A 266359-nucleotide genomic window follows, 5' to 3' on the forward strand; every position below is an offset into this window, starting at 1 on the left:
AGACGTGAGTTTTACAACATGGTTACCATGGTTACCCAAGAGCCATTCTCTACTCTTCTTCCTTATGGAGGTGAAAGTGGACACTCATTTCTTCCACTTCCCTCGGGGTCAGGGATAGCCCTGTGACATGGTTTTGCAGGAGGAAATCTACTGAATGGGTGACTTGAGAAAGGTTACTTTTTTTCCTGATAAGAAAAAGAAGCAAACTGAAGTTCTGTCCTGGCGCCCTGTTTCTTGCCTGGGAGAACAGCTGTGATGCCGGAGATTTTTGTATTTATCTTGCTACAATAAAGAGAGAACAAAGCAAACCATGGAGCTATCAACCCGGAGTCCCGTCATTAAAGTTCCTCAGTGCCAGCACGCAGCTAAGAACTATTAGTCTGTTATTCTGTTACTTGTCGCTAAAAATATAAACTAGCAGAAAAAGGTAGGTAGGCTAATAATACAATTTGGTAAGTAGTATTTATAGATTGACTTATAAAATGCATATTTTATTTTAAATTGTTTTTAAAGTAGCGTTTTTATGTCTGTCTGTCTGTCTCTGTGTGTGTGTGTGTGTGTGTGTGTGAGTGAGAGAGAGAGAGAGACAGAGAGAGAGAGAGAGAGACAGAGAGAGACAGAGAGAGAGGGTGTTTAGCTTGTGACTACGTTGACAAAGTCTTCACTGTCTTTTCTGTTAAACCTCATCCTGTGGAGAGTTATCCCCCAAATGAAGAAACTATGGTTTCAAAAGAGCGTTTGTCTGATTTCAGAGATAGGCTTATGAAAGTGAAATTTAAAGGAACAGATGAAAGTAAACATATGAAGTTAGAATTAGCAAAAATTCCAAGTGTATTAACTTTCAAGTTCTAAAGTAAAACTATATTGGAACAAAGTTGTACCTGTGGTTTTTTTTAAGCGAAGTGTTGGACTTACAGACATTTCCAAAGACTAGAGTGGTAACGCCAAAGCGCATTGCGCAATTCTGGGCTCGTTTTAAAACAGAACCCTTGACACCAGGTTTTTGAAACTGTCTGGAAAGAGCAGTAAGCACTCCATGCTTTTCTCTCTCACCAAGTGTCAACAGCCCAAGCAATGCTCTAAATGGCTTTCATAAAGAAGTTGTGGGCCTAATTTGTCCCTAGAACTTTTGAGTAAAAGAAGCAAATATTCAACAAAACCCACCAACGTAACTAATAATAATCCTATGAGTTCCCAATAAAAACTTCATTAAAACCTTTTCTAAGAAGTGGATTCACTGGAACTGCTTGCATTCTCTTCCTTGTCCTGTTCCCCCTCCACCCCCCCAAACACACACAGGCACTATTTGGTGAGGAAATATTTGCTAAGGTAAAGAAAGCACTAGGCTGTGCCCAGAGTTACAGAGTACCTACCCTTTAAGAAGCTTCCTTATAGAATTGTGGAATGGCATCCAGACACATACATGTAAATACAGGCAGAAGGCTTTAATCATATGCAAGTTTAATCATATGCAGGTAGCTCTGCTAAAGATGGACCTGTCAGAACAGACTGGGGCTAGGGAAGCCAGGGCATGGCTCTGTTTGTTTTTGTTTGTTTGCTTGGTTGGTTTTGTTTTTTAATTGAGGGATGATATTTGACTTCCATGCCAGTGGAATGGCCAGTAGTGGCTATTCCCATATAAGACAGATGTATCAAATTTAGCATAAATAATGTTTGCAAGTACTAATAAAATTTCAGAACAAAAGAAGTGATAGAATGGAGTCACACTATCTGTTGTCTGTCTGGTGATTTGGTGCTGGGGGCTGAACCCAGGGCCTTTTAGGCTAGTCAAGTATTCTACCAGCATGGAGATGCGCCCTCAGCCCACTTAGTAGTAGTGAAGATATTTAATTTCTTCAAAAATAAGAAAGATTTTAAATCATTTATTTTAGCATTATGATCTCTAAGACTTATATAAAGGGGCTGGAGAGATGGCTCAGAGGTTAAGAGCACTGACTGCTCTTCCAGAGGTCCTGAGTTCAATTCCCAGCAACCACATGGTGGCTCACAACCATCTGTAATGAGATCTGATGCCCTCTTCTGGTGTGCAGGCATACATGCTGTATACATAATAAATAAATAAATCTTAAAAAAAAAAGACTTATATAAAATATTTCTGAAACCTGTGTGTAGATTGATCAACATTACAGGAATTTCAGCCAAAATTAAAAATCTCATTATGGGTAATTGTAGTGGAGTATTAAAGATGTGTTGCATTGGTTTATGCTGTGGAATATTTGTTATGATGCAAAGATGTGTTGCATTCTATTGTGTTACATTTATTTAACTCTGTGAAGCTGTGTTACTGTGCCTGCCTAAAACACCTGATTGGTCTAATAAAGAGCTGAACAGCCAATAGCTAGGCAGGAGAAAGGATAGGTGGGGCTGGCAGGCAGAGAGAATAAATAGAGGAGAGAGAAGGAGGAGTTGCTGTAAGCCGCAAAAATATACAAAATAGAATTTCAGCTGATTATGACAAAGCTAATATCTGGATTCTTCCAAGGGCCTTCCAGAGGTCAAGCTGAGGCTTTAGGAGCCTTGGTGATATTTGACTTTTGATTATCAGCCGTCTCCTGCTATAAGAGTTTCTTGTGTGCTATTGTAGCTTTTCCATCATTTATTGGGCACCATTTCCCCTCTACCAAAGGAACATTTAGATAACCTGCGCTAACAGCTATGCTCAGCCAGAACTCCCAGTTCAAGATTCCTGTAATTATAATCATTGACAGCATCCGGCCAGGTCCATCCCCAGACGGAGGAAAGTACCTTATCAGAGATACCTCTGTACTCTCTAAGCACAGACTTAAGCATCTAGGCTACCTGTTTAAGAAGGCCTGGCAGATGTGCCAATTAAGCTTAACTTCCTCCTTTCCCAAACCTTACCTCTGGTTCCAGATCTCCCTTTAACTATCACCAGAGGCATCCAGCTGCACACAGGTTGCCTAGTGACCAAGCGCACTTTCCCCCACCCTGCAGAAAAAAACGGCAGACAGCTTGGACAGATAGGAGCCACAGGAAAAAAGAAGGCAGTTTTATTTTCTCCCATTGACCTAGCAACTTACAGATTCTTAACATTTTCTACCAATCACGTTTAAGATTATAGTTGAGCACATAAGATCCCTCTTCTTAGATATTACCCAAATTTAGCCTTTAGTTAATTCATTTCCCCATTAGTCACTTCCCTTTCGGGTTGCAAATGATAATTAACAATTACTGCCCCTCTATGTGATTCTTATCACCCCTCAGTTTGACCCTGGAAGCCTGGTGGTCACTGCCTGAGGAAAATTCTTACCTGCCTTTATGACCCTTTAGAATTCAAGCCTGGTGACCTTGCTTGACCAGGGGCTTGCTATTGCTTGGGTTTATAACTGGATTCCTGGGAGACTTAGGAGGAATGTGGAGAAGAGAGAGACGGAAAATGGGGAGGGATAAGGAGGATTTTGACCAGAGAGTACGTGTGGACGAGATGGAAGATGAGGAAGAGTCAGATGGGGATGTCCTAGCTGGGTAAGAACAAGGTGAAAAGGACCTAGATGAGGCAGAATTAAGATGAGAGAATTAAGATAGAACTTAGAGGGAGCACTAGATAAATATAGAGAGAAATCAGGCAAGAAAGGAGCTAGGCACGAGAACAGAACTGAAGCTGTGTATAAAGGATGTTATGCCAGAGGAATTAAAGCAAATGGACTATAGAGCTCAGTGTGCTGAGATTCTATTTCTCAAAAATAGTCCTCGTCATCAGTAGTTCTCTCTCCTGAGTCCCTGGGATGTTTAATATTAAGGCTGGTCCCTCTAATATTATACAAAAAGGAGTGAGAAAAGGAGAAGAGAGGGGACACCAGGGGCCACCACACAGCCACACAGTCACACAACCAGCCACACAGTCACACAACCAGCCACACAGTCACACAACCAGCCACACAGTCACACAACCAGCCACACAGCCACACAACCAGCCACACAGCCACACAACCAGCCACACAGTCACACAACCACACAGCCACACAGTCACACAACCAGCCACACAGTCACACAACCAGCCACACAGTCACACAACCAGCCACACAGTCACACAACCAGCCACACAGTCACACAACCAGCCATGGAGTAAGAAGGAAAGAAAGGTATATAGAATAGAGAAAGGTAGAAGCTCAGAGGCAAAAGGTAAACAGGGTAATTTAAGAGAAACTGGCTAGAAATAAGCCAAGCTAAGGCTGGACATTCCTAAATAAGAGTAAGTCTCTGTGTATTTATTTATGAGATACAATTAAGGACCTTGGAACAATATTCTTGACTAGGATTAGCAGTAAGTCTGATGACACTGTCTACACAAGAGAGGAATGATAAAGATACAAGGAAGTAGCTATGTAAGACGCAGGGAGAGATAGACGTTGTGCTGACACAGCCAAGGGATCCCTGGGCCACCAGAAACTGGGAGAGAGGAGCACGGGCATGAGAGCTAACGCAAAGTCTCTCTCCAGATAAAGCAAGCGAGGGCCTTTCTATTCATCTCGGGAAAATCGCTCACCATATGCAGAGGTGGGCACATGCCTGAACATGGTCACTTTAATATCATGCTTCTTCATATATCATATGTTCAAAACTGGCAAATCTCCAAAGTGGAGCACTAAACAATATATGAGATTATAATGAACAAAGCTCACTCCATATCATCTAGAAGACAGAGTCAGAGTGACTAAGCAGTTTTGTAGCATGCGATCCCATGGGCTGCAGGATGGACACACCTGAGAGTGGAAACCTTGCTCATTATAATCTCATACATACAGACACTGTTTTCATTTGCCAGTTTTGAACATGGACTATGTAAGACATGATGTTCAGGAATGTGTCCACCTCTACATGTGATGATCAGTCCTTCTTCCCTGAGTTTCTCAAGTGAAGACTTATGCCCAGTGCTCTCATTCCTTGTACAGCAAGCAAGAAAAAAACCTCTCTTCTCTATTTTACATTCTGGTTGTGCCTATCAGCTTTTATGCTAACCAAGAGGTGAACCCACTGTGTTTGGTTAAAATCCCCAGGGTCTGTAAACCAGAGCATGATGCAGGCTGGGAAACTTGGCTGTATTCTTGCAGCTCTAATCATCAAAAGGTCTAATCGGAGAGTTTGGGGACTTTGGGGTAGGATTTTCTGAGACTAGAATAAAAGTGGCCTTTAGAATAAAATCCACAATCCTCCAAAGAGTCCAGGTGCCCCGAACAGTGTGGTGACCGAAAACCTCTCAGCCCTTTTTCTCCATAGCTTCTTTTAAAGGAGGGATATGATCTGTGTTACAGAGATTCTTGTGGCTGCAGACCGGCAGCCTGGAGATGAAGAGTTGGGGGCCACCAGGATAATTTAGGTAATAAATCTTTTTACCAAATTCATGACCTTGGAAGTGACAGAATGAAGAAATAGGAAAAACGTTTATTAGAACTCAGTGACACACACAGCGATGATGACAATGATGACATACAACATCGATGACCGTGACAAACAGTGCTGAGCAGAAGCAGGGCACAAAAGAGCATGCGCGGTATGATTTCTTTCCTATAAAGTTCAGAGCAAGAGAAGAAAACAACCGTCTATGTCTTTGAGAATAATCATCAAAGCAAGGACAGGCAGTAACCATGGGAGTCCAGTTCATGGTGACCTTCAAGGGGAAAAGAGGCATCTGGGGGTTTCTGGATGCTGTTCTGGGACGTGATAATTACATAAGTGTTAGCTGGGCAATGAAACATATATAGATATATAGTGATCTCTCCCCATCTCTCTCTCTCTCTCTCTCTCTCTCTCTCTCTCTCTCTCTCTATATATATATATATATATATATATATATATATATATATATATACACACACACATATATCATATATATGTATCATATACATGCACACATATGTGCTTTCCTCATGTGAGCTCTGTAACGTTATATCACAATTTAAATCAAAGCCAAATGTACAACAATGTTCTATAGAAACAGTTGAGAAATACTTAAGCCTAAATTAGAATATGAAGTGCAAGACAAAGGACTTGAATTAGATAGTCCAGAGTTCAAATTCTGATTCTGTTACTTAGTGGTATGACTTTGAACAAATTATAAAACTTCTTTGGTCTCGAGTTTTATTAGAGAAGCTAATACAGCTATTGCTGGGATTAAAGTTATTACCCATCTTTATTTTTCCATCCCTCCCTCCCTGACTGGTCAGCTGGTGAATCTCCCTGAAATTACTAAACTCATCACGTGCACTTAACTTTCTGTACTTTACAAATGGCTACGAGGGTTACAACATCTTGACAGGCCAGATGGCTTATTTCTCTAACACGGATAAATCAGCCAAGCAGAGGATATTAACTTGTCTTTCCTAGCCAAGGGGGTTCTCTGTCTTGTTTATCACAGTCTTGGCGGCTTCATTAAAATACAGCATGCTAGGTCCCATTTTCCGAGATCTGACTCATAGGCTTGCAGTCAAGGTCTGAAAATTGCATTTCTAACAAGTGCTAACAAGTTCCCAGGTGATGTCATTGCTTCTGGTCTGAAACAAGATTTCAAGAACTACTATTTCACGACAATATTGGACAAGTTGGAAAATCAGGTCCCCCTCCTTGAGAAAAGAAGGAGCTTCTTTTTTCTCCAGCTCTCCATGCACAAGAGAGAGCGTTTTCTCAGGCCCTAGGGAGGAGGCTGCACCACCTTGTCCTTATAACAGGCTGCATGTTCTTACACCTGCCCTTTCCTGTAGCCAACTCTCATGCTCCTCTGAAATACCGGTTATATCAAGAGTTCTCTGGTGGCTGCTTTTAGTCCCTGAATTCTTGCAGTAAGGGACTGGGGTGAGGGTGGGGGATCAGGAAGATGTTTTCAAGTCATTTTCTTCTCAGAGATGCCCATGAGAGTTAAAAGGGATTTTCAAAAGCACAATGCCTGAGATATCCAGAGCATTTAGTGCACATTTAGCTGTTTTTGTTATGACTTAAGCTTTCTTTGGGAAGGTATTTGTGAAGATGGAATTCTACATCACAACAGAACATGAGATGTTCATGAGATTAGCATAAATATTAAATTGATTTTCATATTTATAAATTTGAAATCATGACCTAATTTAAGGTCATTTTCTAGAACAGAACCAGCACTCTTAGAGATGGAGAAGACAGCAGTTCTGGAGACCTTCTGGGAAATGGAGTGGTGACAAGTTTGAGATCTAGCTAGACGGCATTCAGAATGTCAGCAGCTAGCGGGCTTGTGGAGACGGCTTCTGGGAGCAGGCAGTCAGCACATGCTAAGCTTGTGACGTGCTTGGCAGCAAGTCATGGCAAACCTCTCTCATTCTTTAAACACATGGTTCCAAAGTTTCTAAACAGAGTTGTCTGAACCTTGACTCTGCCTCCCTTGTGACAGGGTGGAGGGACTTATTTTGCAATGCCTCATTAAATATTGTAGGCATTTGCTTAACACACACACACACACACACACACACACACACACACACACACACGTCCTTTCAAGCAAGGATTTTTTTTTGGTATTGTTTTGTTTTGGTACAATCTTATTCTTTAATACTTATATCTCAGCTACTAATTCAAATATTATTTCTATGATTTTGTTATACTTAAATCCTCAGACAGTTACAGAAGTTCTACAAACTACATAGACTTAAAGTATAAACAAAAAGGAAGAAGTCTCTAGAAGCCAGGTAGGATGGTACACACTTATGAACCCCTGCCCTTTAAAGGTAGAAGTGGCCGGGCGGTGGTGGTGCACGCCTTTAATCCCAGCACTTGGGAGGCAGAGCCAGGTGGATCTCTGTGAGTTCGAGGCCAGCCTGGACTACCAAGTGAGTTCCAGGAAAGGCGCAAAGCTACACAGAGAAACCCTGTCTCGAAAAAAAACAAAAAAACAAAAAAAAGTTTTAAACTATCATAATAAAAGTGTAGGTTTTAAAAACTCAAATTACAGAGATGAGTAGAAAAATAAAAGACACTGAGCAGCCTGCAAAATACAGCCTAATCACTGTCTCACAACCAATTCTGCTTCCACTTATTGATCAAGATTAAATAGAACAAATTTCTACATAACAAGGTGAAAAACATTTCACAATTTTCTGTCTGATATTTCTGTTTTCCTCTTCTTTGAAAACCCACAGGTTACATCCCACAAAATCAATTTCATTCCCAGTTTGAAAATTACTTCTCTAAAAATAGATATATCAACTATTTTCTGCTCCTCTGGTCCAGTGGTTTAGAATAATTCAAACACATCACTGCTTTTGGTTCCATTCCTCACTTAAAAAGTTTCTTCTTCTAGTCTCTTCTTTACAATGTTTATTATATTACATTAAGTTCTAATTAAAGGTTTGAAAGAATATAGTTTATCCTATACCTCTTAGTCCACTGATGTTAGAATCTCTTAACTCCCCTTTATACAAGATCAACAAATTCTCGATCTTTCACTTTCTTCCATGTTTCAACTATCATTAGCAATACCATGTTTTTATTTTACATGTTCATTACTTATCTATCTATCTATCTATCTATCTATCTATCTATCTATCTATCTATCTGGTTTTTCGAGACAGGGTTTCCCTGTGTAGCTTTGCGCCTTTCCTGGAACTCACTCTGTAGTCCAGGCTGGCCTCGAACTCACAGAGATCCGCCTGCCTCTGCTTCCCGAGTGCTGGGATTAAAGGTGTGCACCACCACCTCCCGGCTATTACTTATTTATTTTTGAGACAGGGTTTTACTGTGCAACCCTCACTGGCTTCACACTCACCATTAGACCAGGTTGGACTCAAACTCACAGAGATCCCCCTGTCACTGCCTCTCAAGTGATCTCATTATGTTAAATATTTGTATTTGCTATTAGAATAATTATGTCTTCGTTTTGTCTTTAAGTTTGTTTTAAAAATTGAAGATCTTTTTCAATATCAAAATTTTGTTAATCTTAATGGCTATAGGATCAAATGGCATGCAACAATTTGTGGAAAGGGAAGTGTAAATCATTTTAGTAAAACTTACTGAAAGAGAATTTCCCAGATGCAGTGTCAAATGGATCCCCACATGTTCATTGCTTACTCTTAATTACGTGTATTATCATCTTTGGACCAGGGCTTATCAACTTTTGCCTTTACAAAAGATTTCAATTGCCTATGACCTCAATGACAGGAAAACACTTGCCGCTCTGAAGTAAGCATCAAACGTTTGTTTTTAATGGAGCTGGGGATTGATCCGAGGATTTACTTGCTAAGACAAATATCACTATCTGCATCCCTCCAGTCTTTTATTTCTAACCAAGACTTTGGTAAAGTAAAACTGTTTTCAAAGGCATTTTTTGAAATGCTGTAACTTCCTGTTTTGTTGCTATTGATAACTTTGAAGGCCTCACTATTGCTCCTGAAATATCTTTGTCTCATTCTTAGGGTAGATCCTTATGAGGTCTCGCTACTGAGAGTTCATTGCTGGGTCTCACATTTCTTTGAGTTCTCTTTTACTTACACAAGCTAGTCATTTCTTCCTGAAAATGTGCATGAGGGTGGCGTGGAGTCAAAGACAAGTGAAAACAATCCCGAATTTGTCCTCATTCTGAGAATTTTATCTACAGAATGCTAGGTTCTAAGCAGTTTTCCCTCAGAAATAACTTTGGAAACACTACCCTAATAACAATCTAATGAGTCACCTGCAAGTCGGCCTGGCAGGTAATTAACACTTGGGTCTATCTCAGTCTCCATGCCATCTGCGAGTCGGCCTGGCAGGCAGGTAGTTAACACTTGGGTCTATCTCAGTCTCCACGCCATCTGCTGCTCTTGAAATCTGAATGGCCAGCTTCCACTTGTCTGGCTCTTCTGTTCTCAGCGGAGCTGAGCTCTCAGAACTGGCCATTCCAGAAACTCTTTTCCTGTGCTCTGTATCACACACCACCATCCTGGATTGAAATTGAAATATAATTACATCATTTCCCCCTCCCTTCGTTTCCACCAACCTCTCCCCCAAAACCACCTAGCCTCCACCTCCACTGCTCTTTCTCTCAAAGTCATGGCTTCTGGCCTCTTCTTCCATTTTTGTTAACCCTGAATCACCTGTATAAAGTTACTTGCATGCACGTGATTTCAGGGCAGAGCACTGGTACTGAATAACCAATAGGGAGACTCCTCCTTAGGGAAGACTGTTTCTCCCCATCTCAGAACTCATGCCTGCAGTTCTTTGTCTTGGGTTAGTGTCCCAGGAGATTGCTGCCTTTCACATTAGCATATCTGTTGGGATCATCCTAGCTCAGGTCTTGTTCAGGCAGCCATGTTGTTTAGACTCCATATGGCGGCTTCCCTGGAGTTCCACAAGGTGCAATTTCACAGCAGATGCCCTGTTCCTCTGGCTCTTAACCCTTCCTCTTTCTCCTTGTGACATCTACACAGAGTTTCTGTACTCTTTTCTCCTCTCTGTCTTCTCTCTCTGTGATCTTATTCGTTCTCATCCTTTCAAACCATCTGTTGGCAATTCCCAAATTGTATCAATAAGCTAGATTCTCTTTCTGAGTTCCAAACTCACATCTTTAAATATCTCCTGACATCCCTTTGAATGTCTCCCAGGCACTTCAAACTCAAACTAACCAAAATAGAAGTCTTTCTAAATCTGGATCTCCCACAGCCTTTACCATTTCAACACAAGGCTCCCTAACAGTTCTTCTCTCTCCTCCTTCATATCTCATTACTCTTCTCATTCAGTTCATCCATTCCTGTAATTTCCACCTTCAAAACTTCCAGTCTCTTGTTTAAGTGATGATTGCTTCCCACCGCATTTAGAATAAAATCCCCCAACAACCAGCCCTGTTTCTGGTGTCTGCCTACATTTCCAAGTTCATCACTTACCTTTTGCTATTCTCCACTTATACCTTCCTTAGTTCACCTCTATCATCTCGCATACACCATGCTCTTTCTATCTCAAAGCCTCTATGTTTACTACTCTGTCTGGTGTACTTTCTCCTCAGGTTTTTATGATACATGGATACATAGCTTTCTTCCTGTAGGTTATATTGGAAATATTCAGGATGTTCACGTTAACTCTCACAGCAGTTCTATGTGAATCAGGAAAAGTTATCGTTTTGAGACCACACACAGGCTGGATTTCAGCCCCAAGCAAGTAGTGATGTAAATACTACCTCTAGACAGACCACCTCTGGTGCTGGGATTGAACTCTGAACTCTACCACTGAGCTGTATTTTCATTCTTTGAAGAAGTATTTATTTATTTATTTATTTATTTATTTATTTATTTATTTATTTATTTATTTATTTATATGAAGTCTCATGAACCCAAGGATGGCCTTGAACTTACTTCTGGCTTTATAAGGACCTGGGTGCTGCAAGCTACAGGAAAATGTAATGGAATTCAGCTACTATCACGAAAACTACTACTTGGAAAGGTCAAGGACTTTTCCGAAGGTCAAGCCATAGCTTAAGAAGTCTTGATGATATTTTAGCTTTTGTATATATATTAGCCGATTCCTGCAATGATTTTTTTATGCTATGTATGCTTCCAAAAACTCACAACAGTGTATTTTATCTGAAATACCTATCAAGCATCCAAGGCCAAACAGTCTCCTGAATTACGGCAAATTAAGCTCAGACCCTCCTTTCTTATACAGCCTTAGTGGTATTTATACTAATATTATAGACTCCTAACATTTACCTAATCACCTCTAGGAATGTAGTTTGAGCACATAAATTCCCTTTTTCTGATACATTAACCGATTTTAGCTTTTTAGTTGACCTCCTCCTTACCACTCCACTTTTGGGTTGTAAAAGAAAGCCTGATGGTCACTGCCTGAGGAAAACTCTTGTCTGCATTTATGACCCTATAAGAATTCAAGCAGCAGATAAAGGTAGAGAGAAACCAGGCAAGAAAGGAGCGAGGCATGAGAGCAGAATAGAAGCTGTGTAGACAGGATTTTATCCCAGAGGAATAAAGTAGATGGACAAAGAGCTCGGTGTACTTAGATTCATTTCCTGAAAATAATTCTCGCCATTTGTAGCTTCTCTTCTGGGCCCTGGGAAGATTATTAAGGCTGGTCCTTAATAATATTCGAGAGCTGGGGATCAAACCTAGGGCTTCCTGCGTACTAGTCCGGCATTCAGCCAATTTACCAACTCAGCTTCATCCCAGCCCCCGAGTGGCTATTTTAGTATTCTTTTATTCTAAACCAAGGCACTCTCTCTTTCCTTCACAGACTTTCATCTAGTCTTTAACTACTTAGCTAACTCTTACTTCATTCATTCATTCATTCATTCATTCATAGTCTGTCACTCTCCCTCGGGTAAATGACTTCCGTGTCAGTTTCACTATTATAATCAATCACAGGTCTACTAGGGGCTTGGTATGGTGCAGATCATAGCAGGTCTCAACAATTTTTTTTTCAGTGAGTGCGTAAAATTGTACTCTGAAATTTTATAGGAATATGAAAGGAAAATAGTTTTATTTTTCCAGGTTAGAGTTTCACAAGACATTTTATCTGAAAACATATTTTCATGTACCATTAATTTCTACTTCTTGAAATTTTCTGTTCTCTACTTTTTGGACATCTATCTAACGGATCAGATTTAACTCTTATCCCACTACTCCAGAACTAGTAGTAAGACAAACTGAGTACAGAAAGGGACTAAGAATTTCTAGTCCACGGAGGTCGAACAATTGGAACCAGTACTCCAACCCCCATCGTTAGAACACCAAGGAAAGGCAGTGAGAAAACAAACTGTTAGAGCTGTTAAAAGCCCCAGTCGGCATCCTGTGTTCCCTGCTCTCCAGTCCAGGAGAGATGTGCTCACTGAGCATTTCCCTTACAAGAAGGGACAACCAACGCCAGCCTTGTCTGCCCACTGCTGCTCTACCCGGTGCTATTTAAATATAGAAAAAGCTGGCAGGATAGAGAATTGGAAGATCAAGACGATTTGGTATAGTAAGGAAGTAGGAATTTCTAATAAATCAAATTCCTTGAAAAATAGCGGGGCCTACACCACTTTGCTAATGTTCTACCTAAGAGAACATTGCTTAAATCAAAGGACTTTTTTGTCTCTTTTAGCTTTTTAAAAGCAACATGTTTTAAATTATGTGTAAAACCATATTTTTAAATCAAAAACTACCTTATTCCATTTAGGAATCTCAAAAGCTACTCCCCTGAAAAGTAGATCTTGAAGTAAAGGGTACCAATTTGACAAGAAAAATGATAAAAGGCAATCTCTTCCTCAGAAGGGTTTAAAGAATAGAATTGAGAGGAGATAAATATGTGGACTGAAAAATACAGTCGTTGTGTGGAAAGATTGGGGAGTTCTAGGGCTCAGCAAAAAAGTAAATGATTATGGTTTGCTTTCTTCTTTGATGCCACAATTATGGTATATTAGCTATACTCCACAAGGTAACAATGCACTGCAATAAATGTAGCTTTGCTGTGTAATTCTTCTGTTGGACTTACCTGGGTCACTCATGACGTTTGACTGAAATAGATTGTGATATATGTTCAGAAATTTATACTGTTTGGTCTAAGGCAGCAGTTCTCAACCTGTGGGTTGTGATCCTTGGGGTCACATATCAGATATTTACATTATGATACATAACAGTAGCAAAAATTACAGTTTTGAAATAACAACAAAATATTTTTATGGTTGGGGGTCACCACACCATGAGGAACTGTTGTATTAAAGGGTCACAGCCGCCGGGCGGTGGTGGCGCACGCCTTTAATCCCAGCACTCGTGAGGCAGAGCCAGGCGGATCTCTGTGAGTTCGAGGCCAGCCTGGGCTACCACGTGAGTTCCAGGAGAGGCGCAAAGCTACACAGAGAAACCCTGTCTCGAAAAACCAAAAAAAAAAAAAAAAAAAAAAAAAAAAATCTAAAGGGTCACAGCCTTAGAAAGGTTGAGAACCACTGGTCTAAGGAATAGCAGCTGGACAAACCATCTTTCTTCATAAGGCCTGTTATTTCCCACAAGTCAGAATGTCATTCTTTGAGTAGTAAAGCAGCAAGCAGTCAATGCTGAAAGCTGAAAGGCTGCTGCTTTTTACTATTATTATTATTATTATTATTATTTCTTAAAAGCTTCTTAAGGCCAATGCTTAGGATTCATTAAACATCATTTCTGTTGCATATAATTAGTCAAATAAAAAAAAAGGCCACCCCTGTGGTTTTCACATCCCAAAGTCATACTGCTCAGAAGTAGAGAGCGTGCCACCAACCAGCTGTCCGAGGGTTCTTTTGCTCTACCTAGACAGAAATCATAAGCAGCCAAGGAGGTGCCCTTTAAGTGCTGGTTTCTAGTGTTTCATTTCCCACAGTGTGCAGCAGCAGCAAGAGGCAGCAGCCGCAGGCAGGGAAGCAGCAGCAAGTAGTCCCCTTAGGTTACAGTCTTTGAGCACACACACACACACACACACACACACACACACACACACACACAATCTCTCTCGATAACTCACTGAGCAATATTTTTTTTTGTGTATGTGCCTCTTGCATGCCAGGCATTATCAATTACTTCGGGGATATAAAGATAGATATGGTCTACCAACTATAGCATGAAGTTTTGTTTACTTCTTACATTTCTGAAACCAGAAACTAGAGTATCACCTGGGTTCACTACACTAACGAAAAGGTCATTTAAAGAATAACAGGGATCATTAACATGATTGCCTAAAGACAACAAAAAGTTTAGTTGACAATGCCTAAATAGAATTTCTACTACAGAAAAAACTACACTATATCTTTATTAAGCAATGAACTTAGCAAGGGCTATACCCACCTTGGCCTCACGTTCTTTTTAGAGTAAGAAAGGATAGATTGTAATTTTACACACACATGCAAATGTAAGGTTTTGTTTCGATTCTCTTTTCTTCCATTATCCTATCACTGCACTTAGGGCTTTGTCTGATCACCCATGCTGCTCTGTGTTAAAAAGGTTTATGAATCAAACAGCTGAAAGACTGACTCTTTGGCGTTCTTTGTTTGAATGGCCTCAGTTTGAAGTGTGTTACTGTACAAATCTGCAAAGCTAGAGCTTCAGCAGCGTGTTGACATCTGCTGTTTTTTCTGTGAGTCTCTGGCTACGTATAAGTAACTGAGAATGGCCTGACCTCAGCACTACTCCTCCGCATTAGTCTCCCCTTCCACCTAGCTGTTCAGCAGCGGTGGGAAGGGTAAGACTAGAATCTTCTCATTGTCTTTTGAAATGGCTTAGAGCTATGAAGCACAGGAATGAATTTTTTTAGACTCTTGGGCAGACAAGTTAGGAACACCTGAACTAGTTGTTGTCAATGGCTAGCAACCTTTACCAGAGGTTTCTGGATGGCTGAAGAGAGGTCTGCACAAGTGGAGTGGATAATGAAAATATCCGGTAGTTCCTCAGGCCTTGTCCTCAAAGTGAACAGCAATGTACTCAGGAGCTGGTTTCTGATCAGACATCCAGACACAGAACAGCTCTTAGGCTGTGCTCTGCACACCAGTGCCAGCTTGGTACAGTCTGCGTGGCTCAGAACTTCTAACTTGACAAACAGCAGATACTTACGAGTATTTGCAGCTGATATGCCCTTTCAATACTATCCAGCATAGATTTGGTCTGACTGATACATGCACATTTTACAAATTAAAAATAGCTTTCTATAAAACAGCTCAATTGGATTAAAAATCAACTTGTCTTATCACACTCAATTCCATTGTTGTGTTTATATTTATTTTTTTGAGGTGGTGGAAATTGAATCCAGGGCTTCAAGCATGTAAGGGAAGCAACTGTTCACTAAAATACAGCCACACCCCTCAATAATACATTTGTCAACAACTGCTACAAAAGCTGTTAGACTCTGAATGTATTTTCTTTTGGATTTTTTTGAGACAGGATTTCTTTGTGTAACAGTCCTGGCTGTCCTAAAACTCACTCTGTAGACCAGGATGGTCTTGAACTCACTGAGATCTGCCTGCCTCTGACTCCCAAGTACTGGGATTAAAGGCGTATACCACTACCCCCAGTTCTGAATGTATTTTCAATCTTTATATATATTTAAATGACTTCAAAAGAAACTACTTTTACAAACTTTTTTCCTTCCTATTTTCTAAAATTTCTCATGAATGTGTGGAAGACCCGCTCCCACTTTTTCCCCAGGGTACTCTTGAGGAGAGGGATGAGAAATATTTAGATAGAAAGATAGAGGGGAGAGAAGACAAACAGAAACACAGGCCAGCTTCAGGAGGGCCTAGATAAATATCTACCGGCCCCTTCTGTCTCTTCTAAAGGGCTTTTTATAGGAATGCCAAGGGGTGGAGCAAAGGCCCTCCCCCTAGCACAGCCAAGTGCAGACAGACATGGTAACCATGCACATAGTCAAGCCACCCTCTAATGAAGCCCTACTGGGTAAAGCAAGCTCAGATCTCACTAGGAAACCTCTGTGGGCCTTCACATAAATGGCACCTGTACCTGTTTCCTACACACACATTATCAGGAAACGGCCGCTTAGAACACCATACATCAACTCTCTCACCAGTCTAGAATGAGTTTCTCTAGGTGTGATTTAGAAGTGCTGCCTACTTCTGGAGACTGTGGAGGAAAATCCAGACTGTAAGAGAGTGTCACAGAGAATTACTTCAAGGTTCCAGAAAGCTGCTGAGGTTAGGTAATGTGTAGCAGAATCAGATTGACCGCAGTTTCCAAATGGACTGTGCTTGCAGCTATGAAGGTGAAGCTTACATTGCAATAGAGAGTCCAGGCTATTAGAAAGCCAGAAGTCTGAGGAAATCTGCAGGAACTGAAGAGACTGCAGGGAAGGGGCTAACTAAGCCTTTGGAGCACAGACAATGCTGTGAAGAGCTGAAGATGTTCAGCACGGAGCTACTGGGTTAGATGTTTAACCTGATTTCATTCTTTTTTCCAATAAATACTTTCTTGCCATTGTCCTAATTTCTCCTTTTTGGAATGGGAATGATTATTTTGTGTCATTGTATGTTGGAAGCATGTAACTATTTTTTAAAAACAGGTCAGAGTTTGCCTTGAGTCTCAGAAAACTAATTTAGACTTTTCAGAAGGGTTAGGACTGCATGACTACTTTCAAAGGGACCTTTGACGTTAGACTGACTGCATTTTGCAGTGTGACATGGCCATGAGCATATCAGAATATTATGATTCATATATGAACTGTCCCTCACAGGCTCATGTTGGAATACCTGGTCCCAGCTGTTGGTTGTTTGGAAAATCTTTTTGTAAGATATGTCTCTGTCCTTCCTCACTTGCCTAAAGCACCTTCTGATTGGTTTAATAAAGAGCTGAATGGTCAATAGCTAGTCAGATAGAGGATAGGTGAGACTTCCAGGGAGAGAGAGGAACTGCGGGAAGAATCTGAAAGGCGGAAGATTCACCAGCCAGACGTGGAGGATGTTGGATGTATGGTGTTGAGGACAGATATTGAGCCATGTGGAAGAATGTAGATTAGTATAAACACGTTAATCTAAGTTTTAAGAGCAAGTTGGGAACAAGCCTAAACTAAGGTCAAGCTTTCATAATTAGTCAAAAGTCTCTGTGTCATTATTGGAAGGCTGGCAGTCCAAAGAAAGACTGGCTGTAGTTGGTGCTGTTGTGGGAGGAGGTGGAATTATTGGTGAGTGGAACCTCGTCAGAGGAAGTGAGCCAATGGGGGTGGGCCCTGATATTTATCGCTGGCCCTGCTTCTTGTCCCATCCTTGCTTCCTAATCTGCTAAGGATGTAAGAGAGCAGCCTTACTTCTCCACCACCATGCTCTCCCTTCTGCGATGGACGGTACCCTCAGATCCTCTTCTTTGGCTTGTGACTGTATGACATTGTTTTCTTCTTTTCTCTTCAGTATTCCTCTGACTACATTTTAGGAGAAACTTGTGACTATATTTAGGATCCGCCCAGACAATCCAAGGTACCTTCTCCATCTGAAAATCTTAAATCACATTTGCAAAATTCCCATTACCACAAATGGTAATATCCATAAATTCCAGAGATTAGGAGAAACTGGATATCTTTAGGGATTACAATGACTATCAAGAATTTGAAAGAACTGTCATTTGAAAATCTTGAGCATAAACTAAATGTAGCTTCTGAAACATAAAATATGATTCAGGGTCTGGAAAAATGGATGAGTAGATAAAGCACCTGCTACCAACACCTACATTCTTGAAACCCACATAGAAGGAATCAGCTTTTTTGTCTTTTGACCTCCAAACACACACACACACACATACACAGACACACATATTCACCTTAAAAAAATGTTTAAAAATATGATTCAGAAAGATTAAATTTAGGTAGAGAAGTCCAAATTTATCATTTAAATATTTTAAAAAGATTTATCTCTTATTATATGGATTAAATATTTAACATTTCCTCTAATAATTTTCATTGTTATTTTAATAATTTTATATATTTAAAAGGCAAATAATTTTTTACCAAGTCTAAAGCACACGTTCAAATTTCCTCTGGGTTATCCCAGAAGTTCATATAAGCAGCATTTTGTCTTTGTGCTATAATGAGGTAAAGGCTTAGGAGTATAACTCTAGAGAATTTTTTTTTAAAAAATGGAAAAAAGATGAGTTGGGGATATAAGTTCCTCTCTATTATGTTAGGAACTCTAAACATATAGTCTAAAATATATAATTCAGAAATATAATTCATGAAAGAAATATAACATAATATAAGCATTTAGAGATATAGAAATAATCATCACAAGACAAAAATGGTTTCTTCAATGGTCAAGGCTGGAGTAAAGAAAGACAGAGCATCAGGGCACTGCTCCTTTTGTGGGCATTCTGGGTACTACTCTGCTTGGATTTGTTTTTCAAAAGAGGTTTATCCTCATATTGAAATAAAATTCAATTTATAGCAGCAGCAGAACTTAGTACTTTTCCTATGATCTTTCATCTAAATTTGACAACTCTCTTCCTTTTCCTTCTAGAGAGGGAAAAGTTACTTTTTATTTCCTAATAATAAATCTTATTTAATGACATAATTGCCCAATTATTTAAGCCTTATCCAAAGATGATCTCTTTAATATCTAGTTAGTGAGGTGGGTATAAAAGTCTTAAACTCTCTAAGTTAGGAAACAGACGTTCTTTATTTTATACTTCCCACTGGTGCACTCACAGGGCATTTAATGAGTTAGACAAGAGGTGGAAATGTGTGGAAAACCATCAAGTCACATAAGTTGTTTGATGGGATGCACAACAGGGAATCTCTAATGTGGTTGAAAGAAAAAAAACAGAATTAAACTGCACACTTGTCTACTTCATAGCATTTCTTTTTGTGGATTTCAAAGTCAGTAAGAATAATACATTCAAATCACTTTATTAAACCAGAATAATATTTATTCTTTCTTAGTTTAGTAAGAAATGCGCTATTTCTTAGTGAGCTTTAAGAAATGTTTCTAAACTATGTTCACATAACAATCTATGTTTAATTAAAAACCCTGGAAACACATACAGTATTTCTTTATGTTTATCCCTGGCCTGTGCACTAAAGGGAATGAATCCTCTGCCTCTAAAATCAAAAGGAGTCTAGAGCTACAGGTTGGTACCCATGACAGAGATACAGTTTCTCACTAACATGTTCAGCTCGGCATAGAACAAAAGTATCAGATGCTGCCACAGTAAGAACCTCTCTCTCTAACTCACAAAGGAGAGCTAGAAGAAAACTGCTGATAAATGTCAACAAGCAAGAGTCGTCCTCAGATTTTCACGGACCCAATGACTTAAAACCAACGCTAAGACTGGCTTATCAACCTGTTAGATAACTATCTGTAATGTGACACGTTTTATTTTTTAACATCAGTTATTTGAAATAAAAGTTCGTGTTATGCTATAAAAGTTATTGAACTATTAGATAGTTTAAAAAGCAACTGTGAAAAAATGAAAGCCTATGTCACAATTTAAATTCTCAACTTGTCTCAGCAAACTTCCTGATTCATTAATAACAGCGTTTGGCAACAGCAAAGAATGAGGTCTTTCTTTCCCTCAAGTATTTGGAAACTGTATTCACTTTTAGACCACTCATTCATGAATAGTTCATCTCATAGATATAATTTGGTATATTTTCCCGTTAACTCTGTTTAATTATATTTTGATTCAAAAAATACCTTACCATTAAATCTAGTCATTAACTAGCAACTGCTAACAGCAATCCCCTCTCCTCTTTCCCGTGGGTGGCCTCAGACTGAGATGGATAGATGGGAGCCAATACTGAGTGTGGGCAGTAGTCCAGTGGTTAATTGTTGCCTAGACTCTTGGCTCAACTCTTCAGGCATGACATTGAACTTTTCTTTATAACATGTTTCTTCAAACTATACTGTATCTTTTTTTCCCTTTTTTTTTTTGAGTATACAGAGTATGAGGAAGGAATGATAAAAGTAAATAAATAATGACCACACACATTGCCTATCATATACTTTAGCAATTTGTAAATTACCCCATGGGCTAAGGATACAGCTCCATGGTGGGGCACTTGCCTAGCGTGTGCCGGTAGTGGGTTTAATCCCCATTACAAAAAAAACAAATCAACCCCCCCCGAAAAAACCCCACCTAAATCATCCCTTATTAGACAACCTCATGGTAAGTAGTTAATACAACTTATTAAGTCACCAAGACGTTATATTTGCTGCCTTATTCTTGTACTTTGTCACACATTCATATTCTAGGAGAAATCATTACTTTAGAATCATTACTTCTAAATATTAATTAGTTGTTGTTGACAGTAGAGACCAGGAAACCGTACTATGAATTAAAAGATGTAATGGCACTAAATTGATCACTCAATATACATGTATAGAATACTTGCCATGTAGCAGACACTGATGAAGAGGCCTAACTTAACATCAGTGCAGCCATGACAGGCTGCAGACTAACAGTACTGGGACTAGGCCTCACCATTACAATAACCAGGGAAAGCCACAAACTGTACCCTGAGGGGGACCAATCAGAATTGAGACAAGTACTAAATGCTTTAGAACATTAAGGATAGCTTACATAATCTGTATATAGGCTCCAATTTTCTTGCAGCAACGCCAGTACCAATCACTGACAAAACTCCTGTTACCTCACTCCTGCCCAGTCAGGAGTTCAACCACCATCTGAACCAGAATTCCCTACCAGCCTCTCCCGCCCCCATCCTTTATTCCTTAAAAACTCTGCTTCATCTGAGCTCGAGGCTCTCCCTCATCCAACCGCTGTGTCAGAACGGATGGAGAGCCCAAGCTAGAGCTTGTAATAAAGGCTCTTTGCTTTTGCATACGAACTTGGTACTCCTGATGGTCTTTTGTGTGTGTGTGTGTGTGGGGGCTCATGACACGGGCATAACACTGATAACTGCTAAATCTAAAGAGGCACCCTAAACTATGCTCAAAAATAAGGGAGTAGGCATTATTATTTGTTGTTGCTTTTATTAGAATGTGTCTGTCTGGAAGCTATGGCTGTAGCTATCTACAGGGTTCTTTTTTTTTTTTTTTTTTTCTTTTTTAAAGGTTTATTTATTATGTATACAGTGTTCTGCCTCCATGTCTGCATGCCAGAAGAGAGAACCAGATGTCACCCAGATCTCATTGTGAGCCACCATGTGGTTGCTGAGAATTGAACTCAGGACCTCTTGAAGAACAGTCAGTACGCTTAACCTCTGATCCATCTCTCCAGCCCTCTGCAGAGTTCTTATGTAGCATGTGTGAGGCCCTGAGTTTGCTCACAAAACATGAGATGAGTTAAACCAAAATGAGTTTTTCTCATTTTTCTATGGAGAAGTAGAAAGATGGACTGAAAAAAATTAGAGGCAGAATTTATATGATCCTTGAATAACAGCATAGCTCACCAGAGAAAAAACGAGCTTACAGGCTTGTTTTGTTATCTCACTTGACCTCTCTGGGCCTATATGTTACTTCCCAGCTTCCCATCTTCATCTTCCTTTAAATTCCCCCTCCTACCAAGCTTCTAAAAAGGTTTACACTGTAAAACTACCATGTAGCAGGTTTCTAACAATGTAGATATCAACATTATGCACCCTTAAGGAATAGTACAGTAATCTACTATGGGAAAAAAGGAGCCAGAGTCTAGAGAGATGGCTTAGTAGTTATGAGCACTTTTTCCTGCAGAGTTCCTGGCACCCACACAGTGACTTATAACCTTGTAGATTCCAGCTCCAGGGTATCCCATGCCCTCTTCTGACATCCACAGGCACCAAGCATATACATGGTGCACTCGATACACTTAAAAGAAAAAAAAATCTTAAAAGAAAAAAAAAGATCAAACAGAGATATGAGTGTGTGTGTGGGGGTGGGGGTGGGGGCTGGATGTAAAGAGGGGACAAGCAATTGCTTTATGGTCCTGAAGAGCCTCAGGATTTGTTTAGTTTCCTTATCCCATGATTTGTCAAATGAGCTACTTTCCTCATTCTGAGAGAATGGGAAACTCTACAAAGTCTCTGAAGATCTGGAATTTAAATTCAAGCCCCTTTCTAAAGAAATTCCATTTGCAAGGCACTGTATGAAAATAGTATTTAGAAATGTGGTTTCTCGAGTGCAACTTGGCCAAGAACCAACCCCTGACTAGCTATAAATTTAACCACTTAAGATGAGTAGTGGTTTACTTTCTGGGGACTTTTTAGAATTAGTAAGTGCACAGCCTTCTTTGTGTCCTAGCTCAATATTTAATCACTTCTAAGTCAAGATGCCATTCTTAGGAATTACTAAATGTTTTGCTGGATTTAAAGCCCAATTTTTTTTCTCTCTAATCTTCTGTGGAAGTAAAAATAACTGGCCATTCATATATATATATATATATATATATATATATATATATATATATATATATATAAATAATAGGCCTGGTAAAATTAAAGATTCTTTGTTGCACTCATTTTTTTTTCAGGGTTACACTAGGAGCCCCAGGCCTTCGGTGCTATTTTAGTGCTAATGCTGACCGATAAACACAGCTCATTTGCTCATTTAGTGCTGGAACAATTTCTCTACTGTTCAGAGAGAATTGAAAGTCTAAGCAAAATCTCCAATCTCCAAATGTCTTTATTAAATCAAAGACATTGGTTATTTAGAAACTTATTTGGAGAAAATTATTTTCTCAGCTGAGATATTTGGGGGACTAAGGTCTTGGGTTGCGCATAAGCAACCTGGTCACTCTCCTTTTCTGTGTTAATAATATTTCCATATGAACTGAATAATGAAAGCTCTTTTGCTTAGAGAGTGATTTAGAAATTCTCATTTACCTTGGCTGAACAACGTTGGTTGCATAATGCATCAAACCTTTCTGGAAGTACTTGGTTTGAGGCACTTGAAAGGGACCTGACAATCATTGGTCAGGCTGGGTAAAGTGTGAATGCCGAGTGAGAGATACACTCACTGACAGGCAGTCTTACAGGCTTGTGGGGTTGGCAAGACTAGCTGTGACTGGGCACATCTGGGGGAGTCCCCTCGCTGGTGCGGCTTTTAAGATCATCTTTCATTCGAGGACTTCAAGATCTATCATCAGGAGAGCATCTCTCGAAGGGTAAGAAGCCATTTTCACATTGCCTAGAAAAGGAATGGGATCCCGGGCAAGGCGAATATGGTTCTTTATGGTGAGGGGAGCCTTCATTTGGCACTTCCTTCGACGCCCTAAGTCGCTCTTCCTGCTGGTAGGCCACACACATCTGGTCTCTTGATTCTGGACGCCCTAGCTCTCCTCAAACCAACGGTGGGCAGGGCCGTCAGGAGCCACTGAGGACGCCGTGATGGGGAGCTCAGAAGCCAGCGGCTGGGGTTCCCTCAACGGGCCAATCTGGGTGGCGTGCACACACAACTACACGCTGCGGTCCTCTCACACGCTCGCGGCATCTGCATTAAGCAGCCACTGCCAAAGAGCCCTGCCTGGCCGCGATCCGCCCGCCGCGCAGCTCCCACGCGAGGGATTCCCGCGTTCGCCTGTGCGCCCGCCTCCCTCTTGCCCCACACGCCCCGCCCTCTGCCACCTCCGCGCGTCTCATTGGCCAGACCCTGAGCAAACTTCGGCTCCAGACTGGCGGCTGCGCCTGTCGCTCTGAACGGTAGAGACATTTCCGCATTGGGGGGGGGATGGGGGTGGCTGCTCCGACCGGAGGGGGAGGGGAGGCGTGTGCAGAAAGTGGGGGCTCCGGTGTCGGGAGGCGGCGGCGGCCGGGCGGACACGGGCTGCGAGCGCTGGCGCCGGGCTCCGGGTGCTTGCGTGTGACGGGAGCGGAGAGGAGGCCGCCGCAGCCGCCCTCGCGCAGCCTGCGAGACTCGATCCCGGGCCCCCAACTTCCGAGCCGCCGGAGGGAGAGGAAGGTGGGTGTCACCGAAGGGGCGGGCGTGCGGGAGGGCTCCGGGCGACCTCCGTGGGGGGTCCTGCTGGGAAAGGCGTGGCGGGAGGCCGAACGTGGGGCGTGGAAGAGTGAGGGGCGGGAGGGCCGAGGGCGTGTCGAGAAGGGCCAGGCCTCCCGGGGGGTCCCGGAGGCCGGCCCCCGGGGGAAGGACGAGCTGGGCCTCGGCGTCCCCCCTCCCCGGGTCCCCCGTGGCGAGCCGCTGCGTGTGGGAGGCCGGACCCCGGAGGCCGCGGCCAGCTGTCTGCCGGGGTGCGGAATTCGCAGCGCCCGCCGCCGAGTCCGGGCTATTTATGGGCTGGAGAAAAGGTTGCGCTGCCCCTTCGCCGGCCTCCCCGCCTCCCGAGCGGCGCCGGGCGCCTGCAGCTCGCGGCTGGACGGCGGCTGGCTGGGGGCCGCGGGGTGCGGCCGGGGGCCTGCGGCAGTCCTGCCCGAGAGGGCGTGGAGACCGGGCGGGGTGGGGGGCGGTGAAAAAGCCGCTCTAGGTCCGCCTCTTCATTGATGAAATTTAAGTTCGTGTGGTTTTACCTTTTCCGGAGTCTCCAGTCTGGCCCCCAGTGGTGTCGGGATCGCAGAGTAGCCAGGAGTTCCTAGGCTGACTCGGTCCCACCAAGTTTCCGTCTTCTGGATTTTTTTTTTTTTTTAAAAGGCCAGTTTTTGATAGTTTTTGTACGAATACTTAAGTAGCTAAACATCGGAGGAGAAAGAGCACATCGGTAGTTGCCGGGAAGGACGAGAGACCTTCCTTATAACGCAACTCCCAAGACATTGAAAATTATAAACCAGATTATTTTTTAATAAAACCCCAAAATGTCGAGATTTGTGCAAGGTAAGACATTTTGCTTCTTATCTCTTGACTGATTCGTCCGAATTTGGGTACTGGTAGTCTCCAGAGTAGTGGGCAGTTTGGAACTGTAAATGTTCGCTTGTGATGCCGTTTGCCAAACCTTTTTGGTTAAATTGATATCTGAGCTGCTTTGCGCCGCTTGCTGGGTTGGTGTTTCATGTACGTGTATTTCACGCCCCTGTGCCCTGCAGGGGTTCTGCCCCCCTAAAATCAGGTTTAATAGTATTCTGACTTCGTGGATAATGACCGCAGTAATTAAAACAGATTTTGACTGCTGATTAATTCTTGTTCCCTTCTTGTGGTCTGTGATAAGTTATCGTTATGGAGAAAGGAAACCCAGAGGCTAGGGGCAGGCAGATGGGTTGGTTTGCCAAGACTACTGAGGAAGCTATACCGTTCTCCACTTCTACTCTGTGTGTACGTGGATTGAGTCTCAGATTCATGGATTGCGAAATCAGGAGTAGTTCTGGAGTAGTACTGGAGGTCATTTCAGTCAGAGAAATGACTTTGCTGCATTGCTGTTTGCTTTTGTCTTTTCTTTTTAAAAATATTAAAAGATTATGATTTCTTTACATTGAAAATTACCATCTAAATTCTGTGTGTAAAGAAAGGGTTTAGCAAATACCTATCAGCTAGGCTGTGTAAGTGTGTGTGGTATACCCGTTGCAATTGGTGCTGCCTTAAACAACTTCTTCTAACTTTATAGAATTTGCCTTTTGATATGTAAGTAACTCTTTTTCCTTCCTGACCCCAGGGTATGATAGCTTCAGCCATCTTGCTTAACACAGCTAGTAAAGTTTGCGACCACTTAATGTGATTCTCAGTAATGGTAGACATACCCTTTTTTTTTTTCCTTCTTTCTTTTCTTAGTTATGCTAGTAATGTCCATCATTTGACCCTGGGAATGAAAATGCCCTACTGAGTTGTGCCTCACTTTATTAACTCTTCTCAAATTTTGTATACTAGATTAAAAGAATCTGACTGCCTGCAATATTATGGAAACAGATAGGACCCTTATGCCTGCCTGCCATCACCACTAAGCTCAGAAATGTCACTTTGTCATTATGTTTTGAAGTTCACGATATGCTTTATATGTGGCTAGAGGTGCTTCTTACCTTCTAACTTAATAAATGTCTTAAGATTAGGAAGGCAGAGATAGTCTAGAAGTTTACTGGTCTCGTAAGTACCATAAAGCCAGCATTTTGTAAGAATACGCTAGAGAAAAGCAAACATCGCTTTTCCTAGGAATTTAAAAAGTATTAAACTCAAGATATTCCATGTAGTTAGTATTTTTAGGATAGCTTGCAGAGTTGATGCACATTTACAGTTTTTGCTGTTGAGGCGATCTTCAGATTTCTAAATTAAGTATACCTAAGTGCCTGTGGACATCTGTCTTTTTTCTTTTTTATCCACTTTTTAAAAGCCCGTTATTTTGAAATACTTCTACATTTTTCAAAATGTTGCGCAGTTAAATTAGGAAATTAACATAGTTGCATTAACTAAACCGTAAACTCAACTCTGATTCCTGTTCCCATGATGCAACCCAAGACACCACATTTGATTTATTTGCTAACCATTTTTCTTTGGGGTAGTAGTTTTCCTTTTAAACAGCAATTTTACCCAAAAAAATGACACTCCAAATGTTTTTAACTCTATCATGCTGTTTCTCATTGTATAATTTTTGTATTTTAAGTAGGAACCCTCTATGTGTTAACCTTGGCTGCTGTTAGGAATGATAAAACTAATTGGCTAATTTCAGAGTTGTCTACACCCATCAGTTTTTAAGTGTAAAAGTTGGAAAATTCTGTTTTTCAGGTTTGTTTGTTTTTTTAAAAGCAATTCAGTTCTTTGACCCCATCCTCCCAGAAGTTACTGATGTTTCCTTCTGCTCACTGGAACTCTGCTTATGCTGTTTCATAAGGAACGTGGTAATGAAGGTTAGGGCTTCATGTATTGTCACATTTAGGAAGAGCCTCAAGAGGTCCTTTTATCATGACTTTACAGCTTATCACAGTTAGATCTGGTGCAAAGGTGAGCTACTAGGAAGCCTCAAATACATGAGTTGTTGAAAACTTCTGCCCTTTCCAACACCTTTTGTTTCTTCTTAAATTAAAGATTTTATGGGGCTGGAGAGATGGCTTAGAGGTCAGGAGCACTGACCTGGTTCAATTCCCAGCACCCACATGGCAACTCACAAGTGTCTATAACTCTAGTTCTAGGAGAGCTGGCACCCTCACACGGACATACATGTAGACAAAGCAACAATGCACATAAAATAAAAATTAATTAATTAAAAAAATTTTAGGAATGGCCTGTTCTCCAAGTAGACTACCATTTCCTGTTGACAAAGATAATATATCCCTGGGGAAAATACAGTTTCTTGAAATTAGATATTCTGAAAAAATTTGTCACAGGCAGCAAATGCCCACAACCTAAAATGTCCCACATGCTTTTTAAATAGGTGAGCCTATCCTATGTTTTTGGTGGTAGTTTTTTTATAACATACCCTAAATTGCATAAATACTGGGAAAGATGAAAGGTCATGGACTTAGATTTGACTCCTGTTACTGAAAGGTGATTTTAGACACTTTTCTGAACCTATGTAAAATTTGGATATTGGTGATGCACACTCTTACCCCCTGCACTCAGGAGGCAGAGGCAAGTGGATCCTTGTAAATTTGAGGCCAGCCTGGTCTACAAAGTGAGTTCCAGGACAGTCAGGGCTGTTAAACAGAGAAACTCTGTCTCAGGGGGAAAATAAAAAACAAAAGCCTCAAACAACAACAAAGAAATTTGGATATTGGACTGGGAGTATAGTTGAGTGATCAAGCCGGTGCTTAGCATGGGTGAGGTATTGGATTCAGTCTCCTGTCCCCACCTCCTCCACTGGGTATTAGTGCTTATGTCTCGGGGCTATTGAGAACCTGAAATAGGGTGTTGTGTTAATTGACTGAGCTAGTAACTTTAATAAAATAATGTAAGTAGTGTGTGGCCAGTAACTAATAAAATAATGATGGCTTTTCATATAGCATTCTTACCTGACATGCTTGCAACAGAAATATAGATAGACAGTTCTGGATTTTCATATTCCAGATTTAATATTCAGGTCTGGTTACTTGAAAGTTGTACATTTAAAAGAAAAATACTAAACCTGTACAGGGCCTGAAGGGTAAGGCAGGGCAGGATAAAGCTTGGATATTATAGGGGTAAATACAAGTTACATTTTAAAGGTTTAGTTAACAATTTTTTTCCTTGAATGCTCATGGTATGCATTGAATTATATGGATTTCCCTTAAGGTACATACTCGGGGTTCAGTAGATCAGAGATCAGCGTGTTACGAACTATTCATTGAGAATGCACATCTTGGATGATATGGAACATAGGGATGCTACACTTGACTGGACTTCAAATCTAAGCACAATTTTTTGTTGTTGTTGTTGTTTTTCGAGACAGGGTTTCTCTGTGTAGATTTGGAACCTGTCCTGGAACTCTCTCTGTAGACCAGGCTGGCCTTAAACTTATGTAGTTCCGCCTGCCTCTGCCTCCCGAGTGCTGAGATTAAAGGTGTGCACCACCACTGCCAGGCTAAGCACTACTTTTTGTAAGAAAACTAGGTATCTTCTTCCTCAGCCACTTAGACCATAAGAACTTAGTGGGAAGTTTCCAGTTAATAAAAACACTTAATACTAATACAGCGGTGAGTTCTCCATATGTAATTACTGGGCCAATAACAGCCTAAGTTTCTTTGCATATCTGTGTTCTTCAGCTGCTAAGTGGTACTTTCTTGTAGGGTAATGCTTTTAGAGCCGGAAGCGTATCAAGCTGCTGTATCCTGCCTGTGAAACTGCTTGTCTAGCAGCCCCCACTTTTCTAAATAAGTGAATACTACCTCTTTCCTGCCTGTCACACTCGGAGGTAGTAGCATCAGCAGTTGTGGGCTTTTGCTGGGTTTGTCAATGGATGCCATTTGGAATTTTCTTTTTGAAAAGTTCTGAGAACTGTCTCCATTAATGTTTGGAGACTTATAAATGGTAAAGAGACTGAGGTTGAATAGCCAGCCAGCCAAGGCTAGTTTATATGCTTAAAACTGTGATTCTAGAAGTATTTTTACGACTGTGAATATGCCATTGTCTATCTAAGCTAGGTAAAAATGTCCTTTAGTCTTAAAAATTGAAGTATCACATTTCAGGGAAATCCATATAAATTCATCTGTATTGCTTAAAAATATCTGTGGCCTGTCAACGTTCCCATTTGTTGGAATTTTTTGACTGTTGGTGATTCCTGTTGGGAAGATGGCACGTGGTCAGCAAAGATTGCTGAGCTAATTATAGCTGAAGGGTCTCAGCTGAGCACAAGGGTGGCTTGGTTGTCAAGGTCAAGCTTTGGCCTGGTTCTTCTCAGATCCTAAAACCTCTTGCTTATCACTGAAGTGACTAAGATATTTTTGTACCCAGGGGATTGTGGAATGAGTTAAGTCAGGAGTCGTGACAATGGAGTGTGGGCTAAAGCACACTCCTGAAAGCTGGAGGTCGGATGGGCTATGTTGCTAGAGGGTCGGGGTGGGAACTGAGTTCAAGTCCGTCATAGTTGTAAATATGTGGGGAACTCACAATGAAGAATTGGTCTGACGAAGCTCGACTGTCATGTTGTACTTTGTAATCTCTGTGGTGAAATTCCCTTACTGAACCCTTCTTCTAAGTGTAATTGATGATCTTCATTTGTGAAGGACTACTGAAGAAAAAAATTGACAAAGAATATTAGAGAGATAAATATTAATGGGTACATTTCTTGGAAGTGCTGTTTCAGAATTCTGAAGAGACATCAAAAGTTTCTGTAATAGAGTTTTTCTTATAGTAGCGCGTCACAGAAACCAATGTACATGTGCATGTGTTGTTTCTTCAGAGATGAATTATAGCCAACTTAAAATAATGGGAGAACTTGTGATAGGAATATAAACTGGCCTGATAATACAAATGTTTTATATAGAAGAACAGTCTACTATAGCTTTCCACCAAGCTTTATTTGGTACTTTTTATACAAATGAAGGCATTATGAGTTCTCAGAAGTCTGGAGAGTTAATAGAAACAAATACTTGGAAGTTAACCTTTCTTATTGGTGAAAAATGAATAAAGGATGTATTAACTTCCTAAAATGCTGTTCATCCCAAAATTATTTGTACAGTGGAGAACATGGTGGTTTTGCTTCTGCATTTATACTATTGGAATAAATTCTAACAATGTCAGACTGTGTTTGTATTGAGGTCCTCAGATTTCAATGCGAGAAGAAGGATGGTTGATTTAAGCCCTTGGATAGTGCGGGATTCTTTAGAAGCTGGAGGTTTTCTGAAGACTGTGGCCCTTTTAAAATAGCCTACAGTTTTTTTTCTAAAATATTCAATTTGAACTTGGAGAAACAGCGTTTGAATTGTGAACATTTTTGGTCTTTTAGTAGATTGTCCCAGGCATAGTTACTATTAATTGAAATAGCATCTCTTAGATCTCTAAAATTCTATCAGACATAGATTTTTCTATTTTTAACTCGCTAAGTTCTTTGGAAGTTGGAGTTGCTAAACTATCTCAAGAAAATTAAACTGTGATTTTTGATTAAGCAACTTTTGTGTAAAAACTATAATAGTGTTGTGTTTGAGAACTGTTTCCCAGTTCTCTTGATTGGAGATGCAGGCATCTCCTTTAGTTTGTTGTGGAGTAATTGTCTAAGGCTCCAATTCTGCCTCTGCCAATAGCTCCCATTGTTTATTTTTCTCAGTCATGGCCAAAAGAAATTGGTTGTGTCCCCCAGCCATTTTGATAATTAAGGATTGTTTCTGAGAACCACCGAGAAACAAGCTATGCTGTCTTACTTAGCTTAAACAACAAAATGTTTTATTTTCTCCAAACATTCCTAGATATTTTTGTTGGGTTTTCTTACATAAATTAAGAGTTTCCTATTCCTTTGTAATTTCATTTGTGTCCTAAGAAAACAGTGCAAACTGTTAATGGTGTTCCTGGACTTGAAGTAGTCAGGGTGTGCTTCATCTACTATCTACTTGCTAGACACCAAATTGTAAAAATACTATTTTAGGGAACAGCTTGTTGAGAACAGCTCTTCTTTCTCCTGGGCCACAGAAATCTGAAAAGCAATTAGAGTTGCTGTCTTGGCAAAAGCTGATACAGTATTTTATTTGTGTTGTGATTTTGCTTAGAATTTTAAAGCTTTATGCATACAGAAAAACAGTTGTATAGATATATGCACTGTTTTAGGCCCAGTTGTACTAATGGTTAAAAGATTAGCCTTGGGAGTAAACTGTTTATAGATTGCCTAATTTTTCCCCATTGCTCAGGAAACATAATATCTAAGGAAAAGTAGAAGAGCATAAGATGCAGTGAGAGAATGCTTTAATGTTTAGTTTTATTGTCACTGGATAACAGCATATGATAAACATTTGGGTTTCTAGTTTTCATACTGATTTGGTGGCATGCTCCTGGAGTAATAAACCATGTAAATGTACTGAAACTATGAGTTCAAAGAGAAGCAAGCAGGCTGCCAGACAGTAGGACTTGGGTACCACTTAGGGAAATCATCCTGTCTGGGCTCATTTCTTTATCCGTGGGACTAACTGACCTTAAAGGCCTTTCCAGGCTTAACAGTGTATCAAAGTGTACATATATCAAGGTGTAAGACAGGGCTGCCGGGTAATTGATGGCCCTTGGTAACTTTGTTACACTGCTTCCCTTTGGCGTGACTTTCTTCTCAGCTGCAAACCCTAAAAATAAAGTGATACTATTTAACAAGGGTACTTTGAATGTTTTCCACAAGTGATAATTTATTCTTTAATTGAGATTTTTAAGAACTATTCTAGATTGGAGATGTTTATTCTGTAGTGTAACACTTGCTTAGTATGTATAAAAAAACTCTGGAGTCAATCACTAGCACTACCAAAAGAATAGACTGTATTGTATTATATGAAAACAAGGTTAATTTTAATGAGAAGTCTAGTTTATGTATTCTACTAGTTTTGATATAAAGAGAGCAATGCATGATTAGCAAAACTCTTGAGTATTCTCATAGTAGTGTTGTGAAGTCTTACATCCTTTTATTTTTGTTGTCACAACTGTTTCCTGGCTGGGAGTGCAGCCCCAAAGAGCACTTGCCTGATAGGAAGAAAGCCCTGGGTTAGATCTCTGGCAGGCCTCACCCCAAGCATTTATTAAACATTCATGTGGTCTCTCTCTCTCTCTCTCTCTCTCTCTCTCTCTCTCTCTCACACACACACACACACACACACACACACACACAAATACCTGAGTTGTATATGGTATCTGCCTATAATCCCATGACAGGGGAAGCTGAGGCAGGAGCATTGTCAAAATTCAAGGGCTACCTGAGTAAAACAAAACAGCAGTAATAATAATCATTATTGCTTGCCTTACCCAAGTATTTATTAAACATTCATGTAGATCCTCCCTCCCTTTCTCTCTCTCACTCACTAACTGAGGAACACATTTCTATAAAATCCTTTGTCAACTTAAACAGTTGTGTGTCACTAGTCAGAATTATGTTACATATTTAAACTAATCAACTGTAAGAAGTTAGACCAATATGGGCCTGGTGCCATCTCAGAAACAGCATGTCCTTGAGGTATAGAATAGGTGACAAGAAGAACCAGGAGCATGGCTTAAATAAACATTAAAATAAATGAAATATTATCAAAGTAATACTGGCAGTGTTTGCCTATTAGAAATAAATATGCTCCCTACCCCAAAACTGTTGAGTCAGCATGTCTGGGAGCTTGCCCAGGAATCAGTGTTTTAATTTTAACTAGCTCTCCGGGTTATTTATATGCAAATTAAAAGTTTTAGAAGGACTGTGATTTAGAAGTCACAGAGTAGGAAATTGCAGTCTTTGTGCACTTTTAGTGCTTTCACTAGTTATAACCATTCGAAAAGGTACCTCAATCTGGGTTTAAGATATGCTTGGATTGTGGTCCTGATGGCTCAAGAGTTAAGAGCATTAGTTGCTCTTGCAAGGACCCATGCTTACTTCCCAGCACTCTCATGGAGGCTTACAACCATCTATAACTCCAGTTCCAGAGACTCTGATGCTCTCTTTTGGCCTCTTCAGGCACCAGGCATGTACACTGAGCACACACATGCAGGCAAGACACTCATACACATAAGATAAAATAAATATTTAAACATCTTTTTTAAATTGTAAGAAAAAAGAAATTCCTGGATCATGAATTTATATTTACTTCAGTAGACATTGAATATTCCACCAAATAAGGAAGACTTAGTACAGAGGTGGGAATCAATTCATACCTCTTGGAATCACAAGAGTAGAGTGGAAGGTAGGTTGGTTAGAAGGCCATTGTCCTGAACAGAAGAATGAAAATGCTGGGGAAAATTAAGACATTATTAAAAATAGAAAGAGATGGAATTATAGTGATCCAAATAAGTGGTTTTGTTACTGATTGAAGAGAATGTGAAGACAGAGGTGGGAGGAGCCAACCTTGTGACTTCAGCTTTAGTCTGGATGATTTAAGAAAATGTTAATGTTGTAGGGAGCAGGAAGGGCAGGAAGTGTAGTTTCGATAGTGATTTCTGTTTTAGACACAACAAAGCTGAGTTTGAGGTACCCTGAGTATCCAGGTATAAAGATCTAGAATTGGTAGCAAAGGTAAGTCTGGAGCTGGTGGTGGTAGGATTTGGATGAGAGGTACATACTTAAAAGCTACTAATAAGAAGAGCCTTAGAGACAACGGCTCAGTGGGTAAAGGTGCTTGAGTACCGACATAGTAGAAAGAGAGAGCCAGGTTCTGTCAGTTGTCTTCTGACCTCCATCCTCCAATATCTGCATGTGAGCTGTTATGAGAACTATTTGTTACTGGTAGTGAGATTGGTGACAGAAAAAAATGAAGAGAAAAGAAGCTGATCTGGAGACAGTCTTTAAAGAGCTCAGTAGGAGAAAGGAGGAGCCAGTTGTGGAAACTGAAACGTGATCACAAAGGTCAGCCAAGATGTCAGATACTTCTGGGTAGTGGAGCCCAAAGAAGAGCTCTTTTAGGAAGTGTTTTCACACATGAATTTGAAGGACAGAAGAACCTGGTTAGCTTGAATTGTCAATCAGTGTATACTTCAACTTCATTCACTGTTATTCCAGTTATGATTACATTCTGGGAGTTCTGTGATTGTTGTTGTTGTTGTTGTTGTTTGATTTGAATACTTGGGAGGCACAGGCAGGTAGATCTCTGAGTTCTAGGCCAGCCTGGTCTATATAGTGAGTTCCAGGACAGCCAGAGCTATATAGAGATACCCTGTCCAAAAAAAAAAAAAAAAAAAAGACATTTGACTGTTGGCTGTAAGTGTCTGTGGGCTTCCAAGGAATGTTGAAACTACTGAGATGGAGGGAATAGGGGTAAAGTAAAATAGGGATGGTTCTTCACCCTTTGCTGTTCATGCCTTTTGCCTTCTGTTTTTTGCTGAGTTTCTGAATGTCCGATAAGTTTATTCCCACTCCCTCACCCCCTACATAGGCAGACTCTTCTTTCCCACCCACTAGTTCCCAGATAACCAACACGGAGACTTAATATTAATTATAAATACTTGGCTGATAGCTTATGCTTGTTACTAACTGGCTCTTACAACTTAAATTAACCCACGTTTCTTATCTACTCTCTTGCCATGTGGCAGTACCTTCTTTCAATATGGCTTGTTTATCTCCTGCTTCCTCTGCCTCTTGCTGAGACTATGGAGACTCCACCCTTCTTCCCAGCATCCTCCTAGTCTGGGTCTCCCACACAATCTCTTCCTGTTCAGCTTTTGGCCAGTCAGCTTCTTTACTAAACCAATCACAGTGGCATATAGTCACACAGTGTAAAGGAATATTTCACATTTCCCCCTTTTTGACTAATTAAAAAGGAAGATTTTAACTTTAACATAGTAAAATTATGCACAACAAATACAGTTAATAAGTAAGAATTACAGTTATAATATTCAGTCCGTTTGCATTTGGCCAATTTAGGGAAAATACTATTTATTTTATCTTTGTGAGTCTAAAGTTTTACACCTAATTTACTTTTCCTCGTAACTAAGGAAAACTTTAATTATTTAGTCTTTAACTCCATCAAAGACTCCAGAAGGTGAAATGTTACCTAATAACAGGGACATCAGACTGTCTGAACAGTCACCCAAAGTTCCTCTGCAACATTGGAGCATCTGTCTTTGGCATACAGGCCTAGAATATCTGACAGCCATTTTTGAGAAGCAGGGAATTTTGAAGGACTGTCCTACCTTGTCTTGGCAAAATTTAGGAGTCGCTTTCTTTTGTGTCCTGCAGGTCCATTTTGGGCAGTAACTGTCAGCAGTTGAGGCAAGTGCCCGAATGGCTAACTTTTGCCATAAAGTAAACTCCATATGGGGTTCTTCGATGCCCATCACCTTCTCTGAAGTAAATTGGTGCTGCTGGGAGCAAATGTGTCTCACTGTCAAGAAAAGCCTTATGTTATTAAAACATTTTAAATATCATATTCTGTAGGTCTTTGAAGTGTTTGAAGACCATCTCTCTTTCTAAATATATCTGTGTATGACCTTGAAAACATACCTAACATGACTATAAGTTTGACTCCTATAGATGACTATTAATCTGTATTCTTAATTATACATTACATTTTTAAGTGAGCTACATAAACATAATACCCCAAATTAGAGTAGAAATATATATACAGTATAACAAAATTAAATTTGTATCAATAAACCAAAATCCATATCAATGTAAAATATTTTGAGATTAAAGTAGATTCAATAATCTAACCTTTTTTTTCCTATCATTTCTATGTTATATCCCCATTTTTCCTTTAGAAAGAGATCTTCGAATTTAACTCTTTTGTTTAGCTTTTTTTTCTGACTATGACCAATAACAACTTGTAAACCCCCCCCCCCTTAAATGATAACAAGCATCCATAATCCATCTTTTGGAAATGAGGGTATTGTGTTTTTTAGACTGCTTCCTGTTGTCTGGGGACACTGGTATCTTTAGGGAATCTAAATCTAATCTGTTTGTGATCAGGATCTGTAGGGGGTCTTCCCCAGTCAAACCTGATCCATATCAACCTGGAATGAATCCATAGCTTCTCATCTCCTGTGGAAATACAAGCATAACCTCCTTCCTCAAAGTAACATATCTTTTGACTTCCATTTTGAAGTCAAGACATTTTTAAAATATATAGGTTGGTTAAATATAGTAGTTTCCATAATCCACTATTGCTTGGCAGTTATTGATTGTTTATTAGCAGTCAAAAAATTTAAAGACAACACAATAACATACAGGATCCAGACTTTCTGTGTATTTCCCATCTTTTACGTGGCTTTTTTCTTTTATATTATTTTACTCCCTTTTTAAACACTTTATTATTTTAAAACTATGTATTTTTTATGACTGTCTATATACCCTTTTTCTTTTCTCTCCCAAGCCTTTGTACATTTTTAAACACACTGTAACCTGTTTAGAGGTTTTTTCCATCTGAATCTGTCTTTACTGAGCATCTGTAACCTTTTCTGTCTGCATGAGCAAAACCTGAAACCCACCATGAAGTGCACCAGTGGAGCTCTTGCTGGTGGATCAAATCCACAGGTAAAGGCTGAGAGACATCTTTGTGTACTGTGGCCCCTTGAGAGACTGTGGGAACCCTTCATGCAACTTAGCTCATGGCATGCTGGCTGTTGCCAGGAGACACATCTCTATGCTATGGCTAGCATGAGAGACATGAGACTAGAAAGCTGCGTTTGGCCCCATTTTTGTGTGTTTAGAACATTTTTAAAGCTTTCTCATGTCTTATGGGCACCACATTGGAAGCCATTTGTAGGCAGACTATTCTTTCCCATCCGCTAGTTCCCAGATAACCAACATGGAGACTTAATATTAATTATAAATGTTTGGCTGATAGTTTGTGCTTGTTACTAACTAGCTCTTGCAACTTAAATTAACCCATATTTCTTATCTATCCTCTGCCACATGGTGATACCTTCTTTCAACAAGGCTTATTTATCTCCTGCTTCCTCTGCCTCTTGCTCAAGACTCCGGAGACTCCACCCTTCTTCCCAGCATCCTCCTAGTCTGGGTCTCCCATACAGTCTTTTCCTGTTCAGCTTTTGGCCAGTCAGCTTCTTTATTAAACCAATCACAGTGGCATATAGTCACACAGTGTAAAGGAATATTCCACACATCCTCTATCCCCCACTGCCTTCTGCATTTGGATAGCAAAAAGTCCATAATGTTGAAATTTTAGTTCTTATGAATAAGGAAGAACTATATTATAGCAGGAAGTGGGGCTGAGAAGAACAACTACTGCTTGGTCTGTATGACATTTACTGAAGTATAATGAAACCAGCCCAATAATTCTAGTAAATTCTAATAAGTCCAGTTTTGTGTGATGGGGACTTAGTCTGTTTGTTGGTTGGATAGATAAGACTTTGAAGGAGAGTGATACTTAAGGATTTTTATTCCAAAATTTAAAGAAAACCAGACTAGAGGAAAATGACTAGGATGTGTTGATTTACTGTGGTGAGATGGAGCTGAGGACACACAAACAAACCTTGATTTGTAGGCCCTAGCATCTGCCTGCACTGTGACCTTGCGGAAGTCATTTAGCTATTTGAACCTCAGATTCCTCCAGAAATTGAGGAGAGTAGAAGAGTAGATTAATTGCTCTCTCTCATCTTTAAAAGTGTTTTTGTTTATGACTATTTAATGAAATGTTTGATTGCTAATTGAAGTAGTAGAGGATCAGTTCTCTTCGGTAGGAAGTGGGAAGGGAAAAAACCATTTGTATGAGGTTGGAAATCTTGCGTTATTCCAGGATTCTTACATTGATCTTCCCTTAGTTGTCATTGCCCGAAGTGTAACTTGTTAATGTTAAGTCCTAGAAAAGTTCTTCAGTCTGTACTTTACCTTCCAGAAATTCCAGACCTTCCTCTAAAAATTCAGGATGAATAAATAACTAACTGAAAAGAAAAACGGATTTTAGTTCTATGTCTTCTGGACTACACTGAAGCATGAAAGATCACTGCTCTTGCTGAACCAACCATCCTTTAATTTAATTTACTTTTTAAACAGGATCTCGCTATGAAATTCAAGCTGGCTTCAAACTTGCACTCTTCCTGCCTAGCTTTTGATTGTTGGGGTTTCAGGTGTGTGCCACCAGATCCAGCTGTTTCTGTATATTCTTCTGAAAACTCATCCTTACTCCTTAATCATTAAAAATATAATTTTATAGTAGTAGCACGTCATCCAGGAGAGTGAAACCACAGCAGAATGGGGTAGCAGAGAGTAATGAGTTTGTTACTATGTTCTTTCCTTGTAGAAGCTGATTGTATTTGAAAACAGGATAGAAGGAATGCAAATTGTTCCTTCTGTGCATCTAATACTTATCAAAGAAATGGGAGAAATAAAAGGAATGTTTTTTTATAACTCAAATTTGAATCTGTGTTTGGTATTTTTTGAGGATATGTTTGAAGGTTGGACCTACTAAAGTTGGCAGAAATCTAAGATAATGTCTTCCAGCCAGCCTTTCCTACTTGACTTACTAGGGAGGATACTGACATGATAAGTGCCAAGCCTTAGAAGGACAGCAACAAAACTAAAACCAGTTAACTTGTTTCCCACTTTTCTACCATTATGACCTATTTACATTTCTGGTTCATCAAACCAAAACTGCTTTGAACATTTCTTTATTCATGTACCAAAGACAGTCCTTTCTCCAAGAGAATAAACATGAGTTTAATTCCTAAAGTAAAAAGATTTCCCTTGAGGATTAGCTCCTAAGGCCCACCCAGCTTATTTATACTTGTAACTTGAATGGCAATTTGGGGGCAGGAGAGGTCATTGAGATGGTCCTACTAGTAGCCTAGCCTGGCCTTGAACTCACAGATCCATCTGTCTCTGCTTCCCAAGTGCTTGGTTTAAAGGAGTACACCACTATATCCAGCAAAGTTGTGGGGTGGGTGGGTAGGTTTGTTTGTTTGTTTGAGACTGGAGATTGAACCCAGGTCTTCAGGTATATTAAGCACATGCTCTACCACTGACCTATACCTACCTGAATGGCAATTTAAAGCAAAAAAGCTATTCATATAAGCAACCCTCTTCTCTGAGCCTAGTATCTATCCCCCCTTTCTCTCTCTGTCTCTCTGGTCCCCTCTTCCTTTTCTCCCCCCCCCCCCTCCCCCCAGCTTTTTAGGAAAGACGCCTAAGTTGCCTTAAATGGCTCAGAAATGCTTGTAACAGGGAATAACATTTCAATATTTTTGTGACTTAATCTTGATAGAAAGCCACAGTGTGGTGTTTAGATAAGACCCCAGCTGGGCATGATTAAGACTCAGAACATCTGGAATACAAACCAGTGTTTCTGAACATTTTGAGGCTATGCTCAGATGCTCCCAAGGAAACTTGGGGTGGAGGGCAGGAGACTGGAAGGGAGGGTATGCTAACGGTCTGGTCTCCAAGGACTCTTAAGGATGGATGAGAAAGATGTTTCTCTCTACTCCAGAGGCCCTGGAACTTAGAATCTCTTGGATTACACATGTTGTGATGCAACATCAAAGATTAAAAAACATGAATTTTGAAGAAGGCTAATATTTACTGTGTACTGTTTGGCCCCAATACAAGCTTGAAAATTTTGGCTGAAAAATAAAAACTTAACCTCAAATACCATCCTTCAGCTAGACCTATTTTGTAGAAATCAAAGGAAATTCTCGAAAGTGCCTAATGTACTGACCTGTAACACTCTGCCAAGAAAACTAAGCTCTATAGGACACACGCTAGACGTAAAGTTTCCTGCAATCTGTCCATCCTCTGCTTATAGCACTCCCCCCAGAAACAATGCTTGGACTATCAGGACTAAATTCATGTTCCTTTTCCAACCAAAGACCCTTAATGACACAAGAAAAGCTAGAAAGCTTCATCGAGAGCCCCCAAACATCACTGTCAACTGGTATATACCGGACATATATTAAGTCTGTTTTCTGGCTTGGTTTTCTTCATTTTATGGAGACTTCCAAAAAGCCTGGTTTTTCTCCTTGTGTCCTAACAGGCCTTCCTGCTACCTTCCCAAATGGGTAAAACTTTTCCTTCGTCTAGGCCTGCTTTTTTCAATGTCCAGAGATTATCCCTAAGACTTACCCAAATAACTAGAGTAGCCTAAGAACTTTGAATAATAGAGAGCCTTGGGCTCCACAGACTTTGCTGTTGAGCCCTGCCTTCTCAGTGTGAGACAACTGAGACCTGGAAAACACACTCACATGACCACATTACAGGGTTAAAGGTACAGAGGCAGATTGATAAAAGACAGTTTTCCAGATTGCCCAAGGCAAATGTGTTCACTGGAGAGACAGAAACTTGTTTGTTTTTAATATTTTGTCACATGTGTTTGTTTCCAGGTAATTGTATGTCATGTTAAGACAACATAACTCAGCTCCACCCTCAGAATTTCTCAAAATAATTGAGTAAAACACTTGTGGCCACTTAAATTAAAATACCAGCAAACAGTAGTATTCAAAATAGCTAGATAAGCTTACTCATTGTGATTGTGTATGGTAAAAATGGCTATGCTTTTAGTTTTAATAACTAGTATCTTAAGTTAGTTAGTAAATTTTAACAGCTTTATTAAAAGACAAACCCACTGCCTATCTACTTGTGATCTCATCTTTCAAAAACAGGCTTTTCAAGTCTCTTATCATTTAAGCTTTAGAAAAAGGAAAGAAAGGACCATGTAGAAACCAATCTGTTGGTTCCTGCTCAGCCTACTTAAAATTTTAACAGTCAGGCTAGGCTCCATGTTTTTAAAAGTAAAAACTCATATGCTTTATTTGTATTAAAAGTAATATCTTTAAAAGTACAGATTTAGATTAAGGATGGCTATAAAAGATGATTTGATCAACAGTCTAACTTCCAGATAATACAAAATTTTTGGTAGTTTTAAAAATATCTTTGTATCTGACTATTGGAGTGTATGTGTGTTTATGTGTGCTGTGTTTTTATAATGTTTACATATTGCCAGATTGGCTTATAGGTAATTAAAACTGTCAGTGTAGCCCATATTCATTTTCATTAATAAGGTAAATTTTTAAAACACACACAAAAAAATAGATAAACAGTCTGGGTTGAAATGTTTCTTGGTTGGTCCTTCTCTCTGCTCTGATCCTATAAGCAGTCTGAAGACTTGCTGGAAAATAAGCTAGCTCTTAGGGCTTGAGGGCTTCTGCTCCAAGGCTCAGCTTCTTGTCATGGACAATTATACTCATCTGGACAATTATCTTCTAGGCTCTGTTATTCCTAAATTAAAATTGAGAAAATTATTTAACGCTATGCTTTCAGTTTTTTTTCTTTCTTTTCCTTTTTGTTTGTTTTTGTTGTTGCTGTTGTTTTGAGACGGTTTCTTTTTGTAGCCCTGGCTATCTTGAACTCACAGAGATCTATCTGCCTCTGCCTCCCAAGTGCTGGAACTAAAGACGTGCGCCACCATGGCCCTGCTGCTTTCAGCTTTCTTTAAATAATCAATCTAAAAAGGATTTAAATTTTATCAAAACAAGTTTCATAGTTTATACTAAGTGTGTTAGGCTTCTAAGGTCTACAGAGCGAGATCCAGGACAGGACCCAAAACTACACAGAGAAACCCTCTCTCAAAAAACAAAAACAACAACAAAACAATTGAGTCTTAAATCAGATTTACTTGAAAAATATGTTTTTCCCAAGCAATAACTAAATTTTAAAGCAAGATTTGTTTTTTAGCACTTGGTAACTGACCTGGGTGTTGTTCAGTAGCCATACTTGAAGTTCTGTGCTAATGTAAAGGTAGACTAAAGAGGCAGTCAGTATTTTAGCCCTTGCCCCAGGGCATCTGCATTCCATGGGATGATGGACACTTTTCACCTACAGCCCTGGTAGCACATCTGTCTTGTTGGTTCAGAGACTGGACTCAAAACCAGAGCACATTCTACAAACAAGAGGGTCAACACAGAGGACGGTATCTCCAGTGCTTCCAAGAGAAAGCACAGAGTCAGCAAGACCTTTACCCATACCAGCTAGTGACATAGATAAGGAAAATTAAAGGAGTCGAGGGCTCCTCCCAAGTCCCAAGTTAACCCTGTGGACCAGACCCTTGCCTGGCCTTAACAATAAAAAATGAAAAAGTTCATTTGGTTAATTTACATTTGCTTATAAATACCTAACAGAAAAGTAGAAACAAAAAAAAAATTATTGGTAATAATACAAAATTAAACTTTAAAAGAAACAGTAGTTCATGTCTTATACAGACCTTCCCATTAAATCCTGTCTATGAGCTACTAACATGCCAGATAGCATTGGCTGTAGCTATAATAAGTTCTGTTTATATGAATCTGTTTAGGTAGATTTGTAAATCTATCATCAGTGGTTGTAACTACTCCATGTTTTGGTTTTCTTCATTATTTTTCTTTTGCCACTGTTGGTACTTAGTGGTTATACCCTCATATTGTTTTCCTTTTAATCTATTTCGTAATTAGATTCTTTGTTAAAGTTGTTCTTTTATATCTCACCATATTCTCAATGTATTAACTACCCTTAAGAACAGGCTATAGAGGATGGTTCTTGTGAAACAAGATGACCATGTGACTTTTCTGTCTCTCCCCCTTGCTGGGATCATCAGTTGGCATAATCATGTTGCTCTGACTTAAACTTTGTATGTCAATCATATAAAATTTGTGTCTTCTAGGATATGTGACACTTTCAAACTAAACTCCTGTGAAATGGAGATTACAATTCAACTTTATAAGTATGAATGTTTTTCTCGAATGTGTGTAAGTGCATCATGTGTGTGCCTGGTGCTTGCAGGAGTGAGAAGAGGGTGTCAGCCCCTGGAACTGGAATTAGCAGTTGCAGCTGCCATGTGGGAGCTGGGAACTGAACTCAGGTACTCTGTAAGAGCAGCTAGTGCTCTTAACCATTGAGCCATCTCTCCGTGTATTGTGATTATATTCTCTCCCCATTACCCTCTGGTACCCCCATTTCCCTCAGAACCCCTTCTTCCTCCTTTGTTCCCCAGTGGCTCTATCATCAGAAAGAAGATGCACCCTTCTCCAGTAACCATTAATAGTTATTAGGTTCTCAGAAAGAACTCAGGCCTGATTGGGCATCTCCTCTGTCCACGATAGGAAGTTAGAGGGCCCAGTCTTGTGCATGTATGTGTTCATGGTTGCAATAGTAATATATCAGATAACAATGACACTCTCTATCCTCTGGCTCTTAAATTCTTTCCACTCTCTTTTGTGATGTTCTGTAGGCTTTGGGAGGGGAACTGTTAATGGAGATGTCTCATTTAATGCTGAGTGTGCATCAGTCACTTATTCCTAGCGCCTTAATCAGATATGAGCCTTTTCTCTATCAGCCTCCACAAAAAGGAGCTTTTTCTCAGGCTGAGACTTACATGAGTCTATGAGCATAAACATAAATATTTAGAAGCCAATCTGACAATATATTCATACAGGGAAACAATGTTAGTGTTTTCCTGTTGGGGCCAGGCTCTCCTCAGCTACAGGCTTTTGACCAGGTGTATAGTATTGTTGCTGGATCCTAATGGCTCCTTCGGGAAGGGTGTGAGAAGGCGTGTCGTCAACAACACAGACACGGGGAGTCAGTTGAAGGCAAACAGCAAACTTGTTTATTCAGTAACAGGGAGGCCTTATATATCCTCCTCCCAGCACCCAGTCTGTGTTGCAATCTGGTGGCATTGCATGGTTGTCCCTCATTGGCTGGGCACAATCAGGACTCTGACAGTGATCAGGAACTCTGACAGCAACTGGTGCTAGACCCTCAGGCAGACTCCAGGTTGGCTCATAAGGAAGTACGTTATGTGCTGCCTTGGCAACTGGTTTGAGCCAATTTCCTCGACTTTATAGGCCTGTCCTACTACATAGTATCAAGTGTGTATTCTCTCCCTTGGAGACAGACCTCAAATGCAATCACAAAGTAGTTGGTTATCTTTAGAATAGTCATACCACTGTTGCCTCAGTGGATATATCTTACTTGATGAGTTAGTGTTATAGTACTTGGTCTATTGCTGAATGGGACTATTATATTTTCCCCTCAGCAGCCTGCATAGCACCTTTTGGTACTGTGAACACTGCCCAGTGGGGAGAGAGTTTCCAGATCAGTTCTATCTTCATTTCTTTGTGTCCTATAATAAAGAGTGTTGTATGATGTCTTCAGCAACAAGGTCTTACCATCTAGTTTTGGGAGGCAACCAAGAGCAATGGCAGTGGCAACAGCCTGTATTCCTTGGGGTGGGGGGAGTTAGACCTCTTTGGCTAGCAACTTATAGGAAGATATTCTGTACCTGATACTGAGTTCTTGTTTAGAAACTTTGTGACATCTGGGAGCAGCATTATCTAACCATTAAAAGTACCTTTGTTCCATGCTCTAAATAATTATTTATTAATTTATTTTTAGATTATAAAGTAGTGGATTTTTATGTATCTTTTTCATTCATCCTTAGTTTTAATTAATCTTTCCCCTTGCTGATTTTTTAAAAGAGTATAGTAATTTTTATTTACTGATAACCTTTTTCTCACTTATTCACTGATAAATCTTTTTATAGGCTTCTTTCTAACAGAACTGATAGAATGACTATGTATATAGAATAAATATTATATCATATAATATATAACATTTAATTATATTTAAATTAATGTTATAATTTAATAGTGTATTACATATATTTTTATATAGTGTATATACTATATATTATATGTGATGTTTATATGTTATATGCAATATATAACATATATTTTGATGTTTTATACACACATACATATATATATGTATATGATTTATTAGAATGGCTTACAGACTGTAATCCAGCTAGTTTAGCATGGCTGTATCCCAACAGAAAGTTTGAGAATCCAGTAGTTGTTTAGTCCTTGAGAATGGATGTCTCTCAGCTGGCCTTCAGTAAGCTCTGGAATCCCAAAGGAATAGGTTCTAATGCCAGTGAAGGAATGAACTTGCCAATGAGGGTGAAGGCAAGCAGGCAAAGAGCTAAAGCTTCCTTCTGCCTTGTCCTCCATATAGGCTGCCAGCAGAAGGTGTGGACAGATTGAAGGTAGGTCTTCCCACCTCAAATGACTTAATTAAGCAAAATCCCTCACAGTTGTGCCCAGCTATTTGGGTTTTAGTTAAGCCAGATGTTGTCAGGTTGACAGTCAAGAGTAGACATCACACTTTCTTCAGCATACCTCCATTTTGTTAAAAAGCCAAGGCCAGCGAGTCTTCACCTTAACTAACCTGGAAATAACAAAATTCATAAGTCTCTTTGTTGCTCTGATTTTAATCAGTGGCTTTTTATTTTTTTTTATTTAAGACCTTAGCAAAGCTATGTCTCAAGATGGTGCTTCTCAGTTCCAAGAAGTCATTCTCCAAGAACTAGAATTATCTGTGAAGAAAGAATTAGAAAAAATACTTACAACAGCAACCTCGCATGAGTTTGAGGTAAGGGTTGACAGTGTCTTTTGCTTCGTGTGTGAGCATGCTCAGTTGCTACGAGTGGTGGTTTTCCAGCCTGAAGTGAGCGCGGGATGTACTGTGAGAAAGTTAGCATTGTTCAACAGCCGAGGAGTGTTAACATTTGCTCAGAGTAAAGCTGCTGTCTTTTTTTCTCCAAGCTGAGGAAATTTCCTGAGTCACCAAAAGAGTATGGACAAAAATCATACTTTATTTTGTGTTTTAATATCATTGGGTAGAGAAGTGGTTACTGTGTTTGGTGGGATCTGTAAGGCGTTAGGTAGTCTGTTAACCATGTACTCTTCATACCTTTTTCCCAAAGCCAAGTCTAGCAAACGGTGCTGCTGTGACAGCTGCCGTAGGTGTTTCCCAGAATTGAGAAGCTTTGCTTTTCTGATAGCACGTTACCTTTCATTTTTCAATTTCAGTTTGTACTTAATGTCTGAGGTTAGCTATGTTTCATTCCTTTTTTGTTCTCTTGGTGACAATTTATTTGCACTCAGAAGTAGTGAAAGATATTGGTATGTAATAGGGAGTGAGTTGAAATTTATAGGAACCAAATATTGTTCAGGTTATATGATAACTGACTGGTGGGAGATAGGGGAGAAGTTTGGCTTGTGTGTTAAAGAATCATTTAAATATAATTTCTTTTTAGTTTTTCTACTTCAGTTTTGAACAGGCCTTAAAAATTGGTCCTACTTTATATTCTAATAGTCTAAGAATTACACTTAAAGGTATTTTTAAAGTATAGTCTGTATTTAGTTTTACTATGTATTAAACATTCCGCTGTTTATAACAATTACTTCTATTTTCATAGCACACTAAAAAAGATCTTGATGGATTTCGGAAGCTATATCATAGATTTTTGCAAGAAAAGGGACCTTCTGTAGACTGGGGTAAAATCCAGAGACCTCCAGAAGATTCGGTAAGTTTTAGATAAAGTGTAAGAAAAGAAAATTGAAGGTAATTTGGGATGTTGGTGTGACTTTTGTAGGAGGGTTGTGAGAACTTAAAGAACCCTATCAGCAGACACGCTGCTCTCAGTCTGTGTGTGATCTTCACGCTGGACTGTACAGGTAGCTGACTTCAACTAGTTTTCTTTCTTTTAGACCAGTTAGTGCTTTGCAGAGGCCTTCTCAGTCTGATCTCATCACAGCACTAGCCTGTTTTTAACACATTGTCATTAGTTTACCAAACATTTGTTGTTAGTACAAAACATACCATGAGAATTTCGTGTTGTTCCCCTTCCAAACCATTAGATCTCTTTCTGCCTGCAGCATCATGCAGGCACTTACCAGATTTTAAAGCTCCCTCCATGCTTTCAGTCCATCTCTGTCACCCTGTCTGCCTTATGCCAACCAGCCTAGCATCCCCTTCACTACACTCCCTGCTTCTAGATCTCTGCATATGTTATTTTCTTTCAGTGGTATGGGGTCCTCACCTGTCAAAATCCTGTGTGTCTTGGAGGATAGTCCTGAGGCCTCACCTGTCGTTGGCCCCTAGCAGAAAGTAACCCTGAGGAGGTGTAAAGGGTGGTGTTAGATTTTTAAATCTGAGCTCTACTGCTTTGTTTATGTAAAATGAGAATAGTACCAGGTGCTTTGGGAACTTCACGGGTTATTGTGAAGCTTTGTTAAGAGAATTTAGTAAAATAGAGTTTACCTCAAAGCATTTTGTAGAGCTGGTTTACTTATTTATTTATTTTTCTTAACCATGTGTGGTGTTCATTTCTGATGGGGGAATGTCTTTCTGTACACTGTGAATATGTGTTGCTCTGATTGGTTGATAAATAAAGCCATTTGGCCTATGGCAAGGCAGCTTAGAGGCAGGCAGGAAATTCAAAGAGAGAGACAGGAAGAAGGAGGGGAAGCCGCCAGCCAGCCACTCAAGGAGCAACATGTAATGGGATGGAGGTAAAACCATGGAACATGTGGTGATACATAGATTAATAGGAATGGGCTAATTTAAGATATAAGAGCTAGCTAGCAAAAGGCTTGAGCCATGGCCATGCAGTTATAATTAGTATAAGCCTCTGTGTGTTTACTTGGGGGACATGTGTGGGAGAGATTTGTCCCTACCACCGGCCGGCTGGGACACAGGAAATCTTCCGATTACACATTTCTTATATGTCTGTAATCTTACTTAATCTAACAGTTTTGAAATATGATTCAGAGCAAACTAACTGAAGTCTCATCTCAATGCCTGTGTTTACCGAGTTTTGTTGGGACTCAGGTCCACTCATGTAAATAGAACCAGCCATAGCAGTTTAAGATGACAGAGTCAACCTTCAATTTGTTTTCCTAGTGAAAAAGTCATAAATAAGGTCCTGCTTAGGAAATACTCTTATTCCTACATGTGGAAAAGTTCTTAAAAACTTTAAATTTATAAATTGCATGTTTGTTTTAAAAAAAAGAAAACCAATCAAACCTAATCTCTAGAGCCGGGCAGTGGTAGCACACGCCTTTAATCCCAGCATTGGGAGGCAGAGGCAGGAGAATCTTCTGAGTTTGAGGTCAGCCAGGTCTGCTGAGCAAGTTCCGGGACAGCCAAGGCTGTTACACAGAGCAACCCTGTCTCAAAAAACAAAACAACAAAATCCCTATTAGCATCTGGATTGTATTCTGTTATATTAACACTGAAGTTAAAATTCCTCTAGGTGACTCGCCAGGAGGAGGAACAGTGCTTGCCATCAAGTCTGAAGACCTGAGTTTAGTTCCTAGAACCCACAGTGCAAGGAGAGAGTGACCCCTGAAAGTTGTCCACCTCTGACCTCTACATATGTGTAATGAATGGTTCGTGTGTTCACACACATGAATTTACACACACACAAATAATAATACAATCAATTAAAAAATTCCTCTTCTCTGTAATGTCAATTATAATTAGCTAGCAGGGTTTTTTGGTGGTGGTGGTGGGGACCCTAATTTTGGTCTTTGTTTTACTTGGCCCTGGAACACTAATTATTATGATTTGTTTATTTATTTGCTGTTAGGTAGTAGAACTGATATTTTCTTTCCCAAAGAAAATGAGATAGTTCTTCTGTATAGATATGTTCTTTAAAAAAAAAAAAGAAAGAAATGTAGATTCATCCAGTTTTTAAAATTATTTGGGAACAGATCTAACATGATGGTAGATTTAGTTACTTTAAATACTTAGAATTTTTGTTTTAGACTTATTCCTAACTGAATAACCTGAGTTGGTTACTACGTGGCGGGCTCTGGCAGGCTCTGGCAGGCTCCGGCAGGTCCGGCATGTCCGGCAGGTCCGGCAGCAGACCTGGGAGCCCAGCTGCTACAGAGCCCATACTGTAGAGCCTGATGTCAGCCAAGGGCAAAGCACCAGCCCCTCTGTGCAGCAGCCTGTGTTCAGATCCTGGTCCCTGCAGGTGGGTTCCAATGTCATGCTCGGTGGGTTAATGCTGAGGGATGAGCCAGCTCTAGAAGCTTGCTGGGGCAGTGGCCCTTGACAGTTTCTAACCTGCAGACTGAAGGTCAAGCCTGGTTTACCAAGGGACAGGATTAGCTGGTGGTGTACAACTTGTCCTGTAGTCTCATATGTGCACAGTGAGCCAGAGGATCACTTGATCCTGAGCACAAGGTAAACTTGGGCAACATTCTGAGAACTCATCTTTACATCCCCTCCCTGTACCAAAAAGTAGAAAACATTTCCTTATATGTTTTACAGGTGCCTACCTTTATCAAAAAGATTCCAGAAGAGATAAATAATTTCAGAAGAGAAAAGACCCTCAGCTATTTAGTTAGCATAGATTTAGTTCTAAAGTTGTGGGTTTTTTTTTTATTTAATTCTTTACATCCTAGATGAACTTAATCTTTTGAATAGGAAAGAAAGCACATGTATTTGTTATTTTCTGGTTCAAGAATTGGCTTTGCTAGTGGAGAAATCTCTGTACTTTGAGAGCTCATGATAGATAGTGGGAGTTAAAAAGTGAGGATTGGAGGATGGAGAAGAAGAAAAGTGGATCCATCCTGGGATTTACCCACCCACTTCCCCAGCATTCTGCTGACTCTTCCGGAGGCCATGTCCATGTAGTGAGCCATAATTGTTGATGAAAATGCACACTTAATATGAAAAAAATAACAAATAGAAAAGAAAATACATTCTGCATAAAGATGCCTTTTGTGTGGTCTTTTGTCTTCATGTCTCTAAAAGTATAAGTTTCCACTTTAAAATATCCTTCCAAAGAAGCCTGGTCTTGATATGTACTTATGATCCCATTTGCTGTGATGTCAAGGATTTTTGGATTGCAGAAGCAAAACTTCTTTGTACTTCTTTGTCTCAGTGTAGTTTTGCTACCAACCTTTGCAATAGTTCATGGGTTACTACTATTCTTTCACCTGGTTTTAGAGATGATAAGAGACATGGTTTTCCTTTCAAAATATAATTTCTATATAGTCAACATACTTTTTTTTAAAGTACAGGTAATACTTATCTTTCTGGCCAAATAGAAATTTACCCTGGGAAAACTACCATTTAGAGTGACATTGTTAATATCAATCTAGCTTCATAAACACTGTCATCCAAAGCTCTTTGGTATTGTGTATGTGATTGTGTATACGTGGGCATGTGTGCAGGTGTGCGCAATTGTATGGAGTGAGAAGACAGCTCTCTCCTGCCACCTTGTGGGATCAGGAGGTTGAATCAGGTTGTAGTCCAGTGTGCAAGCACTTCTATGCACTGAGCCGTCCTGCAGGCATGCATCTGTTTTTGTACATAGTTTGGAGTATTGCCATAGTTTATAAAGTTTCATTGAGCTACAGAGACATAGATCTCTTGTCTGTAGCTCCCGTATTGCTATAATTGCACAGTTGAACAGTTAAAATGGAGGCAATATAGGTTACTGTAATACTTAATAATATTTAGCAGCTGAGAAACCTCTAATAAAAGCCGATAGATTACAGCAGGTTCAGGCTGTACAACCAGGGGTGGGTACAATCTTTTTTGTAGAGCATGTGGAATTTGTATATAAAACATATGTTCCTTGTCCTTTCGAAGAGCCATGTGTAAAAGCATTAAAAGCAACCTCTATAGGATTTTTAGATGTAATTTAGGCAATACACATAGGTATCTTAAAAAATTGTAAAAGGGGATCTTTTGGATAATAATTACCTATAAATCCCAAGTAACATTCTAATGCAACCTGTCAATTATTATCAGTGTGGAACAAATAAATTGCATTTTATTTAGTGGCACAATGATTTCTGTAGGCTCTTTGCCAATAAGTTATTTAAGACATGTCCTTCTCACCATTATTAAGTCATAACTTATTCTTGCAAATAAGTTAACAGTTTATTGTGGAGAATTATGACATACATACATTTTTATAATACCTTGTTGATATATAACTCCAGTAAGTAAAAAAGAGGAAAGATGAGCAATTGATAAGGAAGCAAGGGATTAATTCTATGAGCTACCACTTCAGAGCAGCATTATTTAGTAATCTGGTAACCTGCCCTGCTTCAGATGTTGCATTTCTAGAGAATGTAAATGAGGTCTCCAAGAAGCAACTAAAGAGTGGAATCAAATCATCAGTAGTGATGGGCAAGATAAGATAAGATGGATCCAGCTGACATGGCCCACAGTTTTAAATGATGCTCTGTTGGTTTACTTATCATGAAGGTTAAGCGTTCACTTGAGTGTTAGTAGGATGAGCAGGAGAGGAGAGTGTCATCCGTATACTGAGTGATGGACACTTCAGGAGATGCAGTCAGCATCAGCTTAAGGGCGTTAGGTCCTAGTTGCGATTGTTCCTGTGCTAGAGGTTGGCTTGTTTGAATCTTTTCTCCCACGTAGGGACCATTAATTATTGTCACTGAGTTATTCCTGCTTTGGGGGAAAATGAACAAACAAAAAATAAACAAACCCACTAAGCTGTGGAGCAGCCAAGACCCAGCTATTGCTGAAGCAACTTAGCTCTGCCCACCATTCGTTGGCCCTCGGGTGTCGGTGGCATCAGACACTGAAGGCTCTGAGTTGAGGTCACATAGCCCTGAACACTCAGAGCCAAGTGACCCCTGGGGAGCCAGGAAGCCGGAGAGGCTGCAGAGGCCATTCCTCCCATTCTGCCAAGACCTGCCAAGGTGCATCTGGAAGAAAAATTGTGTCTTTCCTCTGTCTTTTATTATTATTACTATTATTATTAATTTTCCACTCTCTTACTTATGGTTATGACCCTTTGGGTGAGAGGCCTAGAAATCCTACTTTCTATTTCTATTTAAAGAAAAATGTTAACCTTCTCCAAGGGTTGTGCCCCAATTGGGCACCAGTTGTGGGGGACTCTGCAGATGCCCAGGCCAGCAGAGTGACAAGCTGGGTGAGGCTAGGAGGACATGGGTTTAACCGGACTTAGCTGGTGCTGGTTCAGACTTGTAGAGTCTGGCCCTGAGCAGTTTATCCTGTGTATGTTAAGTATGGTACAACTGGAAGCATGGTTTCTGGGTATAATGCAAATCCCCTGAGCACAAGGGGGCATAATTACATCGAAACGCTTCTCACAGTACGTGCCACCTCCATACAGATGGGTTCTAGAGACAGGCTGCATGTGTTATCCTAAGGGCCTGGGGGGACCTAGTGTGGCCTTGTTCATATAGATAGTATAGCGGTAATTTGGGTTCTTGGCCATGCAGATAATGCAAAGGTCACCTAGACTATGAGCCACCTCTGGTCCTGCCTATGCGACTTGGTGTGGCCTGGCCCTACAGGTAGCAAAAAATCACCAGGTTACTAACCACCAGCTGCCTTGGCGGGAAAACAGGTTATCCATTTCTCCCTTTGAAAAGACAACTCTGTGTTATACATTCCTGGTTTTCTTGGTGCTAATCTGTGAGGGCAAGGACCTTTATATTCAGTGTGTGTGTATGAGAGAGGGACACAGAGAGAGAGACAGAGAGACAGACAGACAGAGACAGAGAGGGGAAGAGGAAAAGAGGAGAGGAAAGGAGAGACAGAGACCAGAGATCGTAGTGTTCATGAGTAGGGCAGAGGACAACCTCCAGCATCAGCCTTGGTCTTCACCTTCCACCTTGTTAAGATAGGGTCTCTAGTTTTTTCACTACCTACAGAAACGAGCTGGCCCACAGTGGGCCATCTCCAAAGGAGCATGTCCAGACACCCAATTGTATCCTTCACGTAAGAAGTTTATATCAGACAATTGAAAAATAAAAATGGCTGTGTAGTTCTTCTGTCCTATGTCTACATCTCTAAAAGAACTGTGAGGGAATTTCCACTGATACTGGGAGATGTTTTTTATTAAGCAAAGTGAGCAGCCCATACCTACCGCTTACCCTTTCTGCCCTGAAATTCCTTAGGGGAATCTTACTAATTCTTCTTTGGGGGTGTGGGCTTCTTTAGTTTTGAACAACTGAGTATCCACCTGCTTCATTTTATAGCCAAGATAAAAACAGAAGTTTACACTAGGCACCACAACTTGGGAGATCTTTGTGGGAATTACAAGCCCTCCATAACACTTGGAATTATGTATAAGTATTTTTTTTATAGTGAACTGTCAGTGTTGTCATATTCTCAGAGGAGATCATGACCTGTAAAAATTAAGATCTGCTTTCTTGCAGACATGGTGGCACACACCTTTAATTCCAGCTCTTAGGAGGCAGTCGGTAGATGTACAAGTTCAAGATTTGCCTGCCTACATAGTGAGTTCCAGGGCAGCCAGGATTGCATAGTACAGTCTTGTCTCAAAAAAACAGAACAAACTGAACTGCTGTCTTAGAATGTTACTCAAGCAGTGATAAGCAGGTGCCTCCTCCTTGGCCATCACTATCTAGATTCTAAAACTACAAAAACAAATAGAGATGTCTTTCCTTCTAGCACCCCCCACCCCCGTTTTTAGAGAACTTGAGTCCAGAAATGGCTAACTGCAAAATAATGCACCATGAAAACCAGAGGGTGCTCTAGAAGCACATAACTGGCATGGGTATGAGAAAGACTTTCTGGTCTCGGGTAATCTTGAGGCAGACTTCTCTGGGATTAAAAGGCTAATCAAAAAGGAATAAAAGCTGTGAAAGAAAGGGTCCAAAAGTAGGGCATAAGTTACTCACATGACGTTCTTTGTGGGGGACACATCATATGGAGATATGTCTTTCTCTGTGTCTGCAGTTCCTTTGACCCTCCATTGCCAGTCCTGTTCACTGGCCTCAGCCCTCCTCTGGGTGGCGTGCACCAGGGTGATGTCACAGACTAATTTCCATTAAGAAAGAGGAATAGTGGAACATTAAACACATTTAAACATCATGTGCCCTTGTATATTTCACATAGCTGTATTAGATTTGGCAACTCGGTCAAGCATTGTAAGGTCCGTCAGCATCTCAGCTCTTTAGAGCTTTTTAAATGTTAGATTTATTAAGGTACAAGCCCCTTTAAGAGCTTCTTTATAGGCCTCTGGTTCTAACTTCATCTCTTAAACACACAAGCTAAGTCAGTTGTATCTTGTCAGAATGCTGCCTTTTCCTTTCTTCAGCCTGTTGCCTAGGCTCCAACCTCCCTTTTATGTCACGTGACCTTTCTCTTAGCTCAGTGGCTCTCAATCTCAGTCACGACCCCATGGAGGGGGGCGAACTACCCTTTCACAGGGGTTGCCTAAAACTATAGAAAAACACCGATATTTACATTACAGTTCGTAACAGTAGCAAAATCACAGTTAAGAAGTAGCAACGAAAATAATGTTATGGTTGGGGGTCACCACAGCGTGAGTTATTAAAGGGTCACAGCGTTAGGAGGGTTGAGAATCACTGTCTTAGCTGTTGCTCATGTACACATGTTTACCCTTTAGTTTTCCATAGAACTCTTTCTGTAGGCTCTTCCTGTTTCCTTTCTCTCCATCTCCAGTTTTTCAGGCCTGCTTCCACAGTGTGAGTTATATAATTAAACTAACAGTGTACCTTACATGCTTTAGTTAGTTGAAAATTCTCAGTTTAAAGCTAATATACAGTGTAAGCTGAACCATGTTTCAGGTGCCACTTACGTTTGTCAAGGAATTTATGTAGGATCATTTAGTTATTGTAAATCCTTCTCCAAAGGTGGCTACTGGGTTGGTGTGATGGGGGAGAGGCAAGGTGACTTCAATAAAGAGCTCGCAGACCCCGACTCAAGAAAGTGGTCCTCCCAGGTATTCTCTTACCATTTTCTCCACCTTCCTTAATCAGACTTTGTCCTTTCTAATCCATACTCAAGTGGAATGTTCTTTGGAAACTACCACCTTACCTGATAAGGATATGAGCCAGATGCCTCACATGGTTGACTGGTTTTATGACTTTAGCTCTGTTTGACATCTGTAAAAAGGTGATGAATATATCTGTTTGTCATGTTTAAATGATTTTTATTTACCATCTGTATGTGTTACTTTTACATTTTTTAGTTAAAAAATGTTCAGACTCCTTTTAATCTCCTAGAATTTCTATACACATTTGTGAGTGCAGTAAGGTGTAGGGGTAAGGTTTTCCCTCATGTTTACCTTTCTGCTTCCTAGGACCCTGCCGTCTGTAAAGCGTTGTTTTTTATTTAATTTTGGTTTTGTCATCCTGGTTTTTATCACCATCTCTTCTGTAGTTTACTAGGTTAAAGTACACAGGAATATTACAATTTTACATCTCTTCAGTATTTTGGAATTGCTTCCATTTTTAATAGGATAGCAGTAGGTGTGAGGCTTTGAACGGTGTCAACAGTAGGAAGCAAAGTACTGTAAACTGAATTAAGCAATTTACAATGTTTTGTTTGTTTTTGTTTTGTTTTGTTTTGACTTTGTTTTGTTTTTCGAGACAAGGGCTCTCTATATAGAGAGCTGTCCTGGCTGTCCTGGAACTAGTTCTGTAGACCATGCTGGCCTTGAACTCACAGAGATCTACCTGACTTTGCCTTTGTTTTTTTTTTTGTTTTTTTGTTTTTTTTTTTCTTTTTTTTGGTTTTTCGAGACAGGGTTTCTCTGTGTAGCTTTGCGCCTTTCCTGGGACTCACTTGGTAGTCCAGGCTGGCCTCGAACTCACAGAGATCCGCCTGGCTCTGCCTCCCGAGTGCTGGGATTAAAGGCGTGCGCCACCACCGCCCGGCTTGCCTTTGTTTTTAAATAAACAATTTTAGAACAGTTTGACTTAAAGAACAGTTTTAAAGATCCACTTTGTTTTTAACTAGGAAGATAATGGAGCTATCCAAGCTAATTTTTATTGTCTGTATCACTTTTAAAGCCTCTGAGTCACAAAGGGCACAAGATAATTATTGTACTGATAGAATTCTTTTTCAAAGTTCAGAACAAATCATCTAAAAGAAGAAACATGGATATGTCAGAGGGTGCCTGTGACTAGACTAACTGTGGTAACAGTGGGAGCAGGCCATGAATAGAGATGGTTATTTACAGATAGGCTTGTGTAAGACAGTTGTCTTCATGGTGCATCATCCTAAAGCCCTTGGAGGATGACAAGGTGTTCTGTTGTATCAGGAGAGCAGGAAATAGCATTTCAGAGGTGTTTGTTTTATTTTTTATTTTCAACTAAACCAAAGGTTAGTTTCCTTTCTTTCTTTATTTGCAGTGGTAAGGCTCAAACCAGGGTCTTAACGCAAGTTAGCCAGCTCCTCTGTTTGCAGCTTGTTCAGCTGCATCCCTGCTCAGTGTTTTTCAGTAAGACGTTTAATAGGTCTGTATGGAAAGCCCTATGTTCCATAGGTAATGATTATTGCCAGTGTTTTGTGCTGTATGTCAAGCATTGTATTGGAATCTTTTGTTTCTGATATCATTTAATGTAAAAACTAACCTGGAGAACTTCGGCAGCAACAGGGAGACAGCCTAACACAGCCCCAGATCCTTGACTGTGCCAGTTTCAGGAAGAACCAGAGTGAAATAAAGTTCATTAGTTTATTAAGTATTTGGCAGACCCATATGGGAAAAGGACATTATACAATCCCAAGATACAGATAGGGGTTTCTGGAGAAAGAGTTGTACTTAAGTGCCTTTACCATGGCAGTATGTATAATCCTGCGGCTTTCTAAATTACCTACTTTCCTCCGTTCTCCCTCCCTCCCTCCCTCCCTCCCTCCCTCCCTCCCTCCCTCCCTCCCTCCCTCCTTCCTTCCTTCCTTCCTTCCTTCCTTCCTCCATGCTTTGACAGTTGTACACGTGTAAAATGCGTTCTGGTCACTCCTTCCAACACCCCACATACACTGTCCCACTCCCCGTTCATGGCTTTGGTTCTGTTTGTGACTCGTTTGGTTGAACCAGGGCCACCTGTGTGACTGCTGGAGGACGGTAGGGTCACCAGTGGGTACATAACTGAAGGCAGTGACTGCGTCCCAGAGTCTCTCAGTAGGAAACCGTTTGGCAGTGAAAGTTAGAGCTCCCTTGTCCCCCTCATCCATCTGTGCTTGGCTGTTAATGAGTTCATTCTGGCGCAGACTGAGTGCAGTCATTCCCAGGTGTTTCAAGTTTGTGCTTAAACTGCCTGGTGTTGCCGGTAGGTGGCGCTTTGAAGCCTTTCTCTCTGTCTCCAGCTCTTAGATTCTTTCCACCATCTTCTCTTCTACGTTGTTCCCTGAACCTTGGAAGAAATGATACAGCGTCATGTTTAAGGCTGAACACTCAACCATCACTGTTCTCGGGATCTTAGATAGCAATAAGTTTGCTCATCTACCACAGTTCACTGAGAGGTTTCTCTGACTAAAACTTAGAGTGATAATTGTCTCCATATACGTAGAAGATACTTCCATGTTATGTCCGTTTAGCCAGCAGTAGAATTAAATCATACCCTGTTCATGGTCTCTGACCTCCCTAGCTATGAGTTTTTGAGCAGTTTTACTGTATGACTTACGAATCCTTGCTGAGGAAAGGGCCTCAGATACAGTCAGAGAGTAGTTGGTTACCCCACTAACTAACAGTCTTGCTGTTCTTGCACAGATAAACATGTTTTGGCCTGGCAGGTTAATATCATAGTTCATAGAGTTGACAGATCATTGATGTGGTCTCCTGCCCAGCACCTTCGGCACAATGAAAGCTAGCTGTCAGGGAGGATGATCAGTTCTAGTTCATGTAACCAAAAACGTCTGATGTTGTCAGCAGTAGGGCCTTACCATCTAGTTCTGGTGGGCAACCACGAAGGAATGGCAAGAGTTTGTATTGTTTGGGGTCTCCTATGGTCTCTGACCAGTAAATCATAAAGGAGGTGGCCCACTGTCTTGGTCAGTGTCCTAGTGCTGTGAAAAGACACCATGACCATGGCAGCTCTTAGAAAGGAAAAGCACTTAATTGGGGTTTGTGTATAGTTTCATGGTGGGGAGCATGGCAGCACGCAGGCAGACATGGTGCTGGAAAAGTAGCTGAGAATTCTGCGTCTGGATCCACAGGCAGTAGGAAGGGGGGCGGATACTGGGCATGGCGTGGGCTTTTGAAACCTCAGAGCCCACCTCCAGTGATGCACTTCCTCCAGTTAGGCCACACCTATTCCAATAAGGCCACACTTCATAATCCCTCCCAAGTAATGTCATTCTCTGATGACTAAACATTCAAATATAGGAGCCTGTGGGGGCCATTCTTATTCAAACCACCACACTCACACCTTGCATTAAGTTACATTTATTAACATGTAATTTACAGCAAGGTTTAAAATTTAAGTTAAAGCTTAAAAGTTTTAAGTGAAAATACATGAATTGGCTTATATACTTTGCTTAAAGAATTTCCTATTGTGAATGAAACTAAGGTGGTTTTGTGAAGTTTCTTGTTGAGTTTTAGGAATTAGAAGAGTACTAATAAGCAAAAGTCAAGATTAGAAACATTTTGGCCCTAAGTAAAGCACAGTTCGTTTATTGTTTTTAACATCCTTGTTTGAAACATATTTAGGAAAACAACACATTATCTCTGTAGGCAATTTTGAGTTTATCAATTGAAGTTCCCTTATTATCTCAGTCAGCAGGAAAAGAAAAATAGATCCCAGGGCAGGTGACTTCTCATGACCTTTTAATCTTCCGTTTTTCTGTCCTGCTTCAGAAAAATGCTTATTATACAAAAGAGGAAAATGAAGTTCAGAATAATTTGCTTAGGAAAGAGAATCCAGTTGTAAACTAGATAGGTCTTCAGACTCCCCAGATCTGTTTTTTGGTGTCCTCTAGTAATGTTAAAGGAGCCTTTTATCTCTGAGCACACTATGGAATGTACTCTGTGAACTTATCAACAAGTATAGTAGTAACTATAGCCACAAACAAAAGCTACATATTAATGTTAGACTGTCGTGAGACAGGTTAGTTTTACCCTACTGATGATGTGTTGTTGCCATGGTAATCCTGCTCAGTACGAGAGGAACTGCAGGTTCAGACACTTGGTGTAATGTGCTCTCAACTTTTTACATGTGCTTCCTTGGTGATCCTCAGGCAACCTTAGCTCTTTGTTATCCGTATACATGTTAGGCTTAGAGGCAGTGAGGAATTGATAGTCACCAAGATTTTCTGAGTTTGTAAGCCAGAAATTAGGCTCAGATCTGCCTGAGCCTATCCTCTTAACCACCATCTATGTCATAGGACAGACACCAGTTGCTGTAGGTGTTTGAAGGGAGCTTGAAGATGCTTTAACATGGCACCTTGTCTTCATTTCTCCATCTGTCTTTGAGTAGAACCATAGAGTACACTCTTCTCCGTTAGGACTTCCAGAAATGCATTTAACAAATACTTACTCAGTAGTTACTGTGTGGTAGACATTTATCTGAGCATTGAGCTACACTCATGGAACTGCTTTCAAGTGGGCCAGGATGAGGCAGGAGGCAGGCTGTGGTAGTTTGAATGAGATGTTCCCATAGTCTCAGGCATTTGAATACTTGATCCCCGGTTGGTGTGTTAAGGAAGGCTTAAGAGGTGTGGCCTTCCTGGAGGAAGTTCATCACTGGGTAGGCTTTGAGGCTGAAAGCCTCCTGCCATCCCCAGTTCCTTCTCTTCTTGCAGTTCCAGATGTGAGCTCTCTCTCGCTATTCCTGCTGCCATGCCAGCCTGTTGCCATGCTTCTCCCCCACCATGGTGATGGACTCTTACACCTCTGGAGCCTTAAACCCGAGTACACCCTTCTATAAGCAACCAGTGCGCAGGCTGACTGACTAATTTCCTGTCCCTGTTGTCTTGGCCCAGTCGCACCTTCAGCAGTCAGCATCTTGGTTTAAGTTTTCTGTTTTTTTCTTCTGGTTTATCTGTACACTCCGTGAAACTATCAGATAACCACTGCTTTATTTTACTTACTGTGAACGCAGAGATCAAGTTAGTAGCTTGTACAAAGAGTTTCCAGTTGTGTAGAGCTTTCCAGACTTCTCTGTAATAGCATCCACAGAAAATGGGTGGAGGGCATGCAAGTGCCTGCTGTGTGGAGATGAGGACTTTTCTGATTTAAGTTTTGCTTAGCTTCTGCAGAGCTGAGGGGGTCAACAGACTGTGTGGAGATGAGGACTTTTCTGTTTTAAGTTTTGCTTAGCTTCTACAGAGCTGAGGGGGTCAACAGACTGACAGATAGCAAAGCAGTTTTGAACTTCTGGTTCTCTGGGAAGATGTTTGCACAAAGATATGTTATACACCCCAATAAATTTATCTGGGGGTCAGAGAACAGAACAAGATTAGACATAGAGGCCAAACAGTGGTGGCACACACGCCTTTAATCCTATCACTCGGGAGCCAGAGATCCTCTGGATCTCTGTGAGTTCAAGGCCACACTGGAAACAGAGCCAGGCAGTGGTGGCACACGCCTTTAATCCCAAGATTTGAGATCTCATGTCTTGCTTGGGAAAGACACACACCTTTAATCCCAGGAAGTGATGGCAGGAAGCAGGAAGGTATATAAGGTGTGAGGACCAGGAACTAGAGGCTTTTGAGCAGTTCAGCTGAGATCCATTTGGGTGAGGACTCAGAGGCTTTCATTCTGAGGAAGTAAGATCAACAGAGGAGTTGGTGAGGTGAGATTGCCTGTGGCTGTTCCGTTTCTCTGATCTTTCAGCTTTCACGCCAATCTCTGGCCCTGGGTTTTTTATTAATACCTTTTAAGATTTGTGTTACAGATAGGCTTATTGGCATACCAGCTGTGGAGGCTAATTCAGGAGGCCCTTCAGCAACTCCTTCCACTTAGGAGTGCTCATTATTTTTGAAGACTTGTAGCTATTCTTTATTATGCACAAGGCCGCTCACCAGAGTGAGTGCTATCCTCACTAAAATTTGGTTGTCTTTGTTTTCAAACCTGTTTATGTAGCTTATCTTTGTTGTAATGAAATAATGGGACTAATTGTTATATAAACCAGTGAAGTGGGCTTAAAAATTATTACTTTAAAGCTAAGTTGAATGTTTTGGAAAAGCAGGATAAAGGTAAATTGGAAATAAAAATTGCAGGCGCTAGTGCAGGTAGGGAGGGAGCATTTATTCCTGGTCGATCTTGTGTTTAGCATATGTGAGTCCTGGGTTCAATCTTCAGAACCAGCCAGCCAGACCATAATAGAGTGTTAGTGAAACAGCTGTGAGACAGAAGATTCTGTAAATCCAGACTGTTTCTTCTGAGTGTAGCTCATTTTTAGATGTTTTACTTCTTGATCCATTGTAGCTAGAGTTTTTCTGGTCCTGCCTGGCCCATGGTCAGGACAAATCTCTCTCACCCACCAGTCCCGCAGCTGCTCAGACCCAAGCAAGTAAACACACAGAGACTTGTATTACTTACAAACTGTATGGCCGTAGCAGGATTCTTGTTATCTAGTTATTCTATCTTAAATTAACCCATATTTATTAGTGTCTATAAGTTGCCACGTGGCTTGTGGCTTGTGGCTTACCAGTAGCTTACATCTCGCTTTTCAGGGTGGCAGCTGGCAGCGGCTCCCTGCCTCAGCCTTCCACTTCCCAGAATTCTCCTCTTTCCTTGTCCCGCCTATACTTCCTGCCTGGCTACTGGCCAATGAGTGTTTTATTTATTAACCAATCAGAGCAACACATTTAACATACAGAACATCCCATAGCACTTCCCCTTTTCTTTTTTTTTCAAAAAGGAAGGTTTTAACTTTCACATAGTAAAATTACATATAACAAAATTAAGCAAGAATTACGGTTACAATATTTAGTCTATTTATATTTGGCAAAATTAAAGAAGATATCCTTTCTACCCTATATTTGTGAGTCTAAGGTTTCATATCTAACTTATCTTTTATCATAACTAAGGAAAATTATAACTATCTAGTCTTCAACTACATCAAAGACCTCAGAAGGATATAATATTACCTGAAAAATGGGAGAAGGACACAAGCAACTTTCAGGAGTCTTGCCATTGTAGACAGAGACAGCTGGCAGCCTGGACAGTAACCTGATGTTCCTTTGTAAAGTTGGGGCATCTGTCTTCAGCCCACAGGTCTAGAGTCTCTCAGTCACTTCTGTCTGTGTCCTGTAGAATGTCTGGCAGTTTCCTCTTCGAAGCAGGAACCTGAAGGACCATTTTGCCAAGCAAAGTTCAGTGGTCACCTTCCTAAGGGTCCTGCATGTCCAATTGATACATTTTTTCAAGCAGTCCAGGCAAGAACAGTTTCTTGCCAAAATAGCTATTTTTGCCAAGGTGAAGATAAACTCCATATAGTGTCTTTGATGTCCATCCTCCTCTCTGAAGTAAATTGGTGCTGTCAGGAGCAGACATGTCTCACTGTCCAGAAAGTTTAAATTTTTAAAACATTTTAAATGCTGTATTCTGTAGGTCTTTGAAGTGTTTGAAGATCACCTATCTATCTGAATTATATCTATGTATACCTAGAAAACAACATGACTAAGTTTGGCCATCATAGAAGACTAATTATTAATCTATATTTCTTAATTATCCATTACAATCTAAATGAGTTACATAAACATAATATCTCAGACAAGAGTAGAAATATATATACAGTATAACAAAATTAAGTTTAAACTTGTATCAGTAAACTAAAATTCATAGCAATGTAAAACATTTCTAAACAAGTTGTTACTCTTTAAAAATAGGTTCATTAATCTACCCTTTCATCCTATCATATCTAAACTCTCCCCTTTTCTTCTTTAGAAAGAGATTGCATTTATAATCAACTGATTTAAATAAAAAGATTGGTTTTTTTCTGTCCCACACCATAGGGCTCTTCTGATATGGGACAAAAGAATCTCTCAACCTTTTTTTTTTTTTTTTTTTTTTTTTTTTTTTAGCAATATGTTTGGGTTTAGAGAAGGAGTGAGCCAATTCCATCTCCAAAGCCAGCTTGGTATATTTGGGGATTTGGGCGTAGCTTTTCTTACTACTTTCTGTTGGAGGGGGGCGCTATATCTTATGGGGACACAAAGAAAAATTTAGGATTATGGAGTAGCCCAGGAGGGTGTATCGTCTGAGCCAGTTGCCTTGAAACCATTTTGGATGTTGGATCATCTGGGCCATGGTGTCATCGGAGACCTTTCAGGGGGTCTTGGCTGGTCAAACCTGATGTATCTTAATCTGGAACAAATCCATAGCCTCTGGCTTTCTGTGGAAACAAAAGCAGAGTCTCCTTTCCAAAGCAACATATCCTTAGATCCAAATTTTGAAGTCAAGGTATCTTTAAAATATACGTATTGGTTTAACTGAGCAGCCTTTACAATCAAATGTCTTTTTGCAGTAAAATATCAAAGACAAAACAATCCAAATTCTCTGTGTAATATCCATCTTTATGTGGCTTATTTTTTGTACTACCTTTACTGTCTCTTTAAAGACTTTATTTTTTAAAACTATATTTTTGGAAACTCGAGCCATTGGGTGCCATTTGTAGCTAGAGTTTTTCTGGTCCTGCCTGGCCCACGGTCAGGACAAATCTCTCTCACCCACCAGTCCCACAGTGGCTCAGACCCAACCAAGTAAACACACAGAGACTTATATTGCTTACAAACTGTATGGCTGCAGCAGGCTTCTTGTTATCTAGTCCTTATATCTTTTTTTTTTTTTAATTTTATTTTTATGTGCATTTGTGTTTTTACCATGGGTCTCGGGGTCTCCTGGAATTGGAGTTACAGACAGGTGTGAGCTGCCATGTGGGTGCTGGGAGTTGAACTCTGGTCCTCTGGAAGAAAAGTCAGTGCTCTTAAGCCCTGAGCCATTTCTCTAGCCCTAGTCCTTATATCTTAAATTAACCATTTCTATTAGTCTATAAGTTGCCACATGGCTCGTGGTTTACCGGTACTTTACATCTTGCTTTCCATGGTGGCAGCTGGCAGTGTCTCCCTGCCTCAGCCTTCCATTTCCCAGAATTCTCCTCTCTCCTTGTCCCGCCTATACTTCCTGCCTGGCTACTGGCCAATCAGTGTTTTTTTTATTGACCAATCAGAGCAACACATTTAACATACAGAACATCCCATAGCAGTCCATGCTGTCTCTTAGGATAATATCTTAGTGAATAATTATGTTTATTTGTAAAAAGGTAAATGTGTCTAAAATTTTCTTAGTTCTACCTAAACTTTTTGCAGTTAGCTGTCTACCTGTCTAGAATGTTTTAGATGTGATTGATGAAGGCGGCTGGTAAGTTGGGAACGCTGAGCAAGTTGGTGATCAAAGGTGACTCTAGAGCTGAGGCTTAATATGTGAGTGTTCTGAGTCAGGGATGGCCACTGTAAGTTTTAGAGAACGAAGATGCAAAATCCCAAAGATAGGAGAGGGCAGAAAATATTTAGAAATTAGTTTATAGTACTTCTGGAGCATTAAAAATGGAAATGAGGGAGGAACAGTAAATAGGGGTTGTGTCTGCTAACTCAGACATGCTCTCTCAGAGAGATCATTTTGACTAAACTAGGAAAATAACAGAAAACATCAAAGGTAGGAGGTCCTGAGCCTTACAGCAGTCAGGATAGCAGACAGATGGGTAGTGGCTATATTCTATTATCTTTTGCTTTTTGGTTTTGTGAGACAGATTTCACTGTCTATCTCAGCCTGGCCTGGAATTTGAGATCCTCCTGCTGCTGGCTCCCCAGTGCTGAGAGCAGAGGAGTATCACCACACCCAGCTTTTGTATGTGAGTGTTGTGTATGTGTGTTGTTGGTGTGCTGGTGCTTGTATGCACGTGTATATGTAGGCCAGAGGTTGATGTCAGGTGTCTCCCTCAATTATTGTCTACCTTTTTTTTTTTTGAGACAAAGTTTCTCACTGAACTAGCTGTCTCATGGATTTGGCCAGACTAGCTGGGCAGCAATCCCTAACAATCTTCCTGTCTCCACCTCCTCAGTACTGGGATTACAAGTGTGCACTGCCACACCTGGTGTTTGCTTCAGGGTTGGAGATGGAAATTCAGGTCTTCAGTTTCTCATAGAAGTCATTTAACCCCTTAAGCCATCCCCTAGCACTCAGCCTTTGACTTTAAAATCATCCTTTCCCTCTAGCTGACCAATCTATGGTTCAGTTTCTATATATTAATGACTTTGTATCATATACATTTTTTGTAGTTTTTGGATCCCTAATTTCCTGATAGTGAGTTGTAATGTTCCCAGTCATATGTCAGCAGGAATCTAAGAAACTACGTGTTGTTCAGTATAAATCACTGAAATATTTTTCATTACCAAGACCATCTACATACACATACTGAATTGATTTTGTGTTCAGCACATATAACACTTTTTTCTACTTTGGCGGTAATGCCAGTGAGATAAAAACAAAAGATTCCAAAGATACAAATCCTAGTTCATTAATTCTTTCATTGTAGCATTAAATGGTTCATTTGCTTGCTTCAGGTCTCAGGTTTCTCACTCATATAAAAAGATAGAACAAAGTTCCTATTGTATGGGTTTTCCCTAGGATTGTTAATAATGCATGTACAAGTGCTTTCTTATAGCAGGCCTTCGGCCAAAGGTTCCACAGATGTTTGCTGTTTTCTACATTGGTGCATTTACTTGTGTATATATGCGTGGGTGTATATGCCACTGCATCTGTGCGGCAGTCAGAGGGTCCCTTAAGGGGTGGCTTGCAGAAACTGAACTCAGGCTGTACACAGCCTTGCTAGCAAGCACCTTCACCACTGGGCCATCCCACCAGTCCCCTGTTTGTGTTTTTGTTACATATCCAACAAATGTGTATGAAGGAAGCTCCTAGATGGTTGGTAGTGTGCTGGGCACAGTAAAATGACTAAAGATTGGGGCTAGCCACCAGGACGATGAAGCCAGGAAAGAAGGAGAAGCAAAGAGATTTTTCTGTTGTTGTTTTGAGGGTTTTTTTTGTGTGTGTGTGGCGGGGGGGGGGGGGGGGGGGCGTGGTTTTTGCTTTTGTTTGCTTGCTTTCTTACTTTGTTTTCTTTTGTGGGGAGGCAGCAGGGATGAGGAGAGGATATGGGGGGACCAGGAGGTAAGCAGAACTGGGGTGCATGATGTGAAACTCCCAGAGTCAATAAAGAAGTTTTAAAAGAAGACTGGGACCGTCAAATGGAACAGCAGTTAAGAGCAGGCGTTGCTCTTGCAGAGGACCTGAGTGGCTCCTGGCGCACAGCTGCCTGGAACGCCAGCTCCAGGGCCATCTGACACTTCGGCCTCAGTCATCTGCACTCAGCTGTACAACGTACCCCACAGACACAGACACATGCACCTAATTTCAGTTATATAAATACATCGAAAAGAAGGGGTTAAAGATAGGGTTTAAGTTTCTGTGTGTTTTCTTTTTCTATTTTCTGATTTTTGTCTTTGGTTATAAATATTAAGTAGCCGGGCGGTGGTGGCGCACGCCTTTAATCCCAGCACTGGGGAGGCAGAGGCAGGCAGATCTCTGTGAGTTCAAGGCCAGCCTGGTCTCCAAAGCGAGTTCCAGGAAAGGCGCAAAGCTACACAGAGAAACCCTGTCTTGAAAAACCAAATAAATAAATAAATAAATAAATATTAAGTATATGTGTTACCAGTATACAGAATTTGTATACATTTATAAATATTAATTTTTAAGATTTTTTTAGCAAAATTTCTATCAACTAGATGAACTGTTATTACATCCCTGTAGTTTTTTTTTTTTTTTTTTAAGATTTACTTATTTATTATGTACACAGTAGTCTGTCTGCATGTATGCATGCCAGGAGAGGGCACCAGATCTCATTACAGATGGTTGTGAGTCACCATGTGGTTGCTGGGAATTGAACTCAGGACCTCTTGAAGAGCAGTCAGTGCTCTTAACCACTGAGCCGTCTCTCCAGCCTGCACATCTGTGTAGTTCTTACACATTAGATATGTCATTAGTTTACCCCTTTGTTATGTTAGATAAACTCATCTACCCTGACAAATTTTCCTTATTAGAAATAGAGTTTAAGCTGGGCGGTGGTGGCGCATGCCTTTAATCCCAGCACTCGGGAGGCAGAGCTAGGCAGATCTCTGTGAGTTCGAGGCCAGCCTGGACTACCAAGTGAGTCCCAGGAAAGGCGCAAAGCTACACAGAGAAACCCTGTCTCGAAAAACCAAAAAGAAAAAAAAAAAAAAGAAATAGAGTTTAATTTTTTAACCTTCAGGATTACAGGAAACCAGAGATCCTTATTCTGCCAAATCAGTAAAACTAAGCAAAATAATGCCTTCCCGTTTAAAAATTCATAGCTACATTATTGTGTTTTATGAGTTTTATTAAGGGATTTATAGATTCATATTATGAAAGCCCTCAGAGATCTCTAATCAGCAACTCTATCAATACTTGTAGGTTTTATATCTGCTAAGCTTAGGATAGCTGTGAGGGCCTGAGGTTTGTCCTGGAGTACTGCAATAACTAAAAGTTAAATACTCAAGTACTCACTTTGCATTGCAAGGTGTTCATATTTAAAGGATGGTCGTATGGTGCAGTGAGCTGAGGAGACTTTGTGGCGTGTCTTTGACGTTACATAGTCTTGCCTTAGCTCTAACTGTAAGAGTGAAGGATGTCTGATGACAGGACTTAGCTTTTTGACCACCTGTCATTGAGCATGACAAAACTTTAAAAATGCAATGTCTGTTCTTAATTTTTAAACTGGAAAATAAAACAGGGAGTCTAGTTTATTTTTTGAAGGAAATACTGTAGTTGATACTCACTGATGAGCATGTTTGTTTCTGCACCTATACACCTACAATAAAAGACTTAAACATATAATATAAAATTTACCACCTCAGCCGTTTTTAAGTGTGCACATTAGTTAAGCCAAGTATGATTACATTGTTGTGCAACCAATCTTCAGAACTTTTTTATCTTGGAAAACTCAGTATCCATCCCTGTTAAAGAACAGCTCTTCCTCTACATCTGTTCCTTATCCTAGCTCCTGAGGCAGCTGCTGTATTCTGCGTTCCATCTCTGTGATAGGACTACTCTAATGATGAGTGGGTAGGTGGGTGTGTAGGTAGCTGGATGGAGGGACGAGACAAACGATTTTTAATCTTGAATATTTGTATTGTTTTTCAAATTGCCTGATTTCTGTTACCAATTATATGTCCTTAGTATTACCTTCATGGATAATTATGAGAAGATAGACAAGATCAGGGAATTGTAATATAGAATTGTTCTTGCTAGTGAATATGTAATGCCATCAGCAAATAGACCCTGAGAGATTCTGTTTTCTATCTATTGTGAGAAATCTTTTGAGCCATTTCAAGATTAGCATAGGAGCAACATTCTGAAAAGGCAGAGTTTGGAGTTTTCTCAGCAGACCCTCAAACCTTGTCTGTGTAGCAGGCTTTAGACTGCTGGTGTCACTAAGCAGCCATAGAGCATGTGTAAACCAGGGAGTAGTGCTGTGACAGTGTAATTTTGTCAGGCAGGTGCTGAGTGTCCATGGCCTATGGTTTATTGACCTTTGTTCTAGTATCAAACTGTGTGTAACTGGAAAGAGACTTCGGATAAACCCCATGCCAGAGAAACCATTCAGTGACTTGGAAAGAAGTGAGAAATTCAGTACCTTATTTTGTCAAGTTTGGACTACTGTTTGTAAGTTGTATCTTTTATTTACTACTAGTAAGGAAGGGGGCAACAATTAACTGTGAGCGTCCTTTAGTTCTGACATGCATCCTGGTTTTAAAAACATGACAATATGGTGTGAGGGTGGAGGAACATATCTGAGTCAGTGATGTGCTAATACACTAATACCAGCAACATTCAAGTGTTGTTGTTTTTTTAATGTGGGATCTTACTTACAATCCTAATAAATCAGGGCTAAAGCATTTATATAATTTGTCTTCATAGGTGGTGATCTTCATAAGAGTCTTAACATTCAAATGTTTTTTAGAGTGATAAATTCTTTTGAGACAAGCAGAACTTGTGCTGGAAGAGAAGTCTTAGTAGTCTGTGCATTGTAACACTTCGGCCCTCCTCTGGAAAGGGAAAGCACCCCATGTACCTGTAATTCATTCTCTGTTGATTCTCAGCCTTGCATTGAAGATGGTTGAATCCTACATGAACATGTAGTCTCTTTCAAGTTAACCTTGCTAGCTTGAAGGCACAGTAAGCATGTAAGGCATTTAGCTCTCAAGGTATTGAAGCTTTCTGGTTTCTCAACACAAGACAGAGCAGCTGTCTGAACCTTAGAGAGACTTTGGATTTTCAGTGTATATGTGTCATTAAAAAGAAAACTGAAATGGAATGGCGGTTAAAGATGGCGGATAACCACCTCAGTCCACATCAAGCCAAATGGAAGCTTTCTCATTGACATTAGTTAGATGAGAGTTTAGGTTTGTTTTTTTGGTGTGGGGAGAATTGCAGGTTAATTATTACTGGAAAAATGATATCCTACAAGATTATTTTTATGTTCTGAAATGAAATTTCTAGTGTTGCAATGTATTCTAAAGATTTTTAGTTTTGTGGGGAGTGAACTTTTCTGAAATCGAGCATATTAACCCCCGATCTTCATAAGTACTTGACTAGTTCATACAGCTGGAGACCCTGGTCTGAACATGGAGTGTTGAGGATGGAGAAAGGATCCACCAGGGTAAAATGCAGAGGTATATAAACAAGAGGTAAGAACAGTGTGGTAGAGAACCCAGAGCTCCTGTGCCTGAGGAGAGAAGAGAGACTAAAAGGCCTTACCTGTCTTCCCTTTAGGATTGGTTCGGATTTTTGTAATCTGGAGAGGTAGTATGCCCGCTAGGTAGTCAGGATCCTCTCTTACTGCACTGTCGACATCCATAGCGTATGTCCTTGTTGTCCCAAGTGGCCCAAAGAATGAACTGCAGTTACGTCGCTGTTCCAGATGACAGGCAGGCAGGGAGGGAGGGAGATAGACAGTGCCCCCGGTTCTTTCAGAAGACACCTCCCAGTTCATTTCAAGTTAATCATTTTGACCTGAACTTTGGCATAAGCAGCTGCAAGGGAGGCTGGGAAATATACTCTTACTCTGGATAACAGAATGAGTGCCCAATAGAAAGTTTAGATGATGAAGGGAAAAGCAAAGAATCATATTGAACTTGACAGCTAATGAATGGTCTTGCCATACCAGTGCTATAATTGGTTAATGCTGTGATGAAGAAATATGCTGTATCAGTTAGGAGTTCTGTTGCTGTGATGAAATACCATGACCAAAAGCAACTTGGGGAGGAAAGTATTTATTTCGCTTACACTTCTATATCACAGTTACCAGAGTTCATCATTAAAAGAAATCGAGGCAGAACACAGACAAGGCAGGAACCTGGAGGCAGGAACCGATAGGGAGGCCATAGAATGGCGCTGCTTACTGGCTTGTTCCACATGGCTGGTGCAGCCTGCTTTCTTATCGAACCCAGGACAATCAGCCCAGGGGTGGCACTACCCACAATGGGCTGGGCCCTTGCCCATCAATTATCAAGAAAATGCCCTACAGGCCTACCGGTAGCCAGATCTTACGGAGGCATTTTTTTCATTAAGGTTCCCTCCTCTCAGATGACTTCTGCTTGTGTCAAGTTGACATAAGTACTAGCCGAGACACATGCTGAAATTCTTAAAAAAAAAAATGATTGAGAGGTGAAAGTGGATTGTATGGAGCTAAGGAGACCACTGTAGCAATAGAAACACAGGTCAGAGATAACAGGCCGAAAGGACTCGCTGAGCAAGCTGTGGTTTTGAAGCCAACAGTGAGGAAGAGGAGGTCTACGTAGAGTGAGCTTGGTAAGAAGCAAGCAGAGCGAGCAGCCAAGGATGGTATGGTGTTTCAGAAATCCTTCAGGATTTAGGGGGTAATCAACTGTGTCAGTCACACCTGATAGGAAGTAGTTGGGGTTATTGGTAAGATCTGGTTAGTGACTTCATTCATGTAAGAGCAGGCAGTGCCATAGAGGAGAGAACCAGACTTCAGAAACAACCTTAGTGGGTAGTGCTGCCTTGCTTTGGGCGGTTGGTACTTACTCTAGAAGAGGCCCGAGTTACTCTCTTGCCAATGGGAACAGTGTGTCCGTGACTGTGTGCTGAATTTGGCTTTTCTTCTAACTGAAAACTGAGTTGTGAGCAGAGTTGGCAAGATGCAAATCATGGCAGACCGTCTTAAAAAGATCTTTGCATTTCTGTAACCTTAGAGTCAGACCCAGAGTGGGAGGGAGAGAGATGGGGAGACGAAATGATGGATGAAAGGAATCTGGGAGATGGACAGTGCAGGATGTGGTAGCAGGAAGTCAATGGCTTTTATTTACTCTGAACCAGAGTTGAGTTCATTTTGGTGGCCGAGAGTGTTAATGAACCTGGGAGTTAACTCTGTAATAATAGGGAAGGTACAAGATTTACCAGCTTTTCCACAAAGAAAATAAATAATTTCACCTGTGTATGATTTTTTTTCCTGCTACAGAAAATAACCCAGATTCTGGTGTTACCTTCAGAAACAGGAAATGAAAAGACAATATATGAAAGTACATAGCATGAACTCGCCACATAAACACTGTGCATGAGGATTCAGTGAGCAGTTCTTAGAATACTTCCTATGCATACGGAACATCCTAATTTGTTTTACTTTTTACATCGTTTATTTTCTCTCAGGCAAATTGCTTTTGTCAATAAAAAAAAAAGTGGCTCACACTGCAATAACCATCCCCTGGTGAGACATAACGGGTGGGTAGTGCTGCCTTGCTTTGGGCGGTTGGTACTTACTCTAGAAGAGGCCCGAGTTACTCTCTTGCCAATGGGAACAGTGTGTCCGTGACTGTGTGCTGAATTTGGCTTTTCTTCTAACTGAAAACTGAGTTGTGAGCAGAGTTGGCAAGATGCAAATCATGGCAGACCGTCTTAAAAAGATCTTTGCATTTCTGTAAAATAACTAGGTTAGCATCCTAGAGGGCAAATGTTCTTAAGAATCACTGTATGTAGAGGATGGCCAGCTGCCTCTCACTCACTTGCCAGAGGAAGCTGGTGTTAACCAGTTCTCTTACCAGAAAGATGAGGAGAGAAGTGGCCTGGCCTTTCCTGAACCTTCCTCCACCGTGTGGTCAGCTGTAGTAGAGAAAGATCTTCTTATCTTCTTAGAACAGTGAATTCTTTTCTTGTCTGGGGAAAAACAGAGAAGCAGAATGATTAATGAATGAAAAAATGAAATAAAAGGACACGCTCCTTCTAAAGTTTGGAGAAGATTTTTGTTGTAGATATAAGGGAGAAAGCAGGCAGAGGGAAGATCCAGGCTGAACATGACTGGCAGACTAAACCCCACCATGAGAGGAGAGAGCAGGAGAGGAGCCATCGACCAAGAAAGGGGGCCCAGGCCAAGAGACCAAGAGACCAGTGTAGCCAAAATAGCTGAGTGATATAGGGATCAGGATGCCTGGGGGGCGGGGAATGGGGGCGTGGAAGCCCAGCCCCTGGGAGGGAGAGGTTTAGGGTAGGGGTGGGCTGGGTGAGGAGCCACAGGCACTGAGAGATTTGTCCTGGGTTTGAGACCTTACATTCCAGCCTTTTGTTGATGATAAGGAACCAAAATCTCTTCTATAACTGCTTCCACAGGTGCTGAGTGAGACTAGCCTTTGGTTTCTTTGAGATGTGACAATTAGGACCGAAAGCTCAAAGCTGGTTCACACTTGGTGACTCCAGTGACTCAGTGCGAGTCACATTTAGGCTGTATCTGGCAGCTCGTCTGTTGTGACCTAACAGCAACCAATGTATCGCAGTGTATTTCCGTGTTTTCTTGAGGAAGCTGAGAAGGAACACGGAAGACGGAATCCTGTGAAGTCTTGTCTCCTAAGTTATATAGACATAATCTGCCTTCTCCAGATGTCAAGGACCGTCACCCTCTCTTTGTGTGGTGCTGTCAGTGACACCTACCAGTCTTTAAAGAAAAGATCCTACTGAGGATCTTCCACTTCAGGGGTCTGAAATGTGGCTGTGACTGGGTGTGTCTAGTGTGACCAGCTGCTGCTAAGCAGTGTTCCAACGTTGACACCACCACCACACCCCTGCTTTTTGAACTAAACTGAGTTCTGTGGAACTGTTTGGTGAGCTCCCCTGGTGGAGGGTGTGGACACTCATGAACAGGGCACTTGTTCTGTACAGGATGATTTATATGACGGAAATTCCTGCCTACTCCCTAATAAACTAATAAGTTAAAACCTGCAGTAAACTGTAGACAAAAATATCCTGGCTTCTTGGAATCAAATAGTTACTAGATTCATCAGTTTTTGAGTTTGTTGCCTAGCACGCACACGCGCGTGTGCGTGCGTGCGTGCGTGTGGTGAGGAGTTTGGTGTATGGGGGGGGGGGTTAAGTCATGAAGCATAAGTCACAGACGTGCTCCCCTGGAGGTTCCCAGCAGCGAAATACCCTCCAACACTCTTGGCATTCATTTCCTCCCTGTTCACTACTGTGTGGATTTCTTCTTGTCCTTTAGTGGTTCTCCTCAGATTCTTTTCCTTATAGACAAATTCCTCAGTAGGCTCTTTACTTCTTTAAGAGTCAGCCTTATTGAGACAGGTAGGTATATCACTGATACTGATTAGGACATAACACTTCACAGAAAACTTCAGGCATCAAATATTAACTAATTTTTTTTTTTTTTTTTTTTGCCTTGAGTTGTGAGTGCCCATGCCCCAGAGTTTATAATGTTTTAAATTAGTATTACCATGTGTCTGGTTTCCTTAAGGCCTTTTCATGTATCTTTGGTTGGACTCCCCTGCCCTCCTCCCTTCTCTGCCCCCTCCCTCTGCCCATCCTTCCCCTTAGCCCTCTGCACCCTGCTTCTCCTAGCCTCTCCTTCACGCTCTCCTTCACTTCGCTTCTGCGGACTCGTTTATGAGGAACTGTTTGTTGTTGTGCCTCGCTTTCTCACTTTTGAGACAGGTCTTCAGCATGTAGCCCAGGCTGCCCTTGAACTTGCTGTCCTCCTGCCTGTTGAATGCTGGGATTACAGAAGCGCACTGCTGCACCCAGTAGTATAGCATTTTGAAGTTTAATTACTGGAAAGGATGTGGGTGACTCTTATCTCTAAATATTTCGCTTCACAAACTTTATGGTGTATGGATCAGAGATCATTTATCATGAACATCCATGATTTTGAAGTTGTTGTGTTTTATTTGTTTGTTTGTTTTGTTTTTGTTTTTCCTCGTGGAAAAATTATAAGTCAATAAGATTGGTGTTTGGTTTTTAATTCATCATTATAGAATAAAAAATTCCTTTAACATACATTTTTGAAAAAAATGGACCTTATGGGAATTAAATAGCTAAAGATTAACTGTGGATCCCAAAGTTCTTTATTTAATGGGAATGTTAGTATTCCAAAGAATTCCTTAGCGTATAGAATGAAGATGTGATCCAAATTCTGTTATCCTTCCTGACATTATTATTTAATTGCATTTCAAGTACTATCAGCTAAAAATATAAATTACATTTTCTTAAACATCTCTAACTTGTTTATACATTGAATTTTTGTCTTGTTATTATGCTTCCAAGTTTAACTTAAATATTTGAAAACATTATTGTACATAAAATCATCAGTTGTAATGTTTTTTCTTTTTAAACATTCTATTTTGACTGTGTGTGTGTGTGTGTGTGTGTGTGTATGCACATGCACGAGCGCGCATATGGAGGCCAGAAGAGAAAGAGTATTGGTCCCCTGGAGTTGAGTAACAGGCAGCTGTGAGGCACTTGATGTGGGTGCTGAGAGTTGAACACATGTCCTTTGAAGAGCAGGAAGAGCTCTTGCCCACTGCTGAGCATCTCTCCAGCTCCATCACAGGAAGTTTTTTACTGTTCTTACATCTAGATAGTTGCCTCTTTTTGCATCAGAATATTCAAATATTGAAAAACATACCACAATATGTGTGGTGCTGATGGTGTACCTATTTTACAGTATGATTCAGTTGTATTCATAAGTTCAGAGACAAATAAGTCTCTGAGTTTTAAAATACATATCCAGAGCCTTAATTAAATAAGAATATTTCTGAGGTATCAGTTCGACCTAAAATGAATGTAACAACTGGATTTGCAGCAAAGTTCTTGGTGTAGGAAGTGAAAGTAACTCCTGAATGGAAGTTACTGGCTTTTGCAAAATAATTGGAAAACAATTAACTTTTTTATATATATATTATATAACACACACACACACACACACACACACACACACACACACACACACGCGTGCACGCAGCCCAAGAAAATCTCCTGCCGTAACAGACCGTCTGAAGCCACTGTGTCACGGTAGCACTCGGGTGATTTCGGCAACAGCTGGGTTAGGAAGATGATGACTTCGCTGTGACGTAAGGCACAGAAGGCTCCATCTCTGTCATCTCCTCTTGGTTTTTAATGGTGTGATGCTTAAGTTGGGACTTTGTCTTCCTTAGAGCGCCTTTCAGCCTCTTCCGTGGTTGTGGTGGTTGTGGTTGTGGTTTGTTTGCCGCCAGCCTTTCTTTTGGTTCATGGATGAGAACAGCTACCGAAGCGTACGCAGCATTTACGAGGAAAACTGACCATCCTACCACACGGAGAAATAATTCAGAGTGGGTGAGCTTCTCAGCAGGAAGCCTTGGAGAAGAGTCCTTTCTTTAGTATTTACAGCAAGTAAGAGAGTCTTCATCTACACTTGGCAGTTAGAAGAACTACGTCACGAATGAGTATTTTGTAGAAAGATCTGTGAACAAGAATTATGTAAAGAGTTTGTCCGTCAAACACATGAGCTGTTGGCCTACAAGGCTCAGGTCACAGGAGGGGCCGATGGGGTCCTTCCATCAAACACATGAGCTGTTGGCCTACAAGGCTCAGGTCACAGGAGGGGAGCCGATGGGGTCCTTCCTCTTCCAATCAAAATGACCTCACACCAGTGCACGTTTACAGATCACAGAGCAGATGGCAGCCGGTGTCCGTAGAGTAACCACTGGCTGGCTACTTATGTTACCTATCTTCTACTGCGACGACGGAACTAAAGAGGACATTTGAGGGCTTATCCTATTAAAGCAAAATAACAAAAATTTCACATGTGGATAGAAAATGCATTGTGATCTTATAAAAAGTTTTCATTCTTGCTATAAGATGTAAGACTTGTTACTCTGCTTTGAACAACAGCAAAAACGTGGGTCTTTCCTATAAATGTTACTGTTTCTGTGCTTAAAGGACTCAAGACAAAGGCCCTGTGCTCACAGAGCTGGGATGATAGAGAGGGGATGGGGCCCTGTGCTCACAGCTGGGATGACAGAGAGGGGGTGGGGCCCTGTGCTCACAGCTGGGATGACAGAGAGGGGGTGGGGCCCTGTGCTCACAGCTGGGATGACAGAGGGGGTGGGGCCCTGTGCTCACAGTGGGATGACAGAGAGGGGGTGGGGCCCTGTGCTCACAGCTGGGATGACAGAGAGGGGGTGGGGCCCTGTGCTCACAGCTGGGATGACAGAGAGGGGGTGGGGCCCTGTGCTCACAGCTGGGATGACAGAGAGGGGGTGGGGCCCTGTGCTCACAGCTGGGATGACAGAGAGGGGGTGGGGCCCTGTGCTCACAGCTGGGATAACAGAGAGAGTGTGGGGCCCTGTGCTCACAGCTGGGATGACAGAGAGGGGGTGGGGCCCTGTGCTCACAGCTGGGATGACAGAGAGGGGGTGGGGCCCTGTGCTCACAGCTGGGATGACAGAGAGGGGGTGGGGCCCTGTGCTCACAGCTGGGATGACAGAGAGGGGATGGGGCCCTGTGCTCACAGCTGGGATGACAGAGGGGGTGGGGCCCTGTGCTCACAGCTGGGATGATAGAGAGGGGATGGGGCCCTGTGCTCACAGCTGGGATGACAGAGGGGGTGGGGCCTCAGCCTTTGTTCTCTCCTTCCCTCCCAGGGCATTTCTTAGAACAAGGACAGTGACATCCTTGAGTTAAATTTCCGAGGAAGGAACTGTACTTGTGCACACCTAGAATTGTGACTGAGAGCCTGTACCACCGCCTTTGGCTGGGTTTCTTACGACGAAATGGGGAAATAAGGAAAACAAACAGATAAATGTATGTTGGTTTTTTGCCTCCTGTGGTAGGAAAAATAGTATGTGATTAATAATGTATTATTCTCCAGAACTGAAATATTTAGACTTGATGAGGTTTGGGTATCTTATTTGATATTTTGATTAAGATTGGAAATAGCATCTTAAGATAATTCAAGATTTAGATATTCACACCAGTCAGACAAATGGTTGTGCATTGTGACTCCACAGTAATTAAACATGACATTGAGCTACTTCTTTGTGCAAGGGAAATTGTCACGTGGACTTGTAATTTTTCATTGAGAGAACAAAACTTTTAAGGAACCGTGAAAGTAACCTTGGGGTTGATTGGCTTTCCTATCTCATAAAGCTACTTAAATGACATGTCTAATTTTGTGTGTTCTTTCAGATTCAACCCTATGAAAAGATAAAGGCCAGAGGCTTGCCTGATAATATATCTTCTGTGTTGAACAAACTGGTGGTGGTGAAACTCAATGGTGGTTTGGGAACTAGCATGGGCTGCAAAGGCCCCAAGAGTCTGATTGGTGTGAGAAATGAGAACACCTTCTTGGATCTTACTGTTCAGCAAATTGAAGTGAGTAGTAGTTAGCCATTCTCATACTAAAGTAGGTTTAGTTTTTACACTAACGTAAGTGCTATATTAGGAAATGTAGATGTGAGTTTGAGCTAGTCGAAGCGAGTGCTATTTTGTCTCTTTGTTAGTGTGGGGGGTGTTTGTAAGGGTATATCCTTAAGATGTAAAAGTTTGATTTTACATAGCAGTTATAGTTACTGAAAACCTGAGTCTGTTCAGATTCTCCTTTGATCTGCCTGAACTACTTTCTCTCAGTGACAGCCTTCATGAAGCTCGAGTTTTCTCACTTAATCCCTTTGGGGAAGCTGGGGATGATGTCTCACATCTGGTAGGATGTGGTGGATGCAGAACTATTCTTGGCTTCCTTCTTCAACAGAATTTCTAACTGTAGACCCTATGGTGCAGAGACCTTGTCTTTTCCTCCATTGTTTCCCTGGTCTGGCCGGCAACTGCAGTCACAACCCGAGCAGCAGCTAAGCTAACGTGTGCCCAGTAGTCACTGTGCACCAGCTTTGCTAAGCACCGTCACCAAAGTGACCTGTTTATGCCTCTCAACAAGTGTGCAAGGCTTCTAGCTAGTTAGTAAAGCAGAATCCAAATTTGAACATAAGACGGTCTGGTTTCTGAGAGTCTCTTTCCCTACTGTGTTGCCTCCTTTGAGAGACTGAGAAGATTTCAGCCGTTTGAAGTTCACCCTGAGGACAGGAGACCGTGACTTTGTAGCATTTGTGTTCTCACCCCACAGAGCTTGGATACAAGAGCAAACGCTTATTTAGTACCTGTCAGCCTTCAGGCCATAGGACTGTTGGCTGTGCACACAGCTCCAGTGCGGATTGTCCTGGGCAGCCAAATTTGGGCCTCAGCTGAGTTAGCCATGAAATGCAGATAGTAGCTTCTGTTCCAAAGGGCCATGATTTATTGAATGAATACTTGATGAACTGCTTACCCACACGTCTGCCTCATGCCAAGTGGTTACTTATGTGAAATGTACATGTAAATATATGTGTATATATAAACCCAGAGAGAGTTATAGGTCAGGTTTGAAACATTTTGTGATTAGCCATTGAAGAGACAGTTTTAGATTGTAAGTCAGAGAACGTGAGTCTGGATGATCTGATTATCACTCTCCTCTTCAGCATTTGAACAAAACCTACAATACAGATGTCCCTCTTGTTTTAATGAACTCTTTTAACACGGATGAAGACACAAAAAAAATACTTCAGAAGTACAATCATTGCCGTGTGAAAATCTACACCTTCAATCAAAGCAGGTACCGGAAATAAAAATAACTAGCTGGTGGGATTTGACCCCTGGGAATTCTCTTTATTGTTGCAACACAGTGGCCTCATGCAGCAAAGGTCAATCCATGCAAGAACTTGACACCTTTAAAACTAAATACAGGCTGATAAACATGGGATGGTTATAAATTTTGGTTCTGTAATTTCCAGTTTCTCAGGGGATCTGCTTGAGATCTTATTCTATGTCCTAGATATTTAAAGGCAGCTTATAAAGTCTTCATGTGTTTAGGTCTCCAGTCAGTTGGGTGACTTCCTGCAGACAATACTAAGCATCTTTACTGTGGGAGAGTTTCTTCACCTGAGTAGATAAACTTGTGGAAATTTAAGTAAGTTTTAGAGAAAAACATCTACTCTGGGGGGGAGTAGAGTGAGCAGAAAGGAATTCAGATGATTGAGGGACAAGCTTTCTAGTTAGAGGTAGATAGACAGCAGCCTACAGAAACATTTTGGAAACAGTGTCTAAAGTTGACGTTCAGTTTGTTGGTATTTTGAAATCTGTTTTCACATCACTTTTTTTAACATCATAGTGTGTGTTGCCTGTTCCCTAGTGGGCTGTCCACGTGCTCTTCCCGCTTCCTCTCCCGTTTGTCAGCTTTCACCGTGTGCAGACACCTGGGTGCTCAAGGAAGGGGAGCAACCCCTGATGCCTGTGTTCAAGAGTGGGCAGACTGCCTCACATAGATCTTCAGGCACAAGAACCAATAAGTTTAAAAATATTTACTTACTGAGTCCTTCCTCTTAGAGAATTGTAAAAAATGCCTTAAAAATATGAAGTATCTTCCTATTTGTATGGCCATGGAAAACTTCCCTTGAATAACTATCTAGAAAATATATTTTTTAAAAAATAATAATGACAGATTATCTTAAAAGGATTCACCTATAATTTACTATTGACAGTCTCTGAAATGGAGGGATGTTTTATTTAATATTTTAAAAAGATTTTGTTTTATTTTTTATTATATATATCTGTGTATATCTGTGTGTGGGTATGTGCACATGAGTGCAGGTACCCAAGGAGGCCAGAAGAGGGTGTCAAATCCCCTGAAACTGGGTTTACAGGAGCTTGCAAGCCACTTGATAAGGGTGCTGGGAACTGACCAGTGCAAGCTCTTAACCATTGGTCCATCTCTCCAGCCCTTGTTTAATTTTAATGTGTTGTTTTACTTGAAGGATTGGGGTACACTACAATAAAGAACTTTCTTGTTTTGTTTTTAAAGGTACCCGAGGATTAATAAGGAATCCTTACTTCCTGTAGCAAAGGATGTGTCTTACTCAGGGGAAAGTACAGAAGCTTGGTACCCTCCAGGGCATGGAGACATCTATGCTAGTTTCTATAACTCTGGCTTGCTCGACACCTTTCTAGAAGAAGGCAAAGAGTATATTTTTGTGTCTAACATAGATAACCTGGGTGCCACAGTGGATCTTTATATTCTTAATCATCTAATGAACCCACCCAATGGGAAGCGCTGTGAATTTGTCATGGAAGTCACAAATAAAACACGAGCAGATGTAAAGGTAAATATTGAAGAATCAATTTGGAGATTCATGTTTTTACATTTGATAAATTATATAGTTAAAATTTTTTTTCTGGTTTATAAGTTTCTATTTTATGCACAACATATTTATTATTTACTTAACATCATTTTAAGAGATTGTTATGTTATTCTGTGAGGTACCTTAAGTTCTAAGATAACAACAGTGTGTATCATGAGCCCAGAATTAATAGTAGTGTAAATCTGTGTCAGTAATTTAAATTAAAAAGTTTCATATGTTTCTGTGGAACAGTGTGAAATATGTGAAAACACATAGCAGATTTGTTCACACCATTACTACTCTTCAAGTTTGGCATATTTTATTATGTCATCCTTTCATGGAAATTTATTTCTATAAAATGTGTATATGTGATATATGCATACTTTATGTATTATATGTACTTTGTCAGTGCACTGTCTTTATAGTTGTATAAAAATAATGCAGTTGTTTAGTACAAAGTATAAACTGAACACTGCATATTTGGTGTTGTCGACATAGGACTAAGCTGTGTGGTGGTGGGTAGTGGTTTGGGAATAAGAGGAATGTTCCTGTAGCAGATCTTAGGAAGGGGAGGAGGACTCTGGTGTACTCCCCAAGGCTTTAATTATAGACAGAACACTGAGTATTTAAAGTAACAATCTGAATCATGAATGTATTTCTGGGTATTAGAAGGTTATATAGTCAGTGTCTTCTAGGAAATTCTACAAAAGTCGTCATAATCAGTGTGGTATGGCTGATTGCAAAGATTTGGAAGCATTCATGATTTTCTGCTTTTCTAGGGTGGGACACTCACTCAGTACGAAGGCAAACTGAGACTGGTGGAAATCGCTCAAGTGCCAAAAGCACATGTTGATGAATTCAAGTCCGTGTCAAAATTTAAAATATTTAACACAAACAACCTATGGATTTCTCTTGCAGCAGTTAAAAGACTGCAGGAACAGAATGCCATTGACATGGAAATCATTGTGAATCCAAAGGTGAGGGACCATCACAGTCCAGGGCTCCCTGGCTTCTAAAGGCAGACACCTGCCTCCTCCCTCTGGCTAGTCAGGTTCTCCAGGTCTGGACTCATCTTAGTGATGGGCTCCTGATTTGACCCTAAGCTGAAAGGACCTCCTAAGTTCATTACTGCTTTTATACTCACATGCCATTTTCCTGTAGGAATCTTGAGTAAGTTTTCTCAACCCTGGGCTCTTTACTGAAAAATAGACATGTTGCTCACTCAAGTTAAGAGACTTAAAAAAATAAAAAAATCACATATGGAGCATAATATAAGTTTTTGGCTAATGTCAGCTCTCATGATTCTATGAAACCACTTCCCATAGCGTTGGCATAGCTGAGACTTTGGTATCTGAGGGGATTAGGGAAAAGGACACTCACACACTCTCTTGATGGTTTTCTTTTTTTATTCTCCTCTCACATTGTTCTCGCCCTCCACTGCTTAGATAACACAACAAAATCTTTCAGACAATGCAGGAGTCATATTCCATTTCTCAAGTGAATGATTTTAGGTAAAGACTTTTTTTTTTAAATCTCCCTAACAAGATTAAAAACAAGAGTCATCCCGACAACTCACATGCAGTGTATCTAAGTAGTTTGTCACAGAATAATCGATCATGAGCTCAGCTATGTGTCCTTGTGAACTCTAGATTTTTTTCTGGGATTGTTTATCCTAAAAACTATTAACAAGTCATCTTATCTAATCTGAAGTTATTTGGAAGCTTTGTTTCAGCTAATGATGCACACCAGACCTGTGGCTGCATTTCTCAGCACTAAGATTAAAGGAATTCGAGCCGGCGTGGCTTGTTGTGGTGTTTTTTGTTTTTGTTTTTTTTTTTAACATTAATTTGAGCTGTGATCTGAAGCAACTTCATAGGGGGACCTCATAGGCCCTGACTGTGTAGCATTTCCTTGTTTTTATTTTTATTCATCAAAACTCTTTATAAGCTAACATTATTATGTCAATTAGACAGTACAGTTTAGGAAGGAATCATCTTCTTGACAGTCCACAGATAAATATACCCAGTAGATTGGATGTTTTGGTGAGATAAACACACTACATTACAGGCAGTGTGTGTGTGTGTGTGTCTCCCCACATCCACTCACATCATGCCAGATACCAGAGAAAGATTGGAACAGCAAACATGTAAAGGTACAGCATAAGCAAAAGACATCCTGGGGTCTGTAGTCTCATAGGCTTACTTAAACAAGATTGACCCATCAGAGTTTCCTCCTGGTGGGCTGACACCTTGAACTTCAATTGCCACCTGCTGCTCCTCTAACATGGCCACTGGCAACTTTCCAAGTACTGACATCACACATGAAACAAAGCTGGGTGTATAAAGTCTGTGTTTCCTGGGTGTGGTGGTATAAACCCTTAGTTCTAGCAGTGGAGAAATGGAGGTAGGAGGTAGTTCAAGGTTGTCCTCAGTACATAGAGAGATTGATACCTGAGATTCTGTCTCAAAACAAACAAAACCAAACAAGCCCCAAACCCTTTGTTTCCCCACTGTTACTCAACCTCCTTTTTTCTTCTTTCTTTTTTTATAGACTTTGGATGGAGGCCTGAATGTCATTCAGTTAGAAACTGCAGTTGGAGCTGCAATTAAAAGTTTCGAGAATTCTTTAGGTATTAATGTTCCAAGAAGTCGTTTTCTGCCTGTGAAGACCACGTCAGATCTCTTGCTTGTGATGTCAAACCTCTATAGCCTTAATGCAGGATCTTTGACCATGAGTGAAAAGCGAGAATTTCCTACAGTACCCTTGGTTAAATTAGGAAGTTCTTTTACCAAGGTAGGTAATTTGTAAAGGTAATTAGAGAATTATTTTTCACTGTTGACCTTTTGTACCCCTCTGTCATTGGTATGCAGGAATTGACTAATGTGTAAGTGCTCTGGAGAGTAGAAAAGAATGCTTTGATTTGGGGACGTTTTATTTTGTCTCTTCTAAGACTACTACTGCTCTCACCAGTCAGAAAGGGTTATTACTAGTTTAATAAATATGTATTGTGCTCCTGTCCTCTCTTGGCAGTTGCTAGATATGGAGATATGTGGAGACCCATGTAGGTTTCCTAGTGAGAGCTTGCTTTACCCAGCAGGGCTGCATAAGGGGATGATTTGATCATGGGCGTGGTTACCAGGTGTTTGGAAGAGTCTGCACTTCACTGCAGTATGCTTTGATCTAGTAAGGGGGAGATCTTTTGCCCCACCCCTTGGCATTATTTGAAGAGACAGAAGGGGCTGGTGGATTTTGATCCAGGTCTTCCCCAAGCTCTCCTGTGTTTCTGTCTGTCTCCTCTCTGCTATCTTTCTACCTAAAAAGTTTCCTTTTTTTTTTTTTTTTTTTTTTTTGAGACAGGGTTTCTCTGTGTAGCTTTGCGCCTTTCCTGTAACTCACTTGGTAGTCCAGGCTGGCCTTGAACTCACAGAGATCTGCCTGGCTCTGCCTCCCGAGTGCTGGGATTAAAGGCCTGCGCCACCACCGCCCGGCTCCTTTTTTTTTTTAATTAAATTTTTTTTATTCGCTTTATATACCAAAGATCCCCCTCTTCCCTCCTCCTGCCCTTCCAGCCTCCCCCTTTCAACCCACCCCCCATTTCCTCTTACAAGAAGGAAGGAGGTACATTTAGTAGAGGCAGGTCCAAGCTCTTTCCCCTGCTTTAAGGCTGTGCGAGATGTCCCATAATAGGTGGTGGGCTCCAGAAAGCAAGCTCATGCAACAGGGATAGATTCTGATCCTACTGCCAGGGGCCCCTTAAGCAGATCAAGGTACACAACTGTCTCACTATACAGAGGGTCCAGTCCAGTCCCATGCAGCCTCCACAGCTGTTGGTCTGAATTTCATGAATTCGCATTGTTTTTGGTTTGGTTGTCTTTGTAGGTTTCCCCATCATGATCTTGCTCATATAATCCCTCTTCCCTCTCTTTGACTGGACTCCTGGAGCTCTGCCTGGTGTTTGGCTGTGGATCTCTGCATCTGCTTCCATCAGTTACTGGAGAAAGGCTCTATGATGACAGTTAGGGTATTCACTGATCTGATCACTGGGGTAAGCCAGTTCAGGCACCCTCTCCACTATTGGTAGTAGTCTAAGCTGGGGTCATCCTTGGGGATTCCTGGGAACTTCCCTAGCACCTGGTTTCTTCTATCTCCATGATGTCTCCCTCTATCATAGTATCTTTTTCATTGCTCTTCTACTCCATCCCTGTTCAGCTCAACCATCCTGTCCCCCCTATGTTCTCATCCCCCATCCCCTACCCTCCATTGCTCACCCCTCATCCCCACTTTACTCATGGAGATCTCATCTGTTTCCCCTTTCCCAGGGCAATCCATGGGTCCTCCTTATTAGCTAGCTTCTCTGGAGTTGTGGGTTGTAGTCTAGTTACCCTTTGCTTTCCATACATTATCCACTTATGAGTGAGTACATACCATGTTTGTCTTCTGAGTCTGGGTTACCTCACTAAGGATATTTTCTAGTTCCATCCATTTGCCTGCAAATTTTACGATGTCATTATTTTTCACTGCTGAGTAGTACTCCATTGTGTATATGTACCACATTTTCTTAATCCATTCTTTGGTTGAGAGGCATCTAGGTTGTTTCCAGGTTCTGGCTATTACGAATAATGCTGCTATGAACATAGTTGAGCATGTGTCCTTGTGGCCTGATTGAGCATTCCTTGGGTATATGCCAAAGAGTGATATAGCTGGGTCTTCAGGAAGATTGATTCCCAGTTTTCTGAGAAACAGCCATACTGATTTCCAAAGTGGCTGTACAAGTTTGTACTCCCACCAACAGTGGAGGAGTGTTCCCCTTACTCCACATCCTCTCCAACATAAGCTGTCTTCAGTGTTTTTGATCTTAGCTGTTCTGACAGTTGTTGTTTTGATTTGCATTTACCCGATGACTAAGGATGTTGAGCAATTCCTTAAATATCTTTCAGACATTTTAGGTTCTTCTGTTGAGAATTCTGTTTAGCTCTGTTGCCCATTTTTTAATTGGATTGTTTATTATTTTGGTGTCTAGTTTCTTGAGTTCCTTATATATTTTGGAGATCAGCCTTCTGTCAGATGTGGGGTTGGTGATCTTTTCCCATTCTGTAGGCTGTCATTTGTCTTATTTACTGTGTCCTTTGCCTTACAGAAGCTTTTCAGTTTTAGAGGTCCCATTTATTAATTGTTGCTCTCAGTGTCTGTGCTACTGGAGTTATATTTAGGAAGTGATCTCCTGTGCCAATGCATTCAAGACTACTTCCTACTTTCTCTTCTGTCAGGTTCAGTGTAACTGGTTCTATATTGAGGTCTTTGATCCACTTGGACTAGAGTTTTGTGCATGGCGATAGGTATGGATCTATTTGCAATCTTCTACATGTTGACATCCAGTTATGCCAGCACCATTTGTTGAAGATTTTTTTTTTTCCATTGTACAGTTTTGGCTTCCTTGTCAAAAATCGGGTGTTCATAGGTGTGTGGGTTAATGTCAGGGTCTTCAATTCGATTCCATTGGTCCACATGTCCATTTTTATGCCAGTACCAAGCTGATTTTATTACTATAGCTATGTAGTAGAGCTTGAGGTTAAGAATGGTGATGCCTCCAGTGGTGGCTTTATTGTATAGGATTCTTTTAGCTATCCTGGGTTTTTTGTTTTTCCATATGAAGTTGATTATTCTTTCTAGGTCTGTGAAGAATTGTGTTGGTATTTTGATGAGGATTGCATTGAATCTGTAGATTGCTTTTGGTAAGATTGCCATTTTTACTATGTTAATCCTACCTATCCATGAGCATCGGAGGGAGATCTTTCCATTTTCTGATGTCGTCTTCAATTTCTTTCTTCAGAGACTTAAAGTTCTTGTCATACAGGTCTTTCACTTGTTTAGAGTTACCCCAAGGTATTTTATATTATTTGTGACTTTTAATGACTGTTTCTATTTCCTTAGGGATTATTGGTCTATTTAAATTTTTTATCTGGCCTTGATTGAACTTTGGTATGTGGTACCTATCCAGAAAACAGTCCATTTCTTTTAGATTTTCAAATTTTTTGGAGTACAGGTTTTAGAAATATGACCTGAACAGTCTCTGGATTTCCTCAATGTCTGTTGTTATATCCCCCTTTTCATTTCTGATTTTGTTGATTTAGATGCTCTCTCTGTGTCTTTTGGTTAATTTGGATAAGGGCTTGTCCATCTTCTTGATTTTCTCAAAGAACCAACTCTGTTTCATTGATTTTTTTTTTGTATTGTTCTCTTCGTTTCTGTTTTATTGATTTTGGCCCTCAATTTGATTTCCTGGCATCTATTCCTCTTAGGTGTGTCTGTTTCTTTTTGTTCTAGAGCTTTTAGGTGTGCTGTTAGGTCGATAGTGTGAGATTTCTCCAACTTCTTTATGTGGGCATTTAGTGCTATGAATTTTCTTCATAGCACTGTTTTCATAGTGTCCCATAAGTTTGGGTGTGTAGAATATTCATTTTCATTGAATTCTAGGAAGTCTTTAATTTCTTTATTTCTTCCTTGACCATTGGTGATTCAGTTGAGCACTATTCAGTTTCCATGATTGTAGGCTTTCTGTAATTTTTGTTGTTTTTGAAATCTAACTTTAAGCCATGTGGTGGTCTGATAAAATACAGGAGGTTATTCCAATTTATTTGTATCTTGAGATTTGCTTTGTGACCAAGTATGTGGTTGATTTTAGAGAAAGTTCCATGAGGTACTGAGAAGGTATATTCTTTTTTGTTAGGATGGAATGTTGTGTAGATATTTAAGTCCATTTGAGTCATAACATCTGTTAGGTCCCTTATTTCTCTGTTAAGTTTCAGTCTGGCAGATCTGTCCATTGATGAGAGGGGAATATTGAAGTCTCCCACTGTTAATGTGTGGGGTTTGATGTGTGATTTAAGCTTTAGTAATGTTTCTTTCACAAATATGGGTGCCCTTGTATTGGGAGCATAAATGTTCAGAATTGAGACTTCATCTTGATGATTTTTCCTATGATGAGTATGAATTGTCCTTCTCCATCTCTTTTAATTTTAGTTTAAAGTCTATTTTGTTAGGTATTAGGATAGCTACAACAGCTTGCTGCTTAGGTCCATTGGATTGGAAAATCTTTTCCCAACCCTTTACTCTGATGTAATGTCTGTCTTTGAGGTTGAGGTGTTTCTTGTATGCAGCTGAAGGATGGATCCTGTTAGCCTGTGTGTTTTTGTAAGAGAATTGAGTCCATTGATATTAAGGTATATCAATGACCAATGATTGTTGATTCCTGTTATTTTTTGGTTTTGATGTTGGTGGTGGTAGTGTGTGTTTCCCTTCTTTGGGTTTTGCTGATGTGAGATTATCTATCACCTGTGTTTTTGGGGGTGCAGCTAACTTCTTGGGTTGGAGTTTTTCTTGTAGTACTTTCTGTAGGGCTGGATTTGTGGACTGGTACAGGACCAAGGATTCAAATACTGGAGCTTACAGGGGCCAATTCTCATTTCAATCACCACAGTAGAATTGACTTTGAAAAGAAAATGAGGCGAGTAAAGTAGCTAGGAGGGAAGGCTGAGGTATTGTCCGGGTCCACAGACTTAGATTCTTAAAGCTATGAACTGTTACGGTTACAAGTACAAAGAGGTGGTTAGGAAAGATGAGAAAAAAACAAGAGAGAAGGGAGAGTGTATGGGATGTAGCTGAAGAGGATAGTTAAATAAAGAATGCAGAAGTATAATCAAGATGGAGAAATGCAAACAGTAATTCTGAAATGTACCTGAGCAGTGTATGAACAGAAGCAAAACAGCAATAAGGTATGTACGCAAGAGCAGAGGTCAGAACTGGAAATGAGAGAAAATCCTTAAGGAGTGTTGGCACGGCTGTGCTCATGTGAAAGGTGAAGTCCTCGGATCCCTCTGGCTCTAGTGGTTTCATGTGCTGCTGTCTGAAATACTTTTTCTGCTTCTTCTCAAAGGTTCAAGATTACCTAAGAAGGTTTGAAAGTATACCTGATATGCTGGAATTAGACCACCTCACTGTTTCAGGAGATGTAACATTTGGAAAAAATGTTTCATTAAAGGTTTGTATGATGAAAGTCATGTTTATTATGGCTTTATAAAATAGGCTTCACTTTCTAGTTCTAAATTTACCTTCATTAAGGAATAATTCTTAGTGTGAATAGATGATCTACTGTATTTTAGTACTAATGTATCCAGACACATAACCATTTAAAATACAAACATAATCAGGAGAGGAATTTTGTGGAATATAGCCGTCAATGAGAAAGGAAACACTAGGTAGTAGTGAAATGGGATGGTATTCAGAATAGTCCCTATGTAGCATTATGATCATTAGCTCACTCCATAAAACTCTGAAAGTAGGAAAACTTCATTTATAGTAATCATCTATTCCTGTTGAGAAATAGGAAGAGGGTAGATAATTAAAGCTCACAATTGAAGATACACTTTCCTTTTCCTAAAGTACATGATCTAATAAAAACCCTGTATTGATATTTTAAGTGTTGTGTTAAGGCCATTTGCTTCAATGAAGGTGTTGAAACAAGATTATATGTGAATATAACTTCACTGTGTATACTGCTCAATCGAAAATCACACTAAGACATAAGAAATGTTTCCAATAACTTCAAAAACAAAAAAGGAAGGAGTAGGGGGCCAAGGAGATACACACTTGTGGAGCCCACAAAAAGGCACAGTGGTACATGAGTTGTCCCACCAGCACTGCAGCAGCAGATGGACAGATCCCTGCAGCCTGCTAGTCAGTCTCACCTGCTGCCTCCTCACCTGTTGCTCACAGCAAAGTGAGATCGAGAACCCCTGTCAAAAAAAGGTGTGGGGCGCACTTGAGATTGCCTCTGGTCTTCCACACGCGTGTGCAGGTGCAGCGAGAGACACACAACAAAACCAACTCTGTAAATATCAGCCGGGCACCCTTTACTTCCTCAAGAAGACTGACTAATGCCTTGCAAGTGAGCCTGAGACGGGTCATTGGTGTGTCTGCGTCCCCCTTCTGGTGCCACCTCTAAGAAGTCTAGAACCACTCCTAGGATTGTGATAGAAGGACACATTTTGTATTTCTGAGGCTACTGACCTTTCATGTTTAATCTTACATTTACAGCAACTACACTGTAAAAGGAGTTGTTGAACATGAGCTTGATTTTAAAATAACCAGTTGCATGTTTCAGTTGAAATTTAAAGTTACAATCTTGATTTTTTTTTCTTCACTTAGGGAACAGTTATCATTATTGCAAATCATGGTGACAGAATCGACATCCCTCCTGGAGCAGTGTTAGAGAACAAGATTGTATCTGGAAATCTTCGAATCTTGGACCACTGAGACAAGTGCTTCCAGATACACTTTATACTAATTATGGGCTAAAGAGTTTCTTACAATAAAATGTCCTCTAAGATGCTCAAATAAGCAGGTACTTCACTGTGCTGTACTCTGCAGTGTTGATTTTTAAAGTAGTTTTCTGCAATCTGCTTTTAGCCTAAGGAAAGCATAAATGGAGCAACACTTTCCTTCTTTGATGAAGAGCCTAGTGATTAGTTCATCTTAAAGTGCAATATTATTTAATCTTAGAACTGTGCCAACTCGGCAGATCTTTAACAGAAGCTTGAGTGGTGGTCACTTTGAATTGCCTTTGATTTTGAAAATAAAGTGATACAACAATCCACTTGTTTCCTTGTGCATCTAGTGCTGTGTGTGAAGCCGCAGGAGACAGCAGTGCACGCTTGTTCAGTGTGGGTTTCCTGGAACGTTTGCTCACTAGCCAGGAAACAGCTGCCCACTCCAGGTTTGCTGTTTGTGTGTTTTCATTTCTAAGACTAGTAAACAGACACTGTTACTGACACAGGAACTGAACTTGAAGGTATTTGGTGTACTTCATCTGGTTTTAAAAATGGGGTCCCTGCTATGCTTTCTACATTTAATCAAAGTTCTTTTCCCAGCTGAATGGGTAGGGTAAGCAAAAGTAGAGCATGTCTTTCCCAAGCTTGTGTTCTGGAAGAGTGTATGTTGGAGAAGAGGATAATAACTTCATTAGAATTTCCCTTTCATTAAAGCTCCACTTCTTACACTCGTTATCACTTAGAAATACTTATAACCTTTGGAATCAGGTCTGCTGGTAGTTCACACAGTCCTTTCTCTAATCAAGTCATGTTTCCAGTTCTTCCACACTTGTTTTGAAAATGCTGTGTTTAAAGTATACTGTATTCTGCATCATTGAAAACAGTTGCCTTTTAAGTCTGATGATTTTTTACATCTTTATTTTTGACAGTTTAAGAACCAATGACATACCTCTGTAATGATTAAAAAAAAGATTCCTCTTGAGAAGACAAAACAAAAAAACCAACAAAATAAGATTATTTCATTGTACAGTATCACCACAAGATTAGGCACTCTGACAGGGTGAGGCAAGATTCTGGGTGTGAGGCACAGGCACTTTCATTTGTAGAGTGCTGCCGATTCTAAAGTCTTAAATAGCTTACTCATTGACCTTACATTTCTGGCCCCGACACAGCAGCCTGTATTTTAAAAGTTCTGTTTATCCCTGGTCTTCACTTATATACATATCAAAAGTAACTTAAAAGCAAGAATCCAAGAGGGCCATATTTCATGTTATCTAAATGTTAAAATGAGAATTCCTAAGTAGGCATATTATATAAATATGTATTCTTGCCTCCACTAGAAATCAAAAAGCAAAGAAAAAACAAAAATACAACCCCAAACCCTTCATAGGTACTTTTATAAATACAGCTATTAAACCATAGCCCTGTGTATATCACTTCTGGAAAGTATTTAAATTAGTAGTTGCATAAGTAAATGCAAATATTCTTTATTCCTTATAATCAGTCTTTCATATATTTAGCAGTTTGAGGCTTTACCCAGTGACATACAGTGGGAGTGAAAAGGTTAAATATGCAACACACGAAACCTGAAACTGACATTAGTCACTAAAACAAAAACTGAATTCCTAAATCCAAGCAATCAAAAGATGTTTATTTTTTATAAAGATCTGTAAAAAAATAATTTTTCAAACAGCTTTACTTTCATAGAGAAAACTTTCTACAGAGGTTGACTAAGATTTTAATATTTTCAATTGTACCATCATTAAATAAGGTGGGACACCATATGAATTTCATTGCACTGGAAGAAATGCAGAGCATTTTAATATAAAGTATACAGAGCGTTCTAGGCAGCTACAGCTGTGTTACAGCTATGTGTTCTTTTGGATTTGGTCCAAAGAAACCTGAGTCTGTTTCCAGAGAGAATGAAAATGTTATAGACACCTGATCAGTTACTCCTTACTGAAGGATGCACGAAAATGGCATTCCTTGAAGATCCCACTGAATCCAGCCCCCAACACTGACCCCTCTTCCCTTCCCTGCCTCAGTTCACTCTGGGTCCCAGGTTCAGTTCCTAAAACACCAGGCATCCAGGTTTTCTTCAGAAACATGTGGTCTCCAGACTGTCATCACCTCTTCTGTTCCCAGATCTCGGCCATGTTTAGATCCAGGTCTTTAAGGCCTTTTAAGGCTTGAAGATTTCCAGTGTAAAAAGCTACATCCGCTGTGACCAACCTAGAGAGTAGGAGAAAGATACTTTAAAATGTACAGATAATTCAAGGAGCAACATTCAGATGCTTAGCCTCGCTGCTAGAGTTTTAAATTCAGAATTACTAGGGATGAAAAGCTTGACACTTCTCTTGGCAGATTCCCGCTATCAAAAGGGCCATTTAATACTGATTTGATGTTTGGAAAAGGAGTAAACCAATGCTTTTGTAGTCAGTTAAAAATTCTGACTGATAAAGTCAGATTTATTGTTAAAAAGCATGAACTAAAGGAGAAATTAACAAGTTAAACTGGAGTGATTTCAGTTGGTTGTCACTACAGTGTGTTTGTATATCTACAACAGGGGAAGCGCAAAGAAAGCTGGGGTTTCCTGGCAGTACCTACAAATTAGGAAAGCTGGGGTTCTTAGGCAAGCACTACTGAGTATCGAACAAATCCGAGGACTGGGGTTGGGAGCATAGCTCAACAGCAGAGTGCTTGCTTAGCAAAAATAAGGCTGTGGATTCCATCTCCAGCAAAATACACAAACAATATAACAATCAGATTAATCCCTACACCAGAACATTTCCTTTAGACCCTGAACTGGGAAAGCAGGAGCTGCTTAGCCTGTGACTCTGGGAAATTGAAGTGTAATTTTTTTGTTTGTTTTAAATGCTGATACTATTTTATTCACATTCTTTTTTTTCAATTCAGGTATGTTTTAGGGTTCAGAAAAGTTTGTAAAATGAATTCTTACAGCATTCACACACACACATACATACACACACACACACCACACACACCACACACACACACACACACACACACACACACCCCAAGAGTGTGTGATGCACTGGAGGAGGTAGGTAATAGAGATTGAACTCCAGTCTTTACTAGGCAATTGCTCTATCACTGAGTTATCTCCCCAACCCAAATGGAAGATATGAATTGTAAAAAGAACTAATCTTTAAATTAATGTCAGCTGAGCAAGGATTTGCTCCACCCACAAAATGCCTCAGAGGAACACCAAAGAACCTTTATGTAGAATTTTTTGCAGTGTAGTATGAGTGATAGGGATAATTTAATTCACTTGAAAAAAACTCTGCACTTTATAAATGGGCAAATAAAGTATAACTATGATTGACTTTCAAGTTTTTAGTAGCTTGCCAATATAGAATGGGACCAGTATGTATGAAATACTTAGCTTTCAATGTGGTTTCCCAGGAACTCATTAACAGCCACATGTGGTTTAGGTACAGTCACTTACAGCAGCTTGGTCTTCTGCTGGGATACAACAAATGCTGGTGGTATACCTCAAACTCCTACCCTCTTTAAGAAAAGCAGGTTCTTCCCTCCTTGACTGCTCCTCCAAGTGACCAACATGGAAAGTAACACTACAGATCATTCTGGACTGGGAATGTTTAGATTAAGAATTTTACCTATTCCAGCCTTTAATCTTGAGCAGTGATTTAAATGAACTACTAAGTAAACAGTGTCTTTAAACCATTCACAACCCAGATTTGGAAATATAATGACCTTAAGGTCATAATTTCCTGGTCTATATATAAAATGCTTGACCAGACAACTTATTTAAATGGCTTCACAGCAAGAAAATGGATCATGAACAACATCTAGCTAGCAGGTAGGTGCAAAATGGATCATGAACAACATCTAGCTAGCAGGTAGGTGTGATTCTATGTGACTTCATTTAGAACATTCAATTTTCCAGTCACCCCTGGAGATAAGTACTACGTTAACTTTATACAGTGTGACTAAGCAGAGCTCATTGCTGACGGATGAGTTCAACACCAGGAATAACAGGAGGCATGCTTGGTTCCCTACACAATGCCAAAGCAGACCTTCCTCTCACCATTTCATCACTGCTTCTAAAGTGGCCCTGAAACCTCTGCTTTCTAAGAGAAATAATTTATTTCTCTTGCTTTTTAATTTTTGCTTTCACAACAGACTACCTCTAATCAATAGTTCATATCATTCATAGGGTAGTTATTCAGGCACCAGAGAGCTGGCTCAGCAGTTCTGAGCATTTGCTGTTCTTAGAGAGGACCTGGGTTAGTTCCCAGCACCCACATGGCAGCTCACAACTGTAACTCCAGTTCAGGGGATCCCATGCTCTACTGGCTTCCCCGGGCACTAGGCAGGTGCACAGTGCATAAATAGACATGCAGGTAAAACATCTGGACACATCAATTTTTTTTAAGATAAATACATGGCACACCAAGAAAATCGTACCGAAGTTTAACAAGTGGGTGGTGCTTTTTACTTTTTATAAAATACAAACACACACCCATTTTCACAATGCTAGAGACAGAAGCCAGGGCAAGGCTCTCCTGCTCAACAACATCCCCAGCCTCAGATTTTATTTAGTTTAATCTTTAATTCTCTTCATAAAAGGAAGAAAAGGGTTGTCTGTTCGTTTAGTCTTTAATCCTAGCAATTGGAGGCAGAGGCAAGTGGGTCTCTTGAGTTGGAAGCCAGCCTGGTCAGCATAGCAAGAACCAGTCCCTGTCTAAAACTCAAACAAACAAACAAACAAACAATCGAAGATTCGGGCCTAGATAATGTAAGTGATTGTTCAAAATTTTATATATGAGCTGCTAGTAGATGACAGAGCTGGAGTTTAACCCAAACTTTGTAAAATATGAATTCTATGGTTTTTTAAATACAGTACTGTTTAATAATAATAGATTATTTTTCAGAGCCCTACAAAATAAGGCATATTTTAACCCTCATCATTTTATAAATGAGGCCACTATCCTAGTCCAAGGGCCCTGGAGCGGAGCTCTGAGTCCTGTCTGGACAGAGCAGCACTACTCAGCCACCAGCCCACACTGCCTCACTGAGGGTCTGTAAAGTTCGGCAAGTAGCTGAACAGATGACCCTTATTAACAGAGACAGTGGGAAGATACAGAGGCATGTCCACACAAGGAGAAAACGAACGCTGCTGACTTCATGGTTTTCTTCTTTAGTTCCATGACAGCAGAAAGCATACTGTGAAGAATGACACGCAATGCAGTATGGGAGCACGTGGTGAAAACAGATGAAGAATCATACCCATTTTGAGGTCCTCCATCATTTATTACATTTAAGTGTGACAACTGCTTTTTCAAGTGGAGTTTGTAACTTGCATTAATTCTTAAAAATAACATCTGAAAAAGAAATGAAAGTTGCTTATAGTTCTCCTGAAACAGAAGATAGAAGTATCCATTATCAATATATGGAGAAACATTTTTAAAAAAATCTTTGACATCTACTTTTAGGATGTTCTGAAGTACTGAGATTCTATTTCATTATGGTTTTTCTCTGCAGTTGGACAAAAGTTCTTTTCTCCACTCAGCAGTACTTCTTTTAGCAGTAAAATTGCCTTTGTGTATATTAGGAGAATTTCTCAGGGCTACATAGAGAGTCAAAAGGAAGTGAAAATAATACAAAGTAGTGGGAAGTTTAATTAACCAGGAACTTAGTGGTGGGGAGGGAGTAAGACAGGAGAGGTAAACACTACTCTTCCATGATTAATCTATAGAGATAATTTAACATCATCTATTTATATATAAAGGTGCCTGTGGAGGTTTGGGCAGTTGCTGGTGTTCAAGTGGTAATAGGAACATACAAGCCTGTAACTCCTGAACCTCAGCAGACAGAAGCTCCCTGATGTGGCTCTCAGGCTCTTGGATTAGAACTCAGCAAATGCAAGTCAGAGAGAGATGGGGGAATCTTACTTGTTGGCTGAGGTGTGCAGCCATTTCCTCGGGACTGAAACATCCCTCCTAGCGTGGGGAGAGAGGCCCACCCAGCTCCCCCGATCAGGAGGCGCGGAGTTCCAAGGTTGCATGTACCTCCCCACAGGTACAGAGGCAGTTACAGCTGCTGGGAGACTCCTGAACTCCCTGCAGGCTTCAAGGATTGTTCAGGGAGCTCCAGGAATGCAGCTCTGAGCTATCACCCATGCTTGGGTGGTTTTTCAGTGACGCAGCTGCTTTTGAGTTGCCTATGCCCCTATAAGTAACCCTAAGAAACGTAATAGGTCACCAGGTGGACCTAGATGGAACTGTTCCATTGGCCTGCTCCTGGCGCCCTTCCTGGGATGAGCAGACATTGTTAGCATCTCTCAGGAGAACCACACAACCGAAGGATGGCTGGCTAACAAGAAATGACAAGAAAATGACCTTTCAGGTTAGTCATGTCTGTCTTCCCCTCAGGCTAAGCCCCAAAGGAGTTAGATGATGCTTAATTATGAGGTTACTGTGATTAAGGAAAACCTAGAAAGCAGGAAGAATGTAAAGCTGGCACAGAATGGAAGTACAAGGGCACAAGAAAGAAGAGCAGCAGATGCAAGGACACCCAGAGCACCAAGAAGCCCCTCCCCCATACCATCTGCATGCATACCCGAAGCACAGAAACCAAGTTCTGGATAACCAAAGTCCCAATGGAAGGTAAGCCCACGGTTACACACTCGTTTAGACTCTAACACGACACCATTCTACAACTGGGCTTGAATGACAGCATCTAGTTTAAGGGAATTAAATTAGAGAATAAAAATGAGGAAGGGATCAAATTCTGGACTTGTGGTTTGGGGCAGAGAAAAGGGCACAGGGACATACACATCCCAAAAAGTAAATGTGTAACACTTCTGGGGGACACAGTTAGGGACAGGGGCGCAGCAGGAAGGGAGAGAACTCTTATTCCCTCGCTATCCTTTGTCATAGCTGAGAGATATCCCTGCCCTTTTCACTACAGATCACTCATGTCTGTCTAATAAGTGTTAATGATTTACTTATGTATATGCTAATCTTATTCACTCCATCGCTAATTTCTTTCACCTGATCTGTACTACAATCTCAATTTATAACATTAGGGTTTACTGATAGATGCCAACTCTGATTTTCACACTAACAATGTAAAGAGTGATAGTAGTAGAAGTTTTGACCTCTAACAATGGGTGAATAGAAGATCTATGTTTAGTTTTCAACTGCCAAAACAAAAGACATTTTGAAATTAAAACCTTTCATCCATGCCTCACTAATCAATATAGCAACCTAAAAAAAATGACAGCAAACATGAAGCGAACTTAACTGAATCAAAAACATGTACAAATTCTCCTACTGGTATGGATAAAATGTTCAAATAACAAAGGTTTCCAGAGTTACTACTCACCTGTGTTTGTTCCTCGGGAAGAAGATCAAATATAGCTTCATGCATTTTTGTCATTTGCTTACAAATATTCCTGAAACAAGGGGAAGGGACAGGAGCTTTCACCTCGTACTGGCAAGGGAAAAAGAATGAGAATTAGTCTTTTGGACTATGTAGTGTCTCCGACATTCCCTGAGTTGAGTTTTATTTGTTTTTTGGTTTTGTTTTGGTTTTTTTTTTTTGGTTTTTCGAGACAGGGTTTCTCTGTGTAGCTTTGTGCCTTTCCTGGAACTCACTCCATAGACCAGGCTGGCCTCGAACTCACAGAGATCCGCCTGCCTCTGCCTCCCGAGTGCTGGGATTAAAGGCATGCGCCACCACCGCCCAGCCCTGAGCTGAGTTTTCTGTGCCTCCATACATTTAACTCTGGCATAGGGCTCAGGTCTTCAGCTGAGGTTTGTACTACCTATACAAATCTTGAAAAACTTTTAGTCAGTATCTTCATCCACTTTATGGGAGATAAACAGCTCAGTAGCTAAGACCATAGGCTGCTTCCAACCTTAAAACTGTTTGGGTTTAAACTGAAGCTCCTTGGATTCCTATCTAGTTCATATAAACAGAATCATATAACATGACTTTTGAGGCTGGCTTCTTTACTTAATTCTTTCCTGGCTTCTTCTTGTTATGACATGCAACTGTACTTCATCCCTTTGATGGCTTGAATATGTTCCACTATGAGCAGACGACATTCTCTCCACCACTGGTCAGATGATGGAAATTGGAGCTGTTATGAATTAGGCCGTTATGAACATCTGTGTAAAGGTTTTGATGTGGATATTACTTTTGCTCTCTTGGACATGTATCTAGCAAAAGTCTGGGTCATCTGAACTCCATGTTTAACTAATCAGGAAATATGAAACTATGTTCCCAAGTGGCTGCCCCATTTCATAACACCACTGGCAAGATCTGGTGACTGGGCTCTCTGCCTCCTCAACGAACTTCATTACTGTTTCCGGAGTTCTGATGTTGTTTTCAAACTATCCTAGTGGTAGAAGAGATTCAGACACAGGAAGACAGACGTAGGCGTTGGGGTGATGGATTCAAGGCGAAGAACGCCATGGACTCAGCAAACACCACACACTAGAGAAAGGTGCCTTTAGAGAGAGTCTGGCCTATGGTCCTGCTGCAAGCCACAGGAAAATGTAATGGAATTCAGCTACTATCACAAAGGCTACTACTTGGAAAAGTCAAGGATTTCTCCAAAGGTCAAGCCATGGCTTAAGAAGTCTTGATGATATTTTAGCTTTTGTATGTGTGTGTATGTACATATATACAGCTGGTTCCTAAAATGATTTTTTTGTGTGCTTCCAAGAACTCCTAACAGTGTATTTATCTAAAATTCCTATCAAGCATCCAAGGCCATACGAAACAACACCTGTCTCCTAGGTCAGGCAGATTGCTTTATTTCTTGAGCAATTTAGGGTGAGACCCTCCTTTCTTATACAGCCTTACTAATACACCCCTAACTTCTTACCTAACCACTTCTAGGAATGTAGACTGAGCACATAGATCCCCTTTTTGATATACTAACAGGTCATTAGCACTCAGTTGACCTCCTCTTTTACCACTCCCATTTTGGGTTGTAAAAGAAAGCCTGGTGGTCACTGCCTGAGGGAAATTCTTGCCTACCTTTATGACCCTGTAGAATTCAAGCCTGGTGACTTTGCTAGGCCAAAGGATTGCTATTGTTTGGGTTTATAACTGGATTCCAGAGAGACTTAGAAAGAACTGAGAGAATAAGGAGACGGAGAAGAGAAAAGAGAATGGAAGAACTAGATGGGTAAGAACTTGAGAGTAATAAACTGAGATGGGGAAGAACTAGATTGAAAGGTGAGAAGAGAGGACTAGAGGAACGAATGGAAGATGAGGAAGAGCCAGATGGGGAAGAACACGATGAGGAAGAACAAGATAGAAAGGAGATGAGAGAGGAGCTAAGATGGGAAAGAACTAGATGGATGAGAACCTAGATGGGGCAGAACTAAGATGAGAGAATTAAGATAGAACTTAGAGGGGACAGCAGATTAATGTAGGGAGAAATCAGGCAAGAAAGGAGCTAGGCATGAGAGCAGAATAGAAGCCGTGTAGAGAGAGAACTGACTCAGAAGAATAGAGTGTATGGACTAAGGAATTCTGTGTACATAGACTCATTTCTTTTCATCAAAGATTAATTATCAGCTGGTTGTAGATTCTTTCTGGACCCTGGGAGGGGACTATCGAGGGGCTGGACCCCCTTAGTCCCTGATATGATCCCTGAACTGAGGATTCTTGTTAAGCCACCCCATTTATAGTCATTTGTTTGGTCACCCCTGAAATGGCCAATCTGTCCCCCTAAACCCTTCTTCATCTTGCTTTCCCTAATGGTAGCATGCTTTCCATCTCACCTTCACTGTCTCAGCGTTCAGTCCCTCAACTTGACCCAATATTAATTCACCACCACCCAAGAGACCTTCTCTTACTCTTAGCATTCTTCTGAAATTTCTCTTTGGAAAAAAAGAATCACTGAAACACACTCACTTCCAAACAGTAACTTTCCTGGCTCCCTTGCTCCTGGCTCTGCGGCATCTCACATCACCCACTACAGACCCTCTACTGCACTAGGTCCTCCTAGTTTTCCCTCTTGGTTGTCCTCTTCTTCAGTCTTCAACAAGCAAGGCTTCTTCATCGTAAGTCCCACAACTGCCCCTTTTCTAAGAAATTATTTTTATTAGCATACAAAGAAGGTTTTAGGTTGCATCCATCAATTCCAAAAGCATTATGCTGGACAAAAGGAGCCTGGCACAACAGGCTATAACTCCATATGAAGGACCTTCTGGGAAAAGCAAAACTAAAGTGTCCAAGAGAAGGTTTATTAATAATTTTTTTTATATCTTGAATGTGGACATTTCATTACTTATATGAGTTTTAAGATACCAAATTGTGTATACTTAGAGTGAATTTTATTGAATATAAATTAAACCTCAATAAACCTGATTTAAACTGATTTCTAACAATGGAGAATATTCCAGTATGTCACCCATCCCTCTGTGTGTGCAACCCAGTGCATTAGCAAACTTCAGCTTTCACTTAAGTTACTACTAACAGCAGCAGAATCTTGGCAGCGGACATTTACTAAAACTTGCTACAGTCAAACAGTGAAAACAAAACGTGCACCAGGTGCACTTAGATATGTGTTATCTCCCTAAGTCTCACTCTACCCTTGAGATCATTTCTACTACTCCCATCTAAAGGTGGAGACTGAGGTTTAAGTCAACAATTCACTGAAGGTTCTTCACTGGCTAGTCTGTAGCAAACATGAGACTTAATTTGAGTCTGCCTGTCTAACTCTGACACAGAATTGGTTTCTTATGATTTTCAACATGTTTTCTCAGGTTAAAGACTTTTGCATGTTAATTTCATTGCCCTAATCTCACCTGTCTTTAAAAGCAAACTTTATAAGCATGCACCAGCTGGAATGCTTTCCCAGCCCCCCCCCCCCCCGCAACCGTGTCTTCCACAGCAGTAAGAGCTCCAACACACGGAATCTCTGCCTTACTCATAATGTTGCTGAAGCTAGTGTACGTTTCCCCACTAGATCTCTGCTGCTTGAGGACCAGATGGAAGACTGACCCACTCTGCTGCCCTGTTACCCAGCACAATGGTTTGCATGGATGAGTGAGTAAAAGAGTAAGATACTAATGAGTCTAGCTGTCAGTATGACTGGAGATAGACTCATTCAGTACAAGAAATGGCACCCTGGCCGGGCGGCGGTGGCACACACCTTTAATCCCAGCATTCGGGAAGCAGAGCCAGGCGGATCTCTGTGAGTTCGAGGCCAGCCTGGTCTACAGAGTGAGATCTAGGACAGGCACCAAAACTACACGGAGAAACCCTGTCTCGAAAAAACAAACAAACAAAAAACAAACAAACAAACAAACAAAAGAAATGGTACCCTTATTAGTTTCTTAAAATAGCCTAAATTATATTATTGTGGCATGCAATCTCAAAAGTTCAGACAAGAAAATGAAAAGCTAAGCACTAAAAGGCAAACCCAAACAAATCCTGTCTCCTATTTTGGTATGAATTAAAAAAAAAAGATCCCGCCTGGAGAGATGGCTCAGTGGTTAAGAGCACCGACTGCTCTTCCAGAGGTCCTGAGTTCAATTCCCAGCAACCACATGGTGGCTGACAACCACTGGTGCCCTCTTCTGGCCTGCAAGGACACATTGCAGGCAGAATACTGTATACATAATAAATAAAATAAATCTTAAAAAAAAAAAAAAAAAAAAAAAAAAAAAAAAAAAAGATCAAACTTCTGGGCAACCCATGAAAGCAAGTCAGACTTGTTAACCTGGGACTGCAGCCTGTCAGTCCGGTCAGTGCGCAGTCACCACGAGAGGAGCACATACCTCTGCTCTAAGATCTGGCCTCACTCTCTAGGGCAGGAATACTAAAGCAACACAGCAAAAATGTGGAGGGGATGCTCTAGTTTATTAAAACAAAACAAAAATCTTCAGAGACACAATCAGCAAATGTAATGAATGAATCACACTTACAGAGAAGTTTCTGTCCAAACAAATCCTAGTAAAGGTATGCTGAGTCGATTGGGGAAGTCCCAGACACGAGGACCCTGAAGTTATTGGTCACATCACTAGGTAGGAGACTGTTCCTTTAAGACTGTATTTGTGTGAGACAGTGGATGTACCAATGTCCATGTGTGACTGCAGGTGGAGGGAGGGTACCTGTGTTATATTCCTCAAGTGCCATCTACCTTATATTATGAGACAGCATTTCTCACTGGCTGGCCAGCAAACCACAGGCATTCACCTGACTCCACCTCCTCTGAGCAGGGGTCACAAGCGTTTGCCACCATGCGTCCCTCTTTAAAAAACAAACAGGAAACCTACAGGTTCTGTGTGCAAGGAAAGCACTTAACTGACATAGCTCCCTAGCCCTTCTTCTTGGTTAAAGAATATATGTACACACACACACACACACACACACACACACACACACACACACACCTTCACCTTAGTGCTGAAGGATAAAATAGCACCCTGCTTCAAATCTGTTTTAACCTCTTTTGATAAAAAGCAAATGTTGGTATCTGTTAAACACAGGTGATGAACATGAACATTTAAAAAGCTATCAGTAACTCTCTTCTGATGGCCAGAGTGTCAGGGTACCAGCATGGCACCCTGGGTAGAGCTGTCATCCCTGGCCTCATCTCCCTCACTCCCCCAGGCCACTTGGAAGACAAGTATCAAGTGTGCAAAATTTGAACACGCTATTGCACGCACTCTTCTCTAAATTGAGGAATATGATTTGCTATGCAGCTGTGAGCCAGACCACTGAAGGGTCCTAAGAGATGATAATATTTTCCTGGGAAAAAAATGTTAAAATTTTTTTTTTTAATTTTTATTTTGCAATACAATTAAGTTCTACATATCAGCCACAGATTCCCTTGTTCTCCCCCCTCCCGTCCCCCTCACCTTCCCCCTAGCCCGCCCCCCATTCCCATCTCCTCCAGGGCAAAGCCTTCCCCGCAGACTGAGATCAACCTGGTAGACTCAGTCCAGGTAGGTCCAGTCCCCTCCTCCCAGGCCGAGCCAAGGGACCCTGCATAGGCCCCAGGTTTCAAACAGCCGACTCATGCAATGAGCACAGGACCCGGTCCCACTGCCTGGATGCCTCCCAAACAGATCAGGCCAATCAACTGTCTCACCCACTCAGAGGGCCTGATCCAGTTGGTGACCCCTCAGCCATTGGTTCATATTTCATGTGTTTCCGTTTGTTTGGCTATTTGTCTCTGTGCTTTATCCGACCTTGGTCTCAACAATTCTCTCTCATATAAACCCTCCTCATTCTCGCTAATTGGACTCCCAGAGATCCACCTGGGGCCTAGTCATGGATCTCTGCATCCAGATCCCTCAGTAGTTGGATGAGGTTTCTAGCACGACAATTAGGGTGTTTGGCCATCCCATCACCAGAGTAGGTCAGTTCGGACTGTCTCTCGACCATTGCCAGCAGTCTGTTGTGGGGGTATCTTTGTGGATTTCTGTGGGCCTCTCTAGCACTTTGTTTCTTCCTATTCTCATGTGGTCTTCATTTACCATGGTCTCCTATTCCTTGTTCTCCCTCTCTGTTGTTGATCCAGCTGGGATCTCCCACTCACCCAAGCTCTCTTTCCCTCGAACCTCGCCCTTCACTACCCCCACTCATGTCCAGGCTGTTCATGTAGATCTCATTCCATTTCTCTGTCATTGGGCGATCCCTGTGTCTTTCTTGGGGTCCTGTTTTCCAGGTAGCCTGCCTGGTGATGTGAGTAGCAGTCCAGTCATCCTTGTTCCACATCTAGTATCCTGTTATGAGTGAGTACATACCATGTTTGTCTTTCTGAGTCTGGGATACCTCACTCAGGATGATTTTTTCTAGATCCATCCATTTGTCTGCAAACCTCATGATGTCATTGTTTTTCTCTGCTGAGTAGTATTCCATTGTGTATATGTACCACATTTTGTTTATCCATTCTTCAGTTGAAGGGCATCTAGGTTGTTTCCATGTTCTGGCTATTACAAACAATGCTGATATGAACATAGCTGAACAAGTGCTCTTGTGGTGTGGTTGAGCATTCCTTGGGTATATGCCCAAGAGTGGTATAGCTGGATCTTGGGGGAGATGGATTCCCAATTTTCTAAGAAATCGCCATATTGATTTCCAAAGTGGTTGTACAAGCTTGCATTCCCACCAGCAGTGGAGGAGAGTTCCCCTAGCTCCACATCCTCTCCAGCATAAGGTGTCTTCAGTGTTTTTGATCTTAGCCATTCTGACAGGCGTAAGGTGGTATCTCAGAGTTGTTTTGATTTGCATTTCCCTGATGATTAGGGATGTTGAGCAATTCCTTAAATGTCTTTCAGCCATTTGAGTTTCCTCTGTTGAGAATTCTCTGTTTAGTTCTATAGCCCAAGAAATTAGACATCAAAATGCCCAACAGTCCAATTAAGAAATGGGCTATAAAACGTTAAAATTTTGACCAATTGGTAAATACCTTGTAAACACTTAGATTCTCTTACCATGTCCTTATATATCTAGAATTCTCTACAAAATGGAAAGTCACAATGCCTTAGGCTTATGCAAATCTTAATCATTTGTAAGAATCATTACCTTTGATAACAGCTTATCAAATAGGCTGTCCATTATCGCCACAAGCTTAGCTGATATTTCAGCTATATGGTCATGGTAATCCTGTAATTAGAAATAATACTGTATTTTAAAGTTTCCTTAGACGTATTTCCAAAATACTTAACAATTAAAGAATACATTTGTGAAACTCCAGTAGAAAACGGGCGAAGAGTACCTTGGTGATGTGATCAAAATGCCTAAGCATGCTCCATTGCTTAGGGGGTAGTCGGGCTTCAAAGTGAGCCCGGATCACAGGGATGTAGTGCACGATTAACTGCAGACACCGTGAAGAAAGCGCTGACGTGGAGGAGCAGACACACAGTGGAGAACAAAGACATTAGTTGATTTGACCTGTTATCGAATTAAGTAAGAGCTTTCACACTAGTTTTATACAAATTCCAGCTTATTTCACAGATGAAAAGCGCCATGGCAGAAGGCAGCATATTTCATTTTGCACAAGAAAACGATTTGGCAATGAGCATGCTGCTTTCCACTGCACCACAAGCGGCCTCAGGACAGTGGCACAGCTGATCCTTCCCTCAAAGTATTTTTTAATGCATATTTCCTGAAACACTTTACATACGCTGTAACAGTTCCCAAAGTGACACATCTTCCATACAACTTAGAACAGTGGAAACTCCCTGAAACACACACATGCCACCACCACCACCACCACATAAAAGGCTAATGTGGCACCTGCCACTTTTACAGGCTCTTATCTGAGCCACACAAATATGAGGCATAAAAACATAATACAAAAGTGACATCATTCTAACAATTCAGTGTGGGAATTAAATGAAAGAATTCATACCCAAATTTTTTGTAGTAATCGTTTTCAGTCCAACAACTTGCAATGCACCAGCTCCAAGAACTAACTGGCAACTTCTTGAATTGAAGTACTACCAAAGGAAGAAGGAAAATCATTCTGAGCAGTTCACTGAAGTGCTAACTGCCCCCAGACACAATACACTCCTCCTCTGCTCACCCTCTCATTACAGACCATGGATTTAGGCTGTAGTTGGATTTTTTAAATTTAATTTAATTTTTTAGTAAGAGACAGGTCTCACTCTATGGTGCACACTGACCTGAATTCACTACACAATCCAGGCTGGCAATTCTCCTGCCTCAGCCTCCCAAGTGCTGAGATTAGAGAAATGATTCATTACAATGGCTTGATGAATTTTCTGTTAAAAGCAGTTATAATTATTTATGCATTAATGAAAAGGGGGGCAGACAGGTATACTCAATATTGACTTCTGGCAGGAAAAAACCTGAGAAATCTATATTTTATGTGTGTGAGTATTTTGCCTGCAGTTATGTATGTGCACCATGTGCATGCCTGGGATCTACAGAGGTCAGAAGGAGGCAATTAACCCTCTAGAACAACAAGTGGTTTAAGCACTGAGCTATCTCCCTAGCTCCAGCTTCAGTCCCTCCCAGCAAAGTCCTTTATTTTTCTGCATGTGTATTCACATATGTATGGTGCCTCCAGGCCCATCCTGTTTTTATGTGAGTGCTGGGGCCTCCCAACACTCTGGTCCTCATACTTATACAGCAAAGGGTTTTCTCCACTGAGATCACTAGTGGAACACTCCTGGGAACGCCTTCAGACCCCTAGCCTATCTCCATTCCTAAGTGTCAGCACCCAATACCCAGAAAGGCATCTTACCTGGAACCCTCAGTGGCCACACCTATCAGGTCCACTGAAAATTTTCTACCAGACAACACACAGCCACCACACTCTCCTAAAATCCAAAAAGGAAACAGAAACCAAGAAACAAAACACCTACCCAACAAAGACAAGAGCAGACATCAGCACCTAGTCCTATAACCAACCTGCTCTCAAATGCCTAGATGCCAGTGTGAAAACACAGTCACCAACAAATAAGCAGAAGAATTCTGTCTCCACCAGAGCTCAGAAACCCTCCCAAAGCTGGCTCTGAATATTCCAACACAGCCGAAGCAAAAGGAAAAGACCTTAAAACAACCTATATGGACACAGATAGAGGTTCTTAAAGATGAAATGAAATGACTTCCCTTAAGGAAATCAAGGAAAACATGAACAGTGGAAGGAGATGAATAAAATGGTTCAAGACCTGAAAATGGAAATAGAATCAAAAAAGAAAACCCAAACTGAGGGAATTCTGGAAATAAAAAATTTAGGAATTTGAACAGGAACTATGGAAGAGAAAATAAAATCTCAGGCACTGAGAAGGAATGGATACATCAGTCAAAGGCAATGTTCTATCTAAAACATTCCTGGCACAAAACATCCAGGAAATTTGAGACCCTCTGAAGAGACTAAATCTAACAATAATAGAAACAGAAGAAGGACAAGTAATCCAGCTCAAAGGCCAAAGAGATATTTTCAACAAAATCATAAAAGAAAATTTCCTTAACCTAAAGAAGAAGATGCCTATAAAAATACAAGAGGCATACAGAACAGCAAATAGAATGGACCAGAAAAGAAAGCCCTTGGGCACATAATAACTGGAGCATTAAATGTACAGAACAAAACAAGAATAGTAAAAGCTACAAGGGACAGACACTGAGTAACATATAAAGACAGACTACTAGAATTACACTGACTTCTCAATGGAGACTCTAAAAGTCAGAAGGGACTGGACAGATGTGCTGCGGACTCTAAGAGAACACAGATGCCAGCCCAGATGACTATACTTAGCAAAATTTCAATCACCACAGAGAGAGAAAATAAGATAGGCCATGATAAAGTCAAATTTAAGCTATATTTATCTACAAATCCAGTCCTTCAGAAAGTGCTAGAAAGAAAATTCCAACCTAAAGAGGTAAACTACAACCATAAAAACACAGGGAATAAATCATCTCAGAGTGGTAAAATCAAAAGAAGGGAAACACACACACACCACCACCACCATCAACAACAACAAACTAACAGGAATTAATCATTGGTCATTGATCTCTCTTAATAGCAACAGACTCAGTTCCCCAATAAAAAGACAAAGACTAACAGACTCGATGTGAAAACAGGAACCGTCCTTCTGCTGCATCCAAGAAACAGAACTCAACAGCAAAGATAGATATTACCTCAGGATAAAGGGTTGGAAAAAAATACTCCAAGCAAACAGACTTAAGAAGCAAGCTGGTGTAAGCATTCTAATATCTAACAAATTAGACTTTAAACCAAAATTAAACAGAAGAAATAGGGAAGGACACCATATACTCATCAAAGGAAGACTGTGGTGATATTATGTTCCCCAAAATATTGTACACCCTAATAAACTTACCTGGGGTCAGAGAACAGAACAGCCACTAGATATAGAGGCTAGAAAATGGTGGCACACACGCCTTTAATCCTATCACTTGGGAGGCAGAGATCCATCCGGATCTCTGTGAGTTTAAAGCCACACTGGAAACAGCCAGGCATAGTGACTCACGCCTTAAATCCCAGGAAGTGATGGCAGAAAGGTATATAAGGCATGAAAACCAGGAGCTAAGCTGGTTAAGCTTTTAGGCTTTGAGCAGCACAGTTCAGCTGAGATCCATTTGGATGAGGACTCAGAGGCTTCCAGTCTGAGGAAACAGGGATCAGCTAAGGAACTGGTGAGGTGAGGTGGCTGTGGCTTGTTCTGCTTCTCTGATCTTCCAGCATTCACCCCAATAATTGGCCTCAGGTTTGATTTTATTAATAAGACCTGTTAAGATTCCTGCTACAGAAAACTCCACCAAGAGAACATTTCAATTCTTAACATCTATGCTCCAAACACAGAGGCACCCAAGTTCATAAAAGAAACACTACTATGCTTAAATCACATGCTGACCCTCACACACTGAGAGTGGGAGACTTCAATACCCAACTCTCACCAACAGACAGGTCATCCAGACAGAAACTAAACAGAGAAATAATGAAACTAACAGATGTTATAAGCCAAATGGACCTAACAGATATCTACAGGACATTTCACCCAAACATAAAAAAATACACTTTGTTCTCGGCATCTCATGGAACATTCTCTAAAACTGACCACATACTCAGTCACAAAGGAAGTCTCAACAGGTACAAGAAAACTGAAATAATTCCCTGCATCCTAACAGGCCACCATAGATTAAAGCCAGATATCAACAACAGAAACAAGAAAAAGCTTACAAACTCATAGAAACTGAACAACTCTCTATTGAATGAAAAACGAGTCAGGATAGAAATTAAAGACTTTCTATAATTGAATGAAAATAAATATACAGCATACCCAAACTAATGAGACATAATAAAAGCAGTTCTAAGAAGCAAGTTCATAGCACTAAGTGCCTTCATAAAGAAATTGGAAATCTCAGATGAGCAACTTAACTGCACACCTCAAAGCTCTAGAACAAAAGAAGCAAACACACACAAAAGGAGTAGACCGCGAGAAATAATCAAACTCAGGGCTGAAATCAATAAAACAGAAATAAAGAAAACAATACAAGGAATCAACGTAACAAGAAATTGGTTCTTGGAGAAAAATCAGTAAGACTAACAAACCCTTATACAAGGTAACTAAAAGGCAGAGAGAGAAGACCCAAATTAACAGAATCAGAAATGAAAAGGGGGCATAACAGACACTGAGGAAATCCAGAGAATCATAAATCCAATATTCCATCAATTTGAAAATATAAAAGAAATGGATAATAGTCTTGATACATACCACCTACCAAAGTTACATCAAGATCAGATAAGCAGTTTAAATAGACCTATAACACCCAGTGAAATAGAAGCAGTCATTAAAAAGTCACCAAACAAAAAAAAAAAAAAAAAAAAAAAAGCCCAGGTTTTAGCTAAAAGATGGTTTTAGCACAAATTCCACCAGACTTTCAAAAAAAATTAATGCCAATACTCATCAAATTATTTCAAAAAGTTGAAGCAGAAGGAACATTGCCCAATTCATAAAATCAAGGCCACAATTAACCTGATACCTAAACATAAAGACTCAATAAAGAAAGAATTACAGACCAATTCCCCTTATGAACACAGACATAAAAATTCTCAATAAAATACTTCCAAACCGAATGCAAGAACAAATAAAAAAGATCATCTACCATGATCAAGTAGGCTTCATCTCAGAGATATAGGGATGGTTCTATAAAAATCAATAAATATAATCCATCATATAAACAAATTTAAAGACAAAACCCACATGATCATCTCATTAGAGGCAAAAAAGGCCTTTAACAAAATCTAACACCCCAGGGACACAAGGGATACACCTAAACATAATAAAGGTAGTTTACAGCAAGCCCACAGTCAACATTAACTCAAATGGAGAGAAACTCAAAGCAATTCCACTAAAATCAGAAACAAGATAAGCTGTCCACTCTCTATATACCTATTCAATACGGTCCTTGAAGTCTTAGCTAGAACAGTAAGAGAACTGAAGGTGATTAAGGGGATACAAATTGGAGAGGTAGATGTCAAAGTATCTTTATTTGCAGATGACAGGACAGTATACATATGGGCCCTAAAAATTCTATCAGGGAACTCCTATAGCTGATAATACTTGCAGCAAAGTAGCTGAATACAAAATTAAGTCACAAAAATCAGTAGCTCTCCTCTATACAAATGACAGACTAAGAAAGAAATCAGGGAAACAACTTTCACAATAACCTCATATAATAGAAAGAAATAGAAGAAAATATTGGAAGATAGAAAGATATCCCATGCTCATGGATTGGTAGTATCAACATAGTAAGAAGGGCTATCCTACCAAAAGCAATCTACAAGTTCAATGCAATCCCCAACAAAATTCCATCACAATTCTTCACAGACTTTGAAAGGACAATTCTCAGCTTCATATGAAAAAAAGAAAACAAAACAGGATAGCTAAAACAATCCAGAATAATAAAAGAACTTCCCGAGGTATTTCAAGCTGTACTACAAAGTTATAGTAATAAAAACAGCATGGTGTTGGCATAAAAACAGACAGGTGGGTCAATGGAATTGAATAGAAGACCCTGACATAAATTCACACACCTATGTACACCTAATTTTTTTTTTTAAAAAAGAAGCCATAAATACACACTGGAAAAAAGGCAGCATCTTCCACAAACTGGTTATCTACGTGTAGAAGAATGCAAATAGATCTGTATTTATCACCCTGCACAAAACTCAAGGCCAAGTGGATCAAAGGCCTCAACATAAAACCAGAAACCTGAATCTGACAGAAGAGAAGGCGGGGACCAGCCTTGAACTCACTGGCAAAAGAGACAACTTTCTAAAACAAAGCATCATTGTGCAGGCACTAAGATCAACAATTATGAAACTGAAAAGCCTTTGTACAGCAGGGGACACCATCATTCCCACAAAGTCATAGCCTACATTCTGTGAAAAGATTTTTACTAACTCCACATCCAATAGAGGACTAATAACTAAAATATATAAAGAAACTCAAGGAACTAGATATCAAAAAAACCAAATAATCAAATTAAGAAATGAGGTACAGATCTAAACAGAGAATTCTCAATAGAGGAATCTCAAATGGCTGATAAACACTTAAAGAAATGCTCAACATCCTTAGCCATTGGGTAAATGCAAATCAAAACTACTTTGAGATTGCATCTTACACCAGTCAGAAAGGCTAAGATCAATAACACAAGTGACAGCTGCTAAAGATGTGGAGCAAGGGGAATACTCCTCTATTGCTGGTGTAAGTACAAACTTAGACAGCCACTTTGGAAATCAGTGTGGTGGTTCCTCAGAAAGATGAGAACTGACCTCAAGATCTAGCTATACCACTCTTGGGTATATACCCAAAGGATGCTGCATCATACCATAGAGACACTTACTCAAATGTGTTCATTGCTGCTCTATTCGTAATAACCATAATTCAGAAACAACCTGGGTGTCTCTCCACAGAAGAGCAGATAACGAAAATGTGGTACGTTTATACACTGGAGTATTACTTAGTTGTTAAAGAAAAATAACATCATGAGCTGGGCGTTGGTGGCGCACACCTTTAATCCCAGCAGGATCTCTATGAGTTCGAGGCCAACCTGGTCTACAAAGCAAGTTCCAGGAAAGGCACAAAGCTACACAAAGAAACCCTGTCTCGAAAACAAAACAAAACAAAACAAAACAAAAAGAAAAGAAAAGAAAAAGAAAAATAACATCATGAAATTTGTAGGCAGATGGATGGAACTAGAAAAAGTCATCCTGAGTGAGGTAACTCAGACCCAGAAAGAACCATGGAATGGAATGTACTCATTTATATGTGGATATTAGCAGTTAAATGATAACCAAGCCACAATTCATAAACTCAGAGAGGTTAGTATAGAGGAAGAGACGGGGGGGAACACATGGATCTCCTCGGGAGAGGGAAGCAGCATAGATTTTATGGGCAGGGGAACTGGAACAGGAAGGTGGAGAGTGGGGGTAGGGTTGAGGGAGGAAATGTAGGAGAGACAGCTGTAACTGAGGGGCATTAGAGGGGTAGTATGGAAACTCGGTGCAGTGGAAACTTTCTACACTACATGAAAATGATTCTAATGACGTTTCCAAAGAATGAGGGAGACAGAGTCCCAACTGTCCATCTCTTGTCATCAAACGAAGCTTCCAGTACTGGGACTGGGTTATATTCAATTGAGTTATTGGTCCAAGGGTTACCATGGAAATCCCCCAACAACCCAGGCTGTTGTCAAGACTATAGGTTGCTGTCCACAAACTGACAGTAAGACCCCCCTGCTGAAGACAACACCCACACAACTTGTTGAACATGAAGAGGTGTAGTTGGTGCATAACACACATGGAACCTTCACCCCTACATTCTAGTATCTTTGGTTCAGGAAGATACTCTGCAGGCTACTCAAATAGAAAAGTAAACACCAGTCTAACCACAAATCCTCTGATCTGCAATGCTGTCTTGCTTGCAAAATACGCTAGGGCAATGGTGGCACAGAGCTTGTTGGAGTAACCAGCGATGTCTGAGTTGTCTTAAGGCCCACTCCATGAGCTGGAACCTAGAGCTGACACTGCTTGGGTGCTAAACACCAGAGACCAGATAGCCCAGAGATCTAGGGCAAAAACCAATACTACTGGTCTTCAAAAAACCCACAAAGGTGTGCTAGAATGACTCCTCAACATACTCTGCTATACTCATAAGTCCATGTCTTATTCAGCCATCATCACAGAAGGTTCTTCCTGCACCAGACGGAAACAATACAGAGGTCCACAGCCAGACATTATGAAGACAGACCTTGGAACACACAGCTCTAAATGGGATGTCTCCATCAAATCCATCCTCTCAGACCTCGGGGAACCCTTAGAAGAAGAGGCGGAAAGAGTGTAAGAGCCAGAGGGGATGGAGGACACCAGGAGAACAAGGCCCCTGAATCAACTGAGCAAGGCGCAGATGACCTCACAGAGACTGAAGCAGCAAGCACAGGCCTGCCCGGGTCTGCACCAGGTCCTCTGTGTGTATATTAGAGCTTTCAGTTCAGTATTTCTACGGGACGCCTGAGTGTGTGCAGAGGCGGGTCTCTGATTCTTGTGACTTCTTTTCGTTTGCCTTGTCCAACTTCAGTGTGGTGATTTTTGTTTTATCTTTTATTTTGTTATATTTTACTGTTATCTCTTAGAAGCCTGTTTCTGTCTCTAATGAGAGACAGAAAGCGAGTGGATCTGGATGAGAAGAAAGGTGGAGAGGAAGTGGGCGGAGTAGAGGGAGGGGAAACTATAATCAGGATACATTATATGAGGGAAAAAAATCTATTTTCAATAGAAGAGGGAGGGGAATAAAACCTTTGTTATACTAGCACATAAGAATTCATTATGAATTAGCTGAAATCATCACCATTTCATCAGGTTAGTGGTTCTGGAAGAATGATGTTAAGAAAAAATCTCTGACTTGAGAGAGCCAAAGCTTTAGTGAGAACTCCTGCCAGGTACTGGAAAGCAGCTCAGGTTCGTATCTGAATGAGTTGGGTCATGTTCAGTCTCCAGTATCATTAACAGCTCTACGGATGTGAGACCATGTGAGCACACGCACGTGAGACATGAACACATGCGCACCTCACACTGAATATGGAGTGCACAGAAGCACGCTGCCCTCTTGAAATACAACCATGACAGGTATCACAAAACCCCTACCTTAAAAATAACCTGGTAAGTGTCTTAAAGGTTAAAGATTAGTTAAACTCTAATGAATGAACTCTTCCAAATATTTTTCAAATAAATGGGAAAAACTGTACACACCTTCAACAAATCTGTCAGACGAGTGAGCATGTCAGTGGTGACAGAGGGGATGTTATCCACACACTGGCAATATTCAAGGATGATTCTAATTAACAGCAAAACAGTTCTAGAAAGAAAGGATGCACAGACACTCAGCAAGAAAAGTCAAATAACCAGTTCAAACATCTACGGAGATATACCAACCTTGGTAGTTGTGTAACTTCAGAGTCAGCGACAAGACACTCACGATGAGTATCTCGTCAAACTTTGTACTAGAAACACCATTCTCTGTATGGCTTTTTTTAAAAAAAGATTTATTTAGTTTTATAATACGTATATGAGTATTTTGCTGTCATATCTATCTGTACCACATGCATGTAGTGATCACTGAGGCCAGAAAAGGGCTTTGGATCCCCTGGAGTTTACCTGGATCTAAAGATAGTTGCTAGCCACCATGGATTGCTGGGAACTGGACTTGCGTTCTCTGCAAGAGTAACAAGGGCTCTTGTTACTGCTGAGCCATCTTGTTGGCCCCTTTGTATGGCAATTTTAAGCAAGTCTTTATTATACACAAGTATTCCTTTTTTGGGGCAAATCAGAAACACTGAGAGAAAGACTAGCCAGTGGTTCTGCTCACTCATGTAAACAATCCTCAATTATAGCTCTTGAATTAATGAAGGGAAGTTAGTCCAGATTTTCTTAGTGAGATGGAAAAAAATTTATAATGCTCTAGGGGAAACATAACATCCTAGGAGGTTTACTGAGTGATCACAAAAAAATGAGAAATTAGCCGGGCGGTGGTGGCGCACGCCTTTAATCCCAGCACTCGGGAGGCAGAGCCAGGTGGATCTCTGTGAGTTCGAGGCCAGCCTGGGCTACCAAGTGAGTTCCAGGAGAGGCGCAAAGCTACCCAGAGAAACCCTGTCTCGAAAAACCAAAAAAAAAAAAAAAAAAAAAAAAAAAAAAGAGAAATTATCAGTTTAATAGCAGGACATATCACAATAGAAAAGATATATCATTGGAGGTTAAATAAAACTGAATTAAGAGGGGAGAATGACTTATTATAAGACATCTAAATTCATTCAGCTGTTCAGAAATGAGAAAGCCATGTTAAATAATGCTTTATAAAAGTCTGCAAGATATTAAGAACTAAAATTCAACAGAAGCATCTAACCTCCTAAACTCATCTGGGAGGCCACGTATACGCTTCATACTTAGTCTAGAGTCTGCTGTGTGTGACATGTGTCCATCGCATATCTTTATAATCTTCCTCAGAAGATGCATTAGTCCCCTAAGTTCAGTCTTTTTGGCAACAGTCTCTTCCTAAAGAGCCAAGAAACTAGCCAAGGGGACCATTTTCAACAAGCACATGAAATGTAACTGGCTAACAAATCACCAAAGACAGAAATGACACTTCAATGGAGGGATGAGATTACAGGGGTTGAAAATGGCTTTGCCCTCCCAGAGACAAGCAAGGATTCCAAAGAGCAGAAAGGAGTGTTGCTGTTGTTTCAGCAACTTGAAAGTGACTAGGACGAAGCTTCCAGCCTAGGCACCCTCTGTACAGCTGCCAAGGTGCTAAGAAAACTGAAAACTGGAAGTCAGTAACTCCCTCACCTCTGCAGAATGCAGAGTTCTACCAGGGGATCAGAGAGACAATTCTACTGTGTACATTATTGTGACAAGGCACTACTTTCTTTATGGAGGGAACAGCTATTTCAGAAAACAGTGACAAGAAACAAAGATAATACTTAAATTGTTCAACGCTTTAAAGACGACAGTGAACTTAAAATTTCATAAAAGGCATGCAGTAGAGATGACAGCATGTTTCCAGCTAACTTGAATTGGAGAGATGTTTATTGACAAAAGAGCAAAAGACCCAACGTCTACAATGATAGTGGTGAAGTGTGCTAAATGATACATAGAACAGCAATAATTTTAGAGCTAGAACTGTTTGTGTTTTGACTAGAACTACTATGCTATAGAGAAAAAGGGGCAGCAAGAGCCTCGGGTGGAATAATGGTAACAAGCAGTTACGACAACATTTCCTGTTACATGAGAAAATCAGGGCCTTTCTGTGAAGCCAGTGTCCCTGATGGATAAAGCATACTACAGGACAATGGAAAATAAAAGAAGAATCATAAAATTTCCCTTAAATATTTTATAGTTTTTAACATTGTTATTCCAAAATTTGCAATTCAATCCAAGGGAGAGCTAGAAGGCAGGTTTCAAAGAGAAATGTGCTACTCACCCAACAACAGCATACTGGTGTCCCTCCACAATAAGGACTTCAGCTGGTTTCCTTTCTTCCGTAGCTAGGGAACAGAGCACACAAGAAAGGTGGGGCTGGGGGAAACAAAGACTGGAGAAACCCAAAGCTGGTAGTTCCTGCTGAGAACCCAGCACTCCCTCACTTCTGAAGTGCACGCATGCCTGTGCTGTCTTGGAAGCTGTGTGGCACTGTGAAGTGCAGGCCTGTGAAGTGCGGGCTAGACTTAGAGTGGAGTATTGGCTTGCGACCTTGGCCAATGCCTTCAGTCCTCTGCAGTTCAACTCTGTCTCTCAGGGGAGTCTGAATAACAGGAGTAATGATCAGAAACTGCCTGTCCTCTGGGTCTGGTACACAGGAGATTAGGAAGTCGTTCTTTTTAAGTTAGACTTAGTTTAGAGGCAGAACTAGCATTTTACCTGGCTACTTTTCATTATTAACATTAGCCCTTAAGATTTCAACTCAGAAATTCATTTTCAGCATGTGATATTTCTTATCACTGTGAAACAAAATGCAGCATTTTGAGGTAAAAAGAAATAAATTAGATCACTGTCCTGGATTAGCCAAATTAATTAGCTTAACAAAGACATATCATTATGCTTTTCCTAAGTTTCAAGTTTCTGAACACTTAGACAAAATATTTACTTCCTCTTTTCTTTCATGCAAAGAAAGTAAGTTCTAATGACAATTCAACTTGAATGTAGGTCCGTTTGTCCTGTGGTGGCAAGCACTTTCTTAATTACTTCTCTATTCTGCACACAAGTGGTGAGCAGAGCAGGGAAGGGAAGGGTCCTACTGCCAGTCTGCCTGACTCTGAATCCCTGCTCTCCCACTCCCTAGGTGTGCAACTCCACAAGCTTATTTGCATAACCTTGCTGTGTTCTAGCCTCCATATTTGTTAAACAACCTAGTTTGCAGAGTGTCAATGATATAATATCCGTAAACTGCTGTGGACAATTGATTGATAAATAAAGTGCTGATTGGCCAGTAGCCAGGCAGCAAGTATAGGCGGGACAAGGAGAAAAGAGGATTCTGGGAAGTGGAAGGCTGAGTGAGGAGATGCTAGCCTGCTTTCCAGGGAGCAACATGTAAAGGCAACAGGTAAAGCCATGGAACACGTATAGATTAACAGAAATGGGTTAATTTAAGATATAAAAACTAGATAGCAAGAAGCCTGCCATGGCCATGCAGTTTATAAGTATTATAAGGCTCTGTGTGTTTACTTGAGTCCAAGCGTCCGGCCACAGGGCCGCGGGGGCTGAGCTGAACCAGGAAAACTTTAGCTACAGTAAACTGCTTCAAACAACAATGTGTAGCACCAAACAAGCACTCAATATTGATATCAGTTAACCTTCACTTCTCTGGTACCTACACCAGTACCTGGGAAGTCAGTGAACTCACAATGGATGGAGTCATGAGGACTAGCAAACCTGAGTTTTAACAGCATACACTTGTGTTGTTCAGCAAGGCAGGCTCAGGGGGACAGGGACAGAAACCATGTGTACAAAAACTCCTACCACAAGAACCTCCAAAGAAGTCAAAACTCTTAACTTTCCAGGAAAACAAAAAAACATGGTTAATGGTTAATGCATCTATATGTATAACTTTATTTGGAAAAGCATTTGTTTGCATGAAGTAGAATGGAAAGACTATGAGTTGTTCAGGGACAGACAGTAAGCCCTAGTCATCAATATAAGGGACAGTGTGTGAGAGACCACACATACCTGCTGGCTTTTTTTCAGGTAAAGCAATCTTTCCATCTGCTATAGAATCAACAAGATCCTGAAATTCTGCAGGAACATCAGCTTGCTTCCAACGCTCATTGTCTAAAAGAAGGCTGTTCAAAAGTAAAAAGAAAGGCAGGTGAACATTTCAATAACATTCTCCTAATTAAAATAAAAGGAAGAAGATGTCTAGCAAGTTGGCAGTACTCAGTGCTGACTGTCATGATAAACCAGACCCACCGACTAATGGAACTAATACTTTTCCAAACTATCTTCTGTCTCTCAGCCTAGCCAAAATCAGCAAAGAAAACAATTTAGTCAACCTTGAGTAAGAAAGAAACATCCACTGAGGACCCACTGATAGACTTCAATAGAAATAAATATTTATTTATTTTACAACCTGACCACAGTTTCCCCTCCCTCCTCTCTTCCCCTTCCCTACCCCCACCTCCTATCCACTCAACCCTCACCCCCCAATCCACTCCTCCTCTGTTTCTGTTCAGGAAAGGGCCAGGTCTCCCATGGGTATCAACAAAGCATGGCATATCAAGTTGCGGTAAGACTAAGCACCTCCCCTGTATTAAGGCTGGGCAGAAATAAATATTTCAATTCCATCTGAAAAGCCAAGAAATGTGATCTTACTTTTACACTCTCAAGAATTTTGCCTGTCACTCAACTCCACTTTCATTTAAAAATGTAACTGCTCTGTACAGAGAAGGAAAGAAGAATACGGACATGGTCCTACCTGAGTTTGGTCCGCCTCTCTTCATGGAACCTGCTCACAAACTTATTGGCCTGGCTCTGCAGGGCCCCGAGCAGGGACGTGCTCTTCCTCCCACAGATCTGCTCCGTGTCCATAATGAAGGTCTCCACTAATCTCGAAAGTGCTATGAACTCCGTGGAGTTTAGCTTTTCAAGGAAACCGTCCTAAGTGTAAAATATCACATAATGACTTGAGTCAATATAATGAGTTCATGTTATCCGATACATTTTTATAATATTGGAATTCAATTTTATTAACACCTTATTTGTTTTGTATATATGTAAAATAGCATATTAGATTCAAATTAATTAATAAGGTGTTACATTTTTAAACAAGCCTTTTAAACAAACCATTATTTTGAAAAGAATGGTTTAAAGGTTTTCCATTTATTTTGTTTAATTATTTGACATTTCAGTAGCTACCTAGAAGAACACAGCAGTAATACCATCAACTTTTCAAGTGCTAAAACTAGAAGACTGTGACAAGGCATGGACATAGGCAAAGTCTAACTTGGATCTCTAAAGTCAGACTCTGTGTAAACAGAAAATCTCCAAGGCGTTATGAAAATACCTTTGCTCTTGACATGAGAAATTTGACAGCTCGATCATGGCATACATCTGAAGCACTACACAGTAATTCCTGGATGTTACTTGCTAATTTTCCTAGCTCCAAGTCAGTTAATCTCATGTCTTCACCAACTCTGAAAATGATAAAATGACATTTCGTCAGGAAACATGGTAAACACATTCTCCACAGGTGATGGATCAAAGAAGACAAAGAGCTACCAAGGTAACATCCCATAAATAACTTCCTTTGCTCTGCTAGTTCCAACACTTAGCTCACACTCCTCTGACTGGAAGGGATGGTATTCCCCAGCAAGCAGGCTCTTTCCTGCTCTGATTCTAATTTACTTAGTGGCTTACTTACTGAAGTGCTAAGCAATGGACAGATAAGCAGACTGCTACCCTCAAGGAAGCTGTATTATACAGCTGTGTTTATATTTTGAAGGGAAATGTAAGATTTTTTCCTATTTTTAACTAAAGATGCATATTATAACGGTCACCAAGTCTAAGCCTGTAACAGTTCACTTCCGTGTCATCATAAGCCAAGTGAAGTGCCTGTGCCATTACAACTCTTCCGTCTGAAAAACACACTTTTCAAAGACATTACTAATGGGCTCTAATTTATAGTACTTAGAAGCAATGTATTACTCTAACTGGGTTAAGATATTGAAGAAAGTTATCATTTATTCCTCAAAATTATACCACTACACCGATTTACTAATGCCTTAAAATAACGCAGGGTTAACAGCATTAAAGCGCTCTCAGAACAGTCTCATTCAGTCCTCATACTGAGGCAGGTGGACACTGAACCTCAGTAGTTTATCTACCCACAGGTGCAAGAGTAAGACTAAAATCCAGAATTGGTCTCTAATTCATTAAGCTTCCCCTGCTCCATAGTTGTGGGAGGTGGGTTAGTATACAGATATGGTGGATGCAAATGGAGGCAGAGAGCAACCATGGGTTCCCTTCCTCAGGACCACTCACTGGCTCAGCAAGTGGGCTAGGCTGGCTGCAGTGAGCCCCAGTGATTTACATGTCTGCCTCCCCAGCTCTGGGAGTTCAAGAACATACCACTACAACCAGCTTTCTGACCTGTGTTCTGGTATAAACTCAACTCCAACGCTCAAAACAATTATTTCTATATAAACAGGCTGGTACTAATACCAACTCCAACAACAATGCTCACTTAAAGTTAAAGATTCAAATTTACTACTGAAATAAAGTCTTATCTTCTGAAGGATTACTACAATTTGCCATGAATGGAATCACTGGGGAATTTAGACCTCTTGGCAATGTGCTACTGACTAACAAGAACATAGACAGAAAATAGCAAATAAAAAACAAGTTTTTAAATAGTGCAGTGACCTCATCACAAAAGGGTGAACTTTTAAAATCTTGTTTAATTAGCTGTCATTTTTTTCATTGGAAACGATCTTCAAGTTTAATTGCTCTTAACTTCCCAGTCATTTCCTTGCTGAGCTGCAAAGCCCTGAGGCATTGGTGTACAAGCTGAACACAGGCGGGCCATCTGCAGTCACCATTTCATCCTATGGTCACATGTAATGAGGGAAAGCCAGGGAAGACTCTAGAAATTAAGTGAACCACAGTGACAATAGGAAAGACACTGTTTCAAAGACGTTCCAACGTCACAGCAGGCTACTTAGCTGGCCTTCAATATTTGTTCTTCCCTCTGCCACGGTAACAGCTTTAGCTGGGCAAATATCCAGCCAGCTAAAGACTAGTTCTCAAGCTCCATTACAGCCTCCGGTGTGTAAGTGACTGTCAGAAGTACAAATTCTAGGCCATGTTCTTCGAAGAAAGAACAAGCTGAAGAGTGAACCTAGGACCTCCCTCATGCTAGATCAGTACCCTTCCACTGCAGTGACCCATGCTTTATCACAGAGACAGCAGAGTAACTACTACACAGAGCTGAGGATTTGACTTAGGGCAGGAGTAGGACCTACCATATACAGAACAGTAAGGAGATGGCATTCCAGATAAATAGGCTAGGTCGAAAGGATATCTACAAAGGAAGAAAATCTTGCACGATACACAAAATCAATTAGAGAACCTATCAATCTAATTGTGAAAGGGACAGCTTTAAAGTTAGTAGCTTTTGGTTCAAAAAGACCTCAGCTAGAGAGTGAAGTCAACCCACAAAGTGGAAATGACATTTGCAGTATGGGTGAATAGCAGACATGTGTGCTTACACAAGTAACTCTAAGAAATCATTAAGAAAGAAAGGGAAAGAAAAACACTAATAGAAAAGTGGGCAAAGGCCTTTTCCAAGCACTTGACAGAGGCAGCTAACGAAACAGTATAGTGCTCTCCTACCAATCACAGGGAAAATAAAAATTTAAACAACTACACCTGTGACATGTTCTCCAAAATGGCTGACATGTAGAAGACTAACCAACGGAGAGAGTGAAGGAGTGACTGAAGACATGAACAACAGGCACTCCTCCTGACAGGCTTCTAGGTCAGTACAACTGGGCATCAGGCCAAGGAAACCTAGAGAATCTTCCTCCCTCCTGCTTTGACAAGACTGGCTGGATGTATCTAGGGGCCTGCCTTTCCACCATCTTTTCCTCTTGAACTGTAACTTTAACTGAGCATGCCCAGTAGTGTGTAGTTTAAAGTGAATATGCTCAGAAATGTGCCAGCCCCAAAGTGTCTTCCCCAAACGAATATCTACAGGCTTTCCCAATCAGTCCTCCTCCTTTCTGCTTTAGGAGAATGTCATTTTGAGAACTGCTCTCCTGACTGCAGCAACAAACATTCTCCCTCACTCATGTGCTGCTTGTGCTTTCTGGCTGTGTACTCACCAAGATATCGCGTTCAGTAATTGTGTGTTGGCGTGTGTGTATATGTGTGTGTGTATCTGCATACATATTTTTCCAAAATGTATTTGTAGCATGTACATCAAAGATACCAACAAGAGTTTAAGAGCTAAGCATTTAATTAAGTGGCAAGACTTTGTGTTTATTATGCACAAGACCAGGTATCAATCCATGGAATCACCAAAGGTGTGGCAGTCACTATCACTAAAAATGGAAATAACCTCAATTCTTATTAATAGTAGAATGAACTCTACATTCTGATGTTGTCATAAAAGACAATGTTTGTATACAAATAAAAATAAACTCCCACTATATGCAAATATCACAAACATATTGAAGGAAAAGAAATCAGATAAACACAAAAATGTGGTTCTACTATACATAGCTGAAAACTAAAGCAGCAATAACCACACACACACACACGCACGCACGCACGCACGCACGCACGCACACGCATACATATACACACACAGACCACTAATGGTTTTAATGAGTTGCCTCAAGATGGCAATGGATTAGAGCAGGAGCAGGGATGAGTAGATTTTTCTGGGGAGCTTATGTTGTTCCATTTCTTGACCTAAGTGGTGATCCATGTTTCCATTCTGAAATAACAATCTGAGCTGAACATTTACAATTTGCCTATTTTCCCACATACGCACTGTACACCAGTTAAAAAGTCTGAAGCAACACAGAGTAAGGAGTACCAGCCGCCAGCCCCTCCTGTCCCGGCCAGGGTGCCGAGGAGCCATTGAATGCTGGAGCAGAGAGCAACCTGGATGCAGATGGAGGCTCGACAGTGAGGATAGGAGAGCTCCCCTCTCAGGTAAAGATCTCCTAACTCTGAAATGTTTCAATAAATAAATCAACTGTGTATTATTTAAGATACAGAATTTTTTGTTGTTGTTGTTTTTTGAGACAGGGTCTCACTGTATCTCTGGCTCTCCTGGAACTTACTATGTCGACCAGGTGGCTTTAAATTCACAGAGATTCACCTGCCTCTGCCACCCCGCCACCAGGTGCTGGATTAAAGGTGTGCGTCACCAGGCCCAGTCAAGATACGGAATTTTAATATAGATTTTAATATCAATAATCATAACTAGTAAGTATAAAGATATTAGCCGGAACACAGAAAAAAAGATATCAATTTACTAATGCAGTTCAATTATTGTTTGGTAGGAAGGAAAAGTGTAATAAACTGACCTCAAGTAAAACATGAGCTCCATGAGCTCCGGACCACAGGTTGATTTATGTGTTAACAACAGTACTAAGTCTTGTTATTCTTAACAATTAAAGCGTTCATAGGTTTTGTTTTGTATTTTTAGATACCAGGTATTACAGGGTACCTGCTAAACCTAAGACTGGTCTACAGGTTAGATAGGAAAAACTTATCCATTTAACTTTATCTGTTTACTGTTACAGTAATTGGATTACGTAAAAAAATGTTCTGGTTTAGCAACTACACACTCTGGTATCTGAGATAAAGAGGCATTATGTCTGATTGCAGACACAAAGAAAAAGGGGAAGGTGAAGAAGGAAAAAGAGAGGGGGAGAATACAGTTCACTGTGTGGTAAACGATTCAGAACTAGGGACTTCAGGTGAAGGATATGTACGTCAGTGTTCATACTATTATAGCAAATTTTCTGTAAACCTGAAATAATTTCAAAACACATTTTTCTAAATGATGTTTTAAAAGACAATGTCATCCACTAAGAAATTCATGCCTTTAAAAAAATCAAGTGTGTAAGTCAAACACATCTTTACTAATATAAAATAAGAAAGCAGCAGAACAGAGAGGGAGAGAGCAGAGAAAGACTACTAGAGCAGTATTGGACACGGGTTCCAGGAACAGTTGTGTTTCCTTTACACAAATCTCCTAGGCTTCCTGGGAATCAATTACCATAGCACTGAAATGAGGATGTCTCATTAAATCATTCCAGTTCCTCACCAGTCCTAACGTCTGCAATGTCGCCACTACCTCCAAGGCTCACCTCCAGACCTTCCACACATTTTCAAAATGAAGTATATGTTTCATAAATTAATAGCTTGTTACATTCCAAGACAAAAGGTTACAGTTTTCCAAACTGAACTGAATTCTCAATCTTTCTGAAACCACTAATCAAATGGTTCAGAGTCACCCCCCTCACAAAAGCTGCTATACTCACACACTGTCCAGGCCTCCTGGGGCAGCAGACGCTGGTGTCTGCTCCTTGCTGGATGAAGAATCAGTACATTCTGGTTCAGATACCGAATCACTGCTGCAGGGCTCGCTATTTGGAGATGTGTTTCTTTGAGAGGTAGTATCAACTGCTGCAGGGGCTAGCTCACCCTCCCCGAAAGCATCACTTATAAACAAGCCTTCGTGGGTCAAATAAGCCACCTCTGTGTCTAAGGAATTGTCCTTTGCAGCACTCCTCTGCTGTGAAATCTCCTCCAATTCTCTAGTCCTTTGGTTTTTGTCAAGAACTGAGAGAACAACACTGTGAATGATATTCAATGTTGCCTACAAAAAGAAAAAATAGGACACATTTTAGAAAGATGCATTTAGGGCTAGAGAGATGGCTCAGAGGTTAAGAGCACTGGCTGTTCTTCCAGAGGTCCTGAGTTTAATTCCCAGCAGCCACATGGCGGCTCACAACCATCTGTAATGAGATCTGGCTCCTTCTTCTGGCCTGCAGGGATACATGCAGGCAGAACACTGTATACATAATAAATAAATAAATCTTTAAAAAAAAAAAAAAGAAAGATGCATTTAAATGTCATGAACTTAAGATTTACAGGAGTTAATTACGTGGACACAATTCTGAACATCTACAATCATGAATGAATCAAAGTCCTATAACAAATGTTACAATTTTTATCAGCTTTGTATTGCACACTAACAGTGACTTGTAAAGACCAACTGTATAGGAGAAGTAGGTTCACTACAGCTTAGAAATCAGAGTACTTATATTCTAATTCCTTTTTTATGGATATTTCCCTACAACACACTATGTATTTCATTAACATGCTGTATCAGATATAACCTGTTTCTCAGAGAAACTGATTAGTAAGTACGGCTGCTTAAAAGAACAGTAACTTAGGTGCCTAAGCAACCCCATGCCCTGACCATCTCTTACATCGGCACCCCTCACTGCTTGACCATTGTGACAGCCAGCTCCTCTGTCTCAACATTCCGAGATTGTTCTCACTCAATGCCTCCTCCTCTGCAGAGTGCTCCTCACTGGGACCTTTGCACACTGTCCTTCTCATCACTCGGGTTTTGGCACAAATGGCAGCTTCCTCAAAGAGACCATCCTGACTCTCTACAACAGCTTTATCCCACTACACAGTGGTGGTTGTTTGGTTGTGGGGTTTTTTGTTTGTTTGTTTTGTTTTGCTTATTTGTTTAAGAACATTTGTTTATCATCTAAAATTATCTTTTATTTATTTAGGTCTCTTTCTACTACAATAATATTGAAGTTAGATCCATCTCAATATTATTATTCTAAACAATGGTACTTGATATGGAGGAAATACTCAATAAAACACTGCCAGCTAGGTGAATGAACAAGTTTATATAAATCAGTATCTTTATGAACTATTAAGATGTAAGGGTGGGGCTGGAGAGATGGCTCAGAGGTTAAGAGCATTAACTGTTCTTCCAGAGGTCCTGAGTTCAATTCCCAGCAACCACACGGTGACTAATAACCACCTGGAATGAGATCTTGCGCCCTCTTCTGGCATGCAGCCATACATGCAGGCAGAATACTGTATACGTAATAAATAAATTAATCTATAAAAAAAAGATATAAGGGACTTTGACATTCATGGTTGCAAGTCTCATTATATATTGCTTCCTCTCTCAAGCATCTGATTTCTTTTTTGGGTGGGGAGAGTGGGGGTAGGGGTGGGGAGAGACATGACTCTAAGGAAGCAGACTCCAAGTTCAAATCTCCAAAATCAGTTTAGGCTAAGCGAGTCCAATCAGCACAAAGACAGACTAGGGGAAATGCAAGAAACTTGAGCCAAGGCTTAAAGACATCATTACGTACATAAGGCTGACCTACATCCAGGTACATTTCAGTTCTATGATTCTGTCCGGAAAGCTGACTGAATATCAGAGATAGTCCAGGCAACCGATGTGTGAGCTTACCTTAACCCTCTGTAGGAAAACTGTAAACTTAGAGAAAATATCCTTTAACAGGTCAATCCACTGGGGGAAATTCAACATTCTCATTTGATCTGCAAGCCTATAAAAAATTTTAAACAAAAATAACTGTCTCTGGACCAATATGATAACATCTATAAGATGAAGGATACTAAATATTACATAAAAATAAAGTGCCATTTATTTAGAGTCCTAACTAAAATCATAGACTGCTGAGCTAAAGAGGTCAATTACCAAACTCTACCTGTTTATATACCATTCTGACTGACTAGTACAATCAAGTACACTGGCAAATGGTCCTTATCATACTGCAATCCCATGTGAGAATGTTTTGTGACCTCTGAAGAAATAAACCATAGACTGACATTAGCCAAAAGGAAGGATCTTTTGTGGAATAATGACAGAAGTATAACATTTCCCTCGACAGATTTAATAAAGCACTTCTCCACCAAGGAGAAGTAGGACACCTGATGGTGTGGACTCGGGAAGTAGCGAAGGAGCTCGGAACCCCCGCTGTTTAATGCACTTGCTGGTTGCAGAACTCTGCCAAGTGCTGAGCCTTCCCTGCTTCAGGTTTGTTTGTTTGTTTGTTTCTTTTTCCATTTTAACATGAGAGAAAGTATGCATCTTATACAATTACAAACATTAAAGACATTGATAGAAAATGCTATCAGCAACATATGGTACAGTTAATAAATGATGTCAGCCAGAATTACTTTGATAGTTGCTATCAATTAATAACTTCCAATATCAAACAGGTTAACAAAACAGAATCCCCTGAAGAGATTTTATATATAACAAAAGTAACTCATTACTCTAGATTTCCAGTGAATGCTGCTATAGCCATGAGTTTATTTAAAAAAAAAAGAAAGAAAGAAAAAAGAAAAGTGTTCTTGTACTGGCTACCAGGAAGCTCTCTACACAGGTTGAAAAATTCCTTACAGTGTCTTAGCTAGGGTTTTCACTGCTCTGGAAGACAACCATGACCACAAACAAATCAGGGAAGAAAGAGTCTATTTTAGCTGACAACTCTCAGGTCACACTGCATTGCTGAGAGAACTCAGGTGGGGAACTCGGGGCAGGAACCTGGAGGCAGGAACTGATGCAGAGGCCATGGAGTCAGGTGGGGAACTCGGGGCAGAAACCTGGAGGCAGGAACTGATGCAGAGGCCATGGAGGAGTCCTGCTTACAGGCTTGTTCTCTGTGGTTTGCTCGGTTGGCTTTCTTATAGCACCAAGGACCCCAACCAGCTCATCCACAGTGGACTGGGCCCTCCAACATTAATCACTAGTTAAGAAAATGTACTATAGATCTGCCTACAGGCCAATCTTATGGGCTCATTTTCTCAACTAAGAGCCCTTTTCCCAAATGATTCTAGCTTACATCAAGCTGACATAAAACTAGTCTGCACAAGAGCAAGAAAACAAGTCCCTGTTTTCCTGAGCTTCCTAAAAGTGTCCATGCCCTGTCTCCCAGTAGCTCCTCCTTGATAACAGGTGCTCCAGCCAATCCTGAAACAGATGTGCCAAGGAATAGTGCGAGAATTCTAACACTCCACATCTCCATTCTAGGGGTTTGGCCCAGAGAACCTTAAAAACTATGCTATCAGTGTTTGTATCTTTGGCCAGATAAGGTTTAGATACCTAAATATATGAAGAATTCAGTCATAAAATATTTATCACTATCCTTCTCAAAAGAATAGGAATTTCAAGATGAAAACAAAAAATTATGGACACAGGCAATTGAAAATTAAATACTCAAACTCCTCAAAGCCCTAGAAGCTCGACGGTAGAGCTAAGTGATTTAAACTTAATACTTGCTCCCCCCACTGTAAGAAGTTATCCTCCATCCCTCCCACTTTGTATTAACCCTCTATTCCCCTTCTATACCCAACTTTGCCCTAAAAAGCCAACCTGCAGGCTTGGCCGATAGCGAGTCCTTATCCAGACTAGAGAAAGCAAAGACACAGCAGCCAACTCTTTTTCTACAGTTTTATGCTTTTGTTATATTACCTGTGTTCAAAGCAGGTAACACTCAGTGGAAATGTCCCCAAAAGAACAATGTATCCCTGTTGTGAGTAATATGATGACTACTCCTCCCCTCCCCGCCTTGGATTAGAATCACCCCTTCCTTCAATGTATCCATGTTGCATATGCTACCTGCCCATGATCACAGCGTGACAATCTCAGCTAACAGATCAACTGTGGAAGTATCACTGCTTTTCCTCAAGCATCCTTTATTGTACTTAATAGTAGGCCCAAAGCACAAGAGCAAGGACCTAAAGAAGGCAGCAGGGTTTACACATCTGGAGAGAGATCAACACCTGCATGGTGTAGCAAGGAGAGAGGGCGCAGAAGGAAGAACACAGCATACCTGTGGCTCCTCCCGTCTGTGGTCACAGGCTTTCACACGGAGCTCTAATGCAGTCCTGGAGAGAAGGGGTGGACTCGACTCTACCTACTCCTCCAGTTCCCTCCCTGAAGAGCCACCTCATGGTGACTGCTTCCTCTATGCACGGCTGCAGCTTTTCTTCAACAACAGTACTAGCCTGCCTCTGAATTTCGTTAAGTGATCATTTCCCTATCTCTTAAAGGTACTTCATTATCATGTATAACTTTTTTACACCCTGAACCAAACCTCAGTCAACAACTGCTTAGTTTAGTCCTCCTCCAATTCTAATCCAAATGTGCCATTGCTCCCCTCACTGGGAAACACAGAGCTACATACATGTTCATACTTACTTCACAACAACATCTGTGTCTATTTCTTCTATTTGTGAAACTTTATTAATCACACGCTGCAATTTAAGAAAAAGGGCAGTTTGGTTAATTGTTTTTAGAATTCCAACTAATTCGTGTTTCATCTGTACCTTAAAAAGAACACCCTGGGGCTGGGGTTTGGGGGTAGCTCAGTCAGTAAGGTGCTTGTCCTGCAAATGTGAGGACCTGAGTCTAATTCCCAGAAGTCATGTTAAAAAGCCAGGTGTGGTTACCACACACCCCATAATCAGACTGCTGGGGAGCCAGAGACAGGCAGAGCCCTGGGGCTCACTGGCCGGCCAGCCCAGCCTGTTGGGCAAACTCCAGGTTTAGTAAGAAGCTACCTCAAAACACAAGGTGGATGTCTCCTGAAGGGAACCCAAGGCTGTCCTCCAGCCCTCACATGTGTACACACACATGCATGGTCATCACTCCACATGCACCCGAAGAGGCTCACACACGCATGTGTGAATTAAAAGTAAAAGAACTATGCTGTAGAATTGGCTCAGTGGTTAAAAGCACTGGCTCTTCTTCCAGAGGACCCAGATTCGATTCCCAGCACCCACTTGATAGCTCATAACCAGTTCCAGAGGATCCAATGCCTTCTTCCGGCCTCCTCAGCTACCAGACGTGTGTAATACACAGACATACATGCAAGCAAAGCATTCGTACACATAAAATATTTTTTTTATTTTTAATAAATAAAACAAAAGAACTCCTTGACTACAATGTTTTTTGTATGTATAATGCTAAGAATTAAACAATAAGACCTCACTACAATAAATAAATGCACACTCCCAGAAAACTCACAAATTATACAGAAAGTGTAACACTTCCACACAGAGAGTTGAACTATAACTCACTTAATGAAAGTGAACTTTTTTTTTTTTTTTTTTTTTTTGGTTTTTCGAGACAGGGTTTCTCTGTGTAGCTTTGGCGCCTCTCCTGGAACTCACTTGGTAGACCAGGCTGGCCTCGAACTCACAGAGATCCGCCTGGCTCTGCCTCCCGAGTGCTGGGATTAAAGGCGTGCGCCACCACCGCCCGGCGAAAGTGAACATTTAAAGTGCTTAGAATTCCATTCTCTGCCCAGTAGTACTCTTATCAAAGGTCACTGTCTCTTAAGGTTTTATTTACTTGTATTTTATGTGTATTAGTGTTCCCTAAACATCTGTCTGTGTCACATGCATGCAGTGCCTGTAGAGGCCAGAAGAGGGTGCTGGAACCACTGCAACTGAAGTTAACTGTTGCGGGCCACCACGAGGGTGTTCACGAACCCTGATCCTCTGCAAAGGCAGCCAGAGCTCTTAAGTGACTATCAATCACTCCAGAGCCAAAAAGTGGCTACTAATACATTTCTAAAGTATGATTCATTTTGCCTGTATCTGAATCACACATGCAGAGAATCCTGCAGTGTATACTTTTTGTGTCTGGCTTTACAGATGTCTATACTATTCATTTATGCAGCTATGAATAATTCATTCAGTCGCATTGCAATATAGTATTTCATTGTATATATACACCACAATTCTGTTTATCAGAATTTTCTGATAACGCAATTTAGAATGTTCATTTTTCTCTAATGGCAAATGGTACTGCCATGTACATTCTACTGTGTTGTATTTGAATGAATTTACCTCAGTACTTCTGTTAGGTGAATACTTAAGAACAGAAATTCTGTGTTATAATGCATATATAGTTAGCATTAGTAAATACTGCCAACAATTTTCCAAGATGGTTATACCCATTTAGAAATAGTGTTTCAACCAGTTTAAGTAAAAAAAAAAAAAAAAAAAAAAAAAAAAAAAAAAAAAAAAAGGCAATTACAGGCTTTGTGTATTTTATATAAACAATGAAAACTTATATATGTACATTCAACCTAATGGTGACTAAGCCTAATAAACATATGTAAAATTATCTAAGTTTAAAAAAACTCAAAACAAAGATCAGGGGAGCTAACAACATGGTGGAGCTGGGGGTTCGGCTCTGCAGCAGAGTCCTTGTCTAACATACAACACAAAGCCTGGGTTAACCCCCAGCACTGGGGTCAAGTCTAACAGATCTTATGTTATCACTAACTTTCTAAGCAGGGGGAAAGGAAGTTAACACTTACATACTTAGAGTGGGGAGAATAAATTAGTAAAATGTTTTCAGACAACAATGCAGTTGTATGTATTAAACAAAAGTCATATGTACAACAATAAGAAACCCAAAATATCCATAAATAAAAATATTCTAAAGTAGTGCTCTTGACTGTAGGCTATGCTTCTCTTACTTTTCTCTTATTTTTCCATGTATGCAATTTTAAACAAAATGATCAAGTATTACTATTATACTGCATATCTTATATATTACTATGTGACATAAAAATGAACTTCACAGGTTTCATATCGCATATCAAATAAAAATGTACAATACCTCTTTAATGATATTCTTTGCTGTAGTAATCATTTCTTCACCATAGATTTCTAAAAAATTAAGTTTTCTTTGTTTCAAAAGCCCAAATACAAGAGATACTAATCTTTCCTATTAAAACAGAAGAAAGATATATAATTTTATATTTGAATTTTAATTTAAAAGTAGAAACATTTATCAAAAGGGTTGTGTCAGACCCTCAGATTTCTGCCTGCACACAGGGTGGTGCTTCCAGAAGGATGACGTCACCACTCCCACAGCAATCTTCCATCAGGTTTTTGTGGTCTGTGTTCTCCAACAGGTAAATCCTGTTCTACCACAATGGACAAAATGAAGTGGCTGAAGGACGACGCAATACTAAGAGGTCTTTTGTCCTCATTGCCCGTTAGAGACTATCTACCAACACTGATAACTGGTCAAGGTCCCTGTGGCCCGGAAGACTGGAATAGAATCTGGACTCTGAGTGGGATGTCCACTGCTAACATGCACACCTCTTTGGGTCATTATAAGTCAGGGACTTTAGAGTCTTTTCTCCCTGGTAGTTCTTAGCAATGATCTGCACTGCAAAACTACCGGTCAGTACAGCCTGGGTATATGTACATACACATACAAATAAAACATGTTCAGAAGAAGTCATCAGTAAACTTGAATGATTAACATATTATCACATAACCATCACTTTTTACAGAAGATAAACCCCAGTGAATACCTGCTCATGGAATATAAATTAAGTCATTCATCCTACATCTCTATTTGGAACTTGGTTTATAACTTTTGAAGACCTTACTTCAACTCCTTTTTCTAAGTAGGCCATGACATTACTCCACTGTCTACTTCTCAGGATACTAACATTTATGATGCTTATTAAAGACATGGCTAGCACAGGGCCTCACAAGTCTGACAGACATCGAAATCTGAGGTAATTGTGCTCACTGTGATCCGAGAAGAACGTGTTATAAACTGAAGCTGTGAAGGAAACAATACTAGCAAAGACAATACCTGGACTGCACAGTTCAAACACATACCTCTTCTAAAACTTGACAGTCCCCGTCCAGTGGTCTATTTAAGTCACTACGAGAGTAAGTAGAAAATTCTGCAATCATCATTTTATCAATCAGCTTTTCTAATTCACAAAGTTGTGACCCCAAATGCCTATCAAAAGAAGAGAAAAACATTATATATAGATATCCACTTAAAGCCATAAATTCATTCTACTTTAGGAGAATAGACAGTACTTACTCAACAATATGATGTTTTAGTAAAATGGAGCCCTTTAATGAGCAAAAATCACTGTTATAATGTTACTTCATCTCCAGAGTTCTTTCTATTTGTTTTTAACCTTTAAATGCTAAACAGTTAAAAAAAAAAAAAACTTGTAGAAAAACCCTTACTTGATAAATATTATGGCTGCTTTTTATAGATAAACTATCAGCTGCTCAAATTCCTTGATCATTAACCACCTAGTGACTATCAGTGGTGGTGGCTCCCTAGCCACTCATTTGATATTTGACAGCCCTATTCTTTTCTTAAGCAATCTAAAGGGCCATAGGGACAGAGTGACTCAACTCAACCTGTCGTGACAGATTTGAGTTACTGTTCATCAGCCCTCAGGTCACTAAATTCAGAGGGACTATACCAGTACTTAAAGCCCTCGCTGTTCTACAATGTCCAAGACATGAGTTCAGTTCCCTGAACCTCCATGGAGTCATCTGTGATGCGAGGCCAGGACAGTGAGGACAAGACCCATCTATCTAAATAAACAAAAAATAAATATGTCTACTTTTGGGGATAATTTTTAACATTTTAAACAATTTCATATTAAATATAAATTTAATGCAACTATTTCTAATGCATACACTGCATTTACTTGAAAAAGAGGACCTCAGGGTCTGCAGTTATCTTTATAAAGACAGGCTGCAACAGTATAAGCTAATTATAAAATCAGTTAAAGCAGTTTCAACTTTCAGGACAATAATGTTCTATCATAAACAGTTTATGGTAAGTAGTGGTAGTGATGATTTTGAAACAAACCTGACAAATAAAATAAGAGGTTTATTTGTATTTTGCAATATGGAAATATTTCTTATAGTTAATCAGAGGACTAATAAACTTGTCATAAATGGCACCAACATCTCCCACTAGCACAAACTCAAACACTGCCAGAACCTAACAACTCTTAAGCAATTTCCCTTTGACCTAGGAATCACACTTTTTAGAATCGGAATCACAGTTGTGCTGGCAAAAGTTTAAAATAATAATGATAATAATACTATATATATGATATACAGACAGACAGACACGTTGCACTGCTGTAGCTAAGGAAATGGAAGCACACCTATCTCCCCAGCAGTCAGGAGGCTACGGCAAGAGAACTGAGTTCAAGCCTGAGTGATGCACTGAGATTTTGTCTCAAAAAGGGGAAATGGAAATAATCCAAATACTGACAAATGAGGATCTAACTGGATAAATCGTAATACAGTCTTAACCAAGGACTATACACTTCATCATCATTAACTATACTTTTTGCAGAATATTATTACAATCGTTAGTCATTGTCCATTTTTGACTGTGCCTAACCTTATCACAAGGCATCCTAGGGGAAAGTTTACGTAGGGTTTGGTACAATCTGTGCTTTAGGCACCTGGCATATCCTGAGGGTCTTGGAGTATGCCCACAGATAAGGGGCGGAGAAGGACTATCAAAATAATACTGCTAGTTCTGAGAGCATGTTGTGTGCTAAAAACAAATGAGAAATGGAGCTGGTGTCTAAGAATCACATTTTCAGCCTGGTCAAGCAAGATAATAAAATCATAGTAATACACTACAGGCATCAATGTGAACGGGAAGTATCGGCATAGGGCTCACAGCTTTTTCTTAAAAGGAAAATTAGGGGCCGAGGCATAGCTCAGTTGTAGAGTGAATGCTTAGCACACATGAGGCCCTGGGCACAATCCTAATACCAACAAATAAACTTAAATTATGTAAAATAATTCAAAAGGCAAAATTAAAGAGGAAAGTCATTTTCTAGCTCTATCCACTACAAAAGCATACAAACAATCTAGTAGCTAAGTTGTTTTTTTTTTTAATTTGGCTGGCCTCGAACTCATGATCCTCCTGCCTCTGCCTTCTTAAGCAAATCCTACCGGCGTGCGGCACCACAACCAGCGTAGCTAGGATTTCTAAACACAACCTTGTACTAAAAGAAACAGGCTCCTATACTGATGAGATAGCTCTGCAGGTAAAGCACTTGTCACACAAGCAAAATGGCCTCAATTCAGTCATTTGAACCCACGTAAGAAGGTCAGATGCCGGGCTGTGTCTCTGTGATCTCAACACTCCTACAGCTAGACAGAGGTGGAAGGCGGCATCGCTGTCAGAGCTCTGGCTAACTAGCCAGGAATACACAGCACAACAAAACAAGACCTTGTCCCGACAGGCTGCAAGAGTGACTCCTAAAAGTTATAGGCATGTACACACAAACAATAAATACAATTTAAACTTCTTTTTACAAGGACAAATCCCTAAAGAAATGACAGCTTACAGTCCAGGACAGAAAATGTGTAAACATAGGTATCATAGCACAAAGAATGCAGGTTACCAAGCTATTTCTCATGGACTCATTAAAAGGACTCAAGAATGAACTGGTAGAATCACCCATAAAACATCAATCTAAATATCTACAAAAATAAAAATAACAAAAGGCTTTTTTTAAAGACTTAAAAAACATCAAATGCATATAAATCTAAATCCATGTACTTAGTGTAAGAATTTTTTTAAGAACAGCTTAGCAGTTATCTTTGGGAATGCTGGGTTCCCAAATCATTTCACAATGCTAGTTAAAGACAAACTGTCTGGAGTTTATTCCACCTTTCCTCATCGAAGCTGCTTCAGATTAACCAGATGTGGCTGCCTACCAAGCAGTTCGGGGATTAGAGGTGTCCCCCTACACCCACATATCAGGGAAAATAAAAAATCCATTTGTTTCATTGACTCCTCCAAAACTTAAGCACTAATAGCCTGCTGATGACCGGAAGCCATAAGTTTGAACACATACTTTGTATGTTGTGATGTAGTGTGTATTGTGAAACACGTAAGAAGCGTGAAAGGTTGTTTTTTCTCCCCTTTTGCACTATTGGAGCTTGAACACAGGCTCTCACGCATGCTGCAGACCAGGAAGGCCGTTAGCTGTGAGCTCTCTCCCCACCTATCATTTTATCCTTCTTCTGAGACAGTTTCTCACTAATCTGTCCAAGCTGGCTTTAACCCACTCTGCAGCCCAGCAGCTCCGGGATTTCCTTCCACTGTGACAAGCGGCGTACTGGAGAGTCACTGCTCGCATGATGACCGTGTCACCCAGGAGCTCTCAGTACTCAGCCCCCACCACAGAACAGCAGGTGGTTCTGCAATGACCGCAGCGCAGCCGGAGTGCAGTCAGCTGAGCATTTAATGCTGCCATCTTCGGGCTTGGTCACATCTCTACTGTGAGGGGTCATGCAATTATGTACTACCAGTTAAGTTCTGACACATTTTACTTTTTTAATAGGTGTGTGCTTTATGATAGAAAATAAAAAAATAGACTACTGTCTACATATATTTTATACACTTGTGACATACTTTTTCTAAATTTTAAAAATATTTTTAGGCTATACTGGTTCAGACTTTCTTACTGTCACAATTCAAAATCTGTGTTTTCAAAGGATTGACTTAATTGATAATGGGGGGATCTGTTTACAGGGAAAGACCAGCTGATAAACAATAGTGGTACTGCTCAGGGTACTGAGAGGGACAACCACGTACGTGCTCACTAACCTACCCACTGCTCCGCATTCGGCGCTCCTGTAAGGAAATCTAACCATTTCCAATTACAGAAAACAGAGATGACAGGAGAATACTGAAACATGAGGATGCAGTTCTCAAATACTTTGAAAAGGAGAAAATAAAAAGAATAAAGCAATATATCAAAAGGTGTTTGGAACACATGTTATTGGACAGTTCTATACTGCAACAAACACATTAATAAAACTGGGGATGAGCAGAGACGTGTCCTCAACAACTAGCTATTGGAAGATATCCATGACATGGAGCTGTTTTTTAATCTCATCTTTTAAAACTACATGAAATATTTCTAGCTGAAACAAAGTATTTGTAACTTGAAACAACTCAGGCCTCTGAGGAGAGTTGCACAGAACAAAGGCTGGCCCTGAACTGACGGTGCATGGGTGACATCCAGTTAGGTTCCTGTCCTTTCCATTTCCCTCACCTTCGGTGTGTTTGTGCTCTTCATTTGGTGGTGGCGGTTTTCATTTGTTTGTTTGTTTTTTCAAGACAGGGTTTTTCTGTGTAGCCCTGGCTGTCCTGGAACTCACTTTGTAGACCAGGCTGGCCTTGAACTCAGAGATACGCCTGCTTCTGCCTCCCAAGTGCTGGGATTAAAGGAGTGTGCCACCACGACCAGCTTTGATTTTTTTTTTTTAATATAAGGCACAATATAAATGTACATGTAAATTTAATACTGCTTGCTCTTCAAGTAGTTTTTATGGAGATCATAGATTCTCTTTTAATGCAGATTAGAAGCCAATACTCAAGTATATGTTAACTCTGAGTGTGATAGTCTTCAACAAATCCCACAAAAAATTCTGGTGTCAAGTTTGTATGAATGCACCTACTAATATTTGTTCATTAAAATAATAAAAAAAAAATTCTGTCAATTTAAGCCTAACATCTTAACAAGGCTCTCAGTCTTTATTTTATTTTATTTTGGTTTTTAGAAACAACGTTTCTCTGTGTAGCCCTGGCTGTTCTGGAACTAGCTCTGTAGATGAGCATGGCCTTGAACTCAAGAGATCCACCTGCCTCTGCTTCCCAAGTGCTTCGATTAAAGGCATGCGCCACCACTGCCTGGCCTCAGATAGTCTTAAAATAACTTGAATAGCTTCAACTTTATGCATCCTTAAATACAGATAATAAGAAGCAGATATAAACTTTATTTGTTATGCACAAAACCACAAAGATTTGTCTAAGCAGTTCATTTAACAAGTTTGTAGCCTGGCGCTGGACATGGTGGCACACTGGGGAGGCAGAGGCAGACAGATCTTTTTGAATTTATGACCAACCTCTTTTTCACTTTTTTTTTTAAGATTTATTTATTTATTATGTATACAGCATGTATGACTGCAGGCCAGAAGAGAGTACCAGATCTCATTATAGATGGTTGTGAGCCACCATGTGGTTGCTGGGAATTGAACTCAGGACCTCTGGAAAAGCACTCAGTGCTCTTAACCTCTGAGCCATCTCTCCAGCCCGAATTTATGACCAACCTGATCCACACAGTCAGTTCCAGGCCAGCCTGGGCTACCCTGATACCATGTCTTAAAATAAAGTATGTATTTTAATAATCCCTTTAGAGTGATAACAGATCTACTAAAATACAATACAAATATAATATTGTGATGGCTAATCTTGGCTGTCACCTTGACTGTATCTGTAATCAACTGAAATCTAAGCAGCTGGGCGCGCTAGTGAGAGACTTTCCTGACCAGATCATCTGAGGTGGGCAGACCCACCCTAAATCTGGGCCACAACTTCTGGTGGCAGTCCACTAAAAAGACACAGGAGAAAGCAGCTTTGCGCTTGGCCTGCCTGCCCTCACTCTCACTGGCAAGCTCATCCTTCCTGCTGCTGAGGTGTTCCTTCACCTGTGTTAGAACCCACTTCTTCAGGATCCCAAAGTTGGCTGACTTAAGACCAGCAGCTCTCTAGGAATTCCCTGCACTCCAGCTCGAGACGGCGACTGCATGTGAACTGAACCTGACTTGAAGACAGCCATTGTTGGGGTATCTGGACCACAACCAGTAAACCTCACTAATAAATGTATGTATGTGTGTGTGTTCATTCTAGTGGTTCTACTCCTTTATAAACACAAGAAAAAAAGAAAAGAATGAAGCGGTAATATCACTTTCTGAAAAAAACACTAAATCTATATATCCAACTAAAGTAAGTTAGAACAATTACAACACTTTCTACTTAGATATGGCTGAATTTATACATTAATTTGGATTTTCTACTAAGATGTATGTTCATACAGTGACCTTAGGGCTAGATGTATCAGAGAAACTTGTTTATTAATACAGTCTACAGAAGTTCTCGTTTTATCAAACAGTACAATCTCTTGGCTTCATCTCAAAGCATAAAATGTGCATGTTTTCTTATTCTAATGTTTGGAAACTAAACTGCAGATTATATAGGATTATAGGATCAAATAATATGTTGAATATCTTGACGAAACCAGTAATATACATTCCTTAAATGGAATCATAGGTGGCCTCTTATCGATGAAACCACAGAATGCTGAACCCCATAATTAACTCTGGATGCTGCCACCTCTTAGGTAATTAGGGAAGGAAGGGGGGAGGGAGGAAGGGAGGGAGGGCAGGCGGACGGGCAGGCAGGCTGGCTTATAACTAGAAAACAAACTAATTTCATTAATTTTTACCTGAAAATTAATTACTATGGTAGTTCCTTGTTCAGTAAAACTAGCATCACTGCCTATAACTTCAGTATCTATATCATAAAATCAGTTTGGTGTTCAGAGTTATCTGGGGTCAAGTAAGATGCTCATTCAAATATATCAAGCAAGTTCCAAGCTCTGAGGAGATGTCTGAGTCTCCCTTCTCCTGTTTTGTAACTAGCTGTATGACCTGAACCAACTTAGTTAGGTGCCTAAAGTTCACTCTCAGTACCCGTGGCAACATGATCGCACAGCCTATCTCACGGCTTCTGTAGCAGAAAACCGAACAGCTCATCCAATGCATGTACCACACTTGGTTCAGAATACTAATGAACTCAGTAAATGTTCGCAGTTTCTACAAACCTTTACAATAAAAAAAGCAAACAGATGTCAAAGTAATTAAGGCCTTTCTGTAAAACAGAAGAAAAAAAAAGCTGTGGCCTATCAATATTAAATGCATTCTTCGGCCCATACTGAGACTTTTATAGTATGTCTATGTAAGAATTTGAATACTGTTAACTTTAACAATACCTCTAAATTAATAATACAGCAAAAATTATATGTATTATTTCAATGACTACTTTTATTGCTAGGATCAAATATTTTTCTTTTCATGTGTGATAGTGAAAAATGTATGTATTATAATTAAAATTGTTCAGTATCGCAATAATTTTAAACGGTAAAAATTATTATTTTTTTAATTACAAAAACCAATAAATATATAAAACAATAATTGTAGGAATTTGGTATGAACCAAAATTTTCACCTGAATAAATTACTCTTTAGGCTCAGAGAAGGAATCAGAAAAGGAAAATGCTGTGATTAAAATTGTTGTTTAAAAAAAAAAAGAAATTTACATAGGAAGATGTAAGCACTTTAATTATAAGATCTAAATTTTAGAGAATTCAGTAGTGGTTATATTTAGCATCTCAATTCTGGCCCACATTACAGATTCTCAGAGAGCTTTGAAAACATATAGAGCCATCCCTTCTAGAAGTATAGCTTAATTGGCTTCAATGGGTGTGGCATACCTATCTTTAAAGCTCTTCTGGGAGCCTATTATGCAGCCAGGATTGAGAATCACAGGTATATATCTACTACAAACAGTAATGAACAACTAATTTTAAATAATTACAATTACCATAATCCAATGATTACAGAATGTTAAATACACAGAAAAAGAATATACCAAGAACGAAAATGTACTTTTTTGGGTAATATGTCAGATAATCCATAGGTTTCACAAATATGTATTAAGATGTGTGTGACGCAGCTCTTAAAGCCTAACAGAAGACTTTAAAAGGCACACATGATAATAAAGCACAGTAAGCTGCAGGAACATGTCACTAGAGGACATAAATGAAGCATTCTGAGATTTACAAGTCAGAAAGAAAAGCTTACACAGAAATTTTTTAGGTCAAAAGCTCTGAAATGAGAAAAAGAAAAAAAACATAAGCAATATTTTCTATCACTGACTAGAAATTATACAGAAAATGACACACAAACAATAATATTTGAATTCTTTTTTTTAAATAGGTATTTTTGGTAATATGACTATTGAAAGTTTGAAATAAAAGCCCCCTTAAAATGCAAGACAAAGATTACAGGCAAATGTAAAACCTAGACTGGCATCTATAAAAACAGAAGACTACCAACAATTTAACTCAATAATGACCCTTGGTTCTTCTACTAAGAAAGAGATGAAGGGCTTTTCTAAGCCATGCCCCATAAAAAAGTGACTAAAATATGACCTAAGGCATGGGAGAGTGGGAAGCAGGTGAAATTCAAATAGAAAGTTCTTAGACTTAAAAAGAACATAATTTTTTTTTAACCAACAATGCTTATATAAAAAAGAAACCTGGAGTGTACATTTCCTAATTGATTAGACAAAAGACATAAAGAATCCAAAATGAATTACATTTTCAAATAAAATTAAATGGCATTAAAATATCAATGAAGCTTTACAAGAAAATAACACTGATATTTAACAATCTTATAGTAAAAATATAAATCCATCAAATAGAACTTGCCAGAAATTTAAAATACAAAGTAAAATTTCTCAACTACCAAAACTCAGTCTCAAATTACTTCAAGTATGAATCAGGATTTGAAAGATATTTTCTTTTAGAGTTCTTTTATTTTTGAAATAACTTGTGTATGAAAATGCTTATCCAAAGTATAAATTCAACTCAAATTCTGATACCAAACTTTTACACAGTTATAACCATAAGAGAACTGACAGGTGATAGGCAGCTTTGCAGAAATGTTTACAGATAAATATCCTTTACACGTATAGGTTCTAAAGAAATTAACAACAGACATCTCAGCAAAATGAGACAAGAGCAACATCCAAGTTAGGGCACTCACTTGGGGTCACTGCCCAGTATGACAAAGCAATGGGTTTGACCCCCAAGAACAAAATAAGTAGTAAGCAGTTAAATAAATGTAAGCTTGGATTCTCTAATGCAATAAATCATAAATCACTGATAAACATCCAACTCGAGTCTTAGATTTTTTTCCAGACACCTCTGGATAACTACAGTCTTCATCAATATTATCGATCACAAACAAATGTATCAAATGAAACTGTAAGACCTTTGTGGTAAAAACTAGAACCGGTTTAGAATGTGAACTCAGCAAGCAAGCATTCAGTCTTTAATTCGGTCTCAGTTCTGTGCTGCCGATATCACGACTAGCGTGTGATAAACAAAAGTGAAACTGAGAGCTTCTGTCACTTCCATTTAAGTCTATTTTTGTAAAACAATGATAAAATCAACTATGCATTAAAATATCACACAAATTGAAAATAATTCAGAGGTGAGAAAATTAGAAATCATTTAGTCACTGGGGGCTCCATGCTCGGAAACCCACAGTAGACTTCAAAGGCCCATAAATCATCCAAACATTTATGTAAGGTATAATTTTAAGGAGAGGACTTTCAACAACAGCTTTTAAGAGCCTTTCAAAAAGCTTTGTGACTTAGCCTGTAACCATTTCTGCAACTAACAAAATCTGCGTTATGTTCCTAGCGCTGGAGTCCCACAGCAATCTGTACACAATCACACTGTGTTGGACGTACCCTAACTGCCAAGTCATGTGCTTAGCCCCCTCCCTCTGACAGAACACACAGCAGAAACTGTCAGAGCAGAGAGCGCCTCTGCTCTGTTCGTGACTCAAAACTCTCATAGTCAGCCTGACATTCCTAAGTGCTCACTGTCATTTCCTCAATGAATGAATGAATGAATCAATGACTTAATTCAATTTTGTACAAATTCTAAAGTGCTATCTAAACATTCCATATATATAATCTTAGTTAATGAGAACTTGTAATTCAATTAAAATGAGCTTATTTTGACTCTAACTCTCCTAGAAGATATTACATCTCTATTAACCTACAGAGCACATCCGTAAGACTGCAGCTGGAACCTCTTATTGCAAGTTCTGAATGAATCTGCACAAGATAAGAACTTCTATAAGAACACCAACACATGCTTAGTGTAATGAAATTTTGATGGCTGCAAGTGGTCTATAAATAATACAATTTCAAATAAAATATCCACAACTACAATCTTAAAAGTATTTTATGTGTAATTTCAAAGTCAAATTAGCTTTGTTTCTTTTTGTGTTAGTGGTAACTGAAGATAAAACTCACAGGCTAAGCAAGTGCTCTAACCATGAACAACAAACACCTGCAGCCACCACCACCCTGTTTCAGCGTGTGTGTGTGTGTGTGTGTGTGTGTGTGTGTGTGTGAGAGAGAGAGAGAAAGGTCAAGCAAGGGTGTCACCCCTTAAGCATCATCGACTTTGATTTTTGAGACAATCTCTCATTAGTCTGGAACTTGCTGAGTAGACTAGGCTGGATAGTCAATGAATCCCAGGGATCTTCCAGTTCTATTACCCTTACCAATTTTTTAAAATGTGTTTTCTAGAGATCTAATTTGGATCCTCATAGTTTCTTGGCAAGCACTTCTCCAACTGAGTAATTTCCCCAGCCCTGTTCTGGTTTTGTTTTGGTAAAGGTAGTCTCAAAGTAAGAACTTGGGAAGGACAGGTTTTTGGTTTTTTCCAATCACTATTTGAAATTCAAGACACAAACTGAAAATTAGAAATCCTAGAAAGCATTCAATTTCAACCCTTTAAAAAGATGTTTTATATTTATTTGTGTGTGTGTGTGTGTGTGTGTGTGCACGTGCCTGCTTATGCCATGACAACATATGTGGAGGTCAAGTCACTGGGCTTGGAGGCAAGCGCCTTTACCCCTGAGCCGTGTCATGAGCCTACAGAAATCATTCTAAATAATTTAAAGCAGTCTGCTTTCAAAGTGCTATTTTCAAATTGTAACTGGTTTTGTATTTATTCCATTTACTAGAATTTTTTTTTCCCCAGAGCTGAGGACCGAACCCAGGGCTTTGCGCTTGCTAGGCATAGGCAAGCGCTCTACCACTGAGCTAAATCCCCAACCCCATTTACTAGAATTTTAAGTTAGCTTCTGTATTGAAATATCGCTACTACTACTTCGTTTTTGTTTTGTTACTATAAGTAACATAATTATAACAGTACTAAGCAAATCAATCTGGAAGACAAAATACACATTTCACTTTGACTACATCTACACTTTTAACACTGTATATAAATATTTATCCTTGGAACTTCTCTGACATTACTTCTAATGGTTTACTTAACAGACATACCGGAAGCTGTGAATGCCTTGAAGCTCCTGCTGCAGAACCTCTTGAGTTGTTGCTATCAAGTCCAATGCTCCAACAAATTCAGAAGTAGATAATAACACCTGCACTGTAGGCTGAGTTTGGTGCACAGTGGCCATTAACTTCAGTTTACTGTATACTTTAACACAATTATTTCTGGTAAGTGCCAGTCTTAAAACATGTAGTGATCCTTCACACATAACTTTATCAATCTGTGCAATTTTATCTCGAAGCATTTTTACAGCCTGGGAAGTTTTCTTGAGGTAGTCCTGCAATTCATGTTGAGAGGTCATTGCATGAAAAAATGCTTCTGAACGTAGAGAGATCTGGTGAGCAATGTTTACTTCCACAATATCCAGATAATGGCTCAGCTTCAAAGAGAAGAAAAAATCAGATATGTCTTAAGTATATCATTCTTGACTATCCAAATACTTTCTGAAAATGGTAAAAATGTTCTACAAGTACTAAGTTCTATTGTGTGAATTGTTGGATTATGGGACCCTTGGAATCTGGCACACAAAATGGGAATCAAAAAGTGCAGCCCCAAGACAGGTAAATGTGAGAGCAAAGAACAGAAGTGTCCTTGCTGCTTCTTCCTTCCCAGGCACGGCTACCCTTAAATACTACCTCCTTCTCACAGTGAGCTGCTCAGAGTTTAATGGTAGTTTGAGTTCTAAGATTTCAGAGAAAATTATCTCCTTGGCCCACATCAACATCATATATCATTTATCTAAGTAGATGGCTATAGTTTACACTGAGCTTTTTCTTCTGTGTACTATCACATCTATTTCACATGCATGTATGTTTTCTAATTGTAACAAGCTTCAGCTACAATTAGCATTCTTGTTTTACAAATGAGAAAATGCAGAAGCATTAAATAACTTGAATATTGTCATATGGTTAGCAAGTGCCAAAAATAAAATATAAACCCGTGTCTGTCACTCAGCTCTTCATCCTACACTGCACTGTTTCAAAATGATAGCAGACCGACTGTTGAGTCACATATTACATACAACGATTCATTCAGATGCTTTCTTCAAGGCTGCTTATTTTACATTTCTGAAATAATTCTTTTATCCATTTGTAATTTTTACTCCAATGTCTTATACTCTTAGAAGAGTGATAAATGCCGTAAGTCATTAGATCATGTATACTATAGTACTACCAAGGCTAATTCTTACTGTTGTATATTTGATATGCTTTCTAAATTCCAGATCTGGAACTCTGAAACAGATTGCTTCCATCACTATCAGTCCAATACATGTCTACTGAACCACAGGGCTACCTTTTCTTTCTTTTCTTTCTAAGAGAATATGGCTCTTTTTTTTTACCACAGTATCTCCATTTCTCTTAGTTACTTTCAGATTTTGTAACCTAGGCACTATTTCTGAACCTCATAGTATTAAAAGAATTAATGAACTTTCAGTAGCTATGATTTAAATGATTAGAAGGTATTATTTTCAATTAATGGTCATTTACTTAATAATCTTTTTAACATCTAATGGGTTACAAATTAAGAAATTTTTATAATTTAATTTTCTTGAGCTCATACTCTTTTTCTTCTCATCTTCAATACAGCTACTTACACACTAAAAAAGCAACATGAATACAAACAGAGTAAAATAGATTTATATGCTCAAGTGGACTCAAATCTCAGAATGGCAAACGATGAATGGACAACCTTCACTTATGCCTTATATGACGTTGCCAATCTCTGGACTGTTATAATAGGTCTATAATTTTAAAGATAAACAAAAAAAAAAAACCAACTTTGTTCCTATGCACAATGTACTTCCCCCCATCCCCTGCAGTGCTGAAGATCAAACTCCGGCCCTCATATATGTGAGGCTCACTCTACCACCAAATTACATATCTAGCCCTGATTTCTTTTTTTAAGGAAAGTCTTAAAAACAAAAAGGTGTATATTCTGTTTTGTGGGAGAGAGGTGTACATGTCACAGCCTAATGTAGACATCAAAGGAAAACCTGCAGGAGTCATTTCTTTCCTTCCACCATGTGATCTCAGTGCTCCACTGCAGGCAGTCAGGCTGGAGAGTTGCATCTTTGCCCACTGGGTCATCTCATCCAAGAAAAAACTTTCTTAATGAAGACACAGGGCAATGATTTGCATTCCATGCAACCCACCACATCCCAGACCAGCACTTCGGTAACCCAAAGGAGGATACAGTATCGCTTTAAAGTCAGCAGGGAAACTCACTCTACTCCACTACAGGAGGCGCTCGGAAGTGCTATCTTTTAACTCTTTCATTCCTACTCTAACAAAGCAGAATGAAAAGGAGTGTAAATACAACAAACCTGACTCTGTGACTTAAAAAGCTTTTAATTTTCATCACTTTAGTTACTTTAAATATTCAGAATGAGAAAAGAATTTCCTATGAGTTTTAAAGAGTTTTGGAATTCATCAATACTCCAATAATCCACTCTTTTCAAAAGCTAATACTTTAATAATTTGTTTCCTATTAAGCTGACCTAAAGGAAAGAATTTTTAAAGTACTCCTAAAGTATATGTATAATTAATAAGATGGTTTTTTTTTTTTTAAGGTCTTATTCTACCAGAGAATAAGACTCTAAAAGTGAAAGTGCAGTCTGGGAATAAGGCAACATATATCATACACCACTGTTTATAATCAGTACAAATATTTATATATATATATATTATATATGCTTATATGTATTTTCATAAGTGGAAATTTCTAAGGAAAAACAATGATCTTATTTCCATTTACAGTTATGAAAAAAGGAATACACATGGTTCTTCCCCACAAGTCTGCTCAGGCTCCCTAGTCTCTTCCTCAATTCCTATGGAGAACTGGACCCAGCTGATTGAACAGTCTTCTTGAGGCTTTCAGAGGCCAAGTAAGGCCACAAGCATGAAATAAATGTCCTTAAGGATCAGTTGGTTTTACAGGCTCTAGGCCAAGTGCTGAGAAAGAACAGAGTCACTCAAGTCTTACAGGGTTCTTGATATGCCTAGAGTTCTAAATTAGAAACCACTTCCAAGATGTTTACTCGAAGACACAGCAGCAGAGTAAAACTGAAGATTGTTGACCGATGATATGCAAAAGACTAGGCTTTATAAAGCAAAAATACAGTGTAGTAGGGATATCATATTCTAACTAAAACATTTTTGCTTCAAAATAATGATCTTCAATATGAAAATGAAGAAAATAGCACTTCACAAAGTTGATTCACTGTGCCTTTAGATCATTGTTAGAGTTAGCTGATAGATAACTGAAATATTTGGGATAAATGCAAAGCAATTTGTTAACTAGTATATTCTCTCCACTACAATTCCATCAACTTAGGGCCAGTGAGATGACAAAATCACTTGCCATCTAAGCCTGAGGACTTGAGTTAAATGTCCAGAACCCACATAAAGGAAGGAGAGAACTGACAACACAAAGTTGACCTCTGACCTCTGCATCTACACAGTGCCATGTACCAATCCTACCACATATATCTCATACACATACAGTAAGTTTTTTAAAGTAAAATTCCACCAACTGACCTCTGCATCTACACAGTGCCATGTACCAATCCTACCACACATATCTCATACACATACAGTAAGTTTTTTAAAGTAAAATTCCACCAACTTCTATTTTAGGTAAGAAGCACTCAGTAAGCTTTTCTTTCATTCCACTGAGTTAAGATGCCACTAACTAATCCATCAGTTAAAATCAGAGTTATTATTAACTATGACTGGCAACAAAAATGAACTTAATAGGTAGGAGAGGTAGGTAGTGGTAGAGTACTTGACCTAATATGGATGAAGCCCTAGGTTCAAACTCAACACCAAGAAAGAAAGCAAGAGGAAAGGGAACAGGAAAGATAAAAAAGGGAGAGATAGGGCTGGGAAGGGAAGAGAGAGGAGGCGAGAACTAACGTAGAGCTTAATAAAGAAATCTGAACTCTAAAACTTAGTACCACCTAACCAGAATAAAGTTTGCTGTATGGAAAAAGTCAGCAAGAAATTACCTTTTCTTGAAGCAACTTGGAAGAAGCTGCATCACGATTTCCTTTTCCACCAGCAGTATTAAAATGAGACCAGGGTAAAACTGAATTAAAAGTTAAGGAATCGTCCAAGGCAAAATCTGGTTTCATAAAAATCTATCAAAAGAATGCATTGTCCCCAATTAGTTAAATATCTTCTGTATATCCATTAGCTCTTACAACAACATTATATTACCATTAAACAAAATTAACTTGGATCTTAAATATGAGAGGCAAAAGCAAAAATCTCAATCACAAAAACTATTTCTCACCAAATTAAAATGCTCATATAAGATAGAAAAATGGGGCTAGGGAGTCAAGAGCACTTGTTGCTCTTGCCAAGGACCTGGGTTTGGTTCCCAGCACCCATGTTAGAAGTTAACAACCATCTGTAAGTCCAGTTCCGGGGGGTGAGATATCATCTTCTGATCTCCACAGGTGCCAGGAACACATGTGGTGCACATACATAACACAAGAAAAACACACAAACATTACAAAATTAAATAAACAAACCTAAAACACAACAAAACAAAAAGAGAGAAAAATGTAGCTGAAGTGGTAGAGCATGCTTGTAATTCCAGTATTCAAGGAGCTGAGGGAGGAGGACTGCCACAAGTTTGGGGTCAGCAGTGAGTCTACAGGCAGCCTGGACCACACAGTGGGCTCCTATCTATAAAAGTAAATAAATAACAACGGAATAAAGATAGAAAAGTGCTTTTGCCTTGACCAGTGTGGATCGCTGTAAGCCTGCATCAGTGAATCCAATCATACATCACATCCAGCCAACAGTTTTTAAAAGTGTCAAGTGTCAGTTTTCCCCAACTTCTACTTTCTCCTGCTAAAAATTCCTTCAGAAATGATGTTCAGAATAAACAAAAATCTAGAACCCAAAATTCAGTTATGACGAATGTTTACATCCCCATAATCCACATTCAGCTAAACAGTGATTTCCTAAGGATTTCATGCGTCTTCTCTCTTCATCTTCTCAGCACTAAGCAATTTAACTCCACATTTATCTCTGGTTTACAGGAATTACCTACTAATATCCCTGTCTAACACAGAGAAAATCTGTATTGTGCCAGAGGTATTAACTTCCCTGTTTAAAACTCAGTGGATTTCTACCCATGAACTAACTATAGACCAAATAATCTACAAAGCATCTAAATTTCATCATTTACTGGGGAGATAGGAGGAGGGAGGCCAGATTGTCCCACTTACCTTTTTATACCTTTATCACTGCCCCCACCTATACATTACATTCTAGCAGTACAAATCACCTTCTGTATTTTCTTAGGCTTAACTAACTTGATATCCTTCAGCCTAAAATGCCCTTTCTTGCTTATCTTCCTGTAGAACAAGACCCAATCAAAACAGTAAAAATATGTCTCTATGTACAATCCAGACACTAACCATCCCACCTCTGAAGACAAGTATACCATAAACAATTATATATCTCAAATTTCAAAAATTATTTAATATGCATCTGTGATGACCACATGTTCTTACAGTTTGATTTATTAATAACCAAACTTATCAATTACTGTGTTCCCTAACATCTAACAAAGAGCTGAAAACACATTTTAATTTACTAATATTTGTATTTCATTTACTAATTCATTACATCTATATAAAAAAAACTAGTATGAATGCAATAAGGAAAAACCTAATTAGGAGTAGGAATACGTTTTCTAATCCATGCTTTAACATTATAATTAAAAGAATGAGTTCAATAAATATCTATTAACTGTCCATTATGTTAGGTATTAAGGAAGAAGTAGAGATAAATTACTACCCAGCTTCTAATCTCAAGAATTATCAATCCAAGGAGTGTGATAGAGTGTAAGTGAGTGTGTGTGTGTGTGTGTGTGTGTGTGTGTGTTTAATGTTGTGTACTCCTAGGTTCCACATCAGGTAATTCAACTGAGAATTGAAATTATTCAGGAAAAAAAGCTTCTATATTAAGCTTTTTTGCACAGGCACATATGTGCAAATTTCATGCAGTACATAAGGGACTGGGCACTGGTACACTTTGGTATTGGGGGAGGAAGGTTTCTGAAGCCTATTTCTTGTTGACGCTAAGGGGCAATGTATAAATATCTTGCAAGAATAGCAATTTTCAGCCGGGTGGTGATGGCTCATACCTTTAATCCCAGCCCTTGGGTGGCAGAGGCAGGCAGATCTCTGTGAGTTCGAGGCCAGCCTGGTCTACAGAATGAGTTCCAGGAAAGGCACCAAAGCTACACAGAGAAACCCTGTCTCGGGGGAAAAAAAAAAAAAAAAAAAAAAAAAAAAGAATAGCAATTTTCTTAAGGATCAGGTTCCCTAGTGACTCCTTTCGGCAAAGGAGTAAATTGTGTTCAGTTGGAAAGAAGAAAACACATGGAAAACTGCCTTTTAGAAGAAAAATTTGAAGGATTTAAATACAGGGGCGGGAGTGGGGAAGGTCTTCAAAGAACCAGTGTAGGTAAAGCGGGCACCAGCCACACTGGCTGAGGTTTACAAGAGACATGCAAGGGCAGAGCCCAAGGGACAGGTCTCAGCAGGGCGGGGCCAACCATTCCCAGTGCTGACTGACAGCTGCAACTTCACCTTCCAAGTGCTCTCCCTTCCTCGTCTCCCACCCTCCTGTCTCTGTCTTACTCTACTCAGTACCGTCACAACCCTCCCGAGAATCTGATGAAAACAACAGACATCCTCCAGAGGTGGGGGCTGAGGTACACTACTCAATCTAACAGAAGTTCATAAGAAGAAACTACCTCTTAATAATCTGCAGGAGTGGTAAAATCCACAGTATTTATGATTTTAAAAGAAGACACACCTACAAGCTAGTGATGAGGAAGGGACTACTAATGTTTAAAAGAAGAAGAAAACTGTAAGTCAATTTCCTGTCATTTTAGAAACAGGGATACAAGAAGCTCCAGAGAGGCGCTCCAGAGAGCAGCCTTAGTCTCTGTGGGGTAGGAGGGCTGAGGGAAGGTGAAGACAAACAGCACCTAATGATATCACAGCACAAGACTCCATAACCCTGGAGCAAAGGGGCCACTAGCCAAACACCAGCTAAGAGCCATTCGGAATCCAAACTAGACCTGGCCAGAGAACTTCTCCATGACTAAACTATGAAGTGAAGAAGAATGCTAAAAGCTGCAAGGAAAAAAAATGGCACCTCACAAAGACAGGAACATCACAGTAACTTCGGCCACCCTAAAAGCCAGGCAAACCCAAATGGGACTTTTCAAGTCCAGGAAGTAAACAGCTGCCAGCCAGGAGCACTCTACCCGGAGCAGCTCTCCTCCGACTGATCAGTACACTCGGCTGTTGATGACAGCACAGCCAGCACCACCGAGTCTTCAAGGAGCTCTACACGGGAGGGGCATGTGCAAGAAAACCCACTTTCTACACGGGAGGGGCATGTGCAAGAGAACCCACTTGTATGGGGCAGCAGCTCACTCTCTCAGACAAAGCCACACACTCGTGCTCTTGGGTGTCCCTACTTTATCCCAAGTACCTCATTCCTTCTCTTAACCTTCTTGCTTACAATCTATATTAAAAGCGTCTTTTAACAAGCCCTGAATACACTTAATAAATGAGTACATTCCCTGAAAGAACAGATGAATGAAGAAGAGCTGGGAGAGAATCAGTCATGTCTAACCCAGTGAACCAGCTAACCGCCAAAACTACGAGGGGAGGAAGCAAAGAAAAGCCATAATCCAGTCAGCCAGGATCTCATGATAAAATCATAGGAAATAACAAGGTTGATTTTTAAAAAAAATAATCTCAAATGTAAATAAAAACTGAGACCCACTCAACTAGCAAAGATGCCTAAAGACTGAATGTCAAGTATAATCGATCTACCAAGCAAATAGAGCCAATAAACAAGCAGTTAAAAAAAGTTATTTTTATATCTGAGAAAATAGATTTCAAATAAAAACAAATCAAAAGAGATAAAGGAGGACACTCATGGGCCTAGAAAGATGGCTCAGCAGTTAAGAGCATTTGCTGCTCTTACAGAAAGGACCTAGGCTCAGTTCCCAGCACCTACATTACGCAACTCACAACTGTCTCCAACTCCAGTCCCAGGCAATCTGATGCCCGCCTCTGGCCTTCACAGCCACCTGCTGTGGTGCTATTTTGTTGTACTCTAATAAAGCTTGCCTGAAGATCAGAGTACAGAGTCAGCCACAGTTAAACACGGAGGTCAGGCAGTGGTGGCACACACCTTTAACCCTAATATTTGGGAAGCACATATACCATTAAACCCAGCACTAGGAAGGAAGTGAAATGGCTGGGTGGAGAAAGGCATATAAGGTGTGAGGAGACAGGAACTAGAGGCCTTTCGGCTGAGGACTCAGAGAATTTCAGTCTGAGGATTCGTGGAGTTGGTGAGGTGAGAGGTGGCTGTGGCTTGTTCTTTTGTCTCTCTGATCTTTCAGCATTTACCCTAACATCTGGCTCCAGGCTATTATAAGACCATTTAGGATTTGAGCAACAACATGCACATACATGACACACAAACACACAAGCAGAAACACACACACTTTTTAAGAGGACACTGAGCAAAGGGAACAATTCACCAAAAAAAACTTAACAATTACAACCATTTATGCACCAAATATGGGTGCTCCTAGTTACATAAGATACTGAAAGAGAAAGATCACATAAATCCTGACATAGTAACAGTGGCAGAGTTCAATACCTCACTCTCATGTCTACACAGGTATCCCGAACTTAAAATCAGCAAAGAAAGTAAGTTACACCATGGATTGCCTGTATGTAACAAATATCTACAGAATAGTCCAACCAGCATCGAGGCAGTGCACATTCATCTCAGAAGCACACAGAACCTAAACTGATCCCATCGCCATTAACAAGCACAAGCACACACACTGAGAGGATTCCTCGTATACTATCCACTGTAGAATGAAAGTAGAAATCGGCAGGATCAAAAACTTCAGAAAGATCACAAATACTTGGAGACTAAATAGTACAGTTATGAAGGACAATGGATCATTGAAGAAATTTTAAAAGAAATTTAAAAGTCCCTAGAAACAAAAGAAAATGAAAACAAACAAACAACCTATTTGGTCCTCTGGAATAGATGCAGGAAAGATACCTGACAAAGTTTAGCACACTTTCAGGATAAACGTATTGAAAATATTATGCACAGACAGACCATACCTCAAAATAATAAAGGATATACATGGCAAACCTGCAGCCAACATTATACGACATGGGAAACTACTGAAAACATTTCCTAACATCTGAAGCCAGATAAGGGTGTCCACTGTGTCTTACTCAATATAGTGTTCAAAGTCTTAGCTAAGTCCCCAAGACAAAAGAAAGACAGAAAAGGAATAAAACTAAGAAAGGAAGATGGTATTTCTATTTTCAGACAACAATTCTATACTCAAGAGCCCTTACAGATGCTACCAGAAGCCTTTTAGAATAAACACTTTCAATGAAGGTGCAGAGTACAAAATTCCAAAATACAACAACAGAACAAACCAACCAACCAACAAAAACACTGTCTTTCATAAATATCAATAACAAACTTGCTGAGAAAGAAATTAGGAAAAGTAGCTGGGCAAGCTGGCACATGTGTTTAATCCCAGCACTCAGGAGGCAGAGGCAGGTGGATCTCTGTGAGTTCAAGGCCAGCCTGGTCTACAGAGGGAGTTCCAGGACAGCCAGGGCTGTTCCACAGAGAAACGCTTGTCTCAAAAAATGAAAATAAAAAATTAATTAATTAATTATAATAGGAAAATGACCCTAATCACAATAGCTCAAAAAAATAAATTAAGTACCTAGGAATAAAGCTAACCAAGAAAGTCAAAGATCTTTTCAACGAAAACTTTAAGGCACTAGAAGAATGTCAAAGAGACTGGGTGAAGAAAGACCTTCCTTGATCTGGACTGGCAGAATTAGTGCTGTGAAAATGGATATACAACTACAAACAACCTCAGATCCAATGCAATACCCATCCAAATTCCAATCACACTCTTCACAGAACTAGAAGAAAAACTACATTCATATGGAAACACAAAAAAAGCATACATAGCCAAAGTAACCCTTAGCAAAAGAACACTTACAGTAGGTATCACAACATTTGAGCTCCAATTGTGCTACAGAGCCACAGCGGCACAGCCAACACAGTACTGGCACCAAAATGGACATTTGGGCCAATGAAACAGAACATAGGACAAAGAAATAAACTCACACAGCTACAGCCACCTAACTTCTGACAAAGCTAAGCCCTCAAAGATGTACACTGGACAAAAGACAACCTCGTCAACCAACAGTACAGGTGAAACTGGACATCCACCTACAAGAGAATGAAAACAGACCCACAGCACTCACACTGAACAAAATCAAAGTACGTCAATTAATTTAAACCCTGGAGTACTGAAGCTGCTGCAGGAAAACAGGGAACACACATCAAGGTCTAGACACAGGAAAGACCCTTCTGAACAAACCTCCAATCATACTGGAAATAATCCCCAGAATTAACAAGTAAGACGACATGAAATTTAAAAAGTTTCTGCACAGCAAAAGAAACTATCAGCAGAATGAAGAGACATCCTACAGAGTGAGAGAAAATCTTCGCCAGCTGTACTTTAGACAGGAAATAAATATCTAAAATACATGAAGAGCAAAAATTAAACACCCAAATCCAAAACTGTTCAATAATGAGTAGGATAATTAGATGAATAGATGGTTTGAAAGAGAGAAAAAAAGACAGACAGCGGACCAATCAGTACTTTAAGAAAGTGTTCAACATCCTTGGCCATCAGAGAAATGCAAATTAAAACTACTTGAGATCCTAACTCACCCAAGTCAGAAGACAAAAAAAAGACAACAAATGTTGCCAAAGATACGGGAAAAAAGAAACCCTTATTCATGTGGTGGAAGTATAACACAGCAGCCATTAAAGAATCAGTATGGAGGCTTCTCAGAAATTAAAAACAGAGCTAGCCATATGACCTAGCTATACTATTCCTGGGCAAATACTCAAAGGACTCAACAGCCCACCATAGAGACACCTGCAGACCCATTTTTATTGCTGAATTAGTCACAATAGCATGGAAATGGGACCAACATTCCACCAACAGATAAAGGGATAATGAAATGTGGTATGTAATATAAAAACACAAGAGAATTTTAACTACAATGAAAAGTGGAATAATGAAATTTGCAGGAAAATGGATGGCCCTGGAAAGCATATTAAACAAAGTAACACAGACTTAGAAACTCTGACAAAAACTACACTCTCTCTCATATGCAGATCCTTGCTTGCAATGTTTACACATAAATGGTGTAAGTAGGGACAGACACATGAAACTAGAAAAGAGACTAAGAGGGGGGAAAGAGGGGCTAAGGAAGTGGGGTTGTCAACAGGTCATAAGTACAAGAAAAGAAAAAGGAGGCTATGAAGGTACAAGGGAGTGTCAGGGAGATGGGGTAACAAGAGGGGAGAATCAACAAAAGCAAATTTTGTTTCAAAATGCCATAATGAGCCGGGCGTTGGTGGCGCACGCCTTTAATCCCAGCACTCGGGAGGCAGAGCCAGGCGGATCTCTGTGAGGCCAGCCTGGGCTACCAAGTGAGTTCCAGGAAAGGTGCAAAGCTACACAGAGAAACCCTGTCTCGAAAAACCAAAAAAAAAAAAAAAAGCCATAATGAATCCTAATATTGTGCATGCTGATTAAATATTTTACATAAAAACAAAGAGGTAAGAGTCATTTATCTGAAGAAATCTTCAAATTAAAGTAAAAATTAATTACATATATACACAAATATATAAATATATACACACACACATCCTCAGAAGGGCAAAATAATCTCACTTGTCAAAAGAGAGTCAATTGAAAGTTTCTTATAAGGCAAAATTAAAGACTAGATATTAAAAGTGAATTCTTATTTTTATGTTTCATTACCTTAGGTACTTGTTCCAGATCTGTCCTGGATTTATCTATGAAAAAAAGTAAAAGGAAAATACAATTTTTCATATTTGTTTTCATTTTATATTCATAAATATATTTGGAAAACTTTAATATTACACTGGGTTAACTAGGTAAATTTAAGTTTTGTCCTTCAAGTATCCCTCAATCTACCTACGATCTCCACTACAGCAGGCCATACTGAACAAGACAAATGTTGCAAATAAACTTACCAGTTAGCAACAACAGCTGGAGCCATTTCAAATCTTACTGACGCTCTTTTCATTAAGTTTTTGTAAAATTAGGTATGGTAGCTATGTGGTTTTAAAAACTATATTAAATTCTAAAATAGAAAGATGGGGCTTTGTTATTGTTGTTGTTAATTACTTTTGTTTTCTGAGACAAGGTCTTGCTTCATTGCCCAAGTTGGCCTAGAACTTACTATACAGCCCAAGCTACCCTCAAACTCACAATTCTCTTGCCTCAGCCTCTCAAGTTCTAGGATTATAGTTGTGTGTCACCATGCTCAATTAGAAATATTATTTTTATTTTATTTAAAATATCTACCACTTTATTCTGAATTTTTGACCAAAGGCTGATTTTTGATAGCATATTAATTTTCTTTTCTGACATCTTAGTTTATGTGACCTAAAAATTTATCTACAATAAATTTTGTCTTCATCCTGCCAAGCCAATCTCTGATGACGTATCTCTTTTTTTCTCAAATTGGCCTCTCTACACTTGGACTCTACCTCTGCATGTCTCTTCTGTGAGTCTGCTTTTATACATCACCTTGCCTCTCCATAGCTTCAAATTCTTTCCTTAAATGAATTATTTTATCTGTACATGGAAATATGCTCATTCTCTTCTACTTACAAAACTGAGAAGATAAAACATAGGACCAGGAGTGGACTGAAGCAAGGGAACAACTTCAGAGGCAAAAATGTAAGGAAAACACAGGTGTTCAGCATTATGCAAATACCTCTCCTGCCTCATCCACTCAGAGCTCATCAACTAATCAGTACCTTACCTCATCCCTACTGATGGTCGGCATTTCTTGCCCATGTACACCCTTCTTACATAGTATCAAGGTTTCTGTAACCACTATTCTGCTCTAAAGGCTCAGTCTAAAAATCTGTCAAATTTTAGGAGACCTCTCAGCATGCAGAGTGTTCTGACACTGTCACTTAGCTAAGACTCTCGTAGCTTTTCATTTCTACTGTGGAAATCACTGTTGATTTTCCTCTCTCTCTCTGACCACTTGTTATTTTAATCTCCTTCAAGAGTACCTCATTTTCTAACTGCCCCTTAAGTGTGACCATTTCACAGTATTTTATCGTTGGTCCTTTCCTTTCATTATTCACACCCTATGGAAGTGATCCCATTGACACCCTCAGACTCAACTACACGCCTCTGTCGATCATATTATAGTTTCTCTGATACCAACCACCATGCCTACATTTCAGCCTATCCTGAGCTCTCGATTGTCAACCAGATTTGTCTTTCACTGCAGACTGGCAGCTCAACTAGCCTCCAGCTCTTCCAGAATGCTTCCTGCCTCTCTCCCTGAACTGGACTCCCCACGTAGACAGCTGCCCAAGCATAAAATATAGGAGTTACCATTGACTCATCTTGTTTCACTACCAAACACTGACTGATCATTAAGACTTGTGCCCAGGCTACTTAGCTATCTGTTCTAATTTCTTCTCTACTTCCACTCTGTTACTGGGGTCACATCAGTTCTTACTCGTATTACTGCAATAGCCTCTATCTTCTCGTCTCCAGTCTTACCACCATATAATAACTTATTAACTGTTTTCATTAGGAAATGTACAATTATAAATCCAACCATGCCTGGCTAATAACAGTTTGTAGTCTGATACTGTCTTTAGAAAGAGTAAAATTACTAAGCATGACATACAAAATTCTCTATGACCTGACCCCTTGCCTATTCCTTTAACTTCATTTCTTACTCCTAGTAGAACCAACATATGAGATGCTTGCAAATCTCTGGACATGCTTCATTCTCTCTTGACTCTATGGTGTATACACTGTTCTTGTGTGTGTGTGTGTGTGTGTGTGTGTGTGTGTGTGTGTGTGTTCATTCATATTCATTTCTAGGAAACACATAAGCCCTACCAAATACATAAATGTTTCACACTAGCTAATTTAATCATAATCATCAACTATGGGACACTTTCTTAAGCTTAGCAAGAAAGGGTGTGTGTGCAATCTTATAAAGCTGAAGTGACTAATATATGGTGTTGCAATTATTGGTTCATTTCCTTAAACTCCTTGAGAGCTAAGACTCTTTCTTACTCTTTTATTTTTTAAGCAACAAGCAATCCACCAAGCACCAAGAAATTAAATATTTGTAAACTGAAGCATTACACTATTATCACAGTCATGATCATTCTCTAAGAAACTTTGTAAAAAAATTATGGTCTTAAACTGTAAAGTTAATTACTAGAAATAAAAGCTAGAAATACAGCCTAGCATACACAAGGCCCAGGTTTCAATCCCTAGCACTACAAAAATACACAAATAATTTACTGAAAATAAAAACTGTAGATATGATAGAAAACAAAGTTCCAATGTTAACAATTTGATCTTTAATAGTTGAGCTGTGCTTATTATCTATAAATAGTATACATACATACCATGAATATGTAAAAGAGTCCTGTCAAAGGTATCTTTAGGAGGACAAATATTCTTACATCTCTCATGAATCTTCTCTCTCTAATAAAAATACAATGAAGTAATAATCAATGCTATGTAGAAATATGATTATTCAAAGCATCCACATGTTTTACAACATAATTAAAATATACCAAATTACTTCTGAAACTTAATATAAAATCACTAGCCTCTGAACTTAAATACAAATAGAAACGGAACCAAACATCACTATGATCTGAGGGACAGAGTTACAGCTCAGTAGCACACACGTGCCTAGCTTCTGTAAAGCAATGGGTTTTACCCAAGCATCAAAATAATGAAAGTTTCTTTTCTTTCCAGGAATGGCATTAAAAAAGACACATGGGAGAGTGGAAGGTGGAGACAAGGCAACACTTAGCCTGTAGAGTTCAAAGCTCTAGGAGCATTCTGTCAGTTACTTACTTACAGATCGTTTGGCAAGGCAGCAGCTATACCACTCTGCACTCCCACCAGCACTGAATGAGAGCTTCTACTGCTCCCAGTCCTTGCCAACACCGGTTCTGACAGTGATTTAGATTTCTACCACACTAACAATGCACAGTAGCACCTACTCATTTCAACTTGCAATTTGTAGGTTCTATATAAAAATACTTGAGAATACTGCTTACAAATCAGATATTATACATATTAAATGTCAGTAATGTAGCCATATTCATCCTATTCCCATAAAATCAACAATGTAAACAGGTGAAATAAAATCAGCTATATTTAAATTAAGCTTATAAGTTTAAAAATATTAAAAGCAGTAATTATAAAACTATAAATACATATTGAGCTGGATAATGGCTCATGTCTATAATCCCAGTTACTAAGGAGGCTGAAGTGGAAGGACCAGTTGAGGCCAGTTGGGCAAAACAGTGAAGAGTTCAACACACACACATACACACACACACACACACACACACACACACACACACACACACACACACGTAGAGTCAGCCTTTATTAATAGATACATATTTTCCACTGTGTCATTTGACTTTTTTTAAAGACTGAACTGGTAACTGAGATATTAATAATAGTTACTTGCTGAGTTACAAGTGAGTGATAGGCCATTTCAAATTCAGCATTCAATTCTTGCATTCAGAAAGCACAATTTAAAGAAGCATGCTGAGATGGGCATGGAGCAAGCTCAGTACTCAGGGTGTCCGGGCAGGCAGCCTTCTGTGAGTTCACTCTGAGTTTGAGACCAGCCTGATCTATACAGCTGGTTCAGGCCAGTGAGAGCTACAGAGTGAGACCCTGTCAAGAAGAAGAAAAGAGAAAGAAGGAAAAGAAGAAGAAAGGAGAAGAAGAAAGGAAGGAGGAAGAGAACGAAGAAGAACAACAAGAGGAGGAAGAAGAAGAAGAAGAGAAAAGGAAGAAGGAGGAGGAAGAGAAGAAGAATGTTGAATTGGACATTTGTTTGGCTACAGTAAAGGTGTCTGCTTAAGGTAGGATGCTCTGTTGTAGTAAACTGGAGACATGGGGAAAGTTCTACTCTGGAGATATATATATATATATATATATATATATATATATATATATATATATATATATATATATATATATATTTTCCCCTTGAGAACTTTATCATCAGACAATCTCTCAAATGATTGAAGCAGAACTATACATGTTCTTTTTCTCTCAAAGTGTCCGGGGTGCGGAGGGAGGCCTATACTGGCAATTTACAACATTTCCTGAATTGCCTCTCTCCTTTTTCTACTTGTGTTTAAAGTAAAGTTCATAAAGAAATAGCTGGAACATTGTTTCAAAACCTGTCTCTGGCCAGGAGTGGTAATACAGCGTGGTAATGCAATTGGTAGGCAAAAGCGGCAGATTTCTCCATTTGACGTCAGTCTGGTCTATACTGTGAGTTCCAAGCCAGCTAGGGCTACAGAGTAAGACCTTGTCTCAAAAACACAGAACATCAGCAATTGCTCCTGGAAAGAGATATTCTCTTTCCACCTCCCCAAATTTTAATAAATTTATGCTGATTTTTGTCTTTCTCTTCTAGCTCAACTGTGGTCTTTGAAGTCCACCAAACACTTTCTGTAACTGCAGTCACTTGCTGAGGTTAGTCAGAAATGTAGAGACACCATCACCGATGCCTAAACCTGGCAGTATCCCAACCTCAAAAAACACAGAGCAGCAATAATGTTCTTATGGTCGGAGCCTTCCATGGAAAAGCCTCAGAGTTCCACAGCAGTATTCAACACTAGGAGACAGATGAGTGAAAGGGAAGCTGTGCGTCTCCCTTGGACTCATACACTCTCTAGAAGCCACTGGAAGAAGAGAACGGATTTGGCCTACAGGAAGCCAAATGTGTGTGTAGTAAGGGACGATGGGCTCTCCTCCTGTACAAACTCCCCACTTTTAGCACCAAATCCTGTGACAAATCACAACAAAGCAGATCCAACAATTACAGTTCAGATTTCAGAGTAAGTCAGCATCTTCATGATCATCACCAGAAAAGGAGGTAGTAAGCTGAGGCAGGGTAGGATATGTGAAGCTCTTTTTGTCTCAGTGACCACGGTGGCAAGAAAGGAATCAGTTTCTGTGGCTCTGTCCTTGAACATGTCTAGGATAGTTTTGTTTGTTTCCATGTCTTCAGGAAGCTCAATTTGTGTGTCTTTTACAAACCATTTCTAGCTCAATACCAAGGGTCTTCCTATTATTGGTATCATACAAGTAGATCTTTGCCCAAGCTTAGATTCCAGTCTGGACATATGTAGAGGTTTGGCCACAGACCTAATCAGCACAATAGGCCTGTCAAACTCATCCAAAGCTTCCCCTTCACACTGAAAGGATGACTGTGCCAGACTACGCTTTATTGGTTGAAACAGAAAGCTTAGGAAATCATTCCCAAGAGAACAGAGGTCTTTCAGTGGGCAATCCTCATTGTCTCCAAAGTCAACAAACAGAAGCCCAAGGTGTCAGGATACAGGATCCACACCAGGAACAGTTTATACACTAGGGTATTGCTAGAGCATACCCTACATGCCCAGCCAAATCTTCAGGCAGAATGTTCTCGTGGTCATAGTCATCTCATTGATAAGCTTATACAATTGTAGACTGTGGAGCCAACGATTTGGATCCAGAAGTTGTTAGGATGTTAAAAACAGAAAATTAGACAACAGGGTACTGAAGTCATGACTGGGGATTCCCAAACACGGAAGCCTCTGGACTGGTACGGGCTCCAGACTTCAGAAAGCTGTCATTGTTAGGTTTATCTCAGGATCCCTCTTCTGTTCTTACAACAGCAACATCACTACTTCCACTCGGGGAAGAACCTCTAAAAGTATGGCCTCGGGCTACAACAATTTTCCACAAAACTTCTTCTGCGCGTTCGCCTGGCTGTTACTTCCTAATCTTCTCACATTGGCTGGCTGCTTACATTAGACCTTGGTTTCTGTGACATGGACAAGTCTCTTCTAAAGCTGTTCATCTCCTGAAACTGCCCCCAGTTTCAAATGCTTGCTTGCTGCAGTGACCTTCTGCTTCCTGAGATGTAGAGAAGTCTTGATAGTAATGTTCCCTCTTAATTCTTCCTCACAGCTAATTTTGTCTTCTGGAGCCTTACAGAGAGAATGAACCATCTTATGGACTCTCTGTATGATTCTGCCCACAAATTTCTGAAGAATTTACAGCCGCTAAACAGTGGCATGTTCTCTGTTGGGCTCTGACAGATTGTTGCTTTGGCCTTGCACACCTGAACAAGCAAATTACTGATAAGAGGCATTCACTCCACATGAATCCATGCACCTGTCTGTTTCCACAGCTGTTTAGTACTGGCTCATAGCCAGCCAAGATGAGTTGCATAGTCTTTGGAGGAACCCCATCTCTATCTTACTGTTGTTCTCTCCAACAAGTCAGTCACAGTTCTCTGCTTCCACCTCCACAAGCAGTAATAGGTACTATTGCACCTGTTGGAATCCAAAGGCCTAGGGCTATTTTCTGAATAGCGGACAGCCCACTCAGGACATGAAGCCCACTCAGGACATGTTCTACTGGACTGGCTTACACCCAGTCTTCCAGAGTCAGACATCATGTGCCCTGCCTCTCATCTCACTTGGCTTGCTTCTCCCTCTCACACCCTAACCTACTAACTCCCTAAATCTCACAGATCAACTGAGCTTTGTAAAACTCATAGAGCCATTTCTCCTTGACAGGTAGGGTAGGGTCCCACTGAATCTTAACACTAATAAAAATCTGTAATCCTGAAAAATCACTACAAAACAAAGTAAAATAAATCTATTAAAATGTATCTAAAGAAACACAACCCAGACAACAGAATTTGTATACATAAAAAATACCATGAAAAAAAAGAATACCAGTCAGGCCGTGGTGGTGCACGCCTTTAATCCTAGCACTCAGAAGGCAGAGCCAGGCGGATCTCTGGAAGTTCAAGGCCAGCCTGCTCTACAGAGCAAGATCCAGGACAGGCACCAAAACTACAGGGAGAAACCCCTGTCTCGAAAAACCAAAAAAAAAAAAAAAAAAACAGAATACCATGGCTTCAAAGCTTATTGCTCAAAAATCTACATGAATCAAACTAAAATTCTATTACTTTTGACTTGATTACAACTAGATTCAAGATTAGCTGTTACCTGAGAGATTTCCTGTTGATATGCTATAAAATGTTCCTTGCTGATCTGTGGGAGGTAGAATGAAGGTATGACTTCAGTGTCCACAAAGTCCAATCCCCATGTTTTTGTGAAGAAGTCGGATTCTCTTTTTGCTAATGTAGGATCATTTAATGCTGCTGGGAGATTTACTTTGGAATGATAGACAGTCCATCTATGTTGATCTGTAACTAGAGATGGGGCAACACATAAACTATTTGAATCACCTGCAAAAGTAAACAAGAGACCTCTGTAAAGTTTGCTCTATGCCTGGGAGTATATCCTAGAAAAAATAAAAATGCTTAGAGTCTATTTTATATGCAATCAAACTCTTTCTCCATGGTAAATTATTAATAAAAGTCATCCTCATCATCCAGTATCAGTTATCAAAGGAATAAGAAACGAAAGATAAAAGACATGCAGAATTTGAGGGTTACAAATTCCAAAATGGGAGCATGTATCTATTAATAGAAAATCCTTTCATTGATTAATTTCTTTAATTACAATTTCTCTCTTTTTCCCAAAACTAAAAATACCTCAGTGTTTCTTTTTAAAGATACACCTTTTTTTCCTGTTATATTATGGCAGGCACTCATCATTTAAATGTCCTTTGCTTAGCTTATAATCAGGTGACACAATGCTGCTACAGCATTAATCTTAAAGGAAGAACAATATGCAATAATCCTCATTATTTACAGATTTGTTATAAAAAGTTCTATGAGCACCTAACTAGCACATAGTGAATTACCACTGCTGGGGTCACTGCCCCTCAGGTCATAACACTGTCATCAGTCAGGAGACACGTACCCTTATCTTGCTTATGCTTCTGGTTAAAGATACTTATTTACTATCCATCAGTCACTACAATGTAGATTTCATGACTGTCAACATTATAAGCAGTGCTTGCATGAAGCTTTCTTTCTACATGTTTTCTCCATAAAGCACAGCACAACTTTCCTGTGTTTAGTCACGCTAGACAGCACCTCAGGACTATGTTACAATTCACTTTAAACAACAATGCCTCCAACAAAGTAACAACAATAAAGCAAAATGCATAACATTAAATAGGCTGCATAAAGATTATTCGTGGGCCGGGCGGCAGTGGCCAGGTGGCGGTGGTGCACGCACTCAGGAGGCAGAGGCAGGCGGATCTCTGTGAGTTCGAGGCCAGGCTGGTCTACAGAATGAGTTCCAGGAAAGGCGCCAAAGCTACACAGAGAAACCCTGTCTCAAAATAAAAACCAAAAAAGAAAAAAGAAAAAAGGAAGACTATTCGTTGCCAGGAGCTGAAACAAGAGCACTCGCAGTTGGGAACACCTGTATTAGGCAACTCAATTTTTTTTTTTTTTACTGCTCTGCACACAACTACAAATACCACCAAAGTACAACAAATATTTAATATTGGAGTTAAAATACATTTTAGGGAATAGGAATATTTTTAAATACAGAATCTGCAAATAATAAGGACTGATTATACTACATTTTAACTAAATAGCTTTCAATCTGCTCCTCCATTTTCAGTAATTTTCCAGTTAATTCCTTTAATGGAAATTCGTGAAAAACTATATCCTAATTTCCCAATCACCTATACAGTTTGGTTTTTTTAGCATTATAAAATTTACTCTTTTGAGGTTAAGTATATGAAATATGAAATATGACTACACTTTTAATGATAACACAAATCATCAGAAAAATTCTCAAAAAAAAAAAAAATTACCTGTGGGCTCCTGGGGACATACATCTGGCAGTGACTGCACAGGTCGAATGTGTTTTGCTGGATCTACCTCTTTTTTAAAGAAACCATCACTGCTGCTTCCTTGAGGCACTGGAGAAGATCTGTGGCTTGAAGCCATTGCATAAAATCACCACTCAACTAAAAATAAGAAACAAATAATAATTAAGACACTACAAACAAAAATCTATCTATAGACATAATACACATCGCAAATAGTCTTTCAAAACCAGTAGCATTTTTTCAAAAGCCCTCCAAGTGTAGATACTTGAATATCCATTGTTATAGAATATTATTTTAAGTTGTTACTTTTGTTTATGTTGCATTTTTTTACTGTGCTGTGTTACCTTGCCCGTCTAAAACACCTGACTGGTCTAATAAAGAACTGAATGGCCAATAGCAAGGCAGGAGTGAAAGGGTAGGTGGGGCTGGCAGGCAGAAAAAATATATAGAAGGAGAAGTCTGAGAGGAGAAAAAAAAGGAAGAGTAGCCAGAGGAGGAGAACACTAGGGGCCAGCCACCCAGCTACACGGCAAGTCACGAAGAGTAAGATAAACAGAAGTAAGAGAACGGGAAAATCCCAGAGGCAAAAGGTAGATGGGATAATTTAAGTTAAAGAAAGCTGGCAAGAAACAAGCCAAGCTAAGGCCGGGCATTTATAAGTAAAAATAAACCATGTATGATTTATTTGGGAGCTGGGTGGCGGGCCCCAAAAGACCAAAAACAATCAACAACAACAATCTGTGGTTAATTATGAAAGTTGTTCAGAACATTTAGTTTGCTAAGAAACTTATTTTTCCTTGTTTGAAAAAGAAATCCCACAGGTGAACATTCTTACTTATAAAAGTACAAATACATAACAATCTGTAACCAAAATATTAAAGATGAGACATGCCATTCATTCAACAAGACTAGGCTAGTGCCTAAAGTTTTAAGTCTATTTTGCTGGGTTCAGATCTCCTCTCCAGTCCTCAACAGCATAACCATATGAAATTCTTTAACCTATGTGTGCCTTTCCTCATCTGTAAAATAGATGAAAAAGGCTGTATCTCAAATATATCTGAAAAATTATGAGCACATATACAGGTAAAGTTTAATGCTATCTCAATGTTAGTGTTCACAGATTAGCTATTATAATTATATAATATTCATATTATGTAACTGAAACTCAGTAATTATCATAAGATCATTAGGAAAAACTATAAATGAAACAATACTGCAACTCAGGGCCAAAGAAGTATTATTTGATTATTTTGTTATGAAATATTTAGAGATTATCTAATTTAAGTTGTCTTATACTAGAGATAAATATAACAGGGCCCCCAAAATTATGTGCTGTTGTGTGATATTTTGTTTGTGTTCTGACAAATAAAGCTTGCCTGGAGATCAGAGGGTGGAGCTAGCCACTAGTTGACCATAGAGGCCAGGCAGTGGTGGCACACACTTTTAATCACAGCACTTGGAAGGAGGAAGCAGGAAGATCAGGAGTTCAAGGCCACCCTGGCTACACAAGACTGAACCAGTCTAAAAGAGAAACAGAGCTGGGTGGCGTGGTGCATGCCTTTAATCTCAGCACATTTGGGAGGTGGAGAAAGGATCTCCGTGCCCTCCCTCTCCAATTCGGTCTGAGGATTCTGAGAGGTAAGAACTGACTGTGACTGCTCCTTTGCTTCTCTGATCTTTCAGCTTTCACTTTAATATCTGACTCTGGGTTTCTATTTAATAAAACTAATTAGGATCATGCTTCAATATACTATAACAAATTAAAACAAAAACAAAAAACAAGGTGGAAACCTGGCAAATGGGAAAGAATCAGAACTATGGGGGGTTGGAGAGATGGCTCAGTGGTTATGAGCACTGGCTGCACTTGCAGAGGCCCTGGGTTCAGTTCCCAGTATCCACATGGCAGCTCCAGAGGATCCAATACCCTCCACAGGTACTGCACATACACAGTACACTGACATACATGAAGGCAAAACACTCATGCACATAATTTAAAAAAACTAAATCTTTTTTTAAAGAGTTGTAAATAAGAAACAGAGATACAGAACTACAACCCACAGCAAACAGCTCATCCACTCAGACTTCCAGTTTGCTAAAAACTGTATTTCTCAGGGTTACCAGAATATCTGTCTCAGCACTTTTAGTACACGAAACACAACCAGTCAACCACTTAACTTAAGTAGATGGAACATCTAATTAAGACAGTAAAAAATTCTGCATTGGGGCATATGCCTTTAATCTCAGCACTTAGGAGGCAGAAGCAGGAAGATCTCTGTGAGTTCACAGCCAGCTGGTCTACAGAGATAGTAGAAGGGAGGGAGGGAAGGAGGGAGAGGGAAAGAGGAAGGAAAGAAGACGCTGCTAAAAATACACAGACTATGGAGTCTCTAAAGGTATGACTACAGACCAACTACTAAAGACCTAGCTTTCAGGTGACAAGAAAAAAGAGGAACAGGTGAGTAAGGTTTAAACCTTATAAGGGGGAAACAATCAAATCAAAACATAAGAAATTATATAAGAATACTGGTCGGGTTACAATTCTATCAAGTCATTCTAGACTAAATTAATAAAGAGGCAACAACTAAAAGCAGTTATACTTGACTGAATCTTGTTCTTATAAAATGGCTTTAAGACATCCTTGGAACTTTTAATATGGATTGGCTATTGAATGGTATTTTGAAATCATTGATTTTCTTATTTGTATTAACAGTATTGAAAATATCAGAAATGTCTTTATGCTTAGCATTAAAGATTTAGAAGTGGTCTACGGCCATACCACCCTGAACGCGCCCGATCTCGTCTGATCTCGGAAGCTAAGCAGGGTCGGGCCTGGTTAGTACTTGGATGGGAGACCACCTGGGAATACCAGGTGCTGTAGGCTTTGAAAAAAAAAAAAAAAGATTTAGAAGTGATATACCTCACTATCTGCAATTTACTTTTAAATTATTGAGCAAAAAATTTGCGTAACAAATCTGACAAAATGTAAAAACAAAATAAATAAAATATATTGAGAATTACATATTCTTTTGTTTTTCCATATGAGTTAGAATTTTCAAAGAAAAATTTTGAGGGAAGGAAACTACATATTTGTAAAATATTAATTAGTACAAAATGTAAGTATGGTGGGAACTACTCAATTTGTAATCATTATTTAATCTATCTCAAGATGGCATTATTGTATAACTTCAAATATGGAAAAACCTATCAAAAGGTTTCAAAGTTCATGTGACAAAAGAATTTTACCATATACAGAAACTGGAATTCCCTAAAAGATGAGGAAACAGCTACAATGTATTATGAACATTACCTAGATAGCATGTAAAAGTTATTTCCTTCTACACTGTAGTAGTTACTGCTTAGAGAAACTACAGATAATACAAAAATATTTAGAGTCAACTTGAAATTCTCCATACAATTGCCTATTGTACATAAGCTGATAGAGAAAGTCCATTTTATTTCTCTTGCCTACTATTTTGACTCTACACGAAACATCTTATTAGAGCAGCTCAAATACAGCTATAAACTATTCATGTCAGCATGCAAAATAATGGGCTTCACTGCAGCACTTTCATACATATGTGTCGTTCTCCTCTGTTCTCAGGTGTCCTCCATCTCTATGGGGCAAACACACGAACTCAGTCTCCTTTCCCCTAGTCATCACAAGTGATACCTTACTGTCCAATCTAAACTGCCTGTCATTCTATGGACTTCTACAGTCCCTCTGCTTCCAGTCTAAACTACTATGTGCAGAGTTCAAGATTTATCTAAGTTTTCACCCTATTATATTTCATCTCAAAAACTTTTATAAATTATTACTTCCCAAATAAATCTCAAATTTCATTAAGCGGTACTCAAGACTTTTACAGTTGAATATTAACTTGTCTTCCTTTTTTATAGTCTCATACCTTATTTCCTGTGAATAAACTCTTGCAGAAAAAGGGGCCTAACTGTCCTTTAGGATGATGTCCAGGCTACTTTGTCTTGGGGAAGGCTATACCCTTCTAAAATATTTATACCATCTTCTCCCTTTTCTCCCTTAAAAGGTCCAAGTTTCACTTCTAGATTACACAGCTAAAGAAAACAAACATACACATATTTGAAAATGTGAATAAAAATAATTTCAACATTGGCCTATAATCTCAGCAGCCAGGTGTCAGGTCCAAAAGAAATTCAGGACAAATGGCTATCTGTGACCTATCAGCATACCAGAGCCCATGCTGGCCTCCAGGCTCCCTCAGTTGTGGTAGATAGCTGTTCTGAGTATGTATGACCTTGAAGTACATGCCCCTGAGGTGTGGTCGCTCGGGGACCCTTAAGAACTGGGATGCACATACACAGCGCTCTTTTTCCTCCCTCATGGTTTGGATGCTGAGATGGACCAGGTAGATCTTGGACCAGGCAGAAGATCAGCATGGACCACAGCTCGGTTTTTCAGGCTGTAGTGAGTTTTATCTTCTAATAAATTCCTTTGCCTGCTATACAGACTCCATAGATTTCTAGCAATACTCAGTATCAGAAGTACGTACCTGTTAAACATTTCACAGCCCATGCTGGCGTCCTGGCTCTTCTCACCCTACCCTTACCCTAAACTTCTCCAGCTCATAAGCTTCCCTCCCCCTAGTTCCCATTCCCTTATAACCCTGCTATTTTTTTCAGCTATGTGCTCGCTCTCTTGGCCCCTCTCTCTTTGTAGTCTTCTCTTGCTCTCTCGCTCTCCCAATCTCTCCTCTCATGGTCATGCTATCTGCTGGCCATGTTCGGTCTACTACTTTCTCTCCCTGCTCTGGACTCTCCCAGTTGCCTCTAGCTGTACTCACCCTCCTATCTACAATAAAAACCTTCCTCCCAAGCATAACTTAGAGTGGTCATAGTCTCAGTTTGTACACCAGAGAGGCTAAGACAGGAGAATTGAAACTTCAAGGCCCACTTATGTTATTATGCCACAGAGTGAGTTCAAGACCATACCCAGTCCAAAAATAAAAAGTAAAAAAAAAAAGTGTAAGTGTTCTGGTTTGCTTTCTATTGCTGTGATAAAGACTGCGACCAAAAGCAACTGGGGAGGAAAGGATTTATTTAGCTCATACATCTCAGCCACAGTCCATCACTGAGGGAACCTGAGGCAGGCAATTGGAACAGAGATCCTGGAGGAACGCTGCTTACTGGCTTGTTCCCATGGCTTGATCAGGCTGCTTTCCTATACAACCTAGGACCATCTCCCCAGCCCACAGTGGGCTGGGCCCTCCCGCACTAATCATGAACCAAGAAAATGATCCACAGGCTTGCCTGCAGGCCAATCTGATAAAGGTATTTTATAAATTGAGGTTTCCTTTTCCCAGACGATCTTAGCTTGTGTACAGTAGACAGAAAACTAGCCAGCACAGGGGGAAATGATTAAGTAGTACAGTACTTAATTGGCATGCATGGAGACCTTGGGTTCAATCTCTAGTACTGTAAATATAATAATAATCTTAGTATTTTTAAAAGAAAGTTCAAACAAACTCTTAATTTAGAAGAAAATGGTTAATTAGCTACAGTATAACTAACCAATTAAAAATAATATATTAATAATAAGACTACAGGGACCAGGAGCATACCTCAGTCAGTAAAGTGCTGAAAAACCTACATTCTCCAAACCTACATTAAGAAATCAGACGGGCATGGTAGTGTGCACTTGTAATCCCAGTGCACAGTGATAAACCTGGAGAATCCTGGGCTCTCTAGCCAGTCAGCCTAGCCTACTTGGTGAGTTCCAGACCAGTGAAAGACACTACCTCAAATTCTAAAAGGTTGATGGTACCAGAAGAACAACACCCAAGGCTTCCACATGCATGCACATACATACATACATACATACATACATACATACATATGCTGTGCATACATATTTACATGTGAACACACAACACACACAAAGAAACAAAGCACATTGTTAAACTATCTGTTTTGCTAAATACTACTGTCAGTCATATGCCATAAGCAAATTTGGGAACTTTTCCTTCACACAGACACACACACACACACACACACACACACACACACACACAATTTAGGTTCACTGAATAATTTATTAGAATTCCTTTAGTCAAAACAAGATAAAATGGCTCACTAATCCACTCAACCATTCATGTAAATTTACTCCATCAGAAAGAGGCACTCAGTGAAGGATACCATTGTCAATTCTGATAACAAATGCCCTGGCTATTCAGAAACTAGTTCTGTAGACCAGGATGGCCTCGAACTCAGAGATAAATACCTGTGACTCTAGGTCCAGGGGATCCAACACCCTCATCCGGCCTCTGTGAGCACATGACACACACAAACAGCCTCTCATGCAGACATGCACAAATATCCCCGTGTGTGTGTGTGTGTGTGTGTGTGTGTGTGTGTACACATGCAAATTTTTTACACACATACACATACACACACAGAGAAATAAACATTTTTAAAGGTGGAAGAAAAAGCAAGAAAAAACTATCAGACCAAAACGCACCAGTAAAAAAAAAAAAAAAAAACACAAACCCTTGAGATTGGCAATTAGGAAATCACAACTCATACCAGAAAGCACTATCAAGTCAACAATGGAGTGAAAGTCAGACTACCAAGACTGAGTTGGGACTGATGAGGAAATGAAGAAAAAAAACAATGTTCAAAGTCAGGTGAATTACAGCATTTGGGGAGCTGAAGAAAGACTAAAAGTTGGGGCCAGCCTGGGCTACAGTGCAAGACCCTGTCTCCAAAAGAAGGTTCAGCTTCTATTTCAAAAGCCTCACTTGTGGTATCATAAAAAAGATCCATCTAGCCAATTCTTTCATATATAAAACCATTTTGTGACAACGCACAATGTACAGGAGACACAACAGAACGTTAACAGTGATTTTACTCTGCCTAGTGGGATAACAGATCTCTCCTGACAACTGTCCCCTTTCTAAACATATCATCCCAGGCCTTCATCCTTCTGATCCAAACTAGTACTCTGGGTTCTTCACAGTACTTTTTCATGTTACAGGGGACTTATTTATCTTGTTTCCTGCCTTCCCCACTATACTATAACAACTGACATTTGCCTCATTTACTGTCCTGTACTACACCTAGCACTAAGTCTAAGCAAGTTATAGACTTTGTGAATGTTGACTAGATGAACAAATAAATGATTACTGTGGAAAGTTAGGTAAGGCTACACGTGCCATTAACAATGGCTCCCATGGATTCATATATATTCAAATATAATATTAAAACCTAAGTCCATAATATCTTATATAATAGTACTTGACTTTCTAAAAGTTGATTCCAGCTATCTTTCCTGAAACATAATACAATGCTTAAGAAAACTGGTCACACAGACTTAAGACATTTATCATTTACTAGTTATATAACATCTGATAGCTTTCTTACCTCCAGACATTTCAGTGTCCTCATTTACAAAAGGAAATAACACACAGGAATGTTGTAAGGTTTAAGTATCTTTTGTAAGCTCATGACACAATAATTGGAACACGGAAGACAATAAATAACCTCAACTACTACTGCTAATACTGTATACATCTTAGTTTTAAATAACAAGAAAACATTAGCATTCATACTTCCACATCCAAACATTTACACTTTAACAACATGGATTTCCATTTCTTTGTTTAGTTCCAGTCTTGAGACTGTAGGTGAGGGGTGGGTATGGAGACAAGAAACAGCAAAACCAAGGAAAGAAAAGCAGCCAATCACAGAACAAAGATTCTCACTGCATGTCCATAAAAAAAAGAGAGGGAGAGTATTGGAAAGCAATGAGGAACCCAGAAAGGGAAAGGAGAGAAAAAGAGCAAATCAACAGACCCAGAGATTATGAGGTACTTTAGGCTTACGCCCCAACCTGAGATCAAGACGGGACTAGGCAACAACCCAGCAAACTGACCTACAAGAGGTAGTTGCTTCATATCCTACTCCTGTATTAAATGTTTTTTTTATCTTGGGGAGTTAGGAAAGAGATCAGCTGAGACAAAAACTAGATTGCTTCACTTCCACATCTAGTTCTAAGGGTTTTCTGAAGTCTCACATCAAAAAGGAGGTAAGGTATATATTATTAATGAATAAAACGAAGATGTCATGAAAGGAAGCGATCTAAAAACAGTAAAAATAATATCATCATCAGAATTTTACTAAACACTATATAGTTCATAATTGATTGCCTCCATTCAGACTATTTTGCTGATCTTCAAAACAATCTCATAAACGCATTTATAGTAAATGCATTATATAGTAAAAGAAATAGGTTCAGAAGTAACTTGGTTTCAAAAGGTAAGTAATTATGACTACAGGATGTGAATTCAGACTTTCTGATCTAAATTCCATGCTTGTTTCTACATCACACAGTCTCTTCAGTTAAAAAATAAATTAATTTCACTCTTACAACCATTATTTATGTTTTCCCTTTGGGGGGGGAGCTTTCTGAGACAGTCTCACTAAGTAGCCCAAGTAGGCCATGAGCACTTTTAACAGAAGCTGGCCTAGAACTTACAAACTGCCGGCCTCAGTCTCCCTAGCATCTGGAGCATGGGCATGGACCACCACACCTGGCTGTCTACACACATCTAATCTAGAAAAGAACTCTAGAAGACTTGAACTAGACTCTTCCTTCAGGGTAATACAGTGCACATTTCCATCAGTGTGATGGACTGTAGTCTCCTGAGCAAAGAGGCAATCCTCTACTCAAACCAGGAAAACAAGTTACGATGGGCAAACACCCTTTCAACAAGAAATGTGTCCTGAATTTGAAAGAACTGACTTATACAATCATCTTTCACCACATGCCTATTTGTAATTTAAGATGATTATAAAGTTGAGATCCCCACCCCCACTGAGCTAGACAGTGCTAGCTATTTAAATACAATTTTAGATTTAAATTTAGGAAGAATTTAAGGGATGGAGGAAGAGCAGTAAGGATGAGTGAGGTCAATTCTCACTGCTTAAAAAAAAAAGGCAAAAAGTAGCACATCTGATTTCCACAAACTTAGAGTTAACTGATACATATAAGAAAAAAAATGAATAACTATATTTGCAATGTCCTACCAAAAGTCAGTTTGGCAGAAGTCAGGAGAGGTATTTTTCAACAGAAGTCCTCTGCCCACCTCTTCTCTCCACCTTATTTTTTTCTTTAATCTCACCTTTAGTTGGTTTCTTGAGGTTTGCCTACAAAATTCTTAAAATATTTCATATTCTAAGAAGTACTTCCCACATTTCTTAGAATTTTTAAGACCAATTTCTTGTAAATGGTATAGGTGAAGTTTCTTTCATGGAACTGAGACACAAATAACAAACTTCTACACTACTTAAAATTTACCAGCAGGAAGAACCTGCTAATCATAAAGGACTTCCGATTTAACTGCACATCACACACATCACATGTGATTTCAATACTGAAGCTAAGAGTTAACTATAATGACAAGGCTTTCCAGAAATGCTAATGATCAGCTGGATACTGTGGTGCACACCTGCCATGTCCGCACCAACCCGGCGGTGCACACCTGCCATGTCAACACCGACCAGCCACAGACCCTTCCAGCGACAGTGATGGGCAACGGTGGCATAGAGTCTGTGGGAGTCACAACCAATATCTGATTTGACTGAGGCCCACTCCAGGAGACGGAACCTGGACCCAACACTGCTTGGGTGACCCAGAACCCGAGACAAGCTGGCCTGGGACCTAGGTAAAACCCAACCCTACTGTTCTCCTGAAAGAACGTAGCAGTAAAGACTCTAATGACACTGCTCTACACATAGATCAGTGTCCTGCTCCTCAGAGGAGCCTCCTTTTACAGCAGATGGGCACAAACGTGGAGATCCTCACCAGACAGTATACAGGGAATAACAGACCTGGGAACACTCAGCCCTAAGTGAGGTGTCCACCAAATTCCCCCTCTGGGCTCAGGGAACCCCGTGAAAGAGGAACAGAAAGAATGTAAGGGGATGGAGGGCACCAAGACAGCAAGGCCCTCTAAGTCAACACGATCAAAGCTCCTGTGAATCCAGAGGCTGAGCAGCAGACACGGGCCCACACAGGTCTACACCAGTTTAAGTTTTTCTGAGTGTGGAAAAGAGCAGGTCTCTGCTTCTTGTGCTCTTTCTTGGGCTCTTTTCCTTCTGTTTGTTTTATTCAATTCCAATGGTTTGGCTTTTGTTTTATTACATTATATTTTATTATTATCTGTTAGAAGCCTGTTTTTTTTGTTTTTTGTTTTTTCAAGACGAGGTTTCTCTGTGTAGCCTTGGCTGTCCTGGAACTCACTCTGTAGACCAGGCTGGCCTCGAACTCACAGAGATCTGCCTGCCTCTGCCTCCTGAGTGCTGGGATTAAAGGTGTGTGCCACCATTGCCTGGCAGAAGCTTGTTTTCTAATAAGAGACAAAGGGTGGATCAGCCGATCAGGATGGGAAGTAGGGAGGAAGTGGAGGAGCAGAGGGAGGGAGAAACGGTAATCAGCATATATTATATGAGGGAAAATATCTATTTTCAATAAAAGGGAAAAAAGAAAAATAACAAGAGATAATGTTGGATAGAATAAATTATAAATAATTATACTGGAAATGTTAAGTTGTCTTTTTCCACTTTCATGTGTGTTGTGCATATGTTGGCATATGTGTGTGACAGTACATTCATGTGTGTGAGAAAACAGAAGCCCAAGGTTGATGTCAGGAATCATCATCCACTGCTCTTCCATCTTACCCACTGAGGCAGGCAGGGTCTGTCAATCAAACCTGGAGATCACTGATGTGGCAAGTCTCCCTAACCAGCTTGCTTTGGGGATCTCCTCTCTGTGCCTATCTGGCATCTACTCATTTAAGTGGGACCTGAGGATCTGAACTCTGATAAAATAAATGACAATTCATATGGCATCCTTTCCAGGAAAAAATTATTATATAATTTATAATTTTAAAATTAAATACTATTAAAAATGAAAGTGATGTCCTTTTTTTTTTTTTTTCTATAGCACCCATCAAAAACTCCTAACAGTATTCCAGTAGTTACTAAAAGTAATTCATAGTCATAGGCTTACTCTGGCTCTAGTGTGCAAATATTGAGGACAGTAAGGTCAAGTCAGATGAAGACTGAATATATAGGCTACTAGATTTAGTGAGCAGGTCTTTCTTTTTTTCCAGAGCCGCCAAGTGAGTGCTGAAATGGAAGACAAACTGCTAAGGAGGTGGGCCGCAGGGCTGCCAATGAAGGGATCAAGAAGCAGCAGCTCAAGGAGACAGGCTTGATGAACAGAATATGGATTTGGTACCTGAACATTTTTTGGAGTGGAAGGATTGGACTTATGAAGAGATTGAAGGTACTAGAATTGAATATGTGAGCAGTGAGTTAATCCTGAAAAGAATAGACATCTATATTCTATGTCAAGAACGTAGGAGTTATGTATATACAGCAACTGGGGACATTTTTTATATGAAGAGGAAAAGCCATCTCCGCAGCCTGAGAACTCTTTCTTAAGGTACTTTTCACCACAGGGTTCATGGTGATAGAGTAGGGAAGATGAAGTGAGAAAGTGCACACAACTGAGAATATGTAAGTGTGCAGTCTATGTCAAATAATGCTACCAAGTAAATGCTAAAATTCTTAGATGACGTGACTGTAATCCTGTAGACTAGTCTTATAATTGGAAGATACATGTTTGAAAATAGGGGAAACATCTACACATTTGTGAAAAGAAATTTGTGGGAGTGTGGGTGCTCACTCCACTCATCTTTCCATTGACCTATGGATTAAAAAATCTTAAATAATAAAAAGTAAAGGCCAAAGGACTGGAGAGACGGCTCAGTGGTCAAGTGCACTGACTGCTCTTTCAGAGGACCCAGGTTCAATTCTCAGCAACCACTTGGCAGCTCACAACTGTCTACCTCTACTCCCAGAGTATCCAATGCCTTCTTCTGGTCTCTAAGGGGACCGGACACATGCATGGTACAAAACTGACAGACAAAACACTCATACACATAAATAAATTTGTAAAAAAGTAAAGTCAATGCCAGCTTACCGAGAACTGAAGGATAAAAACTGAGTCAGACCAATGGAGGAGAAAGGAGTGACATGAAGCAGTTCTAGAAATGGCGAACACTATGTGCAGAAGATTTGGAAGAAAAAGAGAGTCTACTGCCAGGTACCACAAACAATTCAAAATGCCTTAGAAAATTACATATTTGGGAATGGGGAGATTGTGGAGCATCTTTGAGGTATAAAGGTAAGTTAGGAAAGGAACTTGTACATCTTAAAGGAATAAGAAATGTGAATTTCATCTTAACTATAAAAGAAAGTTAGAAATAATTTAAGAGACAAATGAAATGACCAGGTTTTCCCTTTAGAAAGACCAATGACTACAGGAAAGGGGAATATTAGAGAAAAAGACCAGGAAAAAAAAAAAAAAAAAAAAAACCCAACCACAGACAGAAATCTTGCAATAAGCTAACTTCAGACATCACTGAAGTTAGTCTCTAGAGTAACGAACTTCAGTTATGTTGATGCATTAAGTAGTTCTTCTGAGGGAAGGCAGGCAGGCAGGGGCAGACACACAGTACTTCTCCCTAGGCTCTGTCATTGTTTGCTGCTGTGGAATCATCCTTCTGCACACTGTGAAGATGTGCTGCTCTCATCGTTAATGAAAAGCTGATTGGCCAATGGCAAGGCAGGATTTTGGGGGCAGAGAGAATGTTGGGGAAAGAGACAGAGTAGGAAGAGACACCATGAGACGCAGAGCGAGCAAGACGGGAAGTACATAGATGAGGTAAATGAGCCTGGGACAGCACATAGATTAATAGAAATGGGTTAATTTAATTTGTAAGAGCTGGCTAAAAACAAGCCCAAGCTTCTGACCGAAGTCTCGGGCTGGGAGGTGGTGGCACACACCTTTAATCCCAGCACTCGGGAGGCAGAGCCAGGCAGATCTCTGTGAGTCTGAGGCCAGCCTGGTCTACAGAGCGAGATCCAGGACAGGCACCAAAACTACACAGAGAAATCCTGTCTCAAAAAAAAAAAAAAAAAATCTCCATGTTCCATCTGTTTATTTGGGACTGGCTAGCAGGACAGAACTACATGTAGTTCTCTACTTTGCTACCTCTATACTGGGTTTGATAACTTCTATAAACCCCTTTCTAATTTATTCTTTTGAAACAACATTCCCAGGGTATGTTAGAACCTACAAACCATCTTTAGGCTAATGCTCTCCCAACCAGAACTATTTGGCTCCCCAGACACAGCATCTTACTACACATAAACTCACTTACATGGACAATAATTTTGTAATGCAGCAATTATCAATCACACTCACAATTTTCTAGATGAAAAAATTGAAGTCCAGAAACATTTAATAATTTAGTAATTCGCTAAAGTCTCATGGATAGTAAATAACAAAAGGTGAAGTTATCATCCTTTATCACCAATTTAGCTTATTAAAAACATCACCTAAAAGTCAAGCACAGTGGCACAGGTCTATAGTCCTCATACTCAGCAAAGTCCAAAGTCAGACTGGTCTGCATGCTAAGTTCCAGGTCAACCACAAGTGTATAAGGAGACCCTGTCTCAAAAGATTAATTAATTAACTTTAAAATTAATTATCTTTTTAAAAACATTAGTCAAAAGTGAGACCCAAAGGAGAAGTAGATTCATACAATAACATTGTGTATAAAATATGAAAATGTATGGACATTTATTACATACTACATACATACTTGCATTCATACATTAATATTCAAACATTTGGCGTCTTTCTTGTCAGTTACCAGGAGGTAGGGATGGGGAGTGTGGTGAAGATAGGATCACTCTTGCTAAAGAAGATAGTATCACATATTTCTAATTTCAAAAACCTATGCAATAACAATCAACAATTGAAAACACAGTAGTTCAAATTTCCAGTAATATAAGGCTGACATTTTAAGGGGAAAAGGGTATTTTTCTTTTTTCTTTTTTAAATGTATTTTATTTTATGTGTATGAGTGTTTTGCCTGCATATACATATATGTGTACCACATGTTTGCTTGGTGTCCGAGAAGGACAGAAGAGGGCATCAGATCCCCTGGAACTGGAATTATAGACAGTTGTGGGTATTAGGAACTAAATTCAGGTCCTCTAGAAGAGCAGCCAGGGCTCTTAACTACTAAGTCATCTCTCCAGCCCCAAAAAGGGTATCTTTCTCCGGATTTTAAAACTGAACAGACTCAAGAATATCTACACTTTTTCCTACAATTCTTTCCTTTTGCTTTGTCCTCAACTGCTATCCCGCTAAAGAGAGTTGCTAGATGATTTAAGCATTTCTCTAATCCACCAACAATACCAATTGGACTACATAGCAATAGATCAAGCCCTTACCAGACTCATACAGAGCATAGGCTTCAACAGTATTATTATTCATACTTTGATTCAGTAGTCTGTTCTGAGGGGGGAAAAGGGTGTCCTATGCATTATATAACACTTATTAACATCCTTCATTAGATGCTATTATGATGATCAAAATCATCTCCAGACACTTTCAAAAGCTCTGTGCAGAACAAAACCATGCCTGGAGAGCTACTGCTTTAAATGTTAAGACTCCAGAACTTTAAAAGGGAAGCCTCCAAACAGCCTTGATAATTACAATGTTTTAAACTGTTTTTAAATTGTGGATCTTTAAAGACATTAACAATATAAGATCTGATCCAACTTCTCACTAACTGACCCTCAGCTCACCAAACTAACTCTTAAGGTCACCAAAGCCATTCATGCTTTTTTCCCCTTTCTCCAAACCTTACAACAACACAACCAAATAGTCTATCAGTTGTTTACAATATTCTTTTTTTTTTTTTTTTTTTTTTTTTTTTTTTTGGTTTTTCAAGACAGGGTTTCTCTGTGTAGTTTTGCGCCTTTCCTGGAACTCGCTTTGGAGACCAGGCTGGCCTCGAACTCACAGAGATCCGCCTGGCTCTGCCTCCCGAGTGCTGGGATTAAAGGCGAATATTCTTTTTTATTCTGGAGATCAGCTGCTTACTCCCTGACCCAAATTTAAAAAAAAAAAAAGTAATGTAAATCGATTTTAAAATAACTTTTCTTTTTAAAAAAAAAAAAAAAAAGATTTCTTTATTATGTATACAGTATTCTGCCTGCGTACCAAAAGAGGGCACCAGATCTCATTACAGATGGTTGTGAGCCACCATGTGGTTGCTGGGAATTGAACTCAGGACCCCTGGAAGAGCAACCAGTGCTCTTAACCTCTGAGCCATCTCTCCAGCCCAAAATAACTTTTCAAAATAACAGATTTGATGTGCTTTAAAGCATTTTCAAAGTTTTTTACAACATGGGTTTCATCAGCACAGCTAAGCTCAGTCAGCACTTATCCCTAATGTTGGAGGAATGTCCAGTTCTTCCCCGGTTATGATAGCACGAGGTCAAATACACACACACACACACACACACACACACACACACACACACAAACAAGAATCTAAACAGCTCCAGTATCCAGATCGTCCCTAACCCCATTTCATGACATATATGCACATCACAAACAGTTCCAGGCCAACTATCCTGAAGATTCAAGTTTCTACCCTTCTGATTTCTTCCTCTGGTCTCTGCTGTTGAGGCAAGCAGGAAGTAGGCCAACAGTGACCTTTAAGGTCTTCTCCAACTTAATATTCCAGTATGCCATAGCAAAAATCTTTCTCCAACTTTTCACTGACTGACCCTCAGCTCACCAAATTAACTCTTAAGGTCACCAAAGTCATTCATGGAATTTTTTTTTCTTTTTCCAAACCTTATACAGACACAACCCAATAGTCTATCAGTTGTTTACAATATTCTTTTTTTTTATTCTGGAGATCAGCTGCTTACCTGACCTCAAATTTTAAAAAGCATTAATATAAATTGATTTTAAAATAATTTTTCAAAAAGCTATGATTTCACATCATTTATTTATGTGAAAGACCCATATTAAGCAAATGTTGAGATAAAAAGTAGATTAGTAGCTGCCTGGAGGTGGGTGGGGGTTAGATGAGAAAATGAGTAACTGTTAATGGGTATTAAAGGGTTAAGGAGAGGGTGTTCAAAAATAATAAAATGGTGATGATCACAAAGTAAATATACTCAACACTGTAAGGAAGGTAGCTTGTGGTGGAGCCCCTTTGCTATCATTCACAAGGCCCTGGATCACAACTACAGCACAGTTTAAAAAAATAAGTAAAACCAAAATACCACTGGATTAAAATGGATGAACTTTACAGTATGTTAACTCCATAAAGCTGCTTTTAAAAGAGTAGAAAAAAAGTTATAGCCAACTTTACTGACAGGAAAAGAAGTGTGACTGAGAATAGGTTCTGCAAATTGTCCTTTCATTGGTTATATAAGATCTAATTGTAAAAAAAATTCTTATTCATAAATAAAATTTAACTTTTCCAAAACATAAATATATGCAAATTTAATCCTGTTTTCCTGGTAAACTTTAGAGAATTTTGACAGTTATAATTTTGAAAACAATGAAAAACATTTTAGAAAGCCAAAAGCTGTAGTAACAATACCACAAGAACAAATTATATGAGTATCAACAAAACACGGATAGTGTTTACAGTTTTACTGGGAACAGACTGTTACTGTGACAGCCCTAAGGTTGCCAGAACACAGTTTAAAACTAGCCAAATCACAATAAAATTGTAAGCATCTAATGCCCTAAACCACAACTATCAGGTACACATTGATCAATTTTACCTAATGATGATCAGTGTAAAGCATCAATAGTCACTTCTAGGAAACTGAACTCACTGTAATACATCATCCCATCTGTTCCATCCTGCTAGGAAATCAAGGTATCTTCCCAATTAGAACTCCCCATTTATAAAACTGAGTGGCCATCAAAATGCACAGCTTAAGTTATCACATATGTCCTCATATACTACAAATAATGTATTGTGACAGCACCTACCCAGTGAACATTTATTGTTAAAATTGGCCTGAGTTTAAGAAACCAGAAATGGAACCAATTAGAAAACAGAAACACTCCAATTTAATTCTTCGAAAGTAAAAACAGCCTCTATAAAGACCAAAAAGTAAAGCTGGTTATAAAAAAAGGAATTTTTAAAAACATAACTCTTGACAGGCCAAATTCTAAAAATACCACCCTAAACTATACACGGACAGGCCAAGTGGCTAATTATTATGGTCAGGCAAAAGTTCCCAAACAACCCTCGGAGAACAAGGAGGGCCTGCCTTTGTATCCATGCAGACAGTATGGAAGAAGAAGAAAAACAAACTAAATTATTTAAACTGCAAAACACCGAGTTGTTCTGTGGGTTAGCATTCTCCAAAGGGTTTTGATTTTATTCCAGAGGCTCCGAAGGGGGCTGAGGGCCTGGCTGGGAGGACAGGGAAAGTTTGAGCTCAGCGTCTTGGAGGAGAGGTGGTGGAAGTTGCCGATCCCGGATCCGGGAGAGGGGCGAGGGGACCAGAGCGGCACCTGCGGACGCCGGCAGCGGCTGGGGCACAGCTGCCGGCCCGGAGCCGGGGAGTGCCGAGGAGGAAGTGGTGGTGGCGGGGAGAATGGAAGCCCCGGCGCGGTTACCGGCGCCGAAACTCGGCCGGCTCCGGGCCCGAGGTCCCGGAGGGGGTGGGGTCCCGGCCCTCCGGCCCTCCCGGCACCGGGTCGGGAGAGGGTGGCCGCGGGGCGCGGGGCCGGCACCTACCTGCGGTCCCGGGCGGCAGCCCCCGGCCGAGGCCTAGTGCACCGCCGCCTCCATCCCTCCACGTCGCGCCGAGACTGCTGCTCCGCGGCCGCCGCCGCCCTGCGCGCCGGCCCGAGCCCGGTTCCCGCCTCCGCCCCGCGCCTGCTGGCCGGCGGGCCCGGGAGCACAGGGCCGCCCTCTCGAGCCCAGCGCCGCTCGGGGGCAGAGCGGCCGCGGCGGGCCCCTCACGTCTCGCCCGGGTGTCCTGTCAGCCAGCAGTTTCCCCCGGGTCCGCAGCGCCGCCTCCGCCGCTGCTGCTGCCGCCGCCTCTCCCACATCCCCGGCCTCCAGGGGAGCCGCCGCCGCTGCTGCCGCCGCCGCCGCCGCCGCCGCCGCGCCGCGACCACCGCCCCCGGCGCCTCAGCTCCCGGCGCCGCGGCCTGCCTCACGCCACCGGCCCGGCGTGGCTGGGTCCTCGGAGAGCGCGCCGCCGCAGGCCGCCGCCAGGCCGCCGCAGCCCCCAGCCCACAATCCACCGCGGCTCCGCCGGGGCGGGAGGGCCGCGGCCGGACCGGGGAGGGAGGAGGAGGGAGGGAAGGAGGGAAGGAGGGGGACCGACGCGGCCGCCGAGCAGCCGGCGTGCCCCGACCGGGGACTACCCCGACCGGGCACTACCCCGCGTGGCTGACCCGCGCCTCCTCGGTCGTCTCTCGGAACTGCGCGGCTCCTCACGCCGCTCCCCCGGCCCGGGCTGTCCGGAGAAGCCGAGCGTTGCCTCCTCCTTCCCTGGCGGGCGGGAGCCGACCCCTGCCCCCCCCCACCCCCACCAACCGACTCCCCGCCGCCCACACTCAGTAAAGCACAAGCTCCCGCCTCTCCTTCCCCCCTCAGCCCCTCACAGTAAACAAACGGGGTTCCAGTTTCCAAAATGAATGCCTCTCAGAGGTGAAAGGCCAACTCCAAATAACTCACTGGCCTCCAGTTCTTGAGGCCTTTTGAGGCTCACCCCCCTCACCCCCAATTTCAGACCTCCAATCACCTGTCACATTTCCCAGGCGCTTCAATCAGTTGTCCCTGGCCTTTAAAAGACTGGAGAACTTGGGTGTGTATGCTTATTATTAAAAATGTATTGGTGATTCCTAACAGCACCTCAGTTTTGCTGAGTTCAGAGAGGATTGCTATCTTAAACTAGTAAAAATACAGTCTGCAAAATAGGGACTGTCTTAGATATATATATATTTAAGTCCCCAATCACCTTTGGTGGAGTCAGGAGACTTGGGACTCAAAGAGACTACGGTTTGGAAAAAAGAAAGAAAGAAAAGCCTTAATTGCTTGAGGGTTTCTCTTAATTTTATAAAGATCTCATTCCATTTTGAAACTATTTTTTGCCTACAAATAAATTGCACACATTTCAACAGTCTACAAAGCAAAAGTGAAAATATAACTCAGTAGTTGACTGGAAAAAGAAACTGATGCAAATTTCAGTAAGTCGCTTTGAAAACCGCTAGCAGTAAACTATAAGGTAGTTTACTCGCCAAAAAGGTATGACTGAAGGACAGAAAGGACACAGGAGAAGGGAAACACACACAAAGAGAGTGGCAAGAAAAGTCCTACCTTGTATTTTTTTGAATTCAGCTCTCTACAAAGGAGCCAGGCCCAGTGGAGCACCCCTGTAATCCCAGCATTTTGGAGTAGAGTCAGGAGCATCAGGAGTTCAAGGCCATCCTCAGCCCACATAGGGAGCTCAAATCCTGTCTGGGCAATGTGAGACTCTATCTCAAAAAAAAAAAAAAAAACAAACTCTACAATATTATAATAAAGAGAGTGAGAAAACACCCAATAGATAATAAATATATGTTCTAGTTTGCTTATCCATTGCTGTGATAAAACACCGTGACCAACGAGATACAGCCCAAACTGACCTACTCTGGTGATGGGATGGCCAAACACCCTAATTGTCATGCTAGAAACCTCATCCAACTACTGAGGGAACTGGATGCAGAGATCCATGGCTAGGCCCAGGGTGGATCTCTGGGAGTCCAATTAGCGAGAATGAGGAGGGTTTATATGAGCGAGAATTGTTGAGACCAAGGTTGGATAAAGCACAGCGACAAATAACCAAACGAATGGAAACACATGAAATATGAACCAATGGCTGAGGGGTCACCAACTGGATCAGGCTCTCTGAATGGGTGAGACAATTAATTGGCTTGATCTGTTTGGGAGGCATCCAGGCAGTGGGACCGGGTCCTGTGCTCATTGCATGAGTCGGCTGTTTGAAACCTGGGGCCTATGCAGGATGGCTTGGCTTGGCCTGGGAGGAGGGGACTGGACCTGCCTGGACTGAGTCTACCAGGTTGATCTGTCTGTGGGGAAGGCTTTGCCCTGGAGGAGGTGGGAATGGGGGGTGGGCTGGGGGGAAGGTGAGGGGGGCGGGAGGGGGGAGAACAAGGGAATCTGTGGCTGATATGTAGAACTGAATTGTATTGCAAAATAAAAAATAAAAAATAATTTAAAAAAAAAAAAAAAAAAAAAAAAAAAAAAACCACTGTGACCAAAAGCAACTTGGAGAGAAAAGGTTTGGTTCATCTTACAGGTCACAATCTGTCACTGAGGGAAGTCAAAGCAAAGAGTCAAGAACTGAAGCAGGGAGGAAGGAAGAATGTGGCTGAATGGCTTAGTCCCTGTGGCTTGCTCCATAGGCTTGCTTTTTATACCCCAGGACCATTGGCACCACATCGATCATTAATGGAGAAAGCGTCCCACAGACTTGCCTTCAGACAATCTGATGAGGGCAATCCCTCAGTTAAGTCTTTCTTCCCAGAGGACTCCAGTTTGTGTCAAGGTAACAAAAAACAGCACACTGTATTTAACCACAAAATTTTCTTAAAAGTCCTCTTAAATCCTCGATCTCTTATAAAACGTGATGAGTTTACACGGAAGCAGAGTGTCATGATTACCAGGGGTTGGGCTGAAGAAATCCCAACAGGAGGTGGTCAAATGTACCCCCTCTAGGTTAAAATGAGTGAAGGTTAGTGGTTTGTTGCACAGCACAGTAGCCCAAGTTAACAATGTATATTTCAAAATTTCTAAGAGTAGATTTTAAATATTCTCAACTTTAAAAATAAATTAGTTGAAGAAAAGATTTGTTACAATGATTAATCCCACCCCCTTCAAAACAACAAAATCCCGAGTTGTTCCGGTTTGCGCCTGGACTGACTGATGAGTGCCTTGGGTGTTCCCCAACCCTGGGACAAGACAGACCGGTTTGTCTCTACTGTTGGTAACTTGCCACAAGAAGAAGTATTGTGTTTGGTTCTTTTCCAGAGCCAACAAAACGTTTATTTATTTTTTTTTTTTATCTTGTCACAGGACAATTAGTAAGCTGAACTCTACACAGAAAAGCAAATGTTGACGATCAGCTGTGCAAAACAAAAACAAATTGGACAAGTAATTCGAGTAACAGGAAAGCTCAAAATAATAGGTGTGGTTGCTATCACTTGAGTCATTTTAGCATCAGAAAGAAATGCTAAACTACAAATATGTGTAGATACACTATTGGTGCTCATTGTCCACAATCAAGACCACAGAAAATGAGGAAAGGCTGGTAGAAGCTGCTGCCCTGCTTAGCTACAGTATTACTAACTGCCTACTTGGCTTTTTTTTTTTTTTTTTTTTTTGGCTATGCTTGTTAATGATCAAAAGGAACAGAAACCTTGTTTGAGACAAGGTATCACAATGTACTCCTGGCTGATCTAGAACTTGCTATGTAGACCAGACTGGCCTGGAACTTGCGGATTATCCTCTCGCCTCTGCCTCCCAAATGCTGAGACCGAAGGCATGGGCCTTTGCTCCCAGCTAAATAAATCTTTACAAGGGGGACAGGGCACGGAGGCTGCAGAAATGGCTAACAGTGTTTGCTATTCTTGTAAAGGAAGGGAGTTCAGTTCCTAGTACCCAGGTAGGAGGGCTCAAACTGCCTGAAAATCCCACATCAGGGAAGCTGATATCTCTTCTGGCCTTCTTAGGTATCTGCACACTCACATACACAGTAAATCATGAGTGTAATCCCAGCACTTGGAGTCCAAGACAGGAAAATTTCTGAGAATTCAAGACCAGCCTGAGTTATTCAGTGAGACCCTGTCTCAAAAGAAGAAGCGGAGGGGGGGGGGGACAGCAATAAAGAGAAAGAAAAGAAAGAGAGAGAGAGAAAAAGAAAGAAAAAGAAAAGAATCGTTAAAGATGAGACTGAGCATCAGGTATAAAATTACTGGGTATTTACCCGAAGGACTCTTAAGTCAACATACCACGGAGATATCTGCACATCCACACTGCACCATTCCCAATAGCTTGGAAATGGAACCAGCCTGTATGAGCATCAGCAGATGAACAGATAAAGGAACTATGGTATATATACATAATAGAAATTTATTCAGCTATAAAGAAAAATGATACCATGACAGTTGCAGGAAATCATTATGTTAAGGAAGATAAGCCAGGCTCAGAAAAATAAATACTATGTGTTTCTCATGTGTGAAACCTAAATTTAAAATTGTATTTATATACAGGTGTGTGTGAGTGTGTTTGGTGATCATGAGAGAGAAGAGGAAGAATCCTAACAGGGTGTGGGGAGTAATGGAATATATGTGCATGGAAGCAGAAAGAGAACTGTTTGGGGGGGGAACCAAAGTGGGGATCAGCGGCCATCAGGAAAGGTAGTGGGAGCAGAGAACAAATGAGACCTAAGTATGATGGCGCACATGTATGAAAATGCCATAAGGAAACCCATTACAATGTCAGCTAATATTTAAAATGAAGTTTTAAAGAAGCATGTTCAGGGTGGGGGGCAAAGATAAAGCTGGGTGTGATGGCACATACCTGGAATCTCAATACTCAGCAGGTTGAGGTGGGAGTATGTGGAGTTTGAGGCTAACCTGGGCCAGAGAGCAAGCTCCAGGCCAGCCTGAGCTACACAGCTACCCTGTCCCATAAAGCTCGGTGTTGGAATGTTTACCTCCTGTGAGCAAGGCTCTGTGTTGCTCCCTAGCTCTGAAAATAATATGGTGGTCATGTGAGATCACCAAGCCAGCAGGTAAAGACCCCTACAGTCAAGCCTGACCAAGTTCAATCCCTTGGGCCCATAAGTTGTGCTCTCTCTCTCTCTCTCTCTCTCTCTCTCTCTCTCTCTCTCTCTCACACACACACACACACACACACACACATACACACACAAATACACACAAATAAATAAACTAATAAAAAAAATTAAGATAAAAAATAACAGTCATCAGGATCACATATTCTCATTTAAGAAAAAAACAATAAATTTTCTAATGCCATAACACTATAAAAGGTATGTGCTTGCTATATGTTCAGTGCATATTTTCTGTGTGAGGCAGTATTAACAAAGTAAGTCTTCTTGCAGTGTATGTGTGTGATGTGCATGTGTGAATGCATGCATGTTCACAAATGTATGTGCCTGTGTGCATGCCCCTATGTGCACACACATACATATAGAAGTTTGCAGTGGCCCAGTGTCTTCCTTGACAGTCGTCCACTTTACTTACTGAGGCAAGGTTTCTCAGTTGAACCCACAGCTCTTCTTGCTAGTCCACTTCCTCGAGGGATCTGTCTCCCTGGGTGCTGTGAGCTCAGGCAGCAAGCACACTGCTCAGCTTTTATCCCGTTCTGGGAATCCAAACCCCAGTCCTCACACCTGAGCCATCACCCCAGCTTAATGCTACCATGTTTAAGGGTTCACTTGACAGAAACCACACATTCATGTGTCGATATGTGCACAGAGGGACAGTAGGCGTCAGAACAGGGTGCAAACAGAAAAAAGCATTTTACAATTTAGTAAGGGAGGGATATCAGCCCATCTTCTTATGACAATGGTACTTTGAGTCTATCATGTGGAAACTCATCCAAGTTCTCTAAGATGCTTCTCAGCTAAATATGTATAATTATGGTTTTAGTGCATGTAAATCACCTTTGGGGAGCAAATTCCCACAGGCTCTTGAACTGAAAATGTTCTGGTAGTTTGTTTACCCAGCATCTGGGTTTTTGATATAGCAACCCAAATTGTTTTATCCATTCCATTTAAACTATTGTGAAATGTTAGTGCTTTAAAATTCATAGTTTATGCCCAGTGATGGTGGTGGCACATGCCTTTAATCCCAGCACTTATGAGCCAGAGGCAGGTGAATCTGTGAGTTTGAGGCCAGCCTGGTCTATAGAGTGAGTTCCAGGACAGCCAGGGTAACACAGAGAAACCCTGTCTCAAAAAAAAAAAAAATGCCCACAACATATATATATATTACAAACTAAATATTTATATAATATATCTAATATAAAATATAAAACTAAAAAAAATATGTCTTATGACAGTGTGGTGGTTTGAAAGGAAATGGTCCCAAAAGGGAGTGGTGGCACTATTAGGAGGTGTGGCCTTGATGAAGGAAGTGAGTCACTGTGGGGATGGGCTTTGAGGTCTTTTTTGCTCAAGCTTCCCTCAGTGTGACAGTCAGTCAACTTCCCATTGCCTGCAAGATGTAGGTGTAGGTGGAGTTTTCTATCTAGACTGCCCATCAGCTCTGTCCTGCCAGCTGCTCCCCCAAATAACCACACAGAGACTTAATATTACTTATAAATGCTCAGCCATTAGCTTAGGCTCTTTTTTAGCTAGCTCTCATAACTTATATTAACCCATTTCTATTAATCAATGTGCTGCCCCAGGTTCATTTATCTCATCTAAATACTTCCTATCCCGCTCGATCTGCCTTTCATGGTGTCTCCTCCTCCCTGAGACTCAACCCCTCTTCTTCCCAGCATTCTCTCTGCCCCCAAAATCCTGCCTATCAATCAGCCAATAAAGATTTTTTTTAAATTTACAATGAGATATTTATAACATCTTCCCAGTGTAAAAAGGATTATTCCACAGCATGCAGAACTCTCTCAGCTCCAGCACACCACAACATCTGCCTGCACATTGCCATGATCCCCATCATGATGATAATGGACTAAACCTCTGAAACTATAAGTGAGCCACACCAATTAAATATTTTCTTTGCAAGAGTTGACATGGTCATGGTGTCTCTTCACAGCAATAAAAACCCAAACTAAGACAGACAATAAGACTGTAATCTGAAACTAGGCTTTGGTAAATCTTCATGTCCAGTGTAAAACTTCTCTTCAGTGCTAGAGATTGCATCTTGTAATATTTGGCTTGATAACTGTACTCAGTAACCACAGTTTTCAAGACATCAGCTGCTTCTCCCCTCTGTATCAGTTGCTTGATTTTTGTGGAACAATTATTGAATTCTCTTAAATTCCTCTGTTTTCTTTCTCCTTGGCTCTGATAGTCCACATTTCTGTTTTGATTATCATCATCAGCTACCACTTATGAAGAATTCATTGTACTCCAAGCATAGGTAAAAATTGATCAAGAGAGTGTAGTCTACTGGTTTTCTATTGTGTAGAAATTACCACTAACCTAGCACTCTAAAGCACACACTTGTCATGTCATGCTTTCTGTAATTCCCTTTCTCTTCCCCAAGCCCCCTCTTCTTTATGTAACCCAGACTGGCCTCTCACTCACGACCTCACAGTCCTCTTCCTTGACCTCCAAGTGTTGGACCCCTGTCTCCTTAAGGGCTCACAAAGCTATAATCAGGGTACCAGTCAGGCAGAGTGTTCATTGGAAACTTGACTCCTAAGCTAACTGGGTTTTGGCAGGACTCACTTTCTTACAATTACTGAACTGAGAGCCCTGACTTCTTGCTGGCCAGAGGCTGTGCTCGGCTTCTAGAAGACCTGCAGGTCCTGACCAAGGGGGCTTCCCTAATGCAGCTGACTAATTTAGCAAGCCAGTTTGGAGTGTCTCCACCATCCCCAAGTGAATATCTGCTGTCTAGAGAGTGATATACTTTCGTCTTTGCCATAGAAGTCAGTCACAAATGTCCTTCACAATCAAGAAGAGAGAATTACTCAAAAATGTCAACATTCGGAAGTAGGGACCAGGGGAATTACCTCAATGCGTGTACAGCCAGTAATGACTAATGTCACAGGTCTAAGAGTGTGACTGGCCACTCCAGCTTCTTGATCTCTGGGTTGCTGTCCTGTGTAGGATTGTTAGCTAGTTGTGGGGACTGTGAAAAGCTTGGTAATAGTAAAAGGTTCCCAAATGCACAATGGCCAAAGATTAATTCAAAAAGCAATAAATCTGAGTTGCTTCTGCCAGTGTTTGCCTGTGTTGTACTTTTGACTTCACTACAGCTTTAGTTCTGAACACACAGCATGAGTGACCGACACTACACATGCATCATGCCACACAATGCCAGAAAATCCTACCTGAGACACCTCAGCTCAGATTCAAGATTTTGGGAAAAGACAGAGAGAAAGGGAGAGGCAGAGGAAAGCTAGTGAGGGAAAGGAGGGAGGGACAGACAGAGGGAGGGAGGGAGGGAGGGACAGAGAAGCCAAATAATTCTACCACACCCTGTGCAGTTCCCTGGTCAGGGAAGTGACACAGAAGTAACTTCCAAAAGCCTTTGGTTTGCTCCTCTCTGAGTGATCTAGAGACTGAGCATCCAAGAGCAGGCTGCTCCGAAAGAATAATCCTGACCCCCCCAAAAAAAATTCCAGAAGAGATAGCCAGTGTAACAAATCACAATACAGAAATGAAAAAAGAAAGAAAGAAAAACCAGCCAACATACCTCCTCCAAAGGTTCCGACTCTTCGACTACAAACCTCAAAGAAATTGATAAAATAGAATTGTGTGGAAATGAAATCCACACAAGAATTCCATTTTTTTTTTTTTTTTTGGTAAAAAAATCATTGACATAAAAGAGGACACAGAAAGTAGGTGAGTTCAGTCCAGACACACGTAAGAGTCAGCAGCACCGAGAGGAAGACTGAACGTCATGGGTGAGAAAATGAACGTCGTGGATGAAGAAGTCAGCAGCATGAGAGACAAACTCAGCAAGGAAATTAACAAGAAAAATACAAAACAGAAACTGGAGCGATGGCTCAACAGTGAAGAGCACCCACTCCTTTTCAGAGGACTCAGGTTCGATTCTCAGCACTCACAATCACCTGTAACTCTAGTTCCAGGGGATCCACTACCCTCTCCTGACCTCTGTGGGTACTGTACACACATGGTACAATTCAGGCAAAACACCATTACACATAAAATAAAACAAATAGATCTTTACAAAATTTGTTTATAATAAAAATATAAAAACAGAGCAAGTAAGAAATATAAATGAAAAACTCAATGGATCAAATAAAAAAAACACAGTGGTAAGTAAGTATTACCAATAGACTCAGCCAAACAGAAGAAAGACTATCAGAGATGGAAGAGAGGGCTGACAAAGAACTGTATTCAAATATCAACAAGGAAAAATAATAAACAAGCATGACCACAATCACCAAGAATGATGTTGTTTGGTCAAGAGACTAAATCTAAGAAACCACAGGATAGAAGTACAAACCGAGACCAATGCCATTGAAATTGTGGTTAAAAAAAAAAAAAACAACCCAAATCTAGAGAAAGAAATACAAATTCAAATACAAGATGCAGTTATAAACTCCAAATAGATATGACTGCAGAAGAAATGCACCATGACATATTCTAGTCAAGATGCCGAAATTACAAAGCAAAGAAGTTGTGTTTGAAACTGTAAGGGGCTATGATATGGCTCAGTGAGTGCCTGCCACCAAACCTGACAACCTGGGTCCTGGCTCCAGGACCCCATAGTAGAAAAAGAAAACAAACTCCACAAACTGTACTCTGATTGTCACATGTATGCTGTGGCATGCACAAAACCACACACACAGAATAAATAAATAAATAAATAAATAAATAAATAAATAAATAAATAAGTAAGTAAGTAAGTAAATAAATGCAATTGTTAAAGTTTAATAAATAAATAAAAATGCCAACTTACAAAAGCAAGAACATCAGAATGACATCAGATCTCTTGTTAACAATCTGCAAAGCCCAGGAATGAAATATTTCAAGTTCTGAAGATAAATAACTGCTAAACTAAGAGTGTTAGACTACACTCAGCAAAGTTATCTTTTTTTTTTTTTTTTTTTTTTTTTTGGTTTTTCGAGACAGGGTTTCTCTGTGTAGCTTTGCGCCTTTCCTAGAACTCACTTGGTAGCCCAGGCTGGCCTCGAACTCACAGAGATCCGCCTGCCTCTGCCTCCCGAGTGCTGGGATTAAAGGCGTGCACCACCACCGCCCAGCCAAAGTTATCTTTTAAATCAAAGGATATTTCATGAAAACCAGCAACTAAGGCAGTTCACGACCACAAAGCCAGCAGTGCAGAAGATACTTAGTGGAATACTATATACAGAAGAAGACAGTTTCAATCATGAGAGCACGTGAAAGAATACGTTTCTGAAGATGGTTGATCCACGGAGAGCCAGGAAGAAATCCACCATGTCCAAAATAGTAAACCAGCACACCCCCTCTACTAATACTGGAAAAAGTACAAACAAAAACCAGAGAAACAGCCAGTAACACTAGGAGAATTAGGAGACATCTCTCTACAATAACCTTAGATGTAAATGGCTTCAACTCACCAACAAAGAAACAGATTGTCAATTGTATTAAAAAAATATTAAACCCAACCTTCTGCTATCTCCAAGAAACACACTTTCTGGTAAAGACATCTATCAACTGAGACTCAAAGGATAGAAAACAATTTATGAAGTGAATGAAAACTGATAACAAGCTGACCAAGCTATTCTGATATCTGACAATGTAGACTTCAAGCCAAAATTATTTTCAGAGTTAAAGAAGGGCACTATATATTTAATAAAAGGAAGATTCATGAAGGTATATAGCAATTATGAAGATAATTTGCACCAAACACTGGGATTCTCGATTTCATAAAAATAAACAGTAATGCACATAAAAGATCATATAGTGGATGATTTCACTTCTAGATGGTTTAGATAGTCCAAAATAGGAATCAACAAAGAAACCTCAGAGTTGAACTACACCATAGATCAAATGAATGTAACATATATACAGAATATTCCATATAACAGTTACACAATACACACTCTCAGCAGCTCATGGGAACTTCTCTAGAATAGACCACATTCTAGACCACAAATCAAGGCTTACAAAATAATCAAATAATATTTTTATCTCTCATATCAGTGCAATAAAATCAGAAATAGACTGCAAGAAAAACTTCCCAAACCACAGACATACATGGAGATTAAACAACACACTCTTGAATGACCAGTGAATTGTTGACTAAACCAATGAAGAGATTAAAATTTTTCTAGAATCAAATAAAAATGAAAGCAAAACTTATCAAAATCTTTGGGATATAGCTAAGGCAGTTCTAAGAATAAAGTTTATTTCCAGGAGTGCTTGCACTTGAATATCAGAAATAGGAGTGGGGATGGATCTCAGCTGGTGGAGTGCTTGCCTAGCATTCCTGAGGTTAACTCAGACTACTTAAGTCAGGCATGGTTGGACATGCCTGTAATCCAAAAACTTGAGCTATGGAAGCAGGAGAATTGGAAGTTCAAGGTTAGCTACACACACACACACACACACACACACACACACACACACACACACACAAAAGCAAGGAGGGAGACCACAAATAAATAATGTAATGATGCACCTTAAAGTCTTACAACAACAAGAACAATCAAAGGTAAGAAATAATAAAGAGCAGCATAGTAGTTAACAAAGCAATACATAGAGCTGGTCCTCAGAAAAGCACATATAAACAAGATTCACAACCCCCAGCCAACTTAGCCAAAAGAAAGAAGGAGAAAACGTATGTTAGTAAAATTAGAGGTGTAAAGGGGAGTTTACCACAGATTCCAATAGGATACAGAGGACCACTGAGGAGTAACTTGAAAACTTACGTTCCAAAAACCTGAAAAATCTAGAAGATGAATGTATTTCTGAACAAACTGATCTACTGAAATCAAATCCAGAAGTGATAAGCAACTTTAACAGATCCATAACAACCAATGAGAGGGAAGCAGTAATAAAAAGTCTGACAACAAAGAAAAGTCCAGCATCAGATGGAGTCACTGACAAAGTCTATGAAGCCTTTAAAGAACTAATGCCAATGTCCCTCAAACTGTTCCATAAAACAGAAAGAAAGCAACACTACCAAATGCATTCTACAGAACCACCATTTCCCGGAAACCAAAAGCAGATAAGAATAAAACAAAGAAAGAAAACTACACATCAATTTCCCTCATGAGCATAGATGCAAACATTCTCAGTACATGTTTTGGTTAACCAAATTTAAGAACACATTAAGAAAACCATATACCGTGACAATTTGGTTTCACTATGGAGATGCAAAGCTGCTTTTATGAACACGAATCAGTAAGTGTAATACAGCACACAAATAAGCTTAAGGACAGAAATCATATGATCCTTTCAATTGACGCAGAAAAGACCTTTTGATAAAGCTCAACATCCCTTCACAATAAAAGCCTTAAGGAAACTAGGAATGAAAGAAACATTCCTCCACATAGTAAAGGCAACTCTACAGCCATATTCCCCCCATATTGTACGAAATGGGGGGGGAAACTGAGAACATTTCTGCTGAGACCTGGAGAGAGACCTTGGTATCCATTCCCTCTATTCTTATCCAACACTACAGTTTTTAAATGCAAATATTACAGCCACTACAGGCTCATATAAATTTAAACATTTGGTTCCCAATTGATGGCTGTTTGGGATGGATTAGGAGGAGGTGTGTCACTGGGGCTGGCCTGAGGTTTCAAAAGCCTCCTGACATCCCTGGTGTATTCTCTCTGCCTTCTTCTTGAGATTGGAGATAGAGTTCTCAGCTGTTCCTGCCACCATGCCCTTGCTCCGCCATCGTGGACTCTAGCCCCCTGGAACCAGAAGCCCAATAAATGCTTTCTTTAATAAGTTGCCTTGGTCATGGTGCTTTATCACAGCAATAGAAAAGTGACTAAGAAAACATCATACTTGAAATCTTAGCTATAGCAATAAGATGAGGGGATAAAATAAAAAGAGATACAAATGTTACCAGATAACACATGCTTGGGCTTGAAGGACCAAGGAAGTTGAGATAATAAACACTTTCAGCAAAGCGACAGGAAACAAAATTGACATGCAAAAATCAGTAGTTTTTCTAAATATCAGTAACAAACATCATGGGAAAGAAATGGGGAACAAAACTCGATTCACAATAGCTTCAAAAATAAAATTAAAATACAGATCAGTAAGCTTAACCAAGAAGTGATTAAGAACAAAATATAATGACATACGTATGAAAATGTCACAGCAAAACCTATTATTTTGTACATTAGCTTAATTTTTTTTCTTTTTTTGAGACAGGGTTTCTTTGTTAGCCTTGGCTGTCCTGGAACCTGCTCTGTAGATCAGGCTGGCTTGAATTCAGAAATTCACCTGCCTCTGCCTTCTGAGTGCTGGATTTATTAAAGGCATGCACAATCACTGCCCAGTAAGCCTAATTTTTTTTTAAAAAAAGACTTGTTTATGTTGTGAATCACAGTACTTACAAAGTACAAATAGATAGATACCACAGGTAGATTTTGCTTTTGTGTAGAGATTGGTTTAATTAAGGGAAACAAGGACTGTACTTCTGTTCTATGTTCACTCCTTTGGATTTCATTGTATCTGATATTAAAAATTTGCTGTGTGAGTTGCTGACTTGTGCTTCATGAACTTTGGCTTGAGATTAAAACACACTTCTGCCATTTTATACTACATATTTATAAGAAATGGCATCTTCAGCACTGACAATTATAAAATCAAAATATTGATCATTGGGCCATGGAGATGGCTCAGTAGGTAAGGGTACAAAGCCTGATGACCTAAGTGTGACCCCTGGAACCTACACAGCAGAAGGAGAAAACTGACATGCATTCACATGTTGGGGCATGCACGTGCATGTGTGCAGACACAGAATAAATAAATAAATAACATCTTAAAAGGAAAGGAAGAATCTTCAATCTAAAGAAAATACTGACTGAGTTTTTTTAAAGGTACCCTATATCCTGCAGCATCAAATATTCAGCCAAAATTTAGTTGTAAAAACAAATTAGCACATTCATATCAGCATGCAAATTTGTTTTCAGATTTGTAAATGACACAATTATATGTATATTAAATAATTGATTTAAAACACATCCCTGTTTTATTTATGATCAGAAAATGTTTGTCTTGTATAACTATTTTATATTACCTATATACCTGAGGCTACATCAAAATTTCTTGGGCAAAATGGGGTGAAGAGTGGGAAAAAGGTTAAGACACCTTGAACTGTGACTTTGAAATTCTTAGTCTCTAAGCCTTAGTTCTTCATCAGCAAATAGGGACAATAACCTCTTTATATTTCATTTTTTCCCATGCAAAACAAAGCTAACTTAGAATTGCGTGTTCTTAATTCAGTAACTGGATTAAATACTGAGTGAACACTTTCCCTTCCTCTTTCTCCTCCTCCCTTTCTTGCTTTGTTGATCTGGATCAATTAGAAGTCCTGCTCTGTTGATTTGGATCAATTAGAAGTCCTGCTCTGTTGATCTGGATCAATTAGAATGTCCTCGCTGGCACTTCTACCTTTCAGCTGCTACTTATCTGATGTACAGAGGTCATGTATGTTAGTGTGAATATGTGCATCTAGTGTACTCAAAATCATCTCTAGTGTCAATACCTGATAGCGTTTGCAAAGGGTACCTCGAACTTAAGCTTAGAAAAATTACAGTGGTAATCCTGTAACATCAGAAGTACAGTTATCAAGGGTAGAGACTTGCAGAGCTTAGAGAATATTGCCAGATCAGCTTTTTTTCTCCTCTAACTCATATTCAACCTATATAAGCTACAAAATTACATATTATGACACAATTTTATTGATGACTTCTGGGTATCCATCCACACCTGCCACTTTCTGACTAAATAATTCTGGACATGTTACCTAAAATCTCTAAGATTGAGTTCCTTAAAGGTGTGGTGATAGGACCCACTTTATGTGCTGGTTTGAAAGTTTAAAATTTTATTTAAATAGCATAACTCGATGCCTAATTCCTACTTAAAGTACTTAAAATTAGTACTTAAAATGCTAATGATAATATTCGTTCTTATAGATGATTTTCTTGTTATGTATTATGAGCTACTTTTCTGTTGCTGTGATAAAATAGTCTGAAAAAAAAGATAACTTAAGACAGGAACATTTTATTTCGGATCCTAGTTTCCAGTAGTCCCTCGCAGAAGGGAAGGCCCGGCAGCTGGAGCATGAAGCCACTGGTTACGTTACGCTGCATCCACAGTCACAGAGCAGAGCAATGAAAGCCGTCAGCTTGCTGCTTCCTTTTGATTCAGTCTGGCAGCTAGAACGGCCTTCCCACCTGAATTAACCTAAGTGAGAAAACTCCCCCGCCCCAGGCATGCCCGGAAGCTCCCACTCAAGTGGTTCTAGGTCTAGTCAAGTTGCCAATCATCATAAGCCATCACACATTATTCTTCTGAAGGCTATATGAATGAAACCCACAAACCAGGAAGTGGTGAGCTATAACTCCAGATGAGGTGGGTAGGAAATGGCATGAGAAGCCACATGATCTCAAAAGTCCTTGCAAGCCAGGGCACCAATGAGGTCCAAGGAACAGAAACTAACTGGTAGGTAAGACGCTGGACAGAGAGGGACTAGGAGCCAAAGTAATGGTGTGAATTTTCACATTGACTGTGAAAGCTGAAATCTCAAAACATCACCAACAGAGCAACACAACACTGATAATCCCTACTTGAGACACAAGGCCTTTACCATCCTTCTCGCTGGGCGGTAGCCCACCATGGAACATATCCGCCCAGCATCGAGAATGGAGAAACAATCCATTTTACTAACAGAAAACAAGAGGCAACTTGTTGAAAAGACTAGAGGGGGACAGCAGTCAGTGATGAGGGCCTGGCTTGACACACGCAAAATTACTTAAAAACTGGACTACTTTGGGGTGCCGGGGAGATGGCACACTGGTGAAGTGACCTGAGTTCGGATCCCCAGCAGCCATGTGAAAAGCTGGCATAGCGGCTCTGCTTATTCTCCCAGCACTGGGAGGCAGAGATGGGAGGGAGCCAGACTCGCCAGTCAGCCATGCTAGCCAACCAGTAGGATCCAGGCTCAAAGAAGAGACTCTCCCAAAACAATGCGGACAGTGATGGAGAAAGGCATCTGACATCAGCCTCCAGCATGCGTGTATGAGCACACAAACATACACACGTGCACATAAACTGGACAGCTCCCCTCAGGATCAAACTATAGAACATTTGTTAATCTCATTACAACAGTTTTGCTTTATACAATGTTTGGATTTTTTATTGTTTAATTTGGTTCTTTCAAATATGAAGACTTTGTCTAACAAACTGAATTGTAGATACTTCTAGAACAAGATTTTCTGCTCTTCATGACCTTGTGTCAAAAAAAAAAAAAAGCTCTGCAGAATCTGGACTTCGATGAAATACTTACTGAGTTAAAAAATAAATGTGAATTTACTCCCTTGGCAGATGGTATCTGGTGCCATGAATACCACTAACATAAAATGGATAATTTTCAAGACTTTCTTCTATCATGGCTAATATTACCAATGCAGTGTATTAGCTCTACCATCACAATATCTAGACCAAACATTTCCAATCACTCATATTGCGTCTATCCTGACCCAATCCACCTCCCCTGTGAGGCACTTGGCTTTAGCTGTTGGGTTATAATTTACTGCATATTACAGAAGACACCATTCGCAGACATTGCAAGTGAGTATTGCTTCCTGGAACTGTGCAGCACAATAATCCTACTCGCCCGGATCATCACAGAAAACCTCCTGGCCCATCTCCCTGCTCTTGCCTTTCTCCTTTACCTGTCTATTCTCCCCAAACACTCAGTGTGATCCTTCTAAAACTTAAGGTAAATCACTCATTTCTCCACTTAAAATACTCCAGGGGCTTCCATGTCAGAGTAAAAAACTAAAAATCAAGTCATTGCAAGGCCCTAGATTACTGTCCCAGTCTTACTTTTCTGACTTTGTTCACTCCTGTACCCCATTCCAGTCATAGGGATCCTCGCTCTTCCTGGGGCGTGCCTGGCATACCCCTCCCTCAGAGCACTTGGGTGTTCTTCCCTTTGACTGGAATCCCCTCAGATATCTACACGGCCTGTCCTTCGAGTCTTTATTCAAAGCTCATCTTCTCAGTGAGGCATGCCTGACACGCCCATCTCTCACGGAAACACTGCGTACTATATGTATTTCCTTTATCAGTCCTCTTTTATTGCTATCTAACTCACTGTATTTAGTGTCTCTCTGTTCCCACGTGAGTGTCTGTTCCGTGAGGACAAGGAGTTTTGTTTATCACTTCACCCTCCAACATCTGAAACAATGCACAGTGTAAAGTAAGAGTTCAACAAATAATGATGTAAATCTACAAAGATAGAACATTTAACAGGAAAAGTTTTATCATTTAAAACTTCTGTTATAGCTGGGCATAGAGGCATCCACCTTTAATCACAGCACTTGGGAGGCAGGGGCAGGTGGATCTCTGTGAGTTTGAGGCCAGTTTGGCTTGGAGGGTGAGTTCCAGGACAGCCAGAGCTACACAGTGAGATCCTGTCTTGAAAAAACAAAAAGCACATAAATAAAAGAAAACAAAACTCTGTTGTACCAGCTGGAGAGATGGCTCAATGGTTAAGAGCACTTGCTGCTGCTCAGGAGGACCTGGGTTCCATTCCCAGCACCCACATCAGGCGTCTCCAGCTCCAGGGCACCTAGAGCTTCTGGTCTCCATAGGCAGCTCTCTCACATGCACATACCACATGCCTGCATGTAATTACAGATGATAAAAAGTTCTCTTTAAAATAAACTTCCGCTAGAAAGAGAAATTTCATTAATATATCTCTTGGAAAATTATGGACAATTTAGAAGCCATTTATTTCGAGGAAAGCAGAGGCTGAAGTTGACCTCTCAAGAGAGTCCCATGAGAGCTACCTTACATAGTGAGTAGGTGGGTGGTTGAGCACAGCCATCCCTAGAAGGAGCTCAGGCAGCAATAGGGATACAAATTCTTACACAGCTACATAATATTTTAAAGAAAATAAAACCAAGTGGTACAGAAATATTTATAAGCACAATAGACAAATCATTATCATGGCAGCAACAGGGGGATTTCACAACCTAACCCAGAGTAGAAAACAAAAATAACCATGGACTGCAGCGGTCTAGTGAGTTTCTTTGAGCATCGAAAGCATGACGAAGATCATTCACCCTTGGGCGGCTGCTCATGTTTGTCCCCACTCTACCAAGCTGGGAATTAGCCGCGTTCTGATCCTAACTCTATAAGCTCTATATCCTATAAGTTCCAAGATCTCATTTAAAAAATTGCAGTCAGAATCTGATTTCAGTCTAGAAGTCTTTAGTTCCAAAACGCTGACCTTAGCTTTAGAACCACACCTTCTCCTTGCATAAGGTCACTTAGCAGTTTCTAAGCCTCGGCGTAACATAAACTCAGTAGAAGAAGATGCCATTAAAATCAGATTTTTAGATGAGAGATGGTGAAGATGTGGTGATCCAAAGTGCCGAGACAGATGTTTTAGTGAGAAGCTAGTCAGGAGCCAGGTTTAAGGGCCTCCAATTCTGTGTTTTCTGTCCCAGTACCACACTGAGGGAGAATTAGATCAACAAATTACTTAATAGGTAAACAATGTATTCCGTGATACTACCTTTTATTAGAAACTTAAATGATCAGTTTCATTCCCCAATTCCCAAGGAAAAGTTAGGGTTTTCATTAAAATACAAAATATTTTTTTCTTTTCCTTTCTTTTAAGAGAGTTGAATCTTTTTCTCCATGTTTCCCAAATAAAGCCGGGTTAACTGGCTGCTTTGAGGGAATCAGTTGAAGAAATCGGATCCATATCCTCTTCCGACCCCTCTGACTCTGCCTTGGCTTCAACAACGACTGGGGTAAGGCTGCAGCAGTGGAGACAGCGACCTGGGAACAGGTGGATCAGTCAAAGACCTTGATTTTCTCAGCCAGAGAGAAGGCGTCCTCAGTCTCCACAGACAAAGTCAGGAGCCTCTTGTGCCCCCAGTACTGCCCTAAGATGACAGCTGGTAAACAGACATGACAGCATTGGAGACAGCCTCCGGAAAGTGAGAGCGCAGTGTCTTCTGGGATGTCAAGCACTTCTGGGTTGTAGAATCTACCGCCATCTAACCCCTGCTAGATGATCCTCTGAAGGAGGAGCAGGGCAGTTATTCAGCGTGCTCAGCAGTGTGGCTTTGCTGGCTCCCACCCACTCTGTCGCTGACCTTTATCAGCTGCACACTGCGCAGAATTTCAGTAGTACCCTGGAGAGTTTAGTGGTGAAGCCTAGAGCCTAGAAGGTCTTCTGGTGCCCCAGACCAGTGTTCTGGGCTGGCACAGCAACCTCACATGGGCAACGGCACTTGCATGGACAGATGGCACCATACTGGCCAGCAGCATGTCCTTGATGAGTGAGGCCTCCTTGGAGACTACAAAGCCCTCATGCACCTGGATAGGAGACCACAGCTTCCCCAGAGATAAGTTGTTTCCCAGATATCCCGATGGCTCTGTGCACCATGGTGTTCCTGCCCATCAGCACTACAGCCTCCCTGCAGATGGATATGCAGATCATTTGGAGCCTAAGTAGACCGTCCCAAAGTGAAGCATTTTGGAGAACCATCCAAAAGTTGGATGGGATTAGAGAAGTAGTTGAAGTTTCAGGTCAACTCTGTCTTCTGTAGGCGTCAGCAATGTGTCACGGATTGTCACCCAAGGTTTAGACAGGATGTCACTCTGAAAGGATGTCTGGCAAGAGCTAAAATGCTTTCTTTTTATAAAAATGGCAACTTCACGGTGATGCTTGTTTTTTAATTGCAACTATTTAATGACATAGGAAACAATGGATAAAATAGAAGTTAATTCATTATTTAAAGTCTTCCTCACCAATCCAAAGTCCAAATAATATTCCTATATTTGGTTGCCAGAACCCAGCTTTTTAGAAAATGCATAGTTTATTTTTGTATATCTCTCCTTTATAAATATGCAAAAGCCTGTTTCTATGTTTATTCCAACTTTTCAGACCAGTATGCACAGCAAAAGACATAGTAAAATTAACATAAAGAACATTTTTATAAAACATAACTATTTCTGTGTCTTTCTGTGTCCATTGCCAAATGAAAATTGGTTTCTGAGGGTCCTCCTGCCCCACATATCCTTACAGAAATTATATATCAAATTAGTGAGCTTTGTCTTTGTGATTAAACTGGCTCATTGATGCATGTCAATGAGTGTCTCTATAACCCACAGCATCAGAGAGAATTGGTCTCACCTCTAGCTAGCTGATTTCTGCCTTCCTGAAATATCTATATTTTCCTTCAGTGTATTAAAGACCATCTCAGTTGCTTATAACTTTTCCCAGAATGTTACTTTTCCTTACATTTGTGATTTCTCATAATAACCAAAGCAATATCCAGATTCTGATATTAAATCCCATATGGTAGTAGAGAGGCAGGAAAAATGTCCCTATATCAGTATTTCCTAATCTCTAGCACATATCCATAGTCTCAAATAGACATTTAGACATCTGATAAATGTTTATTAAAGACTTCCTGGGTCCTATGTGTTTGCTATAAGTAAGATTTGGTTAGTGTTTTAACCTTCAAATTTGGACTTAGGAAAGGAAACAATCATACGTATTGTTTAACAACATTTGAGATATGTGTCATGGAAAGATAGGACTGATGAATGCTGATAAAAAGTTTAATTTTGTGGAGGTGAATTAAGAATCTTCACTCAAGGAAGTAGTATCATTTAAAAGAAAGAATCGTTGGCTAAGGAAGGAGAAAAGTGGTTGTCAAGGCAGTGGACAATACCCCCAGAAAGAGATTGTGTGGCATGAAAGAGCTAGCTGAGTGGAGAGAAGATTCAAAGGGCTGGTATGGCTCTGAGTTGATGAAACAGGCCACAGAGCTTACGTCACAATGGAGTTTGAACTTATTATAAGCTATAACGAGGCTTTGGGCAAGATAATGAAGCACGTCTTTAGAAGATTCATTTGGATACTCTTTAGAGAAGAGATTAGTGAAGTGACTAAGAGAAGTGTGGCACTAATGGATAGAAGGTACACAAGTGGTCCATGAGTCCAGCAAGAGGGTGGTGCTAACTGTAAGAGTAGGCAGATGTGTTAGTCAGCTTGAGCTGTCAGAGTGAAGTACCATAGGCCCGATGACCTAAACATTAGTAATGTGTTTCTGACAGTTCTGAAGGCTCGGAGTCTAAGGCTGTTGTACTAACATGGCCAAGTTCTGTAGGGGGCGCTCTTCCTATTGATGACCACTTTCTCCCTGCATCCTTACATGGTAGAGAGAGAACAAACTATGGTCTTTTCATCTTAAGACACTAATTCCCCACGTAGCCTTATAATTAGGAACCCATCTGAACTTCCCAGAGTCCCACCTCCAAACATTGAGAGTTAGGGCTTCAACATGTGGACACAGGGGGAACAAATATCTAATGCATAACAACAGCTTTAAGAGGTATTTGAAGACAAAAATAGTATTTAGCAATTTGTTGAAGGGGCTACAAAACACTGGTAGATTTTGAAGATGATTCTAAATACCTAACACAAACAACTGAGAGAATAATAGAGCCATCTCTCTAGGAAATGTTGGAAGAGGAAGAGATTTGAGACCGTATATTTAGTAGTTGACGTGTCCAATTTTGGTATGTCTCAGTATAAGCTAGATGGAAATTTATGGAGGCAGTTAGATACATGAATCTCAAGCTCAGAATAGAGGCCTGAATGAATACATAAATTTTAAAAAAAAGTCAACTCATAGTTATTAACTCAACAGAGGGATGTAAACAAGATTCCTAAAGGAGTGAGCACAGATAAACGAGAACAGAAGGGACGAGAGCATGAGACTGGCCACTGATCCATACAAGTGTACATCAAATCAACGGGCAAACACCTTTGCAGAAATGGCTTTGTCTTTATGCCTGTCTTTATGATTATATCATAGTGCTGCTTTGATTCCAAATGGTTATCATAACCCTCTGGTAACAGACTAGATCCTGAGAGGAAGAATGTCAACAAGAAGGAGCTAGAAGGATGAGCCAGAGAAATAAGAGGAAAGTCAAGAGACTGTAATGTCACAGAAGAAGAAAGTAAAGATTTTTGAGGAAGCGATGAGCTGTCAGCTATGGCAAAGAAGATGTGTGCTCTTGGTTAGATTTAGCAGCATGAGCCACTTTTGATCCAAGCCAGACAAGTTCACTGGGGAGTCATGGGACTGGAGGCAAATTATAATGAGTAAGGGATGCTATTTAGGGAAGCACAAAGCATGGACAAACAGCTTCATGATCGCACTGTGAAACTTTGAGACTGTGTTAATAAAATTAACCTTGGATCAGCAGAGCCAGTGACTATGTGACAGGAATTAGCCACAGAGAGGATGGAGGACCCAGGAGTACAGATGGAGAGATGCATAGGAAGAGTAGGGAGGGACTTAGAGATTAACGGTCCTTTTTGGTTTGGGACGAATGGAGGATGCTTCTCTTGCTTGGTCTCCAGACAAAAAGGAATGCCAGCTGGCTGCTTCTCAGCTCCTCTGAGCTAGCAGGTTTTCACCCCAACATCTGACTCCTGAGTCTTTTTTGGTAAATAGAATGATAGAAACTTAGTTAAAACTTACATTTGGCGGCCAGGGCAGAGCTGGTGTCAGCAGGACTGGAAATCCCACCAGGCTGGAGCATGAGTGGCAGGGTGCTGACTGCTGGGCTGCAGGGAACAGACAGTAGTTAAAATAGCAGTAGATTCAGGTGTTGCCGCTAAGCAACAGAAAAACAACACTTGTTTTGTTTTGAAAAAACGAGAGAGGGAGAGGAAGAGGGAAGAAAGGAAGGAAAGAAGAGAGAAGAAAAGAAATGAAAGCAAACAAAACAAAAACAAAAAATAATGAAATAATAAACAAGCAAACAACAAAGAAACGAAAGCAAAAGAATAGCTAAGCTGTCACTGCAGATGGGCAGAGCTGAGCTAACGTGGCATCCAAAGTACAGAGATGTGGAGCCATCTCAAAAGCCAGATTGATTTCTGCTGCCATTTCTGTATTAGAAATACATTTCCATATTGCTTTTCTAAAGGGATTTCCTTGTAGGATGAGTCACATGTGAATTCTGTCTTTTGAAAATGGTGGATTGTTCCTTCATAGTGTCTCATCCCCGTAGACCTTTGCTCCAGTATGAGCAGAACATGGGCCAAGCAGACATGTGGCTCCCCCTTGCACAGGGGGCAGTGACTCATTCTCCCAGAGTGGACCGTCCTTTTGGAAGGATCCACTTGCCTTCGAGTAGGTAACACTGAGTGGCACAAAAATGCCAGACAATCGTTTGCTGAGCATGTGAGGAAGGAAGACATTTAAGACTATGTGAGCAGTGGGAGAATTTTGATGAGGAAAAAAAGAGATGGAAGCTAGCTCTAACCCATGTTAAAAACATAACCCACCTCCAAACAGAATTCCCTGAGTGGTCCTCCCAGAGGGGCAGGGCCTGAAGCTACAGGACAACGGTGAAGTCCGACAGCGCCCTTGCTGCCGTGGTTAGAGTTCGCCTCTAGGCATTTCATCTGAAGTATTCAGGGTTTTCCGGGAAATTACCAGACTCGGCACTAAGAAACATTTGCAGTGATAATATGTGTTTTATTACTCATTAGACCACAGTGTTTCTTTCTGCTCCTCTCTTCCTTTCTCAGAACAGGTTTGGTGAGGCTTCTTCCCACTGCATCAGCATCAACCCCGCTTTTGGGTGCCCGTATCTTTACTGCTGGAATAAAGTGCTTGAAGGAGGCAGCTTAAGAGAGCATAGATCTGTTTTGTTTTGTTTTTTCTCACTTGGAAGGTGCAGTAGCAGGAGCTCATAACACGGCTTCCTACATGGGGCCAAACCACAAAGCAGAGCTGGAAAATTCGTAATGTGGGGGATATCTGAACACGGCTGCAAAAGATCAAAAATGTTCTCTAAAGGATGTACAGCTTCACTGAGCATAATATTCACTAACATTATTCTGTGGTCACAAGATCCCAATGCCATTTAAAACTTTTGATTAAACTTGATCCCACCCCCACCCCGCAAATCTGGTTTAAGCAAAGAACAGGAAGAGAAAGAGAAAGAGGAAGGGGAAGAGGAAACAATGCATTGCTTCATGTTAACCCAAAGAGGCCCGGCACTGGGCACCATAGCGCAGGGCCGGGTTCAGAAGCACAAACGGTTAAGCAAGAACTAATCTCCTGTGAGGATTCCTGTCCTCTGTGATGTTGCTGGCTTTGGTCTCGGGTGTCACCGGGCTTCACATGATGGAAAGATGGCTTCTTCCCGCATTCAAAAAGCGGCAGCCATGCGTGTTTTGCAGGCTAGCGCCACTCGCTGATTTTGATTGGCTCATGCATCCATCTCTAACTGGTAACAAGGGCCCATGGGAGGCTCTCATCGGCTGAGCTGGAATTCTATCCAACTCCCACTGAATGGGCCAACTTCACCAGAGCACGGAACGGAATGGACAAAGATGTGGTCCTCCTGAGACAACACAAAAAGGCTCCCTTTCAAGAGAGGAGGTACGTGCAGTCTCGACACCAGCAAATGTCTGTGACAGGTCTGATGTAAGCCCGGACCCAGATTTCCTTTCATCTCTCTCAGTGTAACACAGCACTCTCAGGGAGTTAACCAGCTTCCCTCTTCTGCGGCTACTGTGGTTGAGACTGACTCTTCTTCCCTTGGTCAGCTGAGAAATAGTACTGTCCCCTATCCCATCTCTATTGAAATAAACAAACAATCAACTATATAAACGCAACTTAACAACACTAACAAAAACACATTTAGGGTTTCAAAGACTTGTTTCTGCTAATAATGAGACCATGGAAATAAGTTCTACTTCTAACTAACCTTTAAAGACTCCTTTCTGGTGTTTCAGTGGCCATAACCTCTGGGGTAGCCTCTCTTTATCACCCTCTTGTGGACATGAGTTGTTGAATGTCTCTGCCCCTGAGCTCACATACACTGGGTTGACTTCTTGTTTACTTAACCTATGTAAACCACCAGTCCTTGGTTTGTGGGTTCCTTGAAGGCGGAACACCAACCTTTATCTTCCTAGCACCAGCACAAAGTTCATTGTCAGGGACTTACACGGTGGAAGGTCAATAAATGCTTTCTAAATGAGCAAGTGTCTTATAACCCAATCTCATTTAATTTTGATAACAGACCTATGAAAAAGAGATAATCAATCTGAGACTTGGAGAGTTAGGGTGAAGTAAAGTAAATGGCTAGCCGAATCCCATACAACAGGACAAGAGCCCAGGTCTATCTTATACAAAGAGATCACTGTGTTGGTCAAAAATGCTTGTTCGGAATGAGGTTCAGAGTCCAGCTTGTGTGTCCTAACTGATGTCTTACCCCCTTCGTGTGTCCTTCTCCACAGCTCTTGAGCAGCACACTTGTACTTTCTTGTCTCTTTACTTTTGGTGGACGCTGCCACCTCTGCTTACTACGGTTTTGTCCCTTTTCAAGCTCAAATGTCACCTCTTTCATAAATAACTCTTATCATGTAGCCCAAAATGACATCATCCGTTTCCAAGCTGTCATGGCTTGTGTTTGCTGAGCCATAGATGTGGCGTTTATGACACTGTTTAAAGTAGCACTGCTACTCCTACTTTCCATGTCAGACTTGGAGACCACGTCTGTGCTCTCTGTGGCCGCTGTACAAAAGCCTTCATGCAGCTGACTTTTAAGAAACACTGTGGCATTGTTGCGGTGCCTTTTTGACATGGTATCTATTTTCCCCACTGGCTAGGGCCCAGAACTATATACATCATTGTTAGAGTTACATTCCTCACTCCTTCACTTTCCATAGGCTGTGGTCTCTCTCCATAGCCAAAGGGATCTCACACATTCAGGACCACCAACCACCATGTCGGCAAACTCAAGGAGAAGGCTTCTTTCCATAATTGTTAATATACAGTTTTGCAAATAGTCGGAAGATACATCTTAGTACTTTTTTAGTTTTTAATTTTAGAAGGACTAGGGGCCAGCAGACAAAGATAAGGGGATTTTTTTTTTCAAGTGTTTCTAGAGATAATCCAATGTACTGACAAGAAAAGCCCAAACTAACCGAACATGGTTAACTGGCATTAATCGTCACCTCCAATTGCACACGGTAAAGAGAGAAAGAGAGGGTGGACCTGTTGCTGTCGGACAAGACTAACGTTAATAACAGCAAAATAATGTCAAAACAGGAACCAGCTGTGCGTGCTCCACTCCGGTTTTCAGAAATGAAGCAACTCAAAATTCTGACTCATGAAATGTGATCAAAAGATAAAAGTTTTCACCAGAAAATGCACCCAAAGCTCATGTCATCCCACAAGCTGTGGTTAAGCAGTGTTGTGGTGTTAAGACATAGGAGTGGGGTATAGGTGTGAATTACAATGGCCTTTTAAAAACAACAACTTTGTAAAGTTGTTTAAGAAATGAATTTACTGGGCCCATGAGACGGCTCACTGTGAATCACAAGCCTGTCAGCCTGAACCCATGTACAGGTGGAAGGAGAGAAATGACTCCTGAAAGTTGTCCTGTGATCACCACACATAATCTAAGAAATTTCATCATGTCCTTTCTCTTCATCCCTAACTCCAGAAGCTATCATCTCTGTCCTATCATTTTGACATTTCTACAATGTTCTTATGTAAATGTGATTAGAATGGCATATGGCCTTTTGGGTCTAGCTTCTTTCACTTAGCAAAGGCACACCTCCCTACTGTTGTATGCATCCATAGCTCATCCCTTCCCATTGCTGAGTAGTAGTCACGTTGTGGAGATACTTTCTGCAGGGACTAAGGGGAAAGGGCCTGGTAAAAGCTACTTGCTGGCCACATGACTGTGAAGAACAAAGAAAGCACAGTTAGGGCAACAACCAGCGAGACAGCAGCCAGTCAAGGTGGGAAACTATCAGGTCTGAAAGTCAACAGTCGGGATGGGCTAAGGCTAAGAGCTAGCAGACAGTCGAGGTCAGAAGTTAGAGATGGACAGAGAGAGCCTCAACCATCCATAACTAGCCGAACAGCACACAAACACCATCTTCCTGATAGGACCAGAATAACAAGCACAAAGTGCATCGTCCCCTGATTGGCCAAGCTCAGCTGTATTCACAGAACTAACTGATTCCACAGAAATTCCCTGAGTCTTTGTTCAGTCGAAAGTCTTCTATAAAGCCAGCAGGGACATGCTTTTCCTCCCTCTTGGGAATCCTCCCACAATTGGGAATTTCTCTCATCTTTCCTTAATTTTCCTTGCTAAAGCTTTATTTTTGCTTCATTTACTCTTGTCCTCATCTTTTATTACCATCTGAACTTGAGAGCTACTACTACCTGCAGTTGACTTTTGCTGACCATTGAGTGTCTAGTATCCTGAGTCCTGGGCCACACTCATCTGGGCAGAGGAAGGTCCCCACAGTCTCAAAGCACTACATCGTTATGAGTATGTCCACCATTAAAATCCACACACAGGTTTTTGTGCGAGCAAATGCTTAGGAGTAGGACAGAAAACAAAGAAAATGTGAGTATCAAAAGAAGACAGAAAAGCTGTTCAGTGTGGTGTCTAGTGTGTCTTTCCCACCAATTGGGAGTCCAGAAACTTCAACACAACCTAGAAGGCCACAGCTGCCTGTGAGAGAATGTGTTTTTCCCTAAAGATAACATAAACAAGGGTGTTAAAACAATGGCAAATGGGCTGTGGTGGTGCTCGCCTTTAATCCCAGCACTTGGGAGGCAGAGACAAAGGCAGTGGATTTCTGTGAGTTCGAGGCCAGCCTGGTCTACAAAGTGAGTTCCAGGACAGACTCCAAAAGCTACACAGAGAAATACTATCCCGAAAAACAAAACAAAACAAACAACAACAAAAACAACAGCCTGACGAACTGTGTTCACTCAGGATCAGAATGTCTATAACCTTGAGTTTCATGATATTAGCACTTCTCTCTAATCCCCAAACCTAAACAGTGCACATCACAAAACCAGCTTACAATTTCAGGCTGGCCTTAAACTCAGAGATCCTCCACCCTCTGCCTCCAGGGTGCTGAGACTAAAGGCATGCACTACCATGTTTGACTGGAAACTCTCTTTCAAGAGAGTCCTTATTTGCTCCCATGGTAGACTGCCAGCAGCCAAGTGGCCATACCGTGTGTGTCCCCATCAGTGACACAGGAGAATTGCTTTGCACCTTAATGGTACCTGGTAGACTAAGTGCTGCTTGTAAACGTCGTCATTCTTATGGGTGTGTGGCAATACCTCATCATTGGTATAGCTTGTGTTTTTCTAACGACTAAAGATGTTGCATGTCTTTTAATATCCTTATGGATGATCTCTATATCTCTATCGGTGAGTTAGGTGTTGAAATGGTCTATTTTAAAAATCAGATTTGGCCGGGCGGTGGTGGCGCACGCCTTTAGTCCCAGCACTCGGGAGGCAGAGCCAGGCGGATCTCTGTGAGTTCGAGGCCAGCCTGGGCTACCAAGTGAGTTCCAGGAAAGGCGCAAAGCTACACAGAGAAACCCTGTCTCGAAAAACAAAAAACAAACAAAAACAAAAACAAAAATCAGATTTGTGTTTTCTACGGTTGCTGTTTTTTATTTAGATGTTTTAAAATCACATATTAATTGTATGTGATATTAGAAGGTAAAGTTTTTTTTTTTAAAGGAGAGAATTAAGATTACACATGAGAATGCATCTGGGAAAGAACTGTTTTAACATTTTGGCATACGTATTTTCTGATGTTTTTTTATTTTAATGTACATGTTACAAATATGTAACGTGAATTTCCATGGGTGCATCAGCTTAAATGTACAAATAGGGTCAACAAGCAAGAATATCTCAAATGTCACTGGGTAAGCAGTAGACCCTCAGATTCATTACTATCCCAAATCACAGACGCAGCTGAAGACAGGAGGATAGAGCCACGGGTGGAGGTGTTAGCCTGTACTCCTAGAGTGTGGGAGAGCAAGATGGAATCAGTGTTGACTCCACAGCAAGATCATGTCTCAGCAAACAACAACAGAGCAATCTACAGACTTACCAGGCAGCTGAGGAAGCCGAAGTGTCAGAGACGATGCAGGTGCGGAGGGATGGCTTTCTAAAATGGCTTTCAGAGTTTTAAAATGTGGTTAAATGAAAAGATCCCCTCCCCCCAGGACACAGGCCAACACTGAAGATACTTTCCAGAAAGTTATGAAAGATATAGAAGAAGTTTTTAAAATATTTGGGGAAAGGCAAAGTTTTTTTTAATCAACCAGAAATTCTGTTGTACAGTTATGAAGAGTTGTGTAGAATACAGAACAAAACCAGAGAGAACATTATAGATTTACCCCAACTGAAGAGCACATATCTTCAAGTTGGAACATCCAGCCCATTGAAAGAAAACAGATCTGTATCGAGAAGACGATCAAAGGCATACAAGATGGTTCAGTGTGTTAAGGTGCTTGCCTCTAAGCCCGAGTTCAATTTCTGGGACCCACATGGTGGAGGAAGTGAACTGGCCTCCACGAGTTCTCCTCTGACTTACACACACACACACACACACACACACACACACACACACACACACACCACAATAATAATAAACAAACTATTTTTAAAATAAATTTATTTACTTTACATCCCTGCTGCAGTTTCCCCTCCCTCCTCCCCGCCCTTCCCCCTCCCCCCTCTTTTCCCACCCCCAATCCATTCCTCTTCCTCCTGTTCAGGAAAGGGCAAGTCTCCCGTGAGTATCAACAAAACATGGCATATCAAGTTACAGTAAGACTAAGCACCTCCTGTTTATTGAGACTGGGCATGTTGACCCAGTATGAGAAGTCAGGTCCCAAAAATATTAAAAAAAAAACCAAAACATTAAAGAGGATGATCATGAAGTGTCAAATCAGTAGAGCCAAGACTATAGAAGTTTCCAGACAGAGGGAAAATCATATTAAAAGAAAGAGCTTTTGTCAAGGTGTTGTGGAATTCTAGAAAGCAGGGGACTATTGTTGTCAGTACTGTGACATGAAATTATGCTTGCCTAAGAATTTTATGTGCAATCAAATCACCACAGAACTATGAGGGTAGAAATAACAATGGTTTCCGAGGACTCTGATTTTTATCTTTCTGTAGACAACAAACCAGGGAAGAAGGAATTCAGGAAAGAGGAGTAAGTAGCATGGAGGACGGTGACGAAGCTCTAGAATGATGACCATGCCCTGCACCTCCAGACTCAACAGCCTCGGTTAGATCAAGCAGATGAGAGGTATGGCAGCAAGGTGGGAGGGGAAAAGGAACTATTAGGTTTCCAGATAGTTTAGTATTTCAAGGCTTTAAAAAAATATTCTTGCCGGGCGGTAGTGGTGCACACCTTTGATCCCAGCACTCAGGAGGCAGAGGCAGGCAGATCTCTGTGAGTTTGAGGCCAGCCTGGTCTACAGAGCAAGTTCCAGGACAGCCAGGGCTACACAGAGAAACCCTGTCTCAAAAAAAAAAAAAACAAAAACAAAACCAAAACAAAGCAAAACAAAAAACCTGCAGTGAGAGAAATGGGGAAGAGCAGTGAAGGTGGAGGCTGAGAAGATCTCCATCGTCAACTCCCTCAACAGCATGTCAGCAACGTCATAAACTGAAGGCCAAATGAGCCAACTACTTAAACACAGCGATGAGTAAGATGAAGCAGCTAAGACAGTTGTGAAAACACCAGCCTGGAGGGCAGCCTGGGTGAGAGACGGAGCACAGGGACATTATGTCTTACCTAAGTCTTCCTAAATGATTTAAAGTTGATATGTATATGTTGCTTTAATAAAAAGCAAATCAAAATACTGGCATATACTTTTCTGACAGAATTGGAAGTGTTGAGTCAAAAGGAATATTGTTTTTATACTTTCCCTACGTACCACAGAACTACCCTCCAGGAGTTACAGTCAGCCACACGCCTACCATCACTGCACAGCACTCATTCCTCTACATCTTTCTTAACCTAGATTATTTTTTAAAAAAATATGTTTTGGTTGTTTTAAAAATTCTTAACATTTTTAAGGGGTGTGTGTGTGTGTGTGTGTATTTTTAAATCATGCCTTTGCATGGTCCTATAACAGCCAGGGTCTGTGTTGATGTCTGTGGCCCATGGTGCCACAAAAAACTACATAGATGCTTGGGGTCTAGGCTTCAACCTGTGGCCCTGTTGGCACCTGAGGGCCATGCTGGTGCTGGCACCACACTGGTCTGATGACCTGTGCTGTCACTTGGGGCCATGGTGTTGTCTGGGCCAGAGCTGCTGCCAAGGGCCACGCCTAGGTCTGTGGCCCTAACACAGTCTGCGTTGATGTCTGGCTCCTGATACCATTGAAGGCCATGATGATGCCAGGGGTCTGGGCTTCCACCTGGAACCATGTCCGTGTCTGAGGGACATGCTACGTTGGTGACCATGCTGATCTGAGTGATCTACACTGCCACCTGGGGCCATGGTGACATCTGGGCCCAGGCTAATACCAAAGACTATGTCTGAGTCCGTGGTCTATATTGATGTCCAACATGGCCACAGGCTTCAGCCTAGACCCCAAGTATCCATGTGGCCTTTGGTGTTAACATGGGCCACACCCGGGTTCTATATTGATGTCTGTGGCCCATGGTAACACCAAATGCCACATTGATACTTGTGACCATGTTGGTGTCAGAGGGCCATGCCACCACTGGGGCCATGCTGATCTGGGTGGCCTGTGCTGCTCCTGGGGCCATGGTGACATCCAGGCCCTAGCTGCTGCTGCAGGCCATGTCTGGGTCTGTGTATCTGCTACAGCTGGGGTCTGTGATGATGTCCATGGCCCATGTTGCCACAGGAAGTCATAGGAACCATTTGTGTTGAAATTGCACACACACACACACACACACACACACACACACACACACTGAAATAAATGTAAATATAAAATGTTTTATAGAAAAGCAAATCAAAACATAATCAGCAGACCAAGGATGCTATGCTAGACATTAAACCTACAGCTGTTCGTGAACTTGCCAAAAAGTCCTGTTTATCCAGAGTGAACTAAATTTTCAGTGCCAAACAAGGGCATGTTAAATATTTCATATATTACCCATTTTTTTCTCTTCTCTGCTTCCTCCCTCTGTTCATTAATTCAGCACAATCCCACAGAAAGACAGCTGACTTCACTTCTTTCTGTGGTGAGACTGTCATGGGGTCTGGATAGTTCCGGTTTGTATGTATTCGTGACCAGCATCCTGGTCTTTCAGTGGACTTGGAGAACTCAGCTTCCTTCTGATGTTTATTCTCCCACTGATGAAGGCCTGCATCAGGATGTATTCGAGGCTGTAGGACAGTAGCTACCTATCCCTGGACTCTAGAATCTTTCCAGTAGGCCACAGAAAAGATACTTCTCTCCCTAAATTGTCAGTGGTGACAAAGCCACTTCCCTGAATGGGCTTCCTTAGAGAGTTACAGAAAATAAGACCTAGCCAAGTGTGGGTATGAGCTTTTAAGGGAGAGTTGCAATTATTTATTTATTTATTTATTTATTTATTTATTTATTTATTTATTTATTTATATTTTTTCGAGACAGTGTTTCTCTGTGTAGTTTTGGTGCCTATCCTGGATCTCGCTCTGTAGAGCAGGCTGGCCTTGAACTCACAGAGATCCGCCTGGCTCTGCCTCTCGAGTGCTGGGATCAAAGGCGTGTGCCACCCCTCCCCCAGCATAATTAGTTAAAAGATACTTTAAACATAAGTTTTAAGCATGGGAATTAGGCAAAAGAGAAATAGTCAGGGAAGGAATAAGACCCCGCCAAGTGTGGGGATGAGCTTCTCAAGGAAGAGTCACAGTTAAGTGTCTTAGCCATAGACAAATTGACCATTTTGGCGGTCCTCATGTTATATATCAAAGGGTTGCTAAGAAACTTGCCCTTTTCTTGTTAGTAAGATTATGGGATGGCTCCAGAAGGACTGTAGATGGAATTATAATCTGATCAAATAAAACCAGAACTACTAGAGTTCCCCGTGCTTGTGGCATGCCCTTTACTGTAAGTGTGGTTTCTGATGAGATAAACAAAACCTTACAGGTTTATGGCACGGAAAGAAGAGAAGCTATAGGCAAATGTTAATTGTGCTGAATTCTTGATTTCCAGCTGGTGAGAGGCTTCCACCAGACTGAGAGGTTCCTTTCTCTTCCTGTGAATTTATCATTTTCCTTTCTATCTTATTTCAATCTCTCCCGAGACTTTAATCCTTTAATCTTAATGGATGATGAAGATTGAAGAACCATTTTCTCGAATGTGTTCAGTGCTGAACAGGAGCACAGGCCCTGCTTATCCAGGGATGGAGACTCTCAACTTGTATAATGTAAGGGTAGGGCATGAAGAAATCAGAGACTACAAACCGGAGAGTCATCATTTCATGGGGATTTAGAAAACAAGATGTAATTACTCAAAACTTCAAACCACATAAGCAAAGCATGCTGTGCACTGTTATGTCAAGATCAGTACAAAAATAACTGGGCCTCTTTATCAGAGCATGGCCAAAACCATGATGGTAGGAAATCATTAAAACTTCCTGCAGAATTTGACAGATTTGATATAGGAAAATAAACCTTGGAAAACTGAGGACATACTTTCCCAGTTGCTTCACACACACACACACACACACACACACACACACACACACACACAAAACACACACTTCTGCCAGTCTAACTATTATCTATCTATCTATCTATCTATCTATCTATCTATCTATCTATTATCTATCTTTTTATTATCTATCTATTATCTGCCTATCTATTATCTATCATCTATCACCTATATATTATCTATCTTTCTATTATTTATTATCTATCTGTTATCTATCTTTCTATTTTTATCTATCTATCTATCTATCTATCTATCTATCTATCTATCCATCCATCCACAGTTTCTCCCTTGTGTTACTATCAGAATATTAAGAGCCATCAGGTCTTTTAAGACAGCTCTCATTAATTTTTGAGTTTAGGAGTGAGATCTCTCAGACTGTTTAAGAACAGTTTCTTTAGAAGCAAGAACAATTTTATTGGAGCTTAAAAGAAAACCCTCCAGGGCAAACAAACTGTAAACTTCAGCAGCTTCTTGGAGAAGGAGAATGGAGACGGGAAGGTAAAAAGCCCTGCTGCTTGAGTTAAGCAAGCACAGAGGTCATACATACGGTAGACAAACAGCTGCATGGTGGTCAGAGAGGGCTTTAGAAAAAGAATGGGCCACTCAGAGAGGTTATGGCTGATAGATTCAGTATGATTCTGTAGCCTAAAACAGATGTGTGTAAACTCAGATCATTACTAGAAGTTATTATATTTTTTAAGCATTCTAGTTCTCTTGTTATAGTCTAACTGGAACTTTCAGGCCCCACCTTGTTTTGTATTGTTTTTTTAGATATAAAGCAAAGGGATGTGTTGTTGGGTCCTAATGGCTCCCTCGGGGGAGGGGTTGAGAAGGTGTGGAGTCAATGACACAGACACCGGGAGTCAGGTAAAACAGCAGACTCATTTATTCAGCAATGGCAAGAGCCTTATATACCCTCCTTCCAGTACCCTGGCTGCATCCTGACCCAGTGACATTGTGTGGTCACCCCTCATTGGCTAGGTATGATCAGGACCTCTGACAGGCCCTCAAGCAGACTCCATGTTGGCTCATCTCTCAGCCTTGTAGGCTTTGTCATCCTACAGGGATTTTCAAGGCAAAGGCTAACAATAACCTCTTTTGCTTTGGGGTATTTCCATCAACATTAGTTACTACACAAAGTTTTTTTGGAAAGTTGTCCTAGGTCACTGATTAAGGTAAGATGTCATGTCAAGAGTCACCCGAGGTACCTGGGTGGTTACCTGGAGCTGCTGGAATGGAGTTTTTACCAGGGCAGCATCAGAAAGGACAGGTGTCACTGAAGTGAAGGTCCATCCAGAGAGTAGGGTGTCACCTGATAGTGGTCCCCTCACTCTAGAAGACATTGAAGCCTTGTTTCTTAGAACCTCACAGAGAGTAGATCTTTCCAGTGCCTTGGCTTCCCATAGTTGTGGCAAGCACAGCACTTTCTTCAGCTGGCTTCTCTGAGACAGCAGGCTGTTGTCCACGTCATTTCCAAGGTATAAAACTATTTTATTAGCTGGGCTCATCTTCTTGCTGGAGTTCTCTCCCATGCCTTTCTTCCCCCAATATAATATTTTTATTGATTATTTGGGAATTATACACAGTGCACCCTGATCACACTTGCTTCCCATTCCTCCCAGGTCCACCCATTACCCCCTCCCCGAAAGAAGAAAAAAATACACCAAGTCCAACTCATATTGCCCATCTACTCACTGGAGCACGGTGTAACTCCCAGCCCCTTAAAGATAACTGAGTCCTTCCCCACCTCCCTGCCAGAAGCCATCAACTGTGAAGAGCTACACTTCAGCATCTTTATCACAATTTTTAAAGACTCTCCTCAATGGCTTCCTGTCTAGACTATTTCTTCTTTTTTGGGGGGGGTGTGTGTCACAGAATCTTTCAATGTTTCTCATTCTCTATTCTGAGTCTGCAGTCATCAATACCACTGCAAAAGAAGCTTCCCTGCCCTTTACAGTCAACAGCAGCATGGATCATGGAGTTCTACATGGTTTCTGGTGGCAGCATGGACCATGGACATCAACATGGGCTCCTGTGGCATCCCTGATCACAGACACTAGCGTGGCCTCTGATGGTAACATGGACCACAGACATCAACACGGTCTCCAGTGGGAACTCAGACTACGGACAGCAACATGGTCCACAGACATCAACATGGCCTCTGAAGGCAGAACAGACCATGGAGACCAACATGGCCTCTAGCAGTAACATGAACCATGGACATCCACATGTTGGCAGCATAGACCACAGACATCAGCATGGTCCCTGGAGGCAGGATGGCCCACAGACATCAACATGGCTTCAAGTAGCAGCACAAACCATAGATACCATCATGGCCTTTCCTTTGGTGGTAATTCTGACCATAAACATCAAGATGGCCTCTATTGGGAGCACAGACCACAGATATCAACACAGCATCGACTGTAGCACAGACCACAGACACAATCATGGCCCTTGAGGGCAGCACAAACCACAGACATCAACACAGCCTCCAGTGGCAAACATGGCCCATAGACATCACTATGTCTATGCAGTACAGACCACAGATATCCACCCAGCTTCAGGCGGCTACACCCTTTCTGCCGTCTTTCCAACCTCCCCATTGTTCTATTACTCATCACCGTGGCATTGCAAAGGGCAATGTGTCACACTGAATGTTTTTTGTTTGTGTGTTTGCCCAAATAGCTTTACATGCAAATACTTACTGCAATGGGTCATTGGTCTGGTTCAAGGTTTCTGGTTTCTGAAGCACCATAACTACTAGACTATTGATGTGACTCATCTCAGAAATCCCGTTGTTGCCCAGAGTTAGGCTGGTCTTTGAGTTGGGCATGGAGTCCAGGGGCAGGATCTAAGATGATGAGGGAATGCCCTTCTGTATACTGTGAATATGTGTTGCTCTGATTGGTTGATAAATAAAGCCGTTTGGCCTATGGCAAGGCAGCTTAGAGGCAGGCTGGAAATTCAAAGAGAGAGATAGGAAGAAGGAGGGGGAGATGCCAGCCAGCCACCCAAGGAGCAACATGTAATGGGATACAGGTAAAGCCACAGAAAATGTGGCAAAACATAGATTAATAGAAATGGGTTAATTTAAGATATAAGAGCTAGCTAGCAGGAAGCCTGCCATGGCCATAGTTTAAAAATAATGTAAGCTTCTGTATGTTTACTTGGGTCTGAGCGGCTGGGCACCAGGCAGGACACAGAAAAACTTTCAGCTACATTAAGAAACCTCTCTGCCCTCCGTGAATGCTGGCCCACTGGCTCACTGGACATGGCGATCATGCGTGTAGCCTTGCTCTCTCCTTCCCCTAGCAGGGAAACAAAAGAAACAAAATTGCATTTCCTGTGATGGCTAGTATACAAAAAGGTAGGGGGAATGGGGGAGAGGAATGAAACATGAAATACACCAGGAGTATTTACGCTGAGTTCCCCACCTGAGTCAGGCACCACTTCTCTATTCAGTGTGACCATCAACCAGGCTTCGGGTGTCCCAAAGCCTCCTGTGAGTACTTTTCCTCTAATGCACCCGAAGTATGCCTTACTGCATCTTTAACAGTGAAGATGCAAACACACAGTCAGGACAGGAACTCAAACAGGGCAGGACCCTGGAGGCAGGAGCTGATGCAGAGCCCGTGAAAATGTGCTGCTTACTGACTTTTACTGAATTGCTTCCCGTGGCTTGTTCAGCATGCTTTCTTATAGAACCCAGGACCACCAGCCCAGGGACGATATAACCAGCAATGGGCTGGAATCTTCCCTATTGATCACTAATAGGGAAAATGCCTTACAGCTGAATCTCATGGAGGCATTTCCTTAACCAAGACCCCTTCTTCTCTGATGCTCTAGCTTGTGTCAAGTTGATATACAAAACCAACCAGTATACCTTGCTAACAAGTCCATGCCTTCACTGGCATTAGAGCCTACTTCTTTGGGGCTCTAGGATATACTGAAGACCAGCTGAGACATATAGCCTCATGGACTGAACAACTACTGGATTCTTGGACCTTCCATTCACAGACAGCCATTGTTGGATTAGTTGGACCACAGCCTGTAAGCTACACTAATAAATCCCCCTTTTATATGTGTAACAGATTCATTCTATAAGCTCTGTTACTCTAGGGAATCCTGACTAATACAAGGGGAATGGGCAACTGCAGTGGGTTTCTATTTGGATGTTAGTGGCACTCATTAAACACTACATAGTTCTCTGGCAAAATAAAGTAACCAAGGTGACATGCAAGCTTAAAGCAGAGTAGGACAGCGAGGTGACCTGTAGAGGGAACAAGGTCCTTGTGCTCACAGATAAATACTGGAGAAACTAGGAATGTCAATCACATGGGGGTGTCTCCTCAAAGGAGGAAATAAATACCCACTTTCCACCTAAAAAGCCAGAAGTGGACGTTGTTAATGACCTGGTGACCCTGCAGATAACAGCCCCCAGAATGTTTATCCCAAACTCTCCCTCCCTAGACCTTTATATTAAAGTTAATTGAACCCATCCTTAGGAGGAAGTCACATGTCCTTTATAGCCTGCTGACCTCTATGCTCTCTTGGTCAGAACCCACACCAGAACCTAAGCCCTTAAGCTGTAGAGCCCATCTTCATGGTCGCATGTACTTTGTAAAGGAGTTTCTATGAAGTTATGCCTTAAGCTTTATTGTGCACCTGGAAACTGGAATGATTGTTGCCTGAAAACTTTTTTTCTGAATTGTAACATGTTTAAATATGCTGGCAGTAAACCACCTGGTATCAGACTCTAGAAGTTTGAACCAGCACCATCTAAGTTGGGCTGAACTGAGTGTTAGGATTCTGTACATGTGCAGCTTGGGGTCCTGTGTCTTATGTCTTACATCATCAGCAGGTGCTGGTGACTATGTACCCACCACATGGTCACACAATCCCTGCCTTAAAAAGCTGGATGCAGACTCCCAGCACTCTTTTTTCTCTTCCCTCCCCACCAGGCCTGACTCTTCCTCCTTTCTTCCCCCACCCCTGCCTTTCCCTCCAAATAAAGCTCTAAAAGTATCATTGGGTTCTGCCACGACCCGTGACTTTTCCACAGGTAACCAGTGCCACCAACCAGCGCCATTTAACTATCATTTGGTGCCGTGAACTCGGATAGGAAATTCTGCGCACTCAGCATCCAGGGCTGAATGTCAGAAGCCTAACCAAGGACCTGCAACTGCCCTGCCTGCTACGCATTTGCCCGCCGTGTCCCACCACCACCGCATCCCGCCACCACCACCGCATCCCACCACCACCACCACCACGGCCGTGTCTCACCAAGATTGGTGAGTCCGGTTTCCTGTGCCTGCAGCCTGACCTATATTCCTCATGCCAGACCTCCTGGGGGGGTGGCCTCGGACTGCATTGGCAATGACACATTCTCTCCCTTGACGAAGGGGTCAATGCTGTCAGATCCCTGGGGGGTCCATATGCTCTCAGCCCTTACCCCTACCATGCCGACAGTCTGGGTAACCTGTGCTGATTCATAGATCTTTCTCCTTGCCTCAGGGACGCTTGAGATAGGAGCCTAGGATCCCGGTTTGTTATTTTAATTTTTTATTTTTCTCTTTCGGCTGCAGCCATGGGTCATAGGGGCAGATACCAGTAAATTTGGCCGCAGAACAGCTTCATGGGAACTTCTGCCAGCAAACGGGCATATGAAGAGAGTTACTTTATCCCCAAGCTTTCTACTGAAGCTCTGAATCCTTCTCCCTCCCCCTACGGCCCCTGCCATGTGCAATCATTTCTGTCTATCTGACTTCCGCTTTCTGGTATTGGGTGAGCTGCTTCTGCTGACTCTCACCCTAACTCACCTTAACTCCTCCCACTCATTCTCAAGCTGCCGTGAGAGGCACAGACAGGTCTCGAAGCAGGCTAGGATCCATGCAAATAAGTTTACAATCAAAACCTACATGGGGATCACAGTAATAAGAATGGCTCTTTAGCCAGAGATCAGTTTATATCCTGCCTCCTGGCAGGTCTACCTCCCCAACATAGGACTAAAACTTAAGCATCTGGAGAGCAAGACTCCTGACCCCACAGGCAAAAGTTTCATCTGTGGCATTCAAGGTGTACCAGGGAAAAGATAAAAAGGCCCAAGAACAAAATTGCCAAGTGCTGGCACATGCTGGCTCCTGAAAGCCATTAGGTCCCTGTTTTAAGTGAGACAGAAAAGGCCACGCAGGCTAGTGCGTGCCCTGCCAGGCCAGGCCATCAGTTGAGCTTTATTCAAAGTGCCACCTAGAAAGACAACTGGTCAGCTGACTGACCCCAGGCACCAAGATGGCATGGGAACATCAAGCTAAGACCACCAGCAGACCTAGGCTTGACCACAGGCTTGCAGGGAACTCAGAATGCAGCATGGAAGTGATCCGTTTCTTTCCTTCTGGACACAAGAGCCACTGACCCAGTCCTGGGAGTTTTGGGATGTCACCTCTCTTCATTTCCCTATTGTCGGGGTAGGGAGGACAGCCTTAACCGCCCCACCAGACTTAATTGTACTTTCAGGGTTACTTAATGGGAAAAGATTTTCCAGCTAAGATAGGAGCTTTCATTTCATTGCTCCCTCCACGTGCCTCACTCCAGACCTGTCAGAAGTGCTTCTCCTCCTCATGCACACAGACAGAGCCCTGATCTCTGCCTTTTCCATAATTCCAAAAAGAATAAGTTCTCATGCACCACAAGCTTTTCTCTTCCTATTTCTTCTTCTAACTCACTGCTCAGCTAATGGTACAAGACCACCACAGAACTGGAGTCCAGAGATCATCAAGTAAGAAACTGTAACAGCTAAAAGGTATTTACACCCCCAGACCCAAAAGTGTCTGGGTTCTACAAAAACAGACTTTAATATAACCATCTATTACTGTTAAATGCTCTCAACAATTGATCACCTGTGTCTCTTGGATGCCAAACTAGTAAAGAAAACAGGTGCCTTAAAATAATCTGTCTCTGATAAAGTTTATCTCAGGTTATGAAAATTAAAAACATGTTCCAATCTCTCTCTCTCTCTCTCTCTCTCTCTCTCTCTCTCTCTCTCTCTCTCTCTCTCTCTCTCATTACCACTAACCAATATAAGCAAAGTACAATGGTCACTAATCTTCTCATGGTTCTTAACATGTTCAAAATTTTTCCCAAGCTTCTTAACATGTTCAAAATTATTCCCAAGCTCCAGAAACCAACTTAAATCCACCTGAACAGGTCGGATCTACTTCAGGCTTTTCTTGTCTCACCAGCATCCTGTCAGACACAACAGCAGCCAGAGTGCCAAGCCAAGAGGGATGGATGGCTCCAGGGCAGCAGGACGGCCCATCATCCCAAGATGCCTCTTCTCCTCAGAAGGCCTCCTTCCTTACCCCCCTCCAAGAGCCAACTGATGCCCACTAAGTCAGCTGGAAGCAGTTTTTCCAGGAGAAACAACACCCCCATTCCTATTCACTTGCTTTTTTATAATAAGCAAAGAGTCTGGAATGTTAGGATTCTGTACATGCACAGCTGGGGGTCCTGTGTCTTGTGTCTTACATCATCAGCAGGTGCCTGCTGTGCTGTCCTGCAACCCCTGCCATGCGGACCCCCACCCTCTTTTTTTCTGTGTTCGCTCTCTGCTCCAGCCATCTCTCTTTCTCTCCAGCCCCAGCTCCCCTCCTATCTCCTCCTTCTTTCTAATAAAGTTCTTTCTAACTCTGGTAGTCATGGCCATGGATCATGACTTTTCTGCCGGTAACCAGCACCACCCACCAGTGCCATTTTACTATCACTGAGTTTTCCTTTTTCCCTGCCCACTGTGACACTTGCAGGGACACACACACACACAACACACACACACACACACACACACACACACACACACACACACTTACCAATAATGTTTCAGATGGATCCTGGATGAGTCTCCAAACAAGATGTCAGTGTTGTCAGGGCTGAAGACAGTTCTATTTCATCACCCTCAGCAGCCAGAGATTCTTCTTAATCTTTTAGGGGCCTCAACTCAGGTATAACCTGTAGTTAGAAGATTTCCTGTGTCCCAGCCTGCCAGTGGCTAGGACAAATCTCTCTCACCCACCAGTCCTGCAGCCGCTTAGACCCAAGTAAACACACAGACGCTTATATTATTTACAAACTGTATGGCCATTAGCTCAAGCTTATTACTGACTAGCTCTTACACTTAAATTAACCCATAATTTTTATTAATGTTTAGTCATGTGGCTTGGTACCTTTTCTCAGTTCTGTCTTCACATCTTGCTTCCTCTGTGTCTGGCTGGCGTCTCCTGACTCAGCCTTCCTCTTCCCACAATTCTCTTCTCTGTTTGTCCCGCCTATACTTCCTGCCTGGCTACTGGCCAATCAGCATTTTATTTATACAGAGCGTTATCCACAGTAACAACCAAGGCCTTGACTTCTACAGAGAAATAAAACTGCTGGACTAGCCAGGATGAAGCAGAGTTGGGGCTTATTCAATATATTCAAATATAGATTTTAAGCACGAGAGTAAAAAGAAGTACTTCAGAAGAAAGTAAGATATACCTGAGAACATGAGTATGGGCTTCTCTAAGAAAGAGTGGCAGCAGGTAAGACAAACACAGGTGTGAGTATGGGCCTGCCCGTAAGAAACAGCCACAACAAATGCTTCAGTAGACAAATACACCATTTTGACGGCTCTTGGATTACATTTATTCTTTAAAAGACAGGTCTTATATAGCCCTGGCTGGCATCAAACTCACTATATAGACTAGGCTGGTCTTGAACTCATAAAGATCTGCCAGCCTCTGCCCGAGTGCTGGGATTAAAAGCATGTACCACATACCCAGTGTTCATCCCCACGCTCTTCTCTCTTGATAAGTGAGATTATAAAGGTGGCTCTGAAGCTGCCTTGGCTGGGATTATAATTTACTAGAGTTGTATAAGGGTTGTTAGAACATATCTTTCAGTAAATAGGGTTTCTGGTAAGATTCCTTAAAAAAAATTATAGATTTACAAGTGGGAAGCAGTAAGGCCTTAAGCAAACGCTAATTGTGTTGCATTATTGATTCTCAGTTGACTCCTGGGTAAGGGATCACTTTCCTTTCCCGTATCCCCATAATTTTCCCGTCTATCTGTTAGATGTGATTCAGGGGCTCCCCAGGCCTCATGCAGTCTCTTTCTCTTTCCGTCCTCAGAGCTGACTGTTGTTCTCACTGCCACACAGAAAAACCTTGCACCTGGCAGTAAGACTTCCTGGGAATCTGTGACTCTCGCTTCCCAGAGAAAGTTTACTGTTGTGGAATATTATCTTAACTACATAAAGATGTGTTACATTTGTTTCTGCTGTGGAATATTACTTTACGTATGTAAAGGTGTGTTACATTTGTCTCTGGTGACTTTGTTTAACTATGTAAAGATGTGTTGCTGTTTCACCTTGCCTACCTAAGGCACCTGATTTGTCTAATAAAAAGCTGAACAGTCAATAGCTAGGCAGGAGAGGGATAGACAGAGCTGACAGGCAGAGAGAATAAATAGGAGGAGAAATCTAGGCTCAAGAAGAAGAGAGAAGGAGGAGAGAACAAGGAAGAAAGAGAGGGACACCCCAGGCCAGAAGCCAGGCAGCTGCCAGCCAGCCATGGAGACCGCAGGAAAGTAAGATATACAGAAAGAAAGAATGATAAAAAGCCTGGAGACAAAACATAGATGAAGAGAAACAGGTTAAGTTATAAGAGCTAGTGGGACAAGAAGATAAGGCTGAGCATTCATAACTAATGAGTCTCTGTCATGATTTGGGAGATGGTTGGTGGCCTAAGGGAAAGCCTGGTTTACCAAGACCCTAAGCAGTCAGGGCTACTGGTGGCATATCCTTGTGATGGACATACGTCAACTGAAGGACCAGACTTCTGCTCCTTCCTCTGCTACCCAGGAATTAAAGACAACCAGACAACAAGTATGTACTATGGGCTAGTCATCAACTCCATGGCGTGGGACCTCCCTACCTCTCTGGAACCTGTAACATGGGACCCTATTCTACCTTGTGGACCTGAAGTAGTCTCAGAGCCTCTGGCAAAATGTTTTTCCTTAGTGTTAATAAGTTTTCTAATAAATCTCTTACTCAAAGACAATTGGGGGATGGAGAGTTGGCTCAGGTTAGAGTTCTTTTTTTTTTTTAATGATTTACTTATCTTTATTTTATGTGCATTGGTGTTTGACCTGCATGTGCATCTGTGTGAGTGTGTGGAATCCTCAGGAACTGGAGTTACAGACAGTTGTGAGCTACTGTGTGGGTGTTGGGAATTGAACCCAGGTCCTCTGGAAGAGCAGTCATCTCTCCAACCCCAGGTTAGAAGATTCTTGTTGCTATTGCAAAGGACCAGGGTTTGGTGCCCAGAACCCATATAGTGGCTTACAACCATCCACAACTCCAGGTCTAGGGGATCCACTGTTTTCCTTTGACCTCTATAGATACCAGACATGTACATGGTGTTCATACATATATGCAGGCAAAACACTCATACGCATAAAATAGTTAAATACTTTTTGAAAAGACAATATGCCTCAGTGTCACCATTGAATCTCACTTCTGAGACACTTACACTGTCTTGCCACACTATGAGGCATAAGTGGTCAGAATTCTTGTCACTGCAAAATTGAATGCGATGCTTTCACAGTGGAAAGGGGGGCATACGATGTCAAGTCAAAGCCACTAAGGCAGGGAAACAGGATATGGTACAGCAGATGAGGTGCGGTCAATTAGACAGTCTCCATACTCCTGTACTTTCCGGCAGAATTGTCCAAAGTGTTTTTCACAGTAGATCCATCCCACTCATCAATATTTACAGGCTTATCTTTAACCTCCAATTATCTAGCGAGTAGCTGGGGCCTCTGACATGGCAGTTTCCTGCTTCTCACCTTGTCTACCTTTGTGTCTCTGCACTTTTTAAGATGATGTGGCATGCGCTCTGTCCTTCCTGTTGAGTTATTGGGTTACTACTTGTCTTACTTTGCTTTCTGTTGCTGAGATAAAACACCATGACTAAAAGCAACTTGCAGGGAAATGGTTTATTTCATTTAGGCTTCCAGGTCACAATCTGTCACTGAGGCATGTGGAAGCAGGAACGCAGAGCAGGAACCATGGAGGAAAGACACTTGCTGGCCTGCTCATCTTTGACATGTTTCTCTTTCTTATGCCTGCCTGGGGATGGTACTGCTGCCTATGGTGGACTGGGCCCACCCACAGCAATCATCAACCAAGACAATTCCTCATAGACCTGCACACAGGCCAAATGGAGGGAAGCAATCCCTCAATTAAATGTTCTCTCTTCCCAGGTGACTCTAGTTTTTATCAAGCTAAATACTTTTGACGTTTCAAATTGCCCTCCCAAATGATTTTATATGAACTCACTTCCACCAATAATGGAGGAGAAAAGTAGGTGTTGGATGTGAGGGTGACCTGGCTGCGACTTCTGCTGTCATTGATCACCAGGGTCGATTCGTCTGACCTGGGTGACTGGGCTGTGTCCCCTTTCCTGTCACCTCTCCCTTTGCATCCCTCTGAGAGCTGCACACTGGATCAGATTTCTCTGTGTAGCCCTGGCTGTCCTGGAACTCCCTCTGTAGACCAGGCTGGCCTCGAACTCACAGAGATCCGCCTGCCTCTGTCTCCCGAGTGCAGGGATTAAAGATGTGTGCCGCCGCCGCCGCCCGGCTACTGTTAATGTTTATCTTTATCAGTCTAGCAGGTGAAAGACGGACAGCACTTCATTGTTTTCCTTACTTGTTTGTTTTTATGTAGGCCAAGCTGGAACTAATTGAACAGAGCTCTAGACCGGGTCACCTGCCTTCGCCTTCTGAGGGGAGCACTATGCCCAGGTAGCTGAATTTGGGTTTATATTGCTTAGGTATGTAGGCAGAATTGTGTTTCTCAGTGTGAAGCTATATGCACTGGTAAATAAAGGTGTTTTGAGAAGGGAGATGGAAGCCAGGTGCCAGTGGGCTTTCCAACCTCTTTCTGGTGACCACATTGTTTCAATCATTCTATCCGTGGATGGGTCCAGCAATGTCAGCTGTTCACTTCCTAGAAGGCAGGGAGAAGGTGGCTGGTGTGGTTTCGATTGCGGCTTTGGCGTATTTGTGTCCTCCACCCTAACTCAAAGTTTACGTGAAGCTTTAAAACTTTTTATTATAAAATGACTGAGATATCAAATAGCAAACTGCCGTGCGTGTATCACAGAAGCGTCAACATGATTAAGTCCTGCTTTCTTCTTCATCTCTTCCATCCCCAGTTGTTTTCCTCAAGCCTTCAAAGGAAATCTCATGTGTCATGTCACTTTGCCCATTAATATTTCAGCATGTTTTCCTAACAGATAAGAAAGACTCATTATTGAGAAATACATTAAAATTTTTGAGTCCTTAAGAACTCAAGAAATTGAGTGTAAGAAAACCATCTGACCAACAGATAGGCAAATGAATTGAACAGATAATTCTCAAAAAGTTTTTTTGAACAAATAATACCTCAAAAGAAATATAAATAACCAATAAGTTTTTGGAAAATGTTCAATATCCTTAGGGAAATGTAAATTAAAACGACATTGGGAAGACATCTCACCCCAGTCAGAATGGCTATCATTAAGAAAACATGTAGAAAGTGGGCATGGTGGTGCATGTCTTTAATCACAGCACTTGGGAGGCTGAGGCAGGTGGCTCTCTGTGAGTTCAAGGGCAGCCTGGTCTATCTACATAGCAAGTTCTAGCAGCTGAGGTTACATCGTGAGACCCTGTCTTAGAAGAGAAGAGAAGCAGTAGACCAGGGTGATGAGATAGCTCAGTGGGAAAAAGCTCTTGCTACCCCACGAGGTGACCCTTTCAACCTGAGTGCAGTCCCTGCAACCTAGTAAAGGTGTAAGGAGAGAACAGACTCTGTGAGCTGTCCTCTGACCGCAACACGCACTGTAGCAGTGTGCCTACACACACACACACACACACACACACACACACACACACACACACACACACGCATGCGCGCGCACACCAGTAATAATAATAATAATAAAGAATATTTAAAATACAAGCGAGGGGCTGGGAAGGTGGCTCAGTAGATAAAATACTTGCTGTGCAAGTGTGAGGACTGGAACTTAGATCCCGGGAGCCCACATCAAGCTCAGTGGGCTAGGTGGGCCACCTGTAATTCCAGAGCTCAGACGGCAGAGATGGGATGTCCAGAGCAAGCTGACTAGCTAGACCAGTCATCGGCAAGCTCTGGGTTCGATGGAGAGAGTCTGCCCCAAAGAGGAAGCGAGCAATCGAGGCAGACTCTTGGTGTCAACCTGAGACCTTTGCACATACACAGGTGCGCATTTGAACACACACAGGCATACCACACACGTAAACATACTGAGGAAATAAGAAAACAAATGCTAGTGTGGATGTGGAGATAAGAGAACCCTTTTCTTCTCCTAGTGAGAATGTAAAGTAATGTAGTCACTATGGAAATCAATTTGGAGTTTCCTTAAAAAAAAATCTAAAAGTTGAATTACCATATGGTCTAGTTTTACTATTCCTGGGTATTTACCTGAGAGAATCTAAGTCACCATATTACAGATATCTACATATTCATGTCCTCTGCTGCCCTGTTCAAACAGCCATGAAACAGACTACCCCCAGGAAATGTTTGTCAGCAGATGAACAGATAAAGAAATGTAGTACATATACACAGTGGAGTTCTGTTCACACAAAGATTAAATTACATCATTTGCAGGAAAATAGTAACCCAAAGAGGCCAGACTCAGACAAATATTACAAATATTACACTTTCTTTCATATATGGAACTTAGACTTTATATGTGTATGTATATATACATATGTTATATTATTGTAGCATGAATCCTAATTGGTCTTACTAATAAAAACCCAGAGTCAGATATCAGGGTGAAAGCTGAAAGATCAGAGAAGCAGAGCAGCAGCCACTAGTTCTTACCTCTACAAAATCCTCAGCCAAAGAGAACTGAGCTCCTGTCTCCTCCCGCCTTATATTTCTCTCTCTGCCCAGCTATATCACTTCCTGTCTCCACCTTTCTAGTGCTGGGATCAAAGGTGTGTGCCACCACTGCCTGGCCTCTATGGTTATCTAGTGGCTAGCTCTGCCCTCTGATCTTCAGGCAAGCTATATTTGTTAGAACACAAACAAAATATATATATTATATATGTGATGTGAAAATAGGAAAGGACCTAAGAGGGGAAAAAAGGATAATTGGAGAGGGAAAGATAAATATTGTATGTTCTTTATTATATGTGGAACTGATATTTAATGTGGTGTGTGTGTGTGTGTGTGTGTGTGTGTGTGTGTGTGTGTGAGAGAGAGAGAGAGAGAGAGAGAGAGAGAGAGAGAGAGAGAGAGAGAGAGTCCCCAGTACTTTCATGTGCAGCAGTAGTTTAGTCATGCAGACTGTTGGGTGTTTTTATGCTCCAGTATATGCAGCATATGGAATATTTACACACTGTGATGTGTGTACATGGAACATGAAAGCAGAAGAACAGTTATGTGGAAAGACAGGATCAGCAGAGGGGCAGGAAAGGGAAATAGGAGTGAATATAAGCATGGTACGGTGACAGACATAAATGAAAATGTCAAAAACCTATTTGGTATGTTTGCTAAAACCTCACTTAAAATGGCTCAACTTTCACAAAGTGAAAATACTAAGGTGGCCACAACATCAGAATTCACCTTGAGCCTGGCGATGGCGCCATGACTATTGAAGTGTTTCAGGGAATTTTAGCTGAGGAGCAAAACCTCCCACCACACACACACACACACACACACACACACACACACACACACACACACTGAATGTGAGTAGTGCCGTCCCATGGGCCGGAATCCCAGAGAAATAAAAGGGGGAAGAGGAGGGAGCTGAGCACCACCGTTCTTCTCTCTGCTTCCTGTGACAGACTGTGATCAGCCACCCCACTTTCTAATCACACCTTCCTTCCCCTGACGGATTGTAGCCTCACAAACTTTGAGACAAAATAAACCCTTCCATCTCTAACACACTTTTGTGAGGCATCCTTTTTTCATAGCAATGAGAGAAATAACTAATCTAGCCACCTTCCCCCGGAATTCCTTTTAATCTTTCTTCTTCCCGGTTCTGACCTGCTGACCTTTTGGCAATGCTCAGGACTCTGTATGCCAGTCTTTCTGCAGGAAATAGATGACGGGGACAAGGAGAAATGAGAGGACCAAAGCTCTCAGGACTGGCTCTTCACTCCAGGCTGTGTGCTCCAGCCCAAGGGAGTTTAACTTGTTGGAGATGGAGAAGCCAGGCATCAGGGCTTTCTTTATAGTTTATGTTTTCCAGGTGATGGAGTTGATTGTCCAATACCACTGCTCAGACCTTTTGAAATGACCATGGGTCTCAGCGCCGTGAGGATGTTAGAATCGGGGGTGGGGCTATCTGCGGTCCACCTCCAGAGATTCTGATTCAGAAGACCCAGGCAAGGTCCAATCCTTGCCTTTTTTAACAAGTCAATTAAGTCAAGTAGGTCAAAGAGCATGACACACTCTAAAATAAGTCCCTTGCTTTCAGGGAAATCCATTTCACAGAACAGACTATTTCAGTTGGTTACAGGAAGAATCTTAATGGTGTTGAAAACCATTTCTCGAGATTTGATCAACTGGAACTTTGATTTAAGGACAGTGTCTCAGGCTGATCTCAAACCTGCTTTGTAGCTGAGGACACCCTTGTACTTCGGTCCCCTGCGTCCATCTCCTAAGAGTTATAGGTAGGGGTCACTATACCTGGTTTCACGCAGTGGGAATGAGCCCAGAAGCTTGTGCATGCTAGGTAAGCATTCTACCAACTATATCCCCCCGCTGCTGGGATGGTTTAAGTAAAATCTGCTTGAAAACAGAGGTGGCCCTGAGTTGCTATGACCACTTAGCTTATATCGAAAACATTTCATAATGCATTTGACTTTTTTGAAATCTAGGCTTTACTATTGAGAATATTTTTAATAGAACCAGACAAATTAAAGTTATAGAAGGCTGCTTGCTATCTTTATATGATTTACTATTATTAGTAGTATTGTTAGTTATTATTTGTGTGCGTGTGTACCATGGTACACGTGAAAAGGTCAGATGGCAATGTTTGGGAGTTGGAGCTCTTTCTACTGTGCGATTCTAGGACGGGACTCAGGTCACCAGGTGAGTGTGACAAGCACTTATCAGCTGAGCCATCTCACTGGCTCTGCTTATCATCTTTATATTCATGTTTTGAAATTTTGCATTGGGCTCCATTCCTGGCAATTGCAATTTCACTGTCTACAGCATTGCTTTTCAGACTCAATGTGCCTAAAAATTACCTGGAGCTCTTGATAAGCTGTAGATTTTGTTTCAGCAAACCTGGGATTAAGCCTCATTTCTTGAGAACTCTCCAGAGAAGCTGGAACAGCTGTCTGGGGACAGCTGAGGCACTACTGCCCGTGTTTCCTCCTCTTCAGCTCATCTTTCACCTATGTCCTATGTCCTCATTTTAGCCTAAGTCAGAAAAGTCGAGACTTTGGTGGCTAACTGATCTCCTTAACACACGCTGCCCTCAACCTTGAATGAAGACTTAAAGAAATGAAAAATTAAACAGGAGTCAAATGTAGACTTTGAAAACAACTAAAAACATGACCCAGACTTTCCATGACCATACATTTCAACATTGTCACATTTGAGCTCTTGTTACTTAACCAGATGTAAAAACAGCTTATCACTGGAAAAGATGTGTTATCTTCCGATATTGCACAGAAGTAAACTTCCCTTCAAAAGCTATTTAGTGATCTGCATCAAGAGATATTCTGCTTGCTTATATCATAATTGTTTCAATGTTTAAGCAAGATTGTCATTCTTGATAATTGATTATAAATAACTTAGTTGTTTGATATAATATTTGTTGGGCTCCTCATTATAATGGATAACATATTATTGAAAGGAAAAGGTGCTTGCTACAAAGATGTCTATTAACTATTAACTAAAATGAACAGCTAAGAAATTAAATCTTTAGCAGCAGGGTAAGTTTTGACATGATAAAAATGCTGAGTGGATTATAACATTGTGTGAAACAAATACAGTAGAAAATCCCAGAGGCAGAAAATGAAAGAGAAGATGGGATTTTAAATATTCAGGGTTACTACATAATACTTTGACCAATAAGATGTTAATGGGTAGGCATGGTGGTACATGTCTACAATCCCAACATCAAAAAGACAGAAGGAGAGGCAGGAAGATTCGGAGGTTGAGGTTAGCCTGAACTACAGGACCAGACTCTGTTTTAAAAAACAAACAACTGAGAAACACACACACACACACACACACACACACACACACACACACACACACGATGTACTGTGGCACCAGACCCTATGAGGGTTCATTTTGTTTCTTTGCTACAGATGCAACTCCCCGAAGCCTTCCTTACCCCCGAGCCCTTCCTGTCCTCTGCTGCCTGTGTGACTTGTTTTACTTCCTGTCTCTGCACCTGCAAGTGGAGGATGGTGGGCAGCAAGCTGGAGCTGTTTTCAGAGATGAAACTAATACAATTTCCCCCAGAGGCTGCCAAATACTATTCGGAATAAAAGCATCAGCCATGTGTTGCCCCAAACTGAGAAACTTCCCCTTTTCCATTCCTCCTCCAAACATATACATTCCCTTTTTTTTTTTGTTTTTGTTTGTTTGGTTGGGTGGTTGTTTTTTGTTTTTGTTTGTTTGATGTTTTTTTGAGACAGGGTCTCTCTCTACAGTCCTTTCTATCCCAGAACTCACTCTATAGACCAGGTTGCCCTTGAACTCACAGAGATCCACCTGCCTCTGCCTCCTAAGTGCTCGGATTAAAGGGGTGTGCCACCACACCTGGCTACGTATATATCCCTAAATGTAGCCTGCTCAGTCTGTATTATGAAACTTGTATGTAGGTTTTCAGGACTATTTGGTATTGGAAGACAATTTCTACCACTTTAAGGCTTTCTTTATAAAGCTATTTTTTGTTTTGAAGTTATTGGTATTCCTATTTTTTATTGTAAAATTTTTTGGAAGTTTGGTATTTCTTTGTAAACACCACTTCACTCTTATTTGAGTCTATTCAACACTGAAAACACTGAAGTCGTTCCTCAATTTGCCAAGTTTCTAGAACTGTTGCTAAGAGGGAAGGGGTTGGGAGTGGGAAATGACCTGGATGAGATCTTGATGAGACGCCCCTGTTTTTTACATTTGTTGTGTGGTAGGAGGCCATGGTGATGTACTGACCCAGGACGGAGGCGCAGAGTGAAGAAGAGGGGAAGAGATTCTGGAGACCATGATGATGGACTCCAGCACCCCATCTGACCTTTGTAAGAATGAGACCTTCTCTCTACCCACCAAGCCTTTTTTTTGTTTTTTGTTTTTGTTTTTTCTAGACAGGGTTTCTCTGTGTAGTTTTGGTGCCTGTCCTGGAGCTCGCTCTGTAGTCCAGGCTGGCCTTGAACTCACAGAGATCCTCCTGGCTCTGCCTCCCGAGTGCTGAGACTAAAGGTGTGTGCCACCACCACCCAGCCCCAAGCTTTTTAAAATGTGCCTTGCTGCCTGGTTTTAGTCTTTCTGAGGGTGGGGAAACAACATGGATGCTCCTTTTATCAAATACCCACATAGTATCTGGCAGTCTCTGGAGGAAGCTGTGTTAGTTTCTTCTCTGGAAACAGCTAGGTCTGTGTAGTAGACTGTAGGCAGAGAACAGGAGAAAAGCCATTCAAGTGTACTACATGAATACAGCTGTCAGATCAAAAGAAAAACCAGTGGACGGCCAATGGAAGGAGAGTTTATAGTCCATCTTCATGAGGAGAGAAGGGGAAGATGGACAAGTCAGCAGAGAGTGAGTTGGGGGAAAGATGAAGAGACCCCTAGAAGAGCAAAGAAGTACAATGGCCTGTGACATTTGTGTAGGTGTGGTATACGTGTCTTGTTTCCTTTAGGACAAGAATCAGCCTTTCCCAGTTGCTGAGACATCCAGAGAGGGTTCCTTTTAGAAAACCTGTCTGTGGGCAGATAGGGAAGTTCAGAGAAAGCCTTCCCCTGCATTTGTTAATTTTCAGACGATTCCACCTTAAGACCATCAATACATCTAAGCAGCATATTTGGGGGTGGCATGTCCCCAACTCCTTTATTTTTGCTTTTCTCGACCATGCAAATTTTCTTCTTTTGGACATATTGACCCCACAAAGAACACTGCCTACAAAGTATGTAACAAGATAGGGACTGAGAGAGGTGCAGCCTCTAAGAGGCAGCCTGGTATTCTTGTATGAAGTCAGGATAAGGGCTTAGAGATGTCCTTCCCCCTAGTTATCAACCTTTATTCTTTTAGTCGTCTTATGCATCCAAACCTTGCTGGGGCTGTGGAGAGTAAGGACACACAGAACTAGACAGGCAAAGGATGTAGAAAGCTGGTGAATATTTGCCTAAGATTACTATGCACTAATGTGAGCTACACTGTAAAGAAGGGATGCTCTGGATTCAGTGTTCTAGAGATGCTAATTTCTCGTGGGTACCATTCCTATGGGTGACTTTCCTTTTAACTCTACTCAGTGCCTCCTAGTTTGCATTCCTGTTTCCACTCCTGGCCCAGGGAATAGAGGGCAGTGAGGTGGCACATACATTAATTTTGAATGGAGGAAGTGGATGTTCAGTGACCTTGTTGGAAAAACCCAGTGCTAACGTGTTACAGCAGGTGGCAGCCTTTCCCTGAGAGAGGGGAAGAGCTAATGTAAAACTGGCTTCCATTTTAGTAGTTTAGGTTTTGTTTTTCCTAATACAAGTACCAGGACTTGAATTGATGGGTTTATTATAGAAGGAAGGGGAGCAGGAGCCTGAGTCCTGGCATGGTGGGTGTGGGTATCTTCGGGTGATGACCCCAGAGCTGCTGTCTCTAAGGAGTTGGTGGCTGCCCTAGGAAAGTCTGGCCAAGTTCAGACACTGCCAAGTATGGTGGGCACAAGTGTCAGCACGAGGTTCAGAATGGGGCTCTGAGGAGGAGTCCGCAGGACAACACAGAATTGCCCCCAGAGACACCACGAGAACATGTGTGCTGGAGAGGCATCGGATGAGCCAGAGTACCCCCTTTTCATTCCACATCAGCAAACAGCCTTTTAAGCTAACCTGCCAAGTTAGAAAATACATGGGGTTATTTGGACACAAATTTGCAAAGTTCTTAGTAGGAAGTCAGACTTGGAGGAGAATCTTGACACCAGAAATCTGCTCTGTCTTCACCCTGGCAGGATTGTACTTATCATTTGTGATGGTTACTATTGTCAACGTGACAGGATCTAGAATCCCCTAGCAGAGAAACTTCTGGGCATGTCTGTGAGGGACTTTCTAGTTTGGTTTAACTTAAGTGGGAAGACCCTCCAACCCTCCACCTGGCAGCACCGTGCAGTGGGTTTGCCTCCAGGAGTGAATAAATAGGTGAGAGCAAGCTGATCACCTGTGTATGTGATACAAGGTGATTATGTGATACAATGTGACTGTGGATACAATATGACTATGTGATACAATGTGACTATGTGATACAACGTGACTATGGCTACAAGGTGACTATGTGATACAATGTGCCTATGTGATACAATGTGCCTATGTGATACAATGTGACTATGTGATACAATGTGACTATGTGATACAATGTGACTGTGGATACAATGTGACTATGTGATACAATGATGTGACTATGTGATACAATGTGACTATGTGATACAATGTGACTATGTGATACAATGTGACTATGTGATACGTGACTATGTGACACAACGTGACTATGTGACACAACGTGACTATGTGATACAAGGTGACTATGGCTACAAGGTGACTATGGCTACAAGGTGACTATGTGATACAATGTGCCTATGTGATACAATGTGCCTATGTGATACAATGTGACTATGGAAACAATGTGACTATGGAAACAATGTGACTATGGAAACAATGTAACTATGGATACAGTGTGACTATGGATACAATGTGACTTCTCTGCTAGGAGGGACTGTATCTTCAACCAAAAGCCCAAACAAACCATTCCTCTCTTAAGTTGCTTGTATCATGAATTTTGTTGCAACAATATGAAAAATAATGAGTTTTTTATTTATTAAAAAAATGCCATTGCCTGGCACATACCTTTAGTCCCAACACTCTGGAGGCAGAGGCATTGGGTCTCTATGAGTTTGAGGCCAGCCTGGTCTACAGAGCAAGTTCCAGGACAGCCAGAGCTGCACAGAGAAACCCTGTCTCGAAAAACCAAAACCAAAAATAAACAAATAAATAAAAATTTAAAAAGAAAGAAAGAAAAAGAAGAAAATGCTATAGGGCTGGAGAGATGGCTCAGCAGTTTAGAGTATGTAAGAGTTTGGTCTCAGCACCTTGGTCAGTTGGCTCACAACTGCCTGTAACTCCTGGGTTCCTCTGCCCTCTTCTGGCTTCCACGGCAAGTGTACTTATATGCGCATGCCCCAGTGCAGACACACACACACACACACACACACACACACACACACACACACAATTAAAAGAAAAAATGCTATGTAGAAAAGGATGCTATTTGAAGCACTGTGAATGAGGAGACATATATATATACATGAATGTCCTATAGTCCCTGTAGATGAATCCACTGTGCCCAAAAGAGATGTGATTAGATTAGAAAAGGAACTGAGCTGGGGGCTGGTGCAGATTAGTGAAATTAGTATGAATTAAAGAAAATTAAAACTAAAAGTTCGGTTCCTCAGTTACACCAGCCATACTTCAAAAGCTCAGTAGTCATGTTTATCTGTCACACAGCATAGATGACCATTTCTGTCATCAAAGAAAGTTCTACTGAATAGCAATGGCCTGGGATTGAAGACCAGAAGTGTTGCTGAGTTAAAAGACAAGGTTGTTTAGAACAGCCCCTCCAGGCAGTACTGATTATTGTAGGAAAAGTTCCTGAGGATGACAGGAGACTCAACAAGGCCTCTCGCCATCCTGACACCAGCCCACGTCACACAGTAGCACTGTAGACTCGGGGAATGCCTTCTACTGCGGGCCAGGCACTCAGCTCTACTGCACAGCTCGCTGGGGTTCGCATGGACCCATCAACAATGGTACTACTCTTTTCTCTCCATTTGGTAGAGGCAGAGAAGGGCTTTGGTGATACATCCATGGTTACTCAACTTACAAAGAACAGCCGAAGCACAAACCTACGTTGTTCTGGGCTATAATAGAGAGAAGGCCCAGCTTGCTGCATGTGAGAGAAATTTGCTTTTAACCCCTTCTCTAAGGCAGGGCCAACTCTTAGGTTTTCTGACATACACCATGTTTCTGGCTGGAGGCTTCCTACCAATACTGTAGAGTAATGACAATTTCCTCCTAGGCAGATTGTGAGTCACTTCCTGTCCCCAGAGCAGACTGCTGTCTTCACTGCCAGGGGGAAGTTGGTTTCTCAGAAATTCACCTTTAGAGAAACAAGTCTTTGGGGGTGAAAATTCCAAAGTAAAATATTCTTAGGAAGAAAGTGAAGACCAGGTGTATGTGGAAAAATGCCTTTTCTCTAGGAAGTAAAATTATGAGAAATGATTTTCCTGTTACTCTCTGTTTTGAAACTTTTATAAGAATGAAAAAACAAAAACAAAAAACCTCAAAGCCAGACACTGTATCATCATAAAAACTGTGAATTGTTGTTTATCACTGGACTTCTGACAATAGAGTAAATGCTTCAATACTAATCTCAAAAATTGCTTTAAATTGAATATTAAATACTTTAGCCAACTGCAAGGAGCTACAGAAGTTAATTGTAAGGTTTAAAAAGGACATTAGTCAGGGCTAGGTAGACAGTGGCTGAAGTGCTGACTACACACGTGTAAGGACCGAAGTTCTGATCCCCAGCACCCCACAAGAAGCCCCCCCCCCCGCCCCCGGAGTGGTGGCGCTCTGACCAGCCGGTGTGGACAAAGCAATGATCTCCAGGTCCAATGAACACCCAGATCAAAAACGAAGGTAGAGAAGCAATTGAGGAAGACATCCTGCCATCAACACACACACACACACACACACACACACACACACACACACACACACACACACACACACACGGGGCAGGGCACCGAACAATGTCTCAGAACTCAGATGTGAACTCTGCTGTTTTGTGCCCATGGTCCTGTGTAATGTCATATACTTCAAAGATAAAAGACGACGAGGAAGTCTGTGAATCACACTATTATCATCGGCATGATGCAACCTCTAAACACAAACGTGGCATGGAGATAAAGAGGGGGGCGCCTCTGGAGCTTCGACACACATCTATTCTTTCAAGATAAGACTGATCCTCAGACAGAAGCACTCACTGTCCTCAGGGTGCCGCACACTCGACAGCATGGAGAACACTCAGCCACTGCCTGGTCGTCTTCTCCTGTGAAACCCAAAAATCAAAATTCTAAGATAATCAAAAACTGTGATAGTCTGTGTGTCTTCATAGGAAGGCATAAATTTCAAAGTTTATATATTTTTACTTTATGTTTGCTATGAGTCTCGCTATTTGGTTAGGCTGGGCTCCAATTCGCCATCCTCTGGCCTCAACCTCTAGAGTTCTGGGATTACATGCACTGCCACACCTGGCTTTTTTGAAGTTTATATACATTTAAAGTTAGTCCTACATAATTAAATTTGGTGTACTTTTTAAACATTTCTTGATATTCTTCTAGTTAAATCCTTAGGTGAATTCACTATAGCCAAATATTCTCAAATATCTAAGTATCCTGGGTACCATTCATAAAACCATTCACTTTAATGTGCAAAGAAGGGATTTTAAGTACATACAGCTCCGAGGGAGCAGCAAGACACTAGAAGCCCAAAGAATCAGGCTCCACCTCTCAGTCCCCAAGCCTGCCTCTTAGACTTCAGTTTAAAACCACGCTTCCTGTTTGGAGTCCTTGAGGCTAGGCTGCTGTAGTTTTACAGCTGAGAAAAACAACAGACACATGACTTCCGGTAGCCAGGAGGTCAGGAAGAGCGAACAGGGCAGCAGCCACACACCGCAGGGGTGTGAGGAGTGGGTCAAACAGGCCTTCTGAGAAACAAGGCCATCAGCTCTGCCCACACCCTCCTTTGCTGCCAGAGGACAGGCCTGGCAGCCTCAAAAAGGAAGATGGAATCGGATCGGCCCCTTGTGCTTCTTGTTTGGCTGGGACCAACTTGAAACAAACAAATCTTAGATCAGTTCACTTAAAAATGAGAAGAAAAGAAACCTACCTTGAGGCCATATATTCTCCTACAGGCATGTTCTGTTCCCCGACAGTACCAAATAACACACCTGTACCAACTAATGGTCTTCGCCGATGCCTTGGAGTTACCAACTTCTCTTCTGTATTCTTTTTTTCTCATAGTGAATATTATTTTAAAGAACTTGTCTTTTTGCTTGATGGAAATAACCAAGCTGGGTTTGCTGATGATAGGAAATTGCACCCCCCCCCCCCCCTTTCAGGTCTAGTTTGATGAATGTGGCTTTACAAGAGCATCCATTTGATCCTGTATTCCCATTCTCTGGCATCCCGCGGATGTGGGCTTTGCTCAAGTGTCTCTGAAACTTAGAAGGACTAGCCTTGGTTCCCACTCTGACACCTACTTACATAGATTGCCTCGAGGAGTAGCCACCACATCTCACCCACAGGATGGATAAACTTCAAAAGAGAGAGGTAGGGCTAGATCTCTGTTCCTCCAACTCTTTTGGACACTTGAGTGCCAAGAAGACTTCATTCTCTCTGGGGATGCCAGCCTGTGACTGCCCATGCCTGGGCTTTTTCCTGTCTTATTTTGCTTCCTTTTCCTCCTTCATCATCAGCATTAGAGAACAGCGTGTCAAGGCTGACTCTGCAGCCAGCATTCTAATGTATCTAAATACACTTAAGTACGGAATGTCCCCCTGAATGTGTGTTCATGTGTGTGTGTGCACGTACATATGGAAGTCTGTACATGTGGAGGCCAGAGGACAACTCAGGGGCCCTTCTCCTTGTTTTGGGGACAGAGTCTCCCCTCTTGGGACCTGGGGCTCACCTAATAGGCTAATCTAGCTGACTGCTGTGTCCCAGAGAACTACCTGTTGGCTACCCTCCCAGTGCTGGGATTTCCACCTTGCCCAGCTTTTAGCACGGATCCTGGGGAGTGAACTCAGGTCTTCATCCTCATGCTTGCACGCGAAGTACTTTGCTTACTGAACTGGGGCCCTGCTACTCTCCCCAAGTTTGTATTTTTAAAAATGTATAATGTTGTTTCATGAACGTAGATATTAAAGTTCCATACCCTTCAATGGCTTCCATTCTATTTATTTTACTCTAAGGCCAGGCTGGCTTGAAACTAAGAAGTCCATGCTGACCTCAAATTTATGGTGATTCCCCTTTCCCAGCCTCCTGAGTGCCGAGATGTTCGCAACCACATGTGGCCATTTCTCTCTCTCTCTCTCTCTCTCTCTCTCTCTCTCTCTCTCTCTCTCTGTGTGTGTGTGTGTGTGTGTGTGTGTGTGTGTGTGTGTGTGTGTGTGCAGGACTGTTTTAAAGTCCTTTCTGTTTTCTCTTACGCTTGTCTAGCTCTCTTGTCTTCTGACCGGTGTATAAGTCTCAAAGCCACGTAGGTATGATTATCCTATGTCATCTCTGAGTGATGTCACACAGACTGCCTTTAACTCTCCTCTGCCACAGATGCCCCATGACGGACATATTTCTGCCTGCCTCCTCACGGCCCTGTGCAGAGGGGGTCTCTGAGTCATGGGTTTACTCACACTCATGTGAGGCCAGAGAGCTCTCTAGAATAGCTGTAGGCATACACACTCCTACCACCAGCCAACAAGAGGTTTTGTTTTCACACATTTTCCAAGAACTGTCATGATTATCCAGCTTTCCAGTTTTTACAAATCAATAGGCATTAAGTGGCACCTTGGATACTTTTAACTGCTTTCTAATAGGTTTTCTGTACCCCATAATAGGTTTCTCCACTGACACAGTAAGCCACATCAGGCCGAACTAAAAATAAAAGACCAGGTTTCTTTTGGACAAAACCACTCCCAGGTGAGTCCTCCAGTCCCCAGAGACAGAGGCAGGAGAAGGAGCAGGGGAAATCACAGGGCTGAACTAAAGCAGGGAACTTAAATACCCTGTAGGCGAGGGGGTGATGACGTGTCCTCCATCAGCTGGGTTGTGCCCAATTATAATGCTTTCAGTGGGGATTGGGCCGCTGGCGGCTTCGGGGAGGAGCTGCCACTGTTGCCAAGAAAGCAGGCTGGGTTTTCAGTGGCTCTTCTCTGTTAGAGACTCTGAGTGCAGGGTTTGGAGAGAGAGAAATGGGACTTCTGCGGGACCGAAGTGGAGGTTCCAGCCAAACACTTTCCTGGGTTACTGCCAACTCCGAACTTCTCTTCACCGTTAAGCATTGTGTTTCTGCTTCTGAGAACTGGCTGCTTTGACCTCTGGCAGCATTTCTGTCCTGTGCCTTGTCTGCTTTACAAGAGCTCCTTTTCCTTTGCAAGCTAGGCTTCAGCTCCTCATTGGTTTGAGACTTTAGAAATATTCCTTTCCAGCTGTCCTCTGTCTGCCTCCGTTGGTGATGGTCTTCATTCACAATCTTAATATTTGCTGCAGCCAAATCTTCAAGCTTTTATTTTTGTGGCTTGTGCTTTTTGAATGCAGTTAACAAAGTTCCCCGCCTCAAAGTCTTAAACATGCATTCTGCATGTTTCTCTACTAGCCTTATCATTTTATGGCTTTATAATAAATAAAACGTGAGAACATTATTACTGGATGCTTCTGACATTAACACATTCTAGAAACTTAGTAAGTCCTTTTCACGTCTGCTTCCACCTCTGGTCCTGCTTCTTTGGTAATGAAATGGGGGACTCCTCTGGTGGGGACTCTGGAGAGACTGAGAAGGCTCAAGAGGTTCTCTGGTCAGGGGCATCAGCAGCACCCAGGCATATAAATGCCCTGCTGAAAGACAGAAGTTAGGTTCCTCAGGAAGACAGATAGGGAGACCAGCCATGGATAAATAATAAAGAGGATGAACTTCTAAGATGGCTGCCTTCTTCATCCTCCTGACCAGAGACAAAAACCCGTCAGCTTAAAACAAAGTCAGAGAGACACAGCCAGCCGCCACGATGAGAAACAGCTTGTGAAGATGCCGGTAAGCCACGAGCCATGTGGCAAGGTATAGATTAATGGAAATGGATTAATTTAAGATATAAACACAGTTAGCAAGAAGCCTGCCACAGCCATACAGTATGAAAGCAATATAAGTCTCTGTGTGTATTTACTTGGTCGGGTCTGAGAGGCTGTGGGACTGGTAGATGAGAGAGATTTATCTTGACTGTGGGCCAGGCAGGAAAACTCAAGCTACAAATGGCGTCCAACGTGGGGCAAGAGTTTCCACCTAAAACCTGAAAAAAAAAAAAAAAAGATTCTAAAACGGAGCTAAAAACAGTTCCTAATTGTCTCTCTCAAATGAGTGGCAGCTGCCGGTTTGAGCTACAGGCCGGTTCCTAGCGTGTGCACTCAACCTGCAGTTTGGTGGGAATGAGGCCTCTGCAAGTGGCACATTAAGCTGTGTGGTGGATTTAGCCTTTGCAGGTACAAAACAAAAAAAAGAGGTTTCTGGGCTACACGCTGCTTGGATAAAAGCATAGACCCATGATAGCTCCCAGAGCTGGCGGTAAACGTAGCCATGTTGGGAAGCTGAGGTGGGCGGAGCCAGCAGCCACAGCTGCTGCAGTTTAAGGCAAGAGATTCACAATAAGACAGATTCAGATGTAATAGTTTACAATGTGTGTAAAAGATACGTAGGCTTGAAAGAGACAAAAAAGGTGATATATAAAGTTATATAAAGAAATAAATAGTTTTTAAAAATAAAGTCTTTTTTAAAGAGACAGTAAAAGTAGTATAAAAAATAAGCCACGTAAAGATGAATATTACACAGAGAATCTGGATTGTGTTGTCTTTGGGATTTTTAACTGCAGAGAGATATTTGATTGTAAAGGAAGCTGAGTTAAACCAATATGCATATTTTAAAGATATCTTGACTTCAAAATTTCGATGTAAGGATATGTTACTTTGGAAAGGAGACTCTGCTTTTGTTCCCACAGAAAGTCAGAGGCTATGGATTTGTTCAAGATTAAGATACATCAGGTTTGACCAGCCAAGACCCCCTGAAAGGTCTCCGATGACACCATGGCCCAGATGATCCAACATCCAGAATGGTTTGAAGGCAACTGGCTCAGATGATACACCCTCATGGACTATTCCATAATTCTAAAATTTTCTTTGTATCCCCATAAGATACAGCGCCCCCCTCCAGCAGGAAGTAGTAAGAGAAGCTACGCCCAAATTCCCAAATTATATGTAATTTTACTTTGTTAAGGTTAAAACCTTCCTTTTTGAAAAAAAAAAAAGGGGGAAAGTGCTGTGGGAAGTTCTGTATGGCAAATGTGTTGCTAATTAGTCGATAAATAAAACACTGATTGGCCGTTGGCTAGGCAGGAAGTATAGGTGGGGCAAGGAGGAGAATAAAGCTGGGAAGTGGAAGGCTGAGTCAGAGAGACACAGCCAGCCGCCACGATGAGAAACAGCTTGTGAAGATGCCGGTAAGCCACGAGCCATGTGGCAAGGTATAGATTAATGGAAATGGATTAATTTAAGATATAAACACAGTTAGCAAGAAGCCTGCCACAGCCATACAGTATGAAAGCAATATAAGTCTCTGTGTGTGTTTACTTGGTCGGGTCTGAGAGGCTGTGGGACTGGTAGATGAGAGAGATTTATCCTGACTGTGGGCCAGGCAGGAAAACTCTAGCTACACCTAGTGGGCTTTTTCTCTCACCAGTAGAGACCCTCTCCCTGCCTGTGGATAGTTCAAGGCCAGGCCAGGATGTTTTAACCCCAAACTTGTGGACCTATCAGCCTCCTCCCTGCCTTTGTTCAAACTGCCAGCCCTAAACTTGGGGGAGAAGACACCTCAAAGACCCTCAAGGAAAGGCTGAGTGTGGGCTTCTGGAGTCTTCCATCTGCACTGCAGAGGGTCTTTCTCTGTGTGCCATGATCTGTGTGCATTTCCTCACCTCTAATAACAGCCTTTCTCCCACAGCTGGTTCTGCTTCTCATGTCCAAGTTTCCCCCCACTGCTACCTGCTGTGCCTGGGGACTTTCCTCACTTTTAATTCTTTAACTGGCAGAGAAAGCAAACCCTCAAGAGCCCAGACAGTAAGACTGCCATCACCTTGGTCAGAGTCTCCATCCTCTCACACCTGAACTCACAGACCTCTCACACCTGAACTCACAGACCTCCCAGGTGACCTCTGGCTTGTGTTCTTGACTTTTTCTTATCCATTCTAAGCCTTGTCAGAGTAATAAAAAAAAAAAGGTAGTATTATCATAATCACTAAAAAAACAGCACTTAGTTCTTAACAGTTCAGGGTCCTGCTCTGCATTGCATTAGTTGAAGGCTGCTCAGAAAACCTTGCTTCAACTTTGGTGGCTGTTTTTGTGCCATGGTGCCCACCAGCACCATGCTGACCATAAATCACTGTCTGAGATATGGGTAGCTGGAGACTGATTTCCACGTGCCCTATGATGTATCCTGGAATTAAAAAAAAAATGGCTCCCTGATTTTAACATAATTTTAGTAATTATTTTTCTTCTTGTCATGGAAGTTAAGTGCCCTGTATCTGTCCAGGTTGAGCCATAAGACAAAAAACAGAGACCTAGAGGTGTAGTTCCACAGTAGAGCACCCTACGGGTATAGTTCCCTAATAGAGCACTTGTTCAGCATGCACAGATGCTGTGGAATAATCCTTTTGTACATTGCAAAAATTTGTCACTTGAATTGGTTTAATAATACACTTATTGGCCAGTAGCTGGGTAGGAAGTACAGGTGGGGTGGCCAAACTAAGGATGATGGGAAGGAGAAGGGTGGCATTTGAGGAGTCAGACGCAGAGGGAGCAGGAGATGAATGTGCCATGCTAATAAAGGTACTACCACATGGCAAAGCATAAATAGAAATATGGGTTAATTTAAGTGTAAGAGTTAGCTAGTAATAAGCCTGAGCTATCGTCTGAGCATGTATAATTAATGTATGCCTCTGTGCAGTAATTTGGGAATCAGCTGCTGGGTATTTGGGAACAGGTGGTCCAGACAGGAAACACCCAATTACACACAGAGTCCTGGATTTGATCCTCAGCACCAAAACAAAATCAGACATTTGAACAGAGAAAGCTTTGTGTAGTTGATTTTGACATGGGGTTTCACTATGCTGTTCAGATTGACCTTGAACTCCTAGGTCACTTGATTTTCCTGCCTCAGCCTCCAAGTAGCTGGGGCTAAATATACATGACACTGTGTTTGGCTTTGAACAGGCAAAGAGTCATATGAAATGTATTAACTAGAAATAGGGTTAAATGCTAATAGGAAGTGGACTTCAGAGTATATGGGTAGAACGGGGACAGCTAAGACTTCTAGACCGCTGTTCCTCAGCTTTTCCAACTCTTGACTCCTACAGAGACTTTTTTAGGTCTTTTTCTCCCTTCCCAACACCAGCACCCTTTACCCTTAATTCTGCAGTAGAAACTGCATGCCTGTTTGTGTACTGGAGCCCTTCAGTAGACCAACCTCAGGGTATTTCACTTTCTTGCCACCGACCATCAGTCTTCACCCCCACATACAATGGCCTGCCCTAGGGTGAGGGGTACTGAAAGCTTGCAGAAGCAAGTGGAGGGGGTGATGGCTTTTCCCTTACCCTGTTTGTCAAGTGAATGGGGGCATCCTCATGCCACAGTGTAGCTGGATTTTTCTTTGGGCTGCCAGCTCACAAAAAATGACATGGAGACTTGTTATTAATTATAAAAGCTTGGCCTATAGCTTAGGCTTGTTTCTAACTAGCTCTTATAACTTAAATTAACCCATTTCTATTAATCTATGTGCTGCCACATGACTTGTGGCTTTCACCTCTCCTCCTGCATGTCTTGTTCCCTCTGCACCAGCTGGCGACTCCACTTTTCTTCTTCCCAGAGCTCTCTCTGTCCAGAAGTCCCCGCTATACTTCCTGCCAAGCTATTGGCCATTTAGCTTTCTATTAAACCAATCACAGTGACATATCTTTACACAGTGTAATCAAATATCTTGCAACACCAGGGGGCTTCCATTCATTCCTCCAGATCTGCTTTCAACCCCACTCCACCTTCTCCTCTGCCCTAAGAGGCTGATCTCTAAGATTGCACCTCTTTTTCTCTGTGGTTCTCAGCTGGATTTAGCCAATGGAACTTTTGGCTGAAGACCAGAGAAGGGAGAATAATGAGACCCAGGGGACCTTGTTTTTTTCTTAGCTAAACCGTGTTGTGTGTTTTGTGTGTGTCGTGCCCCTTGAGTAAGTTCCTCTAAGGTGGTCTGCTCCAAGTGGCACCCGTTCCCAGGCTGTATAATCACTCTCTGTAATTCTTCTCTAATCACTGTGACAAATGCCTTCCAGGAGCAGCTTAAGCTAGAAAGCTTCATGCAGGCTCCCTCAGAGCTGCAGCTTGCTCCATCACGGCAGGGAAAGCATGGCTGAGCTCATGGCCCTGGGAAGGGGTGACGAGGCTTCTTCACATCTCAGTAAATCAGAAAACAGAGTGCAGGGGCTGGCACTAGGAGCAAATATCACACTGAAGGGCCAGCCCCAGCAAGACACTGCTGCTAACTGGTCCAGCTCAAGAGACACCACAACCTCTTAAATCAGTTCCACCAGCCGGGGAACAAGTGTTTCAACATGGGAGCCTGTGGGGGACATTTCACATTCAAGTACCACCCTCAGGGCCCAAGGGAATCTGGCAGTCTGGGGCTTCTGAGGGCTAGCTCCCAGACTAGCCCTTCAACTTCCAGCAACCGCCCCCCAACTGCTCTATAAACAGTCCCTTTGAAAATAACCTCTGTCTAGGGGTCAGAGTAAGTGGTAAAGGGCAGGCACAAGGCTCCAGGTTTGATCCTCAGCCCAGAAGAAAGAAAAGAAGGGAGGTAGGGAGGGAATAAAAAGCAGCAGCCAGGGAAGGAAGGACCTTTCCTCAAATTATCCCCCCACCCTTTTTTTTAAACCTAACTTGAAAAAGAAATCAATCAAAATTCATATTGCATGATAATAGCTCTTATACTTAAAAGATGAATTTTCTTAGACTAAATAATTGTCATGACACATTTACCCATTCCTCATTCATCCCATAACACATTATCCCAATGTGAATCAACAATTACTGTACTAGGTCCGCCCTGTGTTCAGAAAAACTCAGATCTGGTCCATCTCACCATCCAGTGCCTTCTTTCTCTGTTAGGGCTCTCTTACTGGAGATTTCTTCCATAGGGAGGAATACGGATATAATAAGCTTCGATGTTCTCTGAATCAGTATGATATATTGTCAAGAATGTTCACTTTGAAAAGAGAACTTTAGGGAAAAACATGGAGTTCTAATGATGGAAACAGTGGACGTCACGACACAGGTATAAAAGATATGTGACCTCATCTATTCTGATACATTAACAAAACAGCCATCAATGTTTCCACATCTTTGTTCCAAAATGTATCATCACTAAGAACGGTGAGTGAGATTGGCCCCCATAGGCTCGTGTATTTGCATGCTTAGTCTCCAGCTGATGAGCTGTCAAGGAAGGATTAGGAGGTGTGACTGTCGGAGGAGGTGTGTCACTGGGGATAGGCTTTGAGGTTTCAAAAGCCCACAGCAGGCCCAGTCTCTGTCTGTCTGTCTGTCTGTCTGTCTCTCTCTCTCTCTGCCTGCTGCCTGCAGATCAAGATGTAGCTCCCAATCACTTCTCCAATGCTACGCTTGCCGCCATGCTCCTCCCCATGATGGTAATGAACTAATCCTCCGAAACTGTAAGCAAGCCTCCAATTAAATGTTCTCTTCTGTAAGAGTTGTCGTGGTCATGGTGTCTTTTGACAGCAACAGGACAGTGACTAAGACAGACAGAAATTTTAAAGCCAAGCGTTGTGACACATGCTCATAATCTCAGCACTTAAAAGGCAGAAGCAACAAGATTTTGAGTTTCAAGCCAGCCTGGGTTACACAGTGAGACCCTGTTCTAGGTCGTTCCCTGCTGCTGTGGTGAAACACTGAACAAAAGTAACTTGGGGAGGAAAGGGTTTTATGTACTGTGTAGGTCACAGTCCATCAAAAAAGAAGCCGAGGCAGGGAGTGAGGCACAGGCCACAGAGGGACGCTGCTTACTGGCTTTCATCCCCTGGCTTGCTCAGCTGTCGTTCTTGTACAGGCTGGGCCCCCCTGACTAGCCGCTGAACCACCCACTCCGGGCTGGGCCCTCTCGCAGCGATTAGCAATCAAGAAAATGCCCTGAAAGCCACGCCCACCGACCAATCTCATGGAGACAATTCTCAGGCAAGGTTTCCTCTTCCCAAGTGTGTGTAGTTGACAACCAAGATCTGCCATCACATCCTGTTCCCAGCTACATTAACAAGTTGATAATAAAGTCCTGGCTGCCACTGTCCTTCATTTGGGACTTCCCAGTGTACCTATCAGCCATTCAAATAACATATCAAGGAGAGCTCAGTTTCCAGACTTGAAGAAGCAAGAACTACCCAGAAATCACCAGTGAGTGTTAGGAGGGATTTAGAAATCACGAACAGAGCCTCTGTTTACTTCCTGTCCCTCATTGGCTTTGCCTCCTCAGCCTTGCTCAAGAGGAGAGACATTAAGGAATAACTCCCAGCAATCAGGGAACCCTAAAACAGCGGTAGTCCACACCAAAGCCCACACAAACCACTCAGATTCTACCCTTGCCAAGAAAGTCGACAGCTACGATGACCAACATCTACTTGATCCGAGCTGGTTATTTTAAAAAGCAGCCCATATGTAGATGACAAGCTGTCTCCTAGCTCAGTTCCCTGCTAGAAGAGCACATCATCCCCATGATTCCTTTACACAGAGATTAGTGTGTCTGAACAGAGAAATAAAACACCAGTCTTATGGGGTTAAAAAACATTGTCTTCAGGTAGGGACATAACTCGGAGGTGGAGTTTTGTCATATACAAGGCCCTGGATTCAATTCCCAGCTTGTCCTTCTCCGCTGCTTGTAATTAGTTTCAGTCCAAAGCATTTACTGAGTGTTTACTATGTGCCAGGCTAGGAATACGACATGGAAAAGGCCGAGCCAAGGCCCTAAGAAGGTTGCCTTCCAAGTGGGGAAGTGAGAGCCAACAAACACATAAACAAATAAGGCACGCGGTTGCGGTAACTAAGGGCTTCCGAGGAGACTGGGGCAGTATGGCAGAGGGAACCTACGGAGACAAGGATCTGGCAGGGGGACAGTCTGAGGGAGTGCTGTGTTAGTACATTGAGTGCAAAGGGCTCCTGGGAGAAATGAGCCTCGTGGTTCACAGGCAGTGTGGCTGCGGCAGAGAGAGAGGAAATGCGGCAGAAGGGAAGGAGAGGCAGGGCCACACCGAAGCAGATGGGACAATGCGCAGAGAAGAGCAAGGAAACTTGGAAGTGATAGACACTGAACAGTTTTACAATGAGAACTGTGGTACTCTGGAGGAGGTCAAACAAGGAAGTAGGAGGTCAGGGAGGCAATTGGGGCACAAGTCCAGGTGACAGGTAGTGTGGCCTAGGGTTGTAGTAGCAAGGTTAACATTGGCCCAGATGGCGGCTTTGTGGGAATTAGAAAGGGCCCTTGAGCGGCTCTGACAGCTGAGAGGTGGGGCGTGAAGACAGGGCAAGGCAGCAGGACCATCTTACATCACCACAGCTGGGCTGGGAGAGGCTGACTTGGGGGCTGCGTTCTGGTCAGATGCGCATGGGGCCCCTGAAGTTTGTGCTCACAGCGAGTGTGGCTCTCTGTATCTGAGAACTAAGCAGCCGTCCACGAGGATGCTGGTTTCCCCTCTGTGGGCACTGGACATGTGCTGAGGCGTGGAGATAGCACGTGTGACACATTAAGCCAATGTGTTTACCTTCCCAGTAAACTCTTGTCCCCACGGTTCCTGACTCACTGAGTCGGTGGCATGCACTGAGAGAAAACCAGCCAAGGGGTAAGTCATCACTTAGGGGATTTCAAAATAGGACTTTGTTTTTTTCTAGTTTAGAGGAAGACAATAGCTTGAAACCAAGTGATTTTGATCAACAAAAACCAGGCTGTTGAAACAAACAAAGCGTATTTATATGCCCCAGCAAGGCAGAGCTTGGAGGATTTTCCCTGTGTAGGTCACAGGTGGAGCCAAACACAAGCTGATTCCTGCACCAACTCCCCCATGGCTGGAAAGAGAGATGGAAGTTTGAGCAACAGGCAGGAAGTTGGGAGGTTAAGAATGAGCACAGAGTTACCCCCAGAGGAGGGAAGGAGGGGCCCTTGATCAGAGGAGGAGAGGACCCCCCTCCCCCCCAGGAAGTAGGCAACTACAGAGTAAGGGAAACTGTGAGTTGGCAACCAAGGCCTGTTTCGTGTTTCCAGTTCCTCGGGCTTGTCCTTAGTCTGAGAGGCCCAGGGGGTGAAGGATGGAGACAGACAGGAGACATGGGAGGAGCGTAAGGAAGACTCACACTCTACTACACAAGGCTGTAACTGTGGTAGCTGTCGCTGGAAGTAGCTGAACTCATGAAAGTCAAAAGCAAAGAGAGAACCATTTTCTCAATAAGGTCAGTGAGAGAAAAATCAGATTTTTCACTGAGCCTGGATCACATTTTTGGAAAAGAGAAGAGGAAGGATTTCCTAAAGGGAGAAATTCCCCAGCTTCTTAAGAAACGAATCTTTAATTGGGCAGATCAAGCATTTCCAACTGCTTTCCAGAAGGAAGTCTTACAACAAAAATGTCAGCTGTCAACCGTCATCTAACTATCCTCTCTGTGTGTGTGTCTATCATCTGTCTATCAATCTATCTATCAATCTATCAATCTATCTATCTATCTATCAATCTATCGTCTATCTATCTATCTACCTATCATCTATCAATCATCTATCCATCTACTTATCTATCTATCTATCTATCTGTCTGTCTACCTACCTATCATCTATCTTCTATCTTTGATTTTTGGTGTGTATATTTCAATCCTGCTACATTAGGAAGGTCTGCATTATTACTAGGCAAAGAGAATTCAGCCTCTGCCTGTAGCAGGGTGAGAGGCAAAAAGTGAGGGCAGAGGGATAGATTTTGTCAACAGCAGTCGCCTCAAGAAAGGTAGCTGGGGACAGAGCATGAAGAAGGACATATTTGTCCTGTTCATCTTTCATGTCTTTTCTTCCAAATGCATGCATGAGCTATTCAAAAAGCTAAAGCGGGAAAGGTGAATTTCTGCAATAGAAATGGGCACACACACAGAAACTGGCATGCTGTTCGACAAGGAACAGTACATTCTTTTCATCCCACTAGAATCTCCGTCACTTTTCTGCAGTCTCCCACTCGGTCATTCCTTTCCCTGTGTTGATAATGGTTCTGTGAGCTGTTTCTCCCTTCCAACTGTGACCCATCTGTGCTGGGTCTTCTAACACAATTCCATCCACCCTTCTCTAAGGGGAAACTGTCCTGCTGACCCTTCCCTGCTGCAGGAAGAAGGTGTGGGAGGGACTGATAAGGAGCTTGTCCCCACTCTGGTCGTGTGCACCCCTTTGGCCTGGGAGCCAAACTCAATAGGGTTTATGTCTGCCAACCACTCACTGAAGGACCTGAGTTTCAAGTTTCTTCCTTTGCACACTGGAGTAATAGAAACATCGCTGAGCTATCCTAGCGCAATGCTAGAGCTGTTTTAAGTGCCCCATCCTCCAGTCCAAAAGAACAGAGACTACGTTTTGTGAAATGTTACATCTGGCCAACTCAGCGCACTCCTCCCTCACCTGAGGCACAAGCCCCTCCTCGCACCAATCAGACCTTTTGCTCTCTCTGTCACACTTCTCAGTATGCATTTCACTCCTTTGGTTCAACTTGGCTTCTTAGAATAATTAATGTTTTCTTTTGTAGGTAACACGAAACTCAAGTCCAACTGCTTTAAATAGTAAGGCGGTTTACTAGCTTAAGGAACTAACCTCCTGTGGCAGTAGCTGTCAGTATCTCTTATGGACTCCCTTGATAAAAGGCGTCCTGAGCCGGGCGGTGGTGGCGCACGCCTTTAGTCCCAGCACTCGGGAGGCAGAGCCAGGTGGATCTCTGTGAGTTCGAGGCCAGCCTGGACTACCAAGTGAGTTCCAGGAAAGGCGCAAAGCTACACAGAGAAACCCTGTCTCGAAAAAAAAAAAAAAGGCGTCCTGAAACTTAACTGGGAACATAGACGTCTGTGATAAAGACTAGATTTACCACCTTCCCTTGTAGCTAGCTAGCTGTGCCACAGGACTAAACTATGGCCAATGGGTTCTAGAACTAGCCAAACCTCTTCTCTTGATACTTCGTTCTGCTTGCTAGAATGCAAACAAAATGGGCGGGGCTAGAAAACCGCACTGAACCATCACATGCAAGCCAAATCCTGAGCATGGCAAAAAAAAAAAAAAAAAAAAAAAAAAAAAAAAAAAAAGCTACAAAGAACTTGGATTCCTGATACCATGGAACTCTGTTTTGACCCTTATTATCTACGTAGGCTTTGATAGAAGAGGTAAATTAACTTCTTTAATGTTTAAGCAACTGTTTTTTGGGAGTGGGGTGGGGCTTTTTGATAAAAAAAAAAAAGTCAGTATCAACATCCTGCTCTCTTTCCAGCCTCAGTGGGCCTCATTACTGCCCAACTGTTTCTCATGTTCTCTCCAGCAGAGACTTTAAGCTTCTTCATCTTCCTTCAGCACTAACTCATCTCCCCTTCTCTCTCAGCAGACGGCCTCTGTTTACCTCAGAACCCCTTAAATATGACCCTCAACTCCACACCTCCAAGACAACTGTGGCATCACTTCTCTCCTTTATTCAGGGTTAGTGGCTATAACCGTAGGTTAATCTCTTCTCCTGCTGTTCATCTATCTCCTTGGTCCTACTCAGGGACTGCCCTGTATTCCCCCATCCCCTGGCTCCTTCTTTTCAGCCTTTGTTTCCTTAGGTAGATCTAATCTGAGAAACGCACGGCTAGCTAGCGTCCCCTCTGCTACCCCCTCCAACCCGCCTCCTCTCTCCTTCCCTCCTGTTTCCCCTCCATCCTGCCTTCTTTTCATTCCCCTTCTTTTCACCAGATTTCTTGGTTTGCTGAGTCTCCTTTTCTTCCCTAAGGGTCTTCTCAGAACCTCTGGGTAAAGTCTTCTGTCCACCAAGGCTTCAGCTAACCCAGGGCACAGGTCTCAACCCTCAACTTCGTCTGCTCCATAATAACATGTGGTTGTAGACCACATCCCTCACTGTCTTCTCGGCCTCCATGCCACTGATCTTGTCTGGTTTGGTTTTTTACCCTGATTTTTCCTTTAGTATTTACTGGGGGCCTCTTTCCTTCCATACTACCCTGAAAATGCCAATGTTCTCAGTCCATTTAGAAGATGGTTGCCAGGGGTTTTTCCTTGTTTGCAGGACCTTAGGCTGGTGAACCCTTGTCCTAGATAGTTTTGACTGTCACCTGGACAGTCTGGAGTCACCTAAGGCGACTTTGGCATTGCTCAAGTCAGATCAGTGTGTCAGGGCGTGCCAACGGGATCGTCTTCTTCACTGATGCAGGAGGGCCCAGGTACTGTGGGCAGGATCGTCTCACCGGCAGGCGGTCTCCACTGTGTAAGAAACCTAGTTAAGCAGGAGCTGGCAAGCAAGCCAGAAGTGTTCCCTCATACTTTCAGGCTTGAGTTCCTGCTCCGACGTCCCTCAAGGGTGGACTATGACCTGGAAGTCTAAGCCAAAGAAACCCTTTCATCCCTTAAATTCATTTTTGGTCAGTGTTTTATCACAGCAACAGAAAGAAAACCAGAACACCCCAAATCCACATTTCTAAGGTGGGCTTTCTTTTGGGGGGACTCCAGTCTCACGTATCCAAGCACCAACAGGATTCCATTCATCCTCTTCTCTTTTCTTGTAAACTTCCCACCAGTTGCCCAAGCCAGTCATGGCTTCTTGACCACTCATTCACAAAACCCTGCCTTTAAGCTGTTTAAATAAGGTTCAGATGCCCTGCCTCCCTTGCGCCTACTCAGACTGTTCTACAGCTTGCTGTCTCTGCCTTTAGTCTGCCGAACCGATTTCCCACAATGCAGCTGAAGTGAGCTTCCAAAAGCAGAAAGCTGATTTTTCCTAGGGCCTCTGGGACTGAAGTCAGCTTCCTGCAGGTAGTAAGAACTGGTGCCTGGTGGGCCATAAACTTGGCCCTTAGGTCATGTGTCCACTTCCCTGATTGGATGAGTGGAAACCTCTTAACTGGGCCAAGGGAACATGCACAGGGCATGTGGGTCCTCACTGATTCGGGAGCTATGTTCAAAAATGACAGACGCCAATAAAATGCACCTCCATCTCCATATATTTCCTGCCATAGAGCTAAAAAAAAAAAAACCATGAAAACCCACTGGGGAGGGTGTCCCCCCCTTACAGCCCCTCCCACTCTCAAGACCTTTCTTTTGTTTGTTTGCTTGTTTTGGGTTTGGCATTTAAAAAAATAGGATTTATTTATTTTTATTCTATGTGCATCAGTGTTTTGCCTGAATGGATGTCTTTGTGAGGGTGTTGTGTCCCCTGAAAGTGGAGTTACAGACAATTGTGAGCTGTCATGTGAGTGTTGGAAATTGAACCCGGGTACTCTGGAAGAGCAGCCAGTGCTCTTAACCACTGACACTGGTTTTTTGAGACAGGGCCTAGCTATGTAGACCAGGCTGGCCTTGAATTCATAGAGATCCACCTGCCTCAGTCTTCTAAGTGTTGGGATTAATCCCTTGCATCACCTGTTAGGATTCTGTACATGTGCAGCTCAGGGTCCTGTGTCTTACATCTTACATCATCAGCAGGCGCTGGCGACTGCATGGTCACGCAATCCCCGCCTTAAAAAGCTGGACACAGACCCCCACGCTCTCTCTGCTCTCTCTCTCTCTCTCTCTCTCTCTGCTCCTGCCATCTTCCTGTCTCTCCAGGCCTGGTTTCTTTCTAATAAAGCTCTTTATAACTCTAGTAGTCGTGGCTGTGGCCTGTGACTTTTCTGCTGACAAACCAGCGCCATATACCCATCATTGGTACCATGACTCGGATAGGAAATTCTGCACACTCAGCGTCCGGGGCTGAATGCCAGAAGCCTAGCCAAGGACCTACGACTGCCCAGTGACTGCCAGATCCGCTTTTCACTTTCCCAGCTGCTGGACCTGCTGCTGCTGCGGGTTCTGCTGCCACCGCCAAGGCTCTCGCTGCTGCATCTCCACCACACGTGCTATTGGTGAGTCCCTTCTCACCTGCAGCCTGAGGTATATTATTTGTGCCAGACCTCCCAAGGGTCTTTGGGCTGTGTAGGCAAGGACACATTCTATCTTGACGAAGTATAGGATGCTGTCGGACCACCGGGTGGTCCATGTGCTGCGTATGCTCCCAGTCCTTACTCACACTGTGACAATTGTTTGAGTAACCTGTGTTGATTCATAGATCCTTCCTCTACCTCAGGTATGCTTGAGATAGGAGCCTAGGATCCCAGTTTGTTATTTTAATTTTTCACGGCACCAGTGATGGTTATTCGGCACTGGTTGGTCGGTGGAAAAGTCATGGGCCATGGCAGAACCCAGTAGTACCTTTTAGAGCTTTATTAGAAAGAAAGAGGGGGCCGGGCGGTGGTGGCGCACGCCTTTAATCCCAGCACTCGGGAGGCAGAGCCAGGCGGATCTCTGTGAGTTCAAAGCCAGCCTGGGCTACCAAGTGAGTCCCAGGAAAGGCGCAAAACTACACAGAGAAACCGTCTTGAAAAAACAAAAATAAATAAATAAATAAGAAAGAAAGAGGGGATAGTGGGAAGTCAGGCCTGGTGGGGGAGGGAGCAGAGAGAAAGCGGGGGTGGAGGGGGGTGGGGGGGGTGTCCATGTCCGGCTTTTTAAGGCAGGGATTGCGTGACCATGTGGTGGGTGCGGTGGGTGCTTAGTTGCCTGCATCCCCTGATGACGAAAGACACCAGACCCCGAAGAGTGCGAACAGGATCCTAATATCACCATGCTTGCAGCCTTTCTCAACCTGGTTCTCTCTGCTCACCCTTTGTACATGTTTTCTTACTCTTCGTGGGTGTGAGACAATGAACTTGGAAGCCATGGCTTAGGGTGGCATTAGTAACTAGCAATGATCAGGTGCCCTAGCTCCATGAATTTAGCTCACCGGGAGCTAATAAAGGCTGTGGCTCTCAAGAACCCACACCCGTTAGGACGGGCTTAACTTCTTACACACGACTACCCAAAGCCCCTTCTGATGTTTTTTGCCCGGGTCTTTGGAATCTCCCACAACTCCTTACTTTTATTCTCCACTTAACCTCATTCAATTTGTCTCCCAAGTATGTGGGCTGTTGAGGCACTAAGCCTCTGCAGGGCTATGCTGGTGCCTCTGTTGGGATGCTCTTGACTCTCGGCTACCTCTTCCTTCAGGTCCTGACTCCTGCCACTTCTGCAGTGTCTTCTCTGACTTCCACAGTCTGCCCTAGAGCCCAGGTACATGCTCTCCAAGGGTCTTCACTTACCCCGTGCTGTAACTGCCAGCTGCCCCTCCGATGCTCTCAGCATTGGGAGGGTCTGGGCAATTCTGTCTTACTAACTTGCTCATCTTCAATGCCTTTCCCTAGCTCAGTGTCATTTATCAAAATAAAAATCTGGGTGTGATGCATCTACTTTCTTTCTCGGGGCCAAACATGTCTGACTAGTTGGGCAATTCGGGATGTTCAGTGAGCAACCACCTCCAGGCAGAAGAAAGACAAGAGACGCCCTCTAGATACCCTAGCATTTCAGTCACCAGTCTTCACAGAGCACTCTAAGTTGTGGTACTCATGAAAAGAGAGGAATGAAGATGAACTCTTGCTTTCTGGGCTGAGCCAACAAACCTCCTTGCTTGAGGTTTGCTGAGTCAAGGAGAGAGAATGACCCGTCCCAAGCTGTCCAGAGAAACATGGCTTCCTTCTTTTCTGCTCTCTCCTCTGATGTCAAGGTTGCTAGGAAATTAAAAATAGTTCAACATATGAAGGATGAAAGGTCCAGTTCTTCTCTGCTCAAGTGTTTGATGAATATTTAACTGCAGGCTAAAAAGCAAGACACCCTCTTTCCATTATCCCCGTGTGTGTGTGTGTGTGTGTGTGTGTGTGTGTGTGTGTGTGTGCGCGTTATGGTGCTCATGTGGAGCTCAGAGGTCATTTCTGGCTGTTGATACTCACTTCCGTCATACTGTATATTCTGGGCTAGCTAGCCTGCGGGCCTCTGTCGGCTTTCCTGTCTCTGCCTCCCATCACATCACAGGAGCACTGGATTACAGCTGCATATTACTGTACTAGATTATCAGGCCTCACCCTGTGTCTGAAGCCCACTACCCGCTGATCCATCTCTCTAGACTGTATCTTATTTTCTTGCACAGACCTCTCCTCAAGAGACAGGAAACCTTTACTCTCTTGCTAAAGGTTCAGAGCCTTTAATCAGCATAATAAAATCAGACATTCAGGCTGGAGAGATGGCTCAGTGGTTAAGAGCATTGGCTGTTCTTCCAGAGGTCCTGAGTTCAATTCCCAGCACCCACATGGTGGCTCACAACCATCTGTAATGATATCTGGTGCCCTCTTCTGGCCTGTAGGCATACATGCAGACAGAACACTGTACACATTAAAAAAAAAAAATCAGACAGTTTCAGTTCTAGTCACACAAGATTGGATCATGTTCCTAAGATTCCAAAAAGGATTTTGCCCTGAGCTGTCATGATTTTGTCTAATACTGATAGACACACAGCACACCATTCCCACTCTCTTATCCTTTCCATGTATCTGAGTCCCCGAACATGCTTTTGAGACTGGTCATAGATGGCTTCGCACACCAGAGAAAATAACTGGCCAAGAAACAGGATCAAATCTTAATGCTATAACAGACCAACTAAATAGCTTTCAACTCTACCTGAAAGAGAACTGATCATCTAGAAATCCATTAAAAACATGATATCACCTCATAGGTGATGAGTTGTTTGCTTACGTACAACACTTGGAAACAAGAAGGAAATGCTGGTGTTTCTGAAATGCGCTGTTAGCTGGAAATAAACCAGCCAGAGGAGCACATAATCCGGCCTTTAAGGACTGACCTGCTCTCTACAGCTAGGAGGACACTGTTGATGCTTCCTAAGAGCCTTCAGGTATACTCCTCCACAGTCTCCATCTCTAGTCCACTGAAAGAGAAGCTTTTAATTTATTTAACTTAGGGACAAGATCTCACTTTACAGCTCAGGCTGGCTTAGAACTCATGGCAATTCTCTGTAGGAGCCTCCTGTGTGCTGGGATTACAGGTATGAATCACCAAACTCACTCAGCTAGAAAGAGAAAACATTTAGAGGAAGAAAATGAGTTTCTGGCTCGCTGCTGCCCCATTGCCACTCAGAGGCGGGTGTGGTAATACTTTATTTGTGTTGAAATGTGATGATATTTTATTTGTATGTTAATAAATAAAGTTTGCCTGGAGATCAGAGGAAATAGCAAGCCATTTTAAGTAAACACAAAAGTCAGGCAGTGATAGCACATGCCCTTAATCCGACCATGTGGCAGGCAAAGTCTCTGTGTGTTCAAGGACACACTAGGGAACAGCCAAGCATGGTGACACACGCCTTTAATCCCAGTACCAACCATAGAGGCCTGGAGGTCTGTACAGTCAGGCAGTGACAAGAAAGTGAGGTAGCTGGGCTAAGAGCCAATGAGAGGGCAGAAAAGCAAGGCATTAAAAGCCTGGGTAGACTGGAAGTCGTGGCATTTTGGAACTTGCAGAACTGGTGAGGTAAGGTTGGCTGGTTTTCCTGATCTCTAAGGCTTTCACCCTTATATTTGGCCCCGTGTTTTTTATTTAATAAGACCACATAGAAATTCAGCCACAGGCGGGGACTTCTTGTTTATGTGCAAACCTTCCCTTGTAGATATTGACTAACCTAGGCTGCAGGTATTTGGGAATCCATGTTAACGGGAGGCTTCAAATGCCATCATGGTGAAGTGCGATAATGACCAAGGTCAGCTCACTCACATTCTCAAGTGCAAGCACACACTCTGCCTCTCTGCATGCTATATCTTGTTTCACTCATGACTCCTCCATGTCATCGTATGTTTGCTTGGTATGTAGGCTTACTTCACCACAATGAGGTCAGTCACAGAATGCTGAAGAACAATTTTGCTTAAGTGAAGCATAAAACCATTTTTTTTCAGATCAAAAAACTATTCAAGGCCTAGACCCATGGATAACGTACTTGCCACAAAGCGTTAAGGCTCCACAGAAAGGCTGAGCAGGCCTGGCGGCCCACCTGTCATCCCAGCATTTGGGAGTCAGGATTCTCAGAGCAAGCTGGCTAGCTACATTAGCTAAACTGGCCTGCTCTAGGCCCAGGGGAGGTACTCAACATCAGTCTCTGGCATTCCCCCCCACCCCGAAAAGGTACTCAGTATCAATCTCTGGCTTACACACGCGCACGCGCACACACACACACACACGTGAACACACATACACATGCATGCATATCTCACACACAAAGATGTTCAAACTGGTACAAAACAAGCTACTGGGGATGGGTACTTGATTTAGGTACTGGGGTCACCGCTCTGTGCTGTCACCCCCAAACTTCTTAGTACTCTTTCAGAAGTATGACCTATTTCAATTATCTTACCCATTAACCATTAAATGATTAAAGGTTTTGTAGACTAAGGATACTATCGGAACACACTCAACATACTCTTGACTTTGTTGTATCAAAGGGACGACTGAGATCTGAAATATAAAATCACAGAGGTGTTAGCTGGGTACCTCTGCTGCACAATCTAATTGTACACAAGATCAGCTCCAGGGACTGAGGGAACTAAGGTGAAATAGAATGAACGTCAGACCCCGGCTACCACAGACTGGGTTATTTTCCTACAGTCACAGGTAATGAGACTCATGTCCAGTGACTGCTTATATGAGGCCAAACTGAACTCAGACTTGGATTTGTGCCTTGTCTGAAGAATTCCCTGTGGCTGTGGAATCCCACCCAGATATTTTCAACGCCCCCTTTGTATTTAAAGAGGTATTAAAATGCACTCAGAAATAAGTATTGCCATATTTGAAGTCAGGAACAGTAACAAAACCATAAAAGCATCTTGAAACAAACTCCTGATTGTGAAGTCTGGAGGGACCCTGGAGCAGTCAGCTCTTCTGACGTCAGTCTACAAGGCCACATCCTCAGAGCAGTATCCCTGACTTCCATCAGACAAGTCCTGTGTCCTGTTTTATTACATCACTCCTGCAAACAGACACCAACTTTGCACAGTATACTTTTAGTGATTCCTGTCAGTTTAGATCTTTGAATGAGATCAATGAAAAATGTACATCAACATTTGCAGTCACACAGAATGACTGATCCAGAAATGACAATAACACACTTGTCAGATTGACGCTCAAATGAACAGTTCTTGTTTTTAACTAGTCATTTTGAGAAGCAACATTTACCCTAAAATTGGGAGCAACTATCTGGTACACACACTCACGTGGGTCCTCACACCATATCGACACCCGCCACAGAGAATTCCTCCGACCTCCTCCTCAGCTGCCCCCCTGAGCCCAAGCTAGCTTTGTCGTTTCCTGGCTGTGGAAATCCGACAGCCTTTCTCTCACCCTGTGTTCCCAGTCTGACTCAACTCCTGCATCTCTCCCTCACGATTTGTTCACTCTGAACTAAGAAACCAGGATGAACTATAATGACCATCGAACCATGGCTACCAAAGGTTACTTTTTTCCATAGAACCCCAGGTAGTGAGATTCAAGTCCACGGACAGAGCTACCGAGTATGACTGCATAGGTCCCTGAACAGCTTATCTTCAGCTAACCAACCCCCTTCACTCAGTTTCCCGTTCCTGTCCAGTGAACAGCTGCCCATTAGCTGGTACCTGCACTGTATGAGCACCTGGCATACAGAGGATTATCCTCTAACTATATTGAGAGTAGAGTAGAGACATTTTTAGTAGAGATATTTTTATGGTCAATAATTACTTGACCACACAATAATTGTTACCATCTCCATTTCAAGTAATACATTTTCAGCAGGAATTCAATAAAGCATCTGACTGAAGATGAGGAGTCTGAGTAACTGCTAATATCCTGTGTGGATGAAACAAACTGAACCTTCTACTAGGTGAACACCATTTGCTGAGTGACTTACCGTGACCTATGGCGAGCCCCGAAGTGAAACTGGTGGACCTGTTTTTTTATTTGGTTGGTTGAGGGGGGCTCTCCCTACAATCCCATCTGAGCTCCAGATGAGCACACATGGTCCTCCTTTCTCAGCCCACCAAGGATCTGGGACTACAGGCGTGTGCCCCCACACCATGTGGGCATGTGTCACCACATAAGGTGGAACCCTTGATTCTCTCTATATACTCGTGTCTTTCATTTCTAAAACCAAGTAGCTTTTGTTGTTGTTTGCTTGAGACACGATCTATTGTGGAGCCCTGGCTGTCCTGGAACTCACTATGTAGACCAGGATGACCTTGAACTCACAGAGATCCACATGCTTGAGATCTGGGATTAAAGGTGTGCACCACCACACCTGGCCACAAATTAGTGGTTTTAAAGAAACCAGATCTGAAGCAGACCATTCCATACACGTGGGAACCTCTGTTCCCATGAGAAGCCATTTCCGTTCTGTCGACACTCAGAATTTAGAAATGAAGCTAGTAAATGCAATGTATTACCTGTGTGTCAACAATGAAAACACGAGAACATACTAAGTCTGGGTGACTCGAATTTATGATAACCAAATGTATTGGAATAAACGGGGCACGGTGGCTCGCACTCCGAAGGCGGAGGCGGAGCTGCTGAAAGCTCAGACAGCCTTGGTTACAGCGTGGTCACACAGTGAGTTGTAGGGCAGTGTAAGGGCTACAGAGTTAGAGCTTGCCTCAACAAACCAGACAGACAGATTAAGGTAGATACAGGAGGCTGAGGACCTAATACAGGTCCTTCCATCATCAGTGGATGGCTGCCTTACCTGGATAGGACTTGGTTTCCTCATCTGCAACATGATTGCCAGGATCCTTTTGGTCTATTTCCAGTTTGGAAAATCACTAATTGTACAGTAATGTAATAGAAGTTCAGGTACATCTAAAAGGGCATAGTCTTATTTTTTCCTACAAGTGTCGGCTGCCCTCTGTGCTCTTCATCGTCTGGGCACCAAATATCTCAGTTACACTTGACTTTCTAGTTTGCTGCTGTAAAACCAGCTTAGGTAGGATGTGCAGTTCAGCTTACTGGGTCCAGCCCATCACTGAGGGAAGCCAGGACAGGAGAGCTGAAGGCAGGAACCTGGAGACAGGAACTAAAGCAGAGAGCAGAGGAACACAACGCACAGGCCCACTCTCCTGGCTCGCTCACCTGCCTAGGGATGGCACTACCCACAGTGGACGGGGCCCACTACATCAACTAGCAAGTAAGAAAATGCTTCACAGACATGGCTACAGGCCAGTATTCTCTGGTCAAATCTCCAGCAGAGGTCCCCGTTTCCCAGGTGAATCTAGGTTTGTCAAGTTGACAGCTGAAGCTGAGTATCTGTGACACATGGCGTTTCTTTGTCTCAGGCTAGTTTCTGTAGTTCTCTTGAAGTGCTCTCCTCGTGGGTTTTTTCTTCTTATCCCACCAAACTTCAAGTTAGTGCCGTGCTGTGCAGTCGCCTCTGCAGCCAAGGTTAACAGGTTTTTGATAGAATTAATAGCTTCTGTAGCCTTCGTTTTTTGGGTTATCTTTATTAGTGTTTCTTAAGTGTGTGATGAGAACTGAAAGGGTATCCGTTTTCTCTGATCATTGAGAAATAGTTTTTGAACATTTACCTTGTGTTTTAAGTATGTTGTGACCATAATTACTTAACTCATTAACTTGCACTGACACGTAAGAATCCTTCCATGTGTTCTCACTAAATAAAACGGGGAAACACTCGAAAACTGAGAATCTGTTCAAGCTGAGAGTCCTTCAGGTGAACCACGTGAGCCTTGGGCAAGTCACATTGCTGGGATGGGTGTCAATGAGTCCCTGCCGCATGCGGTGGATTTGAATACACCAATTTCTCACCGTTGTGTTGGTAACGATGACTGGCACACAGCAAACACTCAGGAGCTTACCTTGGACTCTCACAGCTGGGTTTAAGCACATGAAGAACCTGGTTTTCCCGCCACAGCGTCTAGACCAGCGTTCCTACGCTGTGCTCTGAGTTCCTGGGAAAACCCTTGATTTTACTTTCTGTGGACAATTACCCGAGAGAGACATGCTTCCTTCAGGGAAGCAGACTTTAAAATCTAGATCCATAAAACAATCTTCAGAGCTCTACTTTCTTCCCAACATGTCACTTTAATGATTTTTAAAGCTTTATGGAAAATAAAGAGTGCTAGCATGTCAGAACAGATATGAAGCAGACAATTCCTGCTAACCTAAGAAAACTGCACTTTATTTTTTAATTTAAAAGTAAAATTTTAAAAGCCTATTTTACTTATTGCGTGTCCTTGTATGTTGGGAGTGCCTGTGGAGGTTAAAGGACAACTTATGGGAGTTGGTTCTGTTTCTACCATGTGGATCCTGGGGATCATCTCAGGCTGCCAAGCTTGATTGATAGTATATGTCTTTATTCCATAATCCATCTTGCCAGCCTCTGAGGACTATTTTCTACAAGAGCCAAGTTAAAAAAAAAAAAAAAAAGTATATATGAGTAGGTAAGAAAATTCATCGGAATAGGAAGTCATTGCCATTGAAAAGAATTTCCTCAGAGGGTGGCCAGAGAGAGATGCACCAAAAGCTGAGCCAGCTCTACCTCAGGAAAAGGAGGCCCACATCCACCAAGAGAAATACTTTTCCTCTCAATCTGTTCCTAAGCTAGCATGGGGTGTACAGACAACACTGACTATAATGGTTGAGAACTTTGGCAATATATAAAAAAGGTGGGAAGCTGGGTGTGGTGGCACATGCTTGTAACCCAATGCTCAGGAGGGAGGCGGGGGGGATCATGGGTTCAAGGCCAGCCTGGGTTAGAGAATGAGATCCTGATGAAAACACAGAACTGGGTCCCCTGCACCGGTGAGGCTACACCTTCAACTCCCAGCAGCACGAACAAAGTGGAAACATCCACCTTCGACAAAAGTCTCGTGGCCTTGATTTAATGTCCATGGTTACAGTCCTTATTTACCGTTAGTATGTCTTCCTAAACTGTTTCCTCACAGTCTCTACTTTGATTAATAGCAAGTCCATCTCTCCAGGTGCCGAGGCTGATGGAACTGAGTCCTTTCGTACACATGTGCAAGTGTGTGCACTCACATGCATGTCCACATCCTAGGGACTGAACCCATGACCCCTCTACCACTGAACAACTCTCTGCAGTTACTCTTCATATCTCCTTCCACTCACACTCTCCATCTGCCAGCGAGTTCTGTCAGCTGGGCCTTCAAACCACATCCAACCCATCTTCACCAGCACTTACACACTGACTTCTCTCTAGGATTACACCAACCTCCCTGCTCTCCCATCTTGATTCTCCCAGAATCAAGAGCCCCTAGTTCAGGAGACATTCATGATCTAGCTCTAGTCCCACCCCTAAACACCTGGCTTTCTTTTCTTACCCGCTGCTCTCCTCCTTCTCACACCATGTAGCCACATTGACCTCCAGTACTCTCTGAAGATCCAGGCACGCTCCCATTTCAGGGCGCTTGGCGTCTGTCTGTCTGTCCTTTCTTCTGCACAGTACCAACAGCCTCCAGCTCCTCCAAACCCCTCCTTCCTAGTAAGACATCCTCTGTCCCAGCCCACATCCCACTCTACCCTTCTCTGCTCTTTGTCCTATCGGTATGGTTCTGACTTTCCCTCGCTCACATCTGCCTTTCCTACCAGATTATAAATCCCATCAAGGTAGGGCTCTTTTGTCCTCGCTCCATCACTCAATGTTTAGCACACAGCTTTCGCACACAGGCATCCAAGTCTATGTTCTGTAAGGATGAGTGACGGGAGTGGGGAAAGACTTAGCGCGCACTCACTCGAGTGATTCAGAAAGGAAGTGTGAGGTGCAGTGATGTAGTGTGGATGTCCAGAGCCCTGCTGATCTGATCTGCTACAGGGCTAATGCTTCCAGCATAAAGAAAAAGCAGTGGGAGTGGCCAGTTGTCTCTAAAGCTGGCAGCACAAGATGCACTGAGGTGAAGAGCCACAGTTCTGAATGTTTTTATAAACTTAAAGGAAAATTGAATGGATACCTACTGGCGCCCTCAGTCTATGTCAGAGAGTCATTATTACTCATGGATCCCAAAATAGCCTGAGGGGAATACTCAAATGTTAGATGTAATTATTTATTTGCATAATTATTTATTTTTACCCTGTTCCAGAAGATTTTTCTAAGAGCAAAGCAAGCAATTATAGCTTCAAAAGGAGTTGGTATTATACAGTTCTCATGGGAGAATGCTTGCCAGGCATGTGTAGGCCTTAACTTCTGATCTCCAGTACCACCTGGAATTGGTAGGATGGGATAACCTGGTATGGGTAGGATAGAAAAACCTGGTACAGGTAGGACGGGATAACCTGGGTACAGGTAGGATGGGTAAACCTGGTACAGGTAGGATGGATAAACCCGGTACAGGTAGGATGGATAAACCCGGTACAGGTAGGACAGGGTAATCTGAAACGGGAAGGACGGGGTA

At 41.3% G+C, this 266359-nt stretch overlaps 2 protein-coding genes, 2 long non-coding RNA genes and 1 other non-coding gene across 8 annotated transcripts; 3 read left to right on the forward strand and 2 right to left on the reverse strand.

Moving 5' to 3' along the window:
- The first annotated feature begins 24113 nt into the window (after positions 1-24113).
- On the forward strand, positions 24114-90067 carry Ugp2 (UDP-glucose pyrophosphorylase 2). Of its 2 annotated transcripts, none has more exons than XM_059275375.1 (10): positions 24114-24307; positions 45574-45701; positions 46531-46638; positions 77401-77586; positions 78723-78856; positions 80102-80399; positions 81197-81394; positions 82968-83210; positions 88351-88455; positions 89622-90067. In XM_059275375.1, exons 2-10 carry the CDS (start codon positions 45588-45590, stop codon positions 89727-89729), a joined length of 1494 nt encoding a protein of 497 aa, XP_059131358.1. In that variant the 5' UTR covers positions 24114-24307; positions 45574-45587; the 3' UTR covers positions 89730-90067. The 2 variants fall into 2 exon arrangements, with proteins under 2 accessions (XP_059131358.1, XP_059131357.1); XM_059275374.1 differs by lacking the exon at positions 24114-24307 and adding an exon at positions 25026-25171.
- Positions 53680-72882, reverse strand: LOC131920902 (uncharacterized). 2 transcript variants are annotated; one of them, XR_009381793.1, is made up of 4 exons: positions 72501-72882; positions 71994-72108; positions 54948-55015; positions 53680-53924 (listed from the first exon to the last, which is right to left on the reverse strand). It is a non-coding gene; the product is annotated as an uncharacterized LOC131920902 (long non-coding RNA). The 2 variants fall into 2 exon arrangements; XR_009381794.1 differs by lacking the exons at positions 53680-53924; positions 54948-55015 and adding an exon at positions 71156-71870 and having other exon boundaries at positions 72501-72881.
- Positions 90068-90644: 577 nt separating the features above from the next.
- Positions 90645-181997, reverse strand: Vps54 (VPS54 subunit of GARP complex). Of its 2 annotated transcripts, none has more exons than XM_059275378.1 (23): positions 181869-181997; positions 164173-164328; positions 162441-162646; positions 157794-157872; positions 155131-155165; positions 147185-147316; positions 143172-143557; positions 131997-132123; positions 130975-131082; positions 128539-128594; positions 125782-125878; positions 123812-124149; positions 118816-118945; positions 118228-118409; positions 117483-117595; positions 115741-115804; positions 113511-113616; positions 105123-105210; positions 104487-104608; positions 104294-104374; positions 97118-97225; positions 95018-95112; positions 90645-91975 (listed from the first exon to the last, which is right to left on the reverse strand). In XM_059275378.1, exons 2-23 carry the CDS (start codon positions 164306-164308, stop codon positions 91870-91872), a joined length of 2895 nt encoding a protein of 964 aa, XP_059131361.1. In that variant the 5' UTR covers positions 164309-164328; positions 181869-181997; the 3' UTR covers positions 90645-91869. The 2 variants fall into 2 exon arrangements, with proteins under 2 accessions (XP_059131361.1, XP_059131360.1); XM_059275377.1 differs by having other exon boundaries at positions 162441-162682.
- On the forward strand, positions 136694-146101 carry LOC131920904 (uncharacterized). The gene is made up of 3 exons (XR_009381795.1): positions 136694-138358; positions 143166-143345; positions 145935-146101. It is a non-coding gene; the product is annotated as an uncharacterized LOC131920904 (long non-coding RNA).
- Positions 166953-167071, forward strand: LOC131921292 (5S ribosomal RNA). The gene has a single exon (XR_009381924.1). It is a non-coding gene; the product is annotated as a 5S ribosomal RNA (ribosomal RNA).
- Positions 181998-266359: the final 84362 nt, after the last annotated feature.

This window comes from Peromyscus eremicus, chromosome 10 (genome assembly GCF_949786415.1).
Source record: "Peromyscus eremicus chromosome 10, PerEre_H2_v1, whole genome shotgun sequence".
In the NCBI taxonomy this organism is placed as follows: domain Eukaryota; kingdom Metazoa; phylum Chordata; class Mammalia; order Rodentia; family Cricetidae; genus Peromyscus; species Peromyscus eremicus.

What these genes read in the sequence shown, in the direction of transcription:
- Ugp2 (XM_059275374.1), top strand. An exon ending in TTACTGTTCAGCAAATTGAA is followed by an intron (nt 77,587 to 78,722) that starts GTGAGTAGTAGT and finishes TCTCCTCTTCAG; the next exon opens with CATTTGAACAAAACCTACAA. An exon ending in AAACACGAGCAGATGTAAAG is followed by an intron (nt 80,400 to 81,196) that starts GTAAATATTGAA and finishes CTGCTTTTCTAG; the next exon opens with GGTGGGACACTCACTCAGTA.
- Vps54 (XM_059275377.1), bottom strand. Translation starts at nt 164,308, where the DNA reads ATGGCTTCAAGCCACAGATCTTCTCCAGTGCCTCAAGGAAGCAGCAGT. An exon ending in ATGTCCCCAGGAGCCCACAG is followed by an intron (nt 162,683 to 164,172) that starts GTAATTTTTTTT and finishes TTACTTTTGCAG; the next exon opens with GTGATTCAAATAGTTTATGT. An exon ending in GACTCTTTTACATATTCATG is followed by an intron (nt 155,166 to 157,793) that starts GTATGTATGTAT and finishes TTTTTTTCATAG; the next exon opens with ATAAATCCAGGACAGATCTG.